This window comes from Giraffa tippelskirchi, chromosome 6 (genome assembly GCF_054371585.1).
Source record: "Giraffa tippelskirchi isolate mGirTip1 chromosome 6, T2T-mGirTip1v1.2.pri, whole genome shotgun sequence".
Lineage (NCBI taxonomy): Eukaryota > Metazoa > Chordata > Mammalia > Artiodactyla > Giraffidae > Giraffa > Giraffa tippelskirchi.
Window position 1 is genome coordinate 101,477,436 of NC_137280.1, and position 280,231 is coordinate 101,757,666.

The following is a 280,231-nucleotide window of genomic DNA, read 5'->3' on the forward strand; positions in this document are numbered from 1 at the left end:
CTGTAATTTGGCTAAAATAATCTCTTATTTCTTAAAGCCAAAGAACTATCAAAGCCAATGACCAGATTTGAGATCTGACCGTGAAGATTCCTGGTACACAATGTCATTTAAGATTGCTGATACACAATGTCAATTAAATTCATCACCTAGCTATGTCTTGGTAAAGATAAAGGTCTTGAAAAAGATGTTTTACAGACATTGAATTCAGTCTTCAATTTTGAGGGGATGGATATGGTCCTAATTGTTTGTTGTGCTTGTAAACAAATTTATAGACTCTCAACAGTGGTCCTTGCTAAATAGAATTGAGATGCCAGAAATTCCTTGGTATAATAGAGAGGAAAGAATTCAGACTTCAAGATGTAGGAGAGCTAATGTGTCCTGCCTACCCCACACTATGTCCCCTGAAAGATTCCAGGAAGTATGCCCTTTACCAAAGGTTTGTGTTCTGTTAGGGTGAGAAGAACGCCAACACCTAAGGAATAAAGAAATGGTAAATATTTGAGTCAGTATCCAAAAATCATCTTTATTGCTTTATGTTAAGTGTCTCAGAGTCAGGGTTTCACCAGAGAAATAGAATCAGTAGGACAGACATTTATTGTAAGGAATTGGCTTATGTGATTGTAGGGGCTGGCGAGTGAAGTCTGAAGCTCTCAGGGCAAACTGTTAGGAAGGATAAGCTGGAAATTCTTGGGCAGAAGCTGAAGATGCAACCCCACAGGTGGAATTTCTTCCTCCTCACAGAAACTTCAATTCTGCTCCTCAGCCTTTCAATTGATTCGATCAGGCAGATCCAGATTATCAAGGATAGGCTCTACTTAAAGTAAACTGATGGAAAATGTTAATTAAGTCTACAAAATATCTTCACAGCCATATATGGATTAATGTTTGAATAACTGAGTACCATAGCCTAGCCAAACTGACACATAAAAGTGGAAAATTATATTACTATGATAAATTAATAAAGACCAAAATAAAAAGCTGTTCCATGTCCATGTACTGTTAGACTCAATACAAACTCAATATTGATGAAATTCCATTCTCCTAAACTTGATCCACAAATTCAATACAATCTCAATCAAAATCCAAGTAGACCTTTCTATAGAATTTGACAAACCGATTTAGCTTAGGTTAGGTAATATTTCTTGGCTAGTAATTACTCTCCATGGGGTAAAAAGAAAAGATAGATATATTTCATGAAAATCTAAGTATTCCCCTCATTGAATGCTCGTTGACACCATTAATAAAACATATCTGAGTCTTAGTCTGGGAGAACATATTTGCAGTAACTATATCTGATAAAGTATCTGCATCCAGAATATATAAACAATTTTTATACTCAATAATAAAAAGAACCAATAAAAAATCTGCAAAAAAAACTTGAATGTGCATTTCATGGAGGAAGAAATAAAAATGGTTAATAAGTGCACAGAAAAGTGCTTAACATCAATTCTTAGTTACCTGGGAAATGTAAAGTATAATAAAATCACAGAAGTATATACCATAAATTCATTAAAATGCCAAAGGTGAAAAGGTCAACAGGACCAAATGTTGTTGAGCATATGGAGCAGTCAAAACTTTCACAAATTGCTGGAAGCAGTGTAGAATGGTAAAACCAGTTTAGAAACTGTTCTGGTAGTTTTTCATAAAGTACCCCTATTCTAAGACCCATAAACTCCACTTTAGTCTTTTACTCAAGAGAAATGAAAACATGTGTACATAGAAAGATGTGCACAATAATGTCATAGCAGTTTGCTTCACAGTAGCTCCAAACTGGAAACAACTTAAACATCCATCTTCAGCAGAATGGATAAACAAAGTGAAATATAAACAGACAACAGAATACTCTTCAGTAATAAAAAGGAACAAACCACTGAAACATGTTGCAACGTGGAAAAACTTCAAAAATTTTATGCTGAGTGAAAGAAGCCAGATGTAAATGAATACCTACTGTATGATTCAATATATATGAAGTTCTACAGTAGGCAGACTAACCTATGGTGAAACAAAACCCATACAAGATTGCCTCTGGGATGGAGGAGGGGAGGGGGATTAATTACAAAGTTGCATAAAGGATCTTTCTTGGGTGATAAAAATGTTTTATGTTTAATAGAAGGGGTCACAGGGTGTGTGCAATTGTCACAACTCATCAGACTTGGCACTTAAAATGTGTGCATTTCACAGTATGTAAATTTTTCCTCCATTTACAAAGAAAAAAAAAATGCCTCCGGAGACTAAGGTTTGTGTAAAGCTGCAGTGAAGTTGAGCTCAGTTGTTTCTTATCACGAGAGTTTTCCATGATTTGATCGGTGACTATTTGTATTACTTTGATTAAAATTTAAAGTACCTGTACAGACTTCCAAGTTAAGATGGTAGCATGAAAACGTCCAAAACTCTCCTTTTCCCCAAACTTAGTGATAGAATAACAAATAGAAGCAAACCAGCCAAAATACCTCAAAATCAATCAAAGGAAAGGACTGAGTTTCAGGCCATACAATTCAAACTGAGCAACGCAAAATGTTGGGGCAGGAGGGGAAGAGAGAGACAGAGAAAAGAAAGCCGTTTGCTTGAATCCATTTGGTTCATTGCAGTAAAACAAATTAACCAGTCTGAACTGCCCAATACACTCATTAACACACTCAGGAGGTAAGAAATGTTAATGAAAAGGTGATTTTTAAAAAATTATACTAAGATCCTCACGTGCAGAGAAAGAGGACTCAAAATACAAAAGCTATACTTGTACAAACTAAAGTATGGGGAGATTTAATCTGTGGCCTTGTTGCAGTAGGAAACTAAGGATAAATACATCTACCACCACTAGCTGTGAGTCTTGGAAGCTAAAATGTGCTTTTAGCTGAGTACATTACTGCCTTTAATAAAATGAGTGGTCTGTAAATAAGAAAATAGGGAAGGATGGATATTGAGTAGGACACTACTAATACAGGCCATTGATGACAATCTTATCTAGAAATAAGCAAAATTATATAGAAGAAATTTCCCTAGAAAGGTTTTGTGTTGAGGAAGAAAATAATGAAAATATGAACCTGATGGAAGCAGAGAACCATATATATGACAAATAAGAGCTGAATGAAAAGGAAAACTGAAGACCTAAGAAATAAATCCCCTGGAGAAGGAAATGGCAACCCACTCCAGTATTCTTGCACAGAGAATCCCATGGACAGAGGAGCCTCTTGGGCTTAGCAGTCCATGGGATTGTGAAGAGTTGGACACAACAGAATGACTAACACACACAAGAAATAAATACAGAAGCAAAAAAACCAAACCAAACAAAAAAATGACTATATTTAGCAAATATAGACTTGGCTTATAACCAAAGTATCAACAAAGAAAAAATGTTGAGAAAATCATGAAGAATATGGGCTTCCCTGATAGCTCAGTTGGTAAAGAATCCACCTGCAATGCAGGGGATCCCAGTTCAATTACTCAGTAGGGAAGATTGGCTGGAAAAGGGATAGGCTACCCACTCCAGTATTCTTGGGCTTCTCTTGTGGCTCAGCTGGTAAAGAATCCGCCAGCAATGCGGGAGACCTGGGTTCAAGCCCTGGGTTGGGAAGATCCCCTGGAGAAGGGAAAGGCTGCTGCTGCTGCTGCTGCTGCTAAGTTGCTTCAGTCATGTCCGACTCTGTGTGACCCCATAGACGGCAGCCCACCGTCTATGCCCATGGACAGGCTCCTCTGTCCACAGGATTCTCTAGGCCAGAACACTGGAGTGGGTTGCCATTTCCTTCTCCAGGGAAAGGCTACCCACTCCAGTGTTCTGGCCTGGAGAATTCCATGGATTGTATAGTCTATGGGTTCGCAAAGAATCGGACATGACTAAGCAACTTAAAAAAAAAAAGAATCATGAAGAATATAGAGAAAAAGAAAGAGATTAAAGTACGTGGATAGTAGGGCAGAGGACCTGATAGACATTTTTCCAAAGACATGCAGATGACCAACAGACACATGAAAAGATGCTCAATATCACTAATCATCAGGGAAATGCAGGTCAAAACCACAGTGAGATGCCACCTCACATCTGTCAAAAAGATATCAAACAAGTGTCATCGAGGATGTGGAAAAAAAGGGAACAATTGTACATTGTTGGTGGGATTATAAACTAGTGCAGCCTTTATAGGAAACAGTATGGAGGTTCCTCAGAAAATTAAAACTAGAACTGTCATATGATCCAGCAATTTCACTTCTAGGTATTTACTCAAAGAAAACAAAAATATTAATTCAGAAAGATATATGCACTCCAATGTTCAATGCAGCATTTTTTTTTTCTTTTACAATAGCCGAGATACAGAAGCAACATAAGTGTACATCAGTGGAAGAATGGATAAAGAAGATGCAGTATACATACACACAAGCACACACACACATACATACATACATACATACATAATGGATTCTTACTCAGCCATTAAAAAATAAATTCTTGCCATTTGTGATAATATGGATGGACCTAAAGGGTATTATGCTAAGTGAAATAGTGAGACACAGAAAGACAAGCTCCATATGATTTCATTTATAGTGGAAGCTAAAAACAAACAAAACGAAACAGGAACAGACTCATAGATACTTAGAACAAATGGGTAGTCGCCAGAGAGGCTGCAGTTATAGGTGGAGAGGATTAAAAGCGGTAAACCTCCATCCATGGGGATTAATATACAGCATAAGGAATATGGTCAGTACTATAGTAATAACTTTGTATAGGGATGGATGTTTACTAGACTTATAGTGAACATTTCACTATGTATGCAAATGTCAACTCACTATGTAGTACAACTGAAACTAACATAATACTGTCCACCAACTGTGTTTTAATAATAATAAAAAATTATGTGGACAGTAGACAAAAACAAAAATAATATCTGTCACTGCATTCAGAACCCAACATGCAGAATGGAAAAGATGGTCAAAGATACAGCAATAGAAAATTTACAGAAAATAGTATGAGTTGAGTCTGTAGAAAAATATTATACCGTGTTCCAAGAAAAAAAATCATAAATGATTATATATTCTGAAGTATGTCTTCAGTTCAGTTCAGTTCAGTCGCTCAGTCATGTCCCACTCTTCGCGACCCCATGAACCGCAGCACGCCAGGACTCCCTGTCCATCACCAACTCCTGGAGTTTACCAAACCCATGTCCATCGAGTCAGTGATGCCATCCAACCATCTCATCCTCTGTCGTCCCCTTCTCCTTCCGCCCCCAATCCTACCCAGCATTAGGGTCTTTTCCAATGAGTCAACTCTTCATATGAGGTGGCCAAAGTATTGGAGTTTCAGCTTCAACATCAGTCCTTCCAATAAACACCCAGGACTGATCTTTAGGATGGGTTGATTGGATCTCCTTGCAGTACAAGGGACTCTCAAGAGTCTTCTCCAACACCACAGTGCAAAAGCATCAATTCTGCGGCGCTCAGCTTTCTTCACCGTCCAACTCTCACATCCATACATGACCACTGGAAAAACCATAGCCTTGACTAGACGGACTTTTGTTGGCAAAGTAATGTCTCTGCTTTTAAATATGCTATCTAGGTTGGCCATAACCTTCCTTCCAAGGAGTAAGCGTCTTTTAATTTCATGGCTGCAATCACCATCAGCAGTGATTTTGGAGCCCCCAAAAATAAAGTCTGATACTGTTTCCACTGTTTTCCCATCTATTTCCCATGAAGTGATGGGACTAAATGCCATGATCTTAGTTTTCTGAACGTTGAGCTTTAAGCCAACTTTTTCACTCTCCTCTTTCACTTTCATCAAGAGGCTCTTTAGTTCTTCTTCACTTTCTGCCATAAGGGTGGTGTCATCTGCATATCTGAGGTTGTTGATATTTCTCCCGGCAATCCTGATTCCAGCTTGTGTTTCTTCCAGCCCAGCATTTCTCATGATGTACTCGGCGTATAAGTTAAATAAGCAGGGTGACAATATACAGCCTTGACGTACTCCTTTTCCTATTTGGAACCAGTCTGTTGTTCCATGTCCAGTTCTAACCGTTGCTTCCTGACCTGCATACAGGTTTCTCAAGAGACAGGTCGGATGGTCTGGTATTCCCATCTCTTTCAGAATTTTCCACAGTTTATTGTGATGCACACAGTCAAAGGCTTTGGCATAGTCAATAAAGCAGAAATAGATGTTTTTCTGGAACTCTCTTGCTTTTTCGATGATACAGCGGATATTGGTAATTTGATCTCTGGTTCCTCTGCCTTTTCTAAAACCAGCTTGAACATCTGGAAGTTCATGGTTCACGTATTGCTGAAGCCTGGCTTGGAGAATTTTGAGCATTACTTTACTAGCATGTGAGAAGAATGCAATTGTGTGGTAGTTTGAGCATTCTTTGGCATTGCCTTTCTTTGGGATTGGAATGAAAACTGACCTTTTCCAGTCCTGTGGCCACTGCTGAGTTTTCCAAATTTGCTGGCATATTGAGTTCAGCACTTTCACAGCATCATCTTTCAGGATTTTAAATAGCTCAACTGGAATTCCATCACCTCCACTAGTTTTGTTCGTAGTGATGCTTTCTAAGGCCCACTTGACTTCACATTGCAGGATGTCTTAAGTAAGTTCATAAAACTTCAAAAGTAATGGAAGCATTTTCCAGGGAGAAAAATGAGGCTGAATGTGAAGTGGAAGTGGGAGGGGAGAATCAGGCTGACCCCAAACTGATCCATAACTGCATTCAATGTCATTAAAAAATGCATCAGTAATCTACAAAGAGCTAATGAAAGGGGTACATGACTTCAAAATGTTATGCCTTGTGCCCAGCTGAGTAATCATCCAAATATAAAATATAAAGGCATTCTCAGACAGTAGGCAGATAGCTTTAAAAATAAACAAACAAATCATAGAATATATATTTTTAAATCTTTAAAAAATGACAACATTGAAATATTTTACCCAAGTTAGAAATAATAGGAGAAATCATAGCAAATACTGGTTATTTTAAATATATAACAATGACTTGGGAATTTCCTGGTGGTCTGGTGGTTAGAATTTGGCGCATTCACTTTTGTGACCCAAGTTAGATCCTTGGTCAGGGAACTAACTTCCCATATGCTGTGTGGAGCAGGCAAAAAAAAAAAAAGGGACTATTATAGGATGCATAATTAAGGGAGAGAAATATTAAATTGGCCTAAGTTATAAAAATAATAAAACTGGGGGAAGGAAAATGTATTTATTTCTCATCTTTCTTGGTAATAAATCAATAGACTTATCAAAAGGAGCAAACTGACAAGTAGTAGTGTAAGTATATTATTTATAGGTTATAATGGGAATCACCAGAATTAAAATAACTGTGTAATTGACAAAGCAGAAAGTGAGAAAGAGAAGGGGTAGGAGAAAGAGAAGGAGAAGAGAGTGTTAGAGGTGAGATGGCTGGATGGCATCACCAACACAATGAACATGAACTTGGGCAAACTCAGGGAGATGGTGAGGGACAGGGAGGCCTGGCGTGCTGCAGTCCATGGGGTCAGGAAGAGTCCGTCATGACTGGGAGACTGAACAACAAGGAGAAAGAACAGTGTGCTAATTATCTAAAATTTCAGAGAACATCAACAAATACTGTTTAAATTTGCTGTATCAAGAAGTAGTGGTTAGATGGGCTTCCCTGGTGGCTCAGATGTTAAAGAATCTTCCTGCAATGTGGGAGACCTGGGTTCGATCCCTGGGTTGGGAAGATCCCCTGGAGGAGGGCATTGCAACTCACTCCAGTATTGTATCCCCATGGCTACTGTCCGTGGGTCACAGAGTCAGATGTGACTAAGAGACTAAGCACAGCACACAGTGGTTAGATATTACAAAATATATAAATTCAAAAATGTTTCGGGGCAATATCTAAAAAGAGGACGTAAGCCTTTCAAATGATAACAAGGAAGTATATAATGTATACATTTAACCCAAGTAACAGTAAGAAAATCCATGCACAAGAACGCAAAAGACAAAGGAAGCATTTGACACAAAAATAAAACATTAAACTAGATAAAAATTAAAATATATTGTTTGATATCAAATATAAAAGGGCTATATTCACACAAAGATGATAAGATTTGATTTTTAATCATACCAAACAATATGTTAAATACACAAGAAGCATCCAGAGCTGTAAGATAAAAATTATATGGAAAAAGAAGACATAATAGACAATTATGTTGTAGTAATAAAAAGAAATCTCAAGTGAAAGTATATTACAAAGACTCACCCGAAACAAATGTCAGAGAGAGTTCCATTTTATAAATACGAGGTATATAATTACAAGGAAAATAGAACTGCCATAATTAAATACATTTATAATAAGAGATGAAAACACAAGCTGCAGAATAAGAAATGGATAGAAACACAGTATTAGCAGTAGATTTTAACTTGCTTCTGTAGGCTTATGACTGACTAACTACGCATCAAAATAAGCATACAGAGAATTTTAATAGTATAATTATGCTCCAGCTAACTGATCTGCCTCAAACTCTACACAACATGAAAGATTATATATCTTCTTCTCTTGGAAAATTTAACATTTCTTTTCAAGGAAAATTTTCAAAACCAGAGCTGTATAAAGAACACAGATGATTTCCAAATACATACCCAAATACATGAAGAAGAGACCATGATCCATGAATATACTAAAATAAAACTAGAAATTAGTAATCATAAATAGAAAAAAAACTCTTGCCACAGAAAATTGTATGCCTTTATTTTAAACACTTCAAATTCAGAATGAAAAATGAGGAAAATTTATAAAATACAGATAATACAAAAAATTTAGGGATTACCTGAAGTTGAGACCGCATGGTTTTACACATTTATGCTATTAAAAAGGAGTCTAAATAAGCACATTAAGCATTGGACTAAAAAAATCTGAGTAAGGATTACAGAATTAAATCATGTATTTTTTTGAAGGAAAACATAAGGAATAAGATAATAATGATTAAAGCGGAAATTTCTGTATTTAAGAAATAGAAAATGAGGAAAAGTGATAAGACCTGGAGTGTGGATAAAGTTTTATTTATTAGGGGAAGGGAGAAAACATGGAGATAAGGGCAGATGAAAAAGGTTCTAAGGAGTAAGTCTGTAGTATTTTAAAATATCTTTTCATTATGAAAACCTTCAAATATACACAAAATTAGAGAGAGAAATATAATAAACACTCATGTATCCAATAACCATACTGTCTTGATTACAGTAGTTAATTCTTAAAGTCGGATAGTGTGAATCCTCTATTCTTCAATATTATTTAGGATATTCTGGGTCCTTTCCTTCTTCATATAATGTTTCAAATCAGCTTGTCCATATCTATGAAATAACTTGCTGGTGTTTTAATTGGCATTGTATTGAATCTGTAAATCAAGTCGAGAAGAACTGACATCTTAACAATATTGAGTCTTTTTATCCATAAACAAACAATATCTCTCCATTTATTTAGACCTTCTTTTCTTTCTTCAGAATTGTGTTTCCCTCACATGTATAGATCTTGTACATATTTTGTTATATGTATATCTATTTTTTTGACAATAGTTTATTGATATATAGGAAAGCAAATCAATTTGTCTATATTGACCTTATATCCTGCAAACTTGTATCCTGCAAACTATAATTATGTGTTAGTTCCAGGAATTTTTTGTTGGTTCTTTGGAATCTTCTAGATAGACAGTTATATCATCTGCAGCTAAGGACAGCTTTATTTCTCCCTTCCCTATTTGTATAGCTTTCATTTCCTTCTCTTATCTTATTCCAGTACAATACTGAACAGGAGTGGTAAGAGGGGACATCCTCTCTCTGCTGGAGATAACTCCTTTTTGTTTCCTTCCTCTGACATCTTGATTCCCCTTTCCTTTCTGAAAAATACTGTCACTGGGGATAGAATTCTGCACTGACAACTTTTTTTCAGCACTTGAGAAAAGTGTGTCACTTCCTTCTTGCCTCCATGGTTTCTAATGAGTAATCTGCAGTCATTTCAATTGTTTTCTTCTCTGAGTATGGTGTCATTTCTCCTGCTGCTTTGTCTTTAATTTTCATAAGTTTGTCTATGAGGAATTTCAGTGTGAATTCCTTTGAGTTTATAGTGTTTGAGATTCAGTCAGTCTCTTGAATCTGTATGTTTATGTCTTCTGCTAAATTTGGCAAATATTCAGTCATTGTTTCTTCAAGTAGTTTTTTTTTTTTTTTTTTTTTTTTTTAGCAGCACTCCTTCTCTTTGAGATTCTGATTAGTAAATGTTAAATATTTTTGTTATAGTCTCACAGGTCCCTGCAACTCTGGTTGTTTGGTTTTTTAATCTAGTTTCTCTTTTTGTTCAGTTTGGGTAATTTCTATTATTCCATCTTCAAGTTCCTTGATTCTTCTGTCCTCTCCATTTTTCTGTCAAATCCATGTATCAAGCTTTTAAATTTTAATTACTGTATTTTTTACTTCTAAAATTTCCAGTTAGTTTTTGATTATATCTTCTATTACTTTGTTGAGACTTTCTTTCTTTTCTTTTTCTTTTGTTTCAAGTATGTTCACAGATACTCTTTGAAATACTTTTATCATGTCTGCTTTAAAGGCATGGTCCAATAATTCTAACACCTGCATCATTTCAGTGTTGGTGAGTATTACTTTGCTTTTCTCATTGACATTGAGACTTTCCTGGTTCTTGGTATGAGGAATAATTTTCTCACAAATCCTGGGCATTTTGGGTGTTACGAGACTTTGGATCCTGTGTAAGTCATGTCTTAGCAGCCTCTTCTGACACTGCATGGGTTTGGGGGTGAAGAGAGAAGGGTGTTGCCTCGTTACTACTAGATGACAGTAATAGTTCACATTCTGTCTCTGTTTACACAATTGAGGTGTGAGGAGCATTTTGTTACTGTTGAGCAGGGGTGGGAGTACTAGCTTCCCGCTAAAATTGCTATACCACCCTGGCTGGGAGGGAGAGACATGCTTCATTATTGCTCCCCATGTAGCTTCCCTTAGCTTCCCATGGGGATGGGCAATGATAGGAGTCCTAACTCTCTCCTAGGGCTCCTCTCATACCATCCCAGCAGAAGGGGCACTTCATTACTGTGAGGTGGCAGCGGAAGTCCAGGTTCTCCACTGGCACTATGGGGGTGGCTCCATGGGGGATGCAGCGGTCCATTACTGACATTGTCTGGCCTTGTCTGACATTCTTCTCTGACATTTCTCTGACACCTTCTCTCTTACTCTGAGGAGGGACACCTTGTTACAGCCTGGCAAGGATGAAAATTTAACGTCTTCACTTGGCCTTTGCTGGTTGGGGGTGACTGCATTTTTTTTTCTGTGATGATGGCTTCTTACAGAGCAGTGTTATCCTCTACAAGTTTTCTGTTGGCTGTCCTGTTCTGTTGCCCGTTTCCTGTCCTTTGGTTAAAGACTGCAGGGTTTTTTTGGAGGCTTTTGTGGAGTTTGTGCCAGTTGGTATTTCCAGGTTGCCACCTATTCTGGCACTCAGTCCACAATGTATGAAGCAAAAAACAAACAAACAAACAAACAAAAAACCTCAAGGGACTCATTTCTATGTTGTGACTCAGGTCCCTGGCCAGTCTGCCATTTTCTCTACACCATTCAGAGTCCCCTTATTCTTTTTTCTATACATAGTGTCTAGTATGTTCAGCTAAGTATACTTAGCAAAAGGAATCGAAGAAAGTTGATCTACTTCATCTTTTTCCTGTAGTATTTAAGTCAAATCCCAGATCATATCATTTCACCCATAAAGAATTTAGTCAGTATTGGAAAACATTATTTAAAAATATAGCCATGATATCATTTTCACACTTCCTAAAATTAAAAATAATTGAAAATATACTAGCTAATAATCAACTTTCAACCAGACCTCTGCAGATTGCCTCAAAATCTCATTTTACACCTGTGTTCAAATAACTAACCCAGATAAGGTGCAATTGTTGGATCGAAAGAGTTCCCCTCCCTTTTCTCTACTCATGTCATTTATTTGGAAAAAAAAAAAAAAGGTCCTGTGGTATTCCCTACATTCTAGACCTGGTTGACTACATTCTTGAGGTATCATTTAATGTGCTTTACTATATCCTCCATAGTTCTTAGAAACTGGTGAAACTGAAAGTAAAAGTCGCTTAGTCGTGTCCGACTCTGCCTAGACCGCATGGTCTATACAGTCCATGGAATTCTCCAGGCCAGAATACTGGAGTGGCTAACCTTTCCCTTCTCCAGAGGATCTTTCAAACACAGAGCTTGAACTCAGGTCGCCCGCATTGCAGGCGGATTCTTTACCGGCTGAGCTGCAAGGTAAGCCTAGAAACTGGTAGTTAAATATAAAGTTATGATTCCATTTAGGTTCAGTCGTTTTTTACAAAGATATCCCATAGGCAGTTGTGTGTGCCTCCACTTGTACCACTTAAGCAGACACATAATGTCTGATTATCATAATTTTCAAAAATTGGCAATAATCAGTAGGTTCTGGGGGTAATAGCTTGAATTATTCATTACAAAGTTCCCCACTGACTGTTCATCTAATGCAAGGGTTCTCAAATAAGTTGCTATTTTGGACCAGAGAATACTTTGTTATGGGGAACTGTCCTAAAAACTATAGGATATTTAGTGGGGTCCCAGGTACTCTTAACACTCTTGCCCCGTACACACCATCTTATTAGTATATGAGACAATAAAAAATGTCTCCAGATATTGCCAAATGTATCCCAGAGAGAAAATGGCCCCCAGTTGAGAACCCTGACTTAACAGTTTTAGCAAACATTAATAACTGTTGCCTGGATTACTATTTCATTAAAGTTTGCAAAGTTGTGATTTTTAAAAAATTCTATCATGCCTGTGTTTACAACTATAATTTTTTTAAAAGAAATTCTCTCTTAAGACTATCCAGCAAAGGCAGAATAAGTGCTTCATTATTTTATTGATCGATGTTTCTAGAATAAGCTGTTCTCTAACAATCTCCAAAGTGACCAGTTAGCTTTTGTTTGGAGTATCACTTGTAATTCTTGAACATTTATATGTCTCATATGTTTCAGTCCTTTGCAGTCATTTTTCTTTTTGATATTCAGGTTTTCCCACCTTTGGTCAGTGGAATCTTTTTCAAGTTAGGTCCAGTTTCCTTTCAACATGACCCTAAATTGTTTGTAATTTCCTTGGTTTCAAATATGACAAAATAGATAGTTCAGATTCATTTTACATGGTTCTTGCCCCAGACCTGAAATTAGCCACCTACTCAAGAAACCCTCATTCCTTTTACTGGGAAATGGTACTTAGGGACCACGATCTGGGCACAATAGGTATTTATTGTTATTGGGTTGTCACTACAGGTCTTTCAATGCATGGGACCAGGAAATGCGTATTTTTGAATGATAAAGGTAAGTTCTGATTATATATATTGACATTTTAACTAAATTTAACCTAGCGTTTTTACTTTTATATTTAATTTCTTTTCTATTTTGCTGAAATCATGCTAATATCTTTCTCCATCTTTCTCTTTTCCCCTTTTCAATCTTTCTCTCTCACATTACCATTACGAAATAGAATTTCAGACTTCTTTGTGCTCATTTCATCCTTAGGTTATATCTTCCTGAAGATGTACAGTTCAAACATTGTGTTTAAATGTAACTTTAAATAAGTATTCTCCCTATTTTTGTGGAGAATCACATTATGCCACTAATAAAATATATACATGGCTCCAAACAAGGCATATTGGAAAGATCTAGGTTCCACCATTATTTAATACTTCATATCCTGTTCCTTCTCTAAGATAACTAATTTTATTAGATTTGGTGTTTACTTCTATTTTATAAAAAATGCACACATACATACATGCACATGTGTACCCTCAAAAGGTAGCAAACAGTATGCAATACCCTGCACCTGACATTAAAATTTTTTATTGTAGTAAAGTATACATATTAAATTTACTTTAGCCATATTTAAGTATACAATTCAGTGGCATTAAGTACATTCACAATGTTGTGCAATCATTATCACATTATTAATTTTCAGAACATTGTCATCATCTTATATGGAAACTCTATACCTATTAAATAATGATTCCTCATTCCCTTCTCCCACCTGTCCTTGGTAACCTTTATTATTCTTTTTGTCTCAATTGATTTGCCTAGTCAATCTGCACTTTTGTTTGTTTTTTGTTGGATTGTATCTTTTAGGGGTCACTCATAGGCGTATAGAGTGATCCTCATTCATTTTTTACAGCTGTATAGTATTCTACTGAATAGATTAAACTATATTCAACCAGTTCCTTATGGATGGGAACTTTGTATTTCTAATCTTTTGCCATTATAAATAGTGTTTCAATGAACAGACTACAGCATTCACCATTTCATTTTTTGCATTTATCTTTTAAATACATTTCTAAATGTGGAATTGGCAAGTCCAAGAATAAATGCATATGCAATTTTAGAACATTTGGACTTGATATGATAGACACAAATAAACCACAGAACTATTTAAGTATTAAGTAGAAACCCATTTAACGAGGTTAAATGTTTAGCAAGTATGATTAAAACTGCTGTAACCCAAGAGATACTTTAGTTCTTTTAGTTAAAATGAATTTGTTTGAAGGATGGCGCATGATGAATCCTCTATTGCTGTCTTTAAGTTCTTTGTATTTGAATAGATTGATGTTGCCTCTACTTTTTCTTATGCCTTATGAGAACATTGTAAGAAGGGATACTACCTTAAAACTCTTTGCCTGACTACACTGGGGGAAAAAAGGAGGGGGTTATGCCAGTTCTTAGGGAATTTTGGCTGCCAAATAGTACATCTGGGCAATTTGGGCCAGAAAAAAATTTTTTTTTAGGTACAAAAATCTTTAAAGTAAGTTTCTCTAGGCCTGAATAATCCAGACTTTGCACTCTCGTACTGTTTCCTAAACCATACTTGGACGGCCAGTCCCAGTTTTCAGGAATGTTTGATTTTTAATTATGAAATGTTGACAGACGACTGGGGCGTCACATAAATATCATGAAAGCAGAGCCACAAAGGAAGACCCCAAAATCGGGTGAGCATAGAGGCAGATCTACAGGTCCAGAGGGCAAGTGGCCAGCCAGTCTGGATGCATCAATTGTTAGAGTTTAATCATTAATCAAGAGTCCAAACCGGGAACCAGGGATATGCCCCAAGACTCATTTACCCACCATGCCTGTTCGCCCTAAACACATTTCAGGGGCTCTAACTTGTCTCTGGCTGCAAACTCACGCAGAGCCCTGGCAGGGCTCAACCGGAGCACACCCCTGGCACGGACTCCCCAGGACCGCGGCGCCTGCAAGCTGCTGAGGTCCCCCGCGGCTGCTTGAGCTCCCTCTTGGAGGCGGAGGGCGCCTTTCAATCCGGAAACGCCCAGCCCCTCTGCGGGTTCCGCAGACTGACGCCGCTCCCGGTGGGGAGGTGGGAGTAGGAGGGCGATGGGGAGAGCTCGGCCTCCTCCTCGGATTGAGATTGCAGCCAACTCCCTCGCGAGTCTATTCCTGCTTGACTGAGACTCCTTCAACCCCGGGCCTGGGTCCGGGTGTCTAAAGGAGGACCCGTTCTCATCCTCAACCTTGTGGCCTCTGCCCGGCGGGGAAGTTCAGCTGCGGGTCTAGCCAAGCCAGGCGCATTTAGAAACCCTCGTCCTGGTCCGTGGCCCGGCGAGGGCGGCGGAGGAGGGAAGGGGCTGCTGCCTTCTTTCCCAAATCCGGTCCCTAACCGCCCCCTCCCCCGTCGTCTGCTCGCTTTGTACAGGCAGTCAAAACAGAGCTAGCGGCCAATTGAGGGGGACGGGAAGCAAAGCCGACTAGCGCCTCGCCCCCTCCTCCCGGGCCCCCCGGCCCTCCCTCCCCTTTCCCACTTCTCTCCTCGCCCTAACCTCGCCCCCATCCCCCGCTCATTTCCTCTCGCACCCAAGCTCGCCAATCTCTCTTTCCAAGCCCCCTTTCCAAACCCTGACCTGCCTCTCCGGCTCGCCCCCCACTCCCTCTCCCCAATCTCAGTCCTCTCCCTTCCCCTCCCCCTTCCTTCCTCTTCCCCTCCCCCAGCCCCTGGCTCCCCTTGTTCCTCCCCACCCGGTCGCCCCCTTACTCTGTCTCCGCCCACTCTGCGCCAGCCCCTCGGTCAGGGCTGCGCCCCACGTGTGGACGGCGGCGCTCCAGCCCCCACTGACAGCCGCCGCCCGCCTGCCCGCCCAGCGCCCCGCCGGGCCTCAAAACCCCCGCGCCGCGCCCTCGCCCGCCGCATCTTCGCCGGCGTCCAGTCTCCCGCCCTCCCTCTCACCGGCGGCTCGCCCCGGCCCCGCGCACCTCCGCCCGGCTCTTTAGCCGCCGCCGGCGCGTCGCTGTCCCGGGGGACTCCGGGAGAGCCCCGAGAGGACTCTCCTCTTGTTTGGGGGGTCGACTTTTGTTTGCTTTCTGGCTTCTTTCTGGTGACTTTTGCAGCTTTCCAAGATCTGTGCCCGGAGCGCACGGGAATCCGCAGAGTCGCTGCGTTCAGGCCTTTTTTTTTTCCTTTTGAGGTCCGCTTTCTTTGTAACTTTACGCCGCGGCTGCTCGGGTTACTTTTGTAATTTCCCGCCCCCACCCGCTGGCGGTCCTGGAGTCGCTCGGGGCAGCGGCCCGGGGGATGCAACGTGGACCGCGCGGGGCTGCCGGCCGCTCTGCCGCCGCGCCTCGCCGCCCGCTGCGCTAGAACCCGCACCCCGCTGGCAGCCAGGGGGCCGGCGCTGGGTCCCGGGCTCCCGCTAGAGCAGGGAGCCCGAACACACGCGAGTCTCCGGAGCCGACGAAGGGCTTGTTAGACCTGACTTTTTTCGGGCTGTGGAGATTTTCTTTGAGCGCTCCCTCTCAGCGGACCAAGGTCCGCGCGCCCCTAGCGCGCGCGATGGGGAGACGGCGGCGGCTGTGTCCCCAGCCTTACTTCGTGTGGCTGGGCTGCGTGGCGCTTTGGGCGCAGTGCACGGTCGGCCAGCCCCAGCCCCCGCCGCCCAAGGCGTCCCGGCCCCAGCCGCCACCGCAACAGGTCCGGCCCGCAGCGGTGGGCTCTGAAGGCGGGTTCGCGGTGCCTGAGTACCGGGAGGAGGGCGTCGCGGCGGCTAGCCGCGTCCGCAGGCGAGGACAGCAGGACGTGCTCCGAGGGTAGGTGGACAGGCGACGCGGGGGCGGGCGGGCGAGGGGGACCTCGGCTTGGCAGCTTTCCATCCCACTCCCTCCCAGAACCTAGTTCCGTGGCTAGAGCCGAGGCTCCCTTCCACCAGTAGACCCCGAAGAGTCCAAGAAGCACCTCCTCCTCTTCCTCTTGCCGGCAAAAAAAAAAAAAAAAAAAACCCTCCCTCGGGGGTTTGTCGGCGGGTGAGTTGGAGGCCTTTGGGTGAGGATCGCTGAGCGCCTGCGGAGCCAGCTGTGCGGGAACAAGTCCCGAATGTCTGGCTGGAGGCGCGCCTGAGTCCGCCCCGCGCTGCGCGGGGGCCGGTGGAGCCTGCCTGCTCCCCACCGTCGGGGGCGCAGCTCCAAGCCTTTTGTTTGAGGACGTGTGCGAGGCTTGCTTACAGCTCCGTCTAATCATCAGGCCCAGCGCTCCACCTTCTGACACGCCATCCTTGACACGTCGGGGCCAAAGTAACAGTCGATCAAGGAGGGATGGATTTGGGGACGGGGGCAAGGATTTTTGAAACGGAGTGTTCCCTTTGTTCTCTACATCCGGAGGCTAGATGGGTAGCAAATTATATGTTTCCCTGTTTCTTTTCGCTTTTTTTAAAGAGCAGCACCAGAGGGTAGATGAAAGGCAGTGTTCAGACGTTTCTGATCCTTCCCCATTTCAGTGTCTAGCCCATTTACTTCCACCTCTGAGCCCCGAGCCCCAGGAGTTTGACGTGTCTTTTTGGTCGTCCCTAAAGCTTAGGAAAACCTCTAATGTATTACCGCATCCCTCTTTAAGTGTGTGTGACTTCACTTGTCTCTTGCAGGCCCAACGTATGCGGATCCAGGTTCCACTCCTACTGCTGCCCGGGATGGAAGACGCTCCCTGGAGGAAACCAGTGCATTGTCCGTGAGTGCTAGGCTGGGATCGCAGCTTGGGGCGGCCGGCTCGGCCCCATCCCAGGGTGGACCTTTTGCATTCAGTGGTTTGGACACACAGTTGCGTTTATAATCCGGCGGCCACTAGTAATGATTAGGGGTGACCCCATTTGAATGGTGGGGAAGAAGCAGCCGGTGTACATCCGTTTAGACTTCACTTCTAGACTGTTGAAGGGCAATAATGATAAAGGTTTCAGAGATAACTTGAAAGTTTTATCTTTCTGTGTCTATTAATACAGACTCAAGGGAGAGAACAGCAATTCCCCAGATAACCCCAAACCACTTTTTCCTGAAAGTTCTCAGATAAGACCACAAGGTGATTATGTAAATGACCTGCCTTTTGACTCTGCAGGAGGTTTAAACCTTCTGAAGATCAGGCTTTCTTAGGCCTTGGTACAAAACCACTTATCTCTGGTTTCATCTCAGCAGCCACGTAACATAGATAGGAAAGGAGCCCTCTCAGAGATTTGGCGTTGACCCAGGTTAACAGAAGTTTTAAAAGAGAGACTCTTCCACATGGCTTGACTTTTAAGACATTTACATTTAGGATTTTCAGACCCCAGATCATAAAGTACTGTAGATTTCCAAAGTGTGAGCCTTAGAACTTCAGAAGTTTTGCATGTCTGACCTTTGACGTTTTGATTATTTTATTCCGTTTCCAAAGTGTTCTCCAAGTTTTAATTGGAGAAGTCATTAGTTATCAGCTTCACTGTGGTGGACTCTGGGATGTCTTATTTCACATGTCTGTGAAATTGTGAGTTAAAGTGTGACTGGCCTTTTCTTGTGTATTTATATAGCACAGCCACATTTGTCTTGTTGGGAGGAGACCCAGGTATGGTAGACAGCACGTTTATTTAGAGCCAGTCTTGACTTTAGATTGACCTCGATGTTTTCCAGGGAGAAGATAATGATGCCATATGAACAGAGAAAAAGGGCAAGCCACACTAACCAAGGGATAATAAGGATGTAGTGGCACCTCTGACTCTATAGTTATTGGTTTTGTGGGTTCAGATAGACCCTTAATGTTATTTCTGTGCAGTTTTTTAAAAGGCATGACATCTTAAGCGTTGTGAGTATTAGCTTCTTATTTTTTCTACCCTAAAAGTCTCACAATATCCGGTAATGAGGCAAAAATAAGAACAACTGTGCTCTTTAGGGTGATTCATAAATACATTAAATAAACCCTCTGCTTATAAACTTTTCCTTTCATTAAAAGGAATGGGAGCGTATTGGATTCTTTTCCCTCTCCAGCACAGAAGTCATATACGGGAGGCATTTGTGGAGGGTGCATTTACTTTTTCAGATCAGTAGGGCGTTACCGTGCCTGCTTTAAACTTATGTGGCTCCTAGAATCCTGAAACAGCTAACGTCACTCATCACACACCTGCCATACTAGCCAGGAGTGACTTAGGCACTGTGGAAAGTCTGACTCACTAAATGTAATGAATGTGGCTGCCATTATTGAGTTGGAAAGCAGCCGAGGAGAAAGGATTGGTTTATGGTACGTGTTGAAAATCTGTAAAGTCAGATTTTATTGGATCAGTGTGGAATGGGAATTCCAGAGAACAGAGCCTTCTAGAATATTTGCAGTCGGAAAAAAAATGTGTATATATATATATGTATATGTATATGGTCCTCTGAGTGTCAGCTTTAAATACTTTTGGTCTTTGAGTAATATTGTGCCCTCTAACTGTTTAGAAGATCAGCTTTGGAAATCTCGAAGTAACAGTGAATATTGTAGCCCTCATTTCTATTTGGATGCTTATGAAATACATTGGAATATACAAGTACCATAACTCTATAAAAACAGAACTTTGAAATGATCTTTATATCTCCAAGAAACATTTATAGTACTTGTGTCAAGAGATATCTACAAAAACATTTATTAGCACATTTAAATGGTAATTCAAATACCCAAGACTAAAACAGTGTGCAAAAGAGACGGGGAATGTAACGGACTTATATTCTGTTGGGTGGGTCTCATCTAAATTTTAACATAATATTTTACATTGAATTCAGTAGTTCAATTATTTTGATATTGAAAACTAAAGTATATAGAGATAATAACTGAATTGAAAACATCATAAAGTCAAAATTAGGAATTTTCATTCTGTGAAATTCTGCCATTTGCAGCAATGTGAATGGGCCTACAAAATATTATGCTTTGTAAAATGTCAGATGTAAAAAGACAAATACTATATGACATCATTTACATGTAGAATAGAAAAAATAATACAAATAAAAGTATGTGCAAAATAAAAACAGACTCACAGATACAGAAAACATGGTTGGCTTCCCTGGTAACTCAGTGGTAAAGAATCTGCTTTCAGTGCAGGAGATGGCAGGTTTGATCCCTGGATAGGGATGATCCTCTGAAGTAGGAAATGGCAACCCTTTCCAGTATTCTTGCCTGTAAAATCCCATGGACAAAAGAGCCTGGCAGGCTACAATCCACAGGGTCGCAAGGAGTTGGGCACTGAGCATGCACGCACATATATAGCACAGTGGTTATAAAGGGGAGAAGAGGAGAAGGGGAAAATTAAGTGTATGGGATTAGCACACACAAACTATTATGTGTGAAATAAGAAACAAGGATATATTATACAGCAAAGGAAATTTTAGTCATTATCTTGTAATAATATAATGGATAATGGAGTATAATCTGCAAAAATACTGAACCACTGTGCTATATGCCTGAAACTAGTATAATATTGGTAATAAATTAGACCAGTAAAAAAAAGAATTTTCATCCCATGACTTTCTTATGATAACAAATTATTTATTATATTTACTGTCTTTCCACCATTTAGCAAAAGAAAAACTCTGCGGGGACTTACAAAAAGAGAATAAGTAAAACACAACTAGAAAAGGAGGACCAAAGATTAATTTCCTCTTATGAACATCAACATTTTTTCTTTATAAAAAAATATTAAAATGATCAACTCCTAGAATTTTAATCTGGTTGGCCTTGACCAGGCTTCATGAGAAGATATTAAAATAAAAATATATTTCTCAAACTACTGGAAACCTAATGCATTTTGAGTTGAGTCTGTGTTTTGTTGTTATTGTTCTTAATTATGGCCTGCGAAAATCACTGAAGTACTTCCAAACTTCCAAATACTTGTTTCCAAAACGATGAAATTGACTTACTTTCCATTTGTCGTTTTTAAAAACTCTTGTTAGGACATGAAGCAATGGAAAAGTTTGCTTATTAATTTTTCATTGTTGTTGTTGTGAAATTATGTTATGAAGAGCATGTTGATCAGTGGAAAAACAGTGGAAAGGGGTTGGCCCAGAACCATACCGTTTGAGACCTAAAGAGACATCAGAACATTCCAATATAATCCCTTTGTTTTATTTTACCAATGAGAGCACTAAACCCAGAGGAGCTGTGGGTTTTCTCCAAGCTTGCAGTGGGTCAGTGGCAGAGCGGGAGCTCAACCTCAGACCTCTTGCATAGTACCATTCATTTACTCTCCACTGTTGACTTGAGTCTTCCAGCATCACTGAAATCCCAACACCTAGGTCCTCTCTACATCCCTCTCTGGTATTTCTGGGCCTCATTTTTTTCCCGCCAATTGTGGTAGGGCCAAATACTTAGATGGGATATACTGTAGTTTGATATGAATGTGAAGAGAAAGAGCCTAAGCATCCCGCTTTTCACGGGTTCACAGATGTAGAGGGTAGACCTGCAGCCATGGTAGGGATCTGTCTGAAGAATACCAGTCTCCAGTCCATCAGGCTTTCTTTGGGTTTAGGACTTGGAAAGGGACACTTGGTATATAACCTAAGCCTAAACTAAATGTCTTTCAAGCAACTACAAGAGATAGTGGAGGATAGGGAAGACTGGCGTGCTGTAGTCCATGGCATCGCAAAGAGTCAGACATGACTTAGCAGCTGAACAACAACAAAACTAAATGTCTTTTTGCTGAGAATGAGGGGGCTTTGAGAGAAAACAGTATTTTAATAAACTTTTGTCATTAGAAAGTTATTGGTGATCAGAAAGTCCAGTACATTTTAAGAATAGTCAACTCCATGGCAGGAGCCATGTTCATGCCTAAAATCGTTTTTTACTTTTATACTATGATCTATGACATCTTCATTGTTCTAATGGAGATGCAGGCCGTATTATGTGGGTGTCAAAGGCAATTTGGAGAAGCAAAGCAATTACTGAGTTAGTTTACTTCTATAAAACACACCCTTTACATTATGTACTGAGGGGGTCTCAAATCTCTTTGAAAATTGTGAGACTCCTCACTAGCAGAAGATAGGTACACACATTTACATACATATGTACAGCTAGTTTCAGGACATTCCCATACTCGCCTTTTCCTGTCTTCATCCATCCACTCATGGAGCATTAATGGAGCATTAAAACACTTGCCTAATGCTTTGCAGAGAGAGAATTCAGTTGTGGGTATAGAGATAAATCAGCTCCTAAATGAAACTGACTCTGTATGGGACAGACTTCCCATTTGAAGGCTACGGATTTTGAGGATCTGTGGTATGTGCTGTGTCAGTGAGCCTAACATTCTTTGCTCTGATGACCCTCATACCTTTGAGGTCACAGCTGCAGGAGGCTTTGACTCTCCCTTCATCAAAATGTCGCAGCAGCTTTTCTGAGCAGCAGGAATAGGCTAGGTTGTGGAGGTAATACAGGAGAAGAACGGCTGGAGGAAGGAGAAAGAGAATTATTAAGGGGAACAAAGATTGATGATGGGGCAGGTCAGATACCAGCCGGGAAGGAATGTATATGGAACCCCTGGGGCTTGGCCAAGTCATTAGAGTGTGGAGTCTCCAGCTCAGCCAATTTCACTTTCTCTGTCTCCTATGAAGGTCCTTTACAGAGTGGGCTGTGTTTTCTGAGGGTACACAGGACCTCTGGGTTTCCTCAACTCTCCTCGCTTCCTAGGATCAAGACTGTCTTCTCATGGTGAATTCTGAATATAAGCCCTCTGCCTTGAATGAAAAAGATGACCCATACTGATAAAGAGTTGAACAATTAAGATTATGGAAATTAAAATAGCTTCATTTGTGTGTACTTTGTCATAAGGATGCTTAAGAGACTCATTCACTTGTCTACAATGGGTACTTTTGTTGCATATCTGCAATTAGGCATTATATATAGCATGCATTTTTGTGTCCTAGTTTTTTAGCTTTATTGTTTTTAACTATAGCTTCCTTGGTTTGTAGTCGGTGGTTTATTACCTTATTGTTCACGCGCTTCCCTGTTGTGCTTTCCACAGCAATTTGTAGAAATAGTTGTGGAGATGGATTTTGTTCACGTCCTAACATGTGTACTTGTTCCAGTGGCCAAATATCACCAACCTGTGGATCAAAATCAAGTACGTTTTTCATATGTGACCTTATTTACTGTATTATCTGTAAGTTATCTTTTGAATAAATGGTAAATATCCTTTTCAATGAGGGTGTGGACCCATGATTATTTTCTGTACTAACTAGGTCAGTACTAATCTTTGGAATAAAAATCTTTGGTGGCTTAGCTGTTACCACCAACAACTAGGGGCTAATGGGGTAGTGATGAAGAAAAACGATTTCGTACTGGTCCAGAAGATATGCATCTACTGAGTAAAAGAGCCTGGATTTAGTGAGAAGTAATTGTTTGTAATAGCTAGAATTTACCATATTACAGGTACTAAGTGTTTGACTATATCATTGTATTTAATTAAGCCTCACGTGAATACAGTGAGATGCTATTATCACCCTATTGTCAGAGGAGATTGAGGCGCACATAAGTTTTAACTCACCCAAAATGAGATAGATTTGAATTCAGGGATTCTGATGCCCAAGTCTGTAGACTCAAATCCTCAGCTTTATTTATTGCCTTTGCTTAACTCCCGTGTCTCATATACTGTTTTGTGGGTTAACCAAAGGGGAAGGAGAAGAGCACTGAGATGATAACAAATACTCATTGTGTACTGAGCAGATGTTTTACATGTATTAACTTATTTTGCTTTACACATACTAACTCCTACCGGCTCTGTAAGATCACTGTAACAGTGGAACTAAAATTGTGCTTTACATGACCTAAGGAGGAATTGTTGGGTCTAAGGTCCAAGATTAATCTTTTAGGACAGTGTTTAAGGTAATGTTTTATAGCCAAGTAGAAGCAGTTATTATTTATGTAATTGCTCAGTAATTAATAAATCTTTATCTGCCTCAAACTAATAGGAAGTTATTGTGTTTTTAACATTTCTTTCTATAAATTTTCCCTAAGTAAAAGTAATAGATAATCTGTCTGATTGAGGAATTTAAGATTCAAGATTCATACAACAGATGTCATTGTCTCATGATGAAACTTCTGATTAACGCTCTAGTTTCATTTTCTTTTAAAATATCATGTAATTGTCTAAACCTTTCAAAACCCATTATGTAGAATTCCTCAAGACTTTCTTGACCACCCTAAATACCGTTTCCTCCACTACTTTCCTATCCTTCCCTCTGACTGCCTAGAAGATACCATTCCCCATATCTCACTATTCTCTTCTCTTGGTTTTCTCAAATACACCCTCAGCAAAACACCCAATCCTGGAGAAACTTTTTTACAATTTTTTTAATTCCTCTAGCAGGACAGCCAAAGAATCATTGGCTGACCTTCAGTTTGTGGTATATAATTTAATAGGAGAATCCCTGAATCATTTGGCCTTGAGTAATACTGGCTGCTTTTCCATCAGGAACTTTTTTCTCCTCTCTAGTCCTCATGGTGCGCCAACTTTGCAAAGCATTTAGCACTGTTAATCAATATCTTCTCGAAATGCTCTCTTTTCCCTTCACTGATATGAAAGTAATGGCTCCCATCACTCCTTTTCTTGATCATTTTTTCTTAGTGTCCCTTCTGTATCCCCTTTATTAGCCTTACATTCACAGTTAAGTATTCCCAAAAATTCTGTCCTCCCTAGGTGAACTCATTTACATATATGTCTTCAACTACTACTAATATGGGCCTTCCCAGGTGGTGCAGTGGTAATCCACCTGCCAGGGCAGGAGATGCAAGAGACTTGGGTTTGATCCTTGGGTGAGGAAGATGCCTGGAGAAGGAAATGGCAACCCACTCCAGTATTCTTGCCTGGAGAATCCTCATGGACAGAGGAGCCTGGCAGGTCCTCTGTCCATGGGGCCACAGAGTCGTACACGATTAAGTGACTGGGCAGGCACTAACCAATATGTGGCTAACTCATGATTATCTCTAGAGTAGATCCGTCCACTGGGCTTCATATTCATGTGTCCCATTTCCTACTGGACGTCTCCACTTGAATGAGTAGTAGGCATCCAAAATTGTGGCATGAGACTCTTGATCTGTTGCTGACAATAGTCTGTTTCTTCCACAATTGCCATGGTCCCAGCAAATAGCACTGAACTCAATGCCTTGCTATCATGATGGGCTTGATATCCACTGTCACAGAGTTTACATTCCTATAGAGAGACAGACAAAACACAAGTAAACAAACACCACAATGTCATTATAGATTGTGGTTAGTTCTTGGAAGGAAACTTGGCTGTGAAGAACAGCCTGGAACCAAGGACGAACATAGGCACAAGAGCTAGACAAGATCGTGCTGATACGACGTGACATTGAAGCTGAGTTCGGAAGGACTAGGATGAACTGGGGAGGGAGCCTCACAGGGGGAGATGAAGTAGCAAATCAAAACAGCTTTCCTCCACTTGAGAAACTAAAAGGTTCACGTGATGACAAAGAGGCAGGTTGGGAAGAGAAGATCTTAGAGAAGCAGGCAAATCCAGATAGATAATACATGGCCGCCTCGGTCATGGAAAGATTTGCATTATATCCCAAATGCAACATTAAAGGGGTTTAAATAAGACAGGCAACCGGTGCTATCTGTATTATTATAAGATGACTGTAGTTGCTCTGCAGAGAAGGAATTTGAAAAGGGCAAGAGTATAAGCTAGGGAACTCATCAGGAGGTAACTGCAACAATCCAGGTAAGAGATGAGGGTAGCTGACCCACATAGTATCAGTGGTGACAGAAAGGAGAAGGATTTGACATAGATTTTCCAGTGGAACCTACAGACCTTGTTAAGAGACTTGATTTGAGAGAAAGAGAAGCAGTTGCTTAAGAACTGTATGGATGGCAGTGCCTGGCATTCAGCCATGGCATTCTGAATGGATACTTGAGTGCATCCTGCATCCTAAAACTTATACTTCTAGTCACCTTAGATTTCCTTCCTTTAACATTAAAAGTGTAGTAGATTTTAAACACGTGCTAAATAACATGCCACAGATACGCTTATCTGTGTACTTACAAATAAATATATGCTTGGGTCATAACATTTGCTTCTGTAGAGTACACTTGTCATTAATTGGGCATTTATTATAGTTTTATAACTCTCACAGATACTATGGTTTTGGTGGTTGATAATTTTATGTTTTTTGTTCTTTGCAGTTCAGCAGTGCAGTGTTAGGTGCATGAATGGTGGGACCTGTGCAGATGACCATTGCCAGTGCCAGAAGGGATATATTGGAACTTACTGTGGACAACGTAAGCAACATTAGAATAAACTCGACGTATTCGAATAATTTGATTGAGTGGGTATTTCATACCAAGTCATAATTAAGGTCTTGAAAAGCCTGTGATCCTTTAAAAAATATTTTTATGTAGAAAAGACATACCTTACAGCTGAACAGATAATTTTTTCCAGCTCTTAAAAAATTTTTGTTTTAGAGTATTGATGCTGTTGAATATCACTAGGGCTTTATCAAATTTGACATATATTACAATAAATATTTACTTGATTTTCATTTATCTAGTTCCATAAAACGTAGATGCCTGTCTGAAAAAATGGTAATGTTTGCTGTGATCTCTCCCTCTTTAGGATATCCCAGATTTAACCCTGGAGAGCCAAGTTTATAAATTGTCCTTTGCTCAAGTATATTTAATTACTCAAATCTATTGTAATACCACAGTAAAGGGCTATGAAGTGATTTTTCAATAAATAGGGGAGTTCAGAGACAGAGTTGTCAGGCCTTATAAACCAAGGAAAGAAATTTGGACAATACTCTAAATATTATGTGATGCTATTGGTACAGTTTAAGCATGTAGAGTGAGACGACCTTATTAACATTTAAAAAGAACCACTTTGTCTGCTGTGTTGAAAGTGGATTGTAGAAAGAGCAAGAAAAAAAATAAAAGGGCCAGTTAGGAGGCTAGACAGTGATTCTGGTAGATGATGCTGTAGTAACTCAGGATGTGATTTTTGCTTAGATTGAGCTTTCGTTGGAGGTGGAATGTATGGAAGGAGGTGTGTACTGATGGAATGGGTGTGATGCATGAGACTAAAAGAAAAAGCAGAGATCCATAATGATGACTAGAAGACTTGAGTTAAGCTCTGGGCTGAATGGTGATGCCATTTTCTGATACACGAAAGACTGAGTGGGGATTAGGTGGGACAGGGGTCGAGTGGGGCTCAGAGCGTGGGGTGTCAAGAGTTTTTGTTTTGGATTTGATGAAGAAGTCTGCTAGACTTCTAAGTGAAAAGATCTACGATCTCAGCCCTTAGGAGAGAGGTCAGAGATAGACATACAAGTTTGGGAGTATATAGATTGAATTTTGATACGGCTAACATTTTCATCGTGGGCCTGGACAAAGATCACTAGGAAGCTGGTGCAGCAGAGAAGTGGGCTGAAGCCGGAACCCTGATTGTTGCCCAGCATTTTGAGGTGGAGACGAGAAAGGAGAAGCCAGCAAAGAGTGAGAAAGAGTAGATAGTGAGACAGGAGGAAAACTGAGAGAGCATGGTGACCTGGAAGACAAGGAAAAAGGTAGCACCAGGAGTAGAGATTCATATTGTCTTGTGTAGAAACAACAGACTTTCCTTTCTTTTTTTAACATTTTGACCCAGATGCTGAGAAGGATTGAGAGCAGGAGGAGAAGGGGGTGACAGGAATAGACGGTTGGATGGCATTACTGACTCAGTGGACATGAATCTGCACAAACTCCAAGAGATAGTGAAGGATAGGGAAGCCTGGTGTGCCACAGTTCATGGGGTCACGAAGAGTTGAACATGACTGAGAGACTGAACAACAAATCTGATTTAGCATCTTTTTTATATCCAGTATGTTTGTGTAGTAGTAAGTAATGATAAGTTCAGATTTGACTTAGGTAAGACTGTTTGTACCTATGTTGAGTGGTACAGGAGTCTGATAAAAACAGACACTTGTCATATTTATGAGCACAGAGTAGGTGCTCAGTAAATATTTACTGAATAAAAATATTCAAACTTCAGCAGTCACAATCAGGGTTCTATTACCAAGCACAGAGTGGGTACTCATTAAATATTTATTGAATAAAAATATTCAAGCTTCAGCAGTCATGATCAGGGTTCTGTTTCACAGTCTGACCATCTTGAAATAGGGCTTGCTTCTCCCTTTTCCCCAGATCATGACAGGCAGTTCATACTTCTTTCCATAGTTTTCTTTTTCTCTCCTGTCTTTTGCTTTGTCCCACACTAGGTGTAAATACTTTTTTCTCTTCCTGTGTGGTCAGCATTCTTTCCATGGTGGAAACTTAGGCTTATACAAGTTTCTTTTCAACTCCAGTTGAGAGGTACATTTGTTTCTGTCTTGTTTTGTTACCAAAAAATTACTTTATATAGTAACTTTCATCATAATTCATTCAAAAGAAGGAAATTGCTTCTTTTATCCCCTTTTGGTACACTTTTATCTGTATTGTCTGCTTCTCTTCTTTGGCTGTTACTCTTCAGTGTAAACTTTGGTTGCTATAGAGCAAGTCATGTTTTCCATACAGATTCTTCTCAGTATAAAAAGGAAGGGTAATTAAGATTGTAGAATACCTTAATGCGTAGCCACTGTGCATTTTGTTTTTTACACCATTTTATTTTATCCTCAAACTATCAGCTCTACTTTACAGGCAGGGAAGCTGAGAATTGAAAGGTGATACGATTGAGATGTGCTGAACACAGCAGAAATCCTTTATCTATTCTCTGTGTTGTTCCACCTCCCAAAAAAGTGGGAAGAAGGCTGCGAGATTTTGACATATTGCAGGAGATTTTGAGAATCTGCAGTATATCAAATACTATAGCAAATGAAGGGATACGAAGACACCCTCCCTGCAGTCCCTCTCTTGGAAGCACACTTTCTCATGTAAGAGCAGGAATAGGAGCAATGGCTGTATTGGCCTGTCTCATTCTTCTTGTTCAGAGAAGCTCTTGATACTTTCTTCAGTTACTGAAGATGCCAAGGACCTTTTGTTCAAATGGGTTACACCTGCTGATAGTTGCTGTATTAAAAATTAAAATTGAGAAATTTAAAAGAACTATTTCCTTTCAAGGAACAGAAAGCCATGTTACCTGTTAACATAATTTTTATGAATAATACCTATGTTTTCCACACCAATAGAAAAAAATTCGTGTTAGTCTGACCTGTGTAGGTGAGTCTGGCATTTATCTGTACTGAGCAAGCTCTCTCAGGACATGCTCCAGGCTTATGCAGCCCTCTTCACCCCTAGGAGAAGCATTTGGAAGCTGTGTCTTGGAAAACCCTGAGAGAAGCCCTCCTTCTGCCTCCCCAGGGACAGATCCATGTTTTAAGGGCTAGCATATGTTTAATGAGGGAGCGTGTCTGGGACAGTGACTTTCATTTACATCTCTTACACCTTGATAGTATTTAAAGAAAATTCCTTTCCTTTTGATTAATTACATTAGGTGAGTGTTACTCATTTGCAGTATATCTTTAGAAATCAAAATATTCGAATACTTACAGTTGTTTCTGTGAAATTATACCCTGTGGAGAGTTTTCTCCCTCTCTCTGTTCTGTAGAGTCTGCAATCTTCTTTCATATTTTAATCACCTTTTACCTATGAAAATAGATTGTAGGGTGCATAGAACTGAAATAGAAGATTAAATCATTGTATTCTGACTGTATGATCAGAGTCAGCCAATTTTTGTGATTCTGATTTATAGAAAAGAAAAAACTTACCGACTGATTGCATAACAATATGATTTATGTGAATTGTGGGGGTTTTAGTCTCAATATACAATGAAATATATTTATTTAAATGCATGATGTGACATGTTTTAGAGGTAAGATCCATTATTGGCTACATATCTACACTCCTACATTATACTTGGACTTTTACTGTATAATGAGCTTCTTGCTGTGTTTGTGTGCAGCTGTTTGTGAAAATGGATGTCAGAATGGTGGACGTTGTATCGGCCCTAACCGCTGTGCTTGTGTTTATGGATTCACTGGTCCACAGTGTGAAAGAGGTAAGAAGAGAAAAGAGAACGTCCCTTTGGAGAAGGCTATCTTATTGTAAATATGTGTAATATTTTTATTACTCAATGAAAATTCTTCTGATGAAACAATATTTTCATTCTTTGATTATGTCTGTAACTTGCATAGTCAGATTTTGTGATGTAGCTAATAGCAGCTGAAGTATCTCAGTTTTTTCCACCAGAGCAACCTCAGTTTAGAAGGCCAACTCTGGCGCTATGGCTGTGGGGTAATTTTGAGTGAGTGACTGGATGGCAAATTCTAATAATTTGGAGTTAATTCAAATTAGGAGTCACTGTTGGGAGCACTGCCTCTGTTAAAAAAGGATGTAAAGATGCAATATGTTCTTGGTTGCAAGACCAGCAAAAACCTGAAATAAATGAACCTAACCAACAAGGAAATGTATTACATTGCATAACAAAATGTCCAGAGTCAGTGGGCTTCAGGTAGGACATGATCAAGACTTTTCATTCAGTTGTTCTGCTTCTCTTGGCCCTGCCTGCCTTTGTGTGTCGGTTTTGCCCTACCCACCAGTTCTGTAAGGCTGTAAAATGACTGTCAGCTATAACTAATGCAACGTGCTTTCTCGTTCACATCTAGAGAGAGAGAGAACCTCTCCTCTCTCTATGGGCCAGTAACAGCCTTCAGAGTTATTTCATATGCTGATCGGCTTAATCTTGAGTTTTTTAACCAATCCCTGATAAGAGGAATGGTATTAATATGTTCCATGTAAACTTATCAGGACATATGTTTGGAGCAGGAGATGATGAAAGCTTCCCAGAGTCACCTGGAAGGGGGAGTTTGGTCTCAACCCAGTGGAAGTTGTGGGCAGGAGAAAAGGGGTAGAGGAATGGGTGCTGGGTAGGTTTCCATCTTTGTCCACCTTATCTGTGTAAACTGTTGGTCAAGCCCATTTGAAACCGGTTTATCATAATTTAAATAGCAGCAAAGCTTGTTACCTGTAGAGTACTGAAAATCCCCAGTGTTGATGCAATAAGTGAACTATTAGTAATGTTCATATATTGCAAAAAGGCATATCAAAGAAGATTAATTTTATAAAATGTGATAAACAACTATTTACCACTGAACCATAAAAGTAAAATAAGCTTAAAGTAAAATCAGTATTACATCATCTTTCATAATTACATACATGCTCAATTTACTTTTCCAGGACTTGTCATAGCATCTAAAGTTGTATAGTGCTTTCTCTGTTGTGAAACTTTGAGTATATGAAGTTATGTCATTGAAATGTTAAGATAAGTAGTGGTGATGGTTTATGTATGTACAGAGGCTTTGAATTGCAAAGAAACCTTATGTTTTTCAAATTATATCCATTACACTGACAAAACTTAATCCTGGCATTCAGGTTAAAGCTCAAGGAGAAGCTGAGAAATTAGAATTATATGGTAAAGTTTGAAAAGTAAGATGTATGCAGCCTTTTAACATACACTTGTATGTATATGTACATTAAGATATTTATATTATTTCTGGGGTAATTGAGATTTCTTGAGACTGAAGTACATTCCACAGATGACAGAGTTTATAGTTATACTTAGGAGAAATTTAAATGTCTTCACCAGATGCTTTTATTTGGGGAAGAAAAATTAATTATGAAATGTTAGCATAAAGTGATAAGTTGTTGAGAATGGAATAAAACAAATTTCTGAGATGATGTTTATTTAAACACCATAGAATGGAAAATAGTAAAATTAAAAATTTCAAACATAGTTATAATTGGTGGAGATGATGTTCATTTTTTTGGAGGTCATGTAAACTTTTTAGTACTTTCATCCTAAAGCAGATTTCAAATTCAATTCCTAATTGGCAAAGGAATTGGGCAGTTTTTTTGACAAAGAGGCTTCCAGGCATTACATCATTATTCTGTCTGCAACAGTTATTCATTCATTGGGTTTGTTAGTCCTTACTAAATTTATGGAAACTTAATAAAGACATTAAAATACATTTTACATGTACAGTAGCATGTTTTCAGAAGAACTACAAAATTAAGTAATGAATTGGCCTGAAGTATTTTTTTTTTAATGTGGGTTTGCTTCTTAAAAATCTTTTTAAGTATTCACCTTCAGATGAAAGTTCTAAAACTTCATTTCTTCCAAAGAAGGAATTAGCAGTTTCCACTCTTAGATTGCAACTGTGAACGTTAATGTTCTTAAGATATATTTTTAATTGAATTTTTAATGTGTGATAGCTAATGCCACTGAGGGTGGAGTGCATAATTTTAATGTGTGGTAGCCAATCCCACTGACAGTGGAGTTCATAATTTTTCTCAAGAAACATTGTCTGCATAGCTACAAAAAGAAGAACTTACTTATGTTGAGGTTAGTGAATAGCCCTGTGTGCCCAGTTCACATTTAAGATTCACATTGTCTTTTTCAATTTGCGTGCGTGCGGAGTTGCTTCAGTCGTGTCCGACTCTTTGTGACCCTATGGACTGCAGCCTGCCAGGCTCCTCTGTCCATGAGATTCTCCAGGCAAGAATACTGGAGTGGGTTGCCATGCCCTTCTTCAGGGGATCTTTCCAGCCCAGGGATCAAACCAGCGTCACTAATGTCTCCTGCATTGGTAGGTGGGTTCTTTACCACTAGCGCCACCTGGGAAGCCCTATTTTTCAATTACTGAATTTAAAAACATACGTTCTTTGTTTTCCTAAAAAAAAAGACTTTTGTAAAATTAGAGATACTTTTCTTCTTAGTGTACAACGCATAATTTCCCTTTAAATTGGTCTCTTGGGAGCCAGTAGTATGATAAACCTGGCAGTTTTTCCAGTTATCTGGGCTTCTGGCAGACTGGTTTCCTGCCTGGAGATAGAGACTGGGTGGTAGTTAATGACTGGCATGATTGTAGTGTTTAACCTGAATCTTGGTGCTGTGTAAGCTGAACCTCTTTGGAGTTTTCTCCTCGCTCTTGCTGATACGTACAATGACCTTTTATACTTAGCATTAAAGAAAGGGTTCTTGTGGTCTTATGCTGATTGTAAAATGCAGACGGCTTAGCTGTGTCCAAGGCACATGAAGATACTTAATTCTTTTTGCTTCTCTCTTCAAACAGATGGCATTTGAAAAAAGAGAAATATTGTACTTAATGTACACCTGAGAATACATAGAAATGGAATCATTATTATATATCAAGACTCAGCGTTTTTTTCTCGTAACACTTAAAATGTATTTTATTACTTGTCGGTAGGAACTTGGAGGGGGCAGGCAGGCAAGAAACAAATATAGCTGAAGGATTTCTAGACTAAAAACAGTGATTACTTGATAATAAATGTGGCCTGCACAAGGTCCCTGTTTCAGCTTCTTTACCTTGAATGATTGTTGAAATCATGTTTTGTAATTGAATTTTCCTTGAAGCTTATATAAGGACCATCTGTTAGAAATATATCAGAGACCCTTTTAAATTATGGGTCTCCGATATATTATAAATTACTGCTACAAATTGTTTTTTAGCATGTAAACATGAACTCCTTTTGAAAAGTGTGTAAATTTGGTAACATTTCAAATATCCTTATGCTTAGTGACATTTCCTTTAAAATGTACGTCTTTCAGTAAATGATGCCTTAAAGAGAAGGATTGGAAATTTACTTTTTAACCTTTTGACATTTTAAAGAAAAATTCCTTTTGTTAATCTTAATCTGCATGGAAGAAAAAGTGAGATCAAGTTGCAGATGTTTAAGTTTACAAAATCTAAACTTTCACGTCTTTATGTAAAATGTAAAATGGATGGATTTTACCTTCAGGGTAGCTTTCATAAAATCATCCAGTTAACGCATGAATTCAGTGTCTAAAAGCACGTCCAGGAGGAGTCAACTCGGCTTCTTCTCTAATGCTTCCAGTCACAAGGTGCTCGCGCTCTCCCTCCATCATGAAACAGTATTTCATTGTCAGGGTCCTGATTGTTCATTATTACGCTCCTGTTTAAGTGGACATTTGACAGACATACAGTGCATCTTTTACTGTCTCATTCAGGAGGAATGTGATGATGGTGACTTCCCTAAAGGCATCAATTATAACCTACTTCCCAGTATTGTGTGATGACACCTTGAGGTCTAATTATAACCCCTTGAATCATTCTGTACATTTTTGGTCATCCACCCATATTTCAGTTATTAAACCCACTGTTTAATAAACCCACTCAAGCCTTATCCAGATTCTCCAAGAACAACAGTGGAGATTGACAAATTAGGGTTTTCCAGAATTCTGGGGATTCTGTAGACCAGACTCAAATTTGTTCAGAAATAATTTATCAATGTTTATTCCATGGTCTTGGAATTTAAGTGTAGTGAAAGAGGTGGAATTCTCTTTGGAATTAAACATGCAGTGGACTTGATACTTTAAAGAAATGTATAGGCGTTATTTTTAGAAAAAATTCCTCCCATGGTCTTGTTCTTATCTGAAGGTTATGTGTGTTTATTATAAGATAATTTAGAAAATAAGACAAGGAGAAATAAGAAATGCAGTTATTTATGATTTCTCTCAGAATTAGTTATTTTTAAGATTCAGGTTATACTTTGAGTCCTTTACTCTACTTCACATATATTGCTTACAAAGACTGGGATCTTTCTATTCTTACTGGAATCGACTATAAGAATATTCCATGTTCTATAACATGAAATGTACTTATATCCTGCTTCTCCTTTCAAATTATGAACTGCATTATATTAGATATGAAATGTAATAGTTACACCGCATGTTGTAATAATGAGGGCTAGGTTTCTGCATTCAAAACAACCATATGATATTTGTAAAGTTATTTTCTGTGTCTCAGATGAAGATATTTTGCCCACTTCAAACTTCTGGTAGCATTGGGGATATTCGAATGGAAAGAGGATCTCAAAACAATTTGATTGCAGACCTTAAACTCAGTTGTGGTGATATAGCTGTGTACTGTAGTTACATTTCTTATTAGTTAATATTTCACATTTAAGATCATTTTCAGGTTTTCTTTTCATTTTGTTGGTTGGTTTGTTTGTATGTTAGCAAAGCTGTGATAAAAATCTATGTAGGTAAGTATTTATTTCTGATTTTAGTCTTAGACTATATTCTAGAAATGTTATTGCTGGGTCATTGAATATGTGAAAACTTAAAACTTTTCATATGTTCTGTTCATTTCCTTCTAAAAAGACTTTTTATGATTTATTCCTTATGTTTGAAAAGTCTTCCCCATTTCCAAATCTTCCAGATATCTGTAGTTTTTTCCTAGTGCTTTTGGAATTTTTCCCTTTTTTAACTACAAGTTAGAATGTACAGGAGGATAACTAAATTTATTTATAAATATTTATCACATATTGAGTACTTATTAAATATTAGGCAAAGTACTTGAAGCTCAAGTTACAAATACAGATAATACATACTCCCTGTTAATGGGGAGCAAATTATTTAAAGAATAAGCCTAATCATTTATTTAAATATTAAAGTAAAATGTGACATAGTAAATACTATAATAGGAGTAGGAACAAATTTCTGTGAGAGAGCTCAGAAATGGTTTCTGATTAAAGGAGAATTACAGAAGTCTTCTTGCAGTTAATCTGGATGAAAAAAAACCCAACCCATTATAATGGGAAAAAAGCAGTATCAGACTAACGGTTATGTTGATATTATACCATATAGCATGATGGAATCACATGCTGAATAAAGTTATTTAAACTCCATAATTAATACCAGTTACCACAGTTACTGAACTGATGTTGTTTTATAGAAATAAAAGATCTCCCTTTTACTTAGGCTCAGAGGATTTAGTGAGAATGAAATTGCAAGGAACAGAGGGAGAACATTACCAACTGCAGATGTCAAACCCACATGCTCCTGCACTCACACACACACACACACACACACAGTTCTGCACTCCTGAACATTTTATAACCTTGCACTCACTAAGCTAAACGTAGCCTTAAATGGGCATCAGAGAAATACCAGAAGATCTGTGGGAACTTAACTTTTTGGCAGTAGCTCAGATGACATCCTTATCTTGAATGCCACTAAGAACACAAGGGAAGGAAAATGAGGAAGGAAAAAAAAAGCAGACAGTGGAAAGTGGAAGGAAAAGAAAAGAAGGATAGAATGAGGAACCATAGCACAGGGAGATGGAAAGCTAAAACTCAGAGTGGAGATGCCAGGCTATATAAAGAATGGCTCTAAGTTTGGGAGAAGATCAGCTCATTGACTGATATGATCTGGGAGAGGCGAGGCCTTCCACTTCTCACTGTCCAGTTTAAGCCTGTGCTCTTTTGATCTATGCAGTTAGATTGACTGTGCTGGCAACCTGTTAGACCTTGATGCTTTATTTATAAAATTCCTTTGAGTTAAATCAGTGAGTATTTTCATTTATTCCATCTCTAAGTGCCCTTATATATTTATTCGCTTAATTTACCTAGAGGCAGAGGAACCTGCAATACAAAATAAAAATATTTAAATATTTTATATTTGTGTAACTTCATAAATATTTTCTTGTTTCACCATCAAGACCAGAGACATTAGAGTTCTAGTACAGAAACTAGGTGAAGCTGCCCCCCCCACACACGAGTGAAATATAATGAAAGGTTAAATACATAGGAGTTAGCCAGAAGCAATAAATAATAAAGTGTGCATGTGTGGAGAGAGGGGTTTATGTTATATCATCATATATTTTTTAAAAATTCCAAATACTCAAAGTTCTTAAATAACACCTATTTCCAAGGGTTTCAAATAAAGGATTGTGGACCTGCGGTTACCTCATAGAGTTGTTGGGAAGATTAAAAGCATACTGTGTTAAGCTCCTAATACCTAATAGGCAGAGTGTGTGACACATGGTAGACATCTATTGAGTGACACTTGCTGTGTTTTAGGAACACAGTGTATAGCCAAAATAGAACCTTAATATTAAGACCTGTGTGACCTTGGAAATGTGATTGCCCTCTCTGATCTGTGTTTCTGCATATGTAATAGGTGTCTCCTCTTTCAACCTTGAATTATTTTTAAGACTTAATAATATAATACCTGGTATCCAATAAATGATAATTATTGATGCTAATCTCTTTTAAATGAACTCCCTAGTTATCAAAAAGATAGCAATTCAGTATTAAAAATGGAATTGCAAATATGGAATAAAGGAATTTAAGTCATACAAATAACATTTAATACTGTTTTTATTGAAAGAGTAAGGACTCAGAATAAACAGCATACTTTAAGAGTGGCTCACATTCCCGGGATGAGAATTAAGTGAAAGATAAAGTGCCTAGCCAGTGTCTGGCATAGAGTAAGGGCTTAATAAATAATAAGCTATAATTATGAGAAATAAAGCCAAGATATGATATGCTGTCCTAGACAAAATAGTCTTTATGGATGAGGGAGATTGTTCCAGCATTACTAGGAATGTCTCAGATCAGAGTACATCAGTTGTGAACAGTCTTAAGTTTCACTGTTTGAATTTTTGAGTGGATTTTTTTCTAATAATACGTATCAAATAAAAAATATCATATATCATCATCACTGCCTTGCATGCTGTGCTGTGCTTAGTCGCTCAGTCGTGTCCCGACTCTGTGCGACCCCACGGACTGTAGCCCACCAGGCTCCTCTGTCCATGGGGATTCTCCAGGCAAGAATACTGGAGTGGGGTGCCATGCCCTCCTCCAGGTCTTGCATGCTAGGCAGTTGAATTTTTAGACCCTGCTCATCTTGTTTTGAAGTATTTCTACTGTAAATATCCGTGTTACTATCAGTAGTTACTGTTGTACTGGTCTTTTTAGTCTTAGTTTCGGCCCTCCCTATGCACAAGGTCTTGTTCCAAGCATTTCACAGTGTAACTAATATATAATAGAGTTTATTTCACTCATGGTACTTGTAATCAGTGGGCTTGTACATTGCTAAATCTAATAGGAATAGGTCGGAAGGGTCTTCAAACAGTCCAGAAAACAGTTTCTCTCTGAAGCTTTCTTTGACCACCACCTGCCTCCCTGCCTAACCTTACTTTTCTTGGAATAATTAGGCCTGCTCTTCTTTTGACTAGACCTGCTGTATGTCCCATTCCTTTAGACTACCTCTCTTCATCTTTGGGTTGTGCCTGCTTGCTTTCTTAGCTGTGAGCTTTTTGAGAGCAAAGCTTTTGATCTTAAGTTGCCTTTGTGTTCCCTCTTCTCCACACAGTGCGGTATATAAAAGGCAGACTGTATGTGTGACTACATAAACACAGTGGTTCCCAGTAGAAGAAATAAGATGAAAAAAAGTACAGACATAGTAGAGGTCTTTGAATGTTCATGGATGCTTATTTTTCAGTATGGCTCTAAGACCATGGTGAAAGGGATGAGGAGAAGATGAGGCTGGAAAAATAGGCTTGAACCTTAATATATGAAGTTTGGAATGCCAAAGTCAAGAGGCTGCCCTCTATTCAGCGGAGAGGGATTGTGAAGCACTTCTAAATTTAAAAGAAGTGCTCTGTAAAGGTCAATCTGAAGTGGCAAACAGAAATGGAAGTTTGAGAGGCTGAAGGCAGAGACATCATTCAGTAGAGCTCATTGCTTGCATGTCAGTTAGATAATAGCTATGAATCTCTTACCTTTGCATAGTCTTTTCAGTCAGATTATTATTTATATCTGCATAAGTTAAATTAGTATTAGTTTGACATGGAAAATTATGTAATATTGGGGATTGTGATAAGTTCTTAAGAGGAATTAATACTTACACCAACACAAAGATATTTTTAAACATCATATTACAAGAGAAAACTGAGGCACAAGGGGGGTAAAACAATTTGCTGAAATTCACTCAGAAAATCAATTGAAGAAAGTCGGATTTGAACACAGTGGTATACCATCACAACTCACACACTTAATCACAACTTTATTTCAAGTGAAACACAAAATTACAGAAGTAATGTGTTTCTACTCTTTAGAAATACATTGTATCAATTCATGAGAATGTTAGGTACACGATTCCAATTGAATGAAAGAGATGGCTTGTTATTTTATATTCGTTTGGCCTAGGAAAATCTTTTTGATATGACATTTTTTATTATACCTCTGAATGTTTATACCCAGAATTTCTTGATGTGTGTGATCTGCTAAAATGTTCATTCAAAACTCATAATACTTAAAACAAATTTGAGACGTCTATTTCCAGCCAAGGTGAACTGACAGGATTCAGATTCACCCTCCTGCCTGAGAAGAATTGAAAAATAGAGTGAAATATGTGAAACAATGGGTTTCAAGATACTGGATCTCAGGTAACAACAGAAAGTGATCCTTGAAAGAAGGACTCTGCTAGATTTCCCCAGCTTGCTGCTCGAGAGAGTTTTTTCCAGACCGTGCTGTGGGCATAAAGAACCCAGGCATAGCCTGACAGATTCTTTAAAAGTATTCAAGGTGTCTTCTCAGTTCACAGCAGAGTTAAATCAGAAAACAATAACAGAAAGATCTCTGGAAAATACCCAAACATTCAGAAGCTGTGTAAACCCATTTCTAGTATCCATGGATTGAAGAAGAAATCAAAGGGGAAATTAGAAAGCATTTTGAATTGAACAAAAATGAAAACAATATCAAATTTTATGAGATGCCGCTGGAGAAATATTTAGAGGGAATTGTATAGAAGGAAATGGCAACCCACTCCAGTACTCCTGCCTGGAAAATCCTATGGATGGAGGAGCATGGTAGGCTACAGTCCATGGGGGTACAAAGAGTTGGACACGACTGAGCGACTTCACTTTCACTTTCAAAGGTCTACGTTAGAAGAAGGAGAGGTCTTAAATCAGTGGCCTCAACTTCTTCATTAAAAAATTAGGAAAAGAATAACAAATTAAACCAAAGGTAAGCAGAGGAATAGAAATAATAAAGGTCAGGATAAAAGCAAATGAAGTAGGAAAAAGAAAAAAAGTGAGAAAATCATTGAAACCAAAAGCTGGTTCATTGAAAAATATCAATAAAGTTGAGAGGCCGCTATCCACACCAACAAGGAAAAAGCAAAGACACAAATTATCAATATCAAGAATATGAGAGGTAACATCAATACTGATTTTACTAATAAGTGAACAATGAGGCAATACCATGAACAACTTCAGGCTAATAAAAATGAAGTGGACAGTTTCTTGAAAGATGTAAGTCAACAAAGTTCATTTGAGAAAAAATAGCACAGATATCCCTATACCAATTAAAGAAATTGAATATGTAGTTAAAAACCTTCTTATAAAGAAAAATCCTGACTCAACTTCATTGGTTAATTCTACTGAACATTTAAGAAGGAAATAATGTCAATCCTAAAGGCAGATTTTTCTAGAAAAGAAACAAGAGTTAAAACTTATCGATTCATTCTAGGAAGCCAAATTACCTTGAGACCAAAGCCGGAAAATGGCATTTCAAGAAAAAGAAAATGGCGTACAAATATTTTTCATGAGGCAAAATGTCCCAATTTTAGCAAAGCACACCAACAGTATATTGAAAGAGTGTATGTTATCCCAGCATATTTGTGCTCAGTCACTCAGTCGTGTTTGAGTCTTTGCGACTCCACGCCCTGTAGCCCACCAGGCTCCTCTGTCCATGGAATTCTCTAAGCAAGAACCCTGGAAGTGGCTGCCACTTCTTACTCCAGGGAATCTTCCAGACCCAGGGATCGAACTTGCATCTCCTGTGTGTCCTGCATTGCAGTTGGATTCTTTACCAGCTGAGTCATCAGGGAAGTCCCCAGATTAATCCCAGAATAAAACATCAGTGTAACTCACCGTATTAGCAAATTTTAAAGATCACGTGATTATCCAGCTAGATGCAGGGAAAACATGTGAGAGAATCCATTCCTGAAACTGTCAACAAACTGGAGAATAAAAGAGATCTTCCTCAGTGTGATAAAGGGGCATTTCCTCAAAGGCCCTAAAAACATTATACTAATGATGCATAATTATTTTCCATTTCCTTGATTATTCTTTCTTCCTATAATGGAGCATTCTTGTATTCTTAATCTGCTCTGTGCCTTAAAAAAAATGGTAATATATTAGGCAGTTCCTGTCCAATTTCTTTTTGTCTTAGGTTTGCTTAAAATGGGAAGCTCTGTCCAGAGCTTCTATTTGCTCTAATTTGATAAAAGTGAATTTTCCTTTTCTCCCTTCCTAAATTACCCAAGAGTTGTCTTCCTGTGTTTGCTCCCGTTTGAGAGCCAGGGATTTAAGTACTTGGTGTTCTGAGCCCAGAAGAGGAGCAGAAGATCTCAGCTGGGGTTTGGGCAGCTTCGAGGAAAGGCTCTGTGCTCTGTACTTTCTCAGGATATTCTTCGCATGGTGTGTGCCTGGATCACTCTGTATGGTCTGAGGATTATTCTCTTTTCAAAAGAGGATATCCCTGAAACTTGGTTGATTCTACTCATTGCAGCTGCAGTCCCTGGTGCACCTTTGATTTCAGAGAGTCATGCTTGGTAGTGATTTCTCCCCTGTGCCCCGATCATTCTCCAGTGGTAGTTTCTCTTCCCCGTTGTCATCATAAGGGGCCTCCTGCTCCCTGAGAATCTTTTCTCCTTATAGTCCCTGGGTCCCCTGTTCTCCCGTTGAGTACTGGAGATAATTACCCTGTGTGGCAAGGAGCATCATGTCTTCACTGTCTGGTTTCCTCCCATCTGGTAGAGATCACAGTGGCTATTTCTCTCTGTTTTTCTGCTTTCTGATGAGATATTATGTTGGTAAGTAGGGACTTTCATGCTTTCAAATTTTCCCTGAGTTCCTCATAAGCTGAACTCACATTAGCTCCCCAGGGAGAATTAGTGAGACTTCCTAGGATACTGATGAGTCATTCTTATTTTCTGTATTATTTAGGGCGCAGTCTTCTATTCAATATTTCATTCCTTGCTGCCGTTTTCAAATACTATGGTAGGAGTTGGTAACTGTTTCCTACTTTAGGTGCTAAGAGTGAATTTTTGTTGTTGTTGTTAGCATTTACCTTTTTTTGTTGCTGTTCACGTTTGTTGTGGGAAAGGGAGTTTCTGCGATATGGTTTCAATCTCCTGTGTTTTCCAGGAAGTTGATATCTCATTTTGACCTGAAATCAATCTAAAGTCATACAGAAAGCCAGGTATAGGCATTTTTCATGAAAGATGCTATGATTTGTGATACTGCAGCTGGCGTTTACAAGTAAGATTGTGGTGGCTTATTAAGTGCACATTATGGTACCAAGAAACACTGGTTCTATGGGTCCCTCATTTTCTGTGGATTAAAAACTATGCTTCCCGTGACCATACTTAATGTCATGGTTTAATGCATGCAAAATTCTTCCATATGGGCAAAGCTGAATGTTTGTGAATATCTTCCTCTGATTTAGAAATAGCATACAAGGCACATTCCAAATTTTAAACATTTTTTTTTGTCTTAAGAAAAATTAAGTTCTAAATGTCACAGAGAAATTTTAATTAGAATTTGACAGATTAAGTACACTCTAGGTGGTGGTGGTAGATTAGTTGCTAAGTCGTGTCCAACTCTTTCGACCCCATGGATTGTAGCCTGCCAGATTCCTCTGTCCGTGGGATTTCCCAGGCAAGAATACTGGAGTGGGCTGCCATTTCCTTCTCCAGGGGATCTTCCTGACTCAGGGATCAAACCTTCGTCTCCTGCATTACATTCAGGTTCTTTACCGACTGGGCCACCAGAGCAGGTCAGTTCATAAGTAATCTCTTGTTTGAAAAATAAGGTCACTGGGCTAGATCACTGTTTACCTGTCTTTGTTGGTCATAAGAATCACCTCGGTTTTTTTGGTCCAAAATACTGATTCTTATTCCTATAACCTAGATGCCCAAATTGAGGGTTCCAAATACAATGAATTTCAGCCATGGTTGTATATTATCATTTCCAGGGAGCTTCATCCAGATCGATGAAACAAGAATCTCGAGCAGTGGGACCCACATCTGAGCACTGGCATTTAATTCTTAAAGCCTGCAAAGTAATTCCACTGTAAAACAAAATTTGCTAGTTTTGCATGAGATTGTTACAAAGTATCCCAGAATATTGTTATAATTGGACAAGTCTGAGAACTCATTTGTTAAAGTATCTTTAGGATTTTATCAATGATTTAATTTTGGCATTTAGAACACCAGATGAAGCAAATGAGGATGAAGTAAATAAAATTTACTGTTGGGTCATTTTGAACAGATTTATGATGTTTTAACATTATTAGAATAGACTTTGCCTCTCTCTGAGGTGGCAAAAATGGATTTGAAAAGAGTCAATTTTATCTTAAAGTTTTCTCCATATCTCAAATTTTTAAATCCCAGTGACTTCAATAAAAAGTTAACATTCCCTGTAGGGGGCAAGATTGAGTCAACAATGTTTATAATGGTTTCAAATTGTGGCTTGGTTACTATGTGGTAAACTAAGAAATAAACCCAATATACCTTAGAAATCATAAGTAGAAGATGGAAAGCATTATCTATGCCTTTTTAAGAGGAAAATCTCAGTTGCTTGAAACAATCTTATGACATCATATTTTGTTTAAACTCTGTAGCTTATTCAATGATAACATTTTATAGTTTTGGAGATCATAGTGAGATTTTAGTAGTTTAGATTATAGTGAGATATACAGACACAACATCATATAATTTTTGTATTACTTTATGATATTTTTTAAAAATAATTGCTGACATTTATAAGTATTTCTGACTGCAGAATTATGTACCTGCTTTTGCTTATGACTCTGCAAAACTAAAAAGTATAGTTTATCCCTTTGTATTTGTATGGGAGCCAAGGAACTTGATCTCTTTCTTGTAATTGTTTCAGGAATGATTAGTGAAGGAGGTGGTATCTGAAAAGCTGTTTGATGATCAGACAGTTTTGAGGGCTTGATGGAGGCCAGAGAATACCAAGCAGCATTTTTCAGGCACGGGGCGTTTAAGGAAAAAAACTGGCACTGGACCCAGACAAGATCAAAGAGCCACTGAGCAGATGATGGCTAAGGAGCTGAGGGGGTGAGGAAAGGACTTTGAGGAATCCCAGTTAAACTCACAACTCTGTGGCATGATGTTTTTAAAGGGTTTTTGCTTATCTGTTAGGTATGAACAGGAGTGTAGTATTTTGCAAACGTCCTGGCCAAACCCTCTAGCAGTCTCGTAGTCCTTACGGGGACATGCAGGAATCATTTTGATTCTCTTCCAATTGGGGTGGGTTTCTGAGGTGACTTCCTCCTGGAGTCCCCAGAGGAGGCAGATGTGCTGTGCCCTTGGCCTTCCCATTGCTGTACCTGACGCCTCGTCCCCGCTCCGGGCTTCTCATGGTTTGCTTCTCCAGCCTCCCTCTGAGAGAACTCCTCAGCACAGAGGAGTCATCCCTTCCTTTGGCTTTTCCTTCCTCACAGGACTTTCTCAAGTCTAATCCTCTTCCTCGAATGCTAGCTGTGTGGCCAATTTGGTGCCGATGAATCCTGGGAAGAGAGAGATTGATCTAGAAGTAAGGACTCTGAATTGTGGATTAGCTCACAAAATATAAAGATATATATAGATATATAAAGAACTTGGTACATTGCTTGGTTTGTTTGTTTTGGTCAGTAAGTCGTGTTGAACTCTTTTGCGACCCCATGGACTATAGCCCATCAGGCACCTTTGTCCATGGGATTTCCCAGGCAAGAATACTGGAGTGGGGTGCCATTCCCTTCTCCAGGGGATCGTCCCGGCCCAGGGATTGAACCTGTATCTCCAGCATTGGCAGGCAGATTCTTTACCTCTGAGCCACCAGGGAAGCACATTGCTTGGTACAAATGTCTAAAAATATTTTCTGTTATTTAATTATTAGAGTTATAAAACAAATCCATCTAATCATTCAATTAAAAGCTATTAGGAGATTCTGTGTTACTTATTTTACTAGATACCACATTACAAAGGATCTTGAAATATAGCTCTAACTCTGTTTGCTAGCCCAAAGACACAATAATGAACTAGAAAACATATCTCTTTCTGGAAAAAAATTTGTAATGATAAATGTAGAATTCTAGATTACTGTACTGTGAATTACCCTGCCTAGGTACTACGGTTGCCTTGTCTGGTACAGAGTAGCTCTGGATGTTACAGCTGTCTTACTGCCTGCTAGGATGACACAAGCAAAACCTTGAATACGGTAGTTACTTACCTCGTAAGCACAGTAGTTCCTGACTCGGCATTTCTGAGAAGTTTGGAGTGAACTCTCTGACCCTGTACTTTATTCCTCCTTCATTTTGGATTAGATTTATGGTGACTGCCAAAGCAAATCTAGGGAATTCCACTCACAATTCATAGTGGTCCAAGGAAATCTGGCTCACAAATCTCTGAGAATCTGGAATTTCTCGAGTGTGCTCATCTGTAACACACACACACGTGTCATATGTTAAGTTTTCATGCCTGGCGTTCAGCATGGTAGGTGCTGACATCACACTGCCCAGGAAATCCTACCCATCAAGCTGCTAATCAGCATAAATCAAAGCAAGGATTCTCCTTCCCTACCGTACATTCATTGGTGGACTACATTTAGGAAAGGGTATCCCAAAATGTTAATTGTTTAATTTGTTCTTTTTTCTTCTTCCTTTTATAGAATATCTTTCTATTTTATATCTTTTTTAACAATGCTTTGTATTTTGAGAATATAGTTTTTATATTTCTTGAGTCAAATTTTGTTAAAATTGTTCCTAAGTATTTTTTTTCTCTGACACTATGTAACTGAATTTGTTTTAATTTCACTTTTTCATTGTTCATTGCTGCCATGTAGAAATATAACTAACTTTTGTATATCGATATTGTGTTCTTGACCTTAAAGGACTTGTTAATTAGTTCTTCCTTTTTTAGTGGATAGGGCTTCCGTTATGGCTTAGCTGGTAAAGAATCTGCCTGAAATGCAGGAGACCTGGGTTCGCTCCCTGGGTTGGGAAGATCTCCTGGAGAAGGGAAAGGCTACCCACTCCAGTATTCTGGCCTAGAGAATTCCATGGACTCTATAGTCCCTGGGGTCGCAAAGAGTCGGACACGACTGAGCAATTTTGTATGTATTCTTTTTTAAAATTCATTTTATTTTTGGTTGCACTGGGTCTTTGTTGCTGCATGTGGACTTTTCTCTAGTTGCAGAGAGTGAGGTCTACTCTCTAGCTGCAGAGAGCGAGGGCTACTCTAGTTGCGGTGTGTGGGCTTCTCTGGTTGCAGAGCACAGTCTCTGGAGCGCACAGGCTTCAGTAGTTGCAGCACACAGGCTTCATTGCTCCAGGGCGTGTGGAATCTTCCTGGACCAGGGTTTGAACCCATGTCTTCAGCACTGGCAGGCTGATTCCCATCCACTGTACCTCCAGGGAAGTCCTCCTTCTTTCTTTCTAATACACATGCCTTTTATTTTCTTCTCTTGCCTGATTGCTCTGCCTAGAACCTCCACTATGATGCTGAACAGAAATGACAAGAACAGACAGTTTCATCTTACTCCTCACATTGAGGAGAAAGAAAGGAACCAGTTTTCCCCATTAAGTATGATGTAGCAGTGGTGATGAAAATAACAGCTAACAATTTTTGAGCACTCAGTAATTCTCAGACAGTGGGTAAACACTTGACATTCATCATGTCATTGAAACTTCACAGATCCTCTAACAAGTAGTATCCTCTCATGATCTCAGGTTCAGAAACATTAATGGTGTGCAGATATATATAAACGACTTTCTCTGTCAAGTTAAGAAATGTGAACTTTATCATATATTAACAGGAAGCCAACAAAAATATTTTGTCAGGTGAGTGTTGGGATTCCCTGATGGCTCAGTGGGTAAAGAATCCGCCTGCAGTGCAGGAGACGTAGGAGACGTGAGTTCGATCCCTGGGTTGGGAAGATCCCCTGGAGAAGGAAATGGCAACCACTCCAGTATTCCTGCCTGGGAAGTCCCATGGACAGAGAAGTCTGGCGAGCTACAGTCCAAAGGATTGCAAAGAGTTGGACATAACTTAGCAACTAAACGCTTTGAAAATACTAACTTAGAGAGACGTGGAAGAAAGGAAGCCCTGAGGACTGTGACACTGAAATAGGAATGCCGCTGCAACAGTCTAATAAAGAGAGAGGAACTGAGCTGAGGCATTGGAATTGTACTTGGGGGGGCTATGCATTCTAGTGGCATTTCAAAGGCAGAATGGATAAGACTTAGTGACATATCTGGGAGACTGGAGTGAGAAGTGTCAAGAATTACTGTAAGGGTTTTAGCTTGGATGACTGTGTGAATGCCGATGACTGGAATCTGATGTGACGATCACAAGAAAGAAAGCCAGAGTTCTCGGAAATGATGGATTCAGGGTAAGACATGTCATAGTACAGGCACCCATGGGACAGTCAGGTAACTGTGTCCGTAAACACCAGCAAATGTGTTTTAATCTCAGAAGAATAGGTGAAAAGTAAAGCCTAGGAATGGAGTAACATTGCTGAGTGGAAGAAATTAGCCCAAGAAAAGAATCAGAGAGGGAATAATAATATCTCATGGATAAATATGCTTTCTTCGAAAAGTGGCCAGAAAGGAAGAAAGCTAATAAATTAGAAAATAAAATGTTAATAAGACACATTTCTCTAATGACAGGCCAAAGAGCTGTTTAATCTGGTCCTCAGCATTATTTTATAACAACCAGAACTGTTCAAAAATATTTTCAAAAGCAACCATTTTAAGTCTCTGAGCATTTTTGAGTTTGACGAAATGAGATGGAGGGAAAACATTGACTGTTATTTATGAATAAATCTCAGTACCTTTAATGGATGTTAGGAGAGGAGAAACTTCATTCAAATTATGAAATAATTGCAGAGAATTTGTAGGTCATGGATCAAAATTAAAAATGATGATGGTGTTATTAGAAGTGGTTGTGACAGAGAATGGATCAAAGAGTTTCTAAGAACTTGGCATTGATTCCAACAATAGAATTTAATTATCGTTGAATTAGAATTGGGTTGAAAAAAAAATGCTCTTCATTCAGAGATTAGATTTTTTTACCTTTAAAATTGGTGGCAAAATTTCTTTATTCATCAAGATGGACTTTTTCTTGATTTGTTATTGTTGTTGGATTTTCCCCTCTGTGTTTCACATTAGAAAATTACCCCCTTCGGATGTTGGAATGATTTTGGAAGAAATAACTTCAGTGTTATTAAAGAGTAAGAAGACTGTCTATGAAATAAATGCCAGTATTGTGCCAGTCATTAGACTTGTGGCTTGTCCTGGGCTCTGGTAGCATGGTGACATGGCAGCCCTAGTAGCCTTCAGTTGCTCCAGTTCTTGTGTGGACAGAATGGGATTATTTCCTAAGCTCCATTACTACCCGATCGTGCAGGGAAGCGTGCCTGCAAAAGCAGTGCTTTTGCCAGTAAACTGAATTTGTTCTCGGTAAATCCCAGAATCTCAAGGTCTGTCCCTGCCTGGAGCATAGTTTTCAGTGTCCTAATAACCATTTGATTGCATTGTAGAAAAATCAAGTGTCTTATTAAGAAAATTCTGATTATATTTTAGAAAGTGTCCTTTTGAAAGGTTATTCCAGCTGATAAAAGCCAGTTTTAAAACTAGTACATTCTGTATGTATCCTTTTAAATTATAACATGAAAAGGAGGCCTCTCTGGTTTTTGAAAGTAATTTTTTGTCCTTTACTTAACTCAAAATTTATAACATGAGTTTATCTCTGTTTCTCTCATGTTAACATTTTCTTTGAATGTAGGGTGTTACCTACCTCAGCAGTTAAACATTAGAAGAAATTACATATGATGAACGTTTTTCTGAGTATTGGGTCAAATCACAATTATGGAAATAGATCAGCAAAAACTCAGGAGCACTCTGTACTTGGAAGGAAAAAATGCATTCCAAAATTTCTGCATCATTAGTGGTTAAGGAATTGATGAGTAACCTGTTTGCTTTTCATAGAAGCCAGTAATCTGTGAAGTAGAAAAACTGCAATTTATTGTTTATATGCTTGTTACCATTAATATAAACTTGCATATCTGGATATAAATGGTTGAACTTAGAAGTGACTGATCTTCCCTGGGTACATAAACTGTGGGATTGCATGTATGTTACTGTCTGTCCATCATGTCTCCATGTGGGCACTAGCATTGATACCTCCACTTCACAGTACATACAACAGCTGCAAGTCTAAGGAGTAAACTCTAGTTTTTCAGTTTCTGTTTAAGAGAATTAGTTGTGGAACCTTAAGGAATGGGTTGGAAATTTTTGTTATTCTCTTATTTTGCTTCTTTTTGCATTTGCTGTGGTTTCCATGATTCATCTCACCCTTCCGGGGGTTTATCTTCAGTAGAAATGCCAGTGAAAGTTCTTATAACCAATACTTGATGCTTTTTCACAAACTTTTCTCACCATCAGTACAGCTAACATATGTTGAGATAAAGTTGATACAAAATTCATCAGCTTTCTTTTTAATACTTGATCTGATACCACTCTAATTTCAAATTGTCAACATTAAAAATTACTTTTTATATGATTTTTTTTCTGTTTATAAAAATAATACATGCGTGTCATACAAAGCTTGGGCAGTGCTGACCCTTAAAAGAAAATTATTGAAGTCATGTCTAAATAATAATATGGTAAATAGCTGTTTTTTAATGAGCACCTACTGTGTGGTAAGACTCTTTCCACTATTTTTTTTTTCACTAAATTGTTGTCAGAAAGCCAGTAAATAATGGTATTGAGATTGAAATCCACATCTGTCTGACTCTTAACGCATATTCTGCCATTTTGCTATTTTATTGTGTTGGCCAAAAAGTTCGTCCAAGTTTTTTCATTACATCTTATGGAAAACCCTGAATGAACTTATTGGCCAACTCAATATATACTATATTGTTCTCCAGTTCACGCATTATAACTAATAACATACACACACTTACTGTTTTTTATGCGGCTATATTGCTTTGGATATAGTACCTCGCCTCTTAGAACCTCTGTTTCCTCAAGTGTCTGTTGAGTATAGAAATCATATCTACCTCATTCTAATGAGTAAATTTGCTACTATTCTTAATATTACAGAGAATCATAACTATTTTCCTGTTAAAAATTAATTCATCTGTTATTTATGAATCATGATTACACGGCATAGATACAAATACATTTACTAGAAAGCCAGGGTTTTTACCTTCATTATGGTATTAGATACATTGCCTGAGTGCATTTCTTGTGGAGAATAGAAAGAAATATTTTAAATGCAAAAATATGAAAGCAGCAGTAGCAGTTCAGTTCAGTTCAGTCGCTCAGTCGTGTCCGACTCTTTGCGACCCCATGAACCGCAGCACGCAAGGCCTCCTTGTCCATCACCAGCTCCCTGAGTCCACCCAAACCCATGTCCATCGAGTCGGTGATGTCATCCAGCCATCTCATCCTCTGCCATCCGCTTCTCCTCCTGCCCTCAATCTTTCCCAGCATCAGGGTCTTTTCCAATGAGTCAGCTCTTCGCATGAGGTGGCCAAAGTATTGGAGTTTCAGCTTCAACATCAGTCCTCCCAATGAACACCCAGGACTGATCTCCTTTAGGATGGACTGGTTGGATCTCCTTGCAGTCCAAGGGACTCTCAAGAGTCTTCTCCAACACCACAATTCAAAAGCATCAATTCTTTGGCATTCAGCTTTCTTTATAGTCCAACTCTCACATCCATACATGACCACTGGAAAAACCATAGCCTTGACTAGACAGACCTTTGTTGGCAAAGTAATGTCTCTGCTTTTTAATATGCTGTCTAGGTTGGTCATAACTTTCCTTCCAAGGAGTAAGTGTCTTTTAATTTCATGGCTGGAGTCACCATCTGCAGTGATTTTGGAGCCCAAAAAAATAAAGTCAGCCACTGTTTCCCCATCTATCTGCCATGAAGTGATGGGACCGGATGCCATGATCTTAGTTTTCTGAGTGTTAAGCTTTAAACCAACTTTTTCACTCTCCTCTTTCACTTTCATCAAGAAGCTCTTTAGTTCTTCTTCACTTTCTGCCATAAGGGTGGTATCGTCTGCATATCTGAGGTTATTGATATTTCTTCCAGCAATCTTGATTCCAGCTTGTGCTTCATCCAGCCCAGTGTTTCTCATGATGTACTCTGCATATGACCTAAATCAAATCCCTTAGGACTATACAGAGAAGTGAGAAATAGATTTAAAGGACTAGATCTGATAGACAGAATGCCTGATGAACTATGGATGGAGGTTCGTGACATTGTACAGGAGACAGGAATCAAGACCATCCCCAAGAAAAAGAAATGCAAAAAAGCAAAATGTCTGTCTGAGGAGGCCTTACAAATAGCTTTGAAGAGACGGGAAGTGAAAAGCAAAGGAGAAAAGGAAAGATATACCCATTTGAATACAGAGTTCCAAAGAATAGCAAGGAGCGATAAGAAAGCCTTCCTCAGCAATCAATGCAAAGAAATAGAGGTAAACAATAGAATGGGAAAGACTAGAGATCTTTTCAAGAAAATTAGAGATACCAAGGGAACATTTCATGCAAAGATGGGCTTGATAAAGGACAGAAACGGTAGGGACCTAACAGAAGCAGAAGATATTAAGAAGAGGTGGCAAGAATACACAGAACTGTACAAAAAAGTTCTTCACGACCCAGACAATCATGATGGTGGGATCACTCACCTAGAGCCAGACATCCTGGAATGTGAAGTCAAGTGGGCCTTAGGAAGCATCACTACAAACAAAGTTAGTGGAGGTGATGGAATTCGAGTTGAGCTATTTCAAATCCTGAAAGATGACGCTGTGAAAGTGCTGCACTCAATATGCCAGCAAATATGGAAAACTCAGCAGTGGCCACGGGACTGGAAAAGGTCAGTTTTCATTCCAATCCCAAAGAAAGCAACAGTATAAAAGCATATAAAAGAGGAAAACAAATCCAAACAGAGGAAGGTATTGCTAATTAATTTCTATAAGAACAAATAGTCAAAATAAAATTTGGGTGGGTGTTTTGTGAGCTATCTTGGTAAGATAGATATTAATGAGTAGAAATCTAGTTAAATTGCCACAGGTGTAATTGCCATTGTTGACTCTGATCTAGCATGACTATATAGAAGTGCTAATTTTTATCATATTTAGTCTCAGTTTGCTTCCTAGCAGTGGCATCTTGCCTTGTCTGAAGCTAGATCTTGAAATGTTATTGAGTTGAGATCTCCAGGCATGCTCAAGTCTCCCACAAAATATGTGATAGATTGTAGCTCACCAACAACCCATGCTTGATATATAGTCATTGGCAAAAGTACGGCAGCTGACAACGACTGTTAGTGCAGCAACCGTTTTTACCTTACATCCTGGCAGTTGAAGGAGAAGATTTAGGACTTTAGTGGATGCCAGCCTGAAATTCATTTTTTGTAATAGATTCTTGAGTCTGAGTTTATTGAAGCATGAACTCCTAAGGTTTTATCCTGGCAACAAAAGATATGTGGAAAATGAAATGGTCATAAATATGACTGAAACGTTTATTAAATTGCTAGCAGGAGAATAAGGACTCCAGCTCAGTATATGTGTTCTTTACAGCTTCAATAAAATATTGTTTTTGTAACTTTTATGACTTTTTATATTTTGGGAAAGTTATGTACTCTGTTTACATGCACTGCATCTGAGTTTAAGTGGAATAATTTTTTACGATAAATCAATAAATCTTCTCTAATTGATGTTGTCTATATTGGAGCAGTGGTGTCCCAAATATAAAATAGTTTCTAAGTCATAGGATATTCAAATTCAGAACTTTCATATGTGTCATGAAAATTTATGGTGCATTTTATCTCTTTGTTGTCATTGGAATTTCTTGCCCAAGCATGTTAACTGTGTATCAAAATTTCTAAAGTACCTAACATATTATTTTTAATAAAATAAAGTGGAACAGTCATCCATTCAACAAATATTTACTAAGAAGATAGCATCTACTGCTCATTGTGCTATATATTAGGGAAGCCTCCATAACCAAGATATTTGAAATCCCTTTTGTATGTTGCTTATAATTTTGAGGGGGGGGAAATGTAAAACACAAACTAATACACTAAAAAAATACACTGTGATAAATGCTCTGAAAGAAACAGAGTGTTTTCTGGATTACATAAATTTCAATAATTGTGTAAGCAATTCCACACTGAAGAGAAACCATTTAATCTGAGACCTTGGATTAGTCAGGATGGTCTATGTTATGCTACCAGAACAACTATGAAGTCTCTGTGGTTTGTTTGCTTAATGTCAAGTGAGTGAAAGTTGCTCAGTCGTGTCCAACTCTTTGCGACCCTATGGCCTATACAGCCCATGGAATTCTCTAGGCCAGAATGCTGGAGTGGGTAGCCTTTCCCTTCTCCAGGATATCTTCTCAACCCAGGCATCAAACCCAGGTCTCCTCATTGCAGATGGATTCTTTAACAACTGAGCCACAAGGGAAGCCCTGTTTACTTAATAAACAAAGGTTAATTTCTCTTCACACTATGTGACCAAGTGTCCAGCGTAAGGTGTCAGGGAACTTTGTTCATCATGTTTTCTCAGGCAGTCAGAGTCAAAGAGACTCTATTGCAACATATGCCTCCGTGGTCCCCAAAGCAATGAAGGAGAAGATGACTCGCACCCTGGCTCTTAAAGGCTTTTGCCTGGATGTGACATAGGTTTTCATATGATTGGCCAGAACAGGTCACATGACATGGCTATACCCAACTTTAAAAAATACAGGTTTATATAGTTTTCTGTGTGCCAGAAAAGAGAAAAAAAATGGATTTTGATGATCAGTACTAATGACTTGCACAGACCTCAAGGATGAACAGGAACTAGCCATTTTAAGAACTGAAGGAATAAAGTTCTTGGAAAAGGCGATTGCATTGGAAAAAGCCCTGAGATGAGAAAGAGGTGAGTGTTTTGAAGACAAAAGAACAGTGGAACCTGTAGTTTTGTGAACAGTAATTTTTATATGATTAAATATTGATTAGGAGAGCCATTGTTTTGAATAACCATGTCTTCTATTAAAAAATACTAATGTAGTAATAGTGACCAATTATTTTCCAATTAGGAAATATTTTTCCTAATTATTTATCATTAACTTTTTCATTCATTTTCTGTAGGGTTATCTTGGGATCATGAAAGATTTTCCTACTGTATTCCATTTATTGTAGGTGTACAGTTGTATGGAATAAAAAGTCATGATATGCTGATTTTCCTTTAGAAGACTTGCATTTAATGTTAAGTCTTCTGGGTTTATAAAAACAACTATATTTTTCTTTTCTGTTACTTAACTTGTCTCAAATACTCCTCAGAAGAGAAGTCTTAGGGATTAAAATTATAGGGTAAAAGAATATAGGGCAGATAATATAACATTCTCACCCTAAAGTTATTTTTGTATATATTTTCATATAGTGAGATAGGTCTGATCTCTTGCAGTTAAATAAACCTGGAGAAATACCTCTAAGTAAATTCTCTGCTTAAATGCTGTTTGATTTAGTCCTGGAAAATGGGACAAAATTCTGTCTGATCACTCAGCTAGTTAGGAATGCTCTGTTCTTAATTAAGTGGTCTTTTTAAGTGTAATACTATGGATAATTTTTAAAGTCTGGAATGTAACAAAAGACATTTCAGGAAGTCTTTCATGTGCATACCGCCAAATGAAAAGAAAACTAACTTTTAAAAAATTGTGTCAGATCACTTCTTGGTCTTTCTTTTGTTAAAAAAAGGATCGACTTTACAGGTAAGTGGAAATCCCCGTTGTTCTTTTTATTTCCATTTCTCCTGCTTTTCCAGAGATAATCACTATCATGAAGTTATGATATATTTACCTCATTCATTTTATACATTTACTACATTTAGTGTTTCCGTAAACTATATATATATATATATATATATAATTGTTTTGTATTTTTCATGAACATAAATGCTATCAGTCTCTATGTATTTTCTAACTTATTTTTATTCAGTGTTGTTTTTGAGGTCTTTCCATTAATACATATAGAACTAGCTTATTCATTTAAACTACTCTGCAATATTCCATTGCATAACTATAAGGCAATTTACTTATTCTTTCATTGATAAGCATTTAGATTCGTTCTCATTTTTCCTAATAAAAAATGCTGTGATGAACTTCTATTAAAGTGTTTCCTTGTGCATATATACAAGAGTTTCTCTTGACTAAACAAGATTTTAGTTTTAACTAATTCTCTTTTACTAATTTCTCCTCTTAACGATTTTTGCTTCAAAGTATCTACTATGTTAGTCGCTCCGTTGTGTCTGAAACTTTGCAGTGCCATGAACTGTAACCCACTAGACTCTGTCTATGGAATTATCCAGGCAAAAATTCTGGAGTGGGTTGCCATTCCCTTCTCCAGAGGATCCTCAGTCTAGGGATTGAAACTGGGTCTCCTGCATTGCAGGCAGATTCTTTACCATCTGAGCTACCGTCTAATATGTAGCCATATTAAAATATTTAATATTATGAATCTGTTTCGTGATTGAGTAATAGTAACTTTAAAGGACCTAGAATACATGCATAGAGAGAATATGAACAAGAATGAATGTGCTCAAGTTTAGATAATATAATGGCATGAAAAAAAAGCTGTAATTCTATGAAAATATTTAAAAAACTGAGTGAAATTTTACACTAACAATTAGTTTTTCTCACATGCCTCTACCTTGTCCACTCCATATGCAGTTCAATTTCTGGGAGTATATTAGACAGCCCAATCACTCACAGGCTTCCATCACATATGTGGTGGAAAATGTTACCTCATAGCAGCCAAACCATACCCAGCAGAAAATGCTGTTAAGTAGCCTCTACTGGCAGCCAGATTCATCTGCTCTATGAAAAGAATTATATTATTGAAGAGAATTACTATATACTTGAAAATTTTTCCAGCTACTATCAGTTAAGACAGAATGGTTTAAAAGCCATCGATTTATTCAAAATATTATAAAGATTCCTGATGTTTTTCCCCCAGGCAACTTATTTTTCAATGCTTGGGATACATTTATGGGTTCAGAGTCATTATATTTTTTGTATCCCACAAGCTTGCCTGTTGAGGGTTGTTCATTAAAATGTCAACAGAGTTAGTGAAAATCCAGAACTTGGGAACAGATGGACTTTAAGCTTTCCTAAGGCTGTATCCCCAAAGGCAACAGTTTGCTCAGAGACTGTTGTGAGTCTCTTCCAAGATAAGGTAAAGCATCAGCTGGTCTCAGGTAGTTTTTTCCAAAAGGCTGGATCTCATTTTCAACTGATATTCATTCTGTCCATGACTTGTTAGATGTTATTTTCATGAAGTGCTTTTTATTCATGTCAACCCTAAATCAGTGCAGACCATCTAATTTCTTGTTCATATCTTTTTTTTTATTTTTTTTATTTTTTTTTCAGCCATGGGTTTACATGTGTTCCCCTTCCTGGACCCCCCACCCACCTCCCTCCCCATCCCATCCTTCTGGATCATCCCATTGCCCCGGCCCTGAGCCCTTGTCACATGCATCGAACATGGAATGGTGTTCTGTTTCACATATGATAATATACATGTTTCAATGCTATTCTCCCAGAACGTCCCACCCTCACCTTCTCCCTCAGAGTCCATAAAATTGTTCCATGCTGTGTCTCTTATTCTGTCTCGCATATAGGTTTATCGTTACCATCTTTCAAATTCCATATATATGCATTAGTATACTGTATTGTTGTTTTTTTTTTCTGGCTTACTTCACTCTGTATAATGGGTTCCAGTTTCATCCATCTCAGTAGAACCGATTCAAATGTATTTTTTTTTAATGGCTGAGTAATATTCCATTGTGTATATGTACCACAGCTTCCTTATCCATTCGTCTGCTGATGGACATCTAGGTTGCTTCCATATCTTTTAAAAACCTCTTAGGTGATCCCACATCTTGGGCAAGTGAGTGTAAATTAGGCGAGAGCAGGTTTTCACATTCTAATGATTATGAAGAATCTTTACTAAAACAAGTCTGTGTACCTCTTAAGAGTTAAGCATCATTAAATATCTTAATTATTAACATTTGCAGGTGGCCTGAAAAAGATTAAAAATTGAAACTCCAGGGCATATGATTAATATATCAATGTTCTAAAATTCTAATCAGAACACAGATATTCTTGCAAAGAATGATAGCTACCTATGAACTTCACCTCCTACCTACAAGAGTCCAAATGGAAAAGATTATGTGGAGTCTTAAACTTTAATTAACATTTTTAACTTTACTATTTTCACAATATATAGGGTGCTACCTAAAACAGAGGTCTTAACTGTAAAACATGAAAACCAAATTTGACTCATTGATTTAAAAATAATAAATTGTATCTCGTGGAAAGGGTAGATCTAGAATCTATAAGCAGTCTGGAGAGGCAAACTTGGAGAAGAGGTAAGAGCCAAGGGAAGCTGATAGCAGAAAAATCAGCTGAGGTCTTCACTGGTTAGCACCTAATTAGTCCTTTGATGCCTTCTCTGTCCTCTTGCTATTGAGACAGATTTCTGAATATATGCCTTTGCATCATTTCTTCCACCAAAACTCACACAATGGAGCTTTCTCTTAAATGGGAAATAGGTTTGGATGGAGAACAAGGCAAATATGTTCACATTTTCTCTACATAGCTCATCATATCTTTTGGCCACGGTTTTCATGAACTGTATAAATCCGCTTTTGTTGAGAGTCCAGCTTCAGAATAAAACAATATTGAACACGGTGTTATAGCAGTCCTGTGGATTTCAACTATTCAAACATGAGGAATTAAAATAGAGGCCTTTCTGTTAAACAGTTTAGATGTCCTTAAAATGTATCATTGATTAAGGAAACCCTGTGCGGTTTATTACTTCGTCTCTGTATTATGACCAGCATTCTGTAATGACCAAGGAATTAGGAAAACTTGCTTACTGAGTAGAAATCTGATAAGCACAATGCTTATATCATATACCAGAAAAAGATAACATGAAAAATATGAGTATATTTATAGGTACTGGACGAAGATGTTTTCTCTAGTAGGAAATTTCAAGTTTGATTTATTTTACTAATTAGTGACAGAAGATATAAATAGACAATATAAAATAAGAATCATAATCCTCTAATTTTTGAAGTCAGAGACAACATACTTAACCTAGGGAAACATCTGCTTGAAAATTTAAAAATTTAACTTAAGCGTCAGGATGTTTTTCTATATCTGGAATGTTAGTGAAGTTTTTAAACATGTGGACGTTGAACTGGGGTTTTCTTTGATGTTCGTCGTGAGGCAGTTGGAGACTCTCCCATAGGCTCAGATGCTGACATTCCCATTGTCTTCTGTGCCATGAGCCCTCTCTACTGAGGGCCTGCCCTTGGTGGCACGAGGCATAGTCTCCTGTCCAGGAGTCTGAAGGTAGAAATAGATAATCTGAAAACCAGATAATGTCATGGCTAATCACAAATTGATGATGGTGCTTTTGTTGCCAGGCTGGAGAAGTACTGCTGGAATAAAGGCTAGGAGTCATGAATCAGAAGGGGTGCTTCCTTTTACAGACCGCATTAATGGATAAACATTGTGCTTTTATATCTGTCCATTGTACTTTCTGGCGAGGTAAAAAGGGAGGTTTTTTTTTTTTTCCACCGAGTAAAAATTATGTGGGTCTGGTATTTCTCTTTGCAAAATAATTTATTTCTGGCTGTACAGTATTAATTTTCAGGCTGTGAAACCTGGCTTTGATTCGAAACAGATCTTTGGGAAAGAGGGAGGTTGAATAATAGAGAAAATAACTCCGTAAGGAAGTATATTATTTCTTGGAAGGATCCTGCTATCCATTCAAGTGGTTTCTTCCAGCTTTCACATCCAGGAAAATTGTCTCCATATATAATTATGAGGAACAAAGCGATGGTGAAGTAGATGGAGGCTTTTCTCCCTCCCTCATCCTTCACCTTGCAACCTCACTGTAATGGCTATGATGAAATAAAAGCATAGGAAAGTATGCTGTAAAATAGAGAATGCTCTAAAATTGTTTATTAATATAGCCACAATAGCCTCAGTCATGCCACCAGCAGCTGAGTGTTAATTAACAGCCAGACACTGTGTTAACCTGGGTCTCCTGCACTGCGGGCAGATTCTTTACCAACTGAGCTACAAGGAAAACCCAAGCTCCAAGTAAAGTTCTTGTTTTATACTCATTTTACAAATAAGGAAACTGAGTTACAGAGCCTCATTCAAGGCCATGGTTGAGTAATTTGTGAAGCACAGATGAATGGTTGTGAATCCAGAATTGTTTGACTACAATCCTGTGCTCTTAATTATCGTGCAAAGTGCTTCTATCTGCATATAATACTAGAGCCCCAAACAATGACAGTTTACCTGTGAAGATTTCAAGGTAGAAGATAAACTGTTTGAAAAATCTCAGTACTGTGTGGAATAATTGTATATACCTTTTTGTATATATACCTAATTGTATATATCTCGTTATCATGAGTCGCTTTAAGAGAAATCTTGAGAAAGCTAATCCTGTGACTATCATCTCTTTTTTTCCCCTAGTTCAGCCATTTACTATCTTTGTGCTCTTGGACAAGTTACCTAACTTCACTGTGCCTCAGTTTTCTCATCCCTCAAATGGGCATAATAATAGTGCTTAAGTCACGGTATTGTTTTGATGGTCAGAAAAGTAAAAAAAAAATATGTATTTACAATAGTATCTCTACCTCTATACATGCCACAATTTACATGTCTATTTCCTTGCATTGCCAACAAAATCCTACACAGGATTATGGTGTATGTGTGTGTGTGTTAGTTGTTCAGACATGTCCGACTCTTTGCGACCCCATGGACTGCACTCCTCCAGGCTCCTCTGTCCGTGGAATTCTCCAGGCAAGAATACTGGAGTGGGTTGCCATTTCCTTTTCCAGGAATATGGTACTATATACTTTCTGTCACTAATTACAGAACGTCAGATTTTAGGCTTTAAAAGAATAGATGTGATCTTCAATATATAGAAGAACAATGCAAAGAAACATAGAAGAATCTCTGAATTATGACCACTATTACAAATATTTTCAATATTATTAGCAATTTAGGCAATAGTTTGGCAGCTGTTAAGAAAACTTGAATGCTGCAAGCATGTCATAAGTTTCTGAAGTTCTCCATGATATTTATGATAGTAGTGATGTCATCTGGAGGAAAGCCAGTTACACAAAAGATACCATTTTATTAAATCTATTCCAGGCAGCCATGTTTGAGGATACGAGGGACTCATCTGTTGATAAAGTTAGATAAGTGTTTGCCAAAGTGCATTTCATCCCACACTAATCTTCAAGAATGCTATTGAATGAAAATATTTTAAAAAGCAAGTAAATTTTGAACACTGCCTATGATAGCCTCCTCTTGGCAGTTAATAATGCACGTAAGTACACTGAGGGCTCCTGAAAGTCATGGAGTTTTCACCCTCACATGCACACACGCACTCTTCCTTTTTTTTTTTTTTAACTCAAATATATTTGATCACAGAATCCTTTTTTTGACATAATACTCTGTGGAACTGGTGTTCCATTGACCACATCTTGGGAATTACTGAGTTAGAACATATTTCTGGATCTCAACTCAGTGGGTGTATTTTGTCATGAGAAGCGCTTGACACCCCAGACTCCATCAGCTGTAAGCCTCTAATTTGATCTGGATTACTACAGGAGAATGACTCAGGAGGCTCAAGCTGTTCCATCAAATCCTTTTGACTTAGGGCCAGTTGCTGAAACTCTCTGGACTTTATTTCCTGCTCTCTTCATCACATGGGCAGATAATCTCTAAGGATGTTCCATCTTTAAAAGTTGTTACTGAAAATAGTCGAAATTTAAATAATGCTATCCAGTTTTCAACATGCTTTTCTATGCCTCCTCTAGACTGGCCTGGAAACCTTTTGGGAACCTGGTCGCAAAGCGCACCACCTACCTAGCAGTGCAGATTAGTTTGGAAGTTGACAGAGCAGTAAGTTTTGCCTTCTGTAGATAGTGTTTCTGGCTCGTTGGTCACTTGGCCAGCATTGTCTACAGTTCCAGCACTGCAGCCCCTCTCAGTATTGAAATAATGACTCTTCGTAGTTCACCTGCTCAGAGAGGAGAAGCTAAGGTACTGGTATGACTTGAAGTCAGCTGGATCATCATTCCATAGAGTGCCTGCTGAAAGAGAATTTCCATAGCTGAGGAGTACTTGCTCACTGGGAGTAGTGGAAATTCTAAATCCAGTTGGACACACAGCCATCTGAGACATGGTGGCTCCCTTTGGAGGCACATCAAAGTGGCCATTGAATTTGATAAACTGGACTTCATTTATTAGCTGAATAAAGGGGTTACAGTCTTAAAACCAGGGAAAGAATAAATGTATTCAGTAAAGAGTATTTAATGCAGAGTAAGAAACATTAGACACAGGACGCTGCCTCCCAATGATGATGCCACTGTGAGATAGCAGACTATGGTGGTTAAGAACATGGTTTGGGAGTTTTACACATTTGTCATTTAAATTCTGGCTTTGTTATCCACCATTTTGGGACTCTAGGCAATTTAATTTTTTTTTTATTTAACTCATCTAAGCCTACTCTCAGGGCTTCCCAGGTTGCTCAGTGGGTAAAGAATCCACTTGCAATGCAGGAGATGCAGGTTTGATCCCAGGGTTGGAATCCCCTGGAGGAGGGCCTGGTAACCCATTCCAGTATTCTTGCCTGGGAAATCCCATGGGGTCTGGCAGGCTATAATCCATGGGGTTGCAAAGAGTCGGACACGGAAATGACTGAGCATGCAGGCGTACCATCATCTGTATAGAAAAGCTATTCATGCCATCCAAATAAAGTTATTGTATAGATAACTTTAAATGTTGCACTGCACAAACTTCGTTTTAGGCGCTGAAAAGGGATAGGGATGCTTTATAGCTTCAAACATAACCTCTGAAAGAACTCTTGCCCTAACACGAAAGGCTGTCTCCTCTCTTTCCTCGTGGTGCTGGAAGACAGCTACTCCAGTGTACCATTCATGGAACTTTCTGGGATGATGGAAATGTTCTTTGTGCTGCCAATGTGGTAGCCACTAACCGCCTGTGGGTCTTAAGCACTTGACCTGTGGCTAGTGTGACTGAGGAACTGAATGTTTGCTATATTTAATTTAAATTTAAAGTTTAAATTTAGAAAGCCACATGTGGCTAGTGGCTACTGTTTTGGACAGCATTGTTACAGATTATAACAAACCACATTGGTGTGAAATTTATAACTGCTGAAGTTTCTTTCTCTTAAAATACTGTTTCATGTCACAGACAAATTCTACAGTTTAAAAAGTTGGTTGTGATCCCTTAAAAAAAAAGCAAGGTATTCTTTCCTGGTGAATGTCATCAGTCACATTACTTAGAATTTTTCTATGCAAAGAAGCCTATACACTGTGGAAGAAAAAATATTCAGTAGAAATACCATGGGATCTTTCGAATCTCACTGAAATAATGATGTGCTTATGATCAGGTATTTGATTATCTTAATAAGGATCCTGTAATAAAACAATACCACAGTCTTTGTTTATATGGTACAAAATTGTAAATCCATCTATGGAGGCAAGCTTTTTGATTGTATCCCTATTTATTTATTTATATTTGGTTTTGTTTTGGAGCATAGCGTTATTTTTCATTAAAATGTACTATTTATGTTAATATGCAGTGGGATTTATAACTTATTTTTAAATGAATACAAATTTTAAAATTTCTCAATTTTAACTTATAATGCAGTAGATATTGATAGATATAACCCACATGAGTAAAGGCTTTTGGGGAAACTCAATAATTTAAGGATCCTGAAAACCAAAGAAGTTTAAGAGCTGCTGACCAAAGGCACTCTTAGGTGGATTTTTCTGTTAATTGCTGCAGAAATTGTTAATTTCTGAAAAGCATTCTTGAATGACTTGGAGTAGATTTTTTTGTCTACTTACTCTGTCAAATGTGAAAAGATCCTTCTTATAACTTTAAGCTTTGCTTGTTTTTCTGAAACTTTGCTTTTGATATTTCATTGTAGTTTTACTGTATAAGTCTTATATCTTAATGAATTGTAATTTTTAACCTTATGTAATACTTTTTTGGACTCAGTGATTGCTTTCTGTACTTGAATTCCATTCTATTTGATACTGACTATCACTACTTCTGTTTTATATCATTTATATTTTCCCTGATTTTTCTCTGTCTTGTTTCCTACTCTTGTCATTTCATTTTGATGGTTTTCTTATAGACAGAATAGAGCTAAGTTTTGTTACTCTAATCAGATCCACAAATGTCTTTTTCTTTGATTAAAAACTACTTATGTTTGTGTTTATTGTGATTTCAGTATATTTGGTTTATTCTCATTATTTTACTTTATGTATAAAAATCATTATGTTTTGTAGTTTTTCTTTTCCCCTTTGCCTATCATTTTTGGCTTAATCACTTATATTTCACGCCTCTGCTTCCCCTGCTCTTCTTCCTTAATTAAGAAATTCTGTGAAGTGAAATGTTAGTCGCTCAATCATGTCTGACTCTTTGCGACTCCATGGACTGTAGCCCGACAGGCCCTTCTGTCCATGGGATTCTCCAGGCAAGAATACTGGAGTGAGGAGCCATTCCCTTTTCCAGGGAATCTTCCCAATCCAGGGATCAAACCCGGGTCTCCTGCATTGCAGGCGGATTCTTTACCGTTTGAGTCACCAGGGTAGCCCTAAGAAATTCTGTATTCTTCATTAAATTAATGATTACCATTGTATTGAAACCTCTTTTCTTCTCTTACACCTGTTCAGCACTATAGAAATTAAATAATGCCTATTCCTCTCATTCCTAGACGTTTTACTTTTTCACATCTCCCAGTCTGAAGTTGAGATCTTAGAAATAAATTTTTTCCAAGTCCTCATTATGGCAAGTATCCCCCATTCTTCAGTTCCTGACGTTATCATTTTAGGCTACTGTCTTACCATGTAGGCTCTTTTGCTTCAATAATCCTTTCTCAAAAATTATAAATTAATAACCTACAAATATTTTTTCACTGTATTTTAAATCTTGACACTACAAATGAGAAAACTAATGCTAGGCTATTCTGTCTTCGTTGTAGATAGCCTGTTCTTTCTTTCTGGAAATGGAAAGATTCTTTTCTTTCTGGTCTTAAGGTTCAAATATCTAGAGATTTCATGGGGCTCTTTTTTTTTAAAAGTATATCTTTTCCTCATTATTCTTGTCTAGGACATTCTGGTCTTCAGTCTCTAACAAGTCTCACCTTTTACTTATTAATTTCTCAGAAATTTTGCTCTGTGTTGCAAGCTGTTTCTTCCATCTGATCTTCTAGACAACTAATTTAGCTTGAAGCAGTGACCATTTGTTTTTCTGTTGAGTTTGAATATTGAAAAGCTTTACTTTCTTAAGCCAAAAAAAAAAAAATGGCTTTAGTCTTTTAATATGTGTTTGTCTATTCATGAAGCAAATCCCCTTAGTACCTAGGCTAGTCAGGCTCTCTGGGTTTCTCTAGCAGTTACAAACTTGCTGTCTTTGTAAGATACGGTCTTTTTTATTTTACTGAGCTGGTATGGTAGTACTGTAACCTTCCTGCTGAGTGGTCACAGGGGCATCTTTTGCTCTTGAGCCTCTCCTGGTGCTTATGTGTGAGGAACAGGTATACTGCTCCAACCAGAGAGCCAGAAATGAGTCATTTCACTAGTGTAGGCCACCACCCGTGCTAGGCCACCCCTGCCAGGAGGACCTGGTGACTACCTGCTGTTCTTCATGTGACAAGTCACAAAGGCAGGGCCTCCCCCTTTGCAAGTCAAGTAGAGCCAATGATAGATGCTACCTGTGTCTGTTTAGAAGTCTTAATGACCTGTGGTATTTTTTGCTCTTCAGCATTTCCTTAAAACTCCGCAAAAGCTAAAACCCCAGTTAAAGGATCACATGGCATTTACTGTCTTCTCAGGAGAAATCCCAGCCCCACCCTGCTAGTTAGATGTGATATTGGAAGTTCTATGTCAGGACAGAATCACAGAGAAGGGCGTTTGTTTTCCAGCTGTATAGTGTGTCACGTTTCCAGGGAAAGCTGTGGTTTACGAGGTTTGGTTGACTCAATATATATATGTAGCTGCCTGTATGACTCAGGAGGAGATGATTTAGGCAGAAATTTCAGAAAGAAAGCAATACATTGCATCCATATTATTATATAAAGTGTCTGTCATTAAATTGTGCCTAATATTTTATTTTATTCACTGCTGCTTTAATCCAGTCTTGTGATCTCATTGTATTTGATTCAAGGAATATATAAGGTCCATTCAGACATTGGTTTCCATTGACTGTTTCTGACTTCATTGATAATGGGTAAATGTTTTGTAAGCCTGTATTACTTTTCCCTGAAATTATTTAGGCTTACTTAATTATATAATAGGTTTTTCTTAGATACCATAAAATTAGTACTTTGTTGATTTGACTTGCATATTATCCATCTTATGTGTGAATCATTTATGTCTGTGGGTCCCTGGTATTTTCATCTTTTTAACTTGTTCCTTCAGAAGTGACAGTATCTGTCTGCTTAAATAATCTTACTAGTTTATAATCTTATGCAATTTCTGTCATCCTTAGAGTAAGTTAATTGGTTTTGCTCTTGGGAGAGTGCACTTTAAGTTCATAGACAGTGAGTTTTAGGACTATATCTCTGATGGCCCTCCTCCTTATGAAGTGTGACATCAAAGATAGCAATTTTGTTTGCATCATTGGGCAGCACCTAATTATCTTTCCTGCCTCTTCATTCAGGTGCCCTTTGATGTCAGCAGTAGCCTTGTGCTTTGAAAGACTAGAGAATGGTGAAAAGGGTTCTTATTTGCTGAGTCCACATTCTGCTGAAATATTAAGTAACAGTATTATGTTAGAAACAAAATGCAATACAACTGTGGTAATTAAAGTAATTACTCATCCATTTGCAGAAGCAGGGTCTTTAATGTTTCGCTGTTAGAGAGAGAATTTCTCCCTAATGTAATCTGGCTAGATAGAGACTCATCTTTGGGAGAAATCAGAAACAAAGCAAGACTGGACTTGCTCATTGGAAATTAGGAGATTGTGCTTGGGCTGGGAAGAGACATTTGTGAAACTGTGACAGTATTCACTTAAATGGTAAAGGGGTTTGTTCTGTTAGGAGGTGGCAAAGTTACCAAAAGTTGAGACTGAATATTCTGTGTCTCGGGGCCTAGCAAATGCAGCAGGTATGGTACACTGCTTTGGCGTGAGGTAGATGGCCAAGTCCAGCGTCACTTCACTTTTTATCAGCTCTTTGATTCTCCACATATTACTTAGTGTATGATTTTTAGTTTTTTCATGTGTAAAAATGACGTACACTTTTTTTAGCACTTCAAAATAAATTGAGATAGTTTCTAGAGTCATTTTAAAGTGCCTGCCTTAAAGACTTAATTTTCTTCTCTTGCTCGTTAATACGTAGGGACAATGAGTTGCCCTGTCAGAGATACCGTTTTTCACTCATTGAATGAACACAAACCGTTTGCTTCTACTCAGTGTTGGAAGGAGTGGACTACTGTTGAGAGTATATGTTGGTTACCACTTATTCAGAGAGCAATTCTGTAATATTTTTCAAACTGGCTAGTTGAGCCAGCAATTCCAGTGCTACAAATTTACCTTACAGAAAACCTGCCAAGCTATGTAGTAAAGACCCATGCAGCATTCTGTGCCTTTGTGGGCAGTTGTGAACAACATAAATATCCATCCCAAAGAAGGTGGGCAGTGTGGAAAGGAGACGTTTCAGTGCCCTCAGCGGTGACTCTGTATGTAAAAAAAGACTCGAGGTTTTTTTATTTTGGTGTTAAAAACTCAAGTTTGTTTTATTTAAAAATGATTTCAAAGTCCTGGTTATTTTAGGAATTTAAAAAAATATTTTTTAATTGTGTAGAACATATAACGTGAAATTGATCATCGTGACCATTTTTAAATGTGCAGTTCCAGGGTATTAAATTCATTCACAGTGTTGTGCAGCTATCATCGCCCTTCATCCACAAAACTGAAACTCTGAACCCATTAAACTCTAATTCCCCACCTATGCCCCAACCCCTGACAAGCCCTGTTCTACTTTCTGTATCTATGAATGTGGTTACATTCATAGACATAGACATTTTATATAAGTGGAATCATTCAGTATTTGTTCCTTTTGTAACTGGCTTATTTTACCCAGAATAACTTCCTTAAGGTTCATCCATGTTGTAGCATGTGTCAGAATGTCTTTCTGTTTAAAGGCTGAATAATATTCTGTTGTATGTATTTTGTTTATTCATTCATCAGTCAATGGACATGTAGGTTGTGTCCACCTCTTAGCTATTGTGAATAATGCTGTTGTATACATGGTTTTCCAAATATCTCTTCAGATTCCTGCTTTCAATTCTTTAGGGTATATTCCTTGAACTTTTAAATTTAGCTTATAAATATCACTCATCTATTAATAAGTCTAGCATATTTTAGTAGTCACTCTAAGAGGCCTTTAAATAGTATTTGGTTCCATTTTCATACATTGTTAATGGAACACCTCCCTACCTTTTAAACTGCTATAATATATTGAATACACCTAATATCTCCCTTAAGTACTTAAATTATACAACTTAAAAACCTTTTTAAGAACTCAAATAGCTCTCATAAACCTAATTAAAATTTGAATGTCCAAATACTCAAATAAATTTATAAAAATCTGAAGTTCACTTAAATGATCCAGTTCTGTATCTAAGCATAGTCACATTTTAACATGAAAAATCACAACTCTAAATAAGTTACCTAATTATTTATTTTAAATTGTGCTTACAGGGCAGTCTAATAGAGTGAACCAGATGCCATTAAACGTTGTTTAGTTGCTAAGTCGTGTCTTAACTCTTTTGCAACCCCATGGACTGTAACCTGCCAGGTTCCTCTGTCCATGGAATTTTCCAGACAAAAACATTTTGGTATTGGTTTCCATTTCCTGGGCCAGGGATCGAACCTGTGTCTCTTGCTTGTCAGGTGGATTCTTTACCACTGAACCACCAGGAAATATTGAAAGTGAAAGTGTTAGTCTCTCAGTCGTATCTGACTCTTTGCGACCCCATGGACTATAACCTGCCAGGTTTCTCTGTCCATGGAATTCTCCAGGCCAGAATACTGGAGTGGGTTGCCATTTCCTTCTCCAGGGGATCTTCCCCAAGCCAGGGATCGAACCCAAGTCTCCTGCATTGCAGACGGATTCTTTACCACTGAGCCACCAGGGAAGCCCTAGGAAAGATTACAGGTGCATAAATTTTGCACAGGTTCTTAATTTAATGGGTTTGATCCCCTTCAACATTTCTGTACTTAATTCTGAAATTTCCTGAGGTTGGCAGTTGTTTGTCCATCATGGAAGATAGTTGCTGTCTCATTTATCTGAGTTAAATATTTAGACCCACCATGAAGTCTGGACTTGTAGACAGTCAGGCAAATTTTATTGAGACTAAGGATACTATATGATTTGAGGTGTTGCCTTCCCTGCGTGTTCCAGTTATATCTGTGAGAGATTTCAGCTGGCAGACTGACTAGATAGATTCTCAATTAGAACCATAATGGGATGCAGTCAACCTTATTGTCATTGGTATGTCAACAACTCCATTACTCAAAGGAGGTGGTGGTGTTGCCAGGAGCATTTGACTTAGGTTTCACACATTCCATAGATCTGTGTTGTATTCACTCCTGTCTGCAACTCCCACAGGGCGATCGCTGGATTGCATGTTGCCTTTCTTTGGTTCCTGAGAATGGAAATGCTGCCTGCTTGCTTAAGTTCAAAGACTGTGGAACTTGATGGGAAATCTTACGTATTTTCATACACTGTCTGGGATCAGGGAATTCTTTGTATACTAAAGTGGGGATGAATGAAATTTTGAATATCTTTAGGGCATTATTTGACTGCACAATTCCAGGGGATGTCATTTACATTAGAGTAGTTGGGGCTAGCTTTCCTGAATTATGCAGTGTCCATCTGCGCAGCTGTGGACCATAACTGCGTTCTGCTGACAGTTAAATAAATCATACTACAACCACATGAACAGCTGATGTATGGCTATCACTATGACTCACTTCCCTTCTCTTGTGGGGCTTCTTGGGGACACCTCATCTGTTGACCTTACTGCTTTCTCTCACTTCTCTGTCCATCTGTTCCTTTTCTCACTTCCCATCTCATCCAGTGTAGATTCCACGGTCTATGAATGTGTCCTAACACATTTGCTGTTCTGAATCATTTTTTCTTCTCTGACAGACAAAACTCTAGTCCTGGACTCACCCTTATCTCTCAGAAAGCTTCTCTGCTGCCTAGAGCTATTGGAAAAAGTCACAACACAGACAGATGATGCCCACTCTAAATTCCATCTTGTTCGTCCACCACAGAGACATGCTGGATGTCCCTGGGAATCCTCTGTGAATTCTTAGGACAGCTCCCTCTCCTGAGAGGTATCTTCGGTGTCCGTCTCAGTTAGCCTCCATGATCTGACGCTCCAACCAACCTCTGCCAGAGACCTAGTGTCCACCTCCTGTTTCACAAGGAAAGGAAAAGGTATCCAAGAGGTCATGACTCCTCCTCCGCCGTATAAACATGCCGACCTCTCTGTGCAGTCTGCCCTTCCTCCCTTGGGTTACACGAACAGAGTTTTTGTTCTTCTATCTAAGGATAGCTCCTCTACACAAATTCTGCTTTCATTCTCAGCCTGATTCCTTAGGGGTCTCGTACTAGAAATTATTGTCTTTTAGAAATCCTTGTCTCGTCCACAAAACAACACAAACAAAAGAATAAATAAGCAAAAAATGAAAACGAGAAATTTTTTTCTCTCAATCCCAAATTCCCTGTAGATCTATTTTTGTCTTTACCTCCCGGGAACTTTTCCAAAGGTTGTCTGGTTGTCCACATGACGATAATGCTCACCTTTTGTTACCTAGCACTGTTTAGCATCTCTAATTATACTAAGAGGACTTGAGAAATATAGCAGAATTATCAAATATATTGAATTGTATTCGTTTGAAATAAAATGATAATATAGGCTATAATAATGATAGAAAACAGAAACTATTAGCAAGGATGTGGAGGAATTAGAATCTCATTCATTACTGGTAGGGATGTAAAATCATGAAGTTGTTTTGATAAACAGTTTGACACTTTATTTAACAGTGAAACATATATTCCCCATACAGTGCAGCAGAAGACCAGTACTTGGTTATCAGATGTGATACATCCATACAGCTGGAGAAGAAAACGGCTATGCATTCCAGTGTAATTGCCCCTTGAATTCCATGGACAGAGGAGCCTGGCAGGCTACAGTCCATGGGGTTGCAAAGAGTTGGACACGACTGAGCAACTGATATAATATCCATATAGTGGAATATTATTCAGCAGTAAAAAGAATTGAAGTGCTGACTCATGCCACATAGCAAGCATGGATAGTCCTCAAGAACATTATGCTAACTAAAAGAAGTTGGACAGAAAAAAAAAAATCACATACTATTTGACTTCATTTCTATGAAATTTTCCAGAAAAGGCAACTTTATAGTGACAGAAAGATCAGCAGTTGACAGGGGCCGAGGATGAGCACAAGGAATCTTCTTGGGATAATGCAAGTGTTCTAAAATTGGGTTGTGGTGATGGTTGCACAATTCAACAAAATTTATGGAAAATTATTGAATCTTACATGTAAGATGGGTGAATATATGCTGTGTAAGTTAAACTTAAAGGAATTTAATTTTTGATGAGCTTGCTACTTGTACCAATTGCTTAATATGAATAAAAGTGGAATTATATTAGAAAATCAAAATAGCAATATTTGTGTTTCACAGGATAATTTTTAACAAAATTCTCTTCATCATGTGGTAATGAGGAAAATATCTATTTACAGCTCACTGATTCCAGCATACTGGTTGTTAAGCAGCTTGCTCCATTTTGTCCTTTGTTAATGCACTGCACGTATGACCTTCACTATGAATGGTTAGCATAGTATACAGTAATATTTTACCCACAGTGAAACTGTGATGAATGTATAGCCAGTCATAATATTTAATTAAGGCCTCTCAGTACTCTTTGACCATAGTTAAAATGCTAGTAAAGCCTGGGACAGAATGTTTTTAATCTGATCAGGAAATTTAAATCTCTTTTCATATCTAATATTTGCTCACATTTTACTTGTTAGTATTTCTGGAATAAGTAGGTTACATTGTAAGTTTGAAAGCAAAATGTAAGCAGATAAGTAAGTAGATTCAGTGCAGTCTTAAAGAAGGGAAATACAGGCAAAAGAAATAAGGAATGGTTAACTCTGTTCCTGGAAAGGAGGGCCTGGGGTTGATTAATTAGGGCCTGCACCTGGAAAGGTTTTTTGCAGAGGATGTTCTTGTCTAGATAGTCCTCTTCTCCAAAAAGAGATAAGAGGATATAATTTTAAGAAGGTGTTATAGTTAGAAGAAAAGAATTTTTGACAAATTGGTTTACTTAAGAATGAAATTATGACTCTGTGCAGGCTTCTCTGTGGGAAGTGTACAGAATGTGAACATAGGTATATATGAGTGAATCTATCAAAAAGTAAGTGTGTTAGATTTTTGGTGAAGAATGGACTTTTCCCTACTTGTTCAGAACTGGGTATAGTTTATCATAAGTATGATTTTTATTTAAAAGGGGAAAATAATGTGTTGTCTGAAAGACAATAGAGTAGGTTTAAAAAATTTACAATCTGGCAATGTGTGCTGTGGGGAGGGAGCATGTACAAGGTTGACATATCTACAAGTATAATACAAAAGATTGTCTTCTTCAAAAAAAGTGATTTGTAGCCAACACATCTGTTGTTCTTATGTAAGGGATTAAAATGAGCTATTTTTGTTGAAGTTCAGCTGCAGAGTAACAGAATGTTAAACCAACTTGCTACAAAGGTTACCTATTTTGGATTTTGTTTCCTTTGTATTGAACTTTAAAAAATTTTTTTCTCTATCTGACAAAGCCTCAGTCTTCATTAAAAACAAATTTTTTGCGACTTTAAGTTGTATTTTTGTGATGTTACAGCATTTAGATGACATCTAAGTTGTTCTAGCTTAGCATTTTGAATGTTAAATTAGACCCAAGTTTGATTTTTTTCTCCAGGAGCAGTTTTTCATAAAATTGTTACCAACATTATTGACTATTTTTCCATTGAATGTAACATTGTTTTGTTTTTACAAAAATCTGAAATAAACTTGTTCTGGCTTTCCCCTTCACATAGAATTAGGTTATTTACATAAAGGCTTATCAGGAAATCCTGAGTATCACCTTACATTCCCAAGTTAATAAACTGTGTGCGTACAACCTCTGTTTAAAGGGGGGAAAACTTTTTTGCGTATTTTGTTGTAATTCTGTAAATGTTAGTCATGTAACTGGTCAGTCTTTAGGAGACTGATGTTTCTGTGATTTCTAGTGTCTTTCAAAGTATAAGCAATAAATTAAAAACTTATTAATGGTTTAGGTCTGCTTCAGTTCAGTTTAGTTCAGTGCTCAGTCATGTCTGATTCTTTGCAACGCCATGAATCGCAGCACGCCAGGCCTCCCTGCCTATCACCAACTCCCGGAGTTTACCCAAACTCATGTCCATTGAGTCGGTGATGCCATCCAGCCATCTCATCCTCTGTCATCCCCTTCTCCTCCTGCCCCCAATCCTTCCCAGCGTCAGGGTCTTTTCCAGTGAGTCAACTCTTCGCATGAGGTGGCCAAAATATTGGAGTTTCAGCTTCAACGTCAGTCCTTCCAATGAACACCCAGGACTGATCTCCTTTGGGATGGACTGGTTGGATCTCCTTGCAGTCCAAGGGACTCTCAAGAGTCTTCTCCAACACCACAGTTCAAAAGCATCAATTCTGCGGCGCTCAGCTTTCTTCACAGTCCAACTCTCACATCCATACATGACCACTGGAAAAACCATAGCCTTGACTGGGCGGACCTTTGTTGGCAAAGTAATGTCTCTGCTTTCTAATATGCTATCCCAGGTTAGTCATAACTTTCGTTCCAATGAGTAAGCATCTTTTAATTTCATGGCTGCAATCACCATCTGCAGTGATTTTGGAGCCCCCAAAAATAAAGTCTGACACTGTTTCCCCATCTATTTCCCATGAAGTGATGGGACCAGATGGCATGATCTTAGTTTTCTTAATGTTGAGCTTTAAGACAACTTTTTCACTCTCCTCTCTCACTTAAAATAATACATATTTATGTATGTGTATGTATATATGTACTGATCATCTTATAAGGTCATTTGAGTAAATTATAGCATGGAAAGACAGAAATGCTCAGCTTTCAAGTTGCTTATAGTCTAGATAATTCCTTCTTAAACTTTAAGGTGCCTGTGAATCTCCTAGGTGACTCAGTGGTAAAGAATTTACCTGCCAATGTGGGAACATGGGTTCGATCCCTGGGCCACGAAGATTCCCTGAAGGAGGAAATGGCAACCCGTTCCAGTATTCTTGCCTGGAGAATCCCCACAGACAGAGGAGCCTGGCGGGCTATCAGTCCATGCAGTGGCAAAGAGTCAGACACAGCTGAGTGATTAAAACAGTAGCAACAGGAGTGGATGTCCTAAATATCTTGGGAAATGCATATTCTAGTTCAGTGAGTCTGGGATGACACCCGAGTCTATCTCTAACCAGTCCTCGAGTGATGGATGTGTTGCTGCCCATGAACCACTTTGAGATGCAAGGGTCATAACAGACTATCCTTAATATTCATAGAAGAGCCTGCTTATAGATCATATGTGACATACATTTGCTAAAGTTTTTATTATCATGTGACAGAGCTGGACAATGGTACAAGCATCTTCTAGAAATCAGAGATCATATAATATTAACTTGGAAGGAATCCATGATCATGGGCCTCATTAGTACCATCTTTCTAGGTGAGCTACACAGAGAATTAAAACAGACTGACAAGGAGACAGAAGCCAAACTGTTAGTACTAAATGATTATAAACAATCTAGAGTGCCTAAATATATATATATATGTGGTATGGAAGGGTGTGTCTTCATTGGTTCTGTTTTGATTTTCTGAACTTTTTTAGGGACTTCAGAATATTGACAAGTACAGAGGAGTCATTAAAGCAGGTGCCATCAGGGCACAGGTGGGGAAATCCAGTGAGTGGAGAGAGCTGGGTGGCTGGGCTGCGGTGTCATAGAGGGGCCTCTTCACCACTGCCATGCAGTGTGACAGGCCTAGCAGGGCCAGAATGTCCAACTTTTTAAGAAAAGCCAGAAATATAAATTTCATGTGAAATTTCCCATTTACAATGTTGGGTACTCATTTTAAAACATTAGACGGGCCAAGAAAACACATCTGTGTCCCAGACACAGCCCTTGAGCCACCTATTTACAATGTCTAAGGTAGAATACATTGAAGTCTTGTAATGCACTTCTCATTATTGACAAATTCTGAGTTTTCGCGATGAAATTCTTGGCCTTTTGTCATTCAGCATTTTAATCAGAAGAAAGTCTCTTGTTCTATGTATTTGAAGGTGCTGGTTTTGAGATTGGTGTGTGGCCTTAAAACCTGTCTGTCTGCCTTCTTTCACATTCCAGATTACAGGACGGGTCCGTGTTTCACTCAGGTCAACAACCAGATGTGCCAGGGGCAGCTTACGGGCATTGTGTGTACAAAGACTCTGTGCTGTGCCACCATCGGACGGGCCTGGGGCCACCCCTGCGAGATGTGTCCAGCCCAGCCTCAGCCCTGCCGACGGGGCTTCATCCCCAACATACGCACTGGAGCTTGCCAAGGTGAGTGAGCCTTCAGCCTGTGTGCACCGAACCACCCGCGTTGTCTGGGCTCCTTTCACTGCACTGGGGAAATCTGCCTTGGTGGATGGGAGCCTTTAACCCAAAGCTGTTTCCAAGAGGGGCCTTATCATCTCTGACGATGAGGGGCCTGACTACAGATGGCTTATCTTCTGGCCACATAGCAAATTATTGTTAACTGACAGAGAGGTAGAAGAGAGGTACGAAAAATTGGGGGAAATTTTAAAAATATTTAATACAATCAGAAGATAAGCCATTCCATGTCTTCATCCAGATGGCGTTACACATTCCCTACTACAGCCCCTCAAACTATGCATATGTGAATACCCGGGGGACACATTTTTTCTGTCTTTCCCATCTCAGTAAAGATATGAGAACCCGAACTCAGGTGACAGGGAAAAAGTGAGCCATCTGCGATTCTCAATAGTGTCTTCAGAGACAAAGCAGTAACTCCAACCTTGACTGCAGTTACTTCTGAGCTTATTAATCAGTCGGTTACAATCTTGTCTCCAGGCAATCTTCCCAGCCACATCCTGACATATATGTATCAGGGCTAGACCCGGGCCCTGAGAATGCTACAACCATCAACTTTAACCCAAATAGTGGAAATTGTCATATACTTACTGAACGATTAATTAATTTTCAGCCACCATGATTCTTAGTCTTCTTAGCAACTTCTCTGATATATGGATTAAGTGCATTTTTAGAGCTTGGAACAGGGTGCTATAATGAGCTTTCACGTGGTAGTAAGGTGAAAGGAAAGTGAAAAGTACTTCTGTATTATTCACAGAAATGATGTTATTCATTATAAGACATGGGAGTTAGTTAGACTTTGTTATAATTAAATCATATACAAAGTTAGATGTGAAATCTTTCAAATTGATGTTAGTAACCAGTGTCAGAGGTAGAGAAGTTGCTTATGCAGCTCATGTAAATGGTATATTGTGGAAAGCCAGGCCAGTGCCCAAACCCCAAATGAGAATTGGTCGATTGAGGAGCCTGTACATAAGCTCAGTCCATCGAATTATAAAATCTGAGTGCTCTGCATAATTTGGTAAGTATATTTCTGACAGTGGCCGCCAAAGATTTTTGTTAGTTTTGTAGTTTCAAAAATGGTCTGCATCTAAACTCTTTTCAAACCAGAACTACAGGGATACCCAAGGGATGACCCTGTTGTTGTATAGTCGCTAAGTCCTCTCCGACTCTTTTGTGACCCCATGGACTGTAGCCCGCCAAGCTTCTCTGTCCATGAGATTTCCCAGACAAGAATACTGAAGTGGCTGCCATTTCCTCCTCCAGGGAATCTTCCCAACCCAGGAATTAAACCTGCATCTCTTGAGTCTCCTGTATTGACAGGCAGATTCTTTACCACTCTGCCACCTAGGAAGCCCCAAGGGTGACCATATAACCCAACAAATTATCAGCTTTATATTTAATTGCATGTAAAAGCCTTGTCAGCTGTGGCCTTAGAATGGTTTTGTGAATATTCTGTCTCTTGGATTAGTACAAACCACAACAAATATGAAAATCAAGTTAAATATCATTTTTAATCTGTTGTTTACTGTGGATAATAAAATTCTAAATCATTGATATGACTAATGGTATGATTATATAGAGTTCTTGATAAAGCAACATTTTTTTCTACAGAATATATACTGTGCTATTAATATATAATATATAGTGTTTATTTACTGTACTACATAGAATTCCTAGATTAGATATAGTTTACTGTATAATTTATATAATTAATAGATTACTATTAAATATAAATACTGTGTAGATCTACTAGATTAACACTGACCAGATTTACTAGAGTAAAAACTTTTGTTTATTCTCTGGCACTTTTCACCTTCTAATGCACTTGCCTGTTTATTGTCTTTATTGCTTTTGAAAGTGAAAGTGAAAGTGTTAGTTGCTCAGTCGTGTCCAACTCTTTGAGACCCCATGGACTGTAGCCCACCAGGCTCCTCTGTCCAGGGAATTCTCCAGACAAGAATACTGGAGAGGTTGCTATTCCCTTCTCCAGGGCATCTTCCCGACCCAGGGATCAAACCTGTGTCTTCTACATTGGCACGCGGATTCTGTACCTTCTGAGCCACCAGGTTAAGCCCCTTCTTGCTTTTACTCTCCCCTAACTAGAATGTAAGCTCCATTTGGGCAAAAATCTGTTTTATTCATTAATGTTTCTGAGGCATTTAGAATAGTGTCTAACACGCGGTAGATACTCAGTAAATATCTTTAAATTAATAAATGGAATTGATACTAAAATACTTTCAAAAACCACTGTTTCATAGAAATAGTCCTGGTTGAAAAAAGCCCTTAATTTCTACCAAAAAAAAAAAATCACAAATTACTGACTCTCCTCATCTTTTGTATTTGTAGTTAAACCTTTTTACACTGATATTTTGTCAAAGAGGCCTAGTTTTTCTGAACACAATTACGGAAAATGTGTCATCTGATCTCAAACTTCCTGAATGTCCTTCAGGATTGAGTAATGTCTGAAAGCTTATTTGTTTGATTTTGTTTATGCAGCAAAGATAAGTTTTGGGCTCCATTTGCCTAAAAGTATAATGGATTAATACAGCTACAGGAGCAAAATGAAATTTGCCACATGGTTAAAATGTCTGGAAAAACAAGTTCTGCTTTATTTCAAAATCATGGCATCGTCAGAATGCTCTCAATTAAACACTAATCTTCAGTTCAGGCTATTTTAAGACTACATCTTACTGTGATTTCATTTTCCCCTTTAAATTCCTAGACTGTTTCCCAAATACTCTGCCAAATTAAGTTGGAAGGTAATAGAATGGGAAACAATAAGACAGTAAAGCATGATACATATCATACTTTTTTATAATAGTGATCTTTTTTAAGGAGTAGTTGAAAATTTTTGTAGAGTTGAAAACATTTAGCTGTGTAGATGATGACAGTAAATAGCTTAATGTTGGTTTTAAAATACGGTTTATATTAGCCAAGGGAGGACATTGCTGAAGTTCTAAATATAATACTATCCTGTAACTGATGCAATTAATGAATTACTTTATCTGTAGCCTAGGAGGGAATGAAAGGGGACCTTATAATCAAAAAAGTAACTGTGAAAAATGAGATCCAATATGAAATTAAAACGATACTTAAAAAAAAATTAAGCTGTGAGGAAACTAGTAATTTTTTTTTTTTTTACTTTTCACTGTTGCTGTCATGACTTTCTGGACTTAAATAAGCTGTGTCAGAAGAAACCCCTTCCTAGGGTGCTGTGAGGTCAGTCATAATGATTCTTGACTCCTTCCATGTTGAGAGCATTTCAGTTCTAGTCCATAAGCCTAAGTCTAATCTACATTTAGTCTTGTATATTCTTCATTTTATTAAACACAAAGGAACCAAAGTTGCCTCACATAGGACTTAAAATTTAAGCTAGCATAAAATGAGTGAATTAAAGGCATAAAAAAGTGGCATTAGCTGTTTTTCAAGAATATTTGTAAACTTCAAATAAATATATCATGAACTGTCACTTGCATATGTTGTGTTATTATTATTATTATTTTTACAATTAAATTCTTTTTAATACTGACTTACAAGTTCACTCTAATTAGGAGATTTTATTTAAGATTAGTACTTGACTTTGGGTCTTTGAGGTTTTCAGATAGTGTAAACTTAAAATTTTAAAGCAAGTGCAGAGAGTATGATAAGATGCTGCTGCAGGCAATATTCCTTGTAGAAGTTTTCAAATCAACCTGATTCTTCTTAGCTCTCTCTACTCTTGCTTCAGCAGAAAATGGCTCCATTTAAAGACAAGTTCAGTTCAGTTCAGTTCAGTCACTCAGTTGTATCCGACTCTTTGCGACCCCATAAACCGCAGCACACCAGGCCTCCCTGTCCATCACCAACTACCAGAGTCTACCCAAACCCATGTCATTGTGTCGATGATGCCATCCAACCATCTCATCCTCTGTTGTCTCCTTCTCCTCCTGCCCTCAATCTTTCCCACCATCAGGGTCTTTTCAAATGAGTCAGCTCTTCGCATGAGGTGGCCAAAGTATTGGAGTTTCAGCTTCAACATCAGTCCTTCCAATGAACACCCAGGACTGATCTCCTTTAGGATGGACTGGTTGGATCTTCTTGCAGTACTAAAGAGGAAAGGTTTACATGTAAAAACTGAAAGAGAGAAAGAACATGAGGAAAAGATAGAAGAACATGCTTCACGGAAGAATTATCTAAATTAACACAAATTTCATGTACTCTTTTATCTCATGGAAATGAAAAATAATGTGTTTCTACTCTTAACAGGTGCTCGAAGAAGCATTCTAAGAGTTCAGTAAAGACAGTCAGAGATGTGTAGTGCGTACTGATCATACTCAAGAAAGAAACTGAAGGAATAAAAACTTTACCTAATGAAAGGCAAATATTACATATACACATACAGACTTACATAAAACTGAAAAAAGTCATGACAAAGGTTGATAAGCTTGAGGAAATCATAAAGTGAAATGTCAGAGGACAATAAATAATGATTGTAAAGAAGCAGAAAGGTGGTAAAGAAAGCTGAAGGAATGAACTGAAAACAACAGAAAATTTTCTAAAATAGATAAAAGTTTCAGTTTGCAGTTTGGAAGGTATAGCAGTTCACTAAGAAAAGAGAAGATAAAGGAGAATCTTGTGGGCATAATAAGACAGAGTAAGCAAGTATCTTTTTTAAAGGGATACCCTAACAGATCTCAAACTTCTCTCAAGCAACTCATAGACCAGGAAACAGTGTGGCAGGGTCTACAGACTTCTGGCTTTGATACATACTTTTGTAAATAGAAGTATTTTAGTTGTTCTGCAAAGAATCAACTCTAGGGGGGACCAGAGTGGAAGAAAAAAAAAAAACTCAGAAGTTTCCTGTGACAGTACAGGTGATATATGATGAAGCTTGAGGCCAGAGTAGAGGCAGAGAGCCAAGATTTGAGATATATTTGGGAAGCAGGCACTTGTTACTGATGGGAAGAAGTGAGACAAGTAAGAGGATGCCCAGTTTCTCTCTTGGGTTTCTGACTTTGACATTGGGATAAACAATGATGACATTTCTTGAGACAAAGAGGATTGAGACAAAACCATGCTCTGTTTTTTTTTTTATTTCAAGTTTGAAGTCCCACAGGTAGTAAGTTACCAATATTTACTTACTGAGATGGTCATTTATTCAGCATTGGAATTTTGTGAATGCGTGAATCGATATTCTGGCTGAATCAAACCACACTGAACAGTTGCCGAGACAGCCTGTATGTCTTAGGCCCCAGATAGAGACAGGACTATTTTTCAATTGTTGTACTTAAAGACTGGCATTTGTTTTTGTAGAAATATAAGTACTGTGTATGAATATCTATGGGGTGTAGAAATAACTTACATTTTAAAAGTGAATCTTATTTGGGGACAGACCAAGTTAAAAACTCATGCACTATTAGTACAGTAATAGAAATTGGTCCTTAGTTCCCACAGATATAAATTAAATGAACTTTTTATATGCCTATAGTGCTGGCACATATTTTTCACATTTTAATGTCAGCTAAAAATAATATACTATCTAATACTAATTTATATAATAAAATCAGTTTATTATCTCTTAAGGCAAGTTTATTTGGAGAAGTTGGAGAATAACCGAGTTCATAAACTAGAATTACTATTGCTTTGTCACGTTATTTGTAACCTTAGTAGACATAGACTGAAGTGATTGCATAAGGTTTAAGTTTCAAAAGATTTAATTTTATTCTGTAAAATTCTTGTATGTGATTTGAAGTTATCCAACATTTAAAGAAATAATAAGCCTCTGCCTGAATTGAAGGGAAGAACAGAAACACATCTGTATAATTTGTACAGTGGAAAACCCATCAGACATTAGTGGTTCCTTATGCTAGCTTGGAAGATGCAGAAACTCTTACATAATTTGAAGGTCTGAGGCTTGCTTCTTTTGTTTTTATAGGGAGCACTTGTGTGTGCTTCTAGGTTCCTGTTGATTATTTCGATGAGATTTCTTTAAAACTTTCTTTTTTATTTTAGTGATTAATGATCTCCCTAAAAGAAATTAATTCTGTATAGCTGTGTAGGATATTTCAAAAATAAAAGTTCTATTTATTTTTTCTAGGAAAAGTACTTTTCAGGCAATTACAAAATAAACCCTGTAAAGTCAGAATGCTTTTTCCTTTGAAAAATTACTGAATCTACTAAATATGTAGTCAAAGTTTTTATGAAGAGTATTAAGGGATTTATAGGTTTGGCCTCGTTTTTCATTTTATACCAAAATATTCTTTCTCTGATTTATCTACCAGGAAAAAAGCAGTTTCTACGGGTGTTTTTTACTACACTGTAATAAGGGTAGAAACGTAGTACATTTTTAAAATAATGCAGTTTGAAATGTTGTAAATGAAACTGTTCAGTATATAAACTTCTTGTCATATAATTCATTTTAGTTGCTTTTTGTTTGGATCAGATATCCTTTAATAAGACAGTGATACCTATTTTCATCTCAGGATAAAAATATTTTGTGTACTGTGCCCAGTTGTGTCGACTCTTGTGACCCTGTGGACTAGAGCCCTCCAGGCTCCTCTGTCTATGGGATTTTCCAGGCATGAATACTGGAGTGGGTTGCCATTTCCTTTTCCAGGGGATCTTCCCAACCCAGGGATCAAACCCTTGTCTCCTGAGTCTCTTGCGTTGCAGATGGATTCTTTACTGCTAAGCCACTGGCGAAGCCCCAATTTACACAGTAAGATATACCAAACTTGTGGGCTCACCAAAAAATAACAGGATAAATCAATATACACTGACGTAGAAACGTATCAGTAAAATATTTTAATGGAAAAAGATAAGAGGCAGAACAACGCATATAGTGTGGGCTTATTCTGATTAAATAAACAGACCACCACTCTGAATTTGTATATGAATAATTCTAAAAAAACAGACTACTAATGTATCAATGGTTATCTCTTTTAATTTTCTGTTTTTCTGCATCTTTAATGTTTCTTACAATGAGTATATCAATTGTTATATAAAGATATAATATTAATAAATCTGTTATGTTGGCCTGTCAATTTGGATAGCTAATGTAAATCTGCATAACCTTATATATTGTATGCCCTTTTATATACCATGTTCATCATAACAATATACTAAATTACCTTTTACACAGAGAGAAATTAAGATGAATTTAGATACAAAATGAAAGACTCAGAAACTCTAAATAAAGAAATTTTTCCCAATCTCCTAGAGTGTGTTAGCTGTAGTTTTTTTATACAGGGTCTTTATCAGGTGAAGGATATTCCCTTGTATTTCTGGCTTACTGAGATTTTTAAAAATCTATTAGTGATCATGAATGAGTGTTGAACTTTGCCGTTGCTTTTTTCACATCTAAGAGATATTCATATGTTGTCTCTTCCTTAATCTGTTTGATGAATTGATTTATGTTTGAATGTGGAAACCCTAAATTCCTGGAATAAACGTTTTACTTAGTCATGATATATTAACTTTTTATATATTGCTAAAGGTTTCTATATTTTATATATTGCTAAAGTTGACTTGCTAATAATTTTTGTATGCTCATCCCCAAAAGATGTTATTCTTCCTGTTTTCCTCCTTACATCAGTTCCTTCTTACATCAGTTCTTCCTCTGGCTTTGGCTTCAGAGTGATGCCAACTCAGTGAAATGGGTTGGGCAGTGTTCTCTATTCTTTTTTCTGTGTGACTTTGAGTACAACTGTAATTGTTTCTTTCTTAAGTGTTTGAAAGAATTTAACAGCAAAGCCACCTAGACCTGAAGTTTTCTTCGGGCAAAGATTTTAAACTAAGACTTAAATTACTTTAATAGATAAGTCTTTTCAGATTGTGTGTTTGTTCTTCTGAGGTGATGAAAAGTTAGAGGATGCTGAATATTCATCACCAGGAGAGTGGACAAATTGAGAAAGTAGCCTTGACATGTATACATGATCGTGTGTAAAACAGCTAGTGGGAAACTGCTGTATATATAACACAGGGAGCTCAGCTTGGTGCTCGGAAACAACCTAGAGGGATGGGGTGGAGTGGGGGAGGCGAGCAGGGAGGAAGGCTCAAGCGGATACTGAAACCACATTGTAAAGCAATTATATTCCAATTAAAAATAAAAGGAAGTCTTCTGCAGCAAATCAAACCAAGAGATTGGTTGTCCACAAAACAGTATGGATGGATTTTATAAACAAAGTTCTAAAAGTCAAAAAACCAAGAGACAAAATGAGGTCTTTAACATACACCATTTACCTAAATTAAAATACATGCATACAAAGGGATCCTGACTCCCCTCACACTATTCCTTTGAGAACAAGTGGATTTCTGCTATATATTAAAGAAATACACATGTGTAGATAGATATTCTGAAAACTAGTGATATCTATATCGAAAATACTTTGTTCTTACAGATGTTGATGAATGCCAGGCTATTCCTGGGATATGCCAGGGAGGAAACTGTATCAATACAGTGGGCTCTTTTGAATGCAAATGTCCTGCTGGTCACAAGCAGAGTGAAACTACTCAGAAATGTGAAGGTGAGTATCTCCCTGTCAAGGGACATGTCTGACTCTGAATCTGAGAAAAATATGACTTCGTTTTGAGTTTTGGAGAATTTAATTGCAATTATGATGATTTACTTTAATGTGAAAGTGAAGGAATAACATTAGAGTAGTTTTGTGTTGGTTTGTATGTTTAATGGGTTTCATTTGGAAAAAAGAACCAGTATCATTTTACATTTGGTTTTTCTCAGTTTCTATATAGTAGTGAGAATGGCAGCAATCCAACAGTTTTTATTTTTCCTTAATAGTTTTCTATTTCACTTACAAAATTATATCAAACATTAAAATTAGGTAAAGATAAGTTCAAGTGGAATATACTAAAGCAATGCGTTAGAGGTACTCTGTCATATGTTATAAAATAAAGACTTTAAGTTTTGTATTGGATGTTGTGCGTAACTGACCATCTAATAAAATACAAGCATAATTGACTCAAGGAGGGTTTGGAAATTATCACAGCAGGTAATCTCCTAGAAAACAGCTTAGTCAAGTAAAGAGCTTAAAAAAAAACTAATACTTTTCTGGAATATGAGTTTGGGACTGTAATATTGAACTGTAAATTTTGTCAGTATTCCTCAAATAGAATAAATTCACTTGTTATATGTATCTTTGAAAACTTTGTCAAAATTATGAAATTCAGGAAGCTTCTAAGTGTGTCAAGTTTTAATTAATATAGAGGTTTAGGAAATTATGATGCTCTGGTAGTATTAAAGTATAATGTTTGTCTTTTCAGTTATTGTATTACTTAAATCGATTTATTGTTAACTGAACTCATTTTCTAAAAGCTTTAATCTTTTCTCATTTTGTTACATAAGTGTTTTTATCTATTCATAGTTCAAAAAAATTATTTTGGAGTTTTTGCCAGTCTAGCTTTTCTGAGGTGGAAAAATACATATGGAAAATTCAGTAATCTGAACTTATTCCTTATGCCTACTAGGATCTTAACTGAGAGCATTTTTTTTTTAATTCAGTAGTGCCAAACATATATCATAATTACTTCTGGTGAAAATATTATCACAAGTTCATTTAGACCATTTACCTTCAATACCTGGTATGTATAATTAAGTCTTGTTTTTTTCCCCTTTACAAAAGGCAGTATTTGGGATTGTTTCTGTTACTTGGTTATAAAAATTGTGGCCCTCTCTGTCAACAAGAAGTGGGAAAAGTAAAATCTAGAGTATAATGATGAAGGACAGATAGGAAGGGGAACTATTTCCTAGATAAGAAGTAGAATATAGGTACACAAGGAACTGGACTAGAGAGTTAGGGGATCTGCAGGAAGTCTGGGTTGGACTGCTATTTCCTTGCTACATTCTGTATTTTTCTTCCCCCCTCTTTTGGGGTTGATTCTGTTGCTCAACCTTTTATCACCCCCCCCCCTTTACTTTTTTACTTCTGGAGTCATATACAAACTAGATCCAAGGGTGGTGGACTTAGGAACAAAGAGAGAGTTTGATTATAGGTGAGAAGGTACAGCCACCCACTGATGAGAGTGGCTGTGACAGTTCCATTAATCATCCAACAATGTATTACTTCTTAGTTGAAAACGGAATGAGCGTTTTCTACATCACATTTCATCAAAACAACATGTAGAGCCAAGAGAGAGTTTGGCTAAAGACAGTGCAACTCTTTATTTGCACTTGTCTATGTTCTTTAGGAAAGGGGGCTGTTGATGTAACGTAGGCACCACCCAGAGCCCTGAATCCAGTCGTCTCTTTCCTTATTTCCTGCCCAGGCAGCCAAATCTATTTAACCAATGCCCAGAAAAAATTATATGATTTAATGTTTGGGACTGGTGGGGAATAGCAGAATTAGAAGAAGTGGTGATTAGAATTTGAAAACTGAAGGTTTTATGAAGCCTTGACTTTGTGTCTAAGTCATATTTATTTGGATAGGTCTTAAAAGTGACTATTACCAATTTTCCTTGGGTTATACTGTTTCTTTATGTAAAAGAACAAGTGGTATTCCCTTACATAAATTTATTTAATGTAATTGGTGGCATAATGTATCTGGAAAGACTGCAAACTATTGTTACAGTTACAGGTTTTAAATTATAGCCAGTTTATATAGTATCAGTGTAAAAAATATTGCCATAAATTTAAAGTTAGTATTTATTCTAAATAAAAATACAGTGATAGCAATTACTTTTAACCAACTGTTGAAGGTAAGATACTTTAATTTTTGTATGGATTACAATGAATGTTAAAATATAGAAGAACTAAAAGATTTAGTTTTAAATGATGTCCTTCCTATTTCTGTTGTAGCACATTTTATATTTCTGTTCATATGGAAGTCAAATTCTTCAAAGAAATCTTTTTTAATATGTAAGTTACTAGATCCATTCAGAAATAAGAAAGGTGACTCCATCACATTTTCCTGTGATTAGGAAAATGGTGGTAGCATTAACAAGAAACTGCAAAGTCAGTTTAATAACTTTGAGAAATTATCTTATTGATTTTGTGTGTTACTTGTTTATTGACCATCTCACTTCAACACTTGAGTAAGATCATTGAGGACAAAAACTCTGTCTTTTTTCATGCTGATAAATTTCATTTATTACAGAGCCTGAAACAGTTCTTGATACATTGTAAGCTATGTTGATTCATTGGAAACAGGGTGTATAGTAAGTTAAGTTCTTTTACTTGGGTTGAATGTCCAAATGAAAAGAAAATATGGGGCCAGAGTTGAGATTATATTTGGAAAGAGGCCAGTGATCTTCATCATGGGGATTTTTGCTTTATCCGACTTTTTTCGCTTCCTTAACCTTATTTCACTTTGGTTGTAATTCAAAGGCTAAGAGCATAAACATTAAGTGCAGTTCAGCATTTTTAGATTTTTGTGTCATTGTCACTCTTTCAGTTCAGTTCAGTCGCTCAGCCGTGTCCAACTCTTTGCGACCCCATGGACTGCAGCATGCCAGGCCACCCTGTCCATCACCAACTCCTGGAGTTCACTCAGACTCATGTCCATTGAGTGGCTGATGCCATCCAACCATCTCATCCTCTGTTGTCCCTTTCCACTCCTGCCTTCAATCTTTCCCAGCATCAGGGTCTTTTCAAATGAGTCAGTTCTTCACATCAGGTGGCCAAAGTATTGGAGCTTCAGCTTCAGCATCAGTCCTTCCAGTGAATATTCAGGACTGATTTCCTTTAGGATAGACTGGTTGGATCTCCTTGCAGTCCAAGGAACTCTCAAGAGTCTTCTCTAACACCACAGTTCAAAAGCATCAATTCTTCGGTGCTCAGCTTTTATAGTCCAACTCTCACATCCATACATGACCACTGGAAAAACCATAGCTTTGACTAGATGGACCTTTGTTGGAAAAGAACTGTCTTTGCTTTTTAATATGCTGTCTAGGTTTGTCATAACTTTTCTTCCAAGGAGCAAGTGTCTTTTAATTTCATGACTGCAGTCACCATCTACAGTGATTTTGAAGCCCAAAAAAATAAAATCTGTCCCTGTTTCCACTGTTTCCCCATCTATTTGCCATGAAGTGATGGGACGAGATGCCGTGATCTTAGCTTTTTGAATGTTGAGTTTTAAGCCAACTTTTTCACTCTCCTCTTTCACTTTCATCAAGAGGCTCTTTAGTTCTTCTTTGCTTTCTGCCATAAGGGTGATGTCATCTGCATCTCTGAGGCTATTGATATTTCTTCTGCCAGTCTTGATTCCAGCTTGTGCTTTATCCAGCCCAGCATTTCTCATGATGTACTCTGCATGTAAGTTAAATAAAGAGGGTGACAATAAACAGAGGTCAGGGACCTTCACTCTCTATTTAAAAGAAAGAACCGTCTTCTGCTTTGAGATATCTTCTTAACTAAAATCTTCTCCGTGAGGGAGCATTTGTCTCCTAATTTAACGTTTGAAACCTGTCAGTCAATATCTGTCATTAACGTTTGTTTTGTTTCATATCATTAGGAGGATTCTCTTGTGGGATTATTTTTTCATGTTTAGATGTAAGCTACTGTCCAAGCAGAGAGGAATATAAATATGTATTTCTCTGCGTGTGTGTGCGTATGTGTTTGTCTAAAAGAATCCCTTATCTTTCCCCAACTACTAACTTAGTACCCCAGATTCAGTAAAACCTCTTATGTTTACTAAAGTCATGTCTTATTTCTCCTGGGCCAGATTGGCCTCGATATCTTTTCCTAAGTCTGTCATAAAGTGGCCAAAGTGATTCTTTGGTGTAGTAAACTATTCACATCTAAAAAGAAGGTTGTTTCAGTTATTTACTCTTTTCAAAGATTTATTCATCTAAATCTATCTAATTTAAATTAAGAAAAGCAGAACACATCAATATAATATGAAAGGGTATATCAGAAGACTGTCCACATTTTTTTTTTATATTAACAAAAAATGTTAATTTGAACTTCCGTCCACTTGTATAAAGCACAACTAGGTACCAGATGTCCTTACGTGATCCCCTCTTCCAGACTATACCTTCTCTGACATTCCTTGAGTTATTCTTTCCTGGCTTAAATGGAAGGCAGGAAAATAGCATCATTATATTGGAAAGTTTCCCTTCAGTGGCCCTTCACATGTCAAATAGTTGTTTGCAATTTATTCTGAAGAGTCTTCAGCTTTGTTCCATTACCACAGCATTTAGTTGTTTGGGATTTCTGACAACAAATATATTTATTTATACTCATGAAACTCATAACAGTTTTTGGCACAGTGTCATTAGTGGCTGTTCCAACTCTGCTTTGATAAACCATGGAAAATAAATGTCTGTGCTAAACTGAAAAGCACTTGCTTTTACTCATATTTACAAAAGTGTATTAACTTTAAAATAAATAATAAATAAGCTCATTGACTATTTCCCAAAAAGAACAATACATATTAAAAATTGAGATTCAAGTAAGAGAACTGTAAATTTTGGGAAATGTTTTAGGTCATTAATTTAAAAACACAAAACTATCATCTTTTAAATCTTAAAAAGAAATTTGCAGCACTGTAGTTAAAATATAAACGAACTCCCTCTTAAAGAATCCGCCTGCAATGCAGGAGACCCCAGTTCTATTCCTGGGTCAGGAAAATCTGCTGGAGAAGGGATAGTCTACCCACTCCAGTATTCTGGCCTGGAGAATTCCATGGACTGTAGTCCATGGGGTTGCAAAGAGTGAGTCCATGGGGTCAAAACTGTGTGACTTTCATTTTCATTTCAATCCCTTAAATAAGAAAGACCAAGCTCCTAAACCCAAACCTACTTTCTGCTCTCATAACAAATAAGCACTTTTTATTTTGCTTTATAAGTAATGTTTTGTTTGCATCTGCCTGTAAGTAATGCACCAAAATAGCATTAATAAAAACTAATATTTATGGAGCACTTAATGTGCTCTCAGCTACACTTAACCACTTTGCATAGATTTTCTTATTAAGTCATAATACGGTGCTGTGAGTTTGGTTACTATACTTTTTTACGTTTTTTATTTATTTATTTTTGGCTGTACCGGGTCTTTGTTGCTGCCAGGGCTTTTCTCTAGTTGGCGGCAGGCAGGGGCTGCTCTCTAGTTGCGACTTGTGGGTGGTCCTCTTATTGCAGGGGCTTCTCTTGCTGTGGAGAGCGGGCTCTAGGGTGTGTGAGCTTCAGCTGTTACAGCTCTTGGGCCCTAGAGCACGGGCTTAGGTGCTCTGTGGCATATGAGATCTTTGCAAATCAGAGATTGAACCTATGTCTCCTGTATTAGCAGGCATATTCTTTATCACTGAACCATCAAGGAAGCCCTGATTACTATTAACTCGCTTTACAGAAGAAGAGACTGAGACACAGAGAGTCTTAAGTAACCTTTGCAAGTTTTAATGGATATGAAACCATGGGGCCAGGATTCCAACCTGCTAGATTTATTCCAGAGCTTTCACTCTCAGCAAGCGCTGTTGAGCAAGCAAGGATGGGTGACCAGGTAGCACACATTCCAAGCCACAGACTGTGTTTATAGGGAAATGTATTTATAGCAGCAGTGACTGGAGTACCATTCTGTGCCCTGTGATCCAGAAAGGCCAGAGTTAGTTCCATTTCAGTGATCCTGGCACCACCTGTAGAGTTTTTGCTGTATTTTCTACTTATTAAAATGAAAGTTTATTCTGTACCACTGTGCTAAAAATAATCCATCCTCTATGACTTGAGAATTGAAATTGCAGGTGAAGGAGAACGGGAGTAGTGAAAGTTGGAACTGAACTGTCTTCATTCATAGAAGGGAGTCAGTAGCAGAGGTCTAAAGAAATTAATTGTAAAAGAGAAAAAGGTCAGAGTGATAATTATGGTGAAGTGGATTGTAATTTGCTTTTGGCAAAAACATAAATAGTATTTAAAAGAGTGTATGTGCTACTGTATTGTGAAGAAAGTGAAAGTGTTAGTCCCTCAATCATGTCTGACTCAGTACAACCTCATGGACTGTAGCCCACCAGGCTCCTCTGTCCTCTGTCCTCTGCCTGGAATTCTCCAGGCAAAGATACTGGAGTGGGTAGCCATTCACTTCTCCAAAGGATCTTCCCAACCTAGGGATCAAACCCAGGTCTTCTGCCTTGCAGTCAGAGTTTTTACTGTCTGAGCTACCAGTAATTAATATGAAGAAAGATGTTCTTAAATCATCTTTAAACAAAAAACTGGTAGAATCCTGGTCATCAACTGCAAATGAACTGCATGGCTCGGTGAAATCACAACTGATGTAGACATCAGAACACAGGCTGGTCCTTTGCAAATATAGAACGTTTAAAGCAGGAAACAGATCAGTCTAGCTATACTTCATGGTGATTGCATTTATTTCAGGATTTCTTCTCCCTCTATACACATATATGCACACATCTATCTGTATCTCTATGCTGCCTTTCTCAGGTGCATAGAATTGTATTCATCACAGTATTTGTTTCATGGCATAATCTCATTATTATTCCACCCATACCCTGCTTTCTTTTTTTTTCTTTGTTTCCTTATCTTTTTTTTTTTTTTTTTTTTATTTGCTAGCCTAAAGCTGACTGACCATCTCCTTAGGTCTTAGAATGTTTATCTTCTTTTCTCCCCTCCCTCCCTCCCTTTCTTCCTTCCTTCACAGTATTAAATAGATTCATCTTCCAGTACCCCAGGAAATTAGGACTTTAACTTGGAATTTTTCCTCAAATTAGCAAAGACTGGAAAATATCATTTTCAGGACCTTGAGAGGAATTTTAAGGCATATCCCCTTGATTTTCTCTTTCTGGTCCTTTTAAAAATGATTATCATGAGAGAGAGCAATATATTGGAAATTCTAGGAGAGTTCAGGGAATTCCGTGGCCTGTTCCTTTGGACCGTGATATCTCTGTTTCTTTTCTTTTCTTTTTTTTTTAATAAATTTATTTATTTTAGTTGGGGGCTAATTACTTTACAATATTGTAATCGTTTTTGCCATACATTGTTTCCTTATCTTAGCTTAAAGCTTCGAGCAACTTCAGAGGCTTCCACTTGTTCTTCCCAACTATGGCAGTTCTTTCCCTGGAGGTCAAGTGCTGTGTCAGTTTTGTCAACTAACAGGGATGGTCAGGCTAATTATACATTTGGGATCTTGGAAAAGAAACACTGGGTGAGTCCATGTGCTCAGTGGACCCACTGTGGCCTGACTCTGGTCCTAAGCTTCACTTATTGCCTGGCTCTTCTGTATCCTCATACCAATGTGGGACCATGATGCCACACCCTGTGTTTGGGTGCCGTAGCCTGCTTTTGTTTAGTTGCTTTAAATAATGTAATAAGCACTCATGAAACTACCAGAAACAAACACCAAGGCCAGCATAATAATCCATATGTATCATGGTGCCCCCTCAGCCACACTTTGTATTCGGTATGCTGCATTTTCTTGCTTTTTTTTAGATAGTTTTATTGTACCTATAGATATTTCATTTTTATTTTTATTAATGATTATTGCAGTCTTTTAAATTGTACAAAAACAATTTGATATGTGTGAACCTTTTATTTTAATGAAATGATATATCTATAGATATTAATACTTGCATGTTGTTCTAGTTCAGTCTTTAGAATGGGGTATAATATTCCATTATGTGAATTTACCGTCATGTGTTTATCAGCTTTCTCACTGACAGGCATCATTTCCTGGTTCTTCCTGTTATGAGTTGTGGTTACATACTTACAGACACACATACTCTGATTTCTTGGAGGGATATTTATCTTCCTTTTGATCCCTTTATTTCCCAAAGTGTGCTGCATTCACATTTCCATTCGGATTGATGTCTGTGTAGGCAGCTCAGGTCATGCTGACGTTAGCATGCTGAACCTTGTTTCCACCTGCTGGGCTTGATGCCTAATTGGGGAACAAAGAGGCTGAAACTGTGTAGTTAGGGTGCGTCTCCCTCATTCCAGGCCTGTGTGCTGCCCTGCCCTCCTCCAGATTGGTGGAGAAGTATCTGCTGAGTGATCAGTGAGCCGTCCCTGGCTCACAGGACTCGACTCCGTCTTCTAGATTACCCTTTATGTCTTTTCCATGGAGCTTTGGGCTCATGATACAGATTAAGAAATCATACAGGAGAAACACAGATATTGCAAACATTTCCATATCTTTTTTGCTTGCTTTTGTTTTCAAATATTGCAGTTTATTTACATTTCCCGAAAGCATTAAGCATTACCTACTCTTTAATTGAGCTATATATAGTTGGCTTACAGTATTATATTAGTTTTAGGTGTACAGCATAGTGATTCTGTATTTTTATCATTTATATTCCACTTAAAGTTATTACAAAATAATGACTGTATTTCCCTGTGATGTACAATACATCCATGTTTCTTATGTATTTTTATACATAGTAGTTTGTATATCTTAGTTCCATTCCTTTATATTGCCCCTCCCACCTTCCCTCTCCCCATTGCTATCCACTCATTTGTTTTCTATATCTGTGAGTCTGTTTTGCATATACATTCATTTAAGTTTGGGATTCTCTGGTGGCTCAGACTGTATAGAATCTGCTTGCAATACAGGAGAATTTTTAGATTCCACATTTAAGTGATAACATACAATGTTTGTCTTTCTCTGACTAATTTCATTAAGCATAATACTCTCTAGGTCCATTTGTGTTGTTGCAAATGGCAAAAGTTTATCTTTTTATGTCTGGGTAATATTCATACACACACACACACACACACACACACATATACATATATTACATCTTCTTTGTCCACAATATGTTGATGGACACTTGGGTTGCTTCCATATCTTGGCATTACCTCATCTTTAAGCACAGTATTTTCCTGGTAACAGCCTTCAATATTCAGTCTCATTTTTAAGGCATATTAATAAAAGGGATGAGCCTATAACAATTGAAACTCCTCCGTGAGAACAGGATTAATTCTGGGCGAGGCCATCACCCTTGCAAAGATTGCTAAAGCTCATCTTCCTCAATTAATCTGCTCTTAGTTCCAAGCCTCCTTCTTCCCAGTTCCCCAAACCCTCTCCCCTGAAAGGAAAATTTGAATTTTAAAACACAGAGACAATAATGGAAACTTAAATAGTACTACTAGCTTTGAGAACCAAAGTCTGACTCAACTTGCCATGGTTTCTTTCCTATGTGTGCAAAGCAAAAATGACATCCAGCCAGGTCAATATGTTTTCATCTCTCTCTTTCACTCTTCTCTCTCTCTCCATATAAGATAGTGACTTGTAATCAAACAAATTGGTTGTAAAATTTCTTTTGCTCTAAGGAATATGATTTTCATGATGCATTTTTCTTGGGAAGCAGAGCACTGAGTAGCTTAGAAATTTGTTGCATATGTATTAAAGAGTCAAAATCTAAAATAATCCATTTGGGAAGGGCACATGGACCCAGGTTAGCAGAGGGGTTTTCAAGTTTGACTTTTAGAAGCCCCCCAGGTGTCACACCCAAGAAAGTGAGGCCAGCTGGGAAGCACGTCTAGAGGATCAACCAAACAGCAACCTGGAGCTGATATCTGAGGCATAATTAGCAAATATCACTTTCTAGTGTATTTATCAGAAGTTGCCAGTCTAAACCTTTAGTTTCTTCCCGCAAATGACTTCCACTATTAAAATGCACACATTCAGTAACTTGGGCACTACCTTGGCAATCTTTGTCAACTCCCAGCAGTATTTCATATGGAGTTACTGAAGTGACATCTCTCCCTTAATTTCAACCTAAACAAAATGGTTTTCATGGAAAGTTGCACATGGAGTTTTCTATGAGAGCTGGGAGGAAAAAGAGTTCTTTATTTGAGGCATGATGGGTAACATCATCATCATAAACATGAAGTCTGTGAAAAATACGTATTCCAAAAGAAAATTATTTAACAAAAAGAGATTCTGTAGCTTGTGATCTGGGTTTTGGATCAAAATTAGGAATATTCAGATCTTATCTTAACTTTCATTTAAAAGAAATTTAGTTTTTAGTTTTCTTTCTGAGAGCAAGAGGAAAATTGTAGAGAGAAATGACAATTTAAGTTTCAAGTACAATTCAGAGACTAAATGTGGAGCAAGAAGAGCACAGTCGTCCCAGATTTGGGGCCCACATGTCAGGGTCTGTGCTCTAGGCGCATGGGGGATTGCGTGATCTCAAGCAAATAAATGAATGCCTGTATCTTTAACAGTAGAGATAAGAATGGTCTTTTCTACATAAAGGTTTTATGAGTATTATATAAGATAAAGAAAGCACTTGGCCCTTCTGGGTCTTCGTTAAAGAAGGCAGGGATATATATCACAGACAATTTAATTATGAAATATTCACTAAACCATGTGATTTGAGATCTTAAAAAAATAATTGTAAAAGAATTCTAATATAACATTTCAATTATGACTTGTAGTACAGTTTCCTATAAATCAACTCTTTTAATCTTAAACAAAATTGACTACTGGAGCATATATTTGCTTACTCCAACCAAAGTATTAGCAAGCAAAGAAAGGGACCCAAAATCATCATCTTGATGAAGGAACATGGAACTGGGGATATACGATTATCTATTAATTCCTGACGAGTCTCAGCCTGTTTTTACTCTTCCAGCCCCAGCTTCACCCAAATTATAGAAATGGACATTTGAGACCAAGAGGACTTGATTTATTTAGCATAACACTGTGGTCAGGAAATTGCATTTTAGTGGATTCAGGGACGTTTTCCCAAATGCTGAGAACCAGCGTTGTTTCCCCAGTGCCATTGAATATTTAAATCCCTTTAAAAAATACTAAAAAAAAAAAAAAAAAATATGGTGAAGTAATTCACATAATTCTTGTAGTTCAGTTTCTGCTGAAGATCACTGGAAAAATTGAAAGCCTCCAAAACACCTTTCTCAGAGACTCAAAATTAGGTGTGTGTTAGTGACAGAAAAATCTATTCTACCCTGGAATGAAAGAACCAGATGAATGTTTTGAACTTTGACATAAGAAGAAAAAGATATAAATTCAAATATACTCCCTTATTTCTTCATTTTACTTATAAAATCATTGCTGTGTCATAGTAAAATGTAAAAGCAATATTACAGACCAAAATAAACAAAAATGCTGGTTTTACAATATTGTTGATCTATCTGTAGCTTCAGCTAAGTGAGAGAGAAAGAAAGAAAAGCTGTCTCACAAATTACCATGGCTCATTGCCTGAAGAAAATTAGTCTACTCTAAGGAAATATCCTGCTGTAGTTAGGTAAAAATGCAACAAAATTTGAAATATAATACCTTAATCCCTGACTGCATTTCTTATGAGTGTTGTCAGTTACTGACTGTGTATATACTTCATTCACCATCTAGGTATGGGAAAATGTATGGAGGGCTCCTCATTTATTTTAAATGCTCCCATTTTAGTCAAGATATAAATAAAGAAAGCTGTAATAATGCTTGAGCTGTCTTTTTTCTTGTCCCAAGTTAGGAATCGCTCTTTTTCTTTCAATGTAATTTTATCCTATTTCAGTGTATATGTTTCTCATCTATACTTGGCCTTTGCTAGATTGCAGTACAGTTAATTATATTTACGGATAATGTAATGATTTTGAAAATTTTAATAGTTGGTCAAAAGGTTAAATAAGCAAATGGCTTCTCAAAGTACCTGTTGTTTTACTTACTCTCAGAAGACAGCTATTTTAAGCAACCTTTATTTCAAGGACACAACATTTAAAATAAACACACAAATAAGTAAATTGAATTAAACGTAGAGTGAGCAAGTTTCTTTCAGCGTCATCGTTTGGATATTAGATGAGTTACTGTGTTTTGTGTAAGCTTTGGTTTTGCTAATGGACGGTGGTTTCATATTTCACATGTTAACATGTCGTTTTCAGTGTAACTGTGAAAGCTGTTTGAGGTATATTTTTGTCCCAGTCTAGCAGCACTGCGCATAGGACAGATGCAGGCATTGAGCTGTGGGTTTGTACAATCTAGCGTGGCTGAATTCTGGTGATTGGCAGAAGACAATTTGGACAATGTTTACCAACAGCTGTACACTATCATACTAAATTTAGTATGGCTTGATTTAACTAGCTATGCGTGCGTGCGTACTAAGTCACTTCAGTTGTGTCCGACTCTGTGCACCCCGATGGACTATAGCCTGCAAGACTGCCAGGCTTCTGGCATAGCTGATGCTAACCTGAAGGATAAATGTATTTTTCAACTGTAGGTTTCAACTTCAAAATTCTTGGAAATGCTATCAGGATTTATATTTTATAAATCATTTATTTTTATTTTATATATCATAAATCAAAATTTCCCTGTTTCTATTTGTGATAGACTATCAGGACAGTTCATATCACATAGACGTAAATAGCTTTTCATTTTGTTCTTATATGAATGAACAAGATTATGTTGTTCATTTATGGTGAAGGTTTTCTTATCTAGCAAAATCAGTAATATTTTTTAGTTAATAAAAAGAGAAGAGAGAAGATCATAAAAGTGATATATCCTTTAACATATTAGTTTAACTTAAAACTCTGTGTTGACCTTCACTTTCCAATTTTCTGTTATAGGGGGTGGCCCTTCTTTTTAGAATGATTTACCAAATGACCTTATGAACTTCTCATTGTCTCAGAAACCTCATCCAAATGCTTATGATTCCCATTTTCATTTCTTTAAATTAAAGCAAACTCGAGGTACTCCAAGTGCGGAATCCTTCTAGATCACAGATCTGCCTTTCTGTAAAAGGCCAATAATAAATATTTTTGGAGATGGATGTCACTTTATGTTACAGATATGCAACTCATACTGTGCAGAAGCAGTCATAAATATTAAAGATATAAATAAATAATAGCCTGCAGTTTGCTAACCCCTTTTCTTGGTTATCCTGATTATCACTATTCTTGTCTTGTTTCAAATTGTCTTCCGTCTACCAAACTTTGCAGCTATTTTCTTAGTGGCTAGTTAGATGATTTTAGGGGAGTCATGGACAAACATTTCATTTTGATAGCTATGCTGTATTAAAATGTCTTAAGGAAAAAGACATAACTAAATGCATGAAAACTATGTTTTTATAAATGTTATTCCTAAAAATATGATTGACTATAGCAAAGTTCATATTAAATTTTTATAAAGACTTTATTTTTTTGGAGCAGTTTAAAGTTCATAGCAAAATTGAGAGGAAGGTACAGAGGTTTCCCTGTACTACCTGCCCCTGCACATGCAGAGCCTCCCCCAATATCAATACCGCCAACCTCAGTGGTATGTTTGTTGCATTGGTGAACCTGTATTGGTGCATCATAGACACCCGAAGTCTATAGTATACCTTAGGGTTCACTCTTGTTGTTTCACATTCCATCGATTTGGACAAGTGAAAATTAACCATATATCCATCATTTAGCGTAAAGACTATTTTCAGTTCCCTAAAAATCTTCTTATTTACATTTTTTAAATGAGTACGTATATTAGAAATATATTAAGTAAAAAGTAATATAAGTGATTCAAGGCTATAGCAAAGAGTATGGAGATGTGATTTTAATGACTCAGTTCAGTTCAGTCGCTCAGTCGTGTCCGACTCTTTGTGACTCCATGAATCGCAGCACGCCAGGCCTCCCTGTCCATCACCAACTCCCAGAGTTTACCCAAACTCATGTCCATCGAGTCGGTGATGCCATCCAGCCATCTCATCCTCTGTCGTCCCCTTCTCCTCCTGCCCCCAGTCCTTCCCAGCATCAGAGTCTTTTCCAATGAATCAACTCTTCGCGTGAGGTGGCCAAAGTATTGGATTTTAATGACTAGAATTTTAGAAATGATGGGCTTCCCTGATAGCTCAGTTGGTAAAGAATCTGCCTGCAATGCAGGAGACCCCGGTTCGATTCCTGGGTCAGAAAGATCCCCTGGAGAAGGGATAGGCTACCCACTCCAGTATTCTTGGACTTCCCTTGTGGCTCAGCTGGTAAAGAATCCACCTGCAATGCGGGAGACCTGGGTTCAATCCCTGGGTTGGGAGAATTCCCTGGAGAAGGGAAAAGCTACCCACTCCAGTATTCTGGCCTGGAGAATTCCAGGGTTGTAAAGAGTCAGACACAACTGAGTGACTTTTACTTCTTAGAAATGATATTGTAAGATTTATTATTATCATAATCATTTTTTTTATTATTATTACTATAGTTACAGAGCTATTTTACTTCCAAAGATAGGTGTTTGCCAAACTGGAACTTAGGGCCGCTATGATGTTTGCCAGAGTTCCAAAGGAAAACGAATGGGCTTCAAGATCATAATAAATTTAGCTCTATTATCTTTTATTCTAGGTCTATCTTATCTCCATTTATCATCTCCTGTTCTTCCACCCTTTCTTATTTTCTATTCCCCTATTTTCTGTTCCCCTCTGTTGTCACCTAGACTATAACCTGTCATTCCTGAAATTAGGAGGAAGAAAATCTCTGTTGACATCATTAACATCATCCCAGGTCATTCTGTTCTTAAACATCTGTCTGTAGATGGTCTATGAATCAATGCAGCACTTTAAAAAGAATTCTACTTAACAAACTCAGAATACAACTATTCACAAATTAGATTATCATAATTTTTTTCTCCCACATGGAATATTTTTCCTTAATTTACCATAATAGAAAAAAAATATTTTTTATAACCAACTAACAAAGAAAAGCAGGAAGTATAGCATTCCGGCCTTTGTTTGCAACTTGATTTTACATTTTAAAATATTCCCTGTAGCTTCAAGATGGAAGAAGGGATTTTTTGATGGGTTGGGTTTTTTTTTCCAAAACATATAATGTTGCATTTTACATATAAATCCTGTATACTACTATGGACACTGTATTTGTAATGGCTAGTTAATTGTTAATATTTCTCTCTGGAATCAAGAAAGTATGTGGATCTCATGAGTAAAATGTGTTCTAGAATATGCGCCTCTTTAAGAAGTTAATTAAAATTCATTGTGTTTTCCTTTTGGGACTATTGCTATATTATGCCTCACAGTTGTCTTTATCATTTGCATAACTTGTGAACAGTAGGGATGAAACGAGGAAGAAAGGAAAGAGGAAAGTTGTTCTGCCTTCAGTCTTCATCCCTCACCACCAGGCTGTGTAAAAAGAGAGATGGGATGGTGAACTTGATTTGTCTGAAAAATTGGATTTCCAGAGTTTGAAGGGCAAAGGATACATGAGTTTCCTACTCCTAGGTGAGGACCCCACAGAAAGGAGACGGGTTGAGTGGTCTTGAAAAGGGCTCCTGCCACACAGATTCCTAGCCTGGGGAGGATGAACTGTCAGAAAGCTGGGGCTGATAGAGTTGCAACTGGTCAGATAGAGGAGGTATCTCTGGGATCAAGGGTGAAAAATGAGAGAGCCTCAGCACTGAGAGGTTTCCCAAAATATCAGAAGTATTAGGCTTTGGAGCCGCCATGACCAGGGGGCCCTGATGCCAGAATCATTCATTCAGAAAAGTATTTTTGAGTTCCTAGCACAGAGTCGGACATGACTGAAGTGACTTAGCAGCAGCAGCAGCAGCACATTGCTAGACCTTGGGGATAGCATAGTGAACAAACAGATAAAAATCCTTTCTCTCACGCAGGTTACATTATAAAAACAAGGGACAAACAAGAAAAAAAAAATCTATTAGTCTGTCAGATGTGGAAAAAAACCATCAGAAAATCAAAGCAGGGTGAGAATGAAGGTATGAAGCAGCTGAGGGGGAAACCATGGCTGTCTGGGGAGACAAATTACTGATAGGGGCCGCCAGTGAGTAGCTGTGAAGCAGGGGCGTGCCTGAGGGATGGAGAGAACGTTAAAGAGGCCAGAGTGGCTGGAGCACAGTGGTAAGGAGGACGCTAACTGGGAAGTGACAGATTTAGAGATGCAGTCTAGTGCCACACTCGACTGCATGGGGCTCTGCACGGTAAGTACTTTGGACTTGCTCATTCGCTCACAGTTCAGTCGGACAGTTGTGTTCGACTCTTTGCAACCCCATGGACGCGGCATGCCAGGCTTCCCTGTCCACCAGCTCCCGGGGTTTACTTAAACTCATGTCCATCAAGTAGGCTAATGCCATCCAATCATCTCATCCTCTGTTGTCCCCTTCTCCTCCTGCCTTCAATCTTTCCCAGCATCAGGGTCTTTTCCAGTGAGCCAGTTCTTTGCATCAGGTGGCCAAAATATTGGAGTTTCAGCTTCAGAATCAGTCCTTCCAACGAATATTCAGGACTGATCTCCTTTAGAATGGACTGGTTGGATATCCTTGCAGTCCAAGGGACTCTCAAGAGTCTTCTCCAACATTGCAGTTCAAAAGCATCAATTCTTCAGCACTCAGCTTTCTTTATAGACCAACTCTCACATCCATACATGACTACTAGAAAAACCATAGCTTTGACTAGATGGACCTTTGTTGGCAAAGTAGTGTCTCTATTTTTTAATATGCTGCCTAGGTTGGTCATAGATTTTCTTTCAAGGATCAAGTGTCTTTTAATTTCATGGCTAGAGTCACCATCTGCAGTGATTTTGGAGCCCCAGAAAATAAAGTCTCTCACTGTTTCCATTGTTTCCCCATCTATTTGCCATGAAGCGATGGGACCAGATGTTTTTTGAATGTTGAGTTTTAAGCCAACTTTTTCACTTTCCTCTTCCACTTTTATCAAGAGACTCTTTATCATGTTGAGGTTTGACAGAAAACAACAAAATTCTATAAAGCAATTATCCTTCAATAAAAAATAATTTAAAAAAAGAAGCTCTTTAGTTCTTTGCTTTCTGCCATAAGGGTGGTGCCATCTGCGTATCTGAGGTTATTGATATTTCTGCTGACAATCTTGATTCCAGCTTGGGCTTCATCCAGCCCAGCATTTTGCATGATGTACTCTGCATAGAAATTAAATAAACAGGGTGACAATATATAGCATAGACGTACTCCTTTCCCAATTTGAAGCCGTCTGTTGTTCCATGTCCAGTTCTAACTGTTGCTTCTTGACCTGCATACAGATTTCTCAGGAGGCAGGTCAGGTGGTCTGGTATTCCCATCTGTTTATAAATTTTCCAGTTTGTTGTGATCCACACAGTCAAAGGCTTTGGCATAGTCAATAAAGCAGAAGTAGGTGTTTTTCGGGAACTCTTTGCTTTTTTGATGATCCAGTGGATGTTGGCAATTTGGTCTGTGGTTCCTCTGCCTTTTCTAAATCCAGCTTGAACATCTAGAAGTTCCTGGTTCATGTACTGTTGAACTCTGGCTTGGAGAATTTTGAGCATTACTTTGCTAGTGTGTGAGATGAGTGCAATTGTGCAGTAGTTTGACCTTTCTTTGGCATTGCCTTCCTTTGGGATTGGAATAAAAACTGACCTTTTCCAATCCTGTGGCCACTGCTGAGTTTTCCAAATTTGCTGGCATACTGAGTGTAGCACTTTCACAGCATCATCTTCTAGGATTTGAAATATTTCAGCTGGAATTCCATCACTTCCACTAGTTTTGTTTGTAGTGATGCTTCCTCAGGCCCACTTGACTTTGCATTCCAGGATGTCTGTCTCTAGGTGAGTGATCACACCATCGTGATTATCTTTGGATTTTAGAGTTCTCAAAAAGGGAGCCAATGGATAATTTTGAGCAGAGGAGTGATATATTCTGCCCTCCATATAAAAAAGATTTGCTCTGGCTGCTGGGTGGTAAAAAGATGAGAAGGGAACAAATATGAAAGCAGAGAGACCAAGTAAAATGCTCCTGCAGTAGTCTCATTGAGGTTTGATGATAGCTCAGAGCAGTTTATTGGTAAATGTGATTGAAGAAGTGGCTGAATTTCATGTATCTTGAAGGCTGAACCAGCAGAATTTGTTGACAGTCACTTGTGGGGCAGGATAAGAAAAGAATCAAGCAGTTCCAAGGTTTTTGAAATGGAGATTACAAAGTTGCTATTAACTGAGATGGAGAACATCTGTGGGTGGGACATAGTTGAGTTGAGGGTAGATACCAGGAGCTCAGCTTCAGATGGTTAATTTGAGACCCCTGTTAGACACTCAGGTAGCCATTTGGAGTTGCACATATGGGTTAAGTTCCAGGACAAGGTCGAAGCTGACAATGTCAATTTGAGAGTCTTTGGCTTATAGCTGGTATTTGAAGCCATGAGAATAGACGAGACCATGAAGGGATCATTCTGATAGAGAAGAACCCAACGCTGAACCCTGGAACACTTCAACACTTAGAGGTCCAGGAGATGAGAGAGAACTAGCAAAGGAGACTGAGAAGGAAAAATCTGTACGGTGACATCTCCACCAACCAGGTAAAATCTTTGTTACCAATACCCATCCTCTCTCCTCCCCATCACAGCATTAAAAGAGCTCGTGGTAGGTGCTGTCTAGGGAGGAAGGGATTGAAAAGAAGAAGGAAAAAAGACAACCACATCTCCACCGCTGAAAGTTCTCAGCCTTAGCAGACTCAAACTTCAGGGGAAGAGAAGCTTTGACTGGATGAGAGATTAGAACTACGAGGTTGTTGGATTTGAGTGGACTGTTTATTCATCTGAAAGTGGTAGGAGAGCCAGGGGGCGCTGCCTGAAATTTTCTAGGGTCAGGAAAGAACTGGTCAAAAGAAAATGTGCAAAATGGCAGTAGGAGAAATAATAAAGTTTCTTTCTGCTTGCACCCTTGTGGTTTCAAATCTCATTACCATATATTAGGTTATTTGAAAACATTTCCAACTTCATGACTTACAGGCTTAATTCTACATGCAAAAGTTCAACTTTTGCATAATCACCAGACAGATGCTGTAATTTAAAGAAAAGGGAATTTTAAACGTGAAGGTCTTTCCAAGTCTCAGTGAAGACCCCTGAGGTGCTTTAGTGTCCTTGAGAATTGTCCAGGCTGCTTCCTGTGGATAAGCAACAGTTCTGCCCTGTGGCGTTCAGATACATTGTGTGCACGTGTCTGTGCTCCGTCAGCCCAGTTAGAGTGTGAGCCCAGTGAGGTCCACTCAGTCTTGGTGAGTTTTCCCAGTTAGCCGTCTTGAATTTGGCACTTTGCACAGAGAATGCTAGCGGATGAGTTGTTGCTTTTATGCAACTCCATCACCTCCTTAAGCAAATCAAACTGTGTGCTTCACAGTCTAAGCGACTCTTAGGAATGAACCCTATGTACTCATCTACACAACCCCATCTGTGCACATACACAGATATGTCTGTGCAATTCATTGTACATACAGTTACATATTGAATTTAAACTGGATATATTAATATATGAATGTTATCTGTCAGATCAATGAGGAAATCAATCAAACTCAGGAAAATACAACTGCAACAATTCAAAGATTAACTTTCTTTAGAAGAATTGCATATGGTGTGTGTCTTAGTAACTGAGAGGACCATTTTTGTTGAATTTATTTCCTTTTATGGTAGTAAGTATGAAAAGCACAGAAACTAATGAATATTTATATGATAATTCTGTAATGGAAAGTAGGACACATTTTCATGTAGTGCCATTTATTTAGAAAATATGGAATAAGTACCTTGATGCATCATTAAATTATTGGTGAAATCAAGATTTCTTAAAGTTCCTACTGCATTATGCCAAAGTACATTTAAAAATCATGAGGGTTTTATGATTACATCTTAACATACTGATGTTTGAAAAGAAAAATGGTAACAGAAAATATTAAATGCTTGCATCTTTGCCAAGTCCAAATGGTTATAGTAAATTTAACTTTGGAATTTCCTGACTTTTATGTTGTTAAAATTATGGGTTTTACTCAACATTAAAGGAGTCTTTCAATATAATTTTCCTATATTAAAAAAGTTTTAATGTAGTTGTGGAGGGCAGAGAGAATTGGAAGAAAGATTCTAGAAGACATGGTTTAAACAGTTCATCCCTCAATTGTTAGATATATATATATTTTTTTAATAGAAGCTCAGTGTCATCCTTTAAGCCTTCAGTCTTTTGCAGCTTGTAAATCATTTGGTCTTATTTGTCTTGGACTAACAAAAAGTAACAAAATATTTCCACCCTGAGTAAATAAAAAAAGAAAAGAAAGAGAAAGAAAAGGAAAAGGCACTGCTGGTAAATAGTTAAACTTCCCAAGAAATTTGGGGATGCAGACCAAAAATTTAGACTCATGTTGTTTGACTCTGTTATCAGAAGTTTTTATGTATTTTGAAGTAGAAATAGCTTTCCAATTGTTATGTCAGTTTTAAAAACACTATGATGGAATTGCCTCTTGCCGCTATTACTTCATGCCTGAGTTACTCCAAATTAGTATTAATATTTAGAAAGACGCAGTATTGGTTTCAGGACAAAAAGGCACCATGGATTACATTGCTACAGTAGTAGAAGACAATGCTATTATTTTACCTAAGTGGACAAAATAGCTCTTTTATTATATAAAAGGTTCCTTTGCTACCTGTTAATGTTATCACACAGAATATTTTAAATATACTTCTCGAGATCAATAACTAGGGGAAAAAAGACAAAGAAAGTATATATAATCATACTATAGTAAAACGCTGAATTAAAATAAAAATATTGATATTACATAGTAGATAACAGGCTTCCATCCTCTGTACATTGGATATACAGTGGATCGTGGTGTTTTCCATGATCCTAAAAAAATATCCTTTCCTTTCCATCTTTCCCTTAAGCCACTGCCCTCTTTTCCTTCCTTTCACCTCACACTTTGGAATTATCTACAGTCAATCTCTCCTTTCTTTGTTCTGACTTACTCTGGAACCCATTGTAACCTAGTCAACTGAAACTGTATTTCAACCAGCTCAGTAGGTGGACTTTTCTCATTCCTTAGAATTGCCTGCCATTCCTGCCAAAAAAAGAGAAAAGAAAAACAGCACCTGTATGTACTTGGCTTCCAGAAATGGAACCTAGACCACCTTTGTATGCAGCTGCATGCCTCTGTGCTAAGTCACTTCATGAATGTCTGACTCTGCGAGCCTATGGACCGTAGCCCACCAGGCTCCTCTGTCCATGGGATTCTCCCGGCAAGAATACTGGAGTGGGTTGCCATGCCCTCCTCCAGGGGATCTTCCCCACCTAGGGATCAAACCTGTGTCTCTCATGTCTCCTGTATGGGCTGGCGGGTTCTTTACCACTAGCTCCACCTGGGAAGCTCCTGTGTAGCTGCGTACCAGGCATGTATGCTTCGGATGCCCCACAGTTGCCTCAAGCTCAGCGTGCACAGGCTGAGTCTCTAGTTCCACTCCACCTACTTGATGTGTACTTTACTGGCATTTCTCAAATAGCTTGTTTCAGTGATTGGCCCCACTATCCATTTTCTAGCCCAAAGTGTAAATCTGGATAGCATTCTTAATACCGCCCTTTCCTACACAACCATTTTATCACCAAGAATTTAGATGGATACTACATCTTAAATGTATTTTGAATCTATGCACTTCTCTCTATCTTGATCTTGGTTTCTTTTCTGGATTACTGAGACATCTTTCTTTGATGTCTTGTTCTACTCCATCTTTTTTCCATGTTGCAACCACAGTGATCTTTCTAGAACACACATTTGGTCATGTTCCTCCTGAGTGTCCTGTTCTTGGGGCGCAGTTTCTCACGTCACCTTCTGCTTGCATCTCTACACTGTGATTTCAGAGACATTAACATTTACTTGTTTCTCAAATAAATCATGCTCTTTGTGGCCTTTTCTTTGTATCATCTTCCCTCTGCTTGGATAACAATACTCCATGTCATGTTCATAGCCTGGTTTGACCTATTTGTCTGTTATGTTTCAGTCGGTCCCTTTCCTGTGTAACTCTCCTGACCCATTTTTTCCTGTGCATTCCCATGTCACCTAGAGCCTGCCCTAGTATTTATCACACCATATCTTCATCGGGGTAATTCTGATCTCCTGGCCATCACAAGCAGCCTCTGGGGAAGGAGTCCAGCTAACACTTGGTTTCAGCTGTACTCACAGCTTAGCGATTCTATTTCTGGTCCAAGGAAATGTTCATCTTGTATTTTGAAACCAGCTGGCTCTTTCTGGTTTTCTTTTCTTTTCTTTTTTTTTTCTTTTTAAATGTGATCTGTCACTGTTCCGTGTTTGGAACAGAAGGGGAGTACCAAAACATCCTGACTAGAGGTCAAAATCTGCATGTTTAATAAGCTGTCCAGGTGATTTTTCTGCACATTTAAGTTTTGTAACATCTGCACTCGCTATTTTATCCTATCAAGAAGCCTGAAGCTGTTTGACATTAATTTACTCAACCTCAGATTCCCTGTGTTACTACATCCTCATTTTCCATTTTCCCTGCATTTGATGAAGTGTCTTCCCTTCTTTTCCAGAGTAAAATGTTCTTGCTCCACACCTAATTCCATCACCTTTCTAACTCTTATTAGTAATATGTAAGTTCACTTTTCTAGCTTTTATCTCTTCTTTTTCCCAACTCTTCCTCTTTACCTATGATCAAGTCCATCCTAAATATCATTAACACAAACCTCTCTCTTCCATCTCTTTGGTCACCTCTCACTATGCCATTTTTATTCTGAGTTTTTTCACTGTTCATATGTGCTCAGTTGTGTCCAGCTCTTTGTGACCCCATGGACTGTAGCCTGGTATGTAGTAGAACCTTCTAATGGTATCTTCTATTCCTTATAAATACCCTCTACTCTTGGGAAACTCATCCATAGTTTTTGGCTCACAGTTTTTCCCATCTCCTCTGCATGTTTCAATTCTGTCCCATTCTTTAGGATCCTTTATCAACTACTATGTCCTCCAGTAACTTGCTTCTCATAATTCAATTGAGAGAGTATATTGTTAATCTTCTCTAGTGGGATTGTGCCTTGTTTTAAATTTATCTGCTTAATAAATCATTAATTCATGATAGTTAGAGATTATGTTTAACTGATATGTGTGACAAATCAAAGGCCTTTAATCAGCAATTACTTGATGAGTTCACGAATGAATGGTAGATGTTCAAAATCTATTTATTTGGCTTTAAGAGAGAAAATTGAGGATTTCAAAGAATGAATACCATTTTCATTGGAATCTCTTATGAATATAGATGCAGATATCTTCCAGACACTGTCAGCACACTAAACCCAGTCACATATAAAAATGATTATACATTACTATCAGTTAGGATTTATCCCAGGAATGCAAGTTGGTTCAACCTCTGAAAATCAAGTAGTATAATGTAAGTAGAATAAAGGACAAAAGCCATATGATCATCTCAATATGTGCAGAGAAAGTATTGGAAAAAAATCTGACACCCTTTCGTGATAAAAATGATCAACAAATTTGGAATAGAAGGGAACATTCTTAACCTGATAAAAAGGCATATATAAAAAAACTACAGCTAACATCATACTAACTGGCAAAAGAGTCAGTATTTCCCTGAAGACCAGAAATAAAACAGAAGTTTATTCTCACAACTTCTGTTCAACTTTGTGGTGGAGGTTCTAACCAGGGCAGTTAGGAAAGAAAAGGAAATAAAAAGTATCCAGGTTGGAAAGGAAGAAGTAGAACTATATATTTGCAGATGACATGTATTTAGTAGATAAAGGATCAACTAAAATGAGTAAAGTATACACTAAAATGGAGAAGATATCCTCTAAAAACTCTTTAAACTCAATAAATGGTCAGCAGGGTTGTTGTTATAGAATATCAACATATAAAAATGAATTGTACTTCCATACATTAGCAGTGAACATTGTGAAAATGAAACCAAAAATTCACTTATCAAACGAATAAATGCTCATGAACACATATAACAAAGTGAAAGACTTGTACACTTAAAACTACAAAACCTTGTTGAAAGATGTTAAAATCTAAATAAAAGAAAAGATATCTCATGTTTGTAGATTGGAAGACTAAATATTAAGATGGCAATATTCCTCAAATTGATACATAGATACAACACAATTCCTGTCAAAATTTCAACTTTTTTTAAATACACAGTCTAATCCTAAGGTTCATATGGAAATTCATATGCAAGTCATGTAGCAGATATGGGATATATATATATAAAGAACTCATACAACTAAATTATTAAAAAACAAATAACTTCATTTAAAACTTGGCTTAGTAGTAGAATAGATATTTCTCCAAAGTAGATACATAAAAGCAATAAGCACGTTAAAGTATGCTCGACATTATTAGTCATTACAGAAATGCAAACCAAAAGTATGATGTGATACCATCTCACATCCTTAAAATAGTAAAGGTAATAATGAGTGTTGGCAAGGATGTGGAGAAATGGGAATCCTCATACATTGCAAGTGAGAGTGTAAAATATTCCAGCTGCTTTGGAAAGCAGTTTGACAGTTCCTTAATAAGTTAAACATAGAATTATCATATGACTCAGCAATACCATGTGAGATTAAATCATATTTCCACAGAGAAGTAATACTAAAATGTTCATAGTAGCTTTGCTTGTAATAGCCAAAAAATGAAATTAATTAAAATATCCATCAATGGATGGATGAATACATAAAATGTGGTGTATCCATACAGTAGAATATTAATTTGAGATTAAAAAGAATGAAGTTCTGGTATATCCCACAACATAGTTGAAATTTGAAAACATGATTCTAAGTGAAAGAAGCCAGTCATGAAAGATCCTTTATTTTATGGTTCTTTTATATGAAATGCCCAGAATAGGCAAGTGTATAGAAAGAGCTTATTAATTAATTGTTATAGATCTGATAGTTATGGATTAGCTATTGCCTAGGTCTTGGAGTGAGGTAGGGAGAGTGACTGCTAAAGGGGTAGAATTACTTTGGCAGGAATGAAGTTACTCTAAAATTAAATTGTAGTGATGGTTGTACAATCATGTAAATACCAAAAACTGTTGAATTTTGTACTTTAACTCGATGAATTACCATGAAATTATTATATTTCACTAAAGCTCTTTATAAATATACAATGAAATTTTGAGTAGAATTGATATGTATCATCCTTTCAGTACCCAATTAATTTTTATTTTATCATTTTGAAAATGCCTTTGTCCTTGTAAAAGCTTGAAATAGCAATTTATTCTATGTAAAATTTAGTGGTAAGTCTTCCTAGTTTTGGGCTTCCCTTGTAGCTCAGCTGGTAAAGAATCTGCCTGCAATCAAACCTCAGTTTGATTCCTGGGTCAGGAAGATCCTCTAGAGAAGGGATAGGCTCCCCACTCCAGTATTCTTGGGCTTCCCTGGTGGCTCAGATGGTAAAAAAATTGGCCTGCAATGTGGGGGACCTGGGTTCGATCCCTGGGTTGGGAAGATCCCCTGGAGAAGGGAAAGGCTACCCAGTCCAGCATTCTGGCCTGGAGAATTCCACCCATGGGGTCACAAAGAGCCGTACATGACTGAGACTCTTTTCACTTCACTTTCCTAGTTTCAAATAGTATGTTAAATAAAAATTCAATGTATGCATAAGAGAAATAATATTTACCTTTTTTCTATACTAAAACAAAAATTATATGGAATTAGGCCAAATACATGTGGTTCCTTGGTATGGATGGAAAGAAAATATTGTATATTATTGTTTTATTTGTTGTGTTTTATCTATTGTATTATTATTTTATTTGTTCTGAGTTCTCTGTAACATAATTGTTACATAGATTCTGCTTTTATGGATGACATGTACATATTGGAACTGACAGAATCTCTAGGGTAATGTTCTTAGAATTCGGTGATATCTGAGATCACACTTAGCACTACTTACCAAATTATTCATTATATTCTGCTCAGAGTAAGGTTTACAGTAAATGTTGTAAATGTTGGTTGACAAATACAAGGTTATGTGGCTTGGCAGTCAGAAATCTGTCAGATGGTTTTGCTTAGACCTAATTTTCTTTAAAAAAAAAGTAACAAAACAGAAGTCTGTGTTCCATTTAGATTACCAAACACTTTCCAATCCTGATTTTTCTTTATCCTCACATGGCACACTTCAAGTCCCCTCCTTTTTGACAGAGTTTTCCTTACCCTCCCATCATCATCCTCTTATTCTGACCTCCCTGATCCTTGCTCCCAGTCTCCTGTGCTGGCTTCTCTTCTTTTGACTTTCCCTTGGATGGTGGTGGTTCTCAGAGTTCCCTCCTCAAACTCAATTCTTTTCATATATGTGTCTTCTTTGGAAATCTTATTTATGGCTACAACTTCAGAAGCAATCTTCAGACTTGGTGATGAACCACAAGTATACATATTGACCCTTTACTTTTTTACTGAGTTTCAAATTTTTAGTTGCATAGTTGGAATTTCTGCTTGTTCCTCTCAAACATTTCATATTCAGAGTGTCCCAAACTCAACTGAACCTCAAAATGTGTTCTTCACTCTGTGTCCTATTTTCTGTTAATAGCACTACCATTAGCTCCGTTCTCAATCAAGCTATAAGTCTGAGATACTTATCCAGAGGCAAAGTCCTGCTGAATTCTCCTAGAATCTCTTGAATATGTGTTCTCTCACTCATCATGCTGCTGCTGCTGCTGCTGCTGCTGCTAAGTCGCTTCAGTCGTGTCCAACTCTGTGCGACCCCATAGACGGCAGCCCACCAGGCTCTGCCGTCCCTGGGATTCTCCAGGCAAGAACACTGGAGTGGGTTGCCATTTCCTTCTCCAATGCATGAAAGTGAAAAGTGAAAGTGAAGCTGCTCAGTCGTGTCCGACTCTTAGCGACCCCATGGACTGCAGCCTACCAGGCTCCTCCGTCCATGGGATTTTCCAGGCAAGAGTACTGGAGTGGGGTGCCATTGCCTTAAAGCTTACTTAAGGCTCTCATCATTTATCACTAGGTTATTTGTTATAATCCATATACATTAAACATGAGGGTTGTCTTTATGATATATCAATTTGCTTATGTAATGTTCTTATTTAATTTCAACCTCTTCATAAATAACATAAATTATTTCAGAAAAAAAGCCTAACTTTTTGGGACGGCTCTCCAGGATTCAGCATATGGCTAACTAGCAAAGCTTATATTTGTCATTTTCCCAGTCATGCTGGTACACTTTCCATTCTTTGACTGTGCTGCACTTTCAGATTTTTGTTACTTTTTATTGGTCTAAGGCTAACTGTATTCTGGGCTTCCCAGGTGGCACAGTGGTAAAGAATCCACCTATAGTGCAGGAGACTCGGGTTCAATCCCTGGGTTGGGAAGATCCCCTGAAGTAGGAAACGGCAACCCACTCCAGTATTCTTGCCTGGAGAATTCCATGGACAGAGGAGCCTGGCGGGCTACAGTCCATGGGATTGCAAAGAGTCGGACAGGACTGCGTGACTGAGCAGTCATGCACACCCAAAACTCTATTCCACTTGCTACAGTAATTAGTTCAGGACTCTGGGCCTTATGAGCCCATTTTCCTGGTTATAGGAATAATTCAAAAGGGTTAGCATGTGACTCAATTCAGGACATTAGGGGAAAAGGAAAGATTTGCTGAGGGCTCCTGGGGAAAAATTCACTTCCTCTTGGGAGTGAGCCACTGGAAGAGACAACTTCTCTTACTCTAGATGTCCTAGTCAAAGAGCTAGCCTAGAACTGCCATAACCATTTTGCTCCCGTGAGAGAAGACACCCTTAAGGATGTGCTCAAAGCCAGAGGAGGGCATAGGTGAGCAGATCTATTTTTCATATAGAAATCATAAATACTTTACTGAGAGCCTTTTACATATAATTATTTTGAAGCCGACCTTTTAAGGCTCTTACTTAATTCTAAGGAAGAAACGTGGAGTTTTTGTAAAATAAAATATTTATCACAAAACTCACAGATTTAATCTTATTCCACGTGTTCTTCTATGTTCCAGGTTTTTTTTTTCCTCTCTGCTTGAAGGAAAAGTCAAACATCTTTCAATTTCTACTCTTCCTGTTGTCAGAAAGGCTCTTTGGAAGTAGAGCACAAAGAAGTACTTTATTATGAAAGGAAATGCCTGAAAATAAGAGTAAATGCTTAAATGAAAGACTTTAAGATTCCTAATTTTTAAGAATTTGGCTTAGTCCTAGGCTCCATAAGTGCCTTGGTTGTTGGCATACCTTTAGACATAGGAGGATCAGAAAGCAAGTTTTGGTGCTTCGCTTTTGTAGTGCTTGCTGCTTTACCATGTGTGGTTTGCTTTTTCTGTCTTCCTTATCTAGAAGTGATGATCAGTTTATCTGGTGATCACAGTATAGCTGTTCTAGTTTCCATTCCCTTCTGAATTGACGTTCAGTTTTATTAAGATGCCCCGCACTAAGATAGCAACACAAGATGCAACAGACCCTAATTTTGCACATATGGTTTTATTTTGTTGGATTAAATCTGATGGTAACTCTTTAACCACATTATATGTTTGGTCCTCATGTAACCAATTCATGTTAGAATTCTGGACTCTCTTGGGGAATTGATTTGTACCACCGTGCCTTCAGTGGCTAACTGTTAAGCCTCTAATGAAGATATTATTTTAGAGACTGTCTGAATCTGGTAATATTTTTGAATTAGAACATTCCAAGAAGACATAGGCAAATAGTTATTTCATGATACCGCTTACAGGCATGAATGACTTGTCAGAATAAATGGTGGGGAAAAAAAGAATGAATAGAGCAATTCAGTTCAATTCAGTTCAGTCGCTCAGTCATGTCCAACTCTTTGCAACCCCATGGACTAAAGCACACCAGGCCTCCCTGTCCATCACCAACTCCCAGAGTTTACTCAAACTCATGTCCACTGAGTCAGTGATGCCATCCAACCATCTCATCCTCTGTCGTCCCCTTCTCCTCCCACCTTCAATCTTTCCCAGCATCAGGGCCTTTTCAAATGAGTTAGCTCTTTGCATCAGGTGGCCAAAGTATTGGAGTTTCAGCTTCAACATCAGTCCTTCCAGTGAATATTCAGGACTGATTTCCTTTAGGATGGACTGGTTGGATCACATAGAGCAATAGAGGAAAGAAATTTAAGGCATTGTCAACCATTTTTAAATTGTGGGGTTTAAAGTTTATTTCCTTGTATTTATAATTAGAGTATAATTTTTCTGTGCTTTTTATCAGTGCACTTAAGCATGTCTTTATATACGTATGTATATATGTGTGTATATATACACATATGTATATGGGATTTCCCCGTTGGCTCAGTAGTAAAAGAATGTGCCTGCAATGTAGGAGACGCCGGAGATACATGGGTTCAATCCCTGGTTGGGGAAGATCTTCTGGAGGAGGGCATGGCAACCCACTCCAGTATTCTTGCCTGGAGAATCCCACGTATGGAAGAGCCTGGTGGGCTACAGTCCATGGGGTCACAAAGAATCAGACTCAACTGAAGCGAGTGTATATATGTATGTATATATATACATACATCTTTTAAAAAAATGAAAGCTCAGGTTTATTTTTCAGTAATCGTCTAGGATTATGGCTTTTATAATTGTTCCCTGTACTCACTTGGTTTTTGCTAGCTCTGTTGCTTAGAGGACAGCTAATTCCCAGGCATCTCTGCCTGGATTCTCTTAACACTGGCTCATTTCCTTTTCAATATATTAGCAAGTAGCTCCCAGTGTACCTAATTGTAGCTTTGTTTGACTTTCCACCTCTCTCTGCTTATTGAACTAGAAGAAAAGTACATTAAAGCTTATATAAATGGCCAGGTTTTCTGGTTTTGGGAAAATTTAAAAGAAAGCAGACCTTTCATTAATGTGAAAGGGAGTAGACTAGTCCCAGCACTGAGTAAGCTGAATGGATAAATTTAGGGAGGCACAATAGGAAAACTGGATAACTCCCAAAGCCACCCACATTTGCCCTTTGCCATTTTACTGTATTATTTTAAGTTTGAAGTTAATTCCCAGAATGCCAGATATACCCATATTCAGATGTAAGTACAAAAACATATCCTGAAGCCAAATAGAAAAACAAAAAAAGGTGTTTGCCACCCTCCATTGGCTCAGATAATTAATGTGAAAATTAGCTATAAAATTTTAAATGTACTTATTTCATATTTAAAAATGTAATCCTTGCATATGTGTGTTTTTTTTTAAGTCTCTAGTAGGATAAGTCCCTAAATGGTGTAGAATGGAAACTAAAACATTTACATCTTTACTTATTTCCAATTTAAATTGCATTTGAGGAGGAAAAAGAGGATATGGAGTTTTGCTTTCATTGGCCTTGTTTTACTGCCATGGGAGTTTACTTTCATCTCAGTTCCCATAGATAGTGTGAGAAATTCTTTAGGGCCTGAAACAAGAGTATCTTCAAGGTTATACGATCCGACCTAATCAACCATAAGTGCTCTCATACACTGTTTTTAAAGATCCCTTTTAAAAGCTATTTAATGAAGGCCTTTCTCAGTCATCTTCTCCTTCTTCCCCTGATTAGACATTGATGAGTGCAGCATCATTCCTGGGATATGTGAAACTGGCGAATGTTCCAACACCGTGGGAAGCTATTTTTGTGTTTGTCCACGTGGATATGTAACCTCAACAGATGGCTCTCGGTGTATCGGTAAGCCTCCTGGTTTTGAGGGCACAATACACTGCTTCTTTCTAATGACAGAACAGCCCAAATAGGTATGGAGATGGCAACAATTATAAAACCTTTGGGAAAGTGGCTGAAAGAGTTGTTTATGGTACCGCTGTTGAGGGATTGATCAGCCAAGTGCTCACGTCACAAACTTCAGTATCAGAAGCCATTTGGGTTTGCTTTATGTTGTCAGAGTCATTTTTGAAATGAAGAAAGATTTCCTCAAGACGTTGCTGAGTGAGTGTTACAGACACAAAGGCATGAGAAAGATTTTTAAAAATCTGCTTTGGGAGACAAAGTGTAATAATTAACAGTTCTTTCAATGTTACAAATCATGAGTGTAGTCAGTGTCTTATTTACTTAGCATGTGTTTATTCTATTCAAGATAGTTATTACAAAAAGGAAATCAGTACCTTTAATTTTGTGTTTCAAGCATATTTTAACTAAAGCCAGACATATTTGCATGTTCTCTTTTATTTAGAAAGATAAAACAGTGCTCTCAGTCATGTGTAGGTCATCTATTTTTGAATAAGCTTTAGACTTTAAGATCACTAAAGATTCATGTAGTACAGGAATTGAATTAGGGAAATGAAACCAGCAGCCAAAGACTGGAGTTGCTTGGTTCACTAAAGGATGACCATCTGGGCAGTGACCATCTCCATCCCCATTGGGAGGGTGTGTGAGTCCCTAAGCATCAGGGACTTTGTATACCCAAGTGATGTACACATGAACTGGGTTGATGGGATGGAGGTTACAGAGAGTTTAAGACGTAAGCTAGAGGTCATAGGCTACCAATAAAAAGGCTTGAGTTCACTTGTTGAGATGCCAAACACCATGCTGTGGCCATCCAGCAGCAAAGAGATGAGAGAGAAGATCCTGCCTTCAGAATACTATGTTGTTATTATAAACAATAGTCAAAAAGTAGCAGTCAAAGAAGAAACTGTGATGGCAGTATTAAAACTGACAGCTGCCAGTTATCAAACACATACCATGTGTAATGTACTGGAAATCTACACCTTGCTATCACATAGTGGTAGGGCCTTGGGTAAGCTACTGACCTCTTCTGTACTTCAATTCCTTCTAGTAAATATGTAATAAAATATTCCTTATTCCTTCTACTTATTATCATTAGGGGGAGGAAGAGGTATAGGAGAATGAGGATGTAATCCTTCTAATAGCCCTGTGTGATAGGCATAATTATTCTGATTTGTAGATGAAGAAATTGAGGTTTGGAGAGGTTAAGTGACTTGTATGATGTTTCAGGGCTGATCCATGGAGCCAGGATTTAAATCCAGTTCTCCAAGCATCTGTGTTACTCTGGTTCTACGCTGTCTTCTTAGATACTTTTAAGTTAACAGAGACCCTCTGCCTAGATCTCAAGGCCTCCAGCATGAGTGGTTTCTCTCCCACCACATGGACAGTTGGCTTTGAAAAGATTTGAATGATGATTATTTGTTCTTTACGAATGAATCAGAGTTCTGTATTATACTTGGCAATACATTATAGATGTTAAGTCTATAAAACTGAGCAAATTAACTCTTTTTAGGGTCAGTGTTATCAGCTGGATCACTGCATACTAAGTCTGATTCATTTAACATAATTTAACAGAATTGAAAATTAGCAGAACAACCTACAGTTGGATTAATTTTCTCAAACTTTATAGGAAAAGAATGTGTACACACACACACACACACACACACACACACACACACACACACACACACACACACACACACACACACACACACACACACACACACACACACACACACACAGTCTTGCACTTGAAACAGGCATGAACTCAACCCTATAGGGAAAGTGTCAGTTTAGGAGTCATCAATGAACATCCTTGGCTGGATGCCATAGACCCTGACTTTAGGAAACCTATATTCTTGAAATGACCAGAAGAAATGTGCCTGGAGACATAAGTGAGGTTATTACTGTGAAGTTCTGAAAATGCCAAATAAGATGCACGTGTTTTATTTGGTAGACAGTGTGAAGTAATTGAAGGCCTTTGAGAATGAATTGTACAACTAGACCAACTAGTGAGAAGGCAGAATTTGCCATAACAAGTGTTAGTGTTTTAGATCAGATTTCTAAGTTACTTCTTTCTCCCTTATTTAAAAGTCTTTTTTTTAGTCATAAACTTCATCATATTGAAATAATCATGATGAAGATCCCCAACAATTTACTGAGGTTGTTTTCTTCAATGTCAGATATTTGGTTTACCATTAAATCATGATAAACTCTTTATCTCTTGCTTCTTATATAAAGTTCTAAGCCTTTACCTGAACTTCCAAATCCCTTTAGAGCCTGACCCAGCCTGTATTCAGGACTCACCTCTAACCACTTACCACCTCACACATTTCTCTTATTGTGGTACATAAGAACACTGCCCACAGTATTTCCTCTGCCTGAAGCATCTTGACTTCCCCCTACTATGTTCATTAAAACCCAACTCATCCTTTAAATCCCCACTCAGACATCACTGTTTTTGCAGCCATCCCTGCTTAACCCACATTTACTTCTTGGACAAAGTCAGTCAGCCCTTCCCATAATATTTTTTACTTTCTTCCATTTCTGGGTTTATCATAGTGTCACAAGTATTTTTGCTTTACTCATTGGCCAGACTGTAAGCACCATTAGGTCCTGCCTTATGCAGCTTCCTGTCCTCAGTACCTGATACAGGGCTCAGTAAATCTTTTTCTGAATGAGGAGGCAAACCAGCAAATGAATGAATGAGATGGGATTGAACATAAGAATTTCATTAATATTAATTAATAGCTGCTTTGCATTCTTTGACTGCTGGAGATGATGTGATGGCACTAAGTTATTGTCTCCAATGCTCAGAATGTGGGAGAGCCTGCTTGAGCTCCAGCAGCTGTGGCACATGAGTCCCATGCTAACCAGGAGTCTCCACTCATTTCAGTATCAATATCCCGACCCAGAAACAGAGGAAAGCCCCAAAGGAGGGGAGAATGACGTTCCAAAATTGCAAAACCAATGTTAAAATTAAGTAAGCAGCTGAAAAATTTTTTGAATTTAACTATGTTTCATTTGGAATAAGTATATGTTTTCCACATAAGAAAAAAATAAGCCTAGAATTTTAATAGGTAAGAGATCTTTGATTTTGATTTTTTTTTTTAAATCTGAGTCTGTATTTTGTTAGATGGAATTTATTTATGATTGAATTATATATGGCATAAGTATTTCCATGCTATTTGTTTTGTAACCATATATATGCTAACAATAATGAGCTGAATGCTCTCAAAATTTTTTCTTAAGCAGGAAACTGCATGTTATCTGCAGCTTTATTCTAAGTGTGGCCCATACTGAATGCTGCCCCGATTCCTTAGTTAGTCAAAACACCCTGAATATTTATAACATTATAAGGCAACAATAAGCTTCTTTTTTCTCTTATGTATAAGAAATAGCTTCATATGGCAGGAGAGTTTAATGGTCATTTAAATTATAAAATGGGATAGTTTTCTCATTTCATTTTATGCTAAGTATAAAAATGAAATTCTTAATTTGTTTTTATTTTATGCTTTCCATCAAGTTTTTTTAAAATGTCCAGGAAACAGCCCTCTTTTTTTAACAAAGATTACTAAGAGATGTCATATCTAAAAAAAGTAGACCCATACCTAATTTTTTTCTTTTTTTTGAAAATTTCATGTTATTTCTTTATTAGTCAATGAAATTAAGAAATTAATTATAATGTTAAAATGTGATGGAAGAAGACAATGAAGCATTTTTCATAGCACAACTTAATTACCCTTATATCATTTTAATGTTTATGACATTATTAATACTTCATTTCCACATTGCAGTGGAGGCAAGAAGAGTGACTGGCAGTCAACAATGAGTCAGTAATGATTGACAGGCTCTTTGCAACACTTTTCAACCCCATGGAGCCTGCCAGGCTCCTCTGTCAGTGGAATTCTCCAGGCAAGAATACTGGAGTGCCATTCCCTTCTCCAGGAGATCTTCCCGACCCAGTGATCTAACCCACATCTCCTGTGTCTCCTGCATTGCAGGCAGATTCTTTACCATCGAAGCCACCAGGGAAGCCCGATTGACAGGCAGCAGTGAACAGATTCTGTATCCAAGTTAACGTGCCAGCTACCGCTGTGCACACAGAACTAGCAGGGACCCTACACAGGTAACTCAGAAGTGCCAGTCAGCAACAAGCAAAGTTCGTAAAATGGAGAGTGAGCATTTAAAAGTCCTTAAGGTAATGTGATGTTGCCACAATATCCTAGTGCGTTGCCTTGAGCTTTACAGAAGTTTCAGTGCATGGTATTGCCATGGAGTATTCTCAAGAAAACATAATGTGAAAAATAAAAACATAAGAGAAAGTTGGAGGCAGTGGGTAATTAATTGCTAAATAATTCCTTAGCCAATAAATGCTGTAAATCCAGAAGAAAGGCCTGATTGTCATAGTTAAAATTCTCTTGAAAATAAGCACTGATAAGGTACAGACCTTGAAAGATGGGTGGGAGCAGAGGAATTGGACTGTGCTGAGCAAAGAGAAAGGCCTGAGCAACACTGCAGATGCTGAAAGTGAGTAGGCGTGAGAGGCAGTGGAAGAGTTGCCTGGGGAAGAGAGCTAAGTAAGAAAGTGGTTGAAGATGGGTTAAGATGAAGATTCTATTGCTGAGGCTCTTAACTGCCTTTCTAAGAAGTTTCGGGTTGATCCTGAGGGCAATGAGAGCCCATGAAGAATTGTGAGCAGCACAGAGACAAAAATCAATGGGGGAAATCTCTTTAAGAGAAAAGAGGAAGATCAAAGTCTATGCCCGACTAGTAATGCTGAAGAAGCTGAAGTTGAACGGTTCTGTGAAGACCTACAAGACCTTCTAGAACTAACACTAAAAAAAGACGTCCTTTTCATCATAGGGGACTGGAATGAAAAAGTAGGAAGTCAAGAATTACCTGGAGTAACGGGCAAATTTGGCCTTGAAATATAGAAGGGCAAATGCTAATAGAGTTTTGCCAAGAAAACACACTAGTCATAGCAAACACCGTCTTCCAGCAACACAAGAGAAGACTCTACCCATAGACATCACCAGATGGTCAATACTGAAATCAGATTGATTATATTCCTTGCAGCCAAATACCGAGAAGCTCTATACAGTCAGCAAAAACGAGACTGGGAGCTGACTTTGGCTCAGATCATGAACTCCTTATTGTCAAATTAAGACTTAAATTGAAGAAAGTAGGGAAAACCACTAGACCATTCAGGTATGACCTAAGTCAAATCCCTTATGATTATACAGTGGAAGTAACAAATAGATTCAAGGGATTAGATCTAGTAGAGTACCTGAAGAACTATGGATGCAGGCTCATGACATTGTACAAGAGGCAGTGATCAAGACCATCTCCAAGAAAAAGAAATGCAAAAAGGCAAAATGGTCTGAGGAGGCCTTACAAACAGCTCTGAAAAGAAGAGAAGTGAAAGACAAAGGAGAAAAGGAAAGATATACCCATTTGAATGCAGAGTTCCAAATAGCAAGGAGAGATAAGAAAGCCAAAACAAATACAATATTGTAAAGTTAAAAAATAGAAAATAAACTAACTTTAAAAAAATAAATAAAGAAAAGAAAGCCTTCCTCAGTGATCAGTGCAAAGAAATAGAGGAAAACAATAGAATGGGGAAGACTAGAGATCTCTTCAGGAAAATTAGAGATACCAAGGGAACTTTTCATGCAAAGATGGGACAATAAAGGACAGAAATGGTATGGACCTAACAAGCAGAAGATATTAAGAAGAGGTGACAAGAATACACAGAAGAACCATACAAAAAAGATACTCACAACACAGATAATTATGATGGTGTGATCACTCACCTAGAACCAGACATCCTAGAATGCAAAGTCAAGTGGGCCTTAGGAAGCATCACTACAAACAAAGCTAGTGGAGGTGATGGAATTCCAGTTGAGCTATTTCAAATCCTAAAAGATGATGCTGTAAAAGTGCTGCAGTCAATATGCCAACAAATTTGGAAAACTCAGCAGTGGCCACAGGACTAGAAGAAGTCAGTTTTCATTCCAGTCCCAAAGAAAGGCAATGCCAAAGAATGCTCAAACTACCGCACAGTTGCACTCATCTCACACACTAGTAAGGTAGTGCTCAAAATTGTCCAAGCCAGTCTTCAACAGTACGTGAACCATGAACTACCAGATGTCCAAGCTAGATTTAGAAAAAGCAGAGGAACCAGAGATCAAATTGCCAACATCTGCTGGGTCATCGAAAAAGCAAGAGAGTTCCAAAAAATTATCTACTTCTGCTTTATTGACTATGCTAAAGCCTTTGACTGTGTGGATCACAACGAACTGTGGAAAATTCTGAAAGAGATGGGAATACCAAACCACCTGACCTGCCTCTTGAGAAAGCTGTGTGCAGGTCAGGAAGCAACAGTTAGAACTGGACATGGAAAAAAAAAGAAGTGGACATGGAACAACAGACTGGTTCCAAACAGGAAAAGGAGCATGTCAAGGCTGTATATTGTCACCCTGCTTATTTAACTTACATGCAGAGTACATCATGAGAAACGCTGGGCTGGATGAATCACAAGCTGGAATCAAGATTGCCAGGAGAAATATCAATAACCTCAGATATGCTGATGACACCACCCTTATGGCAGAAAGTGAAGAAGAACTAAAGAGCCTCTTGATGAAAGTGAAAGAGGAAAGTGAAAAAGTTGGCTTAAAGCTCAACATTCAGAAAACTAAGATCATGGCATCTGGTCCCATCACTTCATGGGAAATAGATGGGGAAACAGTGGAAACAGTGAGGAACTTTATTTTTAGGGGGTTCAAAATCACTGCAGATGTACTGCAGCCATGAAATTAAAAGACGATTGCTCTTTGGAAGAAGAGCTATGACCAACCTATACAGCTTATTAAAAAGCAGACACATTACTTTGCCAACAAAGTTCCACCTAGTCAAAGCTATGGTTTTTCCAGTAGTCATGTATGGATGTGAGAGTTGGACTATAAAGAAATCTTAGCGCTGAAGAATTGATGCTTTTGAACTGTGGTGTTGGAGAAAACTCTTGAGAGTCCCTTGGACATCAAGGAGGTCCAATCAGTCCATCCTAGAGGAAATCAGTCCTAAATATTCATTGGAAGGACTGATGTTGAAGCTGAAACTCCAATACTTTGGCTACCTGATGCAAAGAACTGACTCATTTGAAAAGACCCTGATGCTGGGAAAGATCGAAGGTCAGAGGAGAAGGGGTCGAGAGAGGATAAGATGGTTGGATGGCATCACTGACTTAATGGACATGAGTTTGAGTAAACTCTGGGAGTTGGTGATGGACAGGGAAGCCTGGTGTGCTGCAGTCCATAGGGTTGCAAAGAGTCTGACACGACTGAGTGACTGAACTTAAATGAAAGGGGGTAGAGGAGACAAGGATGAAGCCATACACTCTATAGCATTTTAGTTTTTATCAGAAAAATCATATTAAAGTGACTGGTGATTCAGGGGGCATAGTTTTAACTAAGAAATAATGTCCTTGAAAGAGAAAGTTAGGTAATCAGGAAGAAAAATTTCACTGCTTTAAAGGAAGAAATAAACCAAGGAACCACAATAGTTCTTTCTCATTCATTCTTCCTAGGTCTAGTTAGTTGTGTGATGGAAACATGAAAGCAGCATGCAAGTGTTTTAGAAATAGCAAGAATCTGCAGAATTAGTCAAATGGAACTCAGGTTGATGCCAGACCCTCAGAGAAGCAAGTGCAGGCCTGCAGATCAGGGGATGAAGTCTGAGGCCATGAGTTTTATCTACTGAACACATACTATCACTGGTTTTCTCACTTGAGCTCACCTCATCATGGCTTTCTGGTTGACCCCTTCATTTTTAATGAGCAAAGCTCATTCAACAGATGTATTTTTTCAAGGTACAACCTCCCCCATCTTTTACCAAGTTTTCACCACATTATATAATTAACTGTTCTTTTAAATCAAGTTTAGACTAAATGTCAAGCCATGAAACAAACTCTGACAAGAGTACCATTATTTTGTTTCAAGGTAGATTTATGTTTTAATCAAAGGAGATGGATTTCTTCCTCTTTGTCAGTATGTCTTTAAATAAGGCTTGATGTAAACCTTCTTCTTGGAGTATAGCAAGAGTGATAGGAGATTATTAGAGGAATAGACATGTTTTCATTACTTACGACATATCAGTTCTGCAGTTAAACACACACATTACTTACGACATATCAGTTCTCCAGTTAAACGCATACCAAGCACTAGAAGAATTTGTTCTAATGGTGTTATAAACAGGCTTCATCTTTCTTTGCCCCTAATAATTCTGTATTTCAAGGGATGGCATGTCTTGACAACTCTTAGTTGTATGGGATGTTCCTTTTTATTCTTTCATATGGCATATTTTCAACACAGTACTTTCTAAGGACCATGCAGTTCAGAGATACAGAGGAAATAACCCAGCTCTCAGGCACTGTTTTCCTTTTGTAATGTATTTTTGAAGAGATCTTAACTATGAGACACCACACTACACTGTGTCTGTATCTCATTTTCATGTTTTTGATGCAAAGGATTGAAAGTAGATTGTTTACCTCTCCGATGTTATTGCTGTTGTTCAGTTGTTAAGTCATGTCCGACTTTGTGACACCATGAACTGCAGCATGCAAGGCTTTCCTGTCCTTCACTATCTCCCTGAATTTGCTCAAGCTCTTGTCCATTGAGTCAGTGATGCCATCCAGTCACCTCATCCTTTATCGGCCCCTTCTTCTCTTGCCCTCACTCTTTCCCAGCATCAGGGTCTTTTCCAGAGAGTCAGTTCTTCGCATCATGTGGCCAAAGTGTTGAGCTTCAAATTCAGCATCATCCTTCCAATGACTATTCAGGGTTGATTTCCTTTAGGATTGATTGGTTTGACCTCCTTGAAGAGACTGATTATAGAATTTATGAAAATTAGTTACGATTTACTTGCCAGTCCTCTCTTTCTGTCTCTCAGTCCTTGCAAAAGTGACATGATTTCCTGCAGCATATCTTATAGGACTGATGAGAGGTTTTCAAACTACAGGATAGTAGTTAATTATGTTTACTGAATTTGAAGACCTCTTCTGTAACATCAAAAATGTTTTCAGATCCATAGATGATGATAACCCAATATCTTTGAGAAAAATACATAATGAAACAAACTACTGGATATTTAGTAATAATTTTAAATGAATTTGTATTTTACTAGCCACAGCGGAATATCCATTAGTGGGAATTGTAGTAGTGCCTGTATATTACGAGGCATTTTTTTTTCATTGCAGTGTTCAGTGTAAGTACATATTTGTGGAGCTCTCACAGTATCATTGAAGACTTCCAAATTCTGAGACTAGTACAAATTCCTGTTCAGCTCCTACTCATTTTTTTTTAAACATATTCCCTTATTTCCGGTGTGTTGGTGTATCTGACACATGAGTGGTTTAGAAGTGTCAGGGGTTCCCCTGATTTGAAAATCTATGTGGACTTGAAAAAGTTTTGTGTTTTCTCGTTGGATAGCTGTATCCATTAGATCAAACTTGTTAACTGTACTGTTCAAATTTTCTCTAGAACTACTAGATTTTATCTACTGTGTTGATCAGTTACTGACAGAGTTGTATAAATGTTCCACCTTGGTAGTAGATTTCTCAATTTCTCCATGTGGCCTTTTAAGTTTTTACTTCAATGTTTTGATGCTATGTTATAAGGTAATGACTGTTTAAAAGTGTTATATTTTCATAGTGAATTGAACCTTTTTTGATATTTGACTCTCTAAAGTTTTCTTTCTTTTCCTCTTGATACATTTCTAAATATTTTCTTTTGACATGTTTTATTTAACGTCTTTTTGCATCGCATTTTGTGCTGGAGAGGAAGATTTAAATATATGCTATTTGGATATTTTTTCTCTCAATCTTTCTGCCTCCTTTTGTTTTAAATATGTTTCTTTAAACAGCCTAAGTCTAAAATTTGGGGGACATGGTCTCAAAATCTTTATCTTTTAAATTGACATTTAAATTCATTTGTGTTTATTACAGTAACTGATGCGTTTGTTTCATTTCTATTATTATCGTTTTTTGCTTCTCATTTATTGTGCTTTTCCTGTACTTTCCCTTTTTGGTTATTTCCTGTTTCTCACTTTCTATGTGGATTTATTCTGGCTTTCGTCCTTTCATTCCCTCTTTATGTTCTTCCACAGCCCATTATTTTTCATCTGTGGTTTAGAAATATATACTTTATTTCTGTGGCTTTAGTGATTATCCTGGGTGTTTGAGGATACATATATAATAACTTAAAGCCAAAAATTGTCTGTATTTTTACCTACATATAAACAGTAAAAGAATATTAGAATGGTTACGCTTTGATCTCGCCCTTCCAAGATAAAAAGTCCAACCAATTTCCACTCCCCATTTGCAACAAATTAATCATTATTATTATTATTGTTTTATATTTTATTACTTGTCCATGTATCTTAACAGTGTTTTCCCTCTTTATTTCTTCATATATTTCAAACCTTCCACTGGAATTATTTTCCCTTTTACCTAAAACACCTCTTCTGAAATTTACTTTGGCAAGAACCTTTTTGTAGAAAATTCAGTTTATGTTTTCCTGAAAATGGCCTTAATTTATTTCCCTTTGGAAGATGGTTTCTTGGGGTACAGAATTTTAGGTTGACAGTTATTTTATCACAGCATACAGAAGATCATATTCTGTTGTGTTCCAGCATCCACTGGTGCTATTAAGAAGTCAGTGATTGATTTAAATATAATTTCTTAGCAGGTAATCTATCTTTTTTTTCTAGCTATTTTTAAGATCTTCACCTTTTCTTTGTTGTTCTGCAGTTTTAGAGTGATGTGGTGTGAACTCTGGATTTCTTTTTAGTTTTCCCACTTTGGGGTTATTGGACTACCTAGATCTGAACTTATCTTGCAACATCGTTAGAAAGTTGTAAACTAATATCTGTTGACTATGGCCTCTCCCCCTACTGTCTGCTTTTGACACTTTCTAATACTTTGTCTTATTAGATGTAAATTACCTTTTCACACTCACCCCCATAGTTCTTAACCTCTTTCCAAGATTTTCCATCTCTTTGACTCTGAACTACACTACCATGATATATTCAGCTATATTTTCCAGCTCAGTAATTCTCTCTTCATCTTTGTGCAGTTAGTTAGTTAGTTAGTTCAGTTGCTCAGTTGTGTCCAACTCTTTGCGACCCCGTGGACTGCAGCACGCCAGGCTTCCCTGTCTATCACTAACTCCTGGAGCTTATTCAAACTCACATCCATTGACTGTACTATGTGCAGTACACTGCTTAATATAGTCACTGTTTTATTTCAGTTATGATTGTTTTAGTTATAGACATTTCATTGAATGTTTTTAAGTCTGTTCTTTCATTGTTTGTGGACTTGTTTTCTCTGTTGACATTTTTAGTTTTTTAATTGCTTACATGGATTAAAGGTTATTTAGTTACTAATATATAATGAATTATCATTAATTAAAAACAATGATTTTTCAGTTTATCTGACCATTCCAGTATCTGAAACCTGCTATTTATTCAGCTAACTTTTGTTCATTGAGCCTTGTTTCCCTGTGTGTTATTTATTTACCTACTTGTATAGTTACTTTACTGTTAGCTACTCCTTTTTTCCTGGAACTTTATATGTGGAAATTCTTTGAGACCTATGTCAGTATTAAGTCCTCAGTTGTGTTGGTTTTTTTGAGGTACTTTGAATATCCCTACCTGGAGACCTCTTTATGTAATATTACTCCTTTGAAATTTTCAGAACACAAACCTAATATTTTGACAACAAAGCCGTCTATGTGAGAAAGAGCTTGTGGTTTCACATTCTTAGGAAGAGTCTTTTCTTTTTTCCTCCATCCTGCACGAAGGTAGAAACAGGCAAGTCTCTTAACTGCTTTTCTCTGCATTAGCCATATAACAAGGACATAGCTGCTTGGGACCCCTACTTTATGAGGGAGTGTCCTGTTACATTTTGTATTAGAGAGGTGAATCTGGGCTTTTATCTTTTAGGTTCTGGCCCCTGTAAAACTAACAGAGTTGAAAACCGGAATCTCCAGAGTTTTACAGAAGCCCAAAAGCTGAAACCTAGGTGTGCACTTAACCTCAAAAGATTCCTGTTTTCACTTCATTTTGAGACTCAGTTTTTCCCCCTTTTCATGTCAGTGAGATGATTTTTTTAAAGTAGTTTTTCATATTTTATCAAGAATGTTTCCATTGGGAGGGAAACTCAGGGTATCTAATACATCGTTCTGCTGGAAACAGAACATATATTGTTTTGTTTAATCGTTCCATCCTATTTCATGAAGAAGAAGTAGGTAGATATGGTTACAGAATAAAACAATTAACAATATTTTGATGTAAACCTGGGTATCCTGACTCAAGGCCATGACTCTTTTCTTTTTCTTCCCAAATCTTATGGTTCAGCCTCCTGCTCAGAGATCCTTAAAGAGACAAATACGTTCAGCATACTGTGTAGCACTGAATGTGTTTTGTAACAATGGTTACTGTGAAGAGTTTAGAAGTTCTGTGTCTTAATTTTCATCCTATTCGTGAGGAGTAAATCAAGTAAATTTAAAAATATAATACTTTAGGTTTCTGAAATGAATATTCTAAAAACGATTTTCCTGCCTCATTCTTGGGAGTAGAGCCTACCTGTGAAATTATTCCTAATGACAGACAGCCTGTCCTCACCCAACTTGTGACCCAGCAATCCCACTGATGGGCATACACACCAAGGAAACCAGAATTGAAAGAGACACATGTACCCCAGTGATCATCGCAGCACTGTTCATAATAGCCAGGACATGGAAGCAAACTAGATATCCATTGGCAGACTAATGGATAAGAAAGCTATGGTACATATACACAATGAAATATTACTCAGCCATTAAAACGGATACATTTGAATCAGTTCTAATGAGGTGGGTGAAACTGGAGCCTATTATACAGAGTGAAGTAACTCAGAAAGAAAAACACCAATACAGTATACTAACGCATATATATGGCATTTAGAAAGATGGTAACGATGACCCTACATGCAAGACAGCAAAAGAGACACAGATGTATAGAACGATCTTTTGGGCTCCATGGGAGAAGGCGAGGGTAAGATGATTTGAGAGAATAGCATTGAAACATGTATATTATCATATGTGAAATAGATCGCCAGTCCAGGTTTGATGCATGAGACAGGATGCTCAGGGCTGGTGCACTGGGATGACCCTGAGGGATGGAATGGGGAGGGAGGTGGGAGGGGGGGTTTCAGGATGGGGACCAGATGTATACCCATGGCTGATTCATGTCAATATATGGCAAAAACCACTACAATATTGTAAAGTAATTAGCCTCCAATTAAAATAAATTAATTTTAAAAAAACTGTGACATTTATAAAGCATCTGCAGTGCGTTTAAGTAAGCCTGCATGAATCGAATTTAGTACTTTCTCTTGGTCATACTGGGTTTCTTTTGGGGACTGATAGGCTTTCTGATTCTTAGATGGAATAATACCTAACTAAAGCCAATTCTTTTATTTAACAATAGCGTGGAAGCAACCTGAGGTAAGCTTTGGACCATTCAAGGAAATAATATATTTATTTTTAAACTCAATATCTAGTAAAAAATTAGGCCTTCCCTATTAGCATTATTTAAAGTTAATAGTTTCATCTGCATCAGTGACATGTAGCTCCTGATGGTTGTGGTGTGTGTTTCTTCTTGTGGTCACGGACAGAACTTCTTGGAAGCATCTTGTTAAAAGTTAAATAATATGTAGTGAAACTGGACTCACTCTTTTTGGCGCTCCAAATAAAATCAGAAAGTACTTCCCTTGTGGTTTTTGGGGCTGTACGTGCTCTTGCCCTCTGTACGCCCCTGAGCTCCGAATCTTCCACCTCGCTTCTGCCTTCTCTTCTCCAGTCGCATTGACTCCTTGTTTGTCACGCACGTGAAACACGTCTTCTTTCTCTTTGAACTTCTCTTCTTTCAGGTTATTTGTGTGGCTCATGCTCTCACCTTATTAAAGTCTGCTCAGATGTCACTGCCTCAAAAGAGCTGTTCTGATCAGTCTTTCTAAAATAGTACCTGCGTCAGTTTTGTATTGCTGTGTAATAAAGAACGATAAAATTTCTGTAGTGAACAACAGTATACATCTGCAGGTCTGCTAGGTGACTGTAGTCAATCACTAATTAGCCTAGGCTGAGGTGGGTTTGTCGCTCTCCCTCATTTGAGCTCTGCGTCTGTCTGGGTGTGGCTTCTTACTGCATTGTGGGCTCACAGCTGCTTCATGCCTCTCATTTTTGTACACCTCGGGTATGGCATGGCATAGGTGCTCAGTGACTATTTGCTTGTAAATAGACAAAAGCATGAATAAATGTGATAGAAATTGAAAGAATGAGATGTAATAGAAATTAAGTAAAATAATCCCCTTAACTTAGCATCTCCTAACATGTACAATAAATGATGTGAGGACTCAGGCTAATTCTGTTGTGTCTTCTGTTTTCTTTTCCCATGTTTAGATCAGAGAACAGGCACGTGTTTCTCGGGGCTGGTGAACGGTCGCTGTGCACAAGAGCTTCCGGGCAGGATGACCAGGATGCAGTGCTGCTGTGAGCCCGGCCGCTGCTGGGGCATTGGAACCATTCCTGAAGCCTGTCCCGTCAGAGGCTCTGGTGAGCTGTTCGCTGCTCATGTGCTCAGGAGGACACGCAGTGTCAGGAAAATTAGTAGCAATAATGTGCTTTGGTGTTTTCCTTAAAGACAGATCATCTTTGTATTCCTGTTAGTGTCTTCAATATGACTTGGGTGATTTTTGTGGGGGTTAGGATGACATTGTTTACTGGGATCAGTCTTCATTATATTATTTTTGTTAATATTAGAAAAAACCCTAACCACCAATCATGTATTAACTTTTAGCAAAAATTTTAATAATTATTTTGAATGTTGGTATTTAAGTTCAGTTTTAAAACCTAATCTTCCATTTGAAGCTTGAGTAACAAAGTTTGGCCTTCGTTTATTTTATTTTAGGAATACCCTCAGCTTATTGTGTTCCAATCCTTAAGAGATATTTCCTCCCTTTTCTAATGACCTTGAAAATTCAGAATACACTGAATTTTGTATTCAGAATTCACTGGCATTCACTTTGCTATATTAACTACTGTGTAGCTGAGGCTATACCAGAAAATTACTCTAAGATGAACAAGGAGTAGTTCCTCTTGTTAATATAACATGCATAGTAAAGTGTAGTGTTCATCACATAAAAGTATATTGATAATATGTTATTATATTGCCTCCATGTTATAAGTATGAAAAATAATTCAGCTTTTTGAAATATGCTTATAAAGATATGCATCTATATGATCTGTTATGGAGGAAAAAAAATAAGACCCTTTCTTTCTAAATTTCTAACTCTTGTAATTCCAAAATTGAGTAGTAAAATTTTTTAAAAACCAGAGATAATATATAGAGTATAATTTTGAAAACTCATCATCCTAATCATATTAATACTCAAGCAATTACTTGAGTTAAACGGTTTTCATTTCTTCTTATATGGTGCCCTAATTCTGAGAACAGTTAAGAAAATAAGGCAATTATACTTTTTTTCCCTTAACTTTGATACTTGGACAAATAATTAGCATATTTAAAATGCTGTATTCTGTTAAGAGTCCACATTAGAAAAAAAATTATTCTAAACCATATTAATCCTTTAAAAAAAGAAAAGAGGGAAAATGTGTAGGTATGATACTGATGGAGATTTAAGTAAAACCAGATATAGAATGAATTACTTAAAGGTTTAATATCCACCCATTCAAGTGAGTTTCTTGCATTTACAGTTATATCTGGAATTTTATGAGTTGCACTTAGAGACATAAATCAAAGTATATGTATAGACAATTCTTTGGGTATGCAACTCAGTTAAAATATGGCTTATAGATTTCAATTTTTTCCTGAAGCACCTGTATTTTTCCTGCTACTGCTAGCATTGAAAACATTTATCAAGCTAATAACTTACTTATTCATATCATGAAGCATAGATAACCTAAAATGATTATTACAATACACAAAATACCTTTATTATGCAGAAATATATCCATTTGTGTTTAACTGAACTTTCTTCTCTTTTAGAGGAATATCGCAGACTTTGCTTGGATGGACTTCCAATAGGAGGGATTCCAGGGAGTGCTGGTTCCAGACCTGGAGGCGCTGGGGGGAATGGCTTTGCCCCAAGTGGCAATGGCAATGGCTATGGCCCCGGAGGAGCAGGCTTCATTCCCATTCCTGGAGGCAACGGCTTTTCTCCTGGCGTTGGGGGAGCTGGCGTAGGGGCCGGGGGTCAGGGGCCCATCATCACTGGACTAAGTGAGTGTTCACTTTGTGTGTAGACTCTTTAGTTTTCCCCCTTAAAAGATATTATAATATCTAATCCTTTTTCCCAAAAGGTGTGTGTGTGTATATGTAGAAACCTACTTCTAGGTCTAAAGCATAATATAGTAAAACAGTCTTAGTAAAGTGTTATTTTTATGTTCCATAAACTTTCTAAGTTGGAGAAAAGACTTGAGTGACCCAGGTTCTCTTTGAAAATAGAGGTGAGAGTGGGGTAATATTCCAAGACCAGATGATGCCATTAAAGAGCATTCTTTTTAGTTCCAGTATATTTCATTTGGCTGCTTGTAGCTGTCTCAATCATACACTCCTTGAATTATTTTCCAGAACCATTTCTCAACTGAGATAAATTGAATATGTCTTGCTTGTGCCTAAACAAATATTATAATGAAATATCTTTTCTTTTCCTCGCCCTCTTTTGTTGAATAACTTAAGAAATTGAGAACTGTGGGCTTCCAGCCAGAATTGGCATTGGCGTGCTTGACATTTAAGTTCATTCTTTTTTAAAATAACTGCTCTTGCTAATAATATTTAATGATGTCTTACAGTGTTATATTTGTTCTTTTTGGCATATTGCCTTTTTACTATATCTGGATATTCAGCATGGTTACAAAAAAAAAGTGGGAAGCATTCAAATGTACAGTAGAACATTCCTGACATTTTAAAAAGACGACATTATGGGCAAAGTTTCCAGATATATAACAACAAATGCAAGTTATAACCGTGTGTCTCAAGAATAGTTTTTAAATTCCAACATTAAAGTTTTAATAAAATACAGAATAATGTGGGCTTTTGATATGTACACCTAAATAATGTATTTAAATATCCTTTTAAAAATCGACTTTAAAGAAAGTAATCCATGTTGGAGTGATGGAATATCATTTATGCTCTAATTTTTCATAGCTATTCTGAACCAGACAATAGATATCTGTAAGCACCATGCTAATCTCTGTTTAAATGGACGCTGCATACCTACTGTTTCTAGCTACCGATGTGAATGCAACATGGGTTATAAGCAGGATGCAAATGGGGATTGCATAGGTAAGTTCATGAGTCTTTCATTATTCTTAATTTTTTAAATAGCTTTTAGACTACAGGAACAAGTAGGGCTGAATATGATTTTGAAGTAAAGCTAATTTCCAAGTTGTCTTTCCTGTGTGCTTACGCTTCCATGTGCTTCCTTAACCTACTGCTGAGCTGGACTATTTCAAGAATCCCCTGCCTGCGACTTCCTGGTTGTCCAGTGGTTAAGACTACATGCTTCCACTGCAGGGCCTGCAGGTTATATCCCCCAGTCTAAGATCCTACATACTGCATGACATGGCCAGAAAGAAAAAGAAAATAGAATCCCCTGTCCTTTCTGGTTCTAAATGTTATGATTTCTGTCTCTGTCTCTCCCTTTTCTTCCTTCTTTACTGAGTAACACTGGATATATGATGGCATCATTAACATGAGCTGTAAGGCAGAGATTGGGAAGAAGTGGTTGATGAATCTCTTTGGGGCATGTTGAGTTTTAGGTGTCTTGGGTATTGACCTGTAGAGGTCTAAAGCTAAGAGGAGTGTTCAGGACTTGAGTTAGAAATTTAGGAGTCAGCAACATATAGGTGATTATTGCAGCCAGGCTGAACAACAGAAAGAGTTGAAAGATAGCAGGAGTAGTACAGCTAGAACCCTGTGGACTAGCAACATTAGTAATAATGTTGGTGAGATGTCAAAATAATCTAGAAAATATGTATCACTGAAGCCTTGAAACTTGTGCTTTCGAGAGAAAAGGAGTGTTAAGTACAGCCAAAAAATGAAATACAAAGAGGACAAAAAGACTCCTGTATTTGGCAATGAAGAAAGTTTTGATGATCTTTTAAGGATAGTTTTAGGACCATGGGGCCTCCCTTGTGACTCAGCTAGTAAAAAATCTGCCTGCAATGCCGGAGACCTGAGTTGGATCCCTGGGTTGGATTCCTCGGTTGGGAAGATCCCCTGGAGAAGGGAAAGGCTACCCACTCCAGTATTTTGGCCTAGAGAATTCCATGGACTGTATAGTCCTTGCGGTCACAAAGAATCAGACACGACCTGCAGCACTGTCTACTGAAGGTGATATGGCCTGTTGCACAGACCATTAGTCATGCTTGATATGCTTACTAACAATAAACTCTGTCTTTTCTCATTTTGCTTCATTCCTTTGGCTCAGTGAATCGATATTATCAACCAAAAGCTTAAACGTGAGTCTCAATGGAGGTATCTTTGGATGCCAGGCATCTTTGGATGAATTGAAAAAGTATTTACTCCCGTTTTTCTTTGCTGTTTTTAATTTTATTTGCTATGAGTGTTTTCCGCCACCCCCCCCACCCCCCCCACCCCCCCCACCCCCCCCACCCCGTTACCAGAGAAGGTTTAATTGCTTTCAGTCTGGGTGTTTATGTTAATGAAGTTGGTGAGTTTGGTAGAGTACAGTTCCTCTTTTAAGAATATCTGTGAAAGAAGCAATCTGTTTACAAAAATGGTAATACTGTGAATTAATTTTATTGTTGTGTTCACCAATTTAGCTGAAATTGTATATGTTAATGTCTTCTTTGTGTCTATGAAAGGGCAAATCATTATGCCCTAACCAATCAGCCAGGCTTTTAATTCACTGGCATTCAAAATAATACTTAGTGGGCTTTGCTTTTTCTAACACAAACGTGATTTCTCTAGGATTTAACTAATCCTCCTTGTCCACTTTGTCATTCAGTTGCACAGTCCTTGAATTCTGTGGTAAATTTGCATTTGATCAAGACTTGGAGAATTTAAAGAGAGAGCAGTGACGTTTCTCACCCTTAGGATCAGAATCAGTATTTCCATAAAACTTGGTTTTATACAAAAAAATCCCTGTGCCAATGTTAAGATCCTAGAGAAACCAGCAACTACTGAATATAATAGACTTTTTTTTTACTTAATTTACGTTTTTACCCCACCCATGTTTTTTGCTTCAAAATATTTTCCAAGCCTTGATACATAGTTACATATATAGTTGAGTTCACAAAAAATAGTTAACAAAAAATTCCATAATTTTTCTGTCTTTTTAAAAACTAATAGAAGTGACAGCATATAATATAAATATATATCTTTTAAAAATCTTTTAATTAATCTTCTAACTCTGTAGTAAACCTTAAGGAGGCTATTAACTTGCCCAGATTACTCAGATAATAAACATTTTCTAGCCTCTGGGAACTCATGGCTGTGTCTTCCGCAAGCTCATGCTTTTGATCATTGTACATTATTCAAATTGAAAAACCATTATTTCTTGGTTAAAGCAAATTCTCTTATATTCTCCAATAGGTGATATTTTTGTAACTCTCCAGACGGGCCTCTGTAGTTGAAGAAAGGAATTTTTATTCATTTATAAATACTCTGCTATTTAGACTATTAGCACTGACTGGCCTTCTCTCAAATTTGGGAGGCCTAAATGTATTTTAAACAAACATTTCTAGAAATGGAGTGAAGTCTGTAATGGTTTCCTTTGCTGCTCACAGATGTTGATGAATGCACATCAAATCCCTGCACTAATGGAGATTGTGTTAACACACCTGGATCCTATTATTGTAAATGTCACGCCGGATTCCAGCGGACTCCTACCAAGCAAGCATGCATTGGTAAGGCAGCTTGCTTTCACATATGAAAATGTTCCATGAAATATAGTGACCCAGGCTGTTGAGGTTAAAAGTGAATTTATTTAAGAAAGACATGGAATGAAATAAGTGCTGTTACATTATTACAGATTTACTGCATGTCACCCTCAAAGTGCTCTCTTCAGACATAAATACTTTTTTGCATATGTAACACAGGCAGTGTGGTATCTGGCGTCACAAAAAACCTGGTTTATCTTCCTTCCCTAGATCACAGCTTCCTTTCTCCAAGTAACATCAGTAGCATTACTGCTCTCTGATTAACGGAGTTTAAGATTTATTGTTGTTCTCAGCTACTGTTTTCTTTGAACCTCACACGTAGTCCAATACCACATCATGACTGCTCTTAATGCAGTTTCATTGCTACACCCACCATCCTCGTCCAAATGCTCTCACTGCTGATTCATCCCAGAATTCTTTTAGAAGATAATCCTTCTTTTCCTTTTTTTCATTTCCTATTCATTCACTGGCAGTTGCTTGAATCACTTTATTCCAGCAATTTTTGTCATGTTGCTCTTAATCCAGGTATTCTTTAGTTATTTCATTCTTACTCAGCTCCTTGCTTTGTCTTTTTTTAAATTAATTTTTGATGGACTAGAGTTGATTTTCAATGTTGTGTTAGTTTCAGTGTACAGCAAAGTGATTTAGTTATACTTGTACATATATCCGAATTTCCCTGGTGGCTCAGTGGTAAAGAATCCACCTGCAGTGCAGGAGACACAGGTTTGATTCCTGGGTCAGGAAGATCCCCTGAGGAAGGAAATGGGAAGCCACTCTAATGTTCTTGCCTGGGAAGTCCCGTGGAAAGAGGAGCCTGGCGGACTACAGTCTATGGGGTCACAAGAGTTGTACACCGCTTAGTGATTAAACCAGCACCACCATACATATATCCACTCTTTTTAGATTCTTTTCTCATATAGATCATTACAGAGTTTTGAGTAGAGTTCCCTGTGCTATAGTATACGTCCTTGAAGTGAAGTGAAGTGAAAGTCGCTCAGTTGTGTCCGGCTCTTTGTGACCCCATGGACTGTAACCTGCCAGGCTCCTCTGTCCATGGAATTCCCTGGGAAAGAATACTGGAGTGGGTAGCTGTCCCCTTCTCCAGGGGATCTCCTCAACCCAGGAACTGAACCAGAGTCTCCTGCATTGCTGGCAGATTCTTTACCAGCTGAGCTACCAGAGAAGCCCACAATAGGTCCTGTTGGTTTTTGTTTTATATGTAGTAGTATGTACATGTCGATTCCAATCTCCCAGTTTATACCTCCCCGCCTCACCCCATTGGTCACCATAAGTTTGTTTTCTGTATCTGTTTTGTAAATAAGTTCTTTTGTACCATTTTTTTTTAGATTCCACGTATAAGCAGTTTCACTTGCTCTGACTTTTAAGGTCTTCAACCACTGTGTCAGAAGCAGCTACATCAGTAATTCCAGCTTTACTGTCCACCCTCTTCTACATTCACTGTACACCCCATTTCATTTTTCTTTTTCTTCCCTCCTTCAGCTGTTATAAGTCAGGGCTGTAGAACTGCTTACACCTACGTATCCAAGAAAAAAAACCTGGTGAGAGATGAACATTTTTCTAAAGAAGCACCATGACCTGGATATTACATGGATTGTCTTATTGCTTTTATGATTATTTTAAAAGAATAATATTGTTAATTTCCCCAGATATTGATGAATGCATCCAGAATGGGGTTCTTTGTAAGAATGGTCGATGTGTGAACACAGATGGAAGTTTCCAGTGCATTTGCAATGCTGGCTTTGAATTAACTACAGATGGAAAAAACTGTGTTGGTATGGAAAGTGCCTGCTCCCTTGCAAAAGATTTTTTAAGGGATATACACACTTTTATTTAGAACCATATAGACTATTTCCATGAAATCTCATACAGCACATATATGAGAGTCGTTCAGATGACTTAGGTAAAATATAAATACATTTAACACAGATTTTTTGGAAATATTATAAATGAATAGTTCGTTGCTTCTGGAAGTTTCTTGTGTGGCATATGTTTAATTAAAGTAATGATTATTCTTTGTAATTTTTAGCACCTACTGTATTTTGACTGTTCGGGTTACAACACTGATAATACAGAAAAGGCCCACCTCCAGTCTAGGGAAGCACAAAAACACTTGATGTATGTGATAATCAAATCTCCAAATTTGTGGTCCTGGTGATGTCTAGCAGTGTAGTAAACACCAATATGCTACAGAAATATTCTATTTGCACAGAAGCACATATTTCACCCACTAATCAAAGTCCAGATCATTTCATGTGCAGTGAGCTTTGTCATTGCTTTATTCTCTCATACAATATAAGCATCTGATGAAAGAAATAGTAACGTTTTGATAATCAAAATAAAACACTATTCATGTGATTTTTAATAGAAACTACACACCAAATTTCCTTAATGCTTTTCCTCTATGTCCCTTACACTAAAGGTCCTTCACATTTTCCACACTATTTGCTCTCACTCGGTTGGCATTCATAAGGAAAAAAAACAGTCTGTGACCACTTGGCTCCTTTATGCAGTAGAATATGCCTGGCAGTTGTTTGTAGGAAGAGGGGAACTGATTTCCTAAAGGCCAGTTGTGTAAGTCACTCTCTGCTTCTGTAGACCATGATGAATGTACAACTACCAACATGTGTTTGAATGGGATGTGCATTAATGAAGATGGCAGCTTCAAGTGCATCTGCAAACCAGGATTTATCTTGGCTCCAAGTGGGCGTTACTGCACTGGTATGTATGGCTCTGAGATAGGAAAGTAACCATGATTGAAACCATCTTTTTTATCTGAATGAATCATGCAAGAATTACTTCAGTTTCTTCATGTGGATTTTGTATTATTCACATCTCTCACTAATTCAGTACGGCAGGTGTCTAAAGCTTCCTAGAAAAACATACTTTGTGGTCTGTGGAACACCAATGTCTTTACAAAAATAATAATGGCATAGGAAGAATTAAGGAAATGACAGATTGGTTCTAGCAAATATGGAAAAGACAATGAAGAAATAAGTTCTCTCTACTTTTTACATGAAAAAAGAGGAAGAAAAATATTGTATTCTCAGGGCTAGATTTTTCACTGTCATTCATTACTGGTTTTGCATTATATCTTTTCCATAAGCTAATTCATATATCATTTGTTACCATATCCATATCTAAAAGCCTTATATTGGTTTTGTGAAGAAGTACTTTGAATATTTCTAGCAACTGTTTTGTTTATAAAACCATTTTGAAGCTCAAGCTCTAGTGGTAACTTTACTAAGCAAAGGATAACTCTTGGAAATAAATTAGACTACATTATGTCTATATTCACAGTTGGAATTTAGTAAGATGGAACAAATTTTGTCGTTATACTAAAAAAAAGCAAGTTTTATTCCAGTTTCCTTCTTTTGGACAAAATTAACTCTATGAATACTTCTTGCCTTCAATCACACAAATTTATCTGAATAGCAAATAATACTCATACCCAAACCCTATAATGTCAGTGAAATTCCAGGGACAGTGGACAGAGAAAAATCAAGACTGATTCTTGTATTTCTGAATGAAAGTAGTTTCTTGACTATTCATGAAAAGGAAGTTCAGTATTAAATAGAAATATTGTAGCTTTGCTGATTGAACTCATAACTGGAATGTCATCTCAAGGTTAGCTAACTTGGATTAATCACAGGATATGAGATTAGCATTCTGTTCCAGTGTGTAGCATTACATTACAGCCTGTAACTTTTTCAGCACTTCTTAAGAAACTTAAATATACATAAAAAGATGACCTAAATCTCACCAGTTCCTGCTTTATTGAAACTTTTATTAATGTCTTATTACAAATGCTGTAATCCATAAATTTTGAAATGCTCATGATTTGGCAGCTCTGTGTTTTGAAGGCTGTTCCCCTTTAAGGGGAAGCCATTTAATGGTGGGTTACATTTCATAAATTTAAGCACTTTGAAAATTACAAGAGACTTCAGATTATTTTGTTACTGTGAACTGACTGAATTAATATTAAAACAGCATCTTAGAGTTTTATGTATGTGTAAATGAAAGTTAATTACAAACATTTACCTTGGTTTTAAGAATTTATTTCACTTAACTAATTTGAGTTGAATATCATTTAATAATGAAACAGAACTGCCAAATAAATAATGAAAACGAATTTGTCATACTCTTCTAATGGGTAAAACGATATACTTTCACTCAATCTTTCTGAAAATGTGTTTGAATGAGTTGCATTTGTGTAAAAGATTTGTTGTCACATCTGTATATTCTTGCACAAGTTATAAAATTGAAAACCAAATGTTGATAATGTACAGTGGTAGCAACAGGTCAACTCTGTAATAAAGTTAGAGTAATGGCCCGGCTTGTGTTCCCCTTTCTGGGCAGATATTGATGAGTGCCAGACCCCAGGAATCTGCATGAATGGGCATTGCATCAACAATGAAGGGTCCTTCCGCTGTGACTGTCCCCCAGGTCTGGCTGTGGGTGTGGACGGACGCGTGTGTGTTGGTAAGTGAAACATTCTGTAATGGCCCCAGTGACCAAATGATCTTTGAAAATGGGATAAAGGTGTATCTATACAATAGAATAATATTCAGCCATAAAAAGGAATGAAATACTAATATATGTGAAAGCATGGATAATCTTGAAAACATCATGCTAAGTGAAAGAAGCCACACACAGAAGACCACATTACGATTCCGAATGAAATGTCTATAAAGGTCAAATTTGTAGAGGCTGAGCAGATTAGTGGTTGCTCAGAGCAGAGAGTTAGAGGGTGGTGGGAGAAGAAGGTGATTATTAAAGGTGTTTATGAGATGATGAAATGTTCTAACATCAGCTAGAATAATGATTGTCCAACTCTATGAATGTGCTAAAAGCTATTGAATTTATTTACTTTAAATGGGTGCATTCTTTGTATGTGAATTATCTCAATAAGGCAGTTTTTAAAAAGGGACAAAGAGCCCCGCTAGCTCCCTTCAGTAGCCTCTGATGAGATAGAAATGCTAGAGAAGGAAAAAAAATTGTCCTTTACCAGTGTCCTTCATACTGTTAGATAACCATGTCTGTCTGGTGGCTCTGACAGTAAAGAATCTGCCTGTAATGCAAGAGACCCAGGTTCGATCCCTGGGTCAGGAAGATCCCTGGAGAAGGTAATGGCAACCCACTCCAGTATTCTTGCCTGGAGAATTCCATAGAGGAGCCTGGCAGGCTATAATCCCTGGGGTCACAAAGAGTTGGACACAACCGAGAGACTAACACTACATACAACGGATATATATTTTATAATTAATGAGACATGAAACAGGGATAGCAGTTGTATTTAAATAAACTATTATTTTTACCCAAACAATATTTATTTTTGTCATCTGAGCTTTAATATTTTTTAAAAATGTTGTGTGTGTTAGTCTCTCAGCCATGTCTGACTCTTTGCAACCCCATGGACTGTAACCTGCCAGGCTCCTCTGTCCATGGAATTCCCCAGGCAAGAATACTGGAGTGGGTAGCCATTCCCTTATCCAGGGGATCTTCCCGACCCAGGGACAGAACCCGGGTCTTCTGCATTGCAGGCACGTTTTTTTACTGTCTGAGCCACCAGGGAAGCCTTTTAAATTTTATTTTTTTACAATTTTAAAGGTTAATTTTCATTTACAGTTATTGCAGAATATTGGCTATATTCCTCATGTTGTACAGTACATCCTTAAGCCTATCTTACACCCAACAGTTTGTATCTCCCACTCCCCCATCCCTGTGTTGCCCGTCCTCCCATCCCCACTGGTAACCACCAGGTTGTTCTCCATATCTGTGAGTCTGCTGCTTTTCCCAAACAAAATTTTAAATGTAAATAATTTATATGTTAGAACTTCAACTTATATCAAAAGTTGGAAATGTTTCTAAGTAGTTATTCAGTGCTGTGTAACGATAGAAACAAGGAAAGAGTATGAGAGAGAATGTATATTTTATTTGAAACCATTCATCTTTCTTCTTGGGAATAATTCCTACTTTTGAGTTAGCAGGCATCAGCTTTAAAAAGGCAGGCAAAACGAAAATATCTTTGGCATTCAAAAACCCAACTACTATGTCCTAATGATATCAAGAGCAGAGGGAGGAGTTGTGAAAATACATTGAATGCCATAGTCTCTCCAAAGCACTTCCATGAAAGTGAATTAACCGTTGTGCACCATCTATTTCTCAGGTCATAGAGTAGAAGACAGACATACTCAGTGGTTTAAAAGTATTATTTGAGAGAAATGAAATTCTTTCTCAGACATAGCTGGTTATACTTTATTCTTAACCTATGGGAATCAAAACATTTGGATTCTGAAGGTTATTTTAAAAAAAAAAAGAAGAAGCAACAGCAGATGGAAATAATCTGTCCACTTAAAGTTTCATCCACTCTATCCAGGCTAGGATTTATTTCAGCTTACATGATTGTCAGCACTTCGTTCAGGACTATTTCAAAAACAGTAACTAGAAGAATGTAGCTCCTTTCTGCTTAAAGAGCTAAACTATTTTCAGTTGCTTTTTTCCTTTATCTAAATGGTTTTGCTGAAATCTATGATTAGTTCAAAACCAGTTTTGGAGGGAGAAATGATTTTTCTTTTAAGCAACCGACATATGAGTAGTTGTAAGGAATTCAGTGTTCAAACACAAATATTCATTCTCTTGTCCACATACAGAAAAAGCATTAGAATTTTGGGGGAATCCCTCTCCAGTTTTTCACAGTTGTAATTACTTAAACTTTTTAAAATAAAAACACCATTTGTTCTGTGTGTAAAATTATATAGCTATTCCTTTAACATGCTAGATGTGTTTTCTTCATGTCTTCTGCCTTTTGAGATGCTTTTAGATGCATTGATTGTTGAGGTTAGAGATGAATCATTACTATGACTTATTATTAGAGTTAGCACTTTAATTTTAGATTTCATTTGTTTGTTCATTTTTGTTTATCTATATACTGAGATGGGGTTTTTTATTTTCAGAAAATTAAACTACTGTTGTAACCAGGATATTGAAGAAGCATGATTCACAGACAGGATATGAACAAAAGGCAACTGTATTTTGTTTTTCTCAATCCTTTCAAAATATACTTTTAATTTTTCAGTGGGAGCAGTTTATCTAATAAGGAAGAAAACTTAGGCACCCCCAACTTTACAGTTTTTAGATGGCAGAAATTTATAAGACTGCTTGAGGTAATGAAAATAATCTGGATTTAGCAGTTAGGATGTCCAGTGATGTATAATAGTCAATATTCTGAACTTGATTTGAAGTTGTGACTTCCCTTCCCAAGCTCACAGCTTCATGAGCAGGATGTTTCTGAGTCTACCAGAGCAATCAAAGCACAAGGGGAGAGGAAAGAAGGCAGAAGCACTCAAACTCTCCAGGGTTACTTCAAGATTTCTGGGCTTGACACAAGTTTAAGCCAACTTCATCCTTGTGAGTGATTTCATGAGGGTGTCAACGGCCTTGGCCTGCCCGTGGCGAGATGCGGACACTGCATTTTTCTCCTGGTGGCTGCTCCTGGCCCAACCCCAGGTCTTTCTGCAGTCCACGTTAGACAGACTGTCTCTAGTGGTGTCTCGTCTCCTCTCTCTGTGTTCATTTTAGAGCCTCCAGTTAGGGTGGCCCTCATCTGATCCACAGGACATGCCACCCTTTGCCCTGTGAACTGAGTGAATAGAGGTTGCCCTTGCCTTTGTCCTTTGATTCAGCGGTGGGAATAGCAGCCACTCTCCTCTGTGTGCTAGGGGTCCCTGATAGAATTTGGTACAAATGCTTCAGGCTGTTCCCTGTGAAGCTCTTTTCTCTTGCCCAGGGGTGAAGATGGAAGCATGCCCAATTTGTAATCTGGCTCTTGCCCCAAAAAAATCCTCCTCAAAAACTCTTAATTGCCTCTCTCTAAATTGTATCCTGGATATTGGGAGGGGTTTAAGAACCTGGCAACGAATTTTCCTTTTCTACTTCCTTCAGGATGGAGTCTCAAAATTCACCTTGTTATATGCACCGTGAGATTTAAGCTTAAATTTCCTTTTTAACATCCTGTTATGTTAGCTTAAGAGTATTTCAGCATCTTCATGAACACCCTTTGACAGTTCTGTCAGCTAAAGGTTAATTTTTTTTCTTTACCCTAATTCTGCCCTTTGTACTTGCTGTGTGGCCTTAGGCAAGATACATTACCTCTCTGTGCATCCTTTCCTCACTGGTTGTTTTTGAGGATTAAATAGATTAGTATTAGATTTATGGGTATAAATCTTGAATGATGTCTGGCACATAACACATACCCAGTAAGTAAACTATTACAGTTTTTACTGTTGTTAAATCAGAATAGTAGTGTTACATTAAACATAGTCTTAAGAGTTGCTGGTTTGAGCTATAAAGAAAAGTTGATACTGAAAAACGAAGAATAAGGTAAAATTAGCATTTTGAGTCCATACACACTTTACCTTTGGTAAATATAAAGGTAAAGTATGCTAATTATCTGAGAAAATTCTTCAGCAATTCCAGTCTTTAAGAAAGAAAAGACGTGGAGAAATTTGATAACATATGGAAAAGGCATAGCATAGGATTTAAGTCCAATCACCAACCAAAACATTCATGTGAGCTCGTACTGATGGTTCTGCTGGTATCCGTGTCTCTAATCCTATCTACTATGAACGTTGGCTTAGTTACACTGAAGAGAATAAAATGAACTAGAGTTCCAATCTGGGGTCTTTGAAAAGGGAAAACTCAACTGTTTTTTATCAAAGGTAGAAGTGAGTACCATAGGCTTTATATCGACTTGCTTCTCAAAATTGCCCCTGGCTTACGTTCTCAGCATGAAAACAGAAATAGCTTTGACCATTCTGTGATGCCTTTTGAGATAAGTGGTACCATCCTAAGAACTCACAAAAATCTTACTGGAAGTCATGAATTATGTTGTATATGCATATATTCATCATTGTGTTGAGTCCTATACTTGTGTGTAACTCAGAGCTGACCCTTCCAAACTAGGTCATAGCAGAGGCAGAAAGGAATAGCACCGCCACTCCCCAAGGTCAGTGTGGTAAAACCTCTTCCATTTGAGCATATGCACATCTCTACTTCATGCAGCCACACATCCATCTCATTGTTTTAACCAGAAAAAACACCAGATCACAGGACATAAGTACTTTGCATAGCAAGCAGATTAATTATTTCCAACAAGTTGTGAATAATTATAAATATTTATAATAATGGTTATCTCTTTGATGGAATTACTATATAATAGACTTCTTAAAAGCACTACTGCTTTTCTGGCTTGTATGATGATCTGAGTTTTTTTTTTATTAGTTCACCATTTACCATCTCATAAAGTTGTGTTGTATTTTATGAGACTTCAGATGAGCACAGTAAGCAGGTTATGTGTCTTCAGGGTATAATCTGACATAGTAGAAAGAAGAATTGCTTTGGAGGTCATACAAGCCTGTGTCTGAATTTCAGCTCAGACAGTGGATAGTCTAGGACTTGGAGGTACTTACGTAATGCCTCTGAACCTCACCTTCCTCATCTATGAAAAGTGGATAATGATCACTACCCTATGGAGTTGTTGAATGTTCAATGACATAGTGTCTATAAAGCAACAGGTGCAATACCACAGACACATAGTAGTAGTAATTATTTATAGAACTGGATTTGTTGAGAGTCAGTAATTAAAACAGTAATAACAGAGCTTCCCTGGTGGCTCAGTGGTAAAGAAGCCGCCTGCCAATGCAGGAGGCACGGGTTCGATCCCTGGTCGGTGAAGATCCCACATGCCCTGGAACAACTAAGCACACACCGCAACTACTGAGCCTGTGCTCTAAAGCCCAGGAGCCTCAACTGTTGAGCCTCTGTGCTGCAACTACTGAAGCCTGAGTGCCCTAGAATCCGAGCTCCGCAACAAGAGAAGCCTCTGCGAATGTGAAGCCCATCTACCACAACTAGAGTAGCCCCCACACTCCATAACTAGAGAAAAGCCCACACAACAATGAAGACACAGCATAGCCAAAAATAAAGAAATAAAACACAGCTGCAACACTAAACTGGGGGTTGAAAAGATAGGCTTCCTATCTCAGAAGTTTGAAGAGAGAAATTTCTTAACCAAGTGTCATCTCAAGATAGTTTAACGGCACTGCATTTCATTGTTCATAAGAACTTCTAAAATAGAAATAATATTAAGTATAGTCAGTGATTAGAGGTCTAAGTCTTGTTTATAGCTGTGCAAATATACCTGGGTCAATGAGGGGCCTGTGAGGATAAGTGGGATAATTGATGCTTGTGTAACACATAAAAATTATTGGAGAAAAAAATTGTTCATATGCATTTATTCTTTTCCTCTCACAGTAAACATTTGTTGATTTCCTAATGCTATGAGATGCTGAAGACACAAAGAAAAAGAAAAGTGGCAGATGCTATCCAGAAGCTTCCCATATAGTGGCCACTTAAGTTACAAGAAGCCTTCTGTTTTGAAATCTCTTTTTCTCTGTGTCGCTATCTCAAGTCATTGTTCTCTCTCCAGATACTCACATGCGCAGTACATGCTACGGTGGGATCAAGAAGGGAGTGTGTGTCCGGCCCTTCCCCGGTGCAGTGACCAAGTCTGAATGCTGCTGTGCCAATCCAGACTATGGTTTTGGAGAACCCTGCCAGCCATGCCCTGCTAAAAATTCAGGTAGACACCTTTGCCAGTTCCGTACCTGAAAAGGAATCTATCTAACCTAACATTAGATAGTTGGTCAAAGAGTACCTCAGCTCTGAAGTGTTTGTCTATTTTTAATGAAAGGAAAGAAATCCAAATTTGTGTTGATATGTGAGGCATATAGTAAGATCTGGCTTATATTTACTTACAATCTCTAGGGAAAGAGAACACATAGTGAATAGGAAAATTTATCTTATGATCCAATTACGACTGTTAAACCAGATTCTTTACGTGAATATGCTAGCCTCAAAGTCTTTCATCTCTCATCATTCTGAAGATAAATAGCAAAATATTTACTTACCATTTTCAAGGTTATGATAAGGTCATGAGAACCTGATTTTAGTTGTTTATTTTTAATTTTTATGCAGAATGGTATTAGGATGTACTCTATCAGAAGTTTGGTCTATGAGGAATCTATCAGTAGTTCCAGAAAGTAATAAATTTCTTTCTGAATGTTACCATATGTTACAGGCACATTAAACAGTTTAATTTGACTATTCTGTGACTTGTTACTCATACTTTTATGAAAACTGTATTGAATAGATGTAAGTACAGCAGGGACTCAAACACAATCTCTTTTTTTTCCCTTTAAAGTCAAGAAGAGTTGAAAATATAGGTAGGAAAATATATAAATTACAATTTAGTATGATTGCTGCCTTGAAAAGAAACCAGGAGAGCACAAAGGAAGGAGCAGTTAGTTCCTAGGGAGACTGCAAAGAAGGATGCATACTTACTTTGGTCTCAAAAAAAAAAAGTTAAGAATTTCCCAGGTAGAAAATGGAAGAAATGCCTTCTGGCAAAGAAATGGCTAGTAATTCTGTTAAAAAATATTAAATGGACTGTTCAAACCTTAGAAAATTGGTTAGCATCCCTCTGGAAGAATTACTGAATATGACATTAAAAAAAAAAGGAGTTAATGAAGTATCTTAATATATCTAAGTGAATTATGCTTATTATGAAAGAATATGCTTATTATTTAAGAAAGGAGTTAATGAAGTATCTTAATGTATCTAAGTGAATTATGCATTAGCTAGACTAGATAAAAGGATCATTGAACTAATAAAATGAGTCTAGGAACAATTGTAAATATAAATGGGATTATAGACTACAATAAAGGTGACATTTAGATCAGTAAGAACAAATTGAACTAAAGGTAATGAATATTGTTGATAAATATTGGGAAGAAAATGAAGGTAGGTCTCTACATTAAATGTTGCAAAATAACTTTTTTGTAGAAGATGCAAACTTTTTGTTATCTTGTAATGATAAAGGACTCTCAAAACAGGCCCCCAAGACTAAAATACATGTATGAATTAGAAAAATATTTTCCTTAATGTATAAGGAATTTACATTCATCAGTAGGCAAAATTGAAACCCTCTATAGAAAAAAGTACAGTGTACACAAAACTTCACAAAGCAGAAGTGCAAATGATAGAGTGCCACATAAAAAGATGCCTAATCTGTTTAAAATTAAAAGGAAATTTTTAAAAGTGTCATTTTTGTTTATAGATTGGTAAAAATGATTGATTCTCCCCAGGACTGGGAAGGTTATACCAATATGGGTATTCTCTTACACTGCTGCTGAAAGTGTAACCTGGGATATTTTGGGAGAGGAAGACCATCAAAAACCTGAAGAGAAACATGAACTCGAGCAGTTTTACTTCTAAGAGATTAACCTGGTGATGTTTTGAAATTTGTAGTATTTATTATATCAGTAATTGCCAAAAGTTGAACAAACCTAATTTCATCAATAAGAGATTGACTGAGTGTAGTACATCCACATAACTGAGAAAAAATATTAAATCATTAAATGGGCTATTATGTGAAATGTCTGTTTTAGAATACAGAGGGTCCAAGCCTATTCCCCCACTTATAACTGACCTGAGCATATTACTTCCCATCTCTAGTCCAACTTTCTTGGCTATAAAAGAGGGAAAATAACAGTATCTCGTTAGTGGTATTGGGAGGATTAAATAAGTTATTAGATTCAAAATGCTAGAACAGTATCAGGTGTATCAATAGTAAATGCTACTTATTACATATGTTTCCTGTTATTATTAAGAGAAGAAAAAAAAGCTTAAAATCAATCTCTATAATACAATTTAGATTTTTTTAAAGTTTCCATAAGTAGAAAATGTTTGTAATGTTTATCAATATATTAATGATATTTAAGGTGATAATCACAACTTTTTTTTTGTTTACTTTTTTATGCTTATCTCTGATTTTGTAACTCTTAAAATAATTATGTGCTAGAAAACTGTGATGTGTTTTCAATTTTAGGTTATTTCAGGTAATTCTTTTTAATAATAGTTTTGGAGTTATGAAAGTGACTTGTGTCTGAAACAGATGTAATTTAGAGTTTTTATTTCTCTTTTTGTTTTTATCTCACAGCTGAATTCCATGGCCTTTGTAGTAGTGGAGTAGGTATCACTGTGGATGGAAGAGGTAACTATTCAATTCTCAATCTTATAATAATTATATAATTGTATATCTTTATTATTATATTATAGATATATTTATATTATAAAATATATCCGTGTAATGTAGTAAGATTAATTTTTTTCTAGAAGAGTGGTTAAAAGCTAGATGATATTAAGCAGTATGTAGATGTTCATTTTTATACTTAGTAGATAAATAATTATCTGTTAAATATGCATTGTTAAAAATGTCACTAACAAACTATAGCCATGATTTTATGGATACCTTGCTTCAGAAGAAGCTGCAGTTGGCTAAAAAAAAAAAAAGGGAGTCAATTTGAAGAAAAAATGTAAACTAATGACACTGACATAGTTTAAACAAAAATAATCTGTAAGAGGTATTTGATGTGGATCTTTAAGAGATATTTGAGATATACTGCCTAAAAAAAAATGGAGAAGGCAATGGCACCCCACTCCAGTACTCTTGCCTGGAAAATCCCATGGATGGAGGAGCCTGGTGGGCTACAGTCCATGGGGTCACTAAGAGTCGGACACGACTGAGCGACTTCACTTTCACTTTTCACTTTCATGCATTGGAGAAGGAAATGGCAGCCCACTCCAGTATTCTTGCCTGGAGAATCCCAGGGACGGAGGAGCCTGGTGGGCTGCCGTCTATGGGGTCGCACAGAGTCGGACACGACTGACGTGACTTAGCAGCAGCAGCAGCCCTAAAAATAAATTGACTATTTATGGCTAGGGATATACTAAAATGTTTCTATCCACCTATAGAAGTACAAAGTTTCAATGAAGTTTTCTTCTTTTAAATTTAGCACTACGATTAACAAAATTCCAACCTAGAACTTGAATATTAAGTACATATGTGTTTATAATTTTAAAGTTCTTTTATATGTTAATATAGTGTCCTTTGTTTTTTAAATAAAACTGTAGGGTGCTGTTCACCTTTAGTTTGCATAAATTTTCCTCTACTTTCATATTTGATGAGCCTTTAGACAAATTATAGATTAATTGACAGTAAATATCACGTCTTTGCAAAGAACATCAGAAACCAGAGTAAAGAAGCAAACTTTTACAAAGATGCTTCTTTCAAAAGACTGACATTTCTGGAGTTTTTTAAGGCTTCCTAAATTCTAGAAAACAATAGTTACTATTAAAATTTGAGCATAGTGACCAGAATTTTGTTTTACACCATTTTTTATCCCCTTTCCTCATTGCCTCCCCAGCAGAGCCAGCTGCCCGGTTGGAACTTAGTGGCTTCTCATACAAGCACATCATTCCTCAAGCCCCACTTGCTGTCGTGACAGAGAGTAGTCCTGTTCACGGCTTGTTGTAAAATATTGTGTTCTCAAACATCCACATTTAAACTGACCTCTCCATCAATTTCAACTTATCAACAAGGAGAAACATTTACTAAGTATCATATTACTTAGTTGACTATAAAAAAAATGATAATAAAATAGAAATATTCCATGCCTTTGGAACCATAAAATTATATAGAAATCCTAATAAATCTTTGCCTTTTAATTAGATGGTTATAGTACCTATCAAGTTGAGTTTTCCTTTGGGTTTTGAGCCAACAGCCTATAAATTTCTTTATTAATTTTATCATAAATGCCAGCACATTACATGGCTTAATTCTTTGAATTTCTGCCAGTTCCCTTCACTTTTCATTTTTACCAGGGAAGTGTCCCATATCTCTTGATTTTATTCTCATTCCTTATTTTCATTTCCTTTCCCTTTCTGAACAACAGCAAATTGGAGGGTTGCCGGGTTAAACACTATGTATTTTGAGTGATCTTTACTAGACATACATGTATCAACAGACAGTAAGTGACTGTGAGCATTAAACTTTGAACATTTAATGCAGATATCAATGAGTGTGCTCTGGATCCTGATATATGTGCCAATGGAATTTGTGAAAATCTACGTGGTAGTTACCGGTGTAATTGCAACAGTGGCTATGAACCAGATGCCTCTGGAAGAAATTGTATTGGTAAGTTATTTGTTTTATTATGCGGGAGACTTTTGTATAGTTTAATCCCATGGATCATAGGAGGAATCAAGCTATAAATAAGTGAGTAAAACTAGAGGTCTTACAGTTTCTCTTGTTTCCTTTTCAGTATAGAGAAACAAAAATATTGGAATCAAATACTGTTAAACAGTAACAGACTTTTTAATGGCACAGTTTAGTATTAATATTTAAATTAGGTCTTTTCCCCAGGTGAATGGACATATAGTTAATTATTGTCCTGTTTTATCTGCATATATCTTAATCCTATAATATTTTACTAGGAAGTGGGATTCAAAAATTAAAAAGATGGTATGTTTGGATAATACTACATTAATAAAATTAAATATTACAAGTTGACTTGGAAAGGAACAATCAATTGCTGCAACATCCAAATAGGATAAATGAGATGGGTGTTTCCTTTTGTAATTTAAAATGGAATGTTTGAAAAACCTCAAGTACATAGTTCATATATTCAAGTATTTGTGAAAAATCTAGATTTTCTGGCAGAGCACTTGAGTCCGCTTTTATAAAATGAATGCTAATTGATCCTTCATTACATGTAATAATTTTTACATTTACCACTAATGACTCAAATGCAGGTCTTGATGATTATGATTAGAAAGAAATATATTTTTCCATGTTTATGGTTTTGAGTTTTATTACTGATATATGTTACTATATATCCATCTCACCTTGGGTTGAAGATACACATATAATGGATGTATAAAGCTATATTAGATATCATGTACTTACAATAGATTTTGATACCTACTGGGAAGGGCCCCAACCAGAGATTGTTGAACACTTATAAAAATATGCAAACCAGCTAGCTTTTATTCCCTAAAAGCAAATTTACTTCCAGCGTAGCATCTAAGTACAGCTGAGCGCTTGGGTACCCTACTGAAAACAAGGAAATTGAACATTCACATACTGAACACGGTTCATGGCAATGCTCAACTCTTTAATGTAGGTATATGCATAATTTTGATAAAATTAAAACTAGATTTTGAAAATAAAAAGCCAGATTTCAATTTTAGTTTACTTGGGTCTGCCCTAACAAAGTACCCAAAATGGAGCTGCTTAAAACAATGGGAATTGTATGTTACAGTTTTGGAGTCGAAAGTCCAAAATCAAGGTGTCAGTGGGGCCATGCTCTCTCTAGGGGAGAATCCTTCCTTTCCTCTTCTAGGGGAGAAGGGCTCGGTGGGAGAATCCTTCTTCTCCTCTTCCAGTCTCAGGTGTTATAGGCAGTCCTTAGCACTGCTCAGTTTTTAGATGTGTCAGGTCTGTCTTTCCTCTGTGCATCTTCACATCAGCTTCCCTCTGTGTGTGTCTGTCCCTGTGTCATAATTTCCCCTTTATTGCAGTCATTGGTGTCCATACCTATACTGCAATACAACCTACCCAAAGGATCTTATTTTAACTTGATTATTCTATTTAAGCATCCTGTTTCTAAATTAGCTCACATTCTGAGGTACTGGGGGTTAGGAAGTCAAAATATTTTTTTGAGGGACACATTTCAACCCACATCATGGATTGATGGATAAATAAATTGTGATTTGGCCTCTTGATAAAGTGTATACTACTGTAGGTCAACAAGTAAATGAAGAACAAAGTAGTAATGTGCCTTTTCCAAAGCAGAAACACACATCCCAGGGACTTTAGAACATCTTAAAAGAAAGCACAAGATTGTTCCATTTGAGTAACATGTATTTTGCTTAGGGCCAAGGGATGTGCTTTGGGTAAAAAGAGACAGAGTCAGGTATGGGATGAGGAAGAAAAACAAATAACAAAATTAAAACATTTTGAACACCTGTTCGTTTCACTATGCGTATCTCCTGTCTTCTGATGGTGGCTTCCAGACATTGATGAGTGCCTGGTAAACAGACTTCTGTGTGACAATGGTCTGTGCCGAAACACACCTGGGAGCTACAGCTGCACCTGCCCACCTGGCTATGTGTTCAGGACTGAGACAGAGACGTGCGAAGGTAAGAGCCACTTTTCTTCATTGTGAATAGTAAGCATCTTAATATGCATGAACCTCAAATACATTATGAAGCAACAGAGCAAAAAGAATGTTGTTTGAATATGTTTTAAATTTTACAATCTCAGCTAATCTGCCAGTTTTAGAAGTAGCATGCATCTAGCCCAGTTTATAAATGCCATCAGTTTTGTCCCATTCAGATGAAATATCACATTTTGAAGTTAATTAAAATAAGTGAAAGGAAGCCAGTTTGTTTCACTTGCTGATAAAATATCATATTTTTGTTTGTTTGGTTTTCCCTTTTTGAAGCCAATGTAACACATTAGCCTAGGAGAACCTGAACTCACGACAAAGTCAGCTCTTAGGCATTTTATTTATGAAATGATTGATAGACCTCAGAGGTTGGCCCAGAAAGTAGGCCAACCTATATTTGAGGCCTGAGTAAAAATGGTTACCTAAATTAAATTTATAGTCCAAGAAAATTGTCCTTTCCCTTTGAAAATTTAAGTTACGGCTTGGATTTAAGGATCATGAATTGCTGTTTAAAAAAACCTTCCTTTTCTTTTAAGCTCATTTTTCTGCAGTGGAAGTTTTATGAATAAGTTAAATGCTTCAGAAAGGCCCCATTTTCAGTGAGATACTAGCTAAGCTATGAGTATCTTCAATTATATTTTTGTTCCTTGATCAAAGTACTGTGTATTTCAGGATAATTTGTTGAATGACTACTGGTCATTGTTCCTTTTCAGTTGCACTGTGTGGGCCTACAGAAGTATCCCATGACATTCTCAAATCCAATAACTACTTCTGAATAGTAACTTTAAAAAAAAAAGATTTCATCTTTAGTTATTTGGAATAACCCTTTTTTATCTATTAAAGTATTTGTTTTCTTGGTAACTTCATAGCCAAGAAAGCTGCAATAGTAATATTATGCAAAAAGATGTTAACATTCTCTTCCTCTTATTAACTTCAAAGCATTCTTATGAACAGAAGCAAGTGAGGACTCAAACAAGATGCCAAAACACAAACGACTCAGCTGAAGTCAATGAAATGCAATTACAAAGTGCAATTCCAAGTTTGGATTGAATTTGAGGGACCAGTGAAAAACAGTAATTAGCCTGAAGAGAGAAAAAAAAGGAAAGAAAAATGAAAACCTCAGTATAAAATACTGTTTTTCTAAACTTAGTTCTGATAACTGTTGAGTTCCCCTCCTGTCCACACCTTTTTCAGGAGCTCCTCAAAGAAAAGCATACTTTCCATTCCTGAGTAAAGTACTTGAAGATTCATTCATCTTGTCCATAGATGAACAGAGACATCTGTTCTCGTAGTATTTTTTTCTCTTAGTATCTTTTTTCATTAGTCCAAGCTTCCCAAGTGTATTCATCCAGAGTTTTTATCTTTTAGTTTTTATCTTTTATCTAAATACCCACTATCCTTGAGCTTCTCCAATGGCTTAGTGGTAAAGAATCTGCCAGCAATACAAGAGATGCAGGAAATACGGGTTCTATTCCTGGGTCAGGAAGATCCCCTGGAGTAGGAAATGGCAAACCACTCTAGTACTTTAGCCTAAAAAATCCTATGGACAGAGGGGCCTAGCAGGCTGCAATCCAAAGGGTTGCAAAGAGTAGGATATGACTGAACATGAGCCCCCTCCCCTCAACACTTTTTATCCTTCAGAATTGCCATGAGAAATGCATTTTGTAAAAGAAAAAAATTGCAAGCCATGAGTTTACTCTGAGTTTTTCGGGAGGGTAGGAGAAGGGAGTTCAACAATTGTGTTTCCTTTGTTTTTATTCCTGACTTTCTACGCCTCCTTCTCACTGCCCTTTTTCAGTTTTATCTATTGCCTATTGGAGTTATCTATTGTTAAATGTCAGGAAGCTCTGAAAGCAATAATAACTTAGGATATCATCTTCATTTAACTGAGTAGCTGGGGATTATTAGAACTGGTGTCCCTGTCCACAGTGACAGTACCCTTTTGTGCCATTGTGAGGGAAACACAGCAGGGAGCTACATGGATGGTGTCTGATTCAGTTTGGTCAGTTTGGTTTGAATACCAGATTGTCAATATTTATAGCATATTGCTTCCATTTTGACAAGTGAGATGAAGTTAGATCATACTAAGAGGTGAAATATCAAAGTATAAATAGAAGGGATTCACCTACTTAGGTGAAAAAGTGAAGAGTGGTGTTTAATAGTATGACATGGCTGTGTTTAATTGCTCAGTCATGTCTGACTCCTTGTGACCCGATGGACTGTAGCCCTCTAGGCTCCTCTATCCATGGGAATTTTCCAGGTAAGAATACTGGAGTGGGTTGCCATGCCCTCCTCCAAGGGAATCTTCCCAAACCAGGGATCAAACACAGGTGTCCCACTCTGCAGGCAGATTTTTTACCATATAAGCCACCAGGGAAGCCCAAGAATACTAGAGTGGGTAGCCTATCCCTTCTGCGGAGGATTTTCCCAACCCAGGAATCGAACCTGGGTCTCCTGCATTGCAGGTGGATTCTTTACTAGCTGAGCTACCAGAGAAGCCCTACCATGACATTAGATGATTACATAAATCTTAATACATCAGTTCAGTTCAGTCGCTCAGTTTTGTCCGACTCTTTACGACCCCATGAATTGCCACACGCCAAGCCTCTCTGTCCATCACCAACTCCCAGAGTCCACCCAAACCTATGTCCATCGAGTCGGTGATGCCATCCAACCATCTCATCCTCTGTCGTCCCCTTCTCCTCCTGCCCCCAATCCTACCCAGCATTACGGTCTTTTCCAATGAGTCAACTCTTCGCATGAGGTGGCCAAAGTATTGGAGTTTCAGCTTCAACATCAGTCCTTCCAATGAACACCCAGGATTGATCTCTTTTAGGATGGATTGATTGAATCTCCTTGCAGTCCAAGGGACTCCCAAAGGTCTTCTCCAACACCACAGTTCAAAAGCATCAATTCTGTGGCACTCAGCTTTCTTCACCGTCCAACTCTCACATCCATACATGACCACTGGAAAAACCATAGCCTTGACTAGACAGACCTTTGTTGGCAAAGTAATGTCTCTGCTTTTAAATATGCTATCTAGGTTGGCCATAACCTTCCTTCCAAGGAGTAAGCATCTTTTAATTTCATGGCTGCGATCACCATCAGCAGTGATTTTGGAGCCCAAAAAAATAAAGTCTGACACTCTTTCCACTGTTTCCCCATCTATTTCCCATGAAGTGATGGGACCAGACGCCATGATCTTAGTTTTCTGAACATTGAGCTTTAAGCCAACTTTTTCACTCTCCTCTTTCACTTTCATCAAGAGGCTCTTTAGTTCTTCTTCACTTTCTGCCATAAGGGTCGTGTCATCCACATATCTGAGGTTATTGGTATTTCTCCCGGCAATCTTGATTCCAGCTTGTGTTTCTTCTAGCCCAGCATTTCTCATGATGTACTCTGCATATAAGTTAAATAAGCAGGGTGACAATATACAGCCTTGACGTACTCCTTTTCCTATTTGGAACCAGTCTGTTGTTCCATGTCCAGTTCTAACTGTTGCTTCCTGACCTGCATACAGGTTTCTCAAGAGACAGGTCAGATGGTCTGATATTCCCATCTCTTTCAGAATTTTCCAGTTTATTGTGATCCACACAGTCAATGGCTTTGGCATAGTCAATAAAGCAGAAATAGATGTTTTTCTGGAACTCTCTTGCTTTTTCAGTGATCCAGCGGATATTGACAATTTGATCTCTGGTTCTTCTGCCTTTTCTAAAACCAGCTTGAACATCTGGAAGTTCACAGTTCACGTATTGCTGAAGCCTGGCTTGGAGAATTTTGAGCATTACTTTACTAGCATGTGAGATGAGTGCAATTGTGCGGTAGTTTGAGCATTCTTTGGCATTGCCTTTCTTTGGGATTGGAACGAAAACTGACCTTTTCCAGTCCTGTGGCCACTGCTGAGTTTTCCAAATTTGCTGGCATATCGAGTGCAGCACTTTCACAGCATCACCTTTGAGGATTTGAAATAGCTCAACTGGAATTCCATCACCTCCACTAGCTTTGTTCGTAGTGATGCTTTCTAAGGCCCACTTGACTTCACATTCCAGGATTTCTGGCTCTAGGTGAGTGATCACGCCATCGTGATTATCTGGGTCATGAAGATCTTTTTTGTACAGTTCTTCTGTGTATTCTTGCCACCTCGTCTTAATATCTTCTGCTTCTGTTAGGTCCATACCATTTCTGTCCTTTATCGAGCCTATCTTTGCATGAAATGTTCCTTTGGTATCTCTAATTTTCTTGAAGAGATCTCTAGTCTTTCCCAATCTGTTGTTTTCCTCTATTTCTTTGCACTGATCACTGAGGAAGGCCTTCTTATCTCTCCTTGCAATTCTTTGGAACTCTGCATTCAGATGGGAATATCTTTCCTTTTCTCCTTTGCTTTTCGCTTCTCTTCTCTTCCCAGCTATCTGTAAGGCCTCCTCAGACAGCCATTTTGCTTTTTTGCATTTCTTTTCCATGGGGATTGTCTTGATCCCTGTCTCCTGTACAATGTCACGAACCTCTGTCCATAGTTTATCAGGCACTCTGTCTATCAGATCTAGTCCCTTAAATCTATTTGTCACTTCTACTGTATACTCATAAGGGATTTGATCTAGGTCATACCTGAATGGATTAGTGGTTTTCCATACTTTCTTCAATTTAAGTCTGAATTTGGCAATGAGCAGTTCATGATCTGGGCCACAGTCTGCTCCCGGTCTTGTTTTTGCTGACTGTATAGAGCTTCTCCATCTCTGGCTGCAAAGAATATAATCAATCTGATTTCGGTGTTGACCATCTGGTGATGTCCACGTGTAGAGTCTTCTCTTGTGTTGTTGGAATAGGGTGTTTGCTGTGACCAGTGCGTCCTCTTGGCAAAACTCGATTAGCCTTTGCCCTGCTTCATTCTGTACTCCAAGGCCAAATTTGCTTGTTACGCCAGGTGTTTCTTGACTTCCTACTTTTGTATTCCAGTCCCCTATAATGAAAAGGACATCTTTTTTGGGTGTTAGTTCTAGAAGGTCTTGAAGGTCTTCATAGAACCGTTCAACTTCAGCTTCTTCAGCGTTACTGGTCGGGGCATAGACTTGGATTACTGTGATATTGAATGGTTTGCCTTGGAAACGAACAGAGATCATTCTATTGTTTTTGAGATTGCATCCAAGTACTGCATTTCGGACTCTTTTGTTGACCATGATGGCTACTCCATTTCTTCTAAGGGATTCTTGCCCACAGTAGTAGATATAATGGTCATCTGAGTTAAATTCACCCATTCCAGTCCATCTTAGTTTGCTGATTCCTAGAATGTCGACATTCACTCTTGCCATCTCCTGTTTGACCACTTCCAATTTGCCTTGATTCATGGACCTAACATTCCAGGTTCCTATGCAATATTGCTCTTTACAGCATCGGACTTTGCGTCTATCACCAATCACATCCACAGTTGGGTATCGTTTTTGCTTTGGCTCCATCCCATCATTCTTTCTGGAGTTATTTCTCCACTGATCTCCTTTATCATACTGGGCACCTACTGACCTGGGGAGCTCATCTTTCAGTGTCCTATCTTTTTGCCTTTTCATACTGTTCATGGGGTTCTCAAGGCAAGAATACTGAAGTGGTTTGCCATGCCCTTCTCCAGTGGACCACATTCTGTCAGACCTCTCCACCATGACCCATCCGTCTTGGGTGGCCCCACACGACATGGCTTTGTTTCACTGAGATAGACAAGGCTGTGGTCCGTGTGATCAGATTAGCTTGTTTTCTGTAATTTTAGTTTCAGTGTGTCTGCTCTCTGATGCCCTCTCACAACACTTACCGTCTTACTTGGGTTTCTCTTACCTTGGACGTGGGGTCCTCTTCTCGGTCCTCCTGTGCCCACGCAGCCCCTGCTCCTTGGGCCTTGGGTAATTCCTCTCGCCGCCGCCCCCGGCCCCCGGCCCCTGGCCCCAGGCCTGGCCTAGCCCCTGTCGGCCACCGCCCCCGGCCCCTGGCGTCCGGCCCGGCCTAGCCCCATATTAATGCATAGAAGTACCAAATCAAGCAGCAGTGATGGTTTAAAAGCATGGTCTTTACTTATTTTGCCAAAGAATAATTGTTCCTGATAAACTAGCCTTTTCTTTAATATGAAATATGTTTTATATCTGTCATTTGTAAGAAAGAAGTTCATGTTATGTAAATAGAAGAGAAATGATAGAGAAATATTTGGGTTCTAGCCTTATGACATTGGTGGAAATATAAATGATTTATTGTGAAAAACTCAACCAGATAAGTGTTATTTCTCCACTTTCTTCCCACTGTAAAGTTATTTGCATTTTATTAAGTGTTTTGCAAAAAAAAAAATAGACCTGAAGGCCATGGAAATCTTTTTCTCTTGGGTGTCCTCCTTATTTCCAACCTTGCATTCACATGATAAATTTGTGTGCCTGAAGCAGTTCTCTGCATGTTATTCTTTCTAAACTAATTTCCAAAGACTAGGCGCAGGGAGTTATTAGCCAATTCATTGTCAATTCTAGCTTTCTTTCTATATATTTGCTATATGCACTAATTTTACTTGTCATTCATGTTTTCAACAGTCTATTTTAAAGTATGTATTAAAAAGCAGTAATCAAGTTTCTCTGATATTTCAAACCGAAGTTACAAAAATTTATTTTACTTTTTTTGTTTGAGCTCTGAGAGTCTGTGAATGTTAAAATTTTTACAGCGAGCACTGTGGTTTAGATTGTGTTTCCAGTGACATAACTAGTTAAATGTAAACCAGATGTGCTTTGAAGTTTATTTCCAGGAATGTACAGTGAACTGTTTCAGTTCCTGGTTCCATGACATTTATAACATAAAAACAATGTATTTAAAGAAAAATTAAACAGTTGATATCTGTAGCTGTCATTGCATGTGTTTATAGCTTTTGAGTTCATAATTGCTTAATATAAAGTCGGGATTTTGCACCCTGATGATATTGACATTGTTCTTTTGGGGAATGTTCTTAACAGATTAAATTAATAGGTGATACATATAGTCTGTCTTCAGATTAGGTATCTGCTTCTTTTTTGGCTATCTGATTTGTTTTTTACATTGTGTTTTTTTTTAAAAACTTTAGTACTCTGGAGTAGATGTTTTCATTCCAAATCTGTGTTGTATTTACAAAACTTGCTCTTGTATTTTTAAGAGGCTTTCTTGCTACAAAGGACCTGAAAGAAAGATGCATTTATATTTCTTAAAAACAATTTCTATTTCAAGAATCCATTAAATACCTGGGTATTTAGTAGTTTTGAAATAGCAAAGAGGAAACCTAACTGTTTTCCACATGGATTTTTAAGTTTGCATTTCAAGTCTACAGATTGTAAAATCAGCAATGAGCCCTTCCTTTTCAGAACCAATTTAGTTTATATTTGACTTGAGATGTTCAAGAGTAAACGTTATGATCTTCTAGTTATTTGCATGTTTTCCTCAATATAATATTCCTGTTTAATTCAAAGAGGTGTTAGAAAAAAATAATAAATACTATGGTGAATTCAGAAACTGTAGTTCTCAACAAAAGAGTGTCTTAAAGTATGTTGACCTGTTTCAGATAATTAACCAGTTATAGAAAGAAATCTGAGTATCTTTTCCTTAAATTGAGTGGTTTAATTTATACTGAAAGTCAGTCTTTGATATTGTTTTTAGTAGTTTAGCTAACTCTTATATTTATTTTTAATTAACTTGTGTTAAACTATTTAACTTTATTGGTTTAACATCTTGTTTAGTCACTACTTGAGAACATAGGCTTACTCTAATTCTGTCATACTTCTGACCATCAACAGGAATTGTTTAGATTACGATATGCAATTTGACTTCAGACTCAAATCAGTGATAGTAAAAGTCTATTTAATACAATTAAAAGTTTATTTTTCCTCTTTTTTTTTATTTTAGCACAATCAGTTGTGCTTCAAAATGTCTCACACCAGGACTTCCCTGGTGCTCCAGTGGTTAAGAACCCATTGCCTTGAAATGCAGGGGATGTGAGTTCCATCCCCAGTGAGGGAACCAAGTTCTCACATGCAACAGAGCAACTAAGCCCATGCACTGCAGATAAGACCTAATGCAGCCAAATAAATAAATACATATTTTTTTAAATGTCTCAAACCAAACATGGAAATGTGAACGGGAAGGTGGATAAGGGCTAGAAGAGAAGGCTATACCTGGTATTAAAGTTTCATCCCTTATTTCCTGATTTGTATTCAGGAGTTCGGAATTAAAACCAGGATTGCGATGTGTTGTCTCTACTATAGGCTTTTTAAGTTCTTCCAAAACCTCATGGAATCACCAATGACAGAAACAGTCACCTTCGTGCACAGCACACATTGCACTTAGGAATGTGTTGCTTTCATGGAATCAGGATTCGAATTTCCCACAGGAAAATTATATCTCATTACCAGAGAAAATTAATCCAATTTATGTAAAGTTGTAGTGAAACAGTAAAGATACCGAACCCTTTCAAAACAGGCTGATTCCTGGAGTCCTGCTGAGTCCCCCAGCTGTGCACATGTGTATCCACACTGTAAAATGCACGTCTCCATTCCCCATTCACTTTATGCCTCCTAGATCCATATTAAAATTACAAGAGCCAAGTTTACCAGACGTTCTGGCATAGCGTGGCTTGTTGGAATAATATTTTCCAGAAACACATGGCAGCTCTAACAGACTCTTCTCCTTCTGGATTGTAGATATAAATGAATGTGAAAGCAACCCATGTGTCAATGGGGCCTGCAGGAACAACCTTGGATCTTTCAATTGTGAATGTTCTCCTGGCAGCAAACTCAGCTCGACAGGATTGATCTGTATTGGTAAGATCTGTGCGTGGTGCTGATGTTTCAGTTTCACTCCATAGATAAGCAGAGACGCCAGGACTTACTGTGGGTAAACATGATTACAGGAAGCTAATAATTTAGGAGTTACTCCAGTTGTTTTCTCTTGTTATCCAGGTAGGAGTAAAACATGATAGTATAACCTAGACAGACTCTTAAATTTTGTTAGATTCTAGGAAGCATTCCTTTTGGGTAAGTACATATATATATTACGCCATAAGTTATAAGCATTTCCATACCACACACATATTTATATTCATTCCCCAGGAATGCCTTAGGCAGCAATACAATCAAATCCTTACTGCATACTTTTTATAAACAACCTTCAATGGTAAACAAAAATGTGATCACATTTGGACTCAGTTAACAGGACAAGAACTTGAAGAGTTGAAACTTTAAACAAATAGAAAGAATTTGTTGGTTTTTTTAAAATTTCTTCTATCAATCATAACTTTATGAATGCCAAAGAATTCTTGCTTCGGAAAATCTCTAAGAGAGAAAGATTTGAAAACTTCCAGGACTAACATGTTTCAATGTATCTCAAAACATAGAAGGTCAGTTCTTGATAAAGGCGTGCGTGCGTGCTCAATCTCTTCAGTCATGTCCGACTCTCTGTGACCCCATGGACCATGGCCCGCCAGGCTCCTCTGGCCATGGGATTCTCCAGGCAAGAATACTGGAGTGGGTTGCCATTTCCTTCTCCACTGATAAAGGCAGTAGGACATAAATAAAATGAAATAGTCAGATCTATTATAATGTTACTAAAAGCAACTCTTCAGCTTATGTAAGAGAAAAAAACCGATCTCAGTAGTTCTTCCCTGCTTCCAGTGTCTAAGGCTACACTGACTAGATATACGTGCTTCACATTTTTACCTAGTACCCACTTTTGGTGGTGATTTAGTTGCTAGGTCTTGTCTGACTCTTGACACCCTATGGACTATAGCCTGCCAGGCTCCTCTGTCCGTGGGATCTCAAAGTGAACTAAATATATATGTCCAAATAGTTAGGGAGGTGTTATAGTTTTACACAGTGCCAAATAAATTGGCAGTTTTTGTTTGTTATCTATTCAATATGAATTTTCAGTTTAGTTTTTGCCTAAGACAATAGTATTTTCCATATTATATCTGATGCTAACAGTATTTAGCTGGATACTTAGAGTACCTGTTTATCACAGGAAGAAGTGATGAAGTCCAAAGTTTCAATGAAAACCTTCCCTTTAGAAATGCCGGCACTCAATTTCCCAATGAGGTACAGCTGGTGAAATTTGAGCCTTGCTCGGCTCTCCATGCTAGAAACTAGACTGCCATCTGCCTAGGGCGTTACTTTTTTTCTCACAGAATTCCTGGTTGGGGGTGGGGGGTCATATGGATTGGATCTGGTAAGGCAGAAATATTTTTGCTAAGCCACAGTTTCCAACTGAGATAGAATCATTTTATTATGCAAAGGAAATAAACTCAGCATTAGTCAATTAATGTCTCAGAAAACTAAATCTGTAGGCCACTTGGGCATCAAAGATACCTTTGAGTTTTTGCTTCATCATAAACACTTCTAGGATTTTGGCCTCTTGCTCTTATAGTTAATTATTAATGAATAAAAAACAAAGACATTTTATTTCCAAGTTATTATGTCGAACACCTAAACCCCACAGTATTTTTCTAAGCCAGTGTATTATGTGTGTTCATTCATTGTGATAAGATTTGAGTATCTCAGCCAAAAGCTGCTCAGAAAGAAATTTACTTAATATGTTTACATTTTAGACCTTATTTTATCTGCTTTTTTCATTAAAAACAATTCAAGTCTTAAAAAGAAACTAAATAGTAAAATATTCATAAGAAATACTATGAATGTACTTTTTAAGTAAGACTGTCAAATGGCTTTAATCAGTATTTAGCCTGCAAATTGCCCCTTGGTAGGAACCAAATCTCTAAATTTAGAACTGAATAAAAATCCCCTGATGTAATTACGAATTTAAAATTAAATCAGAACATAAATGAATTAGTTAGATACAAAGAATATTTCAGGATTTAGAACATATTCTGCAAGCTTCGTAAACATAAACCAATCTTCAGCTGTTCTACAGACTGCTTGAAGAGACTGTTGTTTTCTGATTGAAGTGATGAAATATAATAGAACAACATATTTGATTAATCTTTACTGCATTACACTGCTTCCCTCTGATGGCTCTGCATAATCCATACCAATTTCCCTCATCTTTGGCTTGCATCTGAGTTCTGTCTTCACATTTCATGGACATGACAGGCACAGTGACCTCTCTTGCAAAATCCGGTGGTCAATTCTTGTTCCTCATCTTAGTCTATTAACAGTATTTAACACAGTTCATCACTCATCCCCTCTCAAGAAGTTTTTCCTTTTGGCCCTCTCTTTTTCTCCTTTCCCTTTCCTGGCCTCTTCCCTCAGTTTCCTTTGTTAAATCTTTCATTTTCTCCTGCTATCCAGTTGGAAATGTCTCACAGGTCAGTCCTGGGGTCCTGGGATGTTTTTGCTTCTCTGTCTTACATGCTTGCTTAGATGCCTCTACATTAACTCTCACAATTCTCTCTCTAGCCTTAATCTCTCCGCCAGTTTCAGACTTGTTTTTCTAATTATCTGCATAGTATCTATCTCCACTGGGGTGTCTAATTGGCATATCAAACAGCATGTCTAAAACCAAATTTCTATCTTTCAGCTTAAATCTGGGTCTCCTAGAAGCAGTTCTGTCTTGACAAATTGTAACTCTATTTTTATAACTGGAGTCATTCTTGATGTCTTTCTCTCAAGCTGCAGTTTGAATCCATCTAAATCCTGTTGATTGTACTCAAAATTTTTTCCATATTTCAACTCCTTCTCACCATCAATATCAACAACCCCCAATCCAAGCCGCCATTTTCTTTTTGACTATTCCTATAGCCTCTAGCTTATCTACTTACCCTGCTTTATTTTTTTGGAGATCTTAACCAACCTCTGACTGTATAACTACATCTGTATTGTGACTGCATTTATGTGTAGTTACATATATACCTACTCACACACAAGAAAAAACAATAAGGAGAGATGGATTGTGTATGTATGTATGTCTATTGATTTTGTGAGTTTTCAGTGTTGATACAATACCAGTCTAAAGAAGCACCATGTTGCAGAATGAGGCCTCTAAAATCATACAGTACAAGTTTGAATCTTGATGCTGACCGTCTCCTGGCTGGGTGACCTTCTTCCGGTAAATTAGTTGACCCCTGTGCCTCAGTTTTCTCATCTACAAGTTGTCTGTATCTTATAGGGTTGTTTTAATGGGTAAATAAACTAATACATGGAAAGCATTTAATAGTGCTTGTTGCTGCCTCAATAAATATTAGTAAATATTTATCACAGTGTATCTTAAAATGACTACAGTCAAGGTGATAAATCAGTAATTAACCCAGTTCTTAAAAGACCATTTAAATACACAGTAGCCTTACACTATCATCTCTGTTTCCTCTATGCTATGGAATTTGCAGGTTTAAGCCTATAAAAAATGTATAATTTCATAGCTGATACAAATGCATATGAGCAAATTTCTTTCATTTGTGCACAGTTTTTATCCAAATTAAATCTCAAAATAGAAAAAAGCAAACAGACTACCCATCTCTTCTCAGCATCCTTGCCCCATAGCTCTTTGTATTCAGTCAAGGACGGAGGTGTTTCCCTTGTTTTATCCTTGAGGTTTGATTCCCGGGTCAGGAAGATCCCCTAGAGAAGGGATCAGCCACCCACTCCAGTATTCTTGGGCTTCTGGCTCAGATGGTAAAGAATCTTCCTGTGTTTCTGATTGTATTGTTTTTATTGTAAAACATTATTTGTCCTTATTATTAAATGAGTTTTAAATAAAGTAAATGCTGTAGGAATATGTTTTTACTTTATTGTTTTCCAAGTCTATGACTGCAGTATGCTATTAAGCTTTTTGTTCAATCATTTTACACATCACCTGCAGAGAGACCATCTCAGGAGCTTTTCACATGCAGACTCCTAGGCCACACACCTGGAGACTTATGAATCTGCATTTTAGTAAGAAGCTTGGTAATGTAACACACTAGATCCACAGTGCTGCAAGGAAATCATCACAGGACTTATTTTACCCAATTAATATTTGCTGTGTCAACTTGGGATTCCTTTTCTCTGCTTAAAAATCTTTTTTTTTTTTTTACCATCATTTAAGGAGGAAATTAAATTTGGTGTGGAAACATAGTCTAAAAAGTTAGGAGTAGTTGCGTCTGGATGGTAGCATTACAGGTAGTTTTTTATTTTCTCTACTATTTCTTCAAATAGTTTATCATAAATATGTATTACGTTTGAACTAGAGATAAAGCTGTACATACGTATCATAGGAAAAATCCTGAGAGAAAATACATCAAATATATCCATGGTGTGTCTTAATGGTGGTTTTAGAGATTTTATTTTCTTTTTTATCTTTAAGATTTTTTTTTTCCCAAATTATTCATCAAATGATTATCTTCAGTTGGAGAAAAACTGGCTTCTCTCTAATATAAGAACCATTGTGTGTGGTTTATTTGGTAGGGAATTGGGAGAGAAAAGGAGATTATTTGCAGAGAGCCATTGGATAAAATCTTAAATATAAAAGTACTTACCATAAAGAATAAATCTTACAAGTATTTTTCATACAAGTAATGATCTTATAACAGTCATGGGCTGTTTTTTGCAAATCCCAGTATGAAGTCTTGGGCGGCAGCAGCTGCTCCTAGAATACCCAGATATATAATTGTATTAATTCCCATAGTGTGTGAAATTTACATGTATGTGATATGCATTTAAATGCATGTACATGTCAATGTGTCTAGGATATATAAAAGTTTTTAAGGTGACTGTTTTGTTTTTTAATACTATCAACTAGTATTTCTGGTGTATCGAACTGAGTTATATTTTCTTCAGAGATGAAAACCTCCCATTGTTTCTTATTCCTTTTCAGACAGCCTGAAAGGGACCTGTTGGCTCAACATCCAGGACAACCGCTGTGAGGTGAACATCAACGGAGCTACTCTGAAATCTGAATGCTGCGCCACGCTTGGGGCTGCCTGGGGGAGCCCCTGTGAGCGGTGTGAGCTAGGTAGGAGCCTGCCCAGTAGGACTCTGGGTTTCACATCAGAAAGCTTCCTCCTCATCTAAGCACCTCTTTCTCTATAATAATTTACCTATTGAGGAAGACCAGAAGATCATTACCCTCCCTAATATGATATCTTTTCTGGTAAAATGTATTCACTTCTTGAAATATGTATTGGGTTTATCCTCTTAGTGTAAGCAGACCTTCTGAATATTTTAGACAAGGAAGAAAGTCGACTAGAATTTAGCTGCTGGATGACTATCAGTATCCTCCAGTATTCTTGTTTGCATGTGTCCCAGTAGAAAATGATCTCTCGTTCCTTTAAATCTTTTGTGTACTTTTGATTCAGTTGACAACATGAAAAAAAAGGGGGGAATTGTAGGGAAAATTAAGAGAATCTCAATATGGGTCAAAACTGATAAGAGTTACCACAGCTCCACTGAATTGAACAAAAGCAGCTGGAGTCCTTTGCCTCTAAAACCTGGATTGTGGTATTTATTTAGTTCAATTTCGATTCCATCATTCTGTGTGTTGCGCTTAAGACAGTTGTATTTTCTTTTGTAATGTGGAAAAAAATGTGTCCTTCATTCTCACAGATACAGCTTGCCCAAGAGGGTTTGCCAGGATAAAAGGTGTTACTTGTGAAGGTGAGTAGGTTTTTGAAAACATTGTGAATCTTTAGGAAAGTATTTAAAATTGACATTCTCTCCCATACTTTGGAGATATTTATCATTCTCAAAAACCTTGGAATTTCAATAAAAATACTCTTATGTTGTCAACAAATGTTTTAGAATAATACTCTTAGGAAACAGCTTTGAGTTTCCCATTTCTCCTGTTTATGCTGTGGGGTAAATTTTCATCCCTCACCTTTAAGGCGTAGAGCAGCTGGCAAAGAGCTTGTCTCGGCTGTGTTTTATGGACAAGCAAAGCTGTGGTAGTTTTCACAGCTGGTACCCAGGAGACCCAGTAGCTTCGTTGTGAAATATATCTGCTTAACTGAGGTAATAATCCACATTACTGCAGAATGAATATGCTGTACAGGAAGTAAGATTACACCTGCTTTTTCTGTCGGTGACATCTTTATTCCTCTGCCTGCTTCATTTCCCTGCAGACGTTAACGAGTGTGAGGCGTTTCCTGGCGTTTGCCCAAATGGACGCTGCATCAACAGCAAAGGATCTTTTCATTGTGAGTGCCCTGAAGGCCTTACGTTGGATGGAACTGGCCGTGTGTGTTTGGGTAAGATCCATGAACCAAGCATACATTTTCTTATTTTGGAGTGGCCTGACCAAATCTATTAGGTCGTTAGCTGGAAAACTTGCTTTAAGTGAAGTATTTTGGAGGAACTCACTAGAGAATATTTTTCAAATAGATGAATTTAAATGAAATGGGCTTCCCCAATAGCTCAGTTGGTAAAGAATCTGCCTGCAATGCAGGAGACCCCGATTCGATTCCTGAGGTGGGAAGATCCCCTGGAGAAGGGAAGAGCTACCCACTCCAGTACTCTGGCCTAGAGAATTCCATGGATTACAGTCCATGGGGTCGCAAAGAGTCGGACATGACTGAGCGACTTTCACTTTCACTTTGAAATGAAATGGTTTCTGTGTAATACAGAAAATTGGTACTGCTCAAAAATTAATTTCAAAAATTCCTCTTCCCCAACTGAAAACTCTGAACCTATTAAATACTAACTTCTGTTTATCCCCTCTCCCAGCCCCTGGTATCTATACTTCTGCTTTCTGTCTCTGTGGACTTGACAACTCTTAAGTGCCTCATATGAAAGGAATCATATGACGTTTGTCCTTCTGCAACTAGCTTATTTCACTTAGTGTGGTGTCTCCAGAGTTCACCCATGTGGTAGCATGTATCAGTATTTCTCTACTTTCTCAGACTGAGTGGTGTTCCATTGTATGCATGTACCACATTTTATTTGTCTACTTACCTATTGATGGATACTTGGGTGGCATCCACCTTTTGGCTGTTGTGAAGAAGGCATCTATGAGCACGGGTGTACAAATGCCAATATATTTACAAGTTTCTGCTTTCACATCCCTGGCCTTCCCAGGTGGCTCAAGTGGTAAAGAATCCACCTGCCAGTGCAGGAGATGAAGGAGATGTGGGTTCAATTCTTGGGTCAGGAAAATCCCCTGAGAAGGAAATGGCAACCCACTCCAGTATTCTTGCCTAGAAAATTCCATGGACAGAGGAGCCTGGTGGGCCACAGTCCACAGGGTCACAACGAGTCAGGCCTGACTGAGCACATGTGCAGCACACATTCCGTGAGCTACTCACTACTGAGTGACTTCTGTGAGCCTGGTGTGTTAAAAAAAAACGTACATGCACAAAAAAATGTTTAAGTTTTTTAATCAGATGTTTTAGTCCTGTTTAATCTTTTACACTGAGTCAACGTAATAAGAGAACTTATATGTTAAACATAGAAGAAAAATTGGAGACTCGTGTTTGAAGTTAACATTCACCAGTCCAGTGCAGCTATGCTTCTAGACAAGACAGTGGGGAAAGTCATGGCAAAGATATGTGGCTCCTGTGTGCAAACATTGACTGATCCTGTCCCTTCCTTTACCATCTTCAGAGTTTAAAATTTTCTTAGTGCTCTATTTTTTAAAAGATTGTAAATAAAGAAGCTCTTTCTATCAACACTGTATTATAGAAAGGCCTAGTTGACTTTATTTATCCGTGTCACCCTTGACTAAAGTTAAGCTTCATGATAGAAAAAGAAACTTCTAATAACTCTGTGTTGTCTCTGAACAATTTTTTATTTACCTAAGGAATTTTTTTCAATGTGTTATTAAACACTAACTTTTTAGTTTGTAAAATAGCTTTACATAGGCTTGTATTTGAAATTGAGTTTGTAGACAAATTGTGATCAGTGGTAGTATTATAGTCCAAGATATTCAAGGTATTTAAGTAGGTATTTTAAAATTATGAATTAAATAAGTGTTCAAATAATTATATATTTTAAAAGTATTCAAAAAGCTATATAGTAAATATTTTTAAATGATTATATTCAAAGATCTTTAAAGTATTTTTAAAAAAGATTTTTAAAATCAGTGGTAAGTATAAAGTTTGCAATATCATACAGTTTAGTTATTATAATAACACAAACTTTATTTTAAGTTAATTTTTGACAGCATATTTAAATTTGATACAAAGTATGACTGTAAAATCATATGGAATTGTTTAGAAATATCCAAAGTCCAATAATAAAGAAAAATTGTTTTTGGAATTTTAAATTATCTCCAAAGTTTAGAAAAAAGTAAAGTACCTTTTGAAGATGACAAAATAATAGTACCAGTATGGCTTAAAACTCAACGTTCAAAAACTGAGATCATGGCATCCGGTCCTATCACTTCATGACATATAGATGGGGAAACAATGGAAACAGTGACAGAGTATTTTCTTGGGCTCCAAAATCACTGCAGTTGGTAACTGCAGCCATGAAATTAAAAGACACTTGCTCCTTGGAAGAAAAACTGTGACAAACTTAGCATATTAAAAAGCAGAGACATTGCCTTGCCAACAAGGGTCCATGTAGTCAAAGCTATGGTTTTTCCAGTAGTCATGTATGGATGTGAGCGTTGGGCCATAAAGAAGGCTAAGCACCAAAGAATTGGTGCTTTTGAACTGTGGTGTTGGAGAAGACTCTTGAGAGTCCCTTGGACTGCAAGGAGATCCAATGGGTCAATCCTAAAGAGAATCAGTCCTAAATATTAATTGGAAGGACTGATGCTGAAGCTGAAGCTCCAATACTTTTGCTACCTGATGCGAGGAGCTGACTCGTTAGAAAAGGCCCTAGATGCTGGGAACTATTGAGGGCAGGAGGAAAAGGTCGGACGACAGAGGACAAGATGGTTGGATGGCATCATGGACTCAATGGATATGAGTTTGAGCAAGCTCTGGGAGATGGTGAGAGATAGGGAGGCCTGGCATGCTGCAGTCCATGGGGTTGCATAGCCGGATACAACTGAGCTACTGAACAACAGCAACAGTATGATCAAATAACTAATGAAATCAAATTGCCTTCAGTAGCTAAATGATGCTATATATGAATTTATATCATCGATTTTCAGTTATCACTCAGCAAAATAAATTCTTAGTAGTAATATCACTCCAAATGATTCCTTTGTAACACTCTAAGAGGATGTGTTGGATTTTCTTCATCCTTATACCTTAGTTAAATACATTTTGTCACTACTTCAATTTTGCTACAGTAATTTTCTGTGGCTGTGGATGTGAGATAGTTTCAAGAAGAGACTTGCATAGGCAAATGGAAAATGTCCTGCAAACAAAAGAGATAAACTGCTCTGCGAGAATGGATACCAGTCCTGCCAGGGAGAGACTAAGCAGGTGATCGGTATGTGAATGTTCAGTGACTCTGACAGCTTAACCTCGATCTGTGGTTCCCCCTCCCTGTAGATATCCGCATGGAGCAGTGTTACCTGAAGTGGGATGAGGACGAATGCATCCATCCTGTACCTGGGAAGTTCCGCATGGATGCCTGCTGCTGTGCGGTCGGAGCAGCTTGGGGCACCGAGTGTGAGGAGTGCCCCAAAGCTGGCACCAAAGAGTATGAGACCCTGTGCCCCCGGGGGCCTGGCTTTGCTAACAGAGGGGATGTCCTTACCGGGAGGCCATTTTACAAAGGTAACTGTCAGCAGCACATGGGTCCCTCCACACTAAAGGTCAGCTTCCACGTTCTCTGAGGCTTGATTTCGCTTTAAATGTTTGGTTACCCACTTTATTTTCTTTGTTAAAACATACAACCAGCCTATGGCCCAGGAGCATAAATCCCCTATACAAGTTGGTACTGAAGTGAAGACACTGGGACAGCTGATAACACTTTTCTTACATCCTTCTACTGTACCACTGCTTTTCTCAGCACAGCCTGATGAGATGCAGCCCTGATGTTGCAAAAAGTTCTCTGTCCCTCCTAAACTTTACAAAACAAATGGTCAGAAGTAAAGGGATCAGAACACTTCATTACAAATACAAACTCTTTTTCACAACTGAAACTTTCTGTGTGGCAACAGTGTAATCACTTAAAAATTTAACACCACCCCCCATTTTCACTTTAGTACATATTAATTTCCATCCAGGTAGGTTCTTAACTTAAAATGATGGACCTCCTCTTTTGTTGCGACCAGCTCTACATTCCAACTCTATTCTGCTTGCAGACATCAATGAGTGCAAGGCATTTCCCGGGATGTGCACCTATGGAAAGTGCAGGAATACGATTGGGAGTTTCAAGTGCCGTTGCAATAGTGGCTTTGCTCTAGACATGGAGGAAAGGAACTGCACAGGTAAGAGTGTTCTTCTGTTGTATTAGGTAAACCCTGGCTCTCTTCCTTTTGCTGTTTTGAAAGTACTGCTGTATGTATACGTACATCCCCTCCTTGAGCCTCCCTCCCACCCACCGCCCCATCCTACCTCTCTGGTTCATCGCAGAGCACCGAGCTGAGCTCCCGGTGCCATAGAGCAACTTCCCACTAGCTATTTATTCTACACATGATAGTGTATATATGTCAGTGCTACTCTCTGAATTCATCCCACCCTCTCCTTCCCCATTTGCTTTGTAGCCTCGTGCACTTTTGAATGCTGTTCTCCCTTCTTCTGCCACATATATATATGTACACACACACATACACACACACACACACACATACATCACACAATCCCAGTGTGGTCCTCAGTGCCCCTCACCACTCTACATCTGGAAGGCACATCAGAATTTCTTGAGTGTGTCTGTGTGTGTGTGTACATATGTGTCTATGTGTGTGTGTGTGTGTACTCTTGCAAAACACCTTTGCTAAGTTCAAAAATTTTTTCTCTTGGTGCCTATTCTCCTTGATCTCTGGCCAAACCTTCTCCGTGATTTTCGTCTTTCTTTTCATGCTGTTTCCCTCTCTCAATTGTCCTGTCATGACTGTGATGTTCCTTTTCTAATCTTCACAGATTCTTCTTGCCTTTGGCATTTTCCAGAATCCTCTGCTCTCTCCACATATTGCCTTTCAGAATTGCTTCTGCCACCATGACTTTTTGAATGGCCTCTGTCGAGCTGACTCTGAGGTGCTGTCTCTAGCCCTCTGTTCCTCCAGAGTTCCACTCTCAAATTTCTGACTTTCATCTAGACAGTTTATTTTTTCATCTCCATTTGTCCCACCCCACTTCCTCTGTCTAGGGTCTTCTTTACATGTATAAATATTACCGTTTCACTTGGGCTTGAAACCTAAGACTTAATTTTGACCCCTCCCTCTCGCAGCAGACAAGTGACAAGGTTTTGTGTATTCTTCCATCAAAACGACTGTTTCGTTTCAAGTATTTCTTCCACAGTATTCCTGATAACATGTTCAGCTCTTCAGGACACAGACTCTGAGCAGAGATGAGCATGCTGGAATCTTATTAGGAATTGGTTTTGGGGCCATCAACTTGGGGAGGAAGGGAAAGGAAGCAGGAGGGGCCTGAAGGAAAAGTTAGGCTGTGATGCAGTCCCAGTGTGGCCCTCAGCACCCCCAATGGCGAAGCTCTGCCTCTTTCTGGAAGGCACATCAGAATTTGTCTTGAATTAGGGCATAGGAGCTTGGTGTTGATGTAGCTGCATGATGAATATTTGGGTACATCCACCCAGAGGAGGCTGTGATTGTGGGGAGCTGTCCTATTTGAGCTGAGGTTTCTCCTGAAGGTAGCCCCCACCTCGGGACTTTCTGGCAGCCACAGTCTCACAAGCGGAGGGCAAGGACGTGCAAGTACTTCTTCCTGAAGCAGGATCTGGGCAGCACATCACAGTCTCTCCTACATTGCAGATTCCTCCAGCATCTTTCACCCCCCACCCCGTAATTTCCCCCAGTCAGACCCTTCAATTTCACACCCACCAGATTTTTTATGCTAAAAAGCAGGGCTTAGATTGTGTAACTTCCCACAGAGCAACTTCCATTGACTCAGACCACTCTAGGCCTGGATAAAGAAGCTTCTCCAGTTCTGACTGCTCTGTTTTCGGTGTGAAATTAGCCACGTCATTTAATGACTCTGAAACTTGCCTTGTTTAAATTGCTCAAGAGAGAAGTTTATTAACAGCACTGCGGTGCTGTGAGCTATAGTGTGAAGGGACAGCGGGACATGGGTGGCTGCCCTTCTTCATAGCACAGAAGGCCCGTCTACTGCTCCCCACGTTGTCACCACAGTAACCATACCTGTCTTGCCTATACTTGGATTCATCATCAGCCTCTCTAACTCACTGTTCTCTGAAGTGCATTAATTTTCTTTACCTAGGCATTTTATCTCTTGACTTTCTATTTGTTCTACATCTTCGAAGTTAGAATTTCTGTGCAAATCTTCCAGGATCAATTCAAAAAGCACCTCCTTCAGAATACTAATTATTAACAGAGAATAGCTAATTATATGTACAGCACTCTTTATAAGACAAAGAAATGTCGATTCACTTACTCCTATGAGACAGGTTCTAATACACGCCCCATTTTACAGATAAACAAGCTAAGGCATGGAGAAATTAAATGATTTTCCCAAGACCCTACACTCAGAAAATGACAACAGTGGGATTTGTGTCCAGCCCTTTGGTTCCAGAGTTCAAAATCTGCACTGTGCAGCTCCCACCACATCACAGCAGCCAGAATTGTCCCTCCTCTGACATTGAACTTGTTCTGTGTTTTCATATGGTTCTCATTACCAGTTCCTAGATACTGATAGATAAAAAAATAAGATAATTAGCATGCACATTGTTTACCTGCTTAATTGAATCAATTGATTTTGATAAGACTTTTGTTCAAAAGAAGGTACCTGGATTTTCAGTATATATGTCCTGCAATTAGGAAAATCAATAGAGAAAAACCAAAAGCTGGGAGAAAGCTGGGACTGAGACCACCCTCTGCCCAAGGAAACATGTGTAAATTAGCCATTTATAAATCCTGTGAGAGAAAAACTTAAAAATTAAAATTCACCAAAATAAACATATGCTGGCAATAACATTTCCCCCCACTGTGACAAAAATGGTTAAACAAGTCATATTTTCTTAATCATATTTTATAGATCTGACTACTCTGTTGAAAACCTTGATTTTAGGAATGGGAGATTTCTCACAGAATCCTGTTTTTGAGAATACATGTGCTACTATTAAAGATTCTTATTCACTGTACTGTATAAAAAGTGACAAACACAAAAGCCCATCATTGTCCTTTGTTTTCAATTTTAAAATCAGATCAGTAGGCTCTTCCATCTGAATATTACACAAAAGCACGGTTGGAACATGTTCCGTGACCCTGCCATATATGTGTGTTCTCTGGCTCAGGGCTCAGTAGTGGCATCCACCTCTGAAGCTGTCCCTGGGGCCAGCCCAGCCACCCCTGCTCAGAGGCAGCAGCCCCCGCATGCCCCCACCAGAGGTGGACGTGGCTAGTGCATCAGAACTAGCATGGCCTTTGGGTGTGCATGGGACTCCGTCTATGTGGCCACTGCTTCCTCATTTGCCACCTGCCTTGGTCCTCTCATACCACAGTTGCCTGTTTCATCCTTCTGTTACCATTTCTAAACCATAAGGAAAAATCCACAATTTCAGAGTTCTTAAAGGCAAAAAGACAGCACCTGCCTGTTGGCTGTGACAGTTTTGGCAGTTGGGGAAAGGAATGTGCCTGCCGCCCTGTCCCCATCTAAGGGATCTCCTGAAAACACCTCCTCCTCCTGCTCACCTAGTCCCTCCAGCACCTTCCCTTAGAAGGCCACATCTCTCTGTTCTTTAACACCTTCTCGTCTCACTTTGGCTTTTTTGAATTTCTTTTAAACCCTGTGGATTAGACATTGACGAGTGCAGGATTTCGCCTGACCTCTGTGGGAGTGGGATCTGTGTGAACACGCCGGGCAGCTTTGAATGCGAGTGCTTCGAAGGCTACGAGAGCGGGTTCATGATGATGAAGAACTGCATGGGTAAGCCTCTCAGGTTTGGGAACGGGTCTAGCACAGACTCGTTAGCGCCATCTTGGCTTGTCTCAGAGCTGTCAACAGTGTGCTTGGCAAGGAGCTGTAGCGAGAGAGCACAGATCTAAATGTCAGACCGGAAATCTGCTCCTCTCTAATTCTTAGGGAACCCCTGCCTCTTGGCGCCTTAATGGCAGTGAGATATTGAGACTGAGTTCTGTTTATTTATAGAATCTGAAATCACCACAGACTAACTACTGAGCAGGGATTCACTTAAAACGTATGGCGTTGGACGTTGACCCCCAAATTTATTTATTGTTATGAGAATCCCATGTTCTTTTCCTGACTTATGTGTTATTACACAAGCTCTTGGCATTGCCCACCTTTTAGCCCACTGTTTCATTTTTAGCAACTTTTAGGACTCACCTCGTGGGATATGCAAAGTGATGAGTCTAAGATGTTTCTATCACCTTGACTAGAGATAGAGACATATGATGTCTGGAGTTTAGACTGATGGAAAGCAAGCACTGTTTATTTTTACCTCTTGTGAGCATGGTCATTTCATACAAGTAAATGCCTTGAGAGCTTACTGCCTTTCAAAGGAGAACGTGATACTTAAATCTACTAACCACAGAGAAAGTGAGGAGAACCTGATCCCATCTTGTATAACCCAGCTCCTACATTTGAATTACCGTGACTCAGATAATGAATCTCTCTCCCAGTCTGTGTCCGTGAACAGTTTTTCCTCAGAGTTCTTTAATGGCTCTCACGTTTTTACTTTTCAGACATTGACGAATGTGAACGTAACCCTCTCCTTTGTAGGGGTGGCACCTGTGTGAACACTGAGGGCAGCTTTCAGTGTGACTGCCCACTGGGACACGAGCTGTCACCATCACGTGAGGACTGTGTGGGTAAGTCTGTCTCCTCAGCACACAAACCCTCCCAGTTCAACCTGTAAAGATCATAAAGATCAGAGGTTTTTCTAGTGAACTTGTTTGGGGCATATGAAATCTAGCTGATTAAAATTTGGGAGTTCAGAGTCCACTCATCTGGAGTCAGGCTGTGTGTCTTTAGAGAATGCTTTGGTGACACACTCAAATGAGGGGCATCACCCCTGTCCCCCTCTTCTTTTTCACAAGCATTCTGGAAGGGACCCTGCCCCGTGTCAGGCCTTGTAGTTTCCTCCTCCAGGTCGGCTGGGATGGGACAGCAGCTTCCGTTGGAGGGGCTGCTCCCTGACAGTTCACCTATGAGCACACTTGTGCACGGAATCCACCCTATGCCCTGTGTCTGTCATCACAGGGTCTGCTCACCTGGGTGTGAGCACATGCGCTCCCTCCGGCCCACTCCTCACAGAAGCCCTGAGGCTTTCCTGGCCCTGAGCTCAGCAGGGAAGGGGGTGCCGTAAGAGAAGACCGCTGCTGGTCCTGAAGCATTCCACAGGCTTTAAAACTTTGCTTTAGCCAGGAAACGTTTTCTTCACAGGAAATCTTTCTCAAAGGTGTAAGCAAATAAAACAGTTTAAAATAAAACAGATCCCACACTCCCAAATAAAAGCATTTGAACACATCCCGGTCTACATGTGTCTATTTATAACCCATATTTATATCACTGGGCTAATGATTAGGTGAATCTTAAATCATAGACCAGACATTTTATTTACTTTTTAAACTTTTAATGTTTTTACTGAAAGAAAGAGTCTTTAAATTTTATAGAGCTTTACAATTTTTAAAAGTTTTGCATATGCGCTTTCATATAATCCCATAACTCTTTTTTTTGCCCCTCCCCTCTTTCTTCTCTCTACTGCTAACCACTAGTTTGTTCTCTGTATCTATGAGTCTGCTTCATTTTTCAAAGTTATTATAAAAAGGTGAATTTAAAGGTTTTAAATATTTTAAATTCCACATTAATAATAGTACAAAAAGGTATTTCACACAGATAATTACAGAATATTTATTCATGTTTGTGATACTAGTGACTCAGATCTGTTTCTTAGTTTGGAAATTTGTTTTGCTAATTTTCATATTTTTTATGAATTTTTTATGACTAGATTTTATAGCTGAAAAAGTTTCCCTCAGTGTTATAATGTACATTATAAGCTATGTATTTTTGCATGTTCGATAAACTATTTCATGACTATGAACACAAATCTATCACATCATCCTCATGATCTTGAGAATTCAAAGTGAATTTCTTATATCTGATTTTTTTCCTAGATCGTGTTTGACAAGTAACTTGTGTAAGGAATGTCTCTCTACCATTTTCTTGCTCTTCTGTTTTTGCACTATTAGTACTAGTTTCTTCCACAGATCTTTTCAAGTGTTTTTTTTTTTAAAGATATCTGCCCATCTGATAATAGTTAGCTTATTTAAAAGCAGTCAATATAATCTGTAATCCACCTGTCCAGGCTCACTAAACACAATGCCATGAAAACTTGAAAAATGAGGGCCCTGTTTCCAGCCCCTCTGTTTTGTGGAACCAGCCGTCTTCCTTCTGGAACCATCATGTTATTTAGACAACAAGTTGACCATCCTATTAGGACCAGCTGAACGTGCGAATTCATATATTAAGTATCATCCAGCTTTATTTCTGGCATGTGCTAAGTGGATGGGGTCTAATGTGGTACTCACGAGCCACATGTGGCTATTTAAATTTGATTAAAATTAAATAACATTAAAAATTCAGTTCCTTAGTCATACTCTCCACGTTTCAAGCACGCAGTAACAGCAGTAACACATTGGGCAGCTTGGATGTGAAACAGTTCCATTAACGTAGAAACTTCCGCCGGACAGCGCTGTTGTAGATAGAACTAAGAGAAATATAGATTGTAGCATTTTCTTTGAATTTCCCCAGGAGATCATCTCACTTCCCCCTGAAGTATTAATAAATAAAACCCTTTGGATAATGATAAAGCCCATTGCTCCAATGCAGCATACTCTTGATAGTTTAAAATGATGTTGTGAATTCATAAACATTAATTCTGTGTATCTTTTTGTAGATATTAATGAATGCTCTCTGAGTGACAATTTGTGTAGAAATGGGAAATGTGTAAACATGATTGGAACTTATCAGTGCTCCTGCAATCCTGGGTACCAGGCCACGCCAGACCGACAGGGCTGTACAGGTAAGGAGGCCAACTGGGTCTGGAACTTGCATTTCTCAAGTCAGCCTAGGAGTGCTTCTGGTACTGAATATATAATGACGTCGATGGGAGTCCTCTGTCCTAAAAGTGAATCTAAGTATGGGGGCAGATCTCTAAGATGCCATGGTTTGGTGGTTTTGCAGAGAAACCTCTGCTTTTAGCCTAGAAAACGTCCTATATTTCTGTCTATATATATTTCATCTTATATTGTGTTTCTGAGTTCTTTAATCATAGGTTACTAGAGCTAAATAAATGTCAAATGAAACACTGTCTAAAAGGAAATGAAAGGAACTGAGAAAGACTAATGGTACAGTGATAAATCAGCATGAATGGTGGGGAGAAAAATGCAAAACTAAGCTTTATCTGTTTAAAAAGAAGAACTCTCTTTAAAAAAAAAAGAGGGGGGAGTAGCTCTGACAAGTAACGTGGTGGTAATGTTTTCACAGATATTGATGAGTGCATGATAATGAATGGAGGCTGTGACACGCAGTGCACTAATGCGGAAGGAAGCTACGAATGTAGCTGCAGTGAAGGGTATGCCCTGATGCCAGATGGGAGGTCATGCGCAGGTACGGGGAGGAAAATACACAGCCTTGTGTGCATGTGGGTGTCTGGTTAATTTTATCTTATGAATCTGGCTCCAGATATTTTGAGTGGGACTGGATGGAAAAAAAGATACGTGAGCTTAATAAAAGGCATTCTTATTTTCATTTGATGTTGATTTTGTGTCATCAGATATTGATGAATGTGAAAATAATCCTGATATCTGTGATGGTGGGCAGTGCACCAACATTCCTGGAGAGTACCGTTGTCTGTGTTATGATGGCTTCATGGCTTCCATGGACATGAAAACATGCATTGGTGGGTATCATGCGAGCAGGATAAATATTTATGTACAGTATGCACACACATATATACGTATAAGAAGAAGAGGCTTTTTTGGTTATTTTTAAAATTCAAACTGTTGTATTAGAAGGTGTAAAAGCATAAAAGGAAGAATTGTTTGAAAGAAAAGCCTTAAAGACAGAATATTTATCTGCAGTACTGGGTCCTGCAGATATTAGACATTATATTTGAAATTTTGTTTGTATATCTTAATATTATTCTATTCATTTTTAAAAATAGCTTTTTAATCTATAGAATGAATAAATATTAACCACGGTATTGAAAATTTTCTAGACGTGAATGAGTGTGACTTAAATTCCAACATCTGCATGTTCGGGGAATGTGAGAACACCAAGGGATCCTTCATTTGCCACTGTCAGCTGGGGTATTCAGTGAAGAAAGGGACCACAGGATGCACAGGTAGGTGTCAAGCTTGTATCCCCTGTGTTTCAGCTTCTTACATTTCAAAGGTTAACCTGCAAAATCGTTTGTTCCCTGGAATGTCTTGTACTTTCACCCACACCAGGTTGTTGCAGTAAAGTGATGAGAAGCTGGCCCAGAGCACGTGTGATGTGTTTGGTTCTTCTCTGTGGTAGAAGAGCATGATCTGAGCTACCGAGCCACAGCCCTCACTGTGAACGGGCTTGGACACAGGGTGGGAAGACGGGTGTAGAATGTGGCCCCCACGGTTCTCATGTGCTCTTGGGGCAGCGTTCACTTTCTTAATAAACCTGCTGCCCCAACAGGAGATACACGTGAAGAAGGAACACCAAAAGACCTGGAGGAATCTCAGTTGTTGCTAGGTTTCGCAGTGCTTTTAAACTAACAGAAATTAATCTAAACTTTATATTTAGACTCTTTTTCTTCCTTTCTTTCCCTCATCTTTTTCTTTCTTCTTTTCTCCTCTCTTTCCATTTGCTTTTGCCTTCCTTTCTCTCCTACCCAAATTTACTCTTTTTGCCTTTGTTCTTGCTTCATCCCACACACTTTAATCTCTTATTCTCTCTCTCTACTAGTTTTAGCCTTTTAAAAGAGAGGATGGGGGTTGAAGTCCCAAGGTCAGTTCTTTGGGCCAGATGTCCATCACTGCTCAAGGTTCTTGTAGGGGTGTTTTGCTCAAGTGGGGTGGTAGGTGACTTAAACTATAGCCCAGACCTTCCTTAAGCCTACACCTCCAGGAAAGAGCATGTAAGGAGAGAACTCTGCATGTTCATATATGTGTATGTGTACACACACAACATACACAAGGCACTATATACATATACTGATACACATCTGGTCGTTTTCCAGATAACATTTCCAGGGAATATTTTTGTATATTGTGGCTGGCAATTTCTTTCAGGGAAGGCCTTGTTTGACTTGGATCACGCACTTCCAGATTCTGTTGGAGTCTAAACATATTAAAAATTAAAAGTGAGGTTAACATTTTCTCTGTGTTTGCTTTAGAATTTTGCCTGTACAGACATGTCTTGAAAGTAGAATTAATTAGGTTGCTTCTTATCTTCTCCATATTCACTATGGTTTCTCAGATGTGGATGAGTGTGAAATTGGTGCTCACAACTGTGACATGCATGCCTCGTGTCTAAATGTCCCAGGAAGCTTCAAATGTAGCTGCAGAGAAGGCTGGGTTGGAAATGGCATCAAATGTATTGGTGAGTAGTTTGCAAATGTAAATAAGCTTTGCTAAGATACAAAATTCCTAGAGGCTGTTCTTTGCACAGTTGTTAACCCACATACTTGAATAGGAACATGCCTCTTATTTTCATCTATTCTCTTGAAAATCAAAGGCTGTGTTTCATTGCAAGATAATTCCTGTCCAAGAGATTCCTTTAACCTTGGTATAAGTGATCAAATTACAACAATATGTCTTGGCATCTGCATTTTAATGTGTTGTTGTTCAGTAAGTTTTTTGATGTGCAGCCAGAAATCCAAACAGCTGTAGGATGAAAAATGACTCATATATTTTTTTTCAGTCTTTTCCTAAAGTAATCATGAGATATTAAACCCAGTGAAATAAATGAAGGAAATGTAAAGTTTTTTTGTTTTTTTTTTTTCAGATAACCTAAGTCTGTAATAACTGATATCAAGCTTCTTAATAGAAAATAGAATTCTTCTTCCAGGGAAACCTAAATGTTTTGGATTCCAAGAGGCCAGATTAGAAGGAGAATGGGAAGACAGTTGCCATTCTCCAAGTTTTATGGTTCTTGACCAGAGGCTAGTAAGTCCTTTATAGCTGTGAGGCAGGGAACTGGATTTTACTCTTGATATCATTCATAGTGCTGCTTAGTATGTGCAGTGTTTTACGTGCCTTAACGATAAAGTGTGTTCCAACATATAAAAATTATCCAGCTCAATTCAAAATACCAATTAAAGCAGGTGAAACTGGCCTCCTCACAATTCCTCATTAAAACCTGATAAGCCTGCAGTAAGGATTCGGTGATAGTTTTAAGATCTCTTATTAAAAACAAATTAGTTTATTTGAATGTACCTTCTTATCCACTCAATTGTTTTATACTTGTCAAATGTTTGTAGCTGACTAGAATTTGAATTATCATAGTTTCTAAATAACTTTGTTAAGGAACATTCTATCATGGCATCATTAAGTCCACTACCTCCCTACCCTAGTCTGGATATCTTTCTAAAGTCATTAATCCAATGACTTTTCAGCCATATCTCCATTCCCGTTACTCTAGTACCATTTGTTTACTGTTTTTCTCCTTTTCTAGCCTCCTTTTTTTTGTGCTTCTTGTCCATCTGTCACTTTGGCCAACTATTGGAAAATAGCCTGCCTTCAATACAAGAGATTTAACCACCTCCAGGCACCAGATCCATCTACTTCTTTCCAGCTCCATCCCCCTAACTCTTGTTGCAGCTGTTCTCTGTCTCAGTCTCCCCAGCCACTTCCTCTCTGTTTGCTGCTACAAGACCTCCTCATATGTTTGCTGGCTCCCTCTCTGGTCCTCCTGCAATCCACTCTCCACATAGCAGCCAGACCAATTTTTTAAACCATGGGTCTGATTTCTTCATAATTGTCATTTTAGTCCGTTGAATTCAGGATAAAATACAGCTTCCTTCCTATGGTTTAGAAGACCTTGTGGCATCTTGCTACTGTCTCCCCTGCTTCACTGTCCATTACCCTCAGTTTCCTACATTGTGCTTTATCCCTCTGACCTCCTTTAATTATTGTCACACCAAGCGCTTTTCCTTCTCAGTGTCTTCATATGTGCTGTTCCCTCTGCAAGGAAGACCCATCCCTACTTCTCTTTAGCAGGTCAACTCTTGCGCATCCTTCAGGTACACAGTTAACTAAAAATAATTTGTCAGTGGGACTTTCCTAATTCCTGCATTCCAAATTAGACTCCTTTTCTTATTTCTTCATATTTCTTCATGGTACGTGTATAACAATGTTTAATTTAATTTTCTGTGTTTAGCGTGTGTCTTTTCTATTAGACTAGGGGCTCCATGAGCTTCCCTGGCAGCTCAGTCTGTAAAGAATCTGCCTGCCAATTCAGGAGACCCAAGAGATGTGGGTTCCATTGCTGGGTTGGGAAGATCCCCTGGAGGAGGAAAGGGCAACCTGCTCCAGTATCCTTGCCAGGAAAATTCCATGGAGAGAGGAGCCTGGCAGGCTACAGTCCATGGGGTCACAAAGAAGTCGGACACAACTTAGTGACTAAACCAGGGGCTCTGTGAGATCAAGAATCATATCTTGGTTTCTTCATCTATAAAATGAACTTGAAAACTCTATGGTAATTGTCCTGCTCTGAAGTTCAACATTATCTTGAAAATTACCCACATTTTTAGTGCTAAAGTAGCCAATGATAATATTCACCCTAAGTAGAAATCAGAAGGAAATCTAGCCCTGGTTTTCTTTTAAACATTATAATTCTGGTTGATTAGATAGCCCAAAAAACACTTGAACTAATTATTTTGGCCCATGTTTGTAGCATGAACATTCTGGATCATAGATCGGAGGTCTTAGAAAATTAGAACTGTGACTTTACCAGTCAACTAAAACGTATTCCATTTGGCCAGTTTACATTTAAATTAAGACAAATGAAAATCTTTCTGAGTGTTTAAATATTCCATCTTCATTTCTGAACTTGACTGCTATGTTCTCTTGACATGCAGATCTGGATGAATGTTCTAATGGAACCCACCAGTGCAGCATAAATGCTCAGTGTGTTAATACCCCAGGCTCCTACCGATGTGCCTGCTCCGAAGGGTTCACTGGAGATGGATTTACCTGCTCAGGTGGGTGAGATCCTGATTTTCACAGAGCACTGTATATGTTTTTGTCATTGGAAGAAAACTATAGTTAAAGGAGGTTGAACTCATTACCTCTGTTTTTACACTTGACTTGTAGGTGAATGTGTATTTTTGCTTACATTAAACACAAAAACCGGGAAATTTTTTAAAATAATGGCATTTATTACTATTATGTGGTCTTACTGACTGTCATTTCCTTTTATTCATTAATTAACACAATGGCCAAAAACACAGGTTCTGATTCAGACCACTTGGATTCAGACCTTGCCTGTGCTTCTTACTGGCTGTATAGCCTTAAGCAAGTTACTTAACCTGTGTGTCCTTAGTTTCTCCATTTTGGAATGGACATGATGACAGTAATGATAATAATACTGTTTCCCCCCCCTTTTTTTTTATGTCATCAAATGAATGACATGTGGAAAAACTATTCACCTTGTTAAAATCTATGACCTACCCAATCACGAGTTATTTATTGTGTTTATAAAAATCTCAGTTTATCATATGGTTTTGATAGGATTAAATGGAATGATAGAAGTAAAGAGCTTAGAAACATCCATCATAAGAGCTCAGTAAATGTGACTAAATTCATACTACATTCTTTGAGGATAAAACATCCATTCATTATATTCATGTAAAAAGCTAGAATCATCTTGCTGTACATAAAGAACAATACTTTTCAGCTTGGAAGATAGGTGTTTCTCAGTTTAATGTACATACATTTAACCCCAAATTAAAAGATAATTTTTTGTTATGATTATTGACGTCAAGAACTCAGGCTTAAAATTCTCTAATGCCTCTTTAAGAAAACATGTACAGTTGTAAAGCTTCCTTACTTTTAAAACTTGGGTGCTGCATCTTTCTCAGCATGTTTGTGCAGTGTGGTGTGAAGGCAAGGGCCTGGCCTTGGAGTCAGACACAGCTGGACTCAGACCCTGGCTCAACCGCACATTAGCTCACTGTGACTCCCACGGCTCAGTCTGCTACTCTTAGCCTCGGGTCCTTCCTCTTCTAAACCTCACAGGGTTGGTGAACTAAATGAAAACATGCATGTCAGGCAACTAGCACACTCCCTGGCAAGTGTTAGGCCCTCCATAAACATTGGTTTCTGCCCTTAACCCCTTTTTCCGTGTGATAGAGTCAAATGAATTGTCTTTAAGATCTATGAATAATGCTCATTTGTGTAATTAAAATAAGAATGAGATTCTTCTTTGTGTAATTAAAATTTAATGAGATTGTAATGTCATGAAAGAAACTTCCCTCATTCCCATAGAGTGTCCCTGCTTTGCTTAAAAATGCTTGAATTAATGAAAGAAAGAGTTGTTCATTTTAACTCTAATGTTTTCAAATGAATTAATGCCATTTTAAGATGAATTCCAACATTCTTGGCTATCTCTAAATGATGTTGCTATAGCACTGATGCATCAAATTAGCCTTAAAGAGAACTGAGACAGATGGGAGAGACATCTCATACCTCATTCCTCCTGTTTATCATGATGGAATTGCATGTTTTTAGATTAAACAGCTTTACTGTCAAGTGGTACACCTTTATTTAGGTGTGTATGGATAATTGTTTGATGTTAATGAACACTAACTCAGGCCAGTGAGATTGGTTTAGTTATGGAACAGAGAAAAAAAATGTGTCAGGAGATTTGGAACTTAATAGAGATGTAATTTGCTCCTTCAACAGATGTTGATGAATGTGCAGAAAACATAAATCTCTGTGAGAACGGACAATGCCTCAACATCCCAGGCGCATATCGCTGCGAGTGTGAGATGGGCTTCACGCCAGCCTCAGACAGCAGGTCCTGCCAAGGTGGGTCACCAGGATTCCAACTCATTTCCAAGTTGGATCAGCTGCAACAAATGAAACCACAAAAAGGGCTGGAACGGGCTCCACCTGGAAGCAGAATACACAGCACATGCTGCACATATAAAAGTCATTTGTTTAAGCATGGATTATTTTGCCGAATGAATAATGATGAAGGCGGCTTTCATCTCTTATGAAGTTTTCCTGGCCAAGAGCCAATAGTTGGAACTTTGGCTAATTCAATTTTTTTTTAACTATTTCTTTTTTTTAACTTTTTCTTTTGTTTTTAATCACTAAATGAATGACATGTGGATAAACTGTTCAGCTTTTAAAATATGATACATTATGTACCTCAATCACTGCTATGTAATGTGTTTGTCAAAATCTAGATAGCTCATTTTTGGCGTTACCTTCTTACCTGAGTCGGCTATCTGCATGTCTGGGACTGGAGGTCCTCTTCAGGGACTCATCAAGAACTGCACCTTTTGCTGAATAGTCATGTCTCCTTCCTCTTAAGTTATGACATCACCCCCTTTCCTGGAAATGGGACTTTGTAACTAGTGTGATAACTTTCCAAGTAAAAGAAGTTGAATTTTCTTTTACATTAGAGACTCAATTCACATTGCATCGAGTTTGGGTCATCATTGTGTTCTTAAGAGTACATTAAAATGTAAATAAAGAAAGGAAAGGACTGAAAACAATTCATATGCCATAAGTTTTTTAACAAAATTAGTGATTCATAAAAAAACCTTAAAAAATAACTCAGGCTGGCTGCTAGGCAAAGATTTTTAAATGAAACCAGATTATAGGCTTTCCCTACATAAGTATCTAGTCAAATGAACAGAAATAGTAAATGCCAGCTAACACACACACACACACACACGCATATACTTCACCAACCAAACGAAAGTTATACAATCTGGGGTAGCTTGAACTAGAGCCTGACTCTGCCCCACCACCAGAAGTATCACTGAAGAGAGAAAGTGTGCCTAAAAGATCATGGAATTTTCCATAAATATCTACCACTTTGGATCGAACCAGAACAAGAGAATGAGTAGTAGGCTCTGGGAAAATACTAGAAACTGAAAGCATTAGTGCTTCTACTTTGACCTGCTAGGTTGAGCAGAATCTAAACCATTTTATACAGAGCAGCTGTAGAATGAACTTGATTTTTTTTGTTAGTCCTGCTTCTTTCTAAGCATTGAAGCCAGTTAGTAGAAACTATGAGTCAATATGGTCGTGGAATTACATGAGTTATTATGCACGTCAGCTAGACAAGAATTGGTGGGAAAAGGAACAAGTTAGCAGTATCCAGACACTTTTGCCAACATAAAATTTCAAAATTAATCCTTTATACTTAAGACAACATTCGCCCTTCATAGTTCTATTCCATTATCTGTGGCGTAGGCCCTTCTAAAACTTTTCCCAGAACCTCTCCCAAGGTGATACTAAATAGTTTCTACTTACTGTACTTCCTTCCTGTGTTGGCTTTCCCAAAATATGTCACTTCCATGTAGAGAAATCCCAATTGCCAAGGCATCTGAGAGTGGCACACACGTAGCTCACCCTCTGCTCCATTTAGGTAGATGTCAACTTTTGAGATCCCCAAAATGTAATTCTGTGAGTCTGCCTGTTTCTCCTTTGTTTGGTCATTTCTTTTTCTATGAGATCTGGCACATCTGGACAGTTTATCCTGAGTTACTACTTTAGTTTCTTGATGTTTTTCCATCTTACTATACATGTATGCCCCTCTGAATTAATCCTCTGGTCAACATTGTCCACTCAGCATCTACCTCTTAATTTCTATAGAGTCTAAAAGGTGGCTAGATTTGGCCATTTCTCAGTATTCTTCACTGAAATGGAAGCATACAAAACCTGCAGGAACCTCCTCAGGGACAGGTTAGGAGTCCCATCAGGTGTAGTGAACCCGGAGACAGAGACTTTCTTACGATGTCTGAAGGGAAATCAGGGGTCAGGTTCATCAACAAAGAGTGCCCGGAGCCCAGCAGAGGTCTTCCCATCTGTGTTTCTCATCTGCCCCCACCTTATGAAACTTTGGGCCACAGAATAGAAGCTTTAGTGAAACCCATACTCCAAGCTATCTTCCAGAGAAATCCCAAGATTAAAAAACAAAGGAAGATGTCAAGAAGTTCCATCTAAACCGTATCGGAGTACAGTTGACACTTGAATAACATGGGGGCTAGTGACGCCTACCCTCAGCTCGGCGGGCAATCTGTGTACAACTTGTAGTTGGCCCCCCGTGTTCCCCGTTCCTCTGTTTTCATGGATCCACGTATTTAACCAACCACAGATAGTGTGGCTGTGCTACATACACTGCAATATTTACTACTGAAAAAAAAAGCCATGTTTAAGTAGACACACGCAGTTCAAACCTATGTTGTTCAAGCACCAACTGTATATAAAAACTGTTAAAAGAGCTGACCAAGTAAAGTGTAAGTAAACTTAAACAACAGCTACTATGCTGTTATTTCTATGGAAATAGCAACAAAAGAAGAACATACAAAAAACATTAATAATCAATTCAGAGTAGAAGAAAATTAGTCAAGGAACAAGAGCAGGTTCCATGTAGGTATGTTGTACCATAGATAATCTTAATAAAAACATATGATTGCACGAGTTCAAAGTAATTATAAAAACAGAAAAGACATTGCAGAATCAGGGGAAACAAAAAACACGGGCCAATCGAGGAAAATAAGAGAACTGTTAAATAGACACAGCAAAGAATAGAGGAGATGAAAATGTAATTACCAGTGAGATAATCACAGTGAAAAAAAGAGGGGGAAATAAGAAAAGACAAAGGCCACAAACTTAAGTATAATGGGTGTTTCTGAAGTGAAGAGTTCCTAAAAGTTGAATAGAAAAACATATTGAACAACTAAACCTTTTCCTAAAATAGAAGAAAGAACTGAATATATAGGAAGGGGTAAATCATAAGGCAAATTTTTAGCTTTATTGTATTTGTCAGCTTAAGTCATAGAGAGTCTTCAAACTTCAGATAGAAAAGGCAAGCCTTGAACAAGACAACCAAATACACATTAGAATGCTGCACTCCCAGTTATACATGTGACAAGAATATTATACCTCTGAGTTAGTTAGTTATATAGACAATAGACGTATCCTGACATGTGAAATAATTCAGAAAGAAAGCACCTGTGGGCTCTCCTTTCTTGTCCTGGGGGAAGAAAACAGCACAACTTTATCAGCAATGAAACAACCAATCAAGAAATGTAAATGGGGAGGGGGGAAGCAGTAATTGGAGAAGTGACAATAAAAACATTATTGACCTTAAAGAATTAGTACTAAATTCTTTAGAGATTATGGTAAATGGCATGAACATTTAAAAAGTGAAAATAATATGAATAACAAAAATGGGTTGGAAGCATATATACATTCATGCTAATTTTAATCATCATTGTGTAGAATCCACTAATACTGTCTTAAAATCATTTGAATTTAACATAAAGCCAAAAGGTGATAAGGTTTTAGTATTTGTCATCAATTCTTAATGTGAATATTTCAGAAGCTACTGACATAATAAAAAATTGATCTGATGCTTGAAAATGGTTCACTCTCTCTGAATATGCATTGAGAAATATCAATATTTGGAATATTGTTCATCCAATTGTGATAAGTCTGGATAGAAGCATTTTTGAGTGATTTTTGTTTTTGCTGTCTTATTTTCTCTGTTGTTTCCTATCTTTTCTGTTTCTTATCAATACTTTTCTATATTGTTCAAATTTCCAAATATGCATCAATTTTATAAAAACAAGACAATATTCTTTTAAAAAACCTTATCTCCCACAACTTTTTCATTATTCCAATGGAAGTTATTTGTAATAAAATTCATTTAAAAGTAATACATACACATAGGGCTGGTGATACAATTACATTTACAGCTTAACTCAGTTATAAACTAACTTAATGAGTCTCTACTCATTTATATGAAAAGAATAACTTTATTGCCCCAACACAAGTAAAGACAACTCTACACATCAGTTGAACTTCTAAACACAGTTTGAACCATACTTTAAATATAAGATCATTGAAATGCTTTATTTTAACTATCATGAAAGACCCTTTTATACTTAAGATATAACTGTCTTGAGACAGCATTTTAGAATGACTTGTCTAGTCTCGCCTGAAATGGCATGCCTGGTCTGCATTCTCAGAATATGAGGTTATTTGTGTACAAAAATGTCCATCCTCTTCCTGTGAGTAAAAATACAGATTATTTCTACAGCTGGACAGGCATACATATGCCTTCATTTTCATATGAATGAGGAGTAATAACTTCTCATTTATTTTGAGTTAAAGCTTCATGAAAGACTTTTATAACCTGAATTTATGACTTCAGGCCAACAGAGATGTTTTAATGAAATTGAAGGAATGTGGGGCAATGATGATCTTATTACACACTACTGGGGAAAAAATTCTTTCCCTGTTTATAACTGACCTTATTAAAACAGGTCAGATTACAGGATAAAAAAGTTTAAATAAGTTAAACTTAAATAATTTAAAAGATACATTTAATATTTAAACTGTTATATATTTTATATGTTGTAGATATTTATAAAACATTCGATGTTTTTCATTATTGGAATCTTTGAATTTGTTTTTATTTTTCATTTTTTTGTAATCTTATTCCCTTCACATGCTTGTACTTAATTTAAAAAAAAAATGTTTAAGCCCCAGGCCCATTTTTTCTTAAGTATTTTACAACCCAAGACAGTTAAAATACTGTCAATAAAATGAAATAATATTCTTTTATGTCTCTGCTCCATCTGAATGTTAGTTGGTTGCTGTTTATGTGACATCTCTGGTCAAAGGAAAATAAAATTTTTTGCTCCATAAAAACATCTAAGGAGATAGAATAATTTATTAATGTCATCCAGTAAATTGAAATCTTTATAATCAAGAGATTACTATTTTTTTTTTAATCTCCAGATATTGATGAATGCTCCTTCCAAAATATTTGTGTCTTTGGAACATGTAATAATTTGCCTGGAATGTTTCATTGTATCTGTGATGATGGTTATGAATTGGACAGAACAGGAGGGAACTGTACAGGTATGGCCAGTTAAGGGCTTAATTGTATTCTTATTAATTGAAATGAAACTTTTTGTGCTAGACATAAAAGTTCCCCAAATTTCTGCTTAGCCTGCTATGCCTCAGGTTATGCATTTTTTTGAAAAAGGAAATTACATTCTGATACATTTATTTTTAACTGTGAGATTGATTTTATTGTAATGTAAACAGCTTAATTTTAAATATCCAACATGAAATTAGTAAAATATCTCTGTATATATTTATGATGCCCACGTATGTGTACAGTTATACATATATTTAAGTTTAATTCAAGCAAAAAATGATACCATGATTTTCTTCAGAATTACAACATTTCAATATAATTTACTTATTTATTTATTTATTAAAGATATTAAATGATACCATTGTGAATACTGTCTGATTGATATATGGAAACTGCTTTAGATATATACAAGTATTTCATTGTGCTGAATCCCTCCTAAAGATTTTTAGTCTACTGACTTTTAGAATTTCCACCAAATCCTTTGGAACAGCAGTACGCACAAGGAAAGTAAAGATGTTGATGTGGGCATTCTAAATGTTTTTCCTAGATATTGATGAGTGTGCAGATCCAATAAACTGTGTGAACGGCCTGTGTGTCAACACTCCTGGTCGCTATGAGTGTAACTGTCCACCCGATTTCCAGCTGAACCCCACCGGTGTGGGGTGTGTTGGTAAGTAAAAGCAATATGAAACCAACGGATAGAAGCACATATAGTTAAATACTCACACTCTCTTGGTAATGAACTGTGATATGAGCATTTGCTACAATTAACTTAAAATAGTACACCTTTACCTTAAGTAAACTAGATTGCCAAAATACATGGTCACTTTTATCCTGCTAATCTTCCAAGTCATATTTTGAAACAGGAATTTTTGAGACATCTGCTCCCACATCCTCCTCTCACAGACTTGGGAACCAGGGCCCTAGAGGTGCAGTCACTTATTTTAAGGTCGCAGAGCTTACAAATGGTAGAGCTGAAGCAGTGATCCCAAGTTGCCTGGCTCCCTGTCCAGTGCATTGATCAGGACAGATGCCTTTGAAATGTGGACTCTGTTTTACAAAATGAATATGTTTCACGTTCATGCATGACAGTTGACAAGGCAAGCAATTAATGGTATTTATACCATTAGTTATATAATTTTTCAAAACCAAGGAAAAAACCTGTATTTCTATAGGTATAAGAAAAACCTATCTTTCTATATGTATGAGAAAAACCTATATTTATATAGGTATGTATTTCTTCAAAACCAAGAAAATATGGAATAAAATTTGTTAGTTATGATTAAATTCCCATTAAAAATTTTAATAAGGTTGTGCCTTTTTCTTCTGCAAATTATTTTCAAAATTACTTAGCAAATATGAAAAGTAAAAAGGTTTGTTGGATGCAGATGGCAGATAACAGTGACTGTTGTCCCTAATAAGAGAACCAGCAGTTCCTCTCCAGGCTCTTTATATCAAAGAAAGTAATATCATCACAGGCCTGTCCAGAAACATTAAGGAAACATGTTCAGTGCTTCATTATTTGTGGTGGCAAAAATTTAGAAACCATTTTTGGAGAGTGGGTAGATTAAAAAAGAATGCCAGTTGGGCACTGTGGAGTTGACAGCATGTTATAAAGATAGAATGAGGCAAATGACAAAATACATTCATAGAAATTTTAAATGTGCACAAAAAAACCCCAAAAATACTAATTTTGCAACAGCACAGACAAAAAAAAGTAATATTAAGCATTTTCCAGTGTTTGAGTAGGGGAAGAGGAAGGAGAATGGAGAGCAGGGATAAAAGGGAAAGAGTGGTAGGGAGGAAAGAAGGAACGATGAATGAATACAAGCCTAGTAAGAGCGGAACCATGAGTTAACACTTCTGTCAGCACCTGAGATTCAGCAACAAAAATAAAACTTAAAAGAATTGAGAAAAGGAAGTAAAAGAATAAAAAGCTGCCCAAGTGATTATAATGTGCAGCTGGAGATGAAAACTACTTGGTAGCCTGTAAAGAACTTTGGTTTGTACTCTGATTTGAAATGGGACGCCATTGGAAGTGGCCTGACCCAAGGTAATGCTTCTGAAGGAAGCTATGGTAGGAAAAAGAGACTGTGGGTGAGTCAGGAGATGAGTCAGGAAACAGTTGCAGTAGTCCAGGTGAGGGGTGATAGTGGCTTGACCTGAGGTTGCAGTGATGTTGAAAGCAGTGGTAAGTCATCAGATTCCAGGTATATTTTGAAGGTAATGTTGACGGATCTTATTAACTGGATTGAATAAGGAGTCAAAGTTTGACTGCGAAGTTTAGGGCCTGAGCAGTTTTAAAAAATGAGTTTTCTGTTTATTGAAAATGCAAAAAAGCCTGGGAGAGGATTGCAGCAGGTTTTTTATGTGGAGGCAAGAGTATCAAGTGTTTGACCTTAGACATAGTAACTTTAAAATAGCTCTTAGATATCTAAGAGGAGAAATAAAATACGAGGCACTTGGCAGAAGGGTCTGGAGTTCAGGGGAGAGGTGAAAGATGTAACCACAAATTTGATCATGTTTAGAGTGATGGAACTAATGAGGTGATATAGATGATACTCATAGATAGAGCCAAGAAAAAGTTTGAGAGGCACTTATTCTCTTAAATATCCTTTCTAAACTTGTTACAGACTCACTCTTCCAAAACTTGCAAAACTTGATGTGCAAATTGAAGCAAAACTTTGGGAGAATAAAGATTATGGGAAGGAGAGGAAGGAGGTTGCGTTATCACTGTTTTCTGTAATAGGATACAATGCTTTAACTTATACTGGATTTCATTTCCTTTGTTGATAAACTCATGATATAAACTGATTGATTATTAGGAAACGTTTTTTTGCATTCATTTTATTAAAGGTCCAGAATGTCCCAGGTAAGTAATTGCTTACTCTCTTTAGCCCATGATCTATATGGATGTCTAAACATGGGAAAGTGTTGTAATTGATTTAATTCCTACAACTTGAAAAACTCTAAAGCAAGTGATGATTTCGTGCAGGGAGTTAATGTACAGAATTTGAATTTCATCATTTGAGTGACCTTTCTCCAAAACGACATTCTTACTACTGTAAGGACCATTGTAAATTCCTGTGTTGCTCTGCAGACAACCGCGTGGGCAACTGCTACCTGAAGTTCGGTCCTCGGGGTGACGGGAGCCTGTCCTGCAACACTGAGATTGGGGTGGGCGTCAGCCGCTCCTCCTGCTGCTGCTCTCTGGGGAAGGCCTGGGGAAACCCCTGCGAGACTTGCCCCCCTGTCAATAGCAGTGAGTATGAAGCTGAGGAAGAGGACAGGGACCCTCTGGTAGCTGAAGACTAGCTGCCGAATTCTTCTGGTGCTGGGGACAAGGGAGGAAGGGAGAGTCCGAACTTTGAATCTGGACTACTTTCAGTGATCATGCTAAAACCAGCCAAGAAGGCTTCATATAAAAGGAATCTGAATTCCTCTCTTCTTATTGTTTTTCTCGATATAATGAAAAGAGAAAACAATTTTTAACCACAATCCACTATGAAGGATGATAATATCAGTTCTCTCTGGTATCACAGATAAAGGCCATTCCTGCTTCTTTTCCAGAGTTGTTTTAGTTCAGGTTCATAGATGCATTGTATTACTCAAGTCCAACCAGGTTATATCTTAAATTGGAATGTGTGTCCTGATATGAGCATAGGTGAAACTCAACATTGTTGACTCTTTGAGTTTTTATTTACTAGCCAAAAAAAGTTGTTGATATAAATTGTCTGAAAGTAGTTTTTTATTTAATTAGAAACAAATGGGTTTGTTACTCTACTTTGTAATTTATGAAGTAGCAGCAGATCTTATTTCAACTAGGATGTTAATATACTTTTAAAGATACTGTGTTTGAAAAGGCACCTAGGAAGACATAGATACACCCCTTAGGATATGTGCTTTGAGCTTGGTAGTTGTTAAGTGCTAATTCATTGTCTCAGCCTCTTGCACACAGGTTATCAAATTTCTTTTTCTTTCCCTTGTTTCGTAGCTGAATATTACACTTTGTGTCCTGGAGGTGAAGGCTTCAGACCTAACCCCATTACAATTATCTTAGAAGGTGAGTATACCTCTGATGGTCACCAGATTTAAACAAGAGCTTACTTTCGAGAAAAGCTGGTAGAAAAGTTAGTATGCAACAGTCCAGACAAGATTATTTTGCAAAATTACAGGTAAACAGTTGCCAGTTTGCTGAAAAATCATTCGTAAGTCAGAAAGACTTGATCCATTGTAGTGGTGTGTGATTGTTCTTCAGGGAAACTCTTTTTATAATTATCCCCAACTTTCATCGTTCTTAGATTTAATTATTCCTCTTTTCAGATTATAGCAGTGTTCCATGACTAAGCCAAGGGAATTCATGATCTCAATAAACCTCCTATCTTAAGTGTGCATTCACTTGGATGTATGGAAGTCTGCAGGTCTTACAGTACCACACATTTGATAGCTCTCATAGTGACTCTTGTCTTTCATGATAGTATCTGAGCTATCTCCCCTTTTGCAGATATTGATGAATGCCAGGAGTTACCAGGACTCTGCCAGGGTGGAAACTGTATTAACACTTTTGGTAGCTTCCAGTGTGAGTGCCCTCAAGGCTACTACCTCAGCGAGGAAACCCGCATCTGTGAAGGTGAGATGAATTCATACCTAAAAATTATTAGTGCTATTTAAAACAAAATTACTGGTCAGGTCTGGAGAAAAGAGTCCATCTTCAAGTTTTATCAAGGGATATGATGAGACTGGTTCATAGTTTTTTTCTTTTCCGTCAGTGCTTCTAAGTTATATAATGATGCATGCATGCTAAGTCACTCAGTTGTGTCCAACTCTCTGTGACCCCATGGACTATAGCCCGCCAGGCTCCTCTGTCCATGGAGATTCACCAGACAAGAATACTGGAGTGGGTTGCGATGCCCTCCTCCAAGGGTTCTACTTGACCCAGGCCAGGTCTCCAGCCTTGCAGGCAGATTCTTTACCATCTGAGCCACCAGGGAAGCCCTGTATGATGATAGCTTAATTAATTTACAGATTATTTGCAGTAATTTACTATTTTTTTCCTCTGAGTAAATGGGTTGATGATAAAAGGATAAAGTTGAAATCGTATGAAAGCATTCAATATAAGTTATTAACTCATATTTTAACTTTATATTTTATATAGAAAAATATGTATGTTTGAAGTGGGACCATTAGGTTAATACTTTCAGTAGCTTTTTAATGTTGAACAACATCATATGAAACAGTTCAAAGGTTATACAGATGCCTTTCTTGGTTCCATCCCACACTTCTCATGTGGCAGTGTAATCATCCTTTAGGGGCCTGGTCTTCCTACTATACTGGGAGCTTCTTGAAGCAAGGGCCACATCTAATTCATCTTTATAGCTACAAGTTCTAGCTTACAGTAGAATCTCAGTATTTATTTATGGAATGAATGAATGAAAGTTTCTAAAAATAAACATTAAACATGTAGTGTAATTATTTCTATTGTAACCTTTCTATTGGAACATTTTAGATATCTGGAAGAAATATGCTTTAATAAGGAGAATAACCAGAAGCTGTGCTACTTCTAGAATCTCTGAATGGGAGATAATTTGAAAGGAACTATAAAGAAAAAGGTTTTTCTAAGTGCCTTCAGTTTAAAGTTGGCACTAAAATTTGATTTCAGTGACGTAAGAGGAAAGTAGCTTTAAAGCAATTCCATTTGAAGAGTATGAAATTTCAGTTTAAAAATATAGGTGCCATTGAAGGTTTTTTTTTCCACTTTGGAATAATTTATTTTGACCACCTTTATTTTTAAATGTTAGATTTTTATTTTTCTGAAGGAGGGCATATTGTATGTGACATAAATGTATTTTGGGGGTGTTTCCTATGTAATTTCTTTAAATTCTAAATTTTATAAAAAGTAAGATGAATTCTATAAAAACAAAAATTAAGGGACTCAGCCATATGCTTTGTTCAGTTGTTTAAGTCACTTAAATTCATGGGGAAAATATTTACTAATTAATGGATATTCTTGTATCCCGTAGATATTGATGAGTGTTTTGCACATCCTGGTGTGTGTGGACCTGGGACCTGCTACAACACCCTGGGAAATTATACCTGCATTTGCCCACCTGAATACATGCAGGTCAATGGAGGCCACAACTGCATGGGTAGGTAAAGCTCTGAAGTTGATGAGGTCACTGTTGCTGACTTCCTGGTCATCAGTTATCTCTCAGGTGCAAATGTGTCATAATTATTTGAAAAGTTTGGAAGTTAAATCTCTATGAATAGTATAGTATTTCAAAGTCTTATAAACTTATGGCTGTGTATCATATTTTTGATATATTTTGGCTACATGGTTATATGTTATAAAGCTGAGTCTGAGGTAGAAAATTTCAACAAATATAATTATATATTCTCAAATACTTTTATTTTCCATTCATATAAATTGAACATTGTTTTACAAATAAGAGAACATTTAAAATCTAATATGTAATGCTTTTTAAATTAAATAAATGCATTTGAATAGAGAAATATCTATTAACTTTGTCCCCCAAGAAAATTAAAAGTGAAATCCCTTACTTAAAAACAGGAAAGACGCTTAACTAAAAATGATTTGTGTTCAACTTAAAGAATTATTTTAAGATACTTCCACATGACTATGAAAATGTTCAGAGTTAGTTGAGGAATTTTAGTGTCTCCAGGTGTATGGGGTTTGTTATTAGCTGCTTGCTGGCAGGATGGGTTGGCATTTTTGTTTTTCTCTATGTAGACATGAGAAAAAGCTTCTGCTACCGGAGCTATAATGGAACCACTTGTGAGAATGAGTTGCCTTTTAATGTGACAAAGAGGATGTGCTGCTGCACATACAACGTGGGCAAAGCCTGGAATAAACCTTGTGAACCATGCCCAACGCCGGGAACAGGTAAGCACACAGCTCCTGCTTCTGCGGGCAGCCGAGTCAGTGACACAGGGAGGCATGTGACACTAGACTGAAAACAAAGGGGTACTAAAAGCAGACATAGTTCTGAAAATATCCAAGAACTCACATGCTTGGTTTCTCTGGCAGCCAGTCCTCTTTAAAGTCCAAACACTAATTTCTGAGATGTCCCTTGAGTAAAGTCTGGATCCTGAAAATAAGCCCCATTGCTGAAGAGTTAGAATTTTATAACACCAGTCCATTTAAACATGCTGCTTTAATTACTCTTCATAAAAAAAAAGTATTTATTGAGAATCTATTTGTGTCATTGTGTTATACTTAGAAAGTGTCATTTTGATAAATAATGATTATTTAAATTCCAACATGCTCATTAAGTTTGGTCTTGAAAAACCTGCACAAAAAAAAATGGATTTGAAGAGCAAACTTTACGTAAAAGCGACTTAGTATCAGAGTTTTCCTTATGCATCCATTCCCTCTAACTTACATGAAATTTTTAGACAGAAAAGAGAACTGGTCTTTACACAATAAAATTTTTTTCCAAACACAGATTCTCTTGAAAGAAAAACTGAAAGGTAATAGAGACAAGAGCAACAAAATCATCTTAAAATTGTTGCCCACTCAGGTTCTTTCGTGACCTGAAAAGTGGTCACTCTTAATAGCTGTAGATACTAAGAGTTGAACCAACAGGACAAATAAGAAACAATGATTATGCATTTGTCACCAAATACAGTATTATTTAGGGTACAGTTATTAAAATATTTCATTTAACATGATGAAATTAAGGAGAGATGGTGAAAAGTCACATATAGGGCCTTTTTCAGTGGCTCAAATTCAGTGGGCAAATGGATTTTCTCTTTTGTATTGAAGTATAATTGATAAGTAATATTATATTACTTTCAGGATTATAGCATATTGGTTTGAAATTTGTATACATTATGGATTTATCTCCACAATAAGTCTAGTAACCATATGTCCTTGCATAATTTTATTGCAATTTTGTTGACTGTATTCCTTATGCTGTACATTACTTTGCCATGACTTACTTATATTATAGCTGGAAATATGTACCTCTTAATACCTCACTTCTATTTTGCCCTACCCCCTACTCCCCTCCCCTCTGGCAGCCACCAGGTTTTTCTTTATAACAAAGATTCTTACTTCTGTTTTGTTTGTTCATTCGTTTTGCTTTTTAGATTCCACGTATAAATGAAATCATATATTGCTCGTCTTTCTCGATCTCACTTCACTTAGCAAAATGCCCTCCAGGTTCACCCATGTTGTTGAAAGCGGCAAGATTTCAACACCATGGCTGAGTAATAATATGTGTGCGTGTGTGTGTGTATATATATATGTATATATACCATCTTGTTTATCTGTTTGCACATCAACAGGCACTTAGGTTGCTTCCATATCTTGGCCCTTGTAAATAATGCTACAGAGAATATAGGAATGTATATGTCGTTTTGAATTAGTGTTTTGTTTTCTTCAGATAGATGTTCAGAGATGGAATTGCTGAACTATGACAGTTTTATTTTTAATTTTTGAGAAACCTCCATGCTGTTTTCCACAGTGACTGTACCAATTTACATTCCCACCAATAGTATACAAGAGTTGCCATTTCTTCTCACCTTCACCAGCTCTTGTTATATGTGATCTTTTTGATAACAGCCATTCTGACAGGTATGAGGTGACACCTCATTTGCATTTCACTGATAATCAGTGATGTTGAGCATCTTTTCATGTGTCTCTTGGCCATCTGTATGTCTTCCTTAGAAAAATGTCTGTTCAAGTGGTTTGCCCATTTTTAACTGGATTATTTGTATTTTTTATATTGAGTTGTGAGTATTCTTTATATTTTGACATTAACCCCTATTGGGTATATCATTTGCAGACATCTTGTTCTATTCAATAGATTGCCTTTTCCTTTTGTAGATGGTTTCCTTCACTGTGCAAAAGCTATTTAGTTTGATATAGTCCCATTTGTTTATTTTTGCTTTTTTTCCCCTTGCCTAAGGAGAAAGATTCAAAAAAAATATTGCTAAGACCAACGTTGGAGAACATCCTGCCTATGTTTTCTACTAGGAGTTTTATGGTTTTCAGTCTTACATTTAAGTCTCCAATCTATTCAGAGTTTTATTTTTTATATGGTATAAGAAAGTGGCCAGTTGCAGCCTTGGACAAGTAGCTATCAGTTTTCCCAGCACTATTTATTGAAGGGGTTGTGTTTTCCCCACTTAACAATCTGGGCTCTCAGATGACACTTAGATTATAGTCTTCTGTATGTTACCTGATACTGTTTTCAAGAGTTTTATTCCGGTGTGTAGCAGTGGGCATTCGAAGAATTATGCTACTTAAAAATTAGAATTCTTTTAAGGTCCTGTTAGTTTGGTGAATTACGTGTAGGAGTGACTCTCATAGTCTCTGTTTTATTCCATGAGACGTTGTTTTTGCTGCCTCACATTTCACGTTCCAACAAACAGACGTTTATATTAAAAAAAGATAAAAGTCATGGCGCATTCATTACTCATTGTGAACTTGTTTCACCACTACAAAATTATCTTTGCATGCCTATACCTTTGTGCAATTCTAATTCCTTTTTAAATTTGTACACTAACCTAGTTTTTCGATTTAAAAAATAAATTGGATCATTTTTAAAGCCCTACATATCAAAATAAAAAGAACTTAAATGCCTAGATATTTTGAATCTCATAATGATTTACTTATTTTCTGGTATCTGAGCAGTAAAATGTTAATGATGATAAGAACAGCAATAATAATAATGATAAAAGAATGCAAGATTCACTGCATGCAAAAACTGATATTGTAGTCAAATAAATATAATTGAATTAAAGTGTTTTGTTGTGAATAATATAAAATATATCTGTCAGTGAAAGTAATACTATGTAAAGTGTTATTTTGAAGGAGTTTGAGAATTTTAAGAGTGTATTTGCTTTGTTTATATTTTAAAGGTGACTTTAAAACCATATGTGGAAATATTCCTGGATTCACCTTTGACATTCACACTGGAAAAGCTGTTGGTGAGTTTTTCTAGATTATGTTTCTTTTAATACATATATATGTAGCATTTTGTAAAAATTTGTTCAGTGTTTTTTAAGTTTAAAGTATCATAAAAGATAATACTCTGGATTTGAATCTGATATAGTTAGACAAGAAAGAAGTAACATGTTTACAGATAACCAAGTGTTAATAGTGGGATTAGTCCATCAGCCTGGAGTGGGTTGCCAGCCTGGTGATTGAGTTATGATATAATAAGTATGTGACTACCTCAAGATTTCATACATATCAAGCTAAAGCTTTAGTTTTTCTCATCATGAATATTGTATTATCAATACATGATTCTAAGTAATCCATTTTATTTTATTAACCTTTATTGTCTGTTTTCATAAGTATATGTTTAAGTTTTATATGTATTTTTGCAGTATTTTTCTCCCTATCTTCTTATCAATTTGCACAATTATTAATTATATAAATTTCTTTCTTCTTAGTGTGCTTTCTGTTGCACAGTCTACTTTTCTTCCTCAAAGATTAAATGAATAATATAATTTTAAGTGTCCATTATCAATGCACAGATAACAAAAGATATAAAATTAGGAAAATACAGTTGGTTTTATCAAATGAGTAATAACAATTAGGTAAGCCTGACATGTAACTTAAGAGGAAGCTTGATTCCCTAGGAAGTTTATTTGCTCTGTTGACACTAGTATCACTTGGTATATTTGATCAGCTACTTCCATTCTTTCATTACTGTTCAAAGGAAATGATATTTTGTAGTCTGTATGCTTTCGTAAACCACAAAATCACTCATACCACTTTAGGATTGATTTTTGAGACTGAATGTGTGTTTAGCATTATTCAATGTATGATAAATATATTAAGCAGAACCATATATTTGATCAAATCTGTTCAATTGCAGACATTGATGAATGTAAAGAGATTCCAGGCATTTGTGCAAATGGTGTGTGCATTAACCAGATTGGCAGTTTCCGCTGCGAATGCCCTACGGGATTCAGCTACAATGACCTGCTGCTGGTCTGCGAAGGTAATCTGAGCAATGAGTGACCTTATCCAGGAAAGTTTGGCCGACATAACTGGTTTTTAGAAGTTTTCTGACTTACTGTTTCTACTACAGCATTTAGGAGTTGATCACCAAATTGATTAAGTGAATGTAATATTGATGCTATCATGAAGTTGTAAAAATGGAATTGTTGCTCTTTCAGATATCGATGAGTGCAGCAATGGCGATAACCTGTGCCAGCGAAATGCAGACTGCATCAACAGTCCAGGCAGCTACCGGTGTGAGTGCGCCGCAGGTTTCAAACTTTCACCCAACGGAGCCTGTGTAGGTAAGAAGAGAATGACTCATTCTTTGATACTGAGCACCGTTGTAGGCCTCTGTGGTAGCTCAGATGGTAAAGAATCCGCCTGCAATGCAGGAGACCTGGGTTCAATCTCTAGGTAGGGAGGATCCCTTGGAGGAGGGAGTGGCAACCCACTCCAGTATTCTTGCCTGGAGAATTCCATGGACAGAAAAGCCTGGCGGGCTATAGTCCATGAAATTGCAAAGAATCGGACACAACTGAGTAACCAACACTTCCACTACTTTCACCACATTCTGTATACTCACTTCCTGCACTAAAACACTGCCTATGCTCTCCTATCAAAAAAAAGATATTTTCAAATATAATTTTGAGGAGATTTTCCAAGTAAATCTATTCATTCATATTGAATCTATTTCACCATACCTTTTAGATTCTTTTGTTAGGAAAAGAAGTCTCTCAATGGATTTTTCCTAGAATTGGAACTAAAATAAAATAATGTCCTTGAGATATACCAATCAACATGTAAAAAGATCTCATGATTTAAAATTTTTTAAAAAGAGGCTTGTATACTTTAAAGCCTTGCCTTATTTTTATTCAGCTCTTGTTATGGTTCGTTTTCAGCCTATCTGTAGTAATTACAAGCAGGCTATAGAAACAATGCCTGTGGGAAAAAAATGAAGGAATCTTAATGAAGATCAGATACGTGTAACATGTGTTTTATTTTTTTGTGTTAGATCGCAACGAATGTTTAGAAATTCCTAATGTTTGCAGTCATGGCCTATGTGTGGATTTACAAGGAAGTTACCAATGCATCTGCCACAATGGCTTTAAGGCTTCTCAGGACCAGACGATGTGCATGGGTAAGAAGGGGAACATTATTTCCAGGGGGTGTCATGGAGCTGAGACTCCAGAAGAGATTACAATTCAGTCACCTGCCACAAGTAACTACCCTGTCTCTGTCAGAAACAGTCGTAACAAAAAATGAGCTATGTGAAAGTGTTTATGGTTTTAGTCAATGTAAAATTTGTAAGCAGGACGCACTACAATACGTTCTTGGGTTCAGTGGTCACAGATTTCTTCCCCAGATGGCTTTCACATGCTTATTAACCTGAGCTTTCAGACACTCAGCGTTACATGGAAATCACCGTGATACCAGCTCTCCATTTACCCCTCTTTGTTCCCACTCAAGGGGCTTCCCAGGTGGGGCTAGTGGTAAAGAACCCACCTCCCAATGCAGGAGATATAAGAGATGTGGGTTTGATCCCTGAGTCAGGAAGATCCCCTGGAGGGAGGGTATGGCAACCAACTCGAGTGTTCTTGCCTGGAGAATCCTGATGGACAGAGGAGCCTGGCAGGCCACAGTCTATAGGGTCACAAAGAGTCGGGCATGACTCAAGCGACTTAGCACACAGGCACAGTTCCACTCAGAAAATGGAATGCTAGAATGCAAGGGAGAAGTAAGGGTGACAGTGTTGAAATGAACACATACACATATGTACATGTGCTTCTTTCCCCCAAATCACTAAACATATGAGATATATCTGCTCGCTTGGCTGTTTCACCTCTTAAAAACAGTTTTTAGAAGCAAAGATGGTGAAACTTTGAAAAGCCCCAGTAGCTAACGTGATAGTTAGTTAAGCAATAATTGTGTTCATAAGTACTTGCTGAGCTGATGATTAATAAGATTTCAAAAGCATATGGGCTTTTGGAACTCAGCTTAACTTCGGAACTCACCTTGGAACTCAGCTTAACTCCTTAAACTGATGTCAGCCACTGGCTCATCTCCACTGAAGCACTCTGCACTTGCAGGAGGAAAATTAAATTTTAAAGTGGACTATTTATAATTAGCATGTTCTCAGTGTAGAACAAGCTGAAGTTGTGCATCTACTCTTTTGATATTCAAGATACACTGTCTTTTTGAATCGTACTGACTTCAGTACAGCAGAACAGCAGAACTAGTTTCCTTTATGGCATATCTGTACATGAGCACCCCCTGGAGAATGTCTCCATTCTTCCAGGGCCTCCTAAGAGATCCCCTGCAGACATCTTCGTGGTCACAGGAAAAATTCTCTAGGGAATGCTTGTGCAAAGGACACATGGAGGATGTGGCCCTATTTGCATGAACTGTCTGAGATGGCTTGCTTATATGTTTCTCTTGGCTGTTCTCTCTGAGAAAGAGGATATGATTTGCTAAAAAAAATATATATATGTGATCTTTATGATTCAGAAATTCATATGGAGAAAATCTGTCCTCAGTTTTAACAGTTCACCCATGATGAAAATCAGCTAGACTCCTTGGTAATATCTCTCTTAAACAAAGCTTCTTTCTGAAGGAACAATAATACCCCTTTTTTTTCCACAATGGAAGAGTTTTAGCACTCTGGAATTCATAGTCTAGGGAGTCTCCTCCTTTATATGACTGTGACCTTTCTAAATATTAATTCCATGTTTTTGAAGGCTAATAACATTGAACTCTAATAGACTTCTTCAATTTAGAGTCTACTGATTGATGAAATTTAGGAAGTTAAAGTTTACCTTTGTTGTGCTGATCAAATTAAGATATGAAAATTTCTGGGGAAGCATTTATAATGCTTAATAGAACACATTGTTTCAGTGTTTCAAAAGATTTATTTCCTCATTATTGACAAGCAAACTTATTCATTAAAGAAAACTCACTAAGGAAATATAGACTAATCTCACTTGCTTATTAGTATATGTTCCTGTAAGTTATCAAGTGCCAATTTTTCTTAATAATTTTCTACTTTAGAGTTTTCTCTACCTCATACTTACTTTCCTTAAATAAATGTGGGTTCTTAGTATTGAATGAGAAAAATCTAAGTAAGCCAGTAGTTTAAAAAAAATTCTAAAAGTGTAATAGGCTACATTTTTCTGGTTAAAAACTGAATTCCTTTGAGCCAGTGTTTCTTCGTAGATGTTGATGAGTGTGAGCGGCATCCATGTGGAAATGGAACTTGTAAAAACACCGTTGGATCCTATAACTGTCTCTGCTACCCGGGCTTTGCACTCACTCATAATAACGATTGCATGGGTAAGTACTCAGTCCTTTATTGCTTCTCTTTCATGTCTACAGAGTATCCTAAACACAGAATAAAGGCAAAGAATGAATAAATTTTTATTATTCAAATTGCGAGCACGTGCCATAAGATATGTAATATCATTGACTAACTTCTGGTTAACTGAAGTCACAGTATTGCCTTCAGTAATCACGAGACAGTCTGCTGGGTTTAGTACTTCTGTCAGTCAAATCGATTCAAGGGTAAAAGCCATGCAGATGATAGTAAACTATTGGGACTGATTTATGGTTTGAGGTTATTTTTACCACTTAGATGGTATCAAAGGTAGACCTTATGGTTTCAGGTTTATTCCAAGTATTTCATATACTCCATCCTTGATTTATATTCAAACACTGACAGTCTCCAACTTAGAAACATATTGTGTCTTGAAACTATTTTCAGTCAGCTCTTGAAGCCAGGGCTGCCTTTTCCCACAGGAAGAAAGCATGGTGACTGGGTTTCTGAACCAGCCTCAGAAGCCTATTTAATCTCTGTGAAGGACTGTAAATTCTCAGTGGAAAATAAAACTGTCTTCTCTGCATGGCACAGAATTTTAGTCTTTGCCTCTAACAGACAGTGATTGAAATAAAAATTGAAAGTGAGGAGGAAGAGGATCCTGTAGTTGGTGGAGAAGTTAGTAAAAGATATGACAAAAAGCATTAATGATGTTTCATTTACCATGTGCCAGACTCTATATGCTTCCCTGGTGGCTCAGATGGTAAAGAATCCACCTGCAATGCAGAAGACCTTGGTTTGATCCCTGGGTTGGAAAGAGTCCCTGGAGGAGGGCATGGTGACACACTCCAGTATTCTTGCCTAGAGGAGCCCATGGACAGAGGAGCCTGGTGGGCTACAGTCCATGGAGACGCAAAGAGTCAGAACATGACTGAGCGGCTAAGCACAGCACACAGACTGTATAGTGGTGGTGCTTCCAACACAACATCTCCTAATTCACATAATCCCATGAGTTAATATGAAAGTAACTCAGGCTTCCCCCTTTTATGGAACCATCACAGGTCAAACCCACCTCCTAATTTATTCCAGTATATATTCCTTAATTTTCCTTGTTTTTCAAAATTCTTCGACTGTGAAAAATTCAGACCTGATCGAGCATTTTATTCAACTACCACCTTGTTGTATATAGTTTCTCAGACCCTTTATACAGCTGAGGAGAAGGAAAGATACAGATATGGCTCTGACTGAAGTATAGTCTGTAAATAAACAAAAAATTACTCATCCCTAAGCTTAACTGAAAACCTAACAGTTAAGAACATTTTTTTTTTCAGATTCTGTTTTTTGTAAGCAAAACATGTCAGCGATTCTAGAGTGTTTTTCATATAATTGATTTTTATATATTTTATATGCTTTGCTATTTGTCCTTTGAATACAGTCAGCTTACCTCCAGATACAGTTCTCTACAAACTGGACAATCTAATTAAATCCATGTGTCCTCTTATATCCAGGATAAGAGCCATGGTTTTGTTGGAAAGAATGGAAAGCTTAGACCAACAGGAGAGGTCCATGTGACATTATTAGTCACCTGACCCTTATGATACAAGGCATTTTTCTTTGTTGATGAGGGATTGTAATGTGGAGTTTTTGTAAATGTCTACCAATAAATATGTTTTTAAGTTTCAACTTGTGATACAAAATATACGTAAGAGCTCTCTCTGAAAAGCTAACTCTTTATTTACTCACAGACATAGATGAGTGCAGTTCCTTTTTTGGTCAAGTGTGCAGAAATGGACGGTGTTTTAATGAAGTTGGCTCCTTCAAGTGTTTATGTAATGAAGGTTATGAACTTACTCCAGATGGCAAGAACTGTATAGGTAAGTATCTACCACGAAACAGTAAAAGAAAGTCTCTGTGTGGTTTTGTTTTGTAAAATAATGATGTGACTCCCCCCACCCTCAGCACCACCAACTTTGGGACTCATTTGCATTTCATTTGGTCATCTGAGTACATGGACCAAGATAAGTTTCATGGGAAATTTTGGTAAAAGGTATAAACCAAAGATTTGGAATTGCATGCAGTGTTTTGACTGGGACAGAGCTCAAGGCTATCTGTGTCTCAATTAAAGTAGACAAAGGAAAATTAGCCTCTTGCCAAATGAGTAAGACTCAGCGTGTCAAAAATCTCTGAGGGCGGATTTACCCATAGTGACCTGGCAGATCAGCGGGCTTGAGTTGAATGCATGTTACTATCATTTGGCAACAATGATGTCATCTGTAAGTCATTTTTTTTCTTGTTTCTCTTTAAAGATACTAATGAATGTGTTGCCCTGCCCGGCTCTTGTTCTCCTGGCACCTGTCAGAATTTGGAGGGGTCTTTCAGATGTATCTGTCCCCCAGGGTATGAAGTAAAAAGCGAGAACTGCATCGGTAAGGCTGATATTTGAGTCCATGAACCGTTTAGTATAATGAGACCTGGTACAGACTCTGTGGATATATGTTAAATCTAGGCCACTGTAAGCATGCTGACCCAGGGAGTTAAACACCTAGCTGCCTACATCTGTTTTATTGAAGCATCAGAAATGATTTGAAGGTGGAATGGTGGGAATAAAGAATTTGAGGATGTGGGATTTTTTCATTAACAGAAATCTTATACTAGTCAAAGAATTTTCAGTGCACTCTAATCTTTTTTCCAAATGTCAATAGAGACTTTCTATTGAATTTAAAGAGTGTCTACAAAAATTGTAATCTTTGGCAACCAATTTTAAAACAGCTATTAAAGGTGTCTAGAGTCCTAGAAATGTGAAGCAGAAAATCTTGACAATGCTGTTGAGACATTTTTTTCCTTGGGAAAGCCACATGTCAAAACAGAAAATATTAATCCATTTGTCGTAACAGATGTTTCTCTGTGGAAACCCTCCCAGTGTACAAGAAATCTTGTAACCACATCAAAAGTGAGTCCCAGAATTGCCTGGTGGTCATGATGAAGACTGACCTTTTTACAGTTACTTTGTTTCACTTTTGTACAAATTATTTTTAACAGTCTTGTTGAAATTCAGAAGTACCAGCATCTTAGTGTGTTTCTTCTAACATGAAATGATTGCTGAGAGTTTTTTGCCTTTGAATTACTCAGTTTCTTAAATTCTATATAGCTCTTCTATTCACATTTAAGGGACTTATATAGACAGAACCTAAGGAAACAGTTTATATAGTAAATTTAATTATTTTTCAGATCATATAATTACAAATAATGGGTATCCTTAGTCATTCTAATTAGGTGTTTATATCTTTTCCCCATTTTTGTCTGATTTGTATAGTTCTTTGTAAGATTTTCTAGTGTTTTTAATATTTAATAATAATAACAACACTAGAAACATCTTAACAAAAACTTTCTTGAAGAGTTTAAGATCTTTTCTTTCATATTCTTTGTTTATACTTAATCTCATCATCTCTGTGATCCATCTCTTTATGGAATAAGCATAATAGCAGTGTGTGAGCCATTAGGAGAGAAATAAAAATACTTGTGCCTCTTTGTATCAGAAAGACTTGGCTACCTTTTATCTTAGTGAAAAAACAATCTGTGATTCAATTAGATGTTTTTTAACCTTGAAAATATTTTATTTTCTTTATCCACTGATAAACATCACCACTATTTCGCATGTCTTAAAAATGTGTTTTCAATTAACTTACTTCACTGCAAGACTATTTCTTTCAGCCTAGAATCTCTTCTACCAGTTTTTCTAGATGAAATGCTTCCTACCACGAACTCTATGCACGCGCGCACACACACACACACACATACCCATTCTTACATTCCATGGACATTACTATGGACATGCAGCATCTTTTAGATGCTGGAAATACAAAAATGCAGCTTTTGCCAGTAAGTAAGGTAACTTACTGCCTAAGAGAAAAGACAGATTTTGTAAATCACTCCATGTTGTAAAACTGCCCTTACAATCCAATGTGACAGACACTGCCCTGGGGTCTGTTCAGGGTGTGGGTCACAGTAGGAGGCTGTGAATAATGATGGTGGTGGTGAAAAGATAGCAGGTCAGGAAGCCTAGCATAAGGATTGGTGACATTTGAGGTGTCCCTGAATTTGATAAATTACTACTCAAAAAGGGAAATGGAGCAGAGAGGCAGCTTGAAAACAGAGGCAGAACAAACGTAAGGGGCATCGGTGGCCAGCTCAGAAGATGGCTCTTAGTCCTGCAGGTGACACAGAGCGGTGCAGGTTCTTTTAGAAAGGAAGTGATATGACTCACTCACTAAAATTCTGCCGGTATAAAGTGAGAATGTAGTATGTGCCAGATCCTGAGCTAGACCATGCTGAGGGACAGCAGTGATCTAGGCAGACACATAGTGTCCTCGTGGGACTTATGTTCTAATGTGCCTGGAATCATGTAGTGTTTATTCACTTAGTTAAAAATCACCTATTAAATAACCATTTCCAGTGTAAAGGGGCCAGATGTCACTGGTAAGGAATCTTTGTCTGTTTCAAGGAATCATTCTGGGATGAGGTGGAAATGATAAAATTCTCATCCCAATGTCGAAGCTCCCTAGTTCTGTAAGCACAGATTCTCAAATAGGTACATAGTTTAGAAAGCAAACCCTGGTGGCGGTATGGAGGGGGGAGAAGGAAGTGCAGCAGTCCAGTTGGGAGACATGATAATCCAGGTGGCAAATGATGCTGAGTTTGAATGTAATGAGGAGGCCACATATTGCTTGATTGTGAAAGTTGAACAGTTAAGGAGAGGAAAGAATGTGACTCCAGCTCCCCAGTGTGGATTGCTGAGGGCGAGGGGCATCAGAGAAGAGGACCAGTGCTGAGGATGCGATGCCTCTGAGACATGGAAGTGGTCCTCTCAGGCCTGCAGGTGGACATACAGACACCTCTAGGAGTCAAGTCCAGAGAACTGGAGACTGACTTAGAAGTCTGGGTCATATGGATCACTGACACTGGATATAACCTTTGACTTTTGAAGCAATAACAGTTTATTTTAAAGATAAGTTAATCATATAAACAATGTAATATATTGTTTCACATCGAATATCCAATGGTTAGTGAACTGTTACAACGTGGACAAATTATTTTCAGATATTGAGCAGTGTATTGATTTGATTAAATCAGTAAATTATCTTGCTGATCTGCAGATATAAATGAGTGTGATGAAGATCCCAACATCTGTCTTTTTGGTTCCTGCACCAATACTCCTGGGGGCTTCCAGTGCATCTGTCCCCCTGGGTTTGTATTGTCTGATAATGGACGGAGGTGCTTCGGTAAGTTTTGAAATGACTTCTCTGTCATCATCTGCCCTCAAACTTCAAAGCTAGCTAGGCAGGAAGCCATGATGTAGTGCTTATCACTAAAAATATATGTCTCTGGCAGATGCATCATCTGTAAGTTTAAAATGTAAGGTCCCGAGTGTATATGCACTGGACAATTTTTAAGGTGCTTTGAATTATTCACCGTTTCTACATTTTTTAAAAAAATTCCATACTAAAAGAAAAATGGTTGTCTTATTTCATCATTTTCATTTTGTTGTTGGCATAGATTTTTCTGTATGTTGGTGATGAGTTGCTTCTGATATGACGTAACTTACTGAAAGCTACCTAGGTTGATTTTTTTAGGCTGTAATGTAACAGTAAGTAAAGAAGACATGGAAATCATTTTAATATTGAGCATAATTTCTCAAATTTCTGAAGCACATTATTAAGATACATAATTAAATGCAGTTTTATAGAGTGGTCAACTTAAACTGGCACATGACATCAGCAATTAAGAATTTCCAGGCCTTTTAACTGTGAATATAATCTGCATCACATGTTCAACCCATGAGAAATGTTCTATCAGTAACAGAATTATGTGTAAATTATTCCATCTTTTTAAATGACCAGTAAGGAGGTCTGTGATGTTTGCTTTCTTGATTAGATACTCGCCAGAGCTTCTGTTTCACAAACTTTGAAAATGGAAAGTGTTCTGTACCCAAAGCTTTCAACACCACAAAGGCAAAATGCTGCTGTAGTAAGATGCCAGGAGAGGGCTGGGGGGACCCCTGTGAGCTGTGTCCCAAAGATGATGAAGGTAAGAGTAGTGACATAAAAAAGCCACTTTGTACTAGCATTGGACTGTCTAGCAGAACTCAGTGGGACCGTGTAACTTATGAATGTTTTGAAGATGAAAGCATCCCCTCACTTACAGACCTTAATGGTTCAGTGAGCTCCATAGCGTCAGGAACTTCTTTCAGCTTTCATATTCAGCATGTGTAAATGCAGAGTGTTACCCCATTATTTCAATGCTTCCCCCAAGGTTAGTATTACTTGCTTTGAAAGAAATGAATTTGAAGGGTGAAGGGCAGTAGATCCAAGGAGGGGGTGAAAATTACATTCCAGCTTGCTTCAGGAGTCCCACATGGGTATTGTATCACAGGCTGGGGCTCCCAGAATCTTATATCAAATTCTGGGAAGCTGAGTCAGCACAGTAGCCATTTGCAAGAAGAGACCATGAGCCTCACAGGTTTTATTAGCATAGCTGAACAGTATGATTGTTCCCAGCAGGCTCGGAACTGGCCTGGTCTCTAGGTCAGAGGTGGCTTCTGTGTGTAATGGGCAGAGTGCTCTGTTAGTTGCTTAGTCATGTCCGACTCTTTGAGACTCTGTAGACTGTATTCCACCAGGCTCTTCTGTCCATGGAATTCTCCAGGCAACAATACTGGAGTGGATAAGGCTCTTTGGCTGCCCAGAATTAAATGAGCAAGCAGACAGAATCAGACACCCTGAGAGGTACCCATAGGTGGCCGCCCCAAGCTCAGGTGACCTTCTCTAAATATGCTCAGTGTTGCTTTTGAAGTAAATTACAAAAATAAAGACTCTTACTAAAAATAGCTTTGTAAAGGAAAAATAAGTCTAATTTTATGTATATCATTAATTAGTTCTTAAGTTCTCTGATGGTTGAGACTCTTTGATAATTGGGAATTTGTCTTTTTCTCTGTAGTGGCATTCCAGGATTTGTGTCCCTATGGCCACGGAACTGTTCCTAGCCTTCATGACACCCGTGAAGGTGTGGTTTGATATATTTTATTTTTATAGTCTTACATAAATACAATATTGTACATTTGCTTTATAATCATGCTGTTTTTACTGTATAACATATATTGTATTGCATTTAATGCACATATATGATATTTATTGTATATCATATGCACTATATCATAAGACTGTGTTGCAGCATATGAAATACATGTTTCTCTGATAAAAGAAAAGCTCATATGTTTTAACACTTTTAAGCCTATTTTGAATAGATACATGCAGTTTTGGCATATCTTTTTATATAAGAAAGTTCATGGATGATTCTGTATTTTAGATGTTAATGAATGTCTTGAGAGCCCAGGCATTTGTTCAAACGGTCAGTGTATCAACACAGATGGGTCTTTTCGCTGTGAATGTCCAATGGGTTACAACCTTGATTACACTGGAGTGCGCTGTGTGGGTAAGTGCTGAGTTAGTGCCACATTTCACACTTTTAAGGTTGTTTTCTTTCTTATATTCAGCAAAAGGTCTCTCAGGCACTCTGGGTGGCAGTGGGATTTACAAAGCCAAGATAAGTAGCCATAACTGCTTTTTCTTCTCCCATTCTACATTTTCCAGCAACATGGGTTTATTTGAAGATGGAACAAGTTGCCCAATCTCTGCCTTCAACCAGATATACAAACTCTGATGTGTCTAGAGCTTTACAGCTGCCAAAACCACTAACTGGGAAAGAGGTCTATTTTACTTTATGACTTTCCACTTCTGCTCTTGTAGCAGAAGATCACATCCCTCCGTGGGTTTGTGATTTGTTTTTTAGGGCAAGCACAGCTGTCTGAAGGTTCAGAGCATTTCACACTTGCCCCTCGGGGTTCTCTGCTCTGCATAAAGGCTGGCCAGCCAAGACCAAGGGCGGGGGGTGCGAGAGTCATGTGTGCCCTGCACAGAGCTGGGGCACATGTGAGGGCCAGGTGGATATTCCTGGGCATACTTTTATTAAACTAAAACCTCCACATTTTGTGTCACTTTCTTATTCTTTTTCAGATACTGATGAGTGTTCAATTGGCAACCCATGTGGAAATGGGACCTGCACCAATGTTATTGGGAGTTTCGAATGCAACTGTAATGAGGGCTTTGAGCCAGGGCCCATGATGAATTGTGAAGGCAAGTGGTAGTTTTCTTTAGTATTATTGCTTCTTGATATAGAAAGAGTTTTTAATGCCTCAACTTTTGTTTGTATTGTTCTTATGTTCTATTGATGATTATATTCATCACAAACATATTTTCCACAATGAGCATAGTTACAAAAGCTACTCTGTAGCCCTTGTCTGATAATTCAGCATCTTCACCCTCTCAGAATTGGCCTCTATTGCTTATTTTTTCCCTTGAGATAGGTCACATTTTCCTGGTTCCTCAGTCTGTTGGTTAATGTGCTGTTGGTTAATGTGTGTTGGTTAATGTGTTGGATTATGTGCTGGGGTATTGTGACTGATATCTTCTGGAATCAGTTACATTATTTCAGAGAATCTTAATGCCTTTGTCTTAGCAGGCAGTTAATTTACATAAAGTGGACTATCAGACCTGTGGAAGACAGTGGTTCACATTTAAATTCTTCTCTTTAAACCTTAATGGCTAGCTTCTTTGATTTTGGCCCACACATGGCACAGTTAAGTCAGCAACTCGGGCTGAGTTTATGCAAAAATATGAAAAAGGTATTTCTCCCCCTCTGGCCCTCTCATTTCTGGGATTCCTCCACACTTTTCAGCAGCCTTGGTTGCCCCAAGGCTCCCTCCCCTACTTCTCGGGACAGAAGCTCAGAGAGTTCCTACTGGAGATTTAGCTGCCAGATGCTACTGTGCCAGGAATGATGCGATCCACAGGGAAAAAAAAAAAACTGAGCACCTCTACTTTGCCAGGTGTTTACTGAGTTTTAACTCACCGCTAGAAACCACTTCAGGTGTTGCTTTTGTATTTATTTCAGAGTTTATAGTTGTTATTTGTTGGAGGATGAGTTAGGTGCCCAGTTCTCCTTACCGGAAGTGGAAGTTCTGTTATCCTATTGCTTTCTGTGTGACTAGCAAATAAATACATCAGTGTTTATTTAAGCGAGTAATTAGAACTCCAGGCTGAGCGCATGCCTGCCTGTTTCCTTGATCAGATATCAATGAGTGTGCCCAGAACCCACTGCTGTGTGCTTTCCGCTGCATGAACACCTTCGGGTCCTATGAATGCACGTGCCCAATTGGCTATGCCCTCAGGGAAGACCAGAAGATGTGCAAAGGTAAGGCCCCAGACCAGGGAGGAGTCAGCTCATTATTTGTGATGCTGGAACTATATTTTAATGATTTTGTAGCTCTCAGCTGTCTTCTTGTAGAGCTGTGCAGAAATGTATTCTTTACAGCATTGGTGGTAGATTTCCATATCTAGATAACAAGATACTTGATAGTCTGTCCACTCAAGTCAAAAATAAAGATGTCACATTCTTAAGCTCTTACTAAAGCAAAGATAGCCCTTTCCTTAACTTCTTATCTTGAGGACCAGTGCTGACCTTTTTATGACTCTAGAATATAGCCAGCAGTTGAGACTGGGCTCCTCCTTTCTCTGTCACATAAGAAGATTACATTTTAAGAGCTAGAAGACCAAAAGTATGACTTCAAAATACTCAACAATAGCCTGTTCATGAATTTGTCTTATTTTTCTGTTTTTCCTATTGAAAATATTTTCTAGACCTGGATGAATGTGCTGAAGGGCTGCATGACTGTGAATCTAGGGGCATGATGTGCAAGAATCTGATTGGCACCTTCATGTGCATCTGCCCGCCAGGGATGACCCGCAGGCCTGACGGAGAAGGCTGTGTAGGTAAGGCTGTACAGGATGATGGCTGCTTGCTTAACACTCCTACCCCCAGTCAGAAACATATAAATTTTAGTTATCACAGTGGAAAATATGGTGTATTGTTTTCTGTGCGAATACCCAAAGAGATAAAAAACTACAAGAATCTGATAAGTTCCTTATATAATATGCAGAAGGTAAAATATTATTGATCTTTTTTATCATTAATTGGTTTCTGTAGCAACTTGGAAAATCTTACACTCAAGAGAAATTTTCCAACATTTGTCTACATTGTCAGGAAAAGTTTTTAGAAAATAAAGAAAGAAAATAAGTGTAAGATTTGTAGCAATTAGATCTTTTTAGATATGTTTCCATTATGCACTTTGAATTCAAAGCAGACAGCTGAAACACTAATCAAAATAAAGATAACAGCGTTAGGATAGGATTAGATCAAGATGGCAGACTTAAACCCTCATATTCTAGAAACAAGAAACACTATACAATTTTTTAAATCCATAACTAGTTTAACACTTTTGTATATACTTTAAAATTTATGCAGAAAGTTTCCTAAAAGAAAAAAATACCTTTAACAAGAAAAAACATAGTGTCAGAACACTAGGAGCAAAGTGAGAATTCTTAAAGCTTCCCAGGGAGCAAAACCAGATTTCCTACAAGTGACAGTTAACAGTGGGTAAAAGAAAACAATGGAGCGGCAATATTTTCAAGGCATTCTAAGGGAAAATAATTTTGAACTAAAACTTTATATTCAATCTAGTGATAAAACAAAAATATCACATTGTCAGAAATGTGTTGTAAAATGCTTATCACCCACATACCCTCTATATCTTATATCCAAACTGTATCCTCCAATATATTTTTTAAAGTTAATTCAAGAGGAAGCAATGATAAGCCAAGAAACCAGTAACCCTCATTATGTGGTTTAAATAAATGCCGGTGTTCCATAAAAGAAATATAAGAAATCAAAATTTCTAGACCGTGTCAGCATGGCAGGTAGCACAGGGAGAGAGGAGAAAGGAGTCAACTCATACCAAGGGTACTTGCTATGGCCAGAAGCTATTGAAACAGATACTTCTTGATGTTAATAGAAAAATGTTCATTAACAGTGTGTGTTGAAGTTGTCTCATGGCTACCACTGGAAGAATAGAAGATTACAACTTCTAGACATGAGTTGGGGATGACAGTAAGACAGAGAAAAAATTAGACTGATCTAAGAAATACTGAGAGAAGTGGACAAGTAGCCTGGTAAATATTAAACAGTATAAAATGACAAGACTCCAAACATATCAGTAATCACCATAGATAGAAATAGTTTAAATTTCTGGTTAAAAGGCAAATGTACTTTAAAATATTCTTTTAAAAGTACAGCTTGGTACTTTTTACAAGAAATGTACCAAATCAAAATGTGAGATAGATGGAAGATAAAGGGGTGGAACAAGATATCCAAGGCAAATGTTGATAAAAAGCAAGTGCATGCAAAATAAATATTAATAAATTAAAGGTTAAAAAGCATAAAGATGAAAGGAGAAATTCATCAAAGGGATTTGTCATGAGCTCCCATGCCTCTGACAACATTGATTTGAAACATACCTCAAACAAAATTTACAAAATGTCAAATAAACACAATAAGTAAAGATGTAGGAATTTTAATGTAACAGTTTTGTTCTGATATATTTATTTGTCAGAAACCAAAAGAGCAGTACTATCTAAATTCCTGCTTCCTCTAGCTTCCCTAACACCATGCAGGGCTCCTGTGATTTTTACTCAGGTCAATGAAGGAGCTTGTCCTTTATCCCTGGCCTTGAATGCCCTTCACCCTGCTCTCCACCTCTCCCTAACACCTGCCACCCCTCTGCCCTCAGCCTCTCTCTCATGTCACATGAATTGGTATCTTCTTTCCCAAAGTTCTTTCCCCTGGTCGGTAATCCTTTTTGGAGCCACTTTTCCAATTTTCCATCAAGCATCACCTCTTCCCCTAAAAGAGGAAGAGAGAAAGAAAGAAAAGCGGCAGAGGGTGGGGGGAAACACTTTGTTAACCTAGAACCCATCTTGGAAGGATGGGGTAAATTTAAATATGATAAATTTAAATGTAATGTTATATTTTTAATATAATACTATAAATTTAAATATAATAAATTCGTATTCTATCACATTAGTATTTTGATGAAGAAGTTTTAAGCATGATATAAACCATTAGAAGATACGTTTGTAAATTATAAACTTTACAGTGTATTCATGACTCATATTATTTGTTTTTCTAAAGATGAAAATGAATGCAGGACCAAACCAGGAATCTGTGAAAACGGGCGTTGCGTTAACACTATTGGGAGCTATAGATGTGAGTGTAATGAAGGCTTTCAGTCCAGCTCTTCTGGCACTGAATGCCTTGGTAAGTTGATAAACAGAGTATGTTTTACTTGGTGAATAAAGCATGTGTTTTGTGATGTAATCACAGAAGAGCTCTACATATATATCCTTGTCTGCTAAATAGATCCCCCAATCTGAGTAATCCATGTACCTCTTCCTGAAGATAGACATCTATCAAAATGATGTATTTGTACACGTGTGTGTAGTACATACATCCATGCTTAATGTAAATAACCATTTTAAGTAGTCTTTCCAAAATTAAGATTAATTAAGCTCTATGGAAAATGTGACTCTAGTAAAACTTACATCAGGGAATGATTTAATTCCAAAAGAAAATATTTGCTATGTGAGGTAAGTTTTGCTGTATTAATGATATTAAAGAAAATGCCACATTTCAGAAATGCAGTGAGAGTTGATTTTTATTTTATGATACAGAAACATGTTTTACAAAATATTTTCTTGTGGAAAATATAAGCTTCAAGCATTTTAATGATAAAATGCATATATCATAAGCCGTTTAGTTAATTATGAGCAGGTGTAAAAGTATGAAGTAGTCAAATTTAAGGCAAACAGAGAAATAGCACTCATCATGGGCTTTGATGCAAAAACAGCACATTTCAACTACCAGATTGTTCTCAGAATGATGTCATCTGCTTCAAATCCTAGGAAATTATTAGTCATGAAAACATATTTTGTTTATTATTATGTTCAATCTAGATCTTCGTTAACCACCAGTCTTTTTGGAAATAGAAAAGATGACCTACATAGAAAGTGTACTTTTCTGTCCGTATTACTAACAGTTCATTAGCATGGTTCTTAAAACCCCATTAAAGATCTCTTTGCCAACTTATATCAGTAAAATCCCTTTATTTACAATAATTAAAAAGACTACTTAATCCAGTGTTTAAACAGTCTTTTAGATGTCTAAAATACAGGAGATTAGATTGAATATGTACCAAGATGATAACATTGTCCAGAATTTGCTTTTCAAAAACAAATCCTGTTCTCATTTGCTTATTTAAAGGGAAGTATTTTTCTTTGATTTTTCCTTTCAGTAGGATTCTATAGGAATGGTAGTTTACTGTCACTTAGCTGCTGAGGAAAAGAAGAAAAAACTCACCTCTGTTTCTTTAGTATCAGTTATTCAATTTAATAAACTGTTGTGAAAGAGCACTGTGAAATGGACCTCCAACAGAACTTTCTAATCATTGTCTTAAGCAGTGTGACTCTTCACATAAAAGAATATTTAACTTTAAAAAGGTATTGCTATGGGACTTCCCTGGTGGTCCAGTGGCTAAGACTCCTCCCTCCCAATTGCAGGGGGCCCAGATTCAATCCCTGGCTGGGGAACTAGATCCCACACACCACAACTGAGAGTCCACACATGGCAGCTAAAGATTCCATATGCTACAACTAAGACCCAGCACCACCAAAATAAATTGATATATTTTTTTAAAGTATTGTTATGAAGGAAAACATTGACTGTCCTTTTTAATGTGAAGACCCAGATAACAAAATGTCAGTCCCTTGACACTGGTGCTTTTTAACTACATTGTCATTTCAGACAATCGACAGGGCCTCTGCTTTGCAGAGGTGTTGCAGACCATGTGTCAGATGGCATCCAGCAGCCGTAACCTTGTCACAAAGTCAGAATGCTGCTGCGACGGGGGGCGAGGCTGGGGTCATCAGTGTGAGCTCTGCCCACTCCCTGGAACTGCCCAGTACAAAAAGATATGTCCTCATGGCCCAGGCTACACCACTGACGGAAGAGGTAAGGAGTTGAGGAAATCCACGCATGTTATCAACACAGTGCATGTTAATTCACATTAATTTGAAGGAAATAGGATAATAGCTAAAATATATGTGTGTGGTTGTATATGCTTTTCACTAATGCTGCAGCAGCTTTAAGAGGCATAATCTTCGTATCAAATCTAAAAGGTAGAATCTCTTATTATTCTTATTTTAGCAGATAGAAACTGAAGCACAAAGCTTAAGTAACGATAAATAAATGTTCCCAAGATCACAGCCTTTTTAAAGGTTGGAATGGAACAAGGAATGGAATATATCTGTCTGACCCCAGAGACCATCTGCAACCCACAAGCTATGCATGCTTCATTTAAGTAAAAGTTGCTTATTTGTTTGTGCACAGGAACTCATTCTGTTTGCAGCGTATTTACAAACCAGCAAGTCTCACAAATGATTAATAGTTTCCAGGGTTTTGGGTACAACCAATATGCTAATGTCCTAAAAATAACATTTTCCTCTATTACTATACAGATTCCAGATCTTACGCTTGATTACATTGCTAATGAAACCCTTTCTTATGGTCTAATGCAACTGAATTTAAAGCCAATCCATGGAATACTATCACAAATTCCAAATTAGTGGAACTTCAGAAGGGTAGCTTTCTATTGCTAGAGTCCCCCCAAAAATTCATGCTTAGTTTGCAGAACGAATAGACTCCAGCAGGGCTTTCAACATAGCCTTCCTTATGTTTGTCTCTTCCTATCATCAGATTCTTTCTTTATCTCTTCCTTCTATGTTGTCACTCTATTGAATGATGAACAGTTACACCAGCACAGTTATGAACGTTGGTTTTTAGTTATCTGTCAATTCCTTAATTTCTTTTCGTTTCTAACCAGTTTTATTCTTGCATCTCTGTTTTTGCCTTGGGATTTTTGGTGCACAGATATTGATGAATGTAAAGTTATGCCAAATCTCTGCACCAATGGTCAGTGCATCAATACCATGGGCTCCTTCCGGTGTTTCTGTAAGGTTGGCTACACCACAGACATCAGCGGAACCTCGTGTGTAGGTAAGGAAAGATGAGGCATCTCTGCATCTGAGTGGTTGTTAATTGCTGTTTTCTACAAGCCCTTTACTGTCAGTAGAATATCTTTATTATGGTGTTGGGATTGTACATTTTGCAAAAGTGATGCTATTCCTTTCATCAGTGCAGTCCTTAATATCATAGGAGTCGTCCAAGGCCTTATCTAGTAATGTGAGACACAGAACTATTAGATTTATCAAAAAGTCTGTAAAGTTAGGGAAACATTAAAATTATAAAAAAAATATACTTTCAACATTTTACATTTAGTTTAAAATGTATAGAGGCATGTTTGTTTTGTCATTTTTTTTAATGAAAGACCAGGACTTTTGATTGTGAAAGTATGTTTTTGCAGATGGAGAGACTGCTTTTTGCTTGTTTCTCGTTGCAGTTATTTTTGCATAAAATATACCATTAAACATCATCTAAAATTTCCAGTTGCAAAGCAGTCTCAATACAGAAAACCTTCTACATTTTTACAATCTCTTTTTCTAATTTATCCTACTGTCTCATCCATGGAGGGGAGGGGGTGGTAGCTTGCCTTTATTGAGTCTTTCCAAAACATTTAGTTTTCATTAAAGAAAAAAAAATCTTTTCTCCTTCATAGTTCATCAGCTTAATATCAACTTGTTTTAATAACAAGCACATCTGGCATGAAAAGGTTAAGAAGAATCAATCTAAATCTTAGTAAGCATTCAACTCACTTGTTTGGGCAAGATAGTAATAGAAACTAGGCTATCAGTCATGAGCTTTTAACATTCTTTGGGCATCAATCAATGTCTTTTATGGGGGAAGTGGAGATTGTTTGCTGTCAGAGTCCTAGCAGAAAAAAGGTGGCATATTGAAATGAGGACAGTTTAAGGAGACTTGTTTTTTTAACAAAAGGATAGTGTATAAAGGTGTAAGCAGAGTGTGCAGGAAATACTAGGAATAGTGCTGAGCTCTGGGGCTATTCCACCTCTGGGCCAAAGATAAGAGGGAAGGATTACTGAAACCTAGAAGACGGAGAAAGTTGTTCCCAGAGGCCTGCCTTTAGAGCATCCGTGACCTCTGACCCCATGACTCCATCAGCCTCAGCCCATTTTGCGAGAAGGGAATCGAGAAACTAAGGACCAGACTGAAGACAGAGGGCAGGAGGGCCTGCTAATGGTGTGTGTGTGCAGTTCAGCCTCCCGGGCCCAAGAACAGGGTGGACCAAGGTGAGGACTGCAGCTGGAAGGGGAAGTGGAAGATCTCCAGCACAATCTGTGATGCCAAACAATTCCTGGGGAGGTGTTAGCTCAGAGACTTTGAGAACATCCACCACATCCACACGTCAAAGAGAAGAAACTCTAACCTTCAGGTTTATGATTCTCAAACTGTAAACTGAAGTACACCAATCTAAAAAATCTAGTGTGTTTTTTGAACCCAGTTGTCTGGATATTTTAATATTTGCCCAAGAATCGCCTGACAAAGTTAAACCAGTAAGTTACTTTAGAGAAAATTGTTCTGTGCCTTGTTTCTCTCTGGCTATTTTCCATTTTAAGTTGAAGAGGAAAACAATGAGTGAGAATATGGAGGGAGGAAAGAGACTGATTGTTCCTTCTAACCAGTAATTTAATCCTCACATCACTTTTACTCAGATCTCGACGAATGTTCGCAGTCCCCAAAACCCTGCAACTTCATCTGCAAGAACACGGAGGGGAGTTACCAGTGCTCGTGTCCGCGGGGCTATGTCCTGCAGGAGGACGGGAAGACCTGCAAAGGTGATGAAGAGTCTGTATATGTGACCCTTTCCTTTTTTTCAGATTCAAAATCAGCTTATCGGGGATCATTCCATGTGCCTCACTTTTACTGGGGCTTCTCTTGTGCCTCAGCTGGTAAAGAATCTGCCTGCAATACAGAAGACCCGGGTTTGATCCCTGGGACAGGAAAATCCCTCGAAGGGAAAGGCTACCCACTCCAGTGTTCTGACCTGGAGAATTCCATGGACTGTATAGTCCATGGGGTCGCAAAGCATCAGACACAACTGAGCAATTTTCACTTTCACTTAATAAGATTAAGTAACTCAGCTGTGCATTAAATGCAAGTATTATATTCTTTGAATATTAGCTTTGAAAACAGTTCATGAACATCACTATAATTCATCCTTTCAGCCTTTTATTTAAAAAAAAATTTGTTTTATATCACCTTAGCCAACCTGTCTTAGTAGCTCATAGTATTTACGCTGCTTAAGTATGTGAAAAGAAACTCCTTGCCTTATGCATATGGAAATCTATAAAGCTTCCAACAAAAATCTAGACAAAATACTCCTGAAAGAACATACACACCTCTCCGTGGCTTCATGAGAAGGGAAGCATAGCCGGATAACCCTGCTCTGATTTTCATTGGCTTCTCTTTCATTGCAGATCTTGATGAATGTCAAACCAAACAGCACAATTGCCAGTTCCTGTGTGTCAACACTCTGGGAGGTTTTACCTGTAAATGTCCACCTGGTTTCACACAGCATCACACTGCTTGTATTGGTAAGACAAAACTACAAAAGGGAAGTTCTGCACACTCCTAGTAGAAGCCTAAAACTGTAGTTAAAAATGGTAGAATAATGGCCCAGTACTTACGTTAAAATCAGTCCCTTGTAATTAGTGGTTTAAAAATGTTGTTGATAATTTATTTTTTCACAAGAACAATTATCCGAGCATAGTATCCTGTGTAGTCCAAGCACAGGCACAGTAGGTGTAATCCAAGCACTGCCTTTATATTGCATTCTAAATATAATGTGTGTTCAGATAAAACAGGAGTAAAAGGCTCACTATAATTTAGAACATGCTAATGAACATGCTGGGATTTTTGTTATGTCAGAAGACACACAGGTCTTAACCTTAACTTTCAGTCTGTGCTATCGGAAACCATGTCCTCAACTGATCCAAAATATGCTCTGATTTCCAATCTCTTGAAATACACTTCTTTCTGACCATTTTTGTCTCTAATATGACCATGAATAGTGGCATACTTTTCTGTAAACTCTGTGTTCACATCACGAAACTTAGGCTTTCATACTTTACCTTTTACTTCATGTAGTAAAATTTGAATCCTATAATAATTGGAAAGCCTGACACTCTTTCCCTTTTGTCCTGTGCTAGACAACAATGAATGTGGGTCCCAGCCTTCACTTTGTGGAGCAAAGGGAATCTGTCAAAACACCCCTGGAAGTTTCAGCTGTGAATGCCAAAGAGGGTTCTCTCTTGATGCTACTGGACTGAACTGTGAAGGTGAGTTTACTTATTTAAATATTCTTATTCTAATACAGCAAACTGTTTTCTTTTAATTTCTAAGCCACTCAATGAGAAATTGAGATCATCTCAAACAACAAAGATTAACAAAGTAAAATCCAGAAGTTGATTTTTTTTGTTTATAAATTTTCATGTATCATTTTGGGGACAGAGGAAAACCTTAATGTGATGAAGCAAAAATTCTGCAAGTACACATGGGCTTCTGAAATAACTGTTTACCTAGTTACTGATCTAAAAAAAGAATAGAACTGAAAAGAAATTCTGTACCTAATTTAGTTGCAGTAGTATATGAGTAAACCAGAAAAAAATCGGATGTCTGTTCCATGATACTTGAATGTAAAATGTATAAATGTTAAGTATAAGACAAAGAACGAGTTATAGAGAACTGGCCAGATGAACAGAAAGCGCTGGGGAAAACTGATGGCAGTTTTATTTGTCTGAGATTCCCAATTCACTGTCTTTTCTATAAAGGGCATTTCCTATAAAGTCTTCATCACAATAGATATTTCCTGTTAAATCCAAGGGAAAATTTAAGTGGGAATAAAATAAGAATTTGCCTGTGGCCAATAAAATATTGTTCTTCAGTATTTTCATTGCAAGTTCTAGCGTATGAGATAAATATACTACAATTGGTAGCTTTTACAAAATACTCATGCCAGAGGTTCTGAGAGCATGTACTTCCCCTTTATATTTTTATATACTAGTACAATATACATCTTTATTGATTTTAGTCACTCTTGAATTAATTATTCTTAGAAATACATGATTTTGAACTCTAGAAATATATTTAGAGGTTTTAATATACTCTGAGAACTACAGGGCTTTTCAGTCAGTTTAGTCGCTCAGTCGTGTCCGACTCTTTGCAACCCCATGAATTGCAGCACGCCAGGCCTCCCTCTCCATCACTAACTCCCGGAGTTTACCCAAACCCATGTCCATCGAGTCGGTGATGCCATCCAGCCATCTCATTCTCTGTCGTCCCCTTCTCCTCCTGCCCCCAATCCTTCCCAGCATTAGGGTCTTTTCCAGTGAGTCAACTCTTCGCATGAGGTAGCCAAAGTATTGGAGCTTCAGCTTCAACATCAGTCCTTCCAATGAACACCCAGGACTGATCTCCTTTAGGATGGACTGTTTGGATCTCCTTGAAGTCCAAGGGACTCTCAAGAGTCTTCTCCAACACCACAGTTCAAAAGCATCAATTCTTCAGCACTCAGCTTTCTTCACAGTCCAACTCTCAAATCCATACATGACTACTGGAAAAACCATAGCCTTGACTAGACAGACCTTTGTTGGCAAAGTGATGTCTCTGCTTTTAAATATGCTATCTAGGTTGGTCATAACTTTCCTTCCAAGGAGTAAGCGTCTTTAATTTCATGGCTGCAGTCACCATCAGCAGCGATTTTGGAGCCCCCAAAAATAAAGTCAGCCACTGTTTCCACTGTTTCCCCATCTATTTCCCATGAAGTGATGGAACCAGATGCCATGATCTTAGTTTTCTGAATGTTGAGCTTTAAGCCAACTTTTTCACTCTCCTCTTTCACTTTCATCAAGAGGCTCCTTAGTTCTTCTTCGCTTTCTGCCATAAAGGTGGTGTCATCTGCATATCTGAGGTTATTGATATTTCTCCCTGCAATCTTGATTCCAGCTTGTGCTTCTTCCAGCCCAGCATTTCTCATGATGTACTCTGCATATAAGTTAAATAGCAGGGTATCTAATCTTCAACCACCAAAAACTTCAACTTAAAAATTTATATTTTAATATTTTGTATTTGAAGTCATTGAGACTTTGAAAGTATTCTGAGCCTACAGCTGCTTGCCATGTGTGAGTTCAGCTTGTGGCTATCTACATAAAATGCAATTTATTAATTATTCATATAAATTTGTTACACATATATCAGACATGCCAATTTCATTTCTCTTTTTATGGGTAAATTTCAAAGCTTCAGTTGTCATTCCAGAAGAGTGTGCATGTATGAACAAAGAAATTATTCCATATGTGTCATAATACTATATCATGTCTAAAAATGATGTATTTAAATACTTTAAATTTGCATCTAATTAATCTCAAATAGTAATAAAATTTTTTGCATCCCCAACCATTATACTTCCTTAGGTATTTCTATAATGCTTATATCTTCCCGAAAATGAGAATTAGCATGTCTATCACTTTTGAACTTACTGGAATATGTGATGCAAATATATGTATATCATTTACCAAATAAATCATACCATATGTAGTTAATCCATCCAAAATGCATGACATTTGTGGTTGCTATGGTTGATTTGCTGAAATTAAGATATTATTTAGAGCACTGACATGGCATGGCTGATGGATAGCATAAGAATGATGTGGTTTCTTATCTCAGAGCCATTCTCGGTACCACCGCTGACTTAATAACCATGTGACTTGGAAAAAATCACAGCCCCTCAGTGTGTCTTGTTTGTTTGTTCCTCTGATAATAGTTACCCCGTGTTGTATTTGGAGTACATTTAAGAATAGTAGAAGAAAGGTGACATAAAAATCTTGCCGGGACTGTTTTTACAGATGTTGATGAATGTGACGGAAACCATAGGTGCCAACATGGCTGCCAGAACATCCTGGGAGGCTACAGGTGTGGCTGCCCGCAAGGATATATTCAGCATTACCAGTGGAATCAGTGTGTCGGTGAGCACTCACTTGTTACATGGCATCTGCTTTTCTTGCCTTAAACTATCTTTTAGTAAAACAAATGAGCAATAAAGATGGTCATTTTCAGTGTAGCCTTTAAACCCTAGAACTTAAAAAACCAGTACTTAGGACTGATGCATGGGAATCCATTAAACTACTTTGTATACTTGTGTGTATTTGAAAATGTACATAATATCAAGTACCTAAAAGGTAACTCAGTTAGAGCTTTGATAATTTTAATTTTCTGCTAGCTGATAATTTTAAGTTTCTGAAGATGATGTCAAGACTCATATCATCTTCATTTGCTAAGGTCAAAGGCTTTTTTTATCAGTAATTTAGTATCTTTAGATTTGGGGTTGAAGGGTTACCCATCAGTCTGCTCATATAAACCTAAAAGGAATCAGATCAAATTAATGAGCACCATTCATCTGTGCTCTCCAGTCACGTATTTAATGAAGGGGGTGCAAAGGATTTTAAGGTAGAAAAAGTAACTGGTTATAGCAAATTCTGTTGAAAACTCCAGACAAAAACAGTGTTTGTAAAATAAAATCTGTAGGCACTCAGCTCTCTTTCTTGCACAGATAGAGTCATGGAAATTCTCTTTTTAAGGAGAGTTTGATCAAAGAGAACATTACTCTCTACTTGAATAGCCAGCTGACTTAGCATATGCCTAATTTCTTGGCTCCATTTGAATGCCCTTCCTAGATGCCACATCCATCCATGTGACAGTAGATGCGGGCACAGCTTGAGCAGAAGGGGGAACTGTGGGCCTGCTGAGAAACAGCAGGTTGCTTCCTGTTTCTCTGTAGCGATTGAAATTACCCCACGTGTATTTCAAGTATTTTACTCTAAGGGAGCCACTAAATAAATTAATTTGATTTTATCCATGATGATCTTCTCAAAAGAAATTTCCAATGACAGTTTAGTGAATTGAGAAAATCAAGACAAAATTCAGAGGCAGGCAAGCAACTCTGAAAGTTGGTGCAGCTCTGCTGTACCAAAGACAGATGCTTAGCCACACCAGGAACACACACTCATGGGGGAAATGCAGAAACCAGTGATGATCTGGAAGTTAAGGATAGAGTTTGAAAGGATTATCAAAATGATGAGTTAGGCTGTCGATCAAAATGACTTTATAAGTACAGTTTACTTTTATTTTATCTTCATAGAAAAAAAAATGTTGCAGAAGTTATTATGCCCCAATTTATTGATTCATAAACAGATAAAGTATAGGGACACTCTTCAGAACATAGGAAATGGTCCTTTTTTCAGTAACTGTTATAAGAGTGCAAAAAGATTTTTATTATATTGTGTTGTTTATAAAATGCGAGGCTCACCCCTCTATTCAGTTAATACCATGGACTTCTTGGTTACTTCTACAGAACTTAAAGCAGAAGAATGATCTGTAATATTTTACATGTGTCAGTTTAAATAAAATTCTTGTTTTTAAAGTAGAAATTGGAACGTGCATGGAGGATCAACTCAATTTCTGAGTTTTTAAGTTTCCTAGAATTTCTGCCTGTAAGCATTTAGTGTGAAAATAGACACACAGGTTTTCACTGAATACGGTCTGACTTAAAGTCAGGGCTGTGTGGTATACCCAAGTTGTTCTTGGTGGGATCCTTGGAGTAGGCGCTTAAGCAAGGCAGTCACCCCAGAGCAACTCACGCTGCGATCCAGCCAGAAGCCAGTGGGCCTTCTAATCAGCAGAGACCCCCATGGACAGAGGGATAAGTGGTTTCAGAGATGAATTAAAAACTGAAGATACATAGGCAGATACCCCAACTGTAAGAATAAATGTTAGCTTGCTCTGCTAAAATGAGCACTTCTAAGCAGCAAACTTCTGGGTAAGTAAGACGAAGCAGGGATTTATTTTGAAAGATTCGAGAGTCTTCTGTGCGGGGTTGAGCAATCCAGCTCATCACTAATAAAATCTAAGTCTCTTGCAATTTTGAACCCACAGAACATTAGAATTATAACTCAAATATATTTCGGTAATAGAATCAAACAACCATCAGGAACTAATAAAAGCAACAAGCTAGCAAAATAGCAAGTATTATAACAAAATGCAAATCGAAAGGCCACAAATCATTTTTATCTGTCACTATGAGTATGAGTATCTTCAGTTATTCATATGATTGAAGAAGGAATATCCCATGAATTATTTCAGACAGATTTAACTGGGGTCCCCTTGTAAATGGACACAAACAGTGCATCAGATAATTTAAGTAATAGTAAGTTGTAAGCCTGCAATGATGTTAATACTGCTGCCAGTGTAAGAAAAATGACAGCATTTGAAGTGTTAGTATTGAAAAACGTTTTAAATTCAAATGAATATTTTAAGAAGTGTTCAAAAAAAAAAAAAAGAAGTGTTCAGCCAGTTACCACAGAACACTTATAACATTCTAATACATAGATTGTACAGATTTAGAAACATTCCCATATGTTCCTAAATAATATGCAAGCATTGTAATTATTCTAAATTCAAAATAAGGTAATATTAACATTTGTGTATGCTGCTGCTGCTAAGTCGCTTCAGTCGTGTCCGACTCTGTGCGACCCCATAGACGGCAGCCCACCAGGCTCCGCCGTCCCTAGGATTCTCAGGCAAGAATACTGGAGTGGGTTGCCATTTCCTTCTCCAGTGCATGAAAGGGAAAAGAGAAAAGTGAAAGTGAAGTCGCTCAGTCATGTCCGACTCTTAGCGACCTCATGGACTGTAGCCTACCAGGCTCCTCTGTCCATGGGATTTTCCAGGCAAGAGTACTGGAGTGGGGTGCCATTGCCTTCTCCATTTGCATATGATTACATCTTAATATATGAAGCTTTGGTTTACTTGGTGTTAGCAACTTCTAGTTCCTTGTATGTCCTTTTCAAAATAATTTGAACGTAGTTTAGTGAGACTCGAGTCAGCTCAAAGTATGTTTCAAACCAGAACATATTTCCAAAGTCAGATTACCTACACCTATAAAATTATGCTATGGTGTACATTTATAGGATATAAATATGACATCTGTCATGGTGCCTCCAAAAGTTTTAACTATATAAAAATGTCAGTGGTATGTTTAAATACAGTTTATTCAATTAATTGCCTTTCTTGGTAATTTTTCCACATTAACACAATATCTAATATTATGTTTATAGCAGGATCATTTTGTTAATCTATAACCTAACTCACATTCTCTATCAGGAGAGAAACACCACATATAAAAATAGTGTCAGAATTAATTATAAAAGCAGATGAATCTTTGAGGCAGAATTCCAAGTCTTTGGTATATAGAAATAAAATAGTAGTTATATTTATGTCATAAGTAGCAGGTTTGATCCCTGGTCCGGGAAGATCCCCTGGAGAAGGAAATGGCAACCCACTCCAGTATTCTTGCTGGGAGAACCCATGGACAGAGGAACCTGGCAGGCTACAATCCACGGGGTCACAAAGAGTCGGACACGACTTAGCAACTGAGCAACAACAGCGAGCTTACTTATTAAGAATTTATTCATATACTTTCTCCCTGTGAAATGAAGGCGGAGAATTTGTGCATATTAGGTAATCATGGTATGTTTCATATCCAGTGATTAAGAATGCTGTATTTGGCAGTTTGGTTTAATTCCGAAACTGTACTCATGAGATAGAAATGTGCCTAATAATATTGGCCTTTTCAACAAGCTCTGTATGGTAATTAATGAAGTATAATTTCCTGTGTGAGAGGCCTTTCCCGCAAGACTCCATCTGCGTCCTCTGTAATCTCCCTGAGCTACTGCAGATAAGGACTTCCCTCTAGCTGCTGTGTCCCAAGGGCACACCTAATTGCAAATGGGCCTGTTTCCCCACGTGAGCTGAAACAGGGACTTGTCATGTATTTGGTAAACAAACACACTACGCTCTAGTACAGTCACAAGAATCTGAAAGAATTCCATGGACCAGACATGACTGGTGCCCAGGGTGAAATTTGGATGATGAGGAAGCCCACAGGGGTCAAGCCACAGACTAGGTATCAACCAGACAATTAAGAGCAAAATTGTCATCTCCAAAGTTAAAAGCCCAGTCAGACTTTGATTTTGTAAAAACGATAAGAGTAGCTGAAAGTATTAACCTGAAATTATCTTGCCGTCAGGCATTTATTGTGTTGTGTCGGTCATTAAACTAATAAAACCCATGTCAGCTGATGGCTTGGTGCAAACCCACATCAGAAGGCAAAGTATGTACATGATAGGTTCTCAAGTGGTTAAAAGTGTATGAGGCTATTGGTTCAATAGGTTCAATTAATGTTTACTTCAGTTATTTTCATTTAGGATATTTAGATTTTTTTATATACTTTTCTCTATGTATGTAATGAATGCTTTGGAAATTGCTAGGAGAATGGATAAAAAATACAGATATAAATTGAGGCTTTTTAAAAATTGAAATATAATTCACATACCATAAAATTCACCTTTTAAAATGTCCAGTTCAGTGGTTTTTAAGTATATTCTCACAGCAGTGTACAACCGTCAGCAACACAACATCTTCACCCCAAAAAGAAGCTCAGTACCCCTTAGAAGTCATTCTCCCATTTCTTCCTCCCCACAGCTCCTGGCAACTAGTCATCTACTTTCTGTCTTTCTGAGTCTGTCTGAGACATAGACTTTTGAAGTAACCTTCGGCAAAGTGAATAGAAGAGTTACTCAGTAGTCAGACTGCAAATATCTGTGCCCAAAGGCTGCCAGGGTATTCAGAAAAACCTAGTACAAACAGAATATAAAAGCATGGGGAAGCTGTTGTTTAAGCCATAATTTTAGGGGAATTTGTCAGGTCTTGTTTTTGTTTTTTTTTAATTTCACATGCTTTGCAGATCAACCATCATGGTAAACATTTAAAACTATGGTTCTAAAGCTACTTCCCCTGTAAAATCATAGATATTTGATACTGGGGCTCTTCTTTGCCCCACTGCCCTCCCCTCCACCTGTAAAAGTCTGTTGCTTTATGTTCTTAGACGAGAATGAATGCTCCAATCCCAATGCCTGTGGCTCTGCTTCCTGCTACAACACCCTGGGGAGCTACAAGTGTGCCTGCCCCTCTGGGTTCTCCTTCGACCAGTTCTCCAGCGCCTGCCACGACGTGAACGAGTGCTCGTCTTCCAAGAACCCGTGCAATTACGGCTGCTCCAACACAGAAGGGGGCTACCTCTGCGGCTGCCCGCCTGGGTACTACAGAGTGGGACAGGGGTAAGGCCCTCCACCTCCCCACGCACGGGAAAGTGAGCGGGGTCCAGTGGCTGGCCACCTGGCACTGGGGGAAGGTAAATGGTGATTAAAAGCTAACTAGGGAAAAGCGTTGATCAGAGCATTTAGGTGTGGGAGGAAGAAGCTCCAGGAAGGCATGTGGATTCCCTGCTTTGTGGTGAGCATAGGACTCGAATTTGTATACAGGTATCATTCTCTTGCCTTTTAAAATGGCCTGAATAAATCCCTTAAGGCCAGAGACAGCAGGTGTTTAAAAATACTGTGGCTCCTGTGTTATCCACAGACACCTGGGCTAAGAGATACAAGTGGAACTGGCTTCACCCAGATTCTTACATGAATTTTGGCGGGTACTAGCCCTGTGCTAGTGGCTCAGGTGGCTCAGTGGGTAACGAATCTGCCTGCAATGCAGGAGATGAGGGTTCAGTCCCCGAGTCGGAAAGATCCCCTGGAGGAGGGCAAGGCAACCCACTCTAGTGTTCTTGCCTGGAAAATCCCATGGACAGAGGAGCCTGGCGGGCTACAGTCCATGGGGTCACAAAGAGTGGAACCCGACTGAGTGACTAAGCACAGCCCTGTGCTCCATGAGGCAGGAGCTGTCCCTCTCTTTGCTCATCTGGCCTTTTGCTGCACAGAGAGGACATGTCTGGTTGGTGTGACACTGTCTCCACAAGGCTGGGTCCCTTCAGCTAGTCCCACTTTCCCAAGTGCAGCCATCTCAAGTCCTGTCAGCTGAGGTGCTGGCCACCTGCCTCCTTCCTTCAAGGAAGCCAGTGCTTCACAGCATAGAAGATGGGAATTTAGGAGTCATCTTCCTCAGAAGGAACCGTGTGTGAGTCAGACACTGAGGGTTGTGGACTAATATGTCCACCGTGGGTACATAATAATGCTTGAAATGAAACTCTTGGTGTAGACAAGGGTCATTTAGTGTCAACTCGCTGACTCTTTCACTAATCAAAATAGGAGTTCAGCAGCCTCAGTTGGTAAGCAGCAAATGTAGGCTTCAGGCTTTGGAATCAACAGAACTTCTAACACTCTCTGAAAATTCATACTTGACTTTTACCATCTCAATTTAACTACACAGAGTGCTTCAGTCTAATCAGGATTGAAAATTGGGGAAACTTGGGGCTCACTCTTAGAAGAATTTTGCTGTTTAAAATAAAAGAGAATCTCATGTATTAAGCACTGAAGAAAAGTTACCAAGGCTATCAGGTTTTTATGTTTATGATCTTAGGGTATGCTTTGTGGGTTTCTTATTTCGGAAAAACCTCTGCTCTACCTCTGGAAAACAATAGAGTTATGATGAAGTCTAACATCAATTTGCATCTCGTTGCAAATAGCCACTGTGTCTCAGGAATGGGATTTAACAAAGGGCAGTACCTATCGATGGATACAGAGGTAGACGAAGAGAATGCTCTGTCCCCGGAAGCGTGCTACGAGTGCAAAATCAACGGCTACTCTAAGAAAGACAACAGGCAGAAGAGAAGTGTTCATGAACCCAAACACATTGCTGTGAGTAACTTCACTTTATTTTGTCACCAGATTTTTTCCATATGGAGTCATGTATACTGTTGCAGTAAACTTTTATGTAGGTTTCAGCTGCAGTGGAGCTAAACCTCCACCTCATGAAATTCATCAGCTTAGTTAATGGACAAACTATGGCAGAAACAAGTAAGTTAAAATTAGTGGCGTTTTTAACTCAGAAAGGACTGGGGACTTTAAGATTCATAGTTTCAGATCACATGTTGGCATTTTTGACTTGTGCCAAGAAGTAATAAGATGTCCTTCCAGGAAATAACTACTTTGAAATGATTCAAAAAATGAAATTATTGTGAATCTGCCCAGTTCTGTTGTATACATATGTAGTGTACCGGGCTGATTTTAGTTTTCAGTAGGTAAGCCAACTACGTGTCACATTTTGTGACATTTATAAGATAGGTGTTCCTTCCATAAAAGTTTTATCTCCAAATAACTTGTATTTTGTAAGGAGCTGAAGATCTGAATTGCCTGCTGCTGCTATTTCTTTGCTGTTCATGGTATTTAGCAGAGTGGTTAAATGGGTGGACCACAGATTCTTGGTTTTGAATTTATTCCCTGACCCTCTGCACTTACTACCCATGTTACACGGAGCGTATTTACTTAGGCTCTCTCTACCTCAATTTCTTCACCTGTTAAAATGGGAATAAAAATATTTACCTCCAAAGGCTGGTAGGAATATTAATGGAGCGATTACTGTGAAGCTCCTGAAACGGTACCTGGCATAAACACTGATGCATGTTCTCCAAATAATACCCAATATCTGGAGGTGCTTTCCCCCAGAGATCAGGGAGACCTTCCTCATCAGTTAGTGTCACTGCAGAATTCCCCATCAAAACACCTAATCAGCGACTAACTGGCTGTATGCATTGGGCAACTTGCTTCAGTTTTCTGGGCCTCAGAAATTTATAAGACAAGACTTCTCTAGCCACAAAATCTCTAGTTCTGTTTTATAATAGTGCATAGGCCAGCATTACATTTACCTTAAACAGATTAAGGTACCTAGCTGATGTTTAAATATGGCAACTGAGCTATTCATTAAGTAAGCCAAACTACAGATCCAGAAATTCTGCTTGTAAAACCCTCCCGTTGTGGTTCTGGGGGACTGCATGCTATAGGGCGCACCTCGGTACCACAGTCCCCAAGTTCTTGGCAGGCGCCCACTTGAAGCATTGACTTTTTTTGTCCCTGTCTTACCGAAACAGCGTTCTTAAACCTCCCATACATCTGACAGAGGGAGACTTGGTGTATCTGGGCCCTGCCCCATTGGCTTTTAAGCAGAGCTGGTTCAAACCTGAGCCCTGATGACTCTGAAGTTCCCTCCCTCTGCACTAACAGCACCCAGCAAACACACTCACATGTGGTTTGTGGCCAGAAAATCTACCTGGGCTTTCAGAGTGAAGATCCTTCTGGGGACAGTCTCTGCTGTTAAATAACAGCACTTCTTGTTTTAACTCCAACAACAAAAATCTTCTCATCATTTCCTAAATTGTCTCTGTTTATTATTTATAAGCATGATATTTCATAAACCCCCCCACAAAAACTGGAAATGTGAATGCTCCCCATCAGCTCAGCCCTGTAACTTTACCTGGATAAGGTGCGGGAACAGTCGTAAAGATTTACAGGGCACACTCGGTAGAAGTGACCTTTTCTCCCAGCTGAGGGTAAGTTACAAGCAGACAGGCAGAGATAGTATGTCACTGTGGCTGCACCCCCTGATGGCCGGCTCCTGCGAGTACTCGGTTGGTGCTGTCAAGCTCTTCCCACACGGTTTCCTGCTCTTCTTCCAGCTTAAACAGATCAGCCTGGAGAGCGTCGACATGGACAGCCTGGTGATGATGAAGTTTAACGTCTCCGGCCTTGGTGCGAAGGAGCACATCGTAGAATTCATGCCCGCCATCGAGCCGCTCAACAACCACATCCGCTATGTCATCTCCCAGGGGAATGACGATGGCGTCTTCCGCATCCACCAAAGGAATGGCCTCAGCTACTTGCACACAGCCAAGAGGAAGCTCGTGCCTGGCATGTACACACTGGAAATCACTAGCGTCCCTCTCTACAAGAAAAAGGAGCTTAAGAAACTGGAAGACAGCAATGAGGATGACTACCTCCTAGGGGAGCTGGGGGAGGCTCTCAGAATGAGGCTGCAGATTCAACTCTATTAACCCCTTGCAGACTTGGTTCCAGGCTCAAATCCCTGCACAGCCAGCCTTCAGAAGCTTCTGAGAAATCAATGACTAGTTTTAAAGAGGAAAGAAAAAAAAAGACTTTTGTTTCTTTCCTACCTGTCTCAGACTTCAGAATGTTGACCCTCACAGGGAGGGATAATGTAGACTCTGGTGTGGCCAAAGATTTGAGTACAAAGGCAACCGTGGTTACTGTATTTTTTATATAACTTCACTTTAAAGTATATTAAAAAACTAAATATTCAAGAGATCAGCATATGGCACTAAATGCACAAAAATAATGTGAGCTTTTTTTTTTCCTGTTAGCAGTCTGTAACACTTTGGGTATTTTGCTATAGTTGCTAATTAAAAAAATATAGATGTTTATTTATTTTTAATGCAGTAATATATGGAGAAATGAACAAACTATGTAAACAAAAAGGGAAACTCACTTGTTTTTCTTTAGATTTATAAATTTGAGCTATTTCTTTTAGAGGTGCTTTTTTTAAAAAAAAAAAATTCAGTAGATTCAAGAGATGTTTCCTTTGGTTTTCTGCCAGTCGTCCAACTGGTACACATCTGATTATTTTAAAGGAAGCCTCACAGAGCTGAATAGGCAGTAATCAATGTGTCATTAGATCCTTTATAAAGGAGATCAAAGCCAGAGCAGCTCACTGTGATGGTACTTCACATCAGCAGACACACCAGGCAACAGAGGATGAAGCACAACCACTGTAGCAAAATACCTTGACTGCTTGTGAGACCAGTAGCGTTGCAGGCCAAACCGTACTGTATTTCCTTCTCATAACCTCAAGGAAGCACATGTGCTCCCCACAACACCTCATTCTTACCCAGGGCATGCTGCATACTTGTGGTACTGTAGGCAGCTGAAGAACTGCCGTTCCTTCGGCAAGGAACACCTGGCGTTCTGTAGTGTTTGGTGCTGTCTTAGATTAATGGTGCATTTATTACATTCAAGCTATTTCAGGATTGCCATATGTGCAAACAAACCATGCAGTACAGCCAAGGAATATATGTTGTTTTTTTTTTTTAATCCATTTTTTTTTTTTTAGAATTTTCATTAATACTGTAGTTATACACCATATGTCTCGTTTTATCATAGCCTATTGTGTATGAAAGATGTTTGTACAATGAACTGATGTTTAGTTTGCTTTTAGTCATTTAAAGAGATATTGTACTAGGACGTGCTAGTAAGCGTACGTCCCCGCATTCTTCTCAACCCAGGAACCTGTCCCTGGACCAGTGAGCAAACCTCATATGTGAAATGGCCAAAGCACATGCAGGCTCTGGGTTGTTCCTCTCACACCTGAGCTGACCAAAGATTAGTCACCGGTCATATCCAGTTCGGGACTTTGTTTTGTTTCCTAATAACTAAAACAAAACAAACAGTGTAAATTTGTAATCAAGTGTTTGTGAGGAAAAACTTACGGCTTTTGGTTTTGTTTGTTTTTCGTAGGTCTGTGTATCAAATATGACACTTTTCTTGCAATAAAGCTTATTTTTGGGGTAGCTTTGTGGCTGAGAGTTCTGTGAGACTGCAACCCCTGTCGTGTTTGTGGGAGGGGCTGGGGGCTTTCCTTAGAGGGACCTGTATGAAAGTATCAGAAGGAGAGCCAGGCACATTTTTTACAAGAAAACCAGGGACTGCTGTCAAGTCCGTGACACAAAATAAGCGGGAGTGTTCAACGGACAGTTCACGATTTGAGGTGATCTTCAAAGAGAAGAACATAGTCAAGGCAGTTAACTGTTCACCTCTGTGTAGACACGAAGCTGCCTAGGACTCGTCATCCTGGAGACCTCAGACCCTGTTGACTTCATCCTCACCTGTGCCTTGAGTGCCATCGTGTCAAAGCACCCAAGGTGAATTGAGACATTCGAAGAATCTCCCTTCTTAGGGTTTTTCTGAACTTGAGTTTTTAAGCAAAAGTATACAGCAGGCATACCGCAGGCCAAATGGTACCTTCACTGCAAATGACCCAGAGCTTTCTCTCGCTTGCAGTGTTGCATACTGTCCTCAGCGGACAAGTGGATAGATAGGAGAAGTCATTTGGCAGGGGCTCTCGTTGGATAGCACAGCTGAAATGAGCCCAGATATGTCTCCGAAGTTAATACAAAGTTTGAGAATGTGTGTGCTGAAATTCTTCATCTGAGGAATAAGAAAACAAGGAAATATTATGACTGATTTTAATGCTGTTCTTAGCCAACCAGAAATTAAGCTGCATGGAATAAGGGAAGTATTTGCCTTGGGGCATCCTTTAAAACTTAACATGCATCTTCAGTTTCATCTGGCATCTGTTACTAGTACAGCGTGAACGCTGTAATATGAAATTACCTGGAACTGAGTTTGACTCTGGATGTTGAGCAACAGCGCTCTTAGTTTAGCTTTAACTTGCTTTTGAGGAAGTTCCAGAATCCACACCAATGGGAGCTTCTCACAAAAGAGGGGGGGGGGGGGAAAGACCATTGGATGCTTTACACAGAGGATTGTACTGATTACCTAAAGATGATACTTCTGGGAAGAACCTTTTGGGGCATCTCTGATAGCTTTATTGCAACTCTCTGATTCTGAGCACTGATTCTAGCTGTGATTAGTTTGTGCCTCCCTGGTAACTAAATGCTAATGATATATCCTGTACCATTTTGTCTTTCTCATTAACTGTCTCCTCAGAAATTACCTTGGCTTAGTTACAGAAAACTTCACGCAAGACTAATAATGTAAGCTCAGATATATTAAGCCAAATCCAGCAAGTACATGTAATAGTAGTATAATAAGCAATAATTTGGTCTTCACTTGACATAAATTCCTTTTCCACTAGCATTTAAATTTGGAGCTTTTAAAACCTTAGTCCATGTTAGTACTTTTTGACTTCGTTCCTTACTTGTAGTAGATGAAGTTTGGTTACATTTGCACATGAACTTTGAAAATAACTTAGAGTAATATATAAGGATTTACTCTATATTCTAACATCTGCCCTTTTTCATTATCTTGGAACATCAAACAGGATAATTCATACAATCTGTGTCATCTAAGGTTTTGTTTTTGCCCTCTTGGTTCAAGAATAAATGGTTAGGATAGAAGGTGGGGAACACAAAGTTTACAGGGCATCTGTCTGAGACCTACAGACCTTTGATTCATATCCTTGATGCTTCGAGAGAAATGAGTTAATGTATATGTTAAATCGAACCATGAGGAATTGCCAATATTTGGCCATGTTTGACCTACAAAATGGTAATTTCATATGGTTTGATAAATAGTTTAGAAATACTCATGTTTCTCAAGAATAGGCTGGAAATCTGAAAACTTCCTTTCTCTTTGAAAAAATCAATTCTGCTCACTCCTTTCTGTGCTGCTCCTAATTTACAATAGTCCAAAAGAGAATGTACATTCAAACACCCACTTTCTTCCATGCTCCAAAGACTTTGGAAAAAATCACATGTCTTTGGGACCTTGAGGGGATTACTGAGTCTGTTTAAAGAGAAAGACAAATCCATTGGGAAAAGTTAAATATAGCCCAGTGTTTTTTTAAAAAAGAGGGGAAACTTTAGAAATCCCTACTTCTAAAGAGACTGGAAAGATGGTGATTCATTAACACCACACAGGAAGTGAAGGTGACATCTGTTTTGCAATCTCAGCCAGCCTGCCTTTGATATCTAGCTTATGGTTCTATTTTATTTTTTTTAGTATGATTGCTTTCTCAAATAAATACAAAGTCATGGTTTTCTTGCTTAATAAGAACTACATGTTTCTGACCTTAGTTCTCTTTGAAAATCTATTTGATGTACAGAGCAAGAGTTCTGAAACACAATGAATAGCTCACTAAATTGAGCATTTCAGCCACTGAGGCAGTATCACGTTGCTGGTAAAAAGATCTTCAGATCAGGCAGACCTGAGTGTATCAAGTGGAAAATGGGACAAGCTCACTGACTCCCTTGGATATGCCCCCTCTGAGATCCTATCCACCTCACTTTTTGATGGACAGATGGGTAGAAATCTCCTGGTGTCCTGGTGTGATATGCAAGACACTTTTGTTCAGTCATAAATGTCCAATTCATTGTAAACAAAAGATAAAAGACTCACTCCAACCAGCTACATCACATCCCTGAGCTTTGGTTTCTTTCCTGAAATGATATTCCCCTGCAGAGCGTCTGAGAGGAAGGGGTGAAATAGTACAGGCAGTGCTGTCAGTGGAGAGCTCAGCACACAGCAAGCACTTAGTAGCTATCAGCTGCTCTTCCTCTTCCTCCTCCCACTGTTCCTACAATGCACCCCCATATTCACACAAATCTCCTTCCTAAGTGTGGCCCTGAAATTGCAACCTTCCCCCTGAATTGCGTGGGGTAAGTAGCACCCAGGATGTGTCTCCCAAGTGGTCTGTACCTCTAGGGTATCCTTAGAAGTCCTGGTGTGGTCATGAGCGTTTATAATCTCCACCCTGCCCTTCACTTATCGGAGTCATTGGCTATAGCCCTTGAAGTTCAAGCCACCAACAGCTAGAGCCCTCCCACCTACAGATGCCTAGGAAACCAAATGTGAAGGAGAACACAGACACTGATCATCCTTTCTGGAATGATGTAGTGTCATGGAAAGTCAGAGCTGGAAAGGCCTTTGGAAACCCACTCGTGTGTGTGTGAGGAAACTGAGGTCCAGAGTCGTAACTGAGCTAATTCACTGCTAGTTTCCAGCGAAGTGAGACCAGAACCCTGAGTGCACGGTTGGAGTCTGGTGCTATTCATATTTCCACTCCATGGTAAGCCTACTTGGATCTCCTTTAAACCCTGAGGATATAGGCCAGTTCCCATGGTTTTGGCTCCCGTTGAATCCAAAAAAGTTTTCCAAGCACCGCTTTTTGTTTTGTCTACCCCACCCTCTGTGCAACTGCTCCCAACCTCCTGTAGACCAGAGGTTTGGATACACGCTGGAATGCCAAGATACCGGCTGCCACAGAGCAGACCCCACCTAAAACGTACACTGCTTTAAAAGCATACTAGAGCTCTGACTTTCAAAGCATTAAATGTTTTATTTAAACCAGATCTTCAAAACTTCAAAAAAGAAAATACATACACATTTGTTTTATGAAGAATGCTTAAGGGAAGCACACTAGTTGCTTGTGTTGCTTAATTGTCATTTTTTTCCCTTTTCCTGTGAGACTAAAAAAGATATTACTAGATTAAGCTGGCTTACTTTTGAAGGAGCCAAGAACCAACAGCTCACATTAGTCACCCCCGTTAGGGCTGCAGATTAAATGTCAGGATATAGTGTAGACATTTTCCAAAGGAAAACAGGAAAACGCTTTACATGACTTTTTAGAGCAAACCATAGGGATAGTTAGCATTAATAGCCTTCCCCAGACAACTACTGCTACATGTGTAAGTTCCATTAATGAAATAGCAATGGAGGCTGTGAATGGCCAACTCCTAGAAAATGTGTCAAAAAAACAGCTCCTTGGCCTGTGCGAGCTGCCTAGTTTCCTGCTCTTGCATTTACCACCTTCCTTTCACCTATCAGACCGCAGCACCCCTATACTGAGGGAACTCATTCCTGCTGGGGTGAAATTAGAGCCTCAGGCCTATGCATGCGTGTGTGCTAAGTCACTTCAGCTGTGTTCAACAACTTGCAATCCTATGGACTGTAGCCCACCAGTCTACTCCGTCCATGGGATTCTCCAGACAAGAATACTAGAGTGGGTTGCCAGGCCCTCTTCCAGAGGATCTTCCTGATCTCTTGTGTCTCCTGCATTGGCAGGTGGGTTCTTTACCAGTAGCACCAGCTGGGAAACCCCCTCAGGCCTGTGCATTCATGAGTAATAGGCCTGAGGCTGTCTCCTAAGACCCATAGTCCTGAATCAGCACCTGGGAACTCAACCTGAGATGAGTCTGTATCTTAAGAGTTCTAGTAACTCACAGAGCAGGACCAGAAAATACTCAATGAGTAAGTGAAAGGAGTGAGAGGATTCTGAGCCTCCCCACAGGATCTGCCACCTTGTACAGCAGTGGACTACCACCAACCACCATGGACCTCCCAGGGGGAGCTGGCCCTCATCTAAGGAGTGGGTTGTTTCACAATAACGATTTCGCTGGAAATCATCTGAACAGATTTCTGTGGGTAACTGGCAGTATCTTCTCGTCTCTCTGGAGGATTTTCTTGATTTATGCTGCTTTTTTGCACCTTTGTAGGGTGCCTCATAGGTCTTATCCAAGATGAGAGCCTATTGAAAGCTCTTGGGAGGACTGACTATAATGTGGATTTGTCGCATTGATGCCCCCCATCCAAACCTGAACTGAACTTGCTGTTTCTTCTGTAGTGCTGTGGGTAGGAGGAGAGGCCCAGTAACTTCTCCTCTTAGAGGGAGATTACACAGTTCTTATTTTGAAACAAACTGATGCCAGCAAATTTGGAAAACTCAGCAGTGGCCACAGGACTGAAAAAGGTCAATTTTCATTCCAATCCCAAAGAAAGGCAATGCCAAAGAATGTTCAAACTACCGCACAACTGCACTCATCTCACACGCTAGTAAAGTAATGCTGAAAATTCTCCAAGCCAGGCTTCAGCAATACATGAACCATGAACTTCCAGATGTTCAAGATGGTTTTAGAAAAGGCAGGGGAACCAGAGATCAAATTGTCAACATCTGCTGGGTCATCGAAAAAGCAAGAGAGTTCCAGAAAAACATCTATTTCTGCTTTATTGACTATGCCAAAGCCTTTGACTGTGTGCATCACAATAAACTGTGGAAAATTCTGAAAGAGATGGGAATACCAGACCACCTGACCTTCCTCTTGAGAAATCTGTATGCAGATCAGGAAGCAACAGTTAGAACTGGACATGGAACAACAGACTGGTTCCAAATAGGAAAAGGAGTACGTCAAGGCTGTATATTGTCACTCTGCTTATTTAACTTATATGCAGAGTACATCATGAGAAACGCTGGGCTGGAAGAAACACAAGCTGGAATCAAGATTTCCGGGAGAAATATCAATAACCTCAGATATGCAGATGACACCACCCTTATGGCAAAGCAAAGAAGAATTAAAGAGCCTCTTGATGAAAGTGAAAGAGGAGAGTGGAAAAGTTGGCTTAAAGCTCAACATTTAGAAAACTAAGATCATGGCATCCAGTCCCATCACTTCATGGCAGTGAAGTGAAATAAATGGGGAAACAGTGTAAAGAGTGGCTGACTTTATTTGGGGGGGCTCCAAAATCACTGCATATGGTGACTGCAGCCACAAAATTAAAAGACACTTGCTCCTTGGAAGGAAAGTTATGACCAACCTAGACAGCATATTAAAAAGCAGAGACATTACTTTGCCAACAAAGGTCCGTCTAGTCAAGGCTATGGTTTTTCCAGTAGTCATGTATGGATGTGAGAGTTGGACTGTAAAGAAAGCTGAGCACCAAAGAATTGATGCTTTTGAACTGTAGTGTTGGAGAAGACTTTTGAGAGTCCCTTGGACTGCAAGAAGATCCAACCAGTCCATCCTAAAGGAGATCAATCCTGAGTGTTCATTGGAAGGACTGATGTTGAAGCTGAAACTCCAATTCTTTGGCCACCTGATGTGAAGAACTGACTCATTGGAAAAGATCTGCAATCTAGATCCTGGGAGCTATTACTTTCTATCTTCTTTCTAAGCCAAATTCTTCAGTTTTGCCAAAGTTCTCTGAGCTCTCCTTTCAATCAGTTACTTTAATTGTCAGAGTAAGTTGTTACTTGCACCTTAAGAATGCTAATATTTACCCTACTGTTAGGATTATGAGCTTCCTCAGTAGCTCAGCAGGTAAAGAATCCACCTGCAATGCAGGAGACCCTGGTTCAATTCCTGGGTCAGGAAAATCTGCTGGAGAAGGGATAGGCTACCCACTCCAGTATTCTTGGGCTTTCCTGGTGGCTCAGCTGGTAAAGAATCTGCCTGCAATGCAGGAGACCCAGGTTCAGTCCCTGAGTTGGGAAGAGCCCCTGGAGAAGGGAAAGGCTACCCACTCCAGTATTCTGGCCTGGAGAAGTCCATGGACTGTCTAGTCCAGGGGTCACAAAAAGTCAGACACAACCGAGTGACTTTCAGTATGGGGTTATTATAAGGATTAGAATAAACTGTGGGACTCTCCAAGCACAGGACCTAGAATGTAGGGCATACAATTTACCAACAACAGCTTCAATGATGTCAAGAAGAAGGAACCCTTTTTCTCAGTCTTACCCCTGGTGCCCTCTCTGATCATGAATATCTAAGCCAACTCATATCTGCCATTCACCAGAGCTTTGCCACTTTTATTCATTATTTCTTGCATCTTCTCCAACCCTTTAGTTTGGTCAGGGTAGAGGTGGGTTGGGCACACTCGACTCCGTCCCAGGAGAGGGAAACCATAGCCAGGCCTTTTTGTTTCCGAAGCATATGTTGGAGAAAGTTGGGGTCTCCTCTGCCCAGGAGGTAGATTTTTACATTTCAGAAAGGACCAAGGAAAACTGCAATAAGAACCATTAACTATCCCGAAGGATTATGTCCAACAGCCCCAAGAAGGGTGGAAATAGCCCAGCTAAGTAAAAGAGATAAATCAAATGCCATAGTTTCATGTCAGCCACTCTAATTGTTTCTTTCCATGCTGTCATCCTTTGCTTTTCCTGTAATATCCTGCTAAAGTGTTTCATGGGCTGATTGAGTACATGCACGTGAAGCTTTGTGTAAGATAAATAATTACGCAAGATGTTTTTGAAGGAGTAAATGCACTTGGCCTAACAAAACTAATTCACATCTTAAAAAACCATCTTCTCCAAACACCAGTTATGTCAGCTAACTATTCCTCCAGCAACCTAGCAATTTAATTCTTCACCCTGGTCTGCTTGGCCATCCTACATGCAAATGGTTTTCAGAATAGGAAAAAAGAGAAAAAAAAAAAAGCTTTCCAATGTCTGTTCTAAATTTGTTTTGATCTACTTTATGTATCTAACTTTGTCCTTGTATTTGTTTTATAGCAAAAACTAAATAGAGGAAAGATATCAACCATGTCCCCAAAGGTTTATATATCTGTAAGTTCCCTTTTCCTGTTAATCATAAAAGCAGTTCTATTTTATAGCATAGATCTTGTCCATAAACTATAAACATCCACTTTCCTCACTTCTTCAAGTCTCTTTTGAGGGCTAATGAATGAAGGGAAAGCCAGTGATATGTAAGTGTCTCTCCAGGGTGCTCCTAATACTAGCAGCCAACTTCTGCTTCAAGGAATCTAGTTGCCCGGTTACTCGATCTTTTGCAAAAGAGGAAACAAATTGTGTTGGAATCAGAAAAAGCTGGGATGAGGAGTTGTGTTTCCAAGCCCTGGCCCTGATTCTATCCAATAGCTGTCACCTGACAAATCCTCAAACAAATCATGTCTCCTGTGTGACCTGTAAGCCTGAGTGTGAGGCAACCCCAAGTGTGAGCTCCTATTTTCTAAACTGAGACTATTAAAAGGAGGGAGTGAGTGTGGGGCCAAGTTGAATTTATAAATGTTAGGAACTATATAAAACAATAATGTTTATTTCTATTTTTCCAATTTAGTCACTCTATTTAAAAATTATATCTAAATATATTGATTTAGTCCATTTTATTTCTCTACATTCTCATTTTATAAACCATTTTTATTTACATTCCTTTCATGCATTTTTGACCTGTGTATATTCTGCACTTTTTTTTTTTAAATCTTTATTGAATTTGTTACAATATTGTTTCTGTTTTATGTTTTTGGTTTTTTGGCCACAAGGCATGTGGGATCTTAGCTCCCCGACCAGGGATCGAACCAGGCACTCCCTGCATTGGAAGGCAAAATCTTAACCACTGGACCACCAGGGGAGTCCCCAATTCTGCACTTTTTAAATCATTCAACACAGATTTCCAAAATATGCTATCTCCAATGTCACCTAAACTGTTTTTGCTTTGTTTTCTTTTTTATTTTAATTTTATTGGCATATAGCTGATTTACAATGTTGTATTAGTTCCAGCTGTACAACAAGGTGATTCAGTTATACAGATACATATAATCACTCTTTTTTAGATTCTTTTCTCATATAGGTCACATAAACTGTTTTGGGATATTGTTGGGAGCCGTTCTCGAACTACTGCCGGGTGACAAAGTCACGGCACCAATCAAGAAGAAACTGCAAAGTGGTTTCTCTCCAAGATCGGAAGCTTCCCTCCTTCCTGTTTCTATGCTTCTGTTGTGGCTAACTGTTTCATTCTTTGATGGCTGGAGTTGTAGGGGCTTCCATGATGAGGCCATGAGAGTCCAGTAAAAAGAAAAATGACCCCTTGCCCCAGAGAAACATTCCAAAAATGATTAAACCTACTGAGGCCCCTGGCTGGTGGGTCCCTAACACTCAGCCAGGGAATAAGGCCATGATCATTTGGAAAACAAGCCCTAAGCCTATTGTGACCTGGCCTCACGAGGAGATTGTTATTGATGACTGGAAAACTTGGGTCATGTATCAGAGAAAATTACAGAAACTAAGCCAATTGCCTTTTCCCCTCAGAATCTAAGCATAAACGGAAAAGAAATATATAAAGTGTATTGTAAATAGTTTCTAGGTAAACTGCAAAAGACTTGCCCCTGCCAGAAATAGTCTTGTATTATGTGGGTAGATGGTAAACAAGCCACCGCTGACAATGGCTGTACTATGAGAAACTTTTATCCTTAGCCACCGCTATAGTACTTACTCACTGGGGCAAGACGCTGTACTCGCTGTAGTAGCAAGCTGTACAGAAAAAGTAGATGGAATGATATGATTCATAGACTATGTTCTAGTAAAATAAAAATAGGTTTCGGGGTAAACATGTAACCAAAATGTGACAATAGACTAAGAAAACAACTTTTAACACATCTTAGAATCAGGGGATGTTGATCTGAATGGAAAAATATTGTAAGAATCATTACGTAGAAGAACATATGCTATATAAATAGAGACTAAAGCAATAAAGATTATGGTCCTTGGGCCATCAAAAACTCGTCTCCTTTCTTTTCCTTTTGCCGATGCCGTTCATCCCTTCGGGACCCCTGGACCAGCTGGAGCGGGACTCTGGCAGGATATGGCACTTTTCAAGTGAGACTGTACTGCAAATTTTTTCCCAAGCTAAAAGTGTTCATTTGCATGGTGTTAGGACCACTGATTATTTTCATCCATCCTATAGATGTGTATTCATGATCTTCACAGAGATATCACTCATTATATTGCCTTTGTAATGGTTCTTAAAAAGCATCTTTAAAGTTTGTGAGAAACTTCCATTTATGATATCATACTGCAGGAATAATTAATCTGTTAAATTTATTTTCCTTAAAAAAAAACTACAGCTTTATTAGGTGACCTTTATAAAAACCAAAATTATCATTGATTGAAGTCATTTCAAGATAATATAACTTCTCCAAACCTGTATTTTACTTATAATGAAGTTATTGGATGTACACCACATAAAATAAAGAAAATTTATAAAATTAGCACAAGTAAACAACATCTTGCAATACATGCCTGGCCAAATATAGTAACTATCTATCATAAACTTAACATTTCTGTGCATGAATAAGTAAACCAAAACACTGTAATTAAAATTAATGTTCATATACATTAATCACTCAACAAAGAATCATTTCATGGTTGGTGCTTATTAATATTACATGTTTCATGGGAAGAGGTTTTTATGGCTCAGTTTTTAAGCTCAGTCCGAGAAACTTTTATTATTTAAATAGCATTTAAAAATTTCTAAATAAACAATTATTTTTAACATTCACTATAGAATATTGGAAAATACAAGTTATGATGGACAACCTTTTGGAGGACGTAGGTCACAGCAGTAATCCAGGGAAGATGCGGTGGAGATAGTAGGAAGGAGGTGCTTCTTGGTATGTCTGAGGTACTGCCCACACAGTTTATTGACAAGATAGGTATGGAATTAAAGAAAAAATATAGGAGTTAATGATCATGTTGAAATAGGAACATCCCTGAATGATGACTGAGCCTAACAAAGACTGTTGTCCTGTGCCAGGACAGGCTGGTCCCATGGTGTTGAATAGCCTTTGCTGTCACTTAACCAATGACATCATGAAAATACCAGACAATTGCAGTGTATCCCTTTTTAATTGCTCTGGTAGAAGCCCCATAAAAGACAGAGTTTGTTGGAATGAATTTATTTAAACCAACATGTATTTCTTCCAAGCTAGAGGTTTACATTGTCTTTTCCTTGGGTTGATATAAGTCCTCCCATTAGGATGTATTTGCCCTTCAGAAAGTGTTGCCCCAGAGTATGGCTTGCTTTGGCATCAAAATTATCTGAAAAAGTGACCAAAAAAAATATATTTTCTACTAATTTCCATCTTCAATGATAATGCATAATATTTAGAAGTCACGTGGTCTTTGTTGAGCAAAGGAAAGGTAACCCAAACACAAGATTTTCCGAATCACTTTGTTTTCTGAGTCCTCCTCTGCTGTACACATCCATTCCACATGCAGAGCATGAACCAGGCTCTTGGAAACAGTACCACAACTCATCTGGTTCCCCATATCCTCCTATAAATATGTACAAGGAGAAAAAAAGACATGCAAGAAATCTGGATCAGTAAAACATCACCACCATGTGGTTTTCTTTTCACAAAAGAGAAGGAAAAGAACTAATAGAAAGATCTGACAATATTCAGAATGAGTTATGGGAAACAGTACCGGTAACTTCAGGAAAAAGAAAGGACATGCATAGGCAAGCAATTAGCAGACATCCTAACAGCCTCTGTGTCTCTTCTCCAATCCTGGTCTGAAACCAGCAGCACAATGAACCCCTCCTCCAACCTGCTCCCAAATAAAAAGGCACCTCTTCCAAAAAGAGGTGTTGAAAAATTCAATCCGGTTCTGATAGTCATGAATCAGATCTGCCACAAGGATGGTTCAAAAACTAACAATATTCCAATAACATTCCCCATGGGAAATGCTAAGTGAAACAACCAAATCCCCAAACTCTGCTTACAAATGCAGCACTCTCCACACATGTACTTTGAGCACAGACCCAGCACTGTGAATGCCAGCTGCACTTAAACTCGAGCAGCCAGGTGAGTAATCCAAACAATCCCCCACTAAATGGTGGTGAAAAGGTATGGAAAAGCACAGCAGAAGTGCTTGAGTCAAAAGACAAGAGTTTAAAAATAAAACTGCACCTATCAAAATGAAGGATGAGACACAGATACGAAAATAACAAGAAACAGATGACAATGTTATTTTCTGTTGTAACATTCATTGCCCTTTTTTTTTTTGAGGTTTGAGTTTTTGTGTTCTGAAAGAATTTTACACGGGGCTCTAAACACTTCTTTTGCATTCTGTCTGTGTAAAACAGTAGAAAACATCCATCAAACTCTGAGAGAAACGATTGATTGATGTGCTGATATAGCAATTTGACTGCATTCTAAACTCACCGGTGAAGGATTCCCCCAAAGGCATGGGAAGACACTTTGGGCGACAGTCAGAGGGAAGATCTGCTGTCAAGGCTTGGTTAGAGATCAGCTTTCCAAGTTGTAATCCCTGAGTAAGGTAGTAGAACACCTGCCATAAGATCCTAGATGGTTTTATGGTTTTCTTTCTTCCTCCCGAGTTAACCGTTTTAAAATGATGCACAACTCCCTAGCAACTCTAGGCAGAAGTCACCGTGAGACTGAAATAAGATATATTAATAGCTCCCCTTTAACCATCACAAGGTCTAAAAGAATGTTATCTCCTGATTGGCAGAGGAAGGTAAAATTTATTTGATGTGGCCTGTCTTAGTTTGTTGGAGTACCTACGACAAAAATACCCTCAACATGGATGGACCTAGAGATTGTCATGGTGAGTGAAGTCAGTCAGACAAAGAAAGACAAATATCGTATGATACCGCTTATATGTAGAATCTTTAAAAAGTGTACAAGTGAACTTATCTACAAAACAGAAATAGAGTTCCAGATGTAGAAAACAAACTTATAGTTACCCGATAAGGGTGGGGGGTGGCAGGGATAAATGGGAAGACTGGGATTGACATATATACACAACTATATCTAACATAGATAACTAATAAGGACCTATTATATAGCGCAGGGAACTCTGTTCAATACTCTGTAATGAGCTACATGGAAATAGAATCTAAAAAAGAGTGGATATATATGTATGTGTAACTGATTCCCTTTGCTGTACATGTGTGTGCTAAGTCACTTCAGTCATGTCCAACTCTGTGCAACCCTACACTGTACACAACATTGTCAATCAGCAATACTCCAATAAAAACTTAAAAAACCAAAAACCCCACAACAACAACAACAAAAAACCAACAAACGAAAGATACCACAGACTGGGTGGCTTATCAAAAGCAGAAATTTATTTCTCACAATTCTGAAGGCTGAGAAGGTCAAGTTCAAGGTACAAGCAGAGGATGCACTTTCCGGTTCATCGACGACTGTTTTGTTGCTGTGTCCTCACATGGTCAGAGAGGCAAGGGAACTCACTGGGGTCTTTTTTTGTAAGGTTATTACTCATCTCCCAAAGGCCCCACTTCCAAATGCCATCAGAGGGATTAGGTAGACACAAAAATCCAGTCTATAGTAGTGCCCTTGAGGAAATATTTCATCATCATTTCTAAGTATAAAAACTGCTTTTGAGATTGTTTTGAGTGTTTATTTCAGTTGCATGGAGAGGGGGACTGATTTGGATTTGTGGTTTTCATGTGAGTAAATTCTGGACATTCTAGGAGGAAAAAAAATGAGTTTCAAATGTTCTTCATCCCTGAGTAAAAAGTTACTATCAACTAACGTGAAAAGACCTTTCTTGTTTCCTATCTGAGCTCTCCGCAGGCAACATAAGAACAAAGATGATGGAAGTTTGAAAGAGACAAGAGTTTGAGGTCCTGCTCTGATGTGTACTATCTTCATGACTCTGCAAATTGCCTCACTTCAGTGACTAAGAAGGGATTACTCTTGACCTACCCAAAACTGCCATGGGGCTTAAAGGAAGTAAGACGTTTAGAACTCTGAGCACAGAGTCAGGCACAGAGGAGGCACTTAGCATCTGTCTAGCTCCATTCCCTGCTTGGTGCTGGTTTTCCTGCAGGTAACACTCCCCCATGAACACTCCACCTCAAATGACTGCTTGTCTCTCCTCTTCTTTCCATATGGAAAAAGTCTAGGTTAGAAGAGGTGGAACAAATTCTTTCAGTGTGACCTCCAACTATCTGTAGTGTTACATGTCAAAATTAATTTATTCAATGATTTGGCTGATTTTTTTGTACACCTCAGTCATCAGATAGCTGCCAAAGAGCACTTAATCCCTGCCAACCCAGAAATGTCAGCTCTTTTTTCTAGCCATACCAGCCCCTCCCTCCATAAACCTTCTAGAAAAAGTAAAGTTCTTAGGAACACACCCAGAGTATACCTTGATGAAAGGAAAGCAAAGTATAAGTCTTGTGAGCCTGTGGACTTTACCCTGATCCAGGGATGGTCTGGGCTTTCTTCTCTAAAAGTTCATTTTGGTAACTTTTCAGAATTGTGAGTTATTTTCCTTCTTGTCACTCTTAATACAGTGGGGGAAAATAGGCACATGCAATTAAAAGCCCAAGTATTATACAATACCTGAGCAGTATAATTGGCTTGGAAAGTGAGGTGTCATTGAATGAAGCCAGTCATATTAACATTATTAATGAACTGGAGTCAGAAAACACTCTAGGTTAGAAAAAAAAAAAAAAAGAGTAGGAAGAGAAATTGCCTAAGGGAGATTAATTTTAAAAGCACATTTTATAAAGACATCATGGCTAACTCATTAATATTGAGAACTACAATGGTTTTTTGGCAGAGAGTAGAAGTTCTTGCTATGGGGTTCCAGCAATTAACAGTGGGACAATGTGAGGTTTAAATAGTTAACGCTTTCCTAGCATTTCTTGCATTATCAAACTGTACCCACAAATTGGCCCTTCTCATAACATGCTTGCATCCCTATCTGTATATCACATTCTTTGTAGTATGTGGGATGCTGCCCTCGGTGCAAACCAGGGAGACCACCATGCAAGATTCAGCACACCCATTTTTGGTAGAATTAGACACCCTTCAGATTTTACCAGGCTGTGTTTCCCAGTATAGTGCACCCAGAGGAAGCCAAGGAATTTCAAGAAATTTTAAAGACTACTCTTTGTTCCTGAGAAAGCTTAATTTGTTGATTAGTGGGATTGGAATGACGCCACCTACAACAGATGTTTTAGCAAAGAGGTACAGTAAAACAAATGATTGGTCTAATGTGTAGCATCTGCAGAGAATCTGGGTAAGAATTACTGGTGTTTAATGACATAATCACAGCAAGGTCAGAGTTTAGAAAGAATCAAACTCAGTTCCTTGGCACAAATGAAGATGCAGTGTGGTGAGATCCTGCACATGTTAACTGTACCTGGTTTGGCGTTAATATTTCTAATAACTGCTCATAGGAGATTTTTTAAAATTATCTTTTTAAATAGGTAATTGGTGTTTAATAAGCTAATTTCACATCTTTCTTTATGGTGTCTGTCTATTGAGGACAATGAGATCCTAAAAATGGTGCTAAATGAGATCTGTTGCTGCAACAAATTTGGTAGGGCCAGAGCACTAAGATGGTTAACAGGGCTTCAGAAAGATGCACTCCTATTCAGAGTGGGAATTTGCATTGCTGCCCATCCTTAAGACCATGTAACACCTAGCCACAGATTGGGGAGGGTCTCTCCTATCAACAGTCCAGGGGCCATAAAATGTATTACGAGTCCCATCAACTTGTGAAGTCAGTGAGTCAGCCTCACCAAAGAAGCCAAAAGACCAGGCATCACTGTATTTGTCCATCACCAGAGCCAGGAAAGGGGTATGTGTATGCTATGAGATCAGAGAACCCACCAATGGCCAAGTGTGTCACTGCTTAGGATTAGTATAGATCAGCATAAAAGTGTGTGTTAGTATGCTGTGGGCCCTTGGGTACTGATCTCTACCTCTCTTTCCTTCTCTCTCTCTCTCTCTCACACACACACACACAGACACACACACACATACACACACAGAGGTTAGTATGGACCCATTGCTAAAACAGCCTGGTGGAGGAAAAATTGTACTGAATTAGCAATTGCTAAGCATGGATTCTTGTTCTGATTTTCCTACTACTTTAGCTGTATGACCCAGGCAAGAAACTTTTTTGCTGTTGCTTTGTTTTCCTTACAGTGAAAGAGTTGCATCCAGATCATTCCTGAGATCCCTCCCAATTTGACCTGAGTTTATTTCTTATCCCAATTCACATTTGGTCTTCTACTCTTTAACTCAGTAGCTTACAACTTGTTGGAGCTCCCTTCACCCTGCCAGCTCTTACTATGATATTCAGCATGAATAAGGGAAGAAGCTTAAAAAAATACATACAATACATAGGGTGCTGTGGTTCTTCAAGGGGCCACAGTTCTTACTCAAGGAAACCCTGGTGGTCAGAGATGGAAATTGTAGAGAAAACACAGATATGATCTGGGCCACAGTTCTTTTCCTGTCCCAGCTCCTCAGAATAAACACTCCACACTCTCCTCTCCATGGCAATGGGCCACTGGGCATACATTTAGGCCTGTCTGCCCTTTTCAGCATACTTCCTCTCCCAGAAAAGCAGTGTCCTCCCTACTTCCAGGAACCTGGGCCCCAAATGGCTAAAACATCAGCAACTCCACCCTTGGGAATTCCTTCTCTTTCCTCACCCTACCACCCATTCTTTAAATCCACCTGTTTCTTCCCAGCTGCCACCAGGTCAAAGTAGAACACTAAAAAGTCTCCATGTTTCCTTCACTTTCTTCTCAGGGCATTTAATAATTAAAGATTGCACCATATCCAGTTGGCTACAGAAGAGAAGGAAGTGGCCATTTGTTTTCTATTGCTGAACACATCTATTTCTTTGTGACCCTCCTACCATCTGCCCCAGTTCTACCCATCTGTGTATAGCACTGTCTTCCTTCAGTTAAAAATTCAGCATGTCGATCTACTTTGGAGGGGTTAGGAGGGTGACCAAATTACATTATTTGAAGGAAGGGTACAAAAGAAAGTATCTAAGTAGATGCTTTGATACAACTTAGAAAAGGTAAAGTTAACCCCAACATGCATGCTCTGGTAACCAGGGAGCTCCCCCCCATGGCTCTGGAAGCCAATCTCAGACTTAGCTCTGATTATCACCATCTCCCTGGTGTGTCTGTCAGAGAGATACTCTGCCATGTCAGAATCGGGGGCTACCATCTTGCACAAGATGGTTGAGATCACCCAGTTCTTTGATGGATTGCACCTGCTCATTCAGATAATGAGTCTTGATGAAGTCACACAAATGGGAGGTGTTGAATTTTCAGAGGCTTTCCATCAACAGAATTTATACTTTTATGCACTGAGCTCTTTAAGGCTATTGGGAATCTTAGTAACTGGGAAGACTGACAAAGCTGTGTGTCATAGAGCAATTATTGGCCTGGAACCACAGGGAAAAGTAGGCTGACAATGAATGATAAGTAACTCACAGACCTATCACTGCTTCTGCTAATGGCTTTCTTTACTCACCTTGCCAGGAAGCCCCAGGCCTTCCAAAAGGCTCAAATGTGCCCACTACACATATCTGGAAAGGCCATGGATATGCCAAACTGAATAAAGATTTACAGATTTTACAATAAGTAGAATGGAAATACTGTAAGGATGCCAGTCAGCCTCTCATGGGAGCCCACAGGCATTCTGTGGTTGGACCTTGGTCCCCCGGGAAGGTTAGTGACTGATGCTGTCGCTCGACTCTGTGACCTTGCCCTACCTCTGAGACTCATCTGGCCCCTTCTGGCGGCACAAATTTCATGCAGAGTCTAGTCTTTCCATGCAGGCTTAATCTGCTGTAGAATCTCCACTCTATAAGTTTCCCCTTCTACTCAATTTCCCCCTCCACTTCCAAGTTTCCTTCTTGGAAGAAAAGAAGAGGCCTCCATCTGCTGCAAAACCAAGCAATTTTTAATGGAAGTGCAGCTAAAAGATGGATTCAGGAGAAACACAGTACTGGGACTTTATAACACTAACATTCTTTTCCTTTTCCTCTTCATAAAACGACTTCAAAGCCACATTATGTCATATTGTGGATAAAAAGGGGCTGGGTTCAAAAACAGGAATTTCATTATTAACATCACCATGGTTAACCCCAGTGCCAAGATTAACAAACCAGCCTAACCCTCTGGCAATTCATTGTCATTTAATATATATTTAGAGCCCACCCTGTGTGAAGAAATGGGGAGAACACACACGTGGCCCTTCCCAATCAGATATTACAGCCTAAAAAGACAAGGCTCACATCTGGCATGTCCTTTTCACAGAAATATTAAAAGGCCACACAGGCATGAACAAATCATTTTTAAATGGGCCTATAAACCTTAATGTCTGATAGGTGTAGGCTCTCTCTGTCTCTTTCTATTCCACACTGAAACATCTTATGGTGATTTGGAAAGAAATACCAGTATGCTTCTTTCCCTTTCTCTGAATTTCAGTGTTCTACTCCTGCAGAGTCTGTTACATGTCAGGCTCCCTACAAGGCTCAGGAGCTCAGAGCTGAGAGATGCAGGGAACATGCTCTCAAAACACTCAGACTGGAAGGGACAGAGGGGGATAAGAGAAGGTGGGGCCAGGGAAGGATACAATGAGGGTGTTCATGACCCAGATCATGAAGGGAGCAGCTCAAGAGTTTGGATATGGTAGATAAAGAGGGTACTGTTTCTGGAGGGTGGGAGGGAAGAGGGAAGATTTGAGGAATGAACTTTGTAATCCAAGGAGGAAACTGGTCAAGTTTGTCCTTCTGAGAGATAAGCCTGATGACTGAATGGGGAACAGAACAGAAGGGAGATGGGGGATTAAAGCTACTGAAACGGCCAAGGCAGAGATGGGGAAGTCTGAGCTCAAAGGCAGCAGGTTTCCAAGTCTAAGTTCTACCCAGGGAGACCTTCCACCTTCATAGATTTTCTTTCTTCAAACTGGTTGTTCTGAAAACAGGCCTGCGGAGTCTGGGCTGCTTCTTCTTCCAGAATACACCCTTCTCTTGCTTAACGAAAGAAAGGCCTCTCTCACCACCAGGAATCTTGCTATGGTGTAATGACCCAGAGTAAAAAGACTTGGGGTGGGGACAGAGAAGTTGAAAACAAAGGGACAATTCAAAATATAAACATCCATCTGATTAACAAGTACATTTTCCCCTAAATTTTACTTTTTATGTAAGTCATTTAATATAAATTTATATACATTAATTACCAAAATTTTAAATATATTTCTGTTGTTTTGGTACATTTTGAGCTACTATAAATGACAGAAATAACTCTATCTAACCAGCATTTTAGAGTTTCTTACAGACTTATGATCAAAATGAATCTTTTGATGTCTTAATTTTCAATTTATATATACTTTGTGGAAGTATAATGGAGTTATCAGTAACAGACTTTCAAGTATAAAAATACATTGCATTAGGATAAAATTCTTGGAGAGGTAACATGGAAATGTAAATTTAAAAAGAAAAAGAAATGGTGTAGAAATCTGTAATTATTAAAGAAGATGCGACTTCACTTTCACTTTTCACTTTCACGCATTGGAGAAGGCAATGGCAACCCACTCCAGTGTTCTTGCCTGGAGAATCCCAGGGATGGGGGAGCCTGGTGGGCTGCCGTCTATGGGGTCGCACAGAGTCGGACACAACTGAAGTGACTTAGCAGCAGCAGTTCATACATATATATGTATATATAAATTTTAGAAATTTACATACAATAAAATTTCCTCTCTGGAGTTTACTGTTCTACTGATTTTTGGCAAATGTATTCACTATCACAACCAAAATGCAGAACAGCTGCCCCCCCCCAAATTCTCATACACTGACCCTTTATAGTCTATCCTTCCCCCAGTTTCAAGCATCAGTAACTACTGATCAATAATTGTTGACACAGTATTATAATCTTTTCCAAAATATCATGTAAATGGAATAATGCAACCTCTGGAGGTCTGACTTCAACCATTTTACTAGTTTATTATGCTCACCAACAGTTCATTCCTTTTCATTGTTCAGTAGTATTCCATCATGTGGATATATCATAGCTTATACATCACCAGTTGAAAGACATTTGAGTTTTTTCCAGTTTCTGGTCATTAGAATAAAGGTGCTGTAAACATTTGTGTGAGCATAAGTTTTCATCTCACTTGGGTAAATACTTAGAAGTCGATTGCTGGATCAAGCAGCAAGTATGTAATTAACTTTAAAGAAACTGTCACACTTTTGGCTGTCCATTTCCCATTGTGGCCAGCCAACACAATGGGAAAATGTATCCTTTTCTATTCCTACCAACAATGCATCCTCACCAGTGCTTGGTATTATTTTCTGGGTTTTGTTTTTTAGTTTCAGCCATTTTAATAGGTGTTCAATGGTATCACGTTAGAGTTTTAGTTTGCATTTTTAAAGACATTGAGCATTTTTTCATGTACTTGCCATCCATATATACATATACTTTTTTAAAATGGTATCCAAATAGTTTGTCATAATTTTATTGGATTGGTTGTTTTATTATTGTTTGGAGAGGTATAAGTCCTTTGCCAGACATGTGATTTGCAAATATTTTTTCCCAGTCAGTGACTTGTCTTTTCATCCTCTTTGGAGTGTCTCTCACAGAGCAAAAAATTTTAATTTGGTAAGGTCTACTTTATCAAATTTTTTCTTGTATGGACTATGCTTTTGTTGTTACATCTGAAATCACTTTACTAACCCAGGTTTACAATGTTACAATGGTCCTATGTTTTCTCCTAAAAGTTTTGTGGTCTTAGGTTTTAAATTTAGGCCTATGATAATTTTGAGTTAATTCTTATGTAAACATGAGGAGGTATGGGTTGAGTTTCAGATTTTTTAATAGGACATTCAAGTGTAGCAACACCATTTGTTGAAATATATATTACTTAATATGAATGATGGTGAGGATCAATCATTACTATTTAGATTTTATTGGATACATTTAAAGAGTAATAATGAGGAATTAAATGCTTTTCTTTTCAAGTGTCAGTATTCATAAAATGTTGGATTAGATTCTTTGCAACTATTTGAGATCATGAAAAACATTTTAGAGGGAAGAGTGATAATATGTGGGAGTTGCATAGTTTTCAAAAATTATTTTAGGGAATATTGAAAAAGGAGAAAAAAGTCTGAAGACCTCTCAAGTATCAGCAGAATAGAGGGAATGTGTTACTGAGGAATACTCCAACTCTGAAGGTTCACAATTTGACACTAGCAGAGAGGAGAGTTAGAAAGAAAGAAGTAAAAAATAAAATGACAACCTGCTTTCTAACTTGAGGGGGCTTTTGTTTGTGTGGTGGTATTGCCATGAACCAAGTTCAGAAACACAAGAGGAAGAGCAGACAGGGGTGGAAGAAAGGACAAGAGCTCAGTGTGGATTATGCCTTTGGATAAAAGCATGGAAAGAAGCAGTTATTATTTTACGAGGTTTGAGTTTGTTTTGTTTTGGCTTGGATTGGGTGGAGATTTTTCTTTCTATACTCGTTTCTTTGTGTATGAGTGTGTGTATGAGCGCGCATGCATACATGGGTACAGTGAATGTTTACTTTATGTTGGACTATTTCTTTATATAAAAATTGATGTCTGAGTCAGGCTAGCAGTAGAGAACTTTGTGTGGTGTATTGGAAAAGCAAAGATGGGAAACATGAAAGCATGAAGTGTGAATTCCACCTCTACTACCACTGGTTGAGTGGCCTTGGGCAAGGTAACCTACTTCTCTGAATCTCACTTTCTTTGTGTGTATTATGGTAGTAATAACACCTACTTGAAACAGGATATTAAAATGGGATGTTTTTCTCTTGGAACTGCAACCAAGGACAGAGGGCAACAAGTACCCCCCCAAGCACACAGTCTAATAAGACAGGCTAGACAGATGCAGACAAGTTTGCCTATTTGTTTATGCCAAGTGAGTTATTAGGTCTGGGAGAGGGATACTAAAGTATAATTTTCAAAAAGTTATAAAGCAAATAAAGTACAAGATTACCCACATATAAATACAAGATTACCCACACAAACTCACCGCTAAAACCCTGGCACTAAGAGAGGGAAGAGCTGGGGAGGGTACCTAAGGCCATGGCATGCAGAGAGGAAAATGGTCCACCAGATTGGCTGTCCCACTGGTACCTACAGTCCTATCTCTCATGGCCCTTAGTGACCACCAGTACTCCACATGGCCCCATGGACATCTCCAGGGACCCCTGGCCTCCGTCTCTCAGGTCCACGGGAGTTACTCTGTGGCTGTCTAACCTGAGAGCCATGGTCCCCAGGGGTCGTAGGCTGTCTGTCCGCTCTCTTCCACACCCTAATCAGAGAGCCACTGAGACTTTGGGGTGCTCTCTCATAGTATTTTGAGGGATGAGGCTGGGCCTGCTGGAGGCTCCATGAATTTCCCCAGGTCTATTGGCCTCACAGAGCACACACTGGACATGGAGGTTCTTTCCAGGTCTGAACTCTGGGAATCAACTCACAGGATCTCTTTTCTCTGGGATCACCAAACCCACTGGAGATATTGATATTTTCTCTCCAGGTCTGGCGCAGAAAATACAAGGATAGGCTTGCGTTCAGAATCCTTTCAACCACAGTCACATGCACAGTCAATTCAAATTCTTATTTCCTTTCTCTCATCAACAACTCCTTCCCCCAGGCTAGGGCACCTTTGTCTAGTGGGGATGGGAGATGAGTTGGTACTAGTTGTGGTTGGTTTTCTCAAGCTCCTTAAAGAACTGAACCCAAGGCTTTTGAAATTAAGAGCTGAGACTTTGCAGTCTTTGTTCTCCAGTTCCCTCCTGACATTCCTCCTGGGTCTGAGGGACAATGCCAGGCTCTGGTCTGAGGCCAGCTGGCAAGAACATCAGGGTGGAAAGAGGTGGGAAACCCCAGTTAATACTTCACGTCCTCTTACCACATTCATTTTATATGACGTACACCTTAGGTGTGATCTGCAATATTCCAGTTTTCATTAAAACCTGAATGGCTCAGTGTCCCGTGGCAGCTGGCCCTGAGTCATCTTCCAGCTGTGGGTCTGTGGTCAAGTTCATCTGAACACATTAAGGCCATGGGCACAGGCCACAAACCCTGGGCCTGAGACAAGCTGCTCGGCTCCCACTGGGAGTCTCAAAAACCCAAGCCTACTGCACAGCAGGGGAGCAGGAAGGGAGAGCAAGAGTAAGGGGAGGCTGGTCCCCTGTGCCCTGTCCACATCAGGGCAGAAACCCTGCCAGTATCAACAGCCTGCCTCCTGGCAAAGCCTCTGCCAGGCTCCCTCAACACTGTGGTCACCAAAGGACTGTGTTTTTCCTGAGATGTGGATTTTGAAAATGACCTCCTGAGGTCTGGCAAACAACTGAGTTCTTAGAGGAAAGAGGACAGGGAGGTGACGCCTCGCTCCAAGGGGGTTATGAAAGCAGAGCGGGCTGTTACTGCATGGGAACAGTGTTACAGCAGCATCAGTGAATGCTCAGTGTTCACCTACATGGGGCAAAACTGCAGCCAGGGTGTGAAATCAAGTCACAGAAATGTACACCCCCAAAGGAGACCAGTGGGACAAGTTCTAAAATGCTGGCTCCACAGTTCAGTGGTTGATATTGTTCCTCAAACCACTTCACTTGGCTCATCTCTGCTCTCCTCTGCTTGAGCAATGCAAACTCGTTACCTTACCGATCTCCTGCCTCTGCTTCCTGCCTGTTTTCTTACTTTTTGTCTTCTATCTCTTCTCATGACCTTATTTTTCTACAGAGGAAGCTTACCTTTACATATGCATGCTAAGTCACTTCAGTTCTGTCCGACTCTTTGTGACCCTATGGACTGTAGCCTGCCAGGCTCCTCTGTCCATGGGATTTTCCAGGCCAGAATATTGGAACAGGATGCCATTTCCTTTTCCAGGGGATCTTCCCGACCCAGGGATCGAACCTGCGTCTCACCCGTCTCCCGCATTGGCAGGAGGGTTCTTCACCACTAGCGCCACCTGGGAAGCCCGCCTTTACATATGTGCTGTGTGTGCTCAGTTGCTTCAATCGTGTGTGACTCTTTGCAACCAATGGACTGCAGTTCACCAGGCTCCTCTGTCCATGGGGTTCTCCAGGCAAAAATGCTAGAGTGGGTTGCCGTGCCCTCCTCCAGGGGATCTTCCTGACTCAGGAATTAAACCCTTATCTCTGGCGTCTCCTGCATTGCAGGCAGGTTCTTTACCCACTGAGCCACCTGGGATGCCCACCTTCACACATACTTAATTATGGAGCATCTTAACACTCGGTGCATTTTGATCCACAGCAGAGAGCCCGGCTGAAGCACAGTCAGGCCCAGTGCTTTGTGTGTCCTGCCCTGACCGCCCTCTGCTGTACTCCTCTCCACGCAGTGGGAAGTCTGCTGGGTCAAGAGAGCACGATGACCGAGAGCCCTCAAACCACCAACCCCAAACACGGTCCCCAGATTTCCCACTCCATTAGCTCCAGACAGCTTCTAGAACCCACACCAGCTTCTTCCCTGTGTCTTTCCTCCAAAATTCATAAGGCCCTGGGGGTGGAGGCCAAGGGGAAGGTGTTTGTGAGAAGAATGGACAGAACACGGACATGTGGACTGAGACGTTCACACGCTTGCACGTAAGGTCTCTTAAGCAGCTAGGAGTCGGCTCTCCCTGTGTATTTGTGTTCTAGGGCAGGATCTCGCTCGCGAACTATGAGAATCCAGACTCCTTCCAGGACATTAGGAAGGTATACTTGTCAACTTAGGATGATAGAACATATTTTATTCAACAGCTTTTAGCTTGATGTATAAAACTAAAATGAGATAATATGGAACAAATCTATTTGTGATCTTGCCCCCAACCTTGTAAATATGAGGGCGTGGGCCTGGACTCTAGTATCATGTATGGGGTTTGTATTCACTCAGATTTGTCTCCTTTCCTATAAAGACTCATAAACTGCCTTGAAGTAAATGAAAGGATATGTGGAGCAGTTAGGTTGGCCTTGATGACACAGAAAGAGGCATGAGCAAACCCCAGCTTGGAATTAGATTGGCACATTTTTTTCCCCTGCCTCTTCAACTCTTCCAACCTGAGCCCTCAAAGTCAAGATATTCCAAAGGCAACTTTTAAAGGGCTTTTTAATATTTTTGCTCACTGTGCTTATCTGAAGTGCTACTAACTTCACAAGGACGTGCTTGAGGAATTCTTTACTATCATGTCAGTATTTCAGGAAGATTTGGTTGGTTCTGACAAGTTCCTTGACTTCACAAAGGAGGTACATATATTCTGTACTGTGGAGACTCTGAATGAGCTTCCCTGTACTGGTTGTGAGCTTATCCACTGTTGCCTTTAACCTCCTACTAGAAGTGGAACTTGCTAAGCTCTGATGCTAAGTTATCATGAGGGACTCACAATAAAGAGCAGTTTGATAATATGAAAAGGTTACTGCCCAGTGTCACTGTGGGAAAAGTGTTTCCTTGACATGAATTTATACTTGAGGAGAATGGTTAAGAACTATTTTTATTGATTTATGAGATGGCAGTTTGTTAAAACTTTGCACCACATAGCTTTTTTAAGTTGGCAACAGTACCATTAAAAAATAAACAGGCTGAATTTTCAGTCCATGTGCATGCTAAGCTGCTTCAGTTGTGTCCAACTCTGTGCGATCCTATGGACTGTAGCCCACCAGACTCCTCCGTCCATGGGATTTCCCAGGCAAGAATACTGGAGTGGGTTGCCATTTCCTTCTCCTTAAATGTCATATATATAAAGTACTCATTCACACCTATACCCATGCACAAATTTGATCTGAATATTTTGGGTAGGATACTCCAAGATCTAACAATTAAGAAAAAAGTATTTCCTCCAACCCCACAGGCTTCTTTATTTCCCATTCTTGAAGTGTATATATTAATATATATATCATATATATGCTTTGAAGGTTCATCCTGAAAACAGTAAACTTGCCTTAATCTTGACCGGCTTTAGACACAGTGAGACATATTCATTTTATAGTTCAGAGAAACTGGTAAAGTGTCAGACAAGCTTAAAACTGAATTCTGACCAACCCAGTGACTAACTATAAAGCCTCAGGAAAAATCCTTCAATTTGCTGAAAGCCTCATCTGTAAAATGGGATTAATGATTATTACTACCTTATAGATTATTCTGAGAACTACATAACAGCAGACATGTAAAATACTTGACCTGACTCATAGCAAACACTCAATAAATGATGGATGTATTTGTAATATCATTATTACCATTGCTTTTTTTTTTTATTAGTTCCTGAAATTCACTATTGTAGAAGTATATCAATTCTACAATTTGTCTACCAGTTTCTTCCAAACAAGTATCTGGAGTACTTTATTTCAAAACTGGTAATTTGATAGATTTTTGTCAGCTCCTGACTGCTTCCTTTGATGGGGTCAGAGCAAATGGCCCAGGGTTAGTATGAGTTCCTTCCCTATGCCTGTTCTTTTGGCTACAGCTTAGAATGTAAAAGCACACCCTCCAAACAACAGAGAGCTAAAAAAGGCTCATATGAAGTTGAGAGAAACTCTCAACTTCTAGTAGGACAGTGTGTGCATTTCTGACACAACTGAAACATTTTAACTCCAGATTTTAAATGTTTTCCCTAGTGGCTCAGCAGGAAAGAATCTGCCTGCAATGCAGGAGGTGCAGGAGCCCTGGGTTCAATCCCTGGGTTGCGAAGATCCCCTAGGGAAGGAAATGGAAACCCACTCCAGAATTCTTGCCTGGAGAATCCCATGGACAGAGGAGCCTGGTGGACTACAGTCTATGGGGCCGCAAAGAGAACGACAGGAGTGAAGCGACTTAGCACGCAGCACCTCACATTTCACCAGCTTCTAACAAGCCCCTCTTTGTTGTTGTCATTCAGTCACTCGGTCGTGCCCCAACTCTTTGCGACCCCATGGACTGGAGCCCACCAGGCTTCCCTGTCCTTCACTGTCTCCCAGAGTTTGCTCAAACTCCTGTCCGTTGAGTCCATAAAGCCCTATTTTCCCCCAAAATAAGGGCAACATCGCCATCTGCTGTTTCCATTCCACAATCACTGAAGAGAAATTGCTCTCAACAATGTAAAGCTGGGAAAACTTCTCTACTTTACAAAACTAATAAAGCAGTTTCTATTTCAATTTCCGGAATAAACTCCATTTTACAGAGATTCACTGTTTGAAAATCTTTTGTTGGGGCCTGACGGTGGCTCGATGTTGAGAGTGGATCTTGGCTAAAGATTTAGTTAAATTTCTTCTCCCGAATTTTGTACCACGTGTATCTGTCTTCAAGCCTTCACCCTCAACTTAGTTATACTTAAAACTGACTAACAAGTGGCAAATCATGTGTGGTTTGGTACCTCTGCCTTGAAAATTGGACTGGGAGGTGGGAGAAGCCTGAGAAATTTTGAGAAGCCAATCTTGTGGTTACTGCTCAAAAAACAGTTATCCTTGCTTGACAGGGCTACCTAAGACCTGGGAAAAGTGCAGTCAGCTATGTAGATCAGCCGTGTGGTACCCCAATCCCAGATCCTCAACCTGTCCCACTCCACAGACAGCTGACAGCCCTGTCATCTCCTGGATGTAATTTTTTCCTGTGCTTCTACCATGATTTATTACTGCATACCAACAAATGGCTGATACAGAGCTTTTTATTAACTGTAAAGTGGTTTTGGAAACAGTTTGTATGAAGGGCACTTTGCAAAATCAAGCCCTAAGTACTGTATGAAGCTGGAGAGGAGGTACCCTTTCTACATTTATGTATGTACTTGTCTAGCGTTTTATTTTTCCATCACCTCACTTGGCCCTGGGAAACATCTTTCATCTTGGAACGGCTCTCATCCACACTTTGGTGTTAGTTCAGTTTCTGGTGAACTGTTTCTGCCCCTGGGTGTGTTCCTCACACACCAAGACTGCAAGATTCCTGGGTAATAATGTGGGAAAGGACAGTTAATTTTCCACAAACAATAAAACATAAAGTGCCTTTACCTCCTACCAGGATAAACTGCACACCCCTCACAAAAAAAAACAAGGACCCCAGTTTGCATGTTGGGCAGGAAGCAAGATGATTTAGAACAAGTGAGGTTTTTCTCATCTTTGGAAGTATGTTCATCTTCACCACCAGCTTGGATTCCAGCCCTCAGATTCCAGCTCTTTTTGGGGTTATTTCCCTCCTGGAATTGGGATCAAAGTAGACACAACTCATGGCCTGGCCAGGGTACACCCCTGGGGGAGGCAGCTTGGTTTACTTTAGAGCAGGCAAGGGTTTTTCCAAAACTGAAGTTACTGGGAAAAGCAGGAGGGAGAGCCCTCAGAAAAAATGCTGTTAACACCTGATGCGCTCTTCTCCCCTAGCTCCTACCCTGCTGCTCATAGTTACTCATAAATGTTTAGCAACAGCCTAGATAACCTCAACTCCTATAGTCCCTCAACACACAAAGCCACAGAAGCCTCACCTCAGCGCCTCTGATTCCGGTTCAAATGTAATTAAAAACACAACTTAGTTGGTTTTTTTTTCTTATGTTTTGACTCCCTTATCTCATTTATCTCATCCCTTACCCCACCCTCCTGGAGAAGGAAATGGCAACCCACTCCAGTATTCTTGCCTGGAGAATTTCATGGACAGAGGAGACTGATGGGCTACAGTCCATGGTATCGCAAAGAGTCGGACACAACTGAGCGACTAACACACTTAGCCCACCCTTCACCTTGGGCCACCACTAACGAATGATCTGTTCTCTGTATCTATGAGCTTGTTTTTTGGTTTTGTTTTTTTTTTTTTTTGGTCTTGTTTTGGTTTGTTTTCTTTAGACTCTATGTATTACCATCCTCGGTAATACCCACATAAATTAGGCTCATAGATAGAGTTTTTTAGACTCCGTAGCAATTCCATTTGCAAATTCTGGTTATAGGTTGTTTTTTGTTTGTTTTCCTTTACTCATTATGTCAGTATATTCACCTGGAGTTAGGAGTTTGGACAGATCAGCTTCCAGATCTCCTTAACTTCACAGTGGGAAGCTCTCTAAGATTGTCAGCATTTTCTAAGTTTCTGCTCAGACTGTTACCTTGAGTGTGCCATGAACTTTGTCTGCTGTTCCATGTGACTTTTGAGGTCCTACAACTGAAATGCATATTGAAAAGATACAAAAAATGCCTTCTGGGCACTGTGGTTTCAACTTTTTTGTTCTCCACCTTCTTTTAGATATTGGCCCAGTAATTCCTTATTATTCAGCATCTTGCTGCTTTCATAAATACTTTTTAATATTTTATTGTGTATCTTTACTTTTTTCCCACTGGGAAGGTGGATTTAAATACCTAGCCCACCTTATTCGTTGAAATAGGGACCATTTCAATTCGAATCAATAGTTGTTATAGTAAATATGCATTTTATAGGGTAAGTTTCTTTGCTCAACAATAGATACAAATGTTTCACTTGCTCTAACTAGCAGGAAAAATAAATTATTAATTCAGTGTATGTAAAGCCACTCCCTTTCCTCCACTGGCTAAGAATGTCTTCTTTGCCAATTCAGTGCTAGGACCTTTAAATTTGCAAAATTGAGACAATGAATAAGGAAGAATGAAAGGCTTTGAAACATGTTTGAGTGGTTTATATTGGAAAGGGCTCAGAGTTACTGGCAGTAGAAAAAAATTCAGAATCTGAGAAAGAAGGGATGAAAATATAGTCTGTAGGATTGGTCTTAGAGTCGTTAAACATATGGAGAAAGGGGGAATAAAGTCTTCCCAGGTAGCTAACTAGCCTCTGAGATAGTAAAAATAAGATATACAGAAAGATAATCTTACAAGCTTTTATTGTGCTTTCGGAATGAAGGAGCTCATAATAAAGTCTTGAGAACTCTTAGAAGAGAATTAGATTGATTCTCTAAAAATTTATTAGATTTCAGAGTGCTATTCCTTCAAATGACTCTCTCCATGGAGTCTGTTTTACAAAACTACCTGGGTTTACTCTGATTACGTTATGTGCCTGACAAGTGTTCCTTTTTAATGACAAAATAATGTATAAAATTCAAATGGCATGATTTATCTAATAATTCCAAAATTTATTGAACATTTAGAATGTTTGTAATTGTTGTTAAAATATTGGAGTGAACATCTATTTTTTTATTATAAAACATTTCTAGCATGAATGTTCCTTTGTCAAATCTTAACAGTTTTTGACATTGTTTTAGATCTTTTGCTTTTAAGAAAAAGAAAATTTAAAGATGTGGTAACAGCCACATTCTTGATAAAAAACTCCCAGGTCCCTCCAAAAGATGATCAGTAATGTGAATTTGATATTATTCCTAGTTGAATGTACACTTTTAAAAATAGATGTATGCATCAAAAAGCAGTATGCAATATTACTTAGCTTTTAAATTTTTTCCTAAATGTCATCATACTGTATGTGAGTTTTTCTGTTAATATTATAGTTTTGAAATTTAGTCATGTTGATACATGTAACTCTAATTCATTTATTTTAACTTCAATTTATTATATTTTACCTATCATTTCAAGATGTCTATAGTGAGAAGATTTTCAGGTAACCAAATCTGTCATACTACTAGCAATAGAAGTTCTCAGCATCTTCATATACAGTTTTTAATTTCTTTTCCATTATACTTTCAGAGAAAAAAAGAAAAAAAACCGAGGAGCAAAGTTTACAAGATAAACATTTTTATGTTCAGGGCCACCGTTTCCATTGTAGAGTTCTGCTCACTAAGATCCTATTGGTAGACGTTGATTAACACTGTCATATAGCTTTCCAAGACAGTTGTAAAAATAAATCTGACTCACTACAAACACATTAGCATATTTGATTATCATGTTCAGACATTTCCTAATTTAAGTAGTTGTAAATGGCACTTCAAACTTGCTTTAATTTGTATTTCTTTGAATTTGCACCGGAAGGAACATTTTTCCTGGATAAATATTTGCATTTCCTCTCTTGTTATAAACAGATATTTTAAATTTCTTGAGAGATCTTTATATTGGCTCAGCTTTTTGTGATCTTTCTAGAAAACAGCCACTTCTACTTGAATTGACTATTTCTCAGTGGCCAAATAGACACTTAGGGCCTCAGCTAGAAAAGGCAAGAAATAACTTCTCGATCTTCAAAAGCAAAAAACAGAGGTGGACACTTCAGTAGAAAGAACTACTACAAAACCACCCTGCATTGTCATTACTGTAAATAGAGCCATAAATGAAATAAAACAGATTGCAGGTTTAATTCAATTTAACAAAATCCACTGAGAATCAATTTTGGGCAGGAACGGTCTGCCCTGAGGCAAGGAGGAGGTAAGGAGCTTGGTCTTCACTGTATGGCTGGAGAAAAAGGAGGATGGCCTAAGGAAAATAAAGACAGACACTGCTTTCTGGTTCTTTGCCCTGCCCCATAAGACAGAAGGACAATAGAAATGGAAAGGGAGACCAACTATTGCTCCGAGGGGGCTGGCTGCCTCTCCTAACAACCAGTGAAGAAGGGAATTCCCCAGTGCTGGTAACTTGGGTCTGAGCTGTTCTGAGCCACACCCAGTAGAGCTGTCCTCCACAGAACTTTCAGATGACAGCAAGCTGTGAGAAAGCACTTCAGTCTGGAGGCCTTCCTGGAAGCTTTCTACCCACTTGGGTGAGTGTCTGTGTGACATAGATTGGTGATGGTTAGGAGTATTTACCATATTTGCCAGCTTGTGGACTAAGCGTGGGCTATTTTTCCTACCTCAACTTTCTGCTTTGATCTCTGAACCTCTTCACTTAGCAGACAGCCCCTCTGAACACCAGCTTGGCTTTCAACTTGGGTTTAACGTTTTGATCTCTGCTGTCATCATAAATGGTTCATAGATTAATATGTATGTGCACATATTTCTAAATAATACAAAAAGCTTTCCTTTTTATAATCTTCATATGCAATAATTCACAATCTAAATAGGATTTTTGGTTCTCAAATAGACATGGAGTCATTAGAAAATGCTTTTAGTTGTAATAGGGGAGGACGTTAGTGAATGAGAAATTTCCTAACCCCTCCCTACTACAAATTACTATAAAATAGATTACAGCCTTCCACCTCCATCACTACCACTCCTCCTTGAGTTGAGTCACAAGGAAACTTGCATTCCAGTTGTGAACCGTGCCCTTAACAGGAGATTTGATGACCAAAACAGAGTACTGTTGGCACTGACTATTCACTCTCCATCACTGTCTATCATGCACAGATGAATAAGAATGAAAAAGAAATGCATTTATCTTTTAAGTGGAGCTATTTGAATTTGACTTAGTTTGGAGAAAGATGGAGAATTTTGTAACCATTCCTCCTTTTAAGTTGACACTATTAATGTGCACAATTATGTTTGTCAGCACCCTACTGAAATGTGAAAATGTGGTTGAAACAGTTTTTAAATAAAAACATAATGACCTACAGCAGAGAGAAATTACAAAACAAATTTTCAGCACTCACGCCAAGTAATGGACCTTCCTCACTGGCCCTAACTGAGTGTTTAGGTACATGCCAAATACAGCGCACACTCTACTTAATTTCCTTTGCTTCAACTCTCATTATAATCATGTTTATTTTAAAAATCAGTGCCAAATTGGCCTCCTTAGATGTTGGCCTTGCAGTTTAAAGAGTTTGTTTAGTTCCTAAGATAGTGTAAATTATCTACCACAAATATCCCAAACCATTTGGCAGGGGACGGGGTATGAGGTTTTACTTTTCGTATGGTTTCGAATTATGACTTAAAAAAAAGTTTCTGTGGTTTTCCCTTAGAGTGGGCACTAGAATTTAGTCTCTTGGTTTTTAACTCAGTCATGACTCATTTTCTGAGACCCTGCTTCTATGTCATCGTTTGGGGCAATATTTCTTTGTCCTGCACATGCTTCTAGCAGGCACATCAGAACAATACATCTGTGAAGCCCAGTGAGCTTCTCAGGACAACACTATATGAAGGGCTTTGAACTAGGGATCAGAAAACCTGGGTTCTGTTTCAGATATGCCCCTTACAAAGTCAAAGCCTGGGTCATGTAGCCTCTCAAGCCTCAGTTTCTTCACCTTTAAAATGTAGATGAAAATACCCACTTTCACACCTCCCAAGGTGAGTAAGGATCAAATAAGACCATGAGATAGCTTTGTAAACACTAAAATATATTTCTAAATCTCAATCTTTGGGGAAGCCAGTTATGGTGTAGTCTAGAGAAAAATATTGGTTAGCACTCTTTCAGTTCCAAGTACTTAAAGTATAAGCAGTATTAAGATTAACAAAAATCTATTAGCTCAATAGGCAAAAATGAACTGAATTTCAAATACAGGCATACTTTGTCTTATTGTGCTTCACCTCATTGCACTTCACAGATTCTGGACTTTTTACAAATTGAAGATTTGTGGCAACACTGAATTGAGCAAGTCTATTGGTGCCATTTTTCCAACAGCATTTGCTCACTTTGTGACTCTGTGCTATAATTTGGTAACTTGCAATATTTCAAACTTTTCATTATTATTATATCAGATAAAGGACTTGTATCTAAGATACATACACACTCTTTTTTGTTGTTCAGTCACTAAGTTGTACCCGACTCTGTGACCCCATGGACTGCAGCATGCCAGACTCCTCTGTCCTCCACTCTTTCCTGGAGTTTGCTCGAATTCATGTTCATTGAGTTAGCGATGCTATAAATACTCTTACAACTCAATAATAAAAAGACAAATATCTCAATTTAAAAATGGGCAAAGGATCAAAGTAGATATTTCTCCAGGAAAGTGGCCAATAAACACAAGGAAAAATGCTTGACATCATTTTTCACCAGAGAAATGCAAATCAAAACCACAATAAGATATTACCTCACACCCACAAGTATGGCTAGAATTTAAATGTCAAATAATAGTAAGTGTTGGCAAAGAAATGAGAACACTCGCTGCTAGTGAGACTGTGAAACAGTGTGACCACTTTGGAAAACAGTTTGGCAGTTATTCAATTAAACAGAGTTATCATATGATCCAAAAGTTCCACCCCGTGACATATATATGTATATATATATATTCAAAATAAATAAAAGCATAAATCTACCCCAAACATGTACATGAATTTTATAGGAGTGTAATTAATAATAAGCAAAAGTGAGAACAACTTAAATGTCTATCAGTTGACGAGTGGGTTAACAAAAGGTGGTTTTTGTGTACAATGGAATATTATTTCACCATAGAAAGAAATTATACATGCCATAATATGAATTAACCTTGAAAACATTAGGCTGAGTGAGAAGACACAGAATACCATATATTAATTATATTATTCCATGTATATGAAATAACCAGAATAGGCAGTTCTGTAGAGACAAAAAGATGGTTGCTAAGCATGGTTGCTTAGGACTGGAGAGAAGGGGAGAAAGGGGAGTGATAACTAAAGGGGATAGGGTTTCTTTTTGAGGTGATGAATATCCTAAAATTGACTCTGGTGATGGTTGTACATATCTCTCAGTGTACACTGAATTATACACTCTAAATGGGTGAATTGTATGGTATGTGAATTATGCCTCATTACAGCTGTTTGGAGAAGGCAATGGCACCCCACTCCAGTACTCTTGCCTGGAAAATCCCATGAACGGAGGAGCCTGGCGGGCTGCAGTCCATGGGGTCACTGAGTCGGACACGACTGAGCGACTCTACTTTCACTTTTCATTTTCATGCCCTGGAGAAGGAAATGGCAACCCACTCCAGTACTCTTGCCTGGAGAATCCCAGGGACGGGGGAGCCTGGTGGGCTGCCATCTATGGGGTCACACAGAGTCGGACACGACTGACGCGACTTAGCAGCAGCAGTAGCAGCACAGCTGTTTAGTAGCTTATGTACTGATCAGTCAAGGGTCCAGACCCACTCTCACCCATTCACATCTCTTCCTCCATCTGTCGGCTTCCTTACTTGGCAGCAGAGATGACAACTAGTGGCTCCCAGCTGGGCTTTTACCACTTTCTGTCCCAGGTCAGGCTGCCATAACAAAACACCATGGGGTGGGTGGCTTAAACAACAAAAATTTATTTCTCATGGTTCTAGAAGTTGGGAAGTCAAAGAGAAAAGCTTCAACACAATTCAATTCCAAGTAAGGACTCTCTCCCTAACTTACAGATGGTCACTTCCTTCCCGTGTCCTCCCATGGCCTTTCCTTGGTGTGTGCATATATTGGGGGTTTGGAGAACACATTCTGATGTCTGTTTCTCTTCTCATAAGAACTCTAATCCTACAGGATTTGAGGTCCATCTCATTTAACCTTAGCTACATTCCAAAAGGCCCAATCTCCAAATACATTCATTAGACGTTAGCACTTCATCGTATGAATTTTGGGGGAGGCATAGGCATCCAGTCCATAAGAACTCCTTTTTCAAGCCCAGGTGAAAAGCACATTTTTTTCCCAAGGGGTTAGCAAATCCTACCACTGCCTATTCTTGGCCCAGTTTCGACCATAAACTTGTTTTTGTAACTAACACTTTGACTAGCTAGACCAGAGTCAGGTGTCCAACCCAAAAGCCTCAGGTGGGTTAGTCCCACCAAAACAAGATAAGACAAGAAGGAAATTATAAACTCTCATCAAAGAAAAGGGGCAGAGTAAGGCCAAATGCTAATGCCTATTCCACAGTGCAAGGCTGCAAGCAGGGAGCCTGCATGCCAGGCTTGGGTTGTGCAGAGACCACTTGTGTGAGCAAGGGTGAATCATTAAACCTCTCTATGGCCTTAACATCACCAGACCAGAGAAGACGAGGGGAGACAAGACGTGAAAGCCTTAATGATCAGAACCCTCAGAACTGGAGGGCTAGGAGGGAACTTCGTGATCCTCTTATTTGACAAACTAACAAAAAAAAGATCTACTCTAAAAGAAGATGTAAGACAGCCTGCTATGAGAATCAAAATGGCTTTCACATCACTAGACTTGAGAAAGAAATTTATTTGCTAATTGTAATAACTTTAAGCATACCACTTCATCTCCCTCGGTCTCACTTTATAAGTTAACTCTCAATAATACTAATACTACTAATAACAGATGTATTAGTTAACTATGGGCTTCCTTGTTGGCTCAGATGATAAAGAATACGCCTGCAAAGCGGGAGACCTGGATTTGATCCCTGAGTTGGGAACATGCCCTGGAGGAGGGCATGGCAACCCACTCCAGTATTCTTGCCTGGAGACTCCTCATGGACGGAGGAGCCTCGTGGGCTACAGTCCATGGGATTGCAAAGAGTGGGACACGATTGAGCGAGTAAGCACAGAACAGCACAGCACAATTCACTTGTTAGGGAGGATTCCTTCACAATGTTTATTACATCATCACAATCTAGTACATTTGAAATATCTTGCAATTTTAGTTGTCAATTATACATCAGTAAAACTGAAATTAAAAAAAAAGTCTCATAACTATTCTTGACTCTAAATGTGCAAATGTAGCACACTTTACAAAAGCCAAAAGTGACATACTCAGATGTGGGGTTATTGGATTTGAAACATAAGGAAATTTCTCTGGAATGTAACATCTCTAGGGAGAGGAAATTGAGTATAAAATTTTATCTTTTTGTAGGAGGTCTCATTACTGCAAAGCTCTGGACTTAGCTCTGGACAAAGTTCTTGGACACCCCCATTACACCATTTTGAGACCCTGGACCTCTGAGAACTTCAGTTTCCTCTTCTATAAAAAGGGGATGACAGTGCTCACTTTGGTAGCACATATACTGAAACTAGACCAATACAGAGATTAGCATGGCCCCTGTGCAAAGATGTCAGGAAAACACATTCTTCTATTTGGAAAATAGATAAGCAACAAGGATATATTGTACAGCACAGGGAATTGTAGCCATTATCTTGTAATACCTTTTAATGGGAGTATAATCTGTAAAAATACTGAATCACAATGCAGTACACCTGAAACTAAAATTGTAAATCTATACTTCAATTATAAAAGTGGGAATGACAATTCCTACTTGAGATACTCGAAGATTAAATAATGACATAAAATGCCTTAAATCTAGTGGGTATTCAGAGGTCTCAGCGACTCCTTTCTCTCATCTATGTGACAAGAGCAGCGTTGGAGTATCCTGCAATAACTCTACCCCAAATTGTTTCCCAGGCAGTTCAATTACTCCGCCAGAGTCCACGTTAGTCTAAGAAAAACAAAGTTTTCTATTCTGAGGGAGACAAAAATGTGCTAAAAAAAAAAAAAGCATTGTCTCCGCTCCTGAGGGCAAGATCCAAGACTTCTTCCTTTCTCAAAAGAGAATGAAGTAAACATTCAAGTCACAGACGTCATTGTCGGCAGGAGCCACACGAGGGAGCCTCTGTCAGAGAAAATACACATCCTGCAGTTTCACACATCCTCCTGCGGGCAAGGCACGCACCGCTCAAATATAGCCTCCGCGTCGGGGGAGGTGCTCGCCGGCGTGTGAGACAGGGTCTCCGTGTGAGGGAGAGGCGCGCGTTGCCTTCTGGGGCTGGGTCTCCGTGTGAGGGAGAGGCGCGCGTTGCCTTCTGGGGCTGGGTCTCCGTGTGAGGGAGAGGCGCGCGTTGCCTTCTGGGGCTGGGTCTCCGTGTGAGGGAGAGGCGCGCGTTGCCTTCTGGGGCTGGGTCTCCGTGTGAGGGAGAGGCGCGCGTTGCCTTCTGGGGCTGGGTCTCCGTGTGAGGGAGAGGCGCGCGTTGCCTTCTGGGGCTGGGTCTCCGTGTGAGGGAGAGGCGCGCGTTGCCTTCTGGGGCTGGGTCTCCGTGTGAGGGAGAGGCGCGCATTGCCTGGTGGGAGGAGTTTGCTTCTCGCCCAGGGGAGATAAGCCTTGCTTCGACCCCGAACCCCACAGAACTGACGAGATCCTAGCCAGTCAGTCTTCATTTCGCTCTGGTTGGCATTTGATCACACTGAAGTCAAAATAAGGGCGAAAGATCTTTTTTAAACTATTAATAGAAAATATGGAGAAGGAAATGGCAACCCACTCCAGTATTCTTGCCTGGAGAATCCTGTGGACGGAGGAGCCTGGTGGGCTGCTTGCTGTTCATGGGGTCGCACAGAGTCGGACACGACTGAAGCGACCCAGCATGCATGCAATAGAAAATACGTTCAGGTTACATTATTTTTTTCCCAAGACACTCCGCACCAAATAATGGTGAAGTTGGAGAACTGCCAAAAGGTAAGACCTAAGTCACAATGACAGTTGTACTGACTGGACGAGAGGGGACCCGAAGAGAGCAAGGAGGGAACGAGGAGAGGAAGGCAGGCTGGCGGAGACAAGGTTTCTTCAGTTGGTCTGCACCTGAGTTTGATGTGACCCAGGTTAGGCAGGAAAATCATCCACTTCACTTAGGATCCTGGGATTATGTCAGCCCTCTGTCTTATCTCTTAGAAAAGAACCTCACGAAAGACTGCAGGTTTAACAGCCAATGAGGATCTGCTTCCATTTGTGTATTTTTCGACACAGTTTTCTCAAAACAGCGGGCACCTGTGGGACCGAAATGTTCAATAATCCTCAAAGAACAAAAGCCACCGAGAAGCGTTTAAAGGGCACTTAAGTTAACAGCCAGTGCCTGGGCTAGGCCAAGGGGGTGACTAATTTCTTAAGCAAATACTTTGGCACCTAACTAAACACTGGCTCCTTTTGCTTCTCTACTTGAGCTTTTCACCCTAACCCTATCACCTTCAGTCAGGGTGGGCTGGAGCCCCAGGGCTGCCCCTACCACGCTGACCCCCAAACTGGCTTCTCACATAGAGTTTGGGAGTTATATCGCCTGGGATTGACATTTTAAAAATACTTTTAAGGAGGTTGCCTTTGCCCAGCTCCCCAGCCTCAAGCATCCTCCCTTGCTGTTCTCCTCTGCTTCCTCCCCTTGTTCATGAGTCTTATTTATATTTGTTTTTGTTTAGTTGCTAAGTCATGTCCAACTCTTTTGCGTGCCCTGGACTGTAGCCCTCCAGGCTTCTCTGTCCTTGGGATTTCCCAGGCAAGAATACTGGAATGGGTTCCCATGTCCTTCTCCAAGGTATGTTCCTGACCCAGGGATGAAACCTGTGTCTGCTGCATTGCAGGTGGATTCTTAACTGCTGAGCCACCAGGGAAGCCAAAGTATTAGAGATATAATAACCAATAACCACTTATTAAAAGACTCCTTCTTCAAATAATTATATCCTAGCGATTAGCATGACAGAGAATAAATTACTGACATGAAAGAGTAGTTATTGTAGGTTCAGCCTCAAGAACTCAAACATATAAGAAACATCTTATGCATATCATTACTATGTAGTTGTTACCACTAGTTGTAGTTGTTACTGCTAAACCAAATCACCCATTTCAGAAAGCTCCGGTCCTAACAAAGTTCCATGCCTATAACTTCATCTATTCTCCTGTCGTCAGCAGACTTCCCCTTTATATAATTTTTTCATTAATTGTTTCATTCAAAAATCCTGTATTAAAGCCTTCTATCTGCTCACAACTAAGATGAGCCACTGGAGATAAGAAACTGATTACATCAGTTACTCAATCTAATTGGGAAATCAAATATATAACAATGCCATGGGCCAAGAGGAAAGATGGAATAGCTGCAGTGGTTTGGCAATGGGATGTAAGAGGAGTTTCACAAAGAAGCTGGCTCTTAAGCTGTGTCATAAAGAGCAAAATTTTTCCAGTTGGGAAGTGTCATCTGTAATGTTTACATAACATTTTGTCATTCATAAAGTTTGTATAAGAGCATGGGTTTGGGAGATACTTGGTCCTTAAATACTTGACAAGATAAGGCATTGGTGGCAGATGCTTTTTCACAATGATAAACAAATTTGTTAATTTTTAAAATATTTCAGCACTCTCATTTAGTTCCAAAATGTACTGATACCATAATATAAGTGAAGAAGTCAGAATGGAGTAAAGTGGGAGAGAGAAAGGATGTGAAAATCCCTAATACTTAAATTGTAAGCCCTGCATAAGGTCTCTGCGGTCAGGGCGCTTCCACACTGGTGTGAAAAACATAGAGCAAAGAAAGCAACTCCAGTGCAGGCAATGAGGCTATGGCAGGGGCAAGTGGATTAGCATAGAGGGGCAGAGCAGAGGAGGGACCTCTAATGTAGCCTTATGGAACCAGAAAACTTCCCAGAGCAGATGATTCTGAGCTTCATCTTGAGTAAGGTCAAGGACAGACCAGGCAGTTAAACTGGAATGTTCCAACTGCAAGGAAGCAAAAGCCCTGTGCAGATGGTTAGTCTGGCAGGAGTAGATAGCTCCCACTGAACAGTGGGAGCTGAAAATGAACCTAAAGAGAGGTTGATTTTCAGAATGATGTAATTAATATGGGAGGCAAAGAGACAAGTGAGAACTATACAATCTTTTTATATGATCTTTTTGGTCAGTCCACGAAGTTTGGGTCTAAGTTAGGGGACTAGAAGAGAATAAAGATTTGGACTTAGTTTTAAGTGGGCTTGCTTGGCTTTGCTGAAGAATTAGCGTAGAAAACAATGCAAAAGATACAGAGTCAATGAATGCAGCTCTAAGGTGGCCCCTTAGTTCCTCAGGAATGTATCCAACATGTTCAGAGGATATGGAGGAAGAGAGCCTTCAGTAGAGAGGAGCCCCAAAACTTGGCCCACATCAATACCCAAGGAAGTCCATCTCCACCAGGTGTGGGAATTACTCCTCTGCCCTGGCTTTATAATCTCAAGTGGTTTCTTCTCATGATGTTAGAGTTAGAGGAGGCTTAACATTGTCCAGCTCCCAGTGTTGGAAATCAGAACTGAAGTCATAGCAGATCTATTGGTTGAACAGAGATAGAGATTTGAGTTGTTTAGAAGGAAAACATCAGTAAGATCAGGCAATGGATTGTGCTAGGGGGTGAGCAAGAAAATAGTCACTCATGGTGCTGTGATTAACTGAGTATCATTTTATTTCTAATTCAGGAGAAATGGGGGAGAAAGAGCTTACATCAACTGAACATTGTTCATATGCCACTTGTTTACATAATTTATTTAAATCTCATAACCCCTCTCTGAAGTAGACAGTATTGTCCTCATAGTAGAGGTAAAGAGCAAGACTTCAAAAGGGCTGTGATCACAGTAAATACACAGTCAGGACAGGAATGGGGGTCACGGTCAGTTTCTCTGGAAAGCCATGTCTACATTTTGATTTCTTCTCACAAGACAAACTTCCAGTGTATCTATACTTAACTTTCCTGAAAAAAATATGACCTCCTGTAGTGACCAGAAAATAATATTCCTTTCACTGTACTATGCTGGTGTCTTTCTTAATTTTTTTTTTAAGTTCAAGAGATAGCTCTTGTTTATCAGCTATTCCAGTATAACAAGTTCACCCAACAGAACATGTCAGCTCTCTCTCTGTGTAACCTGAGCTAATGTGCAGCTTTCTGCCAAGGAGTTAGTTCTGTGCCATGGTTTTAGAAGTAGAAGAGTATCTTTGATGTTTTGAAATAGTTAAGCATGTTGGAGATAGGAGTGTGACTTTTCCTTTATCTCCATATTGCTATTTGCAAGATAGTGATACCTTTTGGAAACTAATGAATATTTCCATAGATTTATATCTTAGAGTGTACTTTTCTGGGATTAAGAGGGAAAAAAGACCTCATATTCCATGTGATTTAGGAAGGGGAGAATTAAATGTAGAGAGCATTGTTTCTCTTTTTGTTTCTTCAGCCATGACACCTGTGAAAATTAATGAAAGTGATAAGTAAGTCCAAGTATGTTTCTTCTGGGATCAGAAATCCAATCAAGAAATGAGAAAAAATGTAAAAAGGAAAGGAATATATGAAGTGAATAGTTTGAAATTATAAAATCATGCTCTAATTGCTAATAAATTTCAATACATAGGAATTAACATTTAATGAAGGATTATTAAAATTGACACAGCAAGAAATAGAAAACCTAAGCAAACTGTAACTGTGAAACAAAACCAGCATAATTTACATATTGCTTCTAAAGAAGGTTCTAGTCTCAGTGATTTTTTTGGTAAATTATTTCAGTGGATCAATAGCTAATTGTCATGTTGGGTTCCAGAGCCTGAATCTTTAACTCATGTTCTAAACAACCCCTTTATTCTCCTGCCACATGCATACCTTTCCCCAAACTTGCTCAGCTTCCTCTTTCAATTTCAGATCCACCCATGGCCCAAGCCAGAAACCTTGATGTCTTTGTCATCTCATCCCCTAGTCTCTCCACCTAACCTCATTACAATCCTATTGCCTTTAATTCTTTCTTGATATGATTTCTGAATCTAAACTCTCCTTTTAATTCTTCCTGCTACTCAACTTGATTCAACCCCTCTTCGTCCCTGACATCTCTCTTTAGAAGTATTTTAACGAACTTCCATCTGATACTGATACCACCAGTGCCCACTGGCTCCCCTACTGTAGCCCAAAAGTAATGGATGTCTTCTACAGAAGTTAATTTTGCGTTACACTTTTTAAAACTTTGAGGGGCTTACCATTGTCTGGGCATGGTGCAAGGGTAACAGAGTGATCTGCTGAGAATTTAGTGCAACATAGTTGGAAAAATCAACCAAACTGCTTTCAATTACAAAAAGTATAGTACTCTGTTTTGGTGAGGGAAGATTCTGTTGCCATTCTAAATGCACTTCTAAATGGCTATTATATTTCTTGGTATTGTAGGAAAAGCAGACTCTTCTGTGATGTGGAGCCTACTAAAACAGCTTTTCTGCATTTCCCCACAAGCTACGAGGACCCGTTGTCAGGGAAAAGGGAAGGGAAAGAAAGACTTGTTCTTGTTCTGGGTTGGGGGATTTTGCCCCCTGGAGTGGGCAGGGACTGGGGTGGGAGCTCTGGAGATACTAGTCTAAGGAGTAAGGACAAGACGGGTGTGCAAATGGAGTTGTTGCAGACTAGGGAATCAGGAATCCTCTGCCAAATACCCTGTGAACAGAAAGTTTGAGGCTGAGATAGCTGTGGGACTGCTGGGCTAGGGTAGAAGGTGGGGAGTGGATGGAAGTCAGGGATGGGGGTGGAAGGTGGGGGTAGGGGGTGGAATGTGAGGAGAGGAGTGGAAGAAACTGGGGAGTGGGGGGTGGAAGGTGGGGAGCAGGGCAGAAAGCAAGGAATGGAGTGGATATTGAGCATTTGGCTGCAAAGCTTGAGGGCCTCGTCAAGGTGTCAGTGGCTTGGGTTTGGCCTACAGAGCTGTTCACCTTTGAATCAACCTCTGGAACTTGGGCAAACCAGCACCTGAAGTAGCCAGTCATCAGTGTAGATCAAAGAGCTGAAGCAGCCCTTCCTTAATTTTCTGAGCTACTACATAAACCCAAGAAACTAAGGGCACTAGCTGCCAACACAGCACCCCCCCCCACCCTTTTTTTTTTTTTTTTTACTACAGTTGTTGAACTTCTGAGATTGATTCCCCCCCCCCCCGCCCCCCCCAGTGACACTGTTCTGAGTCCGTGCTTACACAAACTTGAGTCCAGGGACTCAGTCCAGGGACTCATCTCAGTTGTCTTCCTGGACTGCTTTTTCTGTTAGTATGATTTGGGTTCTACTCCTACCACTAAAGATGATCTAATAACAGATAGAAAACACTCAGCAATGTGGAAGAATGGTGATTATCTGAATTCACAGCTGAGAGGAGATGGAAGTAAGTGTACTCTGTCAGAAACTCGATAGGCATGGGTAAAGGATAAAGGGAACCATAAAGAAAGGAGGGTTATACTGAACAGCTGTGTTTGTGAAGGGGAGGAATTTCACTCAGAACAGAGACTGGCAGGAACAATTATATTTTAACAAACCCTCAAGGTGATTCCAATACATACTGAAGTTTGAGAACCACTGTTCTCAATACATAATACACCTGTTTCAGTACATAATACACCTGTTATTCCCTACTGTTAAATCTCTGAAAAACATCAAGTGTGAAGTTTACATCAACAGTGTTAAACTCACAGGTGCATAGACAGTAAACAAAGGATTATCTTTATTGATGGAACAGCCATAGAAAAAGACTACCTGAAAGAGATAGGTCATACTTCTGAGATTAGTACCATGTAACTAACAGGAGATGCTTATTAAAATCAACATATTTTAAAATTCAGAAAGAAAAACCTAACTTCCATTCTTCACAATTCACTGTTTCCCTTCAAGGAAGAGTGAATGCAAGACTTTCAGCCTTAAAAGCAGTCTTTCATAATTCATGAACCTTTCTTGGAGTGTAACTTTCCATCCTATCACTCTCCACCCCAATTCCCAAATAGTCCTTGCCACCTTTTAAACGTCTGGACTAGTTAACACTCCTAGGAAACTCAAAGGAGTTTTCATGGCTTAAGCAAAAATGTGCGCTTGAGATAAAAGTAACCTGTGTTATATTGGTCAGACAAACTCCTAAAACTTGCTCCTTTTCAAATTGTGATGACCTCCTTTTAAAATGGCCTACTTGGGCTCAGGGCCGGGGCAATGGGATGATCCAGAAGGATGGGATGGGGAGGGAGGTGGGTGGGGGGTCCAAGAAGGGGAACACATGTAAACCCATGGCTGATTCATGTCAATGTATGGCAAAAACTATTACAATATTGTAAAGTAATTAGCCCCCAACTAAAATAAATAAATTTATTAAAAAAAAAAAAAAAAAAGTTGGCTTAAAGCTCAACGTTCAGAAAACTAAGATCATGGCATCGGGTCCCATCACTTCATGGCAAACAGATGGGGGAACAGTGGAAACAGTGTCAGACTTATTTTTTTGGACTCCAAAATCACTGCAGATGGTGATTGCAGCCATGAAATTAAAAGACGCAAAAAAAAAAAAAAATGGCCTACTTGGGACTTAATTTTTTTAGAATGTTAAAGAGCAAATACAATCATACCTTATAGCAGTAGTTGTTATATGCCTTATGTGTACTATATATAAATCAAAACACGCTGCCTGCTTACTTTTTAAGTTTTTTTGTCTGTTATTAGATATGAACTGGATATGAAATTATCTAGAAACTCAGTTAATGTTTCCCGAATAAAATCTCCACAATTCTTTACCTTCAAAGCTTATTTAGCAGTATTCTAATGAAAGTCTGACAAGTACTGAGTCTGAGGTGTCTGTTTTTGCATTTCACATGGATCACAAAAGTAAATTTCTTTTTCATTTGTAGTTTTGGATGGAATATCTTGCTAGCTGGCATTCATATGATAGAAAAGAGGAACAAAGAATATGTGTAAACTATTGTTTGGGGGAATGAGCTCCTGATCTGAGGACCACAGCCACAAGTAAGGCTGCAGGAGGAGACAAATTCAGACATATTCACATTTTCCTCTGAAATAGCAGTAACCTTGTCCAACACAATATTCAGTGGTAGTTTCAACAGGAAAAAAAATGGGCTGAAGTTCTCCTTAATGCTGCCATTTAACAGCCTACCTCAAACTCCTATGCCACAGGTAAAATAGGTCTATGACCATTGCTTCCAGATTCTCTAAAAAGCAAGGAGACTGAGCTCTTCAGGTATTTTAGTAGTCCCCCCCCCAAAGTATGTCTGATTGGTTAATCCACCAACACCTTTTA

The 280,231-nt window shown here is 38.4% G+C and overlaps 1 protein-coding gene and 1 pseudogene across 2 annotated transcripts; both read left to right on the top strand.

The window, feature by feature from the left end:
• Positions 1-16,073: 16,073 nt before the first annotated feature.
• On the top strand, positions 16,074-235,243 carry FBN2 (fibrillin 2). 2 transcript variants are annotated; one of them, XM_081501841.1, is made up of 66 exons: positions 16,074-17,088; positions 17,916-17,998; positions 23,274-23,372; positions 26,451-26,546; positions 30,196-30,291; positions 74,716-74,913; positions 83,346-83,471; positions 114,093-114,218; positions 128,768-128,920; positions 130,374-130,607; positions 131,535-131,672; positions 134,141-134,260; positions 135,961-136,086; positions 136,910-137,032; positions 138,671-138,793; positions 144,801-144,953; positions 147,372-147,425; positions 149,283-149,408; positions 151,289-151,414; positions 160,122-160,241; positions 165,220-165,357; positions 165,948-165,998; positions 166,463-166,588; positions 169,784-170,011; positions 170,542-170,667; positions 174,170-174,298; positions 175,075-175,200; positions 177,288-177,413; positions 177,878-178,000; positions 178,167-178,292; positions 178,611-178,736; positions 179,846-179,968; positions 182,448-182,570; positions 184,273-184,398; positions 189,358-189,480; positions 190,050-190,172; positions 192,603-192,764; positions 193,497-193,565; positions 194,007-194,132; positions 195,523-195,648; positions 196,251-196,403; positions 199,388-199,456; positions 200,353-200,478; positions 200,657-200,782; positions 201,493-201,618; positions 203,691-203,807; positions 205,533-205,661; positions 206,094-206,213; positions 208,941-209,066; positions 209,719-209,871; positions 210,781-210,846; positions 211,150-211,275; positions 211,857-211,976; positions 212,971-213,093; positions 213,540-213,671; positions 215,926-216,051; positions 217,594-217,800; positions 218,719-218,844; positions 220,479-220,601; positions 221,244-221,360; positions 221,976-222,104; positions 224,670-224,789; positions 229,766-229,997; positions 231,353-231,528; positions 232,253-232,263; positions 233,339-235,243. In XM_081501841.1, exons 1-66 carry the CDS (start codon positions 16,835-16,837, stop codon positions 233,711-233,713), a joined length of 8,754 nt encoding a protein of 2,917 aa, XP_081357967.1. In that variant the 5' UTR covers positions 16,074-16,834; the 3' UTR covers positions 233,714-235,243. The 2 variants fall into 2 exon arrangements, with proteins under 2 accessions (XP_081357967.1, XP_081357966.1); XM_081501840.1 differs by lacking the exon at positions 232,253-232,263 and having other exon boundaries at positions 231,353-231,524.
• A 36,178-nt stretch (positions 235,244-271,421) lies between these two features.
• LOC145511801 (U6 spliceosomal RNA) lies at positions 271,422-271,517 on the top strand (annotated as a pseudogene).
• Positions 271,518-280,231: the final 8,714 nt, after the last annotated feature.

Excerpts from the sequence above, each read along its gene's own strand:
- FBN2 (XM_081501841.1), top strand. The coding sequence starts at position 16,835 with ATGGGGAGACGGCGGCGGCTGTGTCCCCAGCCTTACTTCGTGTGGCTG. Across the intron at positions 196,404-199,387 it reads ATGCCCAACGCCGGGAACAG|GTGACTTTAAAACCATATGT; the intron begins GTAAGCACACAG and ends TATATTTTAAAG. Across the intron at positions 229,998-231,352 it reads TACTACAGAGTGGGACAGGG|CCACTGTGTCTCAGGAATGG; the intron begins GTAAGGCCCTCC and ends CGTTGCAAATAG.